The sequence below is a fragment of the Gorilla gorilla genome, chromosome X, assembly GCF_029281585.2.
Source record: "Gorilla gorilla gorilla isolate KB3781 chromosome X, NHGRI_mGorGor1-v2.1_pri, whole genome shotgun sequence".
NCBI lineage: Eukaryota > Metazoa > Chordata > Mammalia > Primates > Hominidae > Gorilla > Gorilla gorilla.
In genome coordinates this window covers 114,840,989-115,129,346 of record NC_073247.2, presented here as the reverse complement: position 1 = coordinate 115,129,346, position 288,358 = coordinate 114,840,989, and the positions used below count along the sequence as shown (strand labels likewise).

At 40.6% G+C, this 288,358-nt stretch overlaps 7 protein-coding genes and 2 pseudogenes across 13 annotated transcripts; 6 read left to right on the top strand and 3 right to left on the bottom strand.

Moving 5' to 3' along the window:
• Positions 1–11,575: 11,575 nt before the first annotated feature.
• On the bottom strand, positions 11,576–13,708 carry TCEAL7 (transcription elongation factor A like 7). Of its 2 annotated transcripts, none has more exons than XM_019019704.3 (3): positions 13,600–13,708; positions 12,864–12,928; positions 11,576–12,527 (listed from the first exon to the last, which is right to left on the bottom strand). In XM_019019704.3, exon 3 carries the CDS (start codon positions 12,498–12,500, stop codon positions 12,198–12,200), a length of 303 nt encoding a protein of 100 aa, XP_018875249.1. In that variant the 5' UTR covers positions 12,501–12,527; positions 12,864–12,928; positions 13,600–13,708; the 3' UTR covers positions 11,576–12,197. The 2 variants fall into 2 exon arrangements, with proteins under 2 accessions (XP_018875249.1, XP_004064628.1); XM_004064580.4 differs by having other exon boundaries at positions 12,864–12,982; positions 13,600–13,707.
• Positions 13,709–32,909: 19,201 nt separating this feature from the next.
• Positions 32,910–34,590, top strand: BEX2 (brain expressed X-linked 2). Of its 2 annotated transcripts, none has more exons than XM_019019702.4 (3): positions 32,910–33,354; positions 33,504–33,579; positions 33,955–34,590. In XM_019019702.4, exons 1-3 carry the CDS (start codon positions 33,340–33,342, stop codon positions 34,344–34,346), a joined length of 483 nt encoding a protein of 160 aa, XP_018875247.1. In that variant the 5' UTR covers positions 32,910–33,339; the 3' UTR covers positions 34,347–34,590. The 2 variants fall into 2 exon arrangements, with proteins under 2 accessions (XP_018875247.1, XP_004064626.1); XM_004064578.4 differs by having other exon boundaries at positions 32,911–33,077.
• Positions 34,591–73,051: 38,461 nt separating this feature from the next.
• On the top strand, positions 73,052–76,273 carry TCEAL5 (transcription elongation factor A like 5). Of its 2 annotated transcripts, none has more exons than XM_055375593.1 (3): positions 73,052–73,296; positions 74,626–74,860; positions 75,374–76,273. In XM_055375593.1, exons 2-3 carry the CDS (start codon positions 74,816–74,818, stop codon positions 76,019–76,021), a joined length of 693 nt encoding a protein of 230 aa, XP_055231568.1. In that variant the 5' UTR covers positions 73,052–73,296; positions 74,626–74,815; the 3' UTR covers positions 76,022–76,273. The 2 variants fall into 2 exon arrangements, with proteins under 2 accessions (XP_055231568.1, XP_018874390.2); XM_019018845.4 differs by having other exon boundaries at positions 73,161–73,296; positions 74,626–74,693.
• Positions 76,274–94,798: 18,525 nt separating this feature from the next.
• On the top strand, positions 94,799–97,001 carry TCEAL8 (transcription elongation factor A like 8). 2 transcript variants are annotated; one of them, XM_004064575.4, is made up of 3 exons: positions 94,799–94,920; positions 95,321–95,393; positions 95,981–97,001. In XM_004064575.4, exon 3 carries the CDS (start codon positions 96,018–96,020, stop codon positions 96,369–96,371), a length of 354 nt encoding a protein of 117 aa, XP_004064623.1. In that variant the 5' UTR covers positions 94,799–94,920; positions 95,321–95,393; positions 95,981–96,017; the 3' UTR covers positions 96,372–97,001. The 2 variants fall into 2 exon arrangements, with proteins under 2 accessions (XP_004064623.1, XP_004064622.1); XM_004064574.4 differs by lacking the exon at positions 95,321–95,393 and having other exon boundaries at positions 94,803–94,920.
• A 31,562-nt stretch (positions 97,002–128,563) lies between these two features.
• Positions 128,564–273,450, top strand: NXF3 (nuclear RNA export factor 3). 3 transcript variants are annotated; one of them, XM_055375489.1, is made up of 20 exons: positions 128,564–128,635; positions 264,403–264,571; positions 264,791–264,944; positions 265,594–265,677; positions 265,784–265,888; positions 266,013–266,093; positions 266,213–266,282; positions 266,438–266,526; positions 266,922–267,031; positions 268,676–268,712; positions 269,072–269,140; positions 269,220–269,275; positions 269,418–269,525; positions 269,646–269,704; positions 269,814–269,929; positions 270,025–270,067; positions 270,656–270,728; positions 271,541–271,723; positions 272,970–273,030; positions 273,271–273,450. In XM_055375489.1, exons 2-20 carry the CDS (start codon positions 264,495–264,497, stop codon positions 273,340–273,342), a joined length of 1,647 nt encoding a protein of 548 aa, XP_055231464.1. In that variant the 5' UTR covers positions 128,564–128,635; positions 264,403–264,494; the 3' UTR covers positions 273,343–273,450. The 3 variants fall into 3 exon arrangements, with proteins under 3 accessions (XP_055231464.1, XP_018875387.1, XP_055231463.1); XM_019019842.4 differs by lacking the exon at positions 128,564–128,635 and adding an exon at positions 256,567–256,803; XM_055375488.2 differs by lacking the exons at positions 128,564–128,635; positions 265,784–265,888 and adding an exon at positions 256,634–256,803.
• BEX4 (brain expressed X-linked 4) lies at positions 132,806–134,936 on the bottom strand. The gene is made up of 3 exons (XM_004064571.3): positions 134,779–134,936; positions 134,243–134,325; positions 132,806–133,858 (listed from the first exon to the last, which is right to left on the bottom strand). Exon 3 carries the CDS (start codon positions 133,851–133,853, stop codon positions 133,491–133,493), a length of 363 nt encoding a protein of 120 aa, XP_004064619.1. The 5' UTR covers positions 133,854–133,858; positions 134,243–134,325; positions 134,779–134,936; the 3' UTR covers positions 132,806–133,490.
• On the top strand, positions 143,075–143,924 carry LOC134757907 (small ribosomal subunit protein uS2-like; annotated as a pseudogene).
• Positions 260,498–262,580, bottom strand: LOC101123892 (zinc finger protein 770-like; annotated as a pseudogene).
• An 11,628-nt stretch (positions 273,451–285,078) lies between the features above and the next one.
• BEX1 (brain expressed X-linked 1) lies at positions 285,079–286,671 on the top strand. Its single transcript, XM_019019794.4, has 3 exons — positions 285,079–285,231; positions 285,596–285,685; positions 286,043–286,671. Exon 3 carries the CDS (start codon positions 286,048–286,050, stop codon positions 286,423–286,425), a length of 378 nt encoding a protein of 125 aa, XP_018875339.1. The 5' UTR covers positions 285,079–285,231; positions 285,596–285,685; positions 286,043–286,047; the 3' UTR covers positions 286,426–286,671.
• Positions 286,672–288,358: the final 1,687 nt, after the last annotated feature.

Here is a 288,358-nt window from a genome sequence, read left to right as displayed (position 1 = left end):
ATATTTAAAATTTTAGCAGTGTCAAATCCCAATCCCAATGCCATTGTTTTTTCTAAGGGGAATGATGTTTTCCCTCACATTGGATAAAACTGGGCATAATGGAGATAATCAGGTGATTGATGCTGGGAACTGAAAAAGAAAAGCAAGGGCAAATTCTGTAGCATAAGGACTTGAGAGGTCACAATAAATCCAGGTTATGAGAAATATGAAATTAAGGAGGAGTTGAAACTATGAAGATATGGTTTGAAACTATGAAGCTAGAAATGGTCGAAACTATGAAGCTAGGACACAGAGAAAAGCTATCCAGTATAAAATTAAGACACTTCTCAGCAGTGGAAACAGAAGATAGATACTTACTGCATGAATGCAGAATTCATGAGGGAGAAATGTGCCAATAGATTCCTTCAAAATTTTTGACCCATAAACATTTTCAAAAATAAATAGGTATTGTACAGTAAAGAATATCTCGTAACTTGTTTACAATATAATAGTGGATTTATTTTTCTCTTTTAACACAACTGGGATAAACTTAAAAAGTAAAGTAAAGGGCCACCTTGTGACCAGAAACAGCACTGCAGTTTGTGCATCACCGATCAGGAAGTCTGAGGCAGAGAAATAGTGTTCATCTTGATTAACAGTGCAACTAATTTTGGACCTGTTGAGACTGACATACTCTTAGAACATCCAGGAAGAGAGTTCCACTGGAGAAATGGATAAAAGTCTGTAGGGCCAGAAAGGGGTATGGGCTAGAGGTGTAAAATTCAATGTCATTATCCCTAGGACTGTAGCAACAACTACAGAAATGGATGAGATCAGCCAAGGAGAACATAGAGACTGATAAGAAATGGGACTTTCAACATTTAGGGCAGGAATATGGCTCAGTTGCTAAGAGTCCAGGCATTAAAACCAAATCCAAACTCTGTTCTTTTCTAGCAGTTAAAAAACGTTATAAACTCCTTTTAGAAACTAATGAGAGCCATGTGCTCTCTCCTCAGCACATGCATACACCTTGAACAAATGTATATAACCGTCCTTGAACAAATGGGTATACTCACCCACATACATATACGGGCACACATTTTTTTTTTGAGACAGGGTCTCACTCTGTCACCCAGGCTGGAGTGCGGTGGCACAATCATGGCTCACTGCAGTCTCTACCTCCCAGGCTCAAGAGATCCTCCCACCTCAGCCTTCTGAGTAGCTGGGACTACAGGCCTGCACCATCATGCCCGGCTAATTTTTTTTTTCTGTTTTTGGAGAGACCGGGTCTCGCCATGTTGCTCAGGCTGGTCTTGAACTCCTGGGCTCAAGCAATCCTCCTGCCTCAGCTTCCCAAAGTGCTGGGATTACACGTATGATCCACCACATCTGATGGGCACACAATTTTGAACGCAAGTTTAGGAAGTCCATAGTTTTACTCTGTTAAGATTTTATGGCCTAATTTAATCAATAGAAATGTAAAACAGGAGAGTCAAACAGAAAACAAATAGTAAGATGAGAGACATAAACACAAATATACCAATAATTAGAATTAATGTAAATGAATTGAACACTCTAAATAAGATTGGATAAAATTATGAATTATATGCTGTTCATAAGAGACACACTTAGATGTAAGAACAGAGAATGGCTGAAAGTCAAAATAAATACATGCATGCAGTAATCAAAGGAAAGCTGGTGTAGCTATGAAAAAAATCAACAACGTAGACTTAAAGACAAGAAATATTTCTAGAGAAAAAGAGATATATTTGATAGTAATAAAATATTTAATCTAACAGAAAGATATGAAAATTCTGAACCAGTATGTTTCTACTAACATTACTTCAAAAATACAAGACAAAAGCTATTAGAAATAAACGGAGAAATAGAGAAATGTAAAGTCTTTGTGGGACATGTAAACATACCTCCTTAAGTAACTGATAGAATCATAAAAATTATCAGTTGAAGTATTGAAGATTTAAGCAATAAGAGTAACAAATGTGACATTATGTTACATAGAACATAACCTACAAGTGCTGAATATAAATATTTTTCAGGAGCAAATGTAGTGTTTACTAAAATTGACCTTATACTGGGCCATTAACCAAGTCTCAACACATTTCAAAGTATTGAAACAATTCAGAATATGTTCTCTGATGACAGACAAATAAAGCTAAGAATTAATAACAAATAGACAACAAACAAATCTCAAAGTGTTTGGAAATTAAACAATACACTTCTTAATGATTTGTAAATAAAAGAAGAAATGACAATCAAATGTGCCATTCTCTTTAAATGAATGAAAATGAGAATGCAACACATGAAAATTTGTGGGAATATAGCTATATCTGTGCTTAGTAAAAGATTCTATGCCCTCAAATGCATATATTGGAAAAGAAGAAAGGCTGAAAAAATACCACTGATCTAAGTTTATCTGTAAATAAGTTTTGGAGAGTACAGAGCTAATGCCCAAAGACTAGGAGAGGTGTTCTAATTTTTTGTTAGTTAGTTCATTTTTGGTTTTGTTTTTTCAGCTCCTGGTATTCAAGGAAATATATGTCAAAACACTGGCTGAAGACAAGCTAAAGGAACAGAGACTTCTGCAAACAATAAGGAATACAGTATTTGCAAAAATAGTTTAGAAAAGTCACTAAATAAACAACTAGAGCCTTAAACAATCAAACACACACACACATGCACACAACCTTGGAGGAAGAAAGATAATCTAATTTCCAGAATTAAAACATTATATTATTCAAATGTTCACTTTTCAACAAAAAATTACCATGCATATAAAAAAGAAAAGCATAGCTCACTCAAAGAAAGAAAATAAACTGATAGAAATGTCCCAGATATGAGCCTTACCACAAAATACTTTAAAGCAAGTGTTCTAAATATGCTCAAAAGCTAAATATGGTCAAAGAATAAAGAAAATCAGGAAAACAATCTGTGAACAAAATTAGAAAGAGAAATTATAAAAACAAACCACACAAAAATTCTTCAGAAGAAAAGTACAATAAATAAAAAATGTACTACAACTGAAAGATGTATTTCCAGAAGTTCGATAAACTCAGAGTAGGAGAAACTAACACGTGGGAATTCAAGATGAGATTTGGGTGAGGACACAGCCAAACCATATCAGGCGATGTGGTCTCTAGACACCAATTTCCACTCACACCATCTCTACCTTCTCATTTCATTCTTCCCCATCATATTACACATTTTTACCTTTGGCAGTCTGAGAGGTCAGAAGTGGCACCTTCACCCCGGGACATTCATTTCCCTTTCTTTGGTTACCAAAGAGAGGCTACAGTTTTTCTTTGGGTTAGCAGCCATTCACACATCTTCTCTGACAAATTTTCTTTTTGTTGCTTATGCTCCCCAAACATCTACCTCCTAAGTCCACTTCTTTTTTCAATAGTCACTGATATTCATTTCATCTGTGTTTTGAACATGCATGAAATTAATACAGAGCAGGATGTAGAGATGGGATGAGTGTAATTGAAGTAAGGTTTTTTGTTTTAGTATTTTCTTGCCAGCTTCTCTTATTCTGATAATAAAAGAATTAATAAAGCTTTTTTTTTATTTAGTGAAAGCAAGCATTCAAGGTAAGAAAAAAATACGTTTTCTAAAGAAAATCATTTGTTTCAGTAGAGATATGACATTACCTTAATTGTCCAAGTTTGTACTAAGTACAAAATGTGTTTGGCTACATACATAATAAAAGTTTTCAGGTTTTTAAAATAAAATGAATGCACCTGGCCTGGAACATGTATCATACTATCCCCTCACATATAACCTACCCTAGTTCACTGGGCTTTTTAACCATCTTTAAATCCAACGGGCCACAAGTGGTATCACCACTCTATGACTGGTGTTTGCCTTTTCTTTAATTACCAGGGAAGGTCTTCTGCACTCTCTGCCCCACCTCCCCACAGCCAACACACAAACCCTAGGCGCACTTGTTCTCTGCCCTTATTTACAGTGCTCAAGTGGAAGCTGTCTTGAACCCTGTCTACTTTATCCCACCTGACTTGCGGAGCACAGTCTGCTGAGCCTTTCACCCCTGAATTCCACATCTCTAGAGCCCTAGGAGGTGCCTATCCTTGCTGCAGTGTTCCTGCCTGCCAGTCCATCTCCCTGGGGGCCCCTCAGCCAGGCTTAGGTCAGTGTTTAAGAAGCTCTCACCTGCTGACCACATTGATTAACCTGGATCAGGTGTTCTCAACTGGAGATGTTTGTGGACCACTTGAAATTGCATCAAAGTTACCTGTGAGTGTGTGTGTGTGTGTGTGTATGCACATGTCTATTAAAATCCTTTGCCAATTTTGGGGCCAGGTGCGATGACTCACGCCTGTAATTCTAGCACTTTCGGAGGCCGAGGTGGGTGGATCACTTGAGCTAAGGAGTTCAAGACTAGCCTGGGCAACATGGCGAAACCCCATCTCTAAAAAAAATAAAAATAGAAAAAAAATCCTTTGCCAATTTTTAAATTGCATTATTTATATTTAAATTGTATTCTGCTGTTGAGTTGTAGAAGTTGTTTATGTATACCGGATACTAGAATATATAAATTTATAAATTAAATAAATATATAAATATACCTATCTTATCAGATACATGATTTGTAAATGTTTTCTTCCAACCTGTAGGTTGGCTATTCACTTTCTTGATGGTTTCCTGTGATGCACTAAAGTTTTAAATTCTGATAAAGTTCAACTTATCTATTTTTCACTTTATCATGGTTTTGGTATCATTTCTAAGAATTCGTTAAAAAATACAAGGTTATGAAGATTTATCAATATGTTTTCACTGGAAAATCTAATTGTTTTGACTCACTATATTGGTGTCTGAGCATTAGACAAAGCAGGCACCTTTCCCAGTCTTCACAGACTGATCTCATGAAGGAGAAGACCTTCACCAATCTGCCTAGCCAGAGATTTTGGAGACTTCTAACTCTTCCCTCCCCATGAGGAAACAGACAATGGTAGTTTTTGTTCTCTCACTCTGTGCTGAGCCGTGGGATTGGGGGAGGATCAATGGTGTCTCTCAGTCCAAGCTGCTGTTTCATTCTCCTTTGGGCATCTGGACTGTGCTGGACCTGTCAGAGCTCCAGGCCTAGCAATACAATGCTATTTCTTTGGTCAGCTTCAGAGAAATTGGGGTGCTGGATGTGCTGGTCGCCTGTTTCCCTCCCTAGGGGAAAGCTGAAAGCTGGAAGTTTTCATCTGCTAGTTTTGTGCTTAGCAGGGGCGAGAATCAATGGAATAACCAGCTCAAACCACCACCTCTGTTCTTTCCTGGGTGTCTAGACTATGCTGAAGCAATCAGAGCTCCAAGACTGGCAAGACAGGAGCCAGTCCTCTGGGGAACCCCTTGGTAAAGTAGGGGTACTAGACATGTGAACCAACCCTTTTTATCCCCTGGATGAAGCTGGAAGTTAGGGGGTTTCCTTCTGACTGTATGACACTGAGCTGGGGGCAGGGTATCTAAAAGAGGGTGTCCCAAATCTCCCTATCAACTTATGTGAGTCTGGTTTTGCATTCTCTCAGAGTGCAGGAGCATTTCAATTAGCTTCTGATTTATCACAAAGGAAATTTGTGAATTGTTGCTGAAACAGTGTATTTGTTGGCAAGTTAGGAGAGCTTTCTATAATGCCATCTTGCTGATGTCACTCCCTCTATTTTGTTTATCTTTGTTCTAATTTCTACTATTTCTTTCCTTCTGATAGCTGTATATGTAGCTTCCCCCTTTTTTCTAGTTTGTTTAGATGTAAAGTTAGGTTGCTGACTTGGAATCTTTATGCTTTTTAAATGTAAGTGTTTAAAGCTATAAATTTCCCTCTGAGCATTGCCTTTGCTACATCCTATAAGTTTTGATAAGTTGTGTTTCAATTTTACATCATCTCAGAGTATTTTCTACTCTTACAATTTCTTCTTTGAGCCATTCACATATGTGGAATTCCAGTTTTCTGTCTGTTATTGACTTCATGTTTCATTCCATTTTGGTTGGAGAAAATGCCTTGTGTGATTTTATTGTGTTTAAATTTATTGAATTTTGTTTTGTGGCTTCAGTATGGTCTATATCCTAGATAATGTTCCATCTGCCCTTAAGAAGAATGTGTATTTTTCTGTCATTAGGTGGGACGTTTTATATATGCCTGTTAGGACTAGTTGGTTTATAGTGTTGTTCAAGTCCTCTATTTCCTTATTGAATGTCTATGTAGTTGTTCTGTTGTTGAGAATAGGATATTAATCTAACCCCACTTGAAGCAAGAAAAAAAGCATAAAAAAGAGAATAAGATATTGAAATTTCTGACTATTATTGTATAACCATCCATTTCTCCTTTCAATTTGTCAGTTTTTGTTTCGTGTAATTTGGGGCTCTGTTATTAGGCGCATATATGCTTAAAATTATAATATCCTCTTGATGGATTGACACTTTATCAATGTATAATGTTCTTCTTTATCTCTATAACAATTTTTATTTAAAGTCCATTTTGCCTGGTATTAGCATAGCCACTTCAGCTCTCTTTTGGTTATTATCTACATGGAATATCTTTTCTCATTCTTTCACTGTCAAACAATTTGGTCTTTGAATATAAAAAGAGTCGGCTTTAGACAGTGTAGAGTTGGATCATGCTTTTTCAAATTCTATTCTGCCTATCTGCCTTCTAATTGGATAGTTTAGTTCTAATAACCACGTTTTCTAGTTTCTGTATTTGATAACTGTGATATCTGGGACTTGTTGACCCTAAAGGGACTGCTCCTCCCAGGGTTAGCTAATTCCTAGCTATAGCAAACAACTCAGCTGTGAGCACCCCTTTCATTTGCAAACCAACCAATCCAGAACCCATACCACCAAATATCTCCTTTATCAGGCTCTCACTAATATCACACTAATTATCAGCACTAATCACAATAGGGCCAGGTAACACACAGCTAGAAACAGCCTTTTATCCCTGAGCCGTTGAAATGGTTTGAATTAGCCAATTCCAAACCTACCTATGCTGCCACACTTGTTTCTTCACACACACACACACACACACACACACACACACACACACAAAAGCAAAACAAAACAAAAAAACAATAAAGCCTCTTGCCCTCATTTTTTTTTTTCTTCACTTGCTCTGCCCATGACTGACTCTGGAGCTTCCTCATGTGGCCCTGTGCGTTATGGTATACTTTCTGTTTCTAGGTATCTGTGATTATAAAAAGTCTTTCTTCATGACAGTCATTTTTGTGTCAGTATATCTTACCATATTTGATTAAAACAAATCCTGGGTACTTTTAAAACATTAATTCATTTACACTTAAAGTAATTATTGACAGGGAAGGATTTACTTCTGCCTTTTTGCTATTTGTTTTCTATGTATCTATACCTTTTTGGTTCAATTCCCCATTACTGCACTTTTCTGTGGTTAATTGAATTTTTTTCTTGTGTACTTGTTTGATTCTGTTATTTCTTTTTTGCATATTTTTAAGTTTTTTTCTTTATTGATTCCCCTGGGGAACACAATTAACATCTTCGTAGCACATTTTTCTTTTATATAACAATACCAATTTATTTTCAACACAATAACTCTATTTTTTATAGCTCCATCCCCCCTTTATGTTGTTATTGTTACAAATAATATATTTTTACCAAGTGTGCATATTAACATAGTTTTATAATTATTGTTTATGCATTTGTCTTTTAAATCATATAGGAAAAAAGAGGAGTTATAAGCCATATATGCCATACTACTTGCTTTTATATTTTCCTGTGTAGCTACCTTACTGTTGTTCTTTATTTTCTCATATGACTTTGGCTTACATATCTTGTATCCCTTTATTTCAGCTTGGAAGTCTTGTAAGACTTGGCAGAGGTCAGTAAATACATATGCAAATGAATCTACCTTCTATGATATACATGTACCTTAAATTATTCAATCAATTCCCCATTAATTAACATGAAATTATTTGTATGTTTTGCCACTAAAAGCAATGCTGCCTGCAATGAACATGCTTGTACACATACTTTTCTTTTTATAGATGAGATGCCTGAAAGTAAGGTTACTTGGTCAAAAAGTATGTGTTCTTTTACATTTCCTAGCCTCCCTTGCACATATGTTGCAGCTATAGAATGTAACATAAGACACTTCTAAGGCTTATAAACAACCCCAGGTGATCCTTCTGCTATCCTTCTGGTAACTTTGGAAACTATGTATGCCGTCTGGAATACCAGACTACAGGACAAATGCAGGTTAGATACCCAAAAAAGCAATAGAGCAGAGCCATGCATGAGAGACAATAACCCTCACTGAAATTATGACATGAAAGAATAATCAACTGTTTTTAAAATACAGATTTTGCATTTTAAAAAAATTAACTAAGCATAGTCTAGTCCATCCTAATATACTGATTTAAACACACCTCCAGTTTGGATCTCTTCTTTACAATTAAATACTTAACCAGTTTGATGGATATCCATTCAGAAATTTACATATCTCTGTTTTGCATTTTCACTAAAGGCTATCATAGAGAATCAACTGTCTTATTGCCTTTATTCAGCAATATTCCTGGAGATGCTTCAATATACGAATGTCATTCTTTTTAACTATTGTGTAGTTTTTCTTGGTATAGATGAACCACAGTTTGACTGTTTTCCGATTGATACCTTAGTCTGTTTTTAATATTTTGGCTCTTACAAACAATGCCACAGTAAACATCATTTTTGCTTTCCCGTGCGTATCTGTAAATATATCTCTACAGTAATTCAATGTAATGGAAGTGCTAGGTTGTATAGTCTGCACATATTTTACTGGTTTATCTTTTTCTTTTCCATTTCTAAAAGCTATTGGGATATTAGGGATATTTTCCCATTATCTGTCGTGGTATTACAAACATTTCTTCTCAGGCTATTTCTTCTCCTTGTACCTTTTATATTTTTTCCTTTATAACCTTCGGGTTTCTTTTTGCTTAAGAAGATAATCACTATCACAAGATTATAAAAATTGTTTTCTTGATTTTTATTGCGCTATTTCATTTTTGTTTCTCAGACTTTTTTATTTAATCCACTTTGGATACATTTTTGTGTATGCGGGGAGTAGGAATCTATGTTCATTTTTCTTTTGATTGAATAGTCCATAACGCTCAATTCTTAGGTTAATTTTTTTTGCAAATACACAAAAGCCTTAAGCAAATATGCATATAGCTAAACATTTGCTCATAACTATGATTACTTTCTTAGGACAAATTCAAAGCAATAGAAGTTAGGTCCTAGAATATGAAAAATAGACAGCATTTCAACTTATTGTGAATAGAAGCACAAAAATGGATGCCATTATTTACTCTCTCATTCAGTGTGAAAATGCCTACATCTGCAATAAAATTATCATAAGTAAACATTTGTTTGCCTATTTGGTAGCAATATCTTGTCATTTTTATTGTTTCTTTTTAGAGTTGTCTTATTGCCTCCTAGTAAAGCTAAATAATGTTTATTCTCCAAATAGATTTATTTGGGCATCCTATTTATATGGGTACCCTACTTATGTCCTCTGCAGAATTTTTAGGGTATGATACCCCCATTTTACTTTTTAGGAGCCCCTAATTATCAACTATTAACCAGTATGGTCTTTGATTATAAGAAGACTCCCTCTGTACAGCCCAGATGAAACAAAGTCTATGATGTTTATCAAGAAGTAGTGGAGACCATGATTTCATGGGAATCCCAAAATGAAGATTCCAGGGCCAAATGCACAGAGATTTTATCTCAGTGTGTTTGCACGTGTATGTGTGTATATGGAGAGATATGTGTTAGAATTTTACATTTTTTTTAAGAGATGAGGTGTTGCTATGTTGCCCAGGCTGAAATGCAGTGGCTATTCACAGGCATGATCATCGCACACTACAGCCTCAAACTCCTGGGCTCAAGTGATCCTTCTGCCTCAGCCTCCCCAGTAGCTGGAACTGCAGGTGTGCACCAGCATGCCTGGCTAGAATTTTGCATTTTAGAAGCACTCCAGATGATTATAATGTAAGGAGATGACTTTTTGAGAGGGGCCAGCTATTTAACATTTGAATAATTTTATAGACTGAATTTGGGGAATAATCCCTTTCTTACTGGGCTCCTTTTAAAAATATAGTTTCTAGAGGAGTTATTACCAACTTAATGTAATCAGAAGTAAAACTGGGCACTATAATTCTAACTAAGTACACATTTATTAAATACCCACTGTATGTTAATTTATTAAATGCCCACTGTATGTTAATAAGATTAATAGATTAATAGAAGTATAATAAAAAATATGTCGTCTTTACTTTGAGATGCAAAATGTAAAAAATCCTGTTTAGAAATAATGCTTACATTTCTATACATTTACATATATATGCTTTGTAAGACTAATATATATACTAATGTATATTAAGACTACATATTAATATATATACTTATATATGTAATGTAGACATTTATATATTATATATACTTACATATAATATGTAATATAGACATTTATATATACTAATATATATTAAGACTATATATATGCTTATATATTAGTCTTACAAAGCATATATATTAAGCTTTATATATGTATTAGTATACATGTCTTACAAAGCATATATATTTATATATGTATATGCACATATATATTTATATATGTATATGCACATATATATTTATATATGTATATGCACATATATATTTATATATGTATATGCACATACACATTTATGTGCATGTATACACACACACACACACACACACATCTTAGTCTTATGAAGCATTTTTGCATGTTTCTGGGGAGAAAAAATGAAAAGCAGGGATTTGGTTTTAGATTTGTTTCCTATATCACACTGTGCAATTTACACATCTCCCAAGACTATTCTGAACACACTAAGTCAGGCCTGCCAGGAGCCTTCAGGAAGAGATTATCTCACAAGAGGACAAAGCCTCATTCCTTAGATTTAGAGCAGCAACTCTGAATACAGCATGATGCCTTTGACTTAAATTTATACCCTAGTCCAAATCCCAAGTGGACTCATCACATCTGACTCCTATGGAGAGGAAGGGTCTTGTGATTGAAAACAGATGGGGCTGTTTTACTAAGGGCTCTGAAAGACATTGTGGCCCAAGCAACCCTAGAGAAGTCCCACCTGTGTTAAATGTCACTATAAAGCACAGGAAGCTTTAGACGACAAGAGTCAGAGTTCAACCCACTGACGACTCCAGGGAATTCGGTTGGGTTTTGGCCCTGAATGACTGCAGTGCATCAGCAGCAGTGGGGCCAGCAGAGAGCACAGGGCCCAGCAGAAGAGGCAGCAGTGTTGGGCAGGTGTGGCAGGACCCAGGGGAGGAGACAGGGCTCAATAACAGAGGACTGATAGGGAAGCCCCCACCTCTGCCTACTGGACTTGTTCCGGAGTACAAGTTGAATCATGCTAGGCCCTCTCTGAAGTTATTGGTGTATTCTATAGTGGGTTGGGATTCTGTATGCACAGTGGGGAACAAGATCCCAATGAGCACAGCTGGTTACTGCCTCATTTCCTTCCCACAGCAGCCCTGTGAGGCAAATATTTTCCCTATGAAAAGACTGAGTCTTAAACGTGTGTATCTGTAATAATTACCAGTTTATTCCTCTGGCTAAGAGATCCAGAGGTAATTGGAGGTTTACATTTCATTTTTACGCTTCTGTTATTGAGAGTTTATTAAGTGTTTCATTGCCTTCCAAAGGCGATTGACAAGTTCTTTTACTGTGTCTACTTTAGGGTTTTTTGTGACACAAGTAATATACACACGTAAACATATATTCATTTTTTGGCAAGTGAGAAGATGCAGATAGGCAAAAAGAAAAAAAAAGAGATCACACAGAGATTCACTGTTAACCTTTGGTGTATAATAAAATCAGACACTTTCCTTTGCATTATGTCACATAGAAATGTACAAATAAAGTGTACATATATACACACATATATGTATACACTGTTTTGCAACTCGTTATTTTCACTTTGCAATATACAATGAGCATTTTTCCATGCAAATGAATGAGACCTCTTATTAAATGAATAAGATTGGGTCAAAAGATGAGATGTTGACAAGAGTCATATGTAAATCTCAGCAACATCGAATGACTGGAGTAAAACGATAGCAAATATTTATCAAGAAAGTGCAGACAAACAGAAAGCAGTGGCAACATTAATAACAGAAAATAACTGAATTGTCAGAAAAATTAATTAAATGGGATAAGGACGGTCCCGAGAATGCCTATGGTTAGAATGCAGAGCCCTAAATTTCTTTCTCAGACCCCTTATCTCTTCCAAACACCTTTCCATCTCATCTCCCTCCCTTGTCATTTCTTCATCTTTAAAATGCCTATAGTCTATGTCCTCTTTAAATTCTTCGAGAGACTGAAGCAGCCTCTGTCTAAAATTCCCTTCTGTTTGCTGGCGTTCAAATTCTCCATACGGGCGTTTTTCCTCCCTCTTTGGCACGCTGCACTTTGGCTTTCCTTCGTTTTCTTTGCAGGGTTTTTGCATGATGTTGTTGTTGTTTCCTGCTTAACTCTAGGGAGAAAATGTAAAGACAAATTGCTTCATTACTTTTGAATCACTATTGTCAGTTTCTCTCTGAGGCAAGATACTTTCCCATCTCTGCCCCACAGGTCCAGACCTCATAAGTCTGCGGCAGTTCCCTCTACCCTCTCATCTCCCCCTTTTCTCCCCTCCCACCTCAGGAACCCACCGTTTCCCCAGCAGACAAGGCTAAGGGCCTCTCCAATAGGCAGGAGAGGCGGAGCAGAAAAGGAGATGGACTGCGAAGCCACAAATTTCGCCTAGCTTTTGCCCCTTCCCGACTCCTATCCTCAGAGATCTCAGTCTAAGTGCCTCTCTCATACTGACCTGTGCGGGGTAGTTTCCTGCTCTTTTTCTTTCCCCCAGATGTCTGTGAACACAGACCCTGGGACCTGCAAACAAAAAGGAAGGGGCAGGGAGGAAGGAGCTATCTGTGGATCAACCAGCTCCAGAGACAAGACAGACGTTATTATTTTGAACCTGGGATTCTCATCATCACCGTCATCGCCCCCCGGATTTCTACCTCCTGGCCCCTCCTTCCTGTCTGTATCCTTTCCTTCAGGATTTCCGTTTCCACTCCCCACTCCTCACCCTCAGGCCTGGGCCTTGCAAGGCCCGCGTCTCCCTCCTTCGCCCCGTCCCGCGCCCCACCCCACCACCACAGGCCGGCATTGAGTGAGGTGAACTATTTTCAAATGATCTCTAAATTTCTGTTGTCTCCATCCCGGGATTTCAGCCTTTCTCCACACACCAACCCATACCCCAGGCCTAAAATTTTCTCTTAACAAAATTGGAGAAAGATGAGGAGAAGGATAAAAAGAAAACATGCCAGGGTGAGAGAAGCCGATTATTTCAAAGCTATCACTAAATCTCTAAGTGTCTCTCAAAAGATTTCGACCTACCCCCTTGCTTCCCCCTGCAAAAGATACAATTATCTCCGACGATTTTGCAGCGGTTTTGGGAAAGCAAGTCTGGACCTATTCCAGTCATTAGATTCACCCACTACTGACCCAGGGGTCCAGTGGTTCCTTCACTCCAACCTGCTGGGATTTAAGGAATTTACCTCTTCCTTCCCTTGGCCACAAGCACGCACGGCACGCTTGTCTGCAGGGCAGTAAGGAGCTGGTACCCAGAGGAGAAAGAAGCCCGGGAATATAAGGACTTCGGTTCACGTCAGCTCCTGATCACGTGAGGATTATGTCATCCCCCATCTCTGGTCCCCACTTTCCCCTCCCACCAGCAGCGCTGCAGAAGTGGACCGGCTTACCAACCTCCCACCCCCCACCACACCAGGCCCTGTCACTCATTTTTGTCTTTGCTAATTCCAGAGGTCAAAAGTGGCCCCTTCTCCCTGTGGTCAGAATTTGCCTTTCTCTGATTACCAGGGAGGGGCTGCATTTTCCCAAAGTTATATTAACCATTGTTACTTTTTTTGTGGTTGTGCTGAGAGGGAGGATTACTTATCCTTTTCTAAGCTACAAGAAAAGAAAAGTGGCAGTCTCCTCCATCCAATCTCCCCTCAGCCACTAATAGCCATCATTTCCCTTGAAGTCCAATCCTTGAAACCAGATTGGAGGGAATGGGGTGAATTAGGAAAGGAGGTAATGATTTGGATTGTGCTTCTTACTTTTGTTTTGATAATTTCTTATTCTTTTCCAATTTTTCCATAAACTTATTATATACTTTTAATAATCAGAAATATGATAAAGATATGTACATTTGGTAAAAGATTCCAGATAGGAGGATAAAAAGGCCAGCCACCTGTTTCTGCTGCTGAAGTCATAATATAAATATAGACCCTTTGGGCAGACATATTTTTTGAAGTTTAAGATGTACAGGTCAGTTGGAACCTACTCTTTTGAGGGGCTCCTGGGCATGTGAGGTCCTTCCATTAGGTGAGTCACTGAGACCATAATCCTACAGCACCTTGCCCTTAGATTTCCAGATCGCAACTGTAAGTCACAAATTTTAACTAGTTTGAGCTCAGTATCATGCCCTCTTTCTTCCAGTTTATACCATACACATAACCCTTTTTTCTTCAATACTGTACCCCTAATATCCCAACTTTTTTCAACACTCTCATTCAGAAAAGAATAGTTTTTCATTTTCCCTAGACATCTCCATCCTATTTATGTTTTCCATGACCTTATTTAGCCATACTGATGTATTGAAAGCTACTTGTAGTACTAACAAAAATTAGTCACATTTAGCCACCCAACACACTAAACTTTTTGTTGCTAAGGATTTGGGTACTTGTCTAAGTAGATTTGCTCTTGATTTGTTAGCTTGAAATATATGCAATAGAAAGGGAGATGTGTAAACTTCTCATAAGTTGTTTTTAGGAAGATTGCAGCTCATTATGAATATAAAGTTACCACTAATCAGTTTGATATAAATGACTCCAGAAAAAAGTTCAGTGGTCAGAAAAAAGTCTTAAAAACAGTAGAGCATCATTGTCACAGTTATTAAGGAATGATTAGTTGTGATAGAGGCAAAAAATTCGTTTGTGGGGAGAAAAATTCCTGAATCCTCTGTGAACAGCTTTTCATGCAGATGGTTAGACTCAGAGTTATAAAATGGCTGAAGGATTCGGGTGTTGAAGACTTTGCATATTAGTAAGAAGAATGGCATTGGACAAATCCTAGTTTGAATTAATTGTACTTACTTAGCTTTTGTATAAACTTGAATGTAAAACTTGGATACTGCAACTTCTCTGTGCTTCATCTATAAAATGAGGCTAATAGTTTGAAGTATCTCACAGAGTTTTCAGGACTAAATTACATATTTAATATGTGTAAAACATTTAATACATGACTGACAAGTACCAAGGGCAGGCCTGAAGCCTAAATATGTGGGGGCAGGTCTGGCACCAGGGATGAGGGAGGCGGGTGAGGCTGAAGCCTGCAGCCCAGGGGGTCAGTTTGGCAGTGGGGCAGGCCTAGACACTGAGTTTTTAGAGCAGGCCTGGAGCCTGGGGCTGTGGGATCCAGACTAGTGCTAAAGCAGGCCTGGAGGCTCAGTCTGCAGGTACTGGCCTAGAGTCTGGGACCATGGGGGCGTGTCCAGTGCTGGGTATTACTGGGATGGGCCTAGTGTTGGGATCCAAGAAAAAGTCTGGTGTTCACTTCCTTCTCCTTCCCCCAAGTGGATGGTACCTACAAGCTGTGCAGCCTGGGGTTCAGGAAGGGGTGATGTGGGTAATGTAAAACTTTCCTTCCTATCCTTTTCAATGTGTTTTTTTCTTATTTCTGTTCTATACCCAGGTGCTGTAATCTGCCAACTGGTTTCCTTAGCTCTTGTGAAATTATTTTTGTGCCCAGATAGTTGTTCAGATTATGTTTCTGTGGGAGGATGAGTGCAGGAAAGTCCTGTTCTGCCATTTTGCTGACATCTAGCTCCTCACATCTCAATTAATTTTTAATAAGGCACGAAAAAAGGGTAAAAAGGAACAATAAAAAGATGGGACATCTGCAAGCAAATAGCAAAATACTAGTTTTAAATCCAATTGTATTAATCATTACATCAAACATTAATTGCCTAAGCATGCCAGCTAAAAAAGAAGAGTGTAGTGGTTGACTTTGGGTGTCAGCTTGACTAGATTAAGGGTTACTCAGATAGCTGTTAAAGCATTATTTATTCTCAGTGCTTCAGTGGGCACTGAGCCAGTCTCTCTTCTGCTCAAAGGGAAACCTAGGTGATTTTGCTTTTGATTAAAATGATTGGGCTTCCTCAGGTGTGTCTGTGAGGGTATTTCCAGAGGAGATTTACATGTGAATTGGTGGATTGAGTGGGGGAAGAGGGCAGCCTCAATGTGAGTGGGCACCATCTAACCGGCTGAAGGACCAATGGAACAACAAGGTGGAGGAAAGGTGAATTTTCACCATTTCTCTACTGGAGTTAGGAAAATCTTCTTCTGCTGCCCGTGGACATCATAACTCCAGGTTCTCTGGCCTTTGAACTCCAGGAACTACACCAGCAGCCACCCCCCACAACCCTCACCATACACCCAACCTGGGGCTCTCAGACCTTTGGCCTCAGACTGATAATTACACCATTGAATTCCATGGTTCTGAGGTCTTTGGAATTGGATTGAGCCACACTATCAGCCTTCCTCACTCTCCAGCTTGCAGACAGACTATTGTAGGACTTCTCAGCCTCCATAATTAAGTGAGCCAATTCCCCTAATAAATCCCTTTTCATATATTTCTTTATGTATTCTACCAGTTCTGTCTTTCTGAGGAACACTGACTAAAACAGAGAGATTGACAGATTGGGTAAAAATGCCAAACCACTTGTTTGCTTTTTATAAGAAACAGGCTTTTCTTTTTTTTTTTTAACTTTTATTTTAGGTTCATGAGTACACATACAGGTTTTTTTGTTTGTTTGTTTTTTGTTTTGAGACGGAGTCTCGCTCTGCTGCCCAGGCTGGAGTGCAATGGCAAGATCTCAGCTCACTGCAAGCTCCGCCCCTCCCGGGTTCACGCCATTCTCCTGCCTCAGCCCCTCGAGTAGCTGGGACTACAGGCTCCCGCCACCACGCCCAGCTAATTTTTTGTATTTTTAGTAGAGACGGGGCTTCACCGTGTTAGCCAGGATGGTCTCTATCTCTTGACCTCATGATCCGCCCGCCTCGGCCTCCCAAAGTGCTGGGATTACAGGCGTGAGCCACCGCACCCAGCCACATACAGGGTTTTTATATAGGTAAATTGCATGTCATGGGGGTTTGGTGTATAGATTGTTTTGTCGCCCAGGTTAATAAGCATAGTACCCAATAGGTAGTTTTTTCTATCCTCACTCTCCTCCCACCCTCCACCCTCAAGTAGGCCCTGGTGTCTGTTGTTCCTTTCTTTGTGTTCATATGTATTCAATGTTTAGCTTCTACTTATAAGCAAGAATGTGTGGTATTTGGTTTTATGCAGAAACACACTTTACAGACACACATTGGTTAATAGTAAAAGAATGAAAAAAGAAATAGTATGGAAACACAAATCATAAGAAAGATGGAATGGTTAGATTAATATCAGCACAGTAGATTTCAGAGCAAGAAATGTCCATGGACAGATGAATGAATAAATAAAGCATGGTATATACATACAATGGGATATTATACAGCCTTAAAAAGAAAGTAAATTCTGATACATGCTACAACATCGACAAACCTTGAAGACATTATGTTAAGTGAAATAAGCCAGGCAGAAAAGGATTGATATTTTACGTTTCCACTTATATGAGGTACCTAGAGTAGTCAAATTCATAGAGACAGAAAGTAGAACAGCAGTTGCCAGAGGCTAGGGGAAGCAAAAAAATGGGGAGTTACTATTTAACGGGCACAAAGTTTCAATTTGGGAAGATGAAAAAGTTCTGGAGATGAACAGTAGTGATGGTTGCACAACAATTTGAGTGTACTTAATGCCATTGAACCATACACTTAAACATGGTTAAAATGGTAAATTTTAAGTTGTGTACATTTTACCACAATAAAAGCATATTTTATAAAAATGAATGGGAAACCTTTGGATTAAAAGAGAATTAAGAGACATATCAAGCAAGGGTAATGTGTGTTAGATCCTAACTGAAACAAATGTAACAAAAGAAACCATGATAATTTATGGAACAAGTGAAAATTTGAACACTGAATAGATATTTGATATTAAGGAGTTATTTTTAGGTGTAATAATGATATTGTGGCTAAATTTAAAAAGGGCTTATCTTTTAGATATACATACTGATACATCAACAGATGAAAATATATGCTATCTGGAATTTGCTTTGAAATAATATGGTAGGAAAGAAGTGGGTGGGAATAAAAACAGGTTGACCATAAATTGAAAATTGTTTACAGCATAAAGGTGGATACAGTCAGGTTTTGTTTTATTTTTCTAAACTACTTTTGAATATATTTCAGATATAACTGACAAAAAACTAGTATCCAGAAAAAAATGTTCTGTTGGGAGTATAAATGATGCAATCACTTTGGAAAGCATTTTGGCATTATCTATTAAAAGTGAAGATATGGATACCTATAACCCAGCAATCCAACTTCTAACAAATACCCATTAGAGATGTATATGAATGTTAATGGAAACATTATTTGTAAATAACCAAAAATTTGAAAATAATATCCATAAAGATGAGAATGAATAAATATGTTATATTCATGAAATGATATAGTAAATGGCAATGAGAATGAACTAGATCTATACATAAAAACATGGATGGGCATAACTCACATAATTTGAGTAGCATAAAGACTAAATAAATAAAAGCAGTATGATTAAATTTACTTAAAGTTAAACTGCAGGCAAAAATAAATGGTTGGAAGGGCATTTATAGGTGGTAAAACTCTAAAGAACAACAAGGAAATAATGACTGTAAAAGTTAGGATAATGGTTACCTCTGGGAAGAAGGTAGTATTTTGTAATTAGTAAAAAAAATCACCTGATGGGTTACAGGTGCTTGCAAAGTTCTATTTCTTGACCTGAGTTTGGTTATATGTTACCTGGATGTTTGTTTTATATTTATTTATTTATGATTACTGCACTTTTTAATAGATGTGTTACAGCTCACAATTTAGCAGTAAAGACATGCTGTCGAGATAATTGGTTAATACTTTAGGATAATATAAATTTTCCCGATCCTAAAAGGACATCTGAATGAATTAAACATTTAGATGTTAAAAATTTGAAACAATAATAAGCTAAGAATAAATAATAAAAGAAAGATTAACTTACTGATAAGGCAAGAAAATGTATTGAAAAATTAGAATGTATGAATATGAAAATACAAGTTTTATGTGGGTGTGGATGAATAGGAAGTTCTCTATACTGTTATTGGGGGTAGAAAATGATGTTATAATTCTGAAAGCAAATCTAGCACATCTAAGGATTTACCTAAGGAACTAATAGGGAAGATCCTAAAATACAGTGGTATAAGGTGGCAAAAATATATTGAGTACCTGATCTTTGCACGAGCTTTGTTGGTGAAAAGCAAGCTTACTTTAAAAAAGGAAAAAGAAAAACTAAAAACAACCAAAATGTTCATCTATAGCCAATAAAATGTAGTTAACCATATAATAGAATATTATGTAGCCATTTAAAAAGATCAGGTATATCTAACATGTCTAATGTAAAATATTGCCAAGATACATTGTTCATGGTAAAAAGAATATAAAAGAATATGAAAATAATACCAGATACATAAAAATATGTACTACCCTGTCAAACATGTTTATCCCTGGGTAATGAAATTTGACAAATGATAGGTCCTTACACCTATGGAACTCAATGAAAGGCGATCACAATAATTGATTGTATGTCCACTGATCTGTGTCAGTTTTGAGTGGATGGGTAGGTGGGAAGGATACCCATGAGGACATGGTATTTGCCCTCTAGAGACCTCTGAAAAACCTCAGCTTTGGTGGTTTTCTGCTATGTGCCAAGCATAGGCTAGGTGCGTAAGCCAGTGCGCTATCCCATGTAACCCCTCATCAGCCTATAAGGTAAAGATTCTTTTCTACATTTAACACATGAGAAATCTGATGCTTGTCTATGGTTACACAACAGATCATCTGCCTGTGTTGTCTCCTCCATGCCCATTTGGCTCAGTTATTAACCAGTTCCTGTGGGATTTATACCTGGGCTTCTTAGCAGCTCCTGGTGATTATCAACTACGTAAGAAAATAGATGCTGAGTGAGTTAGTACCCATGGGTAACTCAAAGTGTGCAGGATACTGACACAATTTGAAATGCAATGTTTACAATTTTTAAAATATGAATATTTAAAACAAATATTTTTAAAAGGTGGCCACTGAAGCCATTTGGAGTATTAGGGGAAGGGGGCAGAGGGGCTCTCTTGTCTATGGTTTTCACAACTAGATGTCTGAATTAGTCAAGGTTCTGCAGAGAAATAAAACCAATAGGGCGTGTGTGTGTGTGCATAGGCTCATGGAACAGATTCATGCAGTTATGGAGACTGACAAGCCCAAAATCTGCAGGGTAGGCAGGCAGGCTGCAGACCCAAGGAGTGTTGATGTTGCAGTGCCAGTCTGAAGGCTGTTTGCCAGAAGAATCCCCTCTTGCTCAGGAGAGGTCAGTCTTTAGTTCTATTAAGGCCTTCAGCTGATTGGATGAGGCCTGCCCACATTATACAGAGCAATCTGCTTTACTCAAAGTCCACAAATTTAAATGTTAATCTCATCCAGAAAACACCCTCACAGAAACATCCAGAATAATGTTTCAGCCAATAGTAGGGCTTACCACTTCAAAGGAACAAATAGGAAAAGACAACTTATTTTGTTAGCTTAACGTTTTAAATTCAAGTTAATCATGAAAGCTTTTTTCCTCTGTAACCAGAGTGTGCTTTCATGCTATCTGGACTCACTTGAATAGGACTTACAGAGTATGTTCTCTGAATACCAAAAATGCACTTAATTAAAAAACAGAAACGTTAAATATCTAGAAAAAGCCACAAATATTGTAAATAACCCATAGGTTAAATAAATAAATTACCCAGACAAAATAGAAATATTTCAAACTCAACGATAGCATATCAAATTTTGGAGATGCTATTAAAATGGTGTTTAGGGAGAAATTTGTAATTTTAATTGCTTATATTAGAAAAAAAGAGAGGTCTAACATCGATTATCTAAATTTTTATGTACAAAAGCTAGAGAATAAAAGGATATTAAACCCAAAGTAAATAGAATAAAACAAATGAATATAGAAATATGTCATTATTTATAGATATTTTTGAGGAGACTTAATACCATATTGTTAAGATGTCAGTTCTCCTTTCCCAAGTGATCTTCAGATTAAATGCAATCACAATCAAAATCCAAGCAGGAGGGCCGGGCGTGGTTGCTCACGCCTGTAATCCCAGCACTTTGGGAGGCTGAGGCAGGCAGATCACTTGAGGTCAGGAGTTCAAGACCAGCCTGGCCAATAATGGTGAAACCTCATCATACAAATCCTACGGAAACTATTCCAAAAGTAGAGGGGGGACTACTTCCAAACTCATTCTACAAAGTCAGTGTTACCTTGGTATCAAAACCAGACAAAAGACGCATCAGAAAAAAAAAGAAAACTACAAGCCAATATCTTTGATGAATATTGATACAAATAAACTTTAACAAAATACTAGCAAACCATATTCAACGATACATTAAAAAGATCCATTCATCATGTCCAAGTGGGATTTATCCCAGGGGTGCAAAAATGGTTCGACATACACAAATCAATCATTATGATACATCATATTAACAGAATGAAACACAAAAACCATGTGATCATTTCAATTGATGTTGAAAAAGCATTTAATAAAATTACACATCCCTTCATGTTAAAAGCCCTACAAAAAACTGGGTATAGAAGGAGCACACCTCAACATAATAAAAGCCATATACAACAGACCTACAGCTAGTATCCTACTGAATGGGGAAAAACTGAAAGCCTTTTCTGTAAGAACTGGAACAAGACAAAGATGCCATGTCCACTTTCACCACTGTTATTCAACATAGTACTGGAAGTTCTAGCTACAGCGATCGGACAAGAGAAACAAATAAAGGGCATCCAAATTGCAAAGGAAGAAGTCAGGTTATCCTTGTTTGCAGATGATATGATGTATATTTGGAAAAACCTGAAGACTCCACAAGAAAACTATTAGAGCTGATAAACAAACTCAGTAAAGTTGCAGGATAAAAAATCAACACACAAAAATCTGTAGCATTTCTGTATGCCAACAGGAAACAATCTGAAAAAAATACAAAAAAAATCCCATTTATAAGAGCCACACATAAAATAAAATGCCTAGGAATAAACTTAACCAAAGGAGTAAAACATCTCTATAATGAAAACTATAAAACACTGATGAAAGAAATTGAAGAGGACACCAAAAATTCAATATTGTTAAAATGTCCGTATTACCCAAAGCAATCCACAGATTCAATGCAATCCTTACCAAAATACCAGTGACATTCTTCACATAAATAGAAATAACAATCCTAAAATTTATATGGAACCACAAAAGACCCCGAATAGCCAACCATATCCGGAGCAAAAAGAACAAAACACGAGGAATCACATTACCTGACTTCAAACTTTACTACAGAGCTATACTAGCCAAAACAGCGTGGTACTGGCATAAAAACTGACACATAGATGAATGAAATAGAAGAGAGAACCCAAAAACAAATCCACAGACCTACAGTGAACTCATTTTTGACAAAGGTCCCAAGAGCTTACACTGGGGCAAAGATGATCTGTTCAATAAATGGTTCTAGGAAAACTGGATATCCATCTGTAGAAGAATTAAACTAGACTCCTATCTCTCACCATATACAAAAATCAAATAAAAATGGATTAAAAACTTAAATCTAAGACCTCAAATTATGAAACTTCGTTGTGAAAACCTCTGGAAAACTCTGCAGGACATTGGTCTGGGCAAAGATTTCTTGAGTAATACCCCACAAGCACAGACAGCCAAAGGAAAAATGGACAAATGGGATCATATCAAATTAAAAAGCTTCTGCACAGCAAAGGAAACAATCAACAAAGTGAAGAGACAACCCACTGAATGGGAGAAAATATTTGCAAATTACCCATCTGACAAGAGATTAATAACCAGACTACATAAGGAGCTCAAAGAACTCTAAAGGAAAAAAATCTAATAATCTGATTTAAAAATGGGCAAAAGATTTAAATAGACATTTCTCAAAAGAAGACATACAAATAGCAAACAGGTGTATTGAAAGGTGCTCAACATCATTGATCATCAGAGAAATGCAAATCGAAAGTACAATGAGATACAATCTCACTCACCCCAGCTAAAATGGCTTTCATCCAAAAGACAGGCAATACCAAATGGTAGCAAGGATGTGGAGAAAAGGGAACCCTCATTCACCATTGATAGGAATGTAAATTAGTACAACCACTATGGAGAACACTTTGGAGTTTCCTCAAAAAAACTAAAAATTGAGCTACCATACAATGCAACAATTCCTCTGCTGGGTATGTACCCAAAAGAAAGGAAATCAGTATATCAAAGAGATGTCTGTATTCCCATGTTTGTTGCAGCACTGTTCACCAATAGTCAAGATTTGGAAACAACCTAAGTGTCAATCAACAGATGAGTGGATAAAGAAAGTGTACGTATACACAATGGAGTACTATTCAGCCATAAAAAGAATAAAATCCTCTCATTTGCAACAACATGGATGGAACTGGAGGTCATTATGTTAAGTGAAATAAGCCAAGCACAGAAAGTCAAATATTGCATGTTCTCTCTCTTTTGTGGGAGCTAAAAATTAAAACAATTGAACTCATAGAGATAGAGAGTAGAAGGATGATTACCAGAGGCTGGGAAGGGTATTTGGGGGTGGGGGGTGGGAAAGGAGGATAGTTAAAGGGTACAGAAAAATAGAAAGAATAAAACTATAGTAAAAAATGATTTGATTGTTCATTTTAAAATAAATAAAAGAATATAATTGGGTTGTTTGAAACACAAAGGATAAATGATTGAGGTGATGGATACCCTATTTTCCCTGATGTGATTATTTCATTTTGCATGCCTTCATAGAAATATCTCATATAACTCATAAATATATACACCCACTATGTACCCACAACATTAAAAAATAAAGAATAAGGAAGTAATTGTGTTAAAAAGTGTGTAGGTTAGTGAAATAGTATAAGGTGAACACTCTTGTTACCATCACTCAGATAAAAAGATGAAAATTTCCCAGCCACCTTAGAAGCCCTTCCATGTACCTCTTCCCTTTTCCGCAAAAGCAACTACTATTTTGATGTTTATAGTAATCACTTTCTTTGGTTTCTTTGTGGTTTTATCTCCCAAGTGTGCATTGCATAGCTGGACACTACAGTTTAGAGTTTAGTCTTGCTCATTTTAAATTTTTTATTGTTATTTAAAGTATTAATCTACAGATTTTCTGTCCTTCTCTTGCTTTTCCTTACAAATTATTTGTGGAATAACCTGAGCTATTTGGCTTGTACAGTTTCCCACAATACTGGATTTTGCTGTCTACTAATGGTATAGTCCAACCTGATCCTCTTTCCTAAAAATTGGCAATCATATTCAGGGGTTTTATTAGACTTGGATATGATCGCTTTGGATTAATAAGCTGTATTGTTTTCTTTCACGAAGAAATAAATGCTCTTTTTAGTATTTATCAGCCATTGATGTCTAATGCTATCGAAGGAAAGCCTGTAGTTGTAATGTGCTTAAGAACATGTAGTGTGGTGGCCTCCAGCAACCAGCTAATGAGTTCCCCCCTCACACTTCTTGCAATGCAGTTTCTATAAACACCAAAGACTTAATTTTAAAACTATATATGTACACACATATACATATGTATACATACATACATGAATACATAGGTACATATATAGATTTTTTAATTAAGACACACACACTCATAGAGATATCAAGGTACAGAGCTTTAAATATTGACTACAACAAAGAGTTTGCCTTTGTCTGGATAATACAATTTGGTAACTACAAGTGTATGGGTGCTAACTTTACTTTTCAGTCCCTTGTTGCTAATTCACAGTCATCTTTGAGCGAGAGAATGAAAGGATATTAAACCCAAAATAATGTAAAACCCAAAATGCTCTTAATATAAATTAATCCTACCAGTCATATTAATTTTTCTGGTCACTCTGTCTTGAAATCTCAGAGCCTTGTTTGATTTTTACCCCTTCCCTAAGCAACAAGTCCGTCTTTCTTCACTCTGATGGCTGAATCTGTCACTCTCCTGGTTTAGGCCCTTATCATCTTACATATGAACTATTAGGGCAGCCCATTCTCTGGTGTTTCTCCCTCCATTGTCACCCCCTCTCCTTCAGAGAGTTTTAGGTAAGATATCCAAGCCTCTCCTTCAGAGAGGTTTAAGTAAAATATCCAAGGTTACATAGCTGGTTAGTGCCAAGCCTGGGAATTAATCCAGTTTTAGAATGAGGACTGTCTCAATACGTCCCTATGTTTTCTCCCATCTTCTTCATCCAACCTCCTTCCCTTTGTTCACTGATGAGTCAATAGTTATTTTGGAGGCTCCCCAGATGCCCAGAACTGCCCTGTGTACTTTGGATGTAAAGGGCTGGGTCTCAGAGCAAGGGTCTACACTGGTGAGAAATCTACTCTCTCTGGGTGGGCTGAATACCCCTTCATATGAGGCCATATGGAGAAAGGACTAAAGGGAGGGGTTGACTGTCAGGCCAGTAGGTTCTAGGGGAAGGCAATGCCAGATTGGCCCCAAATAGAAAAAGCCTCAAGGAGGAAAAGTACTTGACCTGAGTCTCAGAGGATGGGCAGGGTGTGGAATTAGGATGGGAAGAAGGAAAGAGACCTGTCTGAAGGGACCCAGGCGCAAGTTGCCTTGGCCTGTTTCATGCTGCTTGTGGATTGAAGTCCACTTTCTCCTTCTTTAGAAGTGTCTATGGATGATGTCTATTGTCTGAAAGTCGTTCACTGCAAGCAGTTTATGACATGAAGTCAGAAAATCTGTGTTCTGCACTCTCATAAGGCCTTTCTCGCTTATTTTCAAGTCATGAAATCTGAATTTTTCAATCTTTCTGTATACAACTTAGACAAATGCATTAAAAATATACATCTACCTTGAGCCCACAAATCCATTCCTAGATATCCATAATCAATGATACTTATAAAATTTAACTACAACAAAGTTATAGTGAATATGGTTGATCAGGGTGGCTTTATACTATACTGATTCTTAGATAAAAATAGAGAAAACCCTTATGTTTTACACTATACTGAGTTTTGTGTGGATGTATTCCAGATTATCAACTTTGCCAAAGTTTGGTTGCTGATTGTAACCTTATTGCATCGCTCATTTTAGCCAAGAGCACTAGTTGTCCCCAGAGACAATGTATTCCACCTTCCTTTAGGTAATAGGACTTTGCTCCCCAAAGTTTTAGAAGAGCTCTTGGCTTTGTTTGTTTCTGTTTGAGAGAGGATATCCCTCTGTCACCCAGGCTGGAGTGCAGTGGCATGCTCATGGCTCACTGCAGCCTCGACCACCTAGGCTCAGGCGATTCTCCCACCCCAGTCGCCTTAGTAGCTGGGTCAACAGGCGTGCACCACTACACCTGGCTAATTTTTTGTAGAGACAACGTCCCGCTATGTTGCCTAGGCTAGTCTCAAACTCCTGGCCTCAGCCTCCCAAAGTACTGGGATTACAGGCTTGAGCCACCTCACCTAGAAAAACTCTTGATCACTCAACTAGAAACTAACATTTCCCAGCATCCTTTGAAACCAAGTATGTCTACTTGTCCAAATTCTTTGCAATGGAATGTGAGTAGATGTGGAGTGTACAACTTCTGTGTCATTTCTACAAAAGAGAATTGTTTGCTTTCTACTTCCTCTTTCCTCCGTCCTGCATTCTAAAACTCAGAAGAAATACAAGATCAACACTCTAGGAGATGGTAGAGCAACAAAACAGAAGGCACCTAACCTCATATAGTCATATAGTAGACAAATCCACTTGCCCCAAACTCCCTTTCTTTCTTTTTTTTTTTTTTTTTTTTTTTGGAGTCTCGCTTTGTCGTCCAGGCTGAAGTGCAGTGGTGCGATCTCGGCTCACTACAAGCTCTGCCTCCCGGGTTCACGCCATTCTCCTGCCTCAGACTCCCGAGTAGCTGGGACTATACGCGCCCACCACCACGCCCGGCTAATTTTTTGTATTTTTAGTAGAGACGGCATTTCACCATGTTAGCCGGTCTCGATCTGCTGACTTCGTGATCTGCCCGCCTCGGCCTGCCAGAGTGCTGGGATTACAGGCGTGAGCCACCGCGCCCAGCCCCAAACTCCCTTTCTATCTCTGGACTATTTTGTGTAAGAAAACTACACTTTTGTTTGAGAGAAGAAATTCTCTCTTGTTTGAACCATTGTATGTTTGGGGCCTCTACATTATAGTAGCTTATCCTGTATCATAAGTACACTTGTGAAAGAAGTGATAGAAATTGATCATCATGTTTTTCTGACATGGAAAAATGAGGTTAAAATGAATTTATGATATAAGTTCTGCACATTTTTCCTAGTTTGTATTTACTTATATTTTTGTTTCTGGTGGTTTTATGTGTAGAAATTGTTTTAATATCCTATTATGTAAGTATATTCAGAAATAAGGAATGATTATATTTTACCTATTACATTCCATGTTTATACATATGTATGTATAAATATTAGAATCTCATTGATCATGCTGTTTCTAATCTAATTTGCTATTAAAGTATAAATAATGAAAAGTTTTCTTTATCATTAAATATCCCTTTATAGCATATTTTTATCTTTTTATGGAACTCGATATGAATATGTAATAACTTATTTAAGCCAAATAATCAATATTGGCATATTTTGTTTTTTGCATTGTTTTATTGTTATATTTGTTTTACTACCATGAATATCTTTAAGCATAAACCTTTTCACACATTTAGATATTTGTTGTAGAATAGAATGTAAATAGTGAAATAACTATGTCAAATAGTACGAATATTTCTAAAATTTCGAATAATTGCTGTCAAATTGCCTTCTATAAAGAATGTACCAAATTACCTTCCCAGCTATAGTGTGAAAATTGTTTTAGATTTAACAATTTACTATGACAAGAAGAATATCTATTTGTTTTGCATTTAGTCAATAAAGTATAAATACATATGTAAATGTGCCCAAATTAGAAATTTATAGCTCAATGAAGTTTCACAAAGTAAAACCATTGAACCAGCATTTAAAACAAAACAACAAAGAAAAATAGAACATTACCAACACTGTAAAATCCTCATTCCAGTGTTTACTAAAGACTGCTACTACCGAGAATTCTAACATCACAGATTAGTTTTGCCTGTGTTTAAACTCATATAAATGGAGTTATACATTAAATACTCTTTTCTTCTCTCTGACTTCTTTATATTAACATTATGCTTGTGAGGCCTATCTATATTGCTTGTAGTTGCAATCTGTACATTTTCATTGTTGAATAATATTCCACTGTGTAAATACATAATTTATTTATACATTTTCCTGATAAAAATATTTGGGTATTTGATAATTGTTGGCAATTTTTAAAATGCTATTACAGATATATGTGTAAATGCTGTTTGGTAGACCAGTGAACACATTATTAGTATAGGGATATCTAGAGCGAAATTGTTCAGTCTTAGAGTATACATATGTTGATTTTGACTATATTCTGCCAGTTTTCCAAATCAGTAGTACCAGTTCTAGTTGTACCACATTCTTGTAAAATACTTGGTGCTTTCTGTCTTTATTATTTTAGACAGTCTGGGTGGTGTTCAGTGACATCACATTTTGGCTGTAATTTGCATTTCTCTTAAAAAGTAATGAAGTTGAACATCTTTTCAAAAATTATTGAACATTTATTGTATTAAATGTTCTGTTTTGTGAATGTTGTTTTTAAAGATATTTTCCCATTTTTCCATTGTATTATCTTTCCTTTTCTTACTTATTTTTAAGAGTTCTTTATATAATGTATTATGGACATGAGTCATTTGTTAGATATATTTGTTGCAAATATCTTCTCCCAGTTTGCAGGTTGCTTTCTCATTCTTTTAATGGTGTTGTATGATAAACAATTTTTTTTTTCTTTTTTGAGACAGAGTCTCGCTCTGTCGCCCAGGCTGGGGTTCAGTGGCACAAGCTCGGCTCATTGCAACCTCCACTTTCTGGGTTCAAGCGATTATCCTGCCTCAGCCTTCCGAGTAGCTGGGATTACAGGCATCCGCCATCATGCCTGTCTAATTTTTTTGTATTTTTGTAGAGACAGGGTTTCACCATGTTGGCCAGGCTGGTGTTGAACTCTTGACCTCAGGTGATCTGCCCGCCTCGGCCTCCCAAAGTGCTGGGATTACAGGCATGAGACACTGCGCCAGGCCTAGAAGTTTTTTGTTTGTTTGTTTGTTTGTTTTAATATGAATAAAGTGCAATCCATAATCTTTTTCCTTCATGCTTAGTGCTTTTTGTGTCCTGTTTAAGAAAACTGCTTACTCCAAAGTCATGAAGGTGATCCCCTGAGTTTTTTTACATTAGGATTACATTTTTACCTTTCCCATTTGGGTCTGCAATCCACTGAGGTTTTTTTTTTTTTGTTTTTGTTTTTGTTTTTAATGTATTATGTAAGGTGGAATCAATATACATCTTTTCCCCATATGGATATCCAACTAATCTTTTCAAAACCACTTTTGAAAAGAAAAACGCTTTCCCCCACTTCATTGAACTGTCATCTTTATCATAAATTAGGTGACTGTATAGGTAGGTATGTTTCACAGGTCCATATAAGATAGACACACACACACAAACACAGACACATTTTAATCTTTGAGACAATATCATACTCATAAAATTGTATTAAATTTTGATATCTAGTAGTGGACGTTTTGGAGCTTTCTTCATCTAAAAGGCTGTCTTAGCTATATTTGACTCTTTGTATTTTCTTTTTCTTTTTATTTTAAACAGAGTCTCACTCTGTCGCCCAGGCTGGAGTGCAGTGGCGCAATCTCTGCTCACTGCAACCTCTGCTGCCCGGGTTCAAGCGATTCTCCTGCCTCAGCCTGCCAAATAACTGGGATTATAGGAGCCTGCCATCGCGCCCAGCTAATTTTTGTATTTTTAGTAGAGCCAGGGTTTCACCGTGTTAGCCAGGATGGTCTGGATCTCCTGACCTCGTGATCCGCCCACCTCGGCCTCCCAAAGTGCTGGGATTACAGGCGTGAGCCACTGCACCAGGCCCGGCTCTTTGTATTTTCATACACATATTTGGAGTCTGCTCATCAACAAAAAGTGACCTGTTGAGATTTTCATATGGATTGCACTGAATTTACAGATGAATTTGGGTATAATTGACATCCTTAAAATATTGAGTGTTTTCATCCATGATCATGGTAATCCCTATACTTAGTTATTCTTTAGTGTTCTTGAAACTATTTTATAATTTTCAGTGTAGAGGTCTTGAAAGTATTTAATTAGATTTATTTCTATATATTTGATTTTTAGCAAAACTTATTGGGCTATATTTTACCTACAATAAGATACACACCTTTTAACTGTATAGTTCAATGATTTCAACAAATGTATTTGTCAATGGAGTCACTACCCCATTAAGATACAGAATGTTTTCCTCAGCTGAGAGAGTTCCATTATGCCTCTTTGCAATCACAAAAACCTCAACTTTCAAGCCAGGCAAAAACTGATTTGATTCAACTTATATCAGTACAGATTAGTTTTGCCTGTTTTAGAACTTATATAAATGCAATCATGCAGAAAACACTCAACTGTGGCTGGTATCTTTTACAGATATAAATTTTTTTCATTTTTTTGAGATTCATCCATGTTATTGTTTGTATCCGTAGCTTGTCACTTTTTTATTGCTTAGCAGCGTTAAAATGTATGAATACATCACAATTTGTTTATCAGTTCACTTGTTGGACATTTAGATTTTTATCAACTTTGGGGCTATCATAAAGGAAATTTCTATGAACATTCCTATGCAAATACTTTTGAGAAAATATGTTTTAAATTCTGTTGGGAAAATTCCGAAAAGTGGAATTTCTAGGACATATGGTAAGTCTAACTTTTCAAGAAACTGCCACCAAGTCTCAGAGTGGTTGAACTTCTCACCAACAATCAATGAGAGTTTCTGCTGTTTAGTATTTTCAAAAGTGCTTCGGACTGTCAGACTTTAAGTTCAGCAATTATAATGGGTGTGCAGTGATTTTTCATCCTGGCTTTATTTTACATTTCCCTGATAGTTAATGAGGTTGAGCATCTTTTCATGAGCTCATTGGTAATTTGTGTATGTAGTTTTGTGAAATGTTTATTCAGATCTTTTGATCATTTTTACTGCATTATTTGCCTTCTTATTTTGTTTTCGAAGTTCTTTATATATGCTCTGAATTCAAAAACCATTGTCAGATACAAATACTGTGAATATTTACTCCCAGCTTCTCACTTCATTTTCTTAACCATGTGTTTTAAATGGTAGAAGTTTTTAATTTGGATAAATCCAATTTCTTATTTTTTTCTTTTGTGATCTGTTCTTTTTGTGTCCTAAGGAATTGTTTTCTCAAAGATTGTAAAGTTTTCTGTATGTTTTATTCTAGAAGTTTTCTAATTTGAGCTTTTACATTTAGGCCTAGGATCCATTTTGAATTAATTTGTGTATAGTATAAATAAAAGGCAAGGCTCCTTTTTTTCCTTTAAGAATTCTGTTATTTCAGCACCATTTGTTTAAAAGACTATACTTTCCATATAGAATTACTTTGACATCTTTGTCAAAAACTAATTAACAACATACGTATGGGTCTATTTCTGGAGTCTATTCTGTTCTATTGATCTACAGGTCTATGTTTACTACTACACTAACTTTATTATTACACCTTAAGTCTTGAAATAATATAATGTAACCCTCAGGATTTGTAGGATATTTTAAAAAAATTATTTGTCTATTCTAGGTCCTTTGCATTTTCAAATAAATTTATGAGTACGTTTGTAATATTTATCTTGTAGCTGCAACCTTCTTAAAATCAATTCTTACTCCTATAGTAGGTTTACCGTAGATGTCTCTGGATTTCCTAAATACATGATTATTTGATCTTTAAATAAAGACATACTTATCGTTTGAACCAGAAATTTGTGAAAAAGGCCTTTTTTTCCTTTTAGTTATGAAAACCCAACAAGGCTCTGTAGCACTACAACTCACTAGCTCATTTCATAGAAGGGCCTCATGTGTCCACGGGCCCCTCAGAAGGGGAGCCATCAGCTGCCCTGTCCTTTTCCAAGTTCTAAAAAAGCAGCTGCGTGTAGAGTCTATATTTATATAATGATTTAACAGGACAGGTGGTTGGGATATTTTGCCTAACTTTAATCCCGTCTTTCAAGTAAAAATAACTTTTTTTCCTTTTTAGAGAAGTATATTAATTTTTTGTTTCATACAAAAGAAATAATACAGAAAGGTATTAAGAATGAGAAAAGCCTACTCTCTTGTGCTCCTTTCCTGATACACCTCTTCCACTCATTTTAGTGGAGAGAAAACGGAGAATATTGGTAGGAGGACAGAAGGAGGTAGACAGGCAGAAGGAGGTGAATCCTGGGAGCCAAGGGCAGAGAGAGGCAAGTCTCCAGAGAAGTGGGAATGGCCAACAGCTCCCTGAGAAGATACCTTCCATCCTTCCTGGGCAGGCAGGGGAAGTCTCAAGAATATACAGAGAAGGAAGAGTGGCAGAGCCCAGGCTGGGGATGTTAAAAGGGACTCCCGGTGAGGATGGGGGCGGGCCCGAAAGCACCACCTGACTCCGGGCTGCAGGAGGGGGCGTGGGACGGGGGCGGAGCCGCTGGCGATGACAACAGCCACACGTGATCGGCCAACACTGAGTCTTACCTCGTTGTGGCGTCAGAGCCGCCGTCGCTCGCTCCCTTCTCGGCAGTGGTACCTGTTCCCGGTGGCCCTGAGGACGTGCGGGCCAGGTACGGCCCCGAAAGTAGGAAGCGGAGGGGGAGCAGGTAAGGGACCCGGAGGGGGTCCCTGGGGTTGGTGTGGGGGAGCGGCCCCGGCCTGCGGATGCCCCATCCCCGGGCAGTCGCGCGGAGACGCAGCCGGTCCACGATGCAGCCCCGGGGCCCCGCCGCGGGACCGCGAGCCTTGCGTGAGCAGAGGGGTGCCCGGCCCCGCGGGAGCCGGCGATCCTGAGGCTACGACCTTTCGGAAGCACCTGTCTCCGTCACCAGCGCAAGCTTTTCCAACACCCCTGCTCCGCCCTTCTTGATGCAGAAAATGGTGGTCAGCTTGGGGGGCTGGGCGGCTGAGGCGGGGGGCGAGAGCGGCTAGGAGGGCCCGGGCCCGGCGTGGGGAAGGGGCCGGGTGGCGGCGGGTCCTCTCTAGCGTTCCGCTGCAGCAGCCCCTACTCTTCCCACCCCGGCCGTCTGCAGCTTTGCGGGGCCAAGTGTTGCGGCGACGCACCTCACGTCGAGAATCGGGAGGAGGAGACTGCAAGGATAGGCCCAGGTCGGTGCGAGGGACGGTGGTGGGGAGGGGGTCAGAACATGAGGAAAGCCCAGTCTGAGACCCCAATCCGTGCCTTCACCCCCACACTTCGCAATCCCCCACCCCCACCCCTTCTTCGTCCTCCATTTTGGTGCCTGCAGAGGCCTGGAGATGGATCTGCAGAGAAGATGGTGGGCTTTGCGGGAGAGAAGGGCACAGACTGGCTCCCCTCCCCCTGCGAGGGTACACGGGGCCTCTCTGGTGGAAAAAAAATGAAATTTAAAAAAGGCCTTTGAAATCCAGGGCTCTGAATTTTGAAAGGTGGGTAGTCGGGCCTCTGTCCTCGGTGCTGATCAGTTCACCAATAATTGAGTCCATTTTCTCTCTGTCTCCTAGGAGTAATGGAGTCCAAAGAGGAACGAGCGTTAAACAATCTCATCGTGGAAAATGTCAACCAGGAAAATGATGAAAAAGATGAAAAGGAGCAAGTTGCTAATAAAGGGGAGCCCTTGGCCCTACCTTTGAATGTTGGTGAATACTGTGTGCCTAGAGGAAACCGTAGGCGGTTCCGCGTTAGGCAGCCCATCCTGCAGTATAGATGGGACATAATGCATAGGCTTGGAGAGCCACAGGCAAGGATGATAGAGGAGAATATGGAAAGGATTGGGGAGGAGGTGAGACAGCTGATGGAAAAGCTGAGGGAAAAGCAGTTGAGTCATAGTCTGCGGGCAGTCAGCACTGATCCCCCTCACCAAGACCATCACGATGAGTTTTGCCTTATGCCCTGAATCCTGATGGTTTCCCTGAAGTTAATAGGGAGACCCCTGCTTCCTAAACTTACACATTTGTGGTGTACCTTTGTTGTAAACGTTTTGATGCTACCTATTTCTTGTGGGTCTCCTATTACCAGCTTCTAAATGAATGTTGTTTTTGACCCAGTTTGTAAGTTTCTGTCAGCAGGGGAGTTTTACCTATTGCATGGAAAGATGCTCATTATATATTGTGAAGTTAATAAAACAGTTTTAAAAAGCATTCTCTGCATTCTTTTTTACTTTAAATCTTAAACATGCACCTAAACAGTCATATATATACATATATATATACCACACATATATATAGTAAATAGTGTTTATCTCTGTGGTAGAATTAAGAGGGAGTTTATTCTTGCTTACCCATAATTTCTTATTTTTCAAAATGGAACACGTATTACTGATAAAAAGCAATGTGACCACCTTATAAAAACGATGTGAGCACTTACTAAACACTTGTGACAGAATCTCAATTTTAGCTTGCCTCTGGGTTCTCTTTTTAGAAATGTAAGAGACACATCTCTTTGAAGATCATAATATGTATCAGTAAGATGAAGACAATCACCTCCCAGGCTTGTTGTATGGACCAGATAAGGTAATGAGGTTGTGAGCTTTCTCCCAAGTTGTTGTTCTTACTGACATGCATGATCCAACACTTTAGATATTCCCTTCTGTTATTAGAGGAAATTTCCAAGGTGAGGTCTTCCCTATATTCACAAGTCCAGTGGACTAAGGAGTAGGTACTTTCATTCCTCTGCTGCTATGCTCTATTCTCATCATCTCCCCTGGGTATTACTCTGCTAGGTTTTGCTCCCTACACTGGCTCCTACCAATGCAGATGTTCAGAAATCCTGAAAGTGAGAAAGTCCCACCAATTTCTCTGGAATTTCCAGTGGATTGAATCCTTGCTCTACTTTACAAAAGAGTGGACAAATCCCCTCTCCCTGCTTTGTTTCATGGAAAAACATTGTCTGTCTAGATCTTTCATTACAGGTAGTTCTCTCCCAGGAAACCTCCTCCTCGGTATAGCAGACTATAAGATGTGTGAGGAAACACAGCCCACTTTCAATCTGAGATAGTCCCACCTCATACCAGCTCACATTTACCTGAAATCCATGAATGTACAGAATTTTGTTATCTATACAGAGTTGGACATCAGGAAATCACTTAGTGAATAAATGGATACACAAATGAGATCTTTATGAGAAGTCTACGGGAAGACAATTGGGGTTAAGTGTCCCAGCAGAACTAGGGAAATAAAATCCCCCTCAGTTTGTGCTAATTAGATGAAATACATACATTTTATGTATGAAGACAGTCTTATAAACTTAAAGTTAGGATTCCAGAACAGGGGTTGGCAAACAACCCATGGGCCAAATCTGGCCCACTGCCTGTTATTTGGCCTATAAGAATGATTTTTACATTTTTTAAAGGTTGAAAAACTTGAGAATATTACACCAAAACTATGAAATTCAAGTTTTGGTGTCCATAAATTTTTATTGGAACAATGGCCTGCTTATTGATTTACATGTTATCTATGGCTGTTTTTGTACTACAGTGTCAGAGTTGAGTAGTTGTGAAAGAGATAGTATAGCTTGCTTACAATGACTACATATTTTTTTTCTGGTCCTAACAGAAAAAGTTTGCCACTCCTGTTCTAGAATATAACATTGCAATAGAACTTGTGAAACCAAAGGGGAAAAGTGGACAGGCAGGTGAAAATGTCACATAACATCACAAACCCCAGACATCATGAATCAGATGCCTAAGTAATTTCAAAGCTCTTTCTCCTCCTGCAGGCACTTAAGACACAAGACAGAAGATTATAGAGAGGCTAGAGTTGAAAGGTCAGGAAAATTGATGAACAGAGAGGCTTATGTCCTACCAGACTTCTTACTCTTGATTGTCAGTGTTAGCACCAGCTTCAGTGGAAAAAAGAAAGTGCTCATGAGGAGAAATTAAGTTCATGTGTGAACTGATATCATACCCATGATAGAAGATGAGACACACATATGCCCAGAAAAATGCATATCTCTTCTATGTCTAGGCAGATTGAAGTTGCCCTGTCAGTTTCTCAGAGAAAGTTGGGTTTAAGATTCTACTCTATGAAGAGAGTCTTCTGCTAACCAGTTTCTCTTGGCTCTTAACACAGTGTTTGTGTCTGAAGGCGCAGCTGAGGCTGTAGCATGTGAGTGGTCAGGCTCCATATAAAACGCTCAAGCAACTACCAGTAACCAGCAGACAGTGAGCAAAAGGCAATAGAGAGCAGAGCATAACATTCCCCCAAGGGGAGCAGCTATATCTAAGATTCTGAAGGCATTTGCCTATATATCATTTCTATAGGTTATATGGTGAGCCTCCTTTTCTCCTTTACTGTGGCCATTCTTCACAAAATGTGTAAATTCTTCCCATAAAAGCCTACAAATTCTGGCAAAGAGCAGACAGGGAGCTTAGAGAGTGTGCCTTGGTTCTAAAAGAAAAAGGATGTTCAAAATGGATGTTTGAGATGTAGATATGGATTAGACCATTTGGGTTTAGCACATCATGTACATCTAGCAAATACTTGTTGAATGAATGAATGAAAAACTGAACAAGAGAAATATTCATTTAGTGCTATTCAGCAAATAGTAACAATTAATACATTTTTGGATCCTTATGTATTTCTAACAAAATTGAGATAATGTAGATAATATCTCATAACTTTCTAACAACACAGTTACTGGTTTTTTTTTCTTAAAAAGTTCAAGTCCATTGAAGGAAATGTAGAAAGTAAACTTAAAGGCTATTGTATGACCAAAGAAAGGGCGGCAGTTTGAACATTCTAGTTCAGTGTAGGGCAAGGACACAGACACTGGACTCTTCCAGGAATTCCAGATAGCATAGGAAGTACACTTTGGTTAGAAGTAAAATAAAGCCTTCATGATTAACCGTCATTTAAAACACTAATCCACATTTATGCTTTCAGTGAAAATGGAGTAACAGGGACTGGATTTACCTCCCTAACTGAAACAACTAAAACCTGGACAGAACATATGAAAACAACACTTTTCAGTCACTTATCATCTATCAGAGAGCGGAGGGCAAAGTTATCTGAGAGAGGGTAAATAAGTAACATGAGTCTTATGATTGTCTCTGACTTACTGGATATTAAAATTAAAATGTATGTTTTAGCACAAAAGCCAGAAGAGGGGGAAATAATAGCACAAAGGCCAGAAGAAGGGAAATGAAAGTACACAATTTTAAGGTTCTTATTCTATATATTAATATCACTTGAAGGTAGATTCTGATACATTACAGATGTGTACTATAAACCTTAAATCAACCAGTAAAAAAGTTATAGCTAATAAGCCAACATATGAGGTAAAATGGAATCCTCAAAATAATCGAAAGAAATTCAAAAAAAGAGAACAAAGAACAGACAGGACAAATGAAAACAAATAAGATGGTTGACTTAAATTCAAATATCAATAGTCACATTAATGTAAGTGGTTTAAACACCTCAGTCATAAAGCAGAGATGGTCAGATTGAATAGAAAAGAAACTCACCTCCATGTGTCCATGTGGTTTTCTGTTCTTGTGATAGTTTGCTGAGAATGATGGTTTCCAGCTTCATCCATGTCCCTGCAAAGGACATGAACTCATCCTTTTTTATGGCTGCATAGTATTCCATGGTGTATATGTGCCACATTTTCTTAATCCAGTCTATCATTGATGGACATTTTGGTTGGCTCCAAGTCTTTGCTATTGTGAATAGTGCCACAATAAACATACGTGTGCATGTGTCTTTATAGGGCTAGAGGAGGGATAGCATTAGGAGAAATACCTAATGTAGGTGACGGGTTGATGGGTGTAGCAAACCACCACAGCTCGTGTATACCTATGTCACAAAACTGCACATTCTGCACATGTACCCCAGAACTTAAAGTATAATAATAATTTAAAAAATAGTATGTGAAAAAAAGAAACTCACAAATATATGCTGCCTATAGGAACCTTATTTTAAATTTAAAGATACAAATTGTTTACAAGTAAAAGGATGGAAAAGATGAATAATTTTATTACAAATCAAAATGATGCTTGAATGACTGTATTGATATCAGATACAATAAATTTCAGACCCAAGAATAATACAAGAAATAAAGGAGGTCATTATATAATTTTAAGTGGCATATATATCAAGAGGACACAACAATTCTAAGCATTCTTATATTACAGTGCTTCAAAATACATGAAACAAAAACATAGAACTGCAAGGAGAAATAGACAAATTCACAGTTACAAGGATTTCAAAACCTTCTCTCAAAATTTGATAAAATGGAAAATCAGCAAGTATCTATAAGACTTGAACAACAGCATAGAACTTGCCACCAATAACAGTAGTTTTTACATTTGTTTTACATGCACGTGGAACATTTACCAAGGTAGTCTACATTCAGAGCCATAAAATTAATCTCAATAATATTAACAGGATTCAAATAATAAAACCTATGTTTTCTAAGCACAATGGAATTAAATGAGAAGCCAATAACAGAAAGATCTCTGGAAAATCCTCAGATATTTAAATTAACACAAAATAACACATGTCTAAGGAACCCATGGCCCAAAGAAGAGATCAAAAGGGAAATTAGAAGGTACTCTGAACCGAGTGAAAGTGAAAACTCAACATATGATAATGTGCAGGATGTGGCAAAAGAAGTACATAGGGGGAAATTTATAGCACTAAATTCATATATTAGAATAAAAGAAATCCCTACAATTATTAAATAATGAAAGTTTTATTTAAAATCATCCTTCTAAAAAAACCTCTAGGTTGAGGTGGCTTTACTGGCAATTCTATCAAACATCTAAGGATGATGTAACACAAATTCTATGCAAAATCTTTCAGAAAATTGAAGATGAGGAAATAATTTCCAAGTCACCCCATGAGGTTATAATTGACCAGACAACTAAACCAGATAATTATATTACAAAGAAATATAACTATAAGCCAATATCCCTCATGAACATATATGCAAAACTTCTCAACAAAATGTTAGTAAAATTGAATCCAGTGATATATAAAAAACACAATACACCATGACCAAAAGTAGGTTTTATGCTAGGGGATCAAGTTAGGGTTGATATTAGAAAAAAATGATAATTTACCACATTAACATAGTAAAAATAATGTTATGATCATGTCAATGGATAATGAAAAAAACAGTTGCCAGAATTCCAATATTCATTACTGATTAAAATACTCAGTAGCCAGGTATAGATAAAATACCTCAACCCAATAAAATGCATCTACAAAAGCATACATAATGATGTGTACATAAAGACTAAATGCTTTCCCCCCAAGATGGGAAACAAGGGAAAAATGGACACTCTCACAAAATTGACTCAACATTGTATTAGAAGTTCTAGCCAGGGCAGTTAAGGCAAGAAAAAGAAATAAAAGTATTACCGATTGCAAAGGATGAAGTAAAACAATCTTTATTCATAGAAAACATAATTGCCTATGAAGAAACTCCTAAATAGTATACAAAAAGCTACTAGAGCTAATAATGTGAATTTAGAGAAGTTGCAGGATACAATCCACAATATACAAATTTAGTTGTACCTCTATGTACTAGCGATGTATTAAGTTTCCTGAGACTTCCTCAACAAATTACCACAAACTTGGTGGCTTCAGAAAAACCTAGAAATTTATCATCTCATAGTTTTGCAGGCCAGAACTCCAAAGTCAAGGTGTCACCAGGGCCATGTTCTCTCTGATGGCTCTCAGAAAGAATTCTTCCTTACCCCTTCCAGCTTCTAGTGGCCCCAGGCATTTCTTTGTGGCAGCAAGACTTTCATCTCTGCTTCTCCTCTCTGTGTCTCTCTGTGTATTCTTTCTGTCTCTTATAAGGATCTACCCATTGGATTTAGGACCCACACTAATCTAGTATAATCTCATTTCAACCCTTAATTAATTACATCTGCAAATACCCTATTTCAAAATAAGGTCACATTCTCAGGTTCTGGGTGGATATGGATTTTGGGGGAAAATATTCAAAACATTACAAACAGTGAATAACCAGACTAAAATTTTTAAAAATATAATTTACAATATCACTAAAAATATAAAATACTTTGGGATAAATTTTACAAAAGATGTACAAGGCCTGCACACTGAAAAGTACCAAACATCGATGACATAAATTAAATCCTAGCAGTTTTTTATAAAAATTGACAACTTGATTCTAATGTTTATATTAAAAAGTCTAAAAGACTAAGAACAGTCAAAACGACTTTGAAAAGACAAACATTTTGGAGGACTTTCACTATTTTATTGTAAGACTTATTATAAAGGTACAGTAATCAAAACACTTTGCATAGAGCATTGCAATCCTACAGTATTTATCAGCATAAATATAAACAACTTGATCAGTGGAATGGGATAGTGAGTGAAGAAATAGACCCACACATATATGCCAGTTGATTTAAAAAAAAAATAGAAACAGAGTCTCACTCTGTTGCTCAGGCTGGAGTGCAGTGATGCAATCATAGCTCACTGTAACCTTGAACTCCTGGGCTGAAGTTACACTCCAGCCTCATCCTCCAAAGTAGCTAGGATTACATGTACATGCCATCACAGCTGACTGATTTTTTTATTTTTGAAGAGATGGGGTTGCCCAGGCTGGTCTCAAACTCCCAGCCTCAAGTGATCCTCCTGGGTCAGCCTCCCAAAGTTCTGGAATTATAATCGTGTGCCACTTTGCTTGGCCCTCCAATTGATTTTTGACAAAGATTCCAAGGTAATTCCATGAGGAACAGACAATCTTTTCAACAATTGGTGTTGGAACAATTGGATAGCCATTTTCAATAACAGCAATACTTACAAGAACTTTATCTCACATCATATGGAAAAGTTGGGTCAAACTGTATAATAGACCTAAATTTAAGAAGTAAAACATAAACTTCTAGAAGAAAACAGGAGAAACTCTCAGTGATCTTTAGTTCATAGAAATTTTAAATTAGAACTCAAAAACACAGGCTCTAACAAGAACAGATCAGATCAATATGTCAGATTTTATCAAACCTTAATTTTTTTTTCTTTTCAAAAGATACTGTTGATTCTCTGAGAAGGATAGAGACAAATTGGTAGGAATCCCAAGGCCCCTCCCTACAACAATAAATAAAGACATACGGCCGGGTGCGGTGGCTCACGCCTGTAATCCCAGCACTTTGGGAGGCTGAGGCGAGTGGATTATGAGGTCAGGGGTTTGAGACCAGCCTGACCAACATGGTGAAACTCCGTCTCTACTAAAAATACAAAAAATTAGCTGGGTGTGGTGGCAGGTGCCTGTAATCCCAGCTACTCAGGAGGCTGAGGCAGGAGAATTGCTTGAACTCAGAAGGCAGAGGTTGCAGTGAGCCGAGATCGTGCCACTGCGCTCTAGCCTGGGCGACAGAGCGAGACGCCTTCTCAAAAAAAAAAAAAAAAAAAAAAGACACACACACAACCAGAGTACAAGAGACTTGCTTGAAAGCCACACAGCTGAGAAGCTGCTGGTCCACAGTGAGACCTGAGCTGGACTAGAACTTATCGTACAGCAAAAACGTGACCTTCATGCTTCTAGTTCTGGACAAGATGGAGCAGCCCCATCCCTCCAAGGCGCTCCCTATCACAACTAAAAAAACCGTAGTCATAGCACAACAAACATGCATAGGAAGACTCTGAAAGGTAGGACGACTGAAAGGTGGGAAGAGGTAGACGGACTGCCTAAGGACCTTGGAACTTAAGGAACAACACAGCAGCAAGTTCCCTTGATTTCCTTATTGTCTCATATAATGAACAGGACTCTGGGAAAGCCTCCTATCAGGAGCATCCAACAGTCATGAACATGAAAAGCTTCAAGAAAAACCTGTTTCCTCTAGCCAAGTACAGAGAAAAAGGTTATTTAACAAAAAACATTTTTGGATATGTTTATGCTGTCAAGAAAAATCCCAAATGGTACAGTATAATTTCATTTATATAACATTCTTGAAATGACACCATTATAGAGATGGAGAGCAGTTTTGTGGTTGGCAAAAGTTAGCAGGAGAGAAGGAAGGGAAGGTGACTTTGGTTAAAAAAGGGTAGGACCAGGAATGTCTGTGATGTATCTTGCCTGTAGTGGTGGTCATACAAATCAATACATGACAAAATTGCATAAAACTAAATATATACATACACATGCAAATGAATGCATGTAAAAGTGGTGAAATCCGAATAAGGTCAATGGATTGTAGCTATGTCAATTTTCTGGTTGTGATATTGCACTATAGCTATGCAAAAGTTACATCTGAGGGAAACTGGACAAACGGTACAGTGGCTATCTCTATATTATTCCTTTTTGTTTAGTAATAGCTTTATTAAGATATAATGCATATATTATAATATTTACCCATATAAGGTGTATAATTTAATACTTTTTGTATATTCACAGATACGTACAACCAACATCACAATAAGTTTTGAGACAGAGTCTTGCTCTGTTGCCCAGACTGGAGTGCAGTGGGACAATTTCGGCTCACTGCAACCTCCGCCTCCTGGGTTCAAATGATTGCCCTGCCTCAGCCTCTCAAGTAGCTGGGACTACAGGCATGTGCCACCATGCCTGGCTAATTTTTTGTATTTTAGTAGAGATGGGGTTTAACCATGTTGGCCAGGATGTTCTGCGATCTCCTGACTTCATGATCCACCCGCCTCAGCCTCCCAAAGTGCTGGGATTACAGAGGTGAGCCACCGCGCCCGGTGATAAGTTTTAAAATATTTTCATCACATCAAAAATAAACCCCATGCTCTGTAGGTATGATCCCTACCTTTTCCAACCCTAAAGCCCTAACTGACCACTAATCTACTTTCTTTCTCTATGGATTTGTCAATTCTAGACATTATATATGCATGGAATCATAGAATAAGTCAGTTTTTCATGGACTTATCATTGGTATGTCTTTTTTTTTAGAGCTGAATATTCAGATCCTTTGCAACATATTTTGTTGGGTATTTTTAGTTTTGTTTTGCTTTTATATTGGTAAAATATACATAACATAACTTTTACCATTTTAGCAATTTTTAAGTATATAGTTCAGTGGCATTAAGTACATTCATATTGTTGTGCAACTAAGTAGGAGGTGGGACTCAACTCTGGAGGCATGGCTCAGACACTGGACCAAACTGAAGACCAGTTAAAACAAAGACAGGGTGGAAGCAGCTTTCAATAAGACATGCTTACCAGTGTGCCATGTCAGTTTACCATTCTTATCACAACACCCAGAAGTTATCACTCTTTTCTATGGCAGTGACCCAATGACCCAGAAGTTACTACCCTTTCTCTAGAAATTTCTGCATAATCCACTCCTTAATTTGTATATATGTAAAAGTGGGTATAAATATGACTACAGAACTGCTTTTGGGCTGCTACTCTGGGCACACTGCCTACGGGGTAGCCCTGCTCCACAAGGAGCAGTTCCTCTGCTGCTGCTGTACACTGCTGCTTCAATAAAAGTTGCTGTCTGTATTAGTCAGGGTTCTCTAGAGGGACAGAACTAATGGGATATATGTAGGACATCTGTAGGCCTTTGGAAGACCTTCACTAGTAATTTAACAGAATCAACACTCAGCCAGAAGTGGTAACATGATGCTGTGGATGGGAACAGGAGAATTAATTTTTCTCTCCTTTACCACAACATTTCTTTTCTATGGCTTTAGCCAGCCGCCTTCTCCTGAGAACCATCTCTTTTGTCCTTATTGGGTTTAGAGGCCACTCTAAGGTCCAACCGGACACCAAGCTGTCATTGTTAATCTTGTTTGCTCTTCCAATTACCCTGATCCAGTGTGGGTGGGAACAAAACTCTATAGTAAATATTTCAAAGAATCATCTTCATGGTTGCTAGATTTGTCACCAATATCCCCAGGATAGAGAGTTCCATCTTCTGGCCTATCCAGAAAATCTCACAGCCATGTCCCCAGACCTCCTAACTAACCATAGTGATCCCAAAGTGCCCAAATCCCTACTTGTTAAATAGAACTCTCCCCCCACTTAATGGGTTCCACCTGAATTACCCCCACCACTATTACCTGGACCTGGGAAGTTGATTATCTATATCTCCAGTGCAGTAATGATTCTATCTTTTGCACTCATTGTTGTGTTAATGACAAAAAAGCAGAAGTCTCCCTACAATGATCTGATCCAACTCTAGTTGCCGTGTTCTTAAGGCTGCAGCAAGGTAATGGGATTCCACTTGCGAGCAAGGAAACCATATATGGTGCCTTCTCCTGATCAGAACATACAGGGGGAAAAAAACAAAACAAAACAAAACAAAACCGCCTAATCTGGGAAGGCGGGAGTACTGCCCCCTTTTGGAAAACAAAGATTGTTCAACCATCCCCATTAGAACAGGGGAAAAATACCTCTATAGACCTAACTTGGCAGCAAGAATAAACATCACACCCCATAGAGCCTCTGTGTCCCAACTGGGCTTATTGTTTGTGGTCATAAATGGGGAAAAGTCACACTTCATAACTAGTACTGACTCTCCAGGGAGTCACCTGTTGTTTTAGGAATAGCTTGCCCTTATATATAAACAACTTAAAACAGAGGTAAATGTACTTTGGCCCCCCTTGCCCCTCCGGGGGTCACAGTCTATAACCCCATAACACCCAAGAACACCGGAAGTAAATGAGCAATTGGATTAAGTCTGGTGGGAATTGGGGCAGCAGTAGGACTAGCAGCACTGGGGGGCAGATTTGCTTACCACAAGTCAATTCTAAAGAACTTGACTCAAGCCCTAGAATCCTCAGCCACCAACAGAGATCGGACACTAAAGAGAATTGAAGAGTCCCTAGACTCTTTGGCAAATGTAATTCTCAATAACAGACTAGCATTAGATTATTTACTAGTTGAACAAGATGGTGTCTGTACAGTTATTAATAACCTGCTGCACATATTAACAACTCTGGACAAGTCGACATTAACATTCAAAAGATATATGAGCAAGCCACTTGGTTACATAGATATAACCAGGGCACTGACCCCAAATATATTTGGTAGACTATCAAAAATGCCTTCCCAAGTTTCACCTGGTTTTACCTCTCCTAAGACCTTTGATAGCTCTCATGTTGTTACTAATTTTTGGCTGTTGCTTGTTCAATCTCTGTGTAAAGTTTGTCTCTTCTAGATTACAACAGTTCCAGATAAAAACAATGCTGGCACGAGGCTTCCAATTCATTCCATCTACTGACCTAGAGAATAAAAGTGTCCTGCCTCTGTGCTCCTTGGATCAGGGATCCAGAAATTTTTACTCCTCCAGCGCTAGGCAAGATATATGTCCATAAACTCAGCAGGAAGCAGTTACAGAAGATAGGCCTCCGTCCTTCTGCAGCCCCTTTAAGATTAAGAAGGAATATCTAATCTCTGAGGGAAGAATGAGGTAGGAGGCAAGACTCAACTCCAGAGGTGGGGCTCAGACACAAGACCAAATTGAGGACTAGCTAAAACAGGGACAGTAGAAGCAGCTTTCCATAAGACATGCCAACCAGTGTGCCATGTCAGTTTACCATTGCCATGGCAACACCCGGAAGTTGCTGTCCCTTTTCATGGCAATGACCTGATGGCTCGGATATTACCACACTTTTTCTAGAAATTTTTGCATATCCACTCCATAATTTGTACATATTTAAAAGTGGGTATAAATATGACTACAGAACTGCCTTTGACCTGCTACTCTGGGCACACTGCCTGTCAGGTAGTGCTGCTCCACAAGGAGCAGTACCTCTTCTGCTGCTGTACATTGCTACTTCAATAAAAGTTGCTAATACCACCTGCTTACCCTTGAATTTTTTTCCTGGGTAAAACCAAGAACCCTCCTGGTCTAAGCCCCAATTTGGGGATTGCCTGCCCTGCATCACAATTATCACCACTATGTATCTCCAGAAGTTTTTCATCATCCCAAACTGAGCCCAGGATAGAACAATCCTACTCCCTGAATATTAAGGGAACTAAAAATCTTAACACCACAAGAACTGGTTCTGATGCATATCAAGAGTGATAGCTGGAAGATATTCTCTGTTAGTTCCTGCTACTTGGATTCCTGGCCTTACTGGGTCTAGTTCTTCAGATTACCCCTCCATTCTGTGAGCTAACTCAAGTCCTTCCCATCACTTCACTTTTCTCCCTATATTATCCTGATGATTTGATTTTCTATATCTTCCTACACTGCACGTTAAGGACAAAGATCATTTTATTTTGGAAATGTTTTTGGTTTCTGAAAAATAAAAAACAACTTCCTTTAAGCTGTACCTAATACATAGGGGCTATTTTGAGAAGTAAATGAGAAAATGCAGCGTGGTTACATAATCATATTTTATAATGTGGAAATGATCATTTTCTGCGAAAAAAAAATCAAAGCTTTAGGCAGGATGACCAACAAGCAGGCTATATGGGACTACAGAAGATAAGTATATGATGGTGACCTAAACCTGGGGAGACATAGTGAGAATGGAGAAAAGTGTATTGAAGAGATATTAAGAAGGAGTTGATAGTAGGCTTTGGCAATTGATTGGATGTTGGGAGTAAAATAGAGTAAGGGATCATGCCCAGTTTTCTAGATTTTGACAGCAGAATGGATGCTTGTGCCATTCACTGGTAGAGCAAATGTAAGATAAGGGAACATGCTGGAGGCTGGGAAAGAAGAGATTTTTTAAAAGGGATATGATGAAGCCAATTTTGGACCTTTTGATGTTGAAGTACCCTTGTGACAGCCACAAGAGGTCCAACAGAGAACTGGATAACTGTCTGGGGTCCTGGAGAAAGAAGTATGGGCTGGAGATAAGGGGTTGGAAGTCCTCATTGCTAGAATGATAGTTAAAAACTACAGAAGTGGGTGAGATCAGTCAACGAAGATGGAGGCTGAGAATTCCAACATTTAGGGAAACAATATAGCTCATGTGCTAAGAGCAAGAGTTCAATCTGTCAGATGTAGCCAGGTCCAAACCCCTTCTCTGTCCTTTACTAATCCTGTGATCCCAGGCAAATCTTTCAAAGTATTTGTGCCTCATTTTTCTAATCTGTGACAAAAAGATAGTTATTGACCATACATTATAGGATACTTTTCAGGATTCCATGAAAATATTTATTTATAGAAAAGATTACAGAGTAAGGGTTTCATAACTTGTAGTTCTAGTGAGCCATAAACATTTCTTATGTTAGCATGAAGACTGCTATAGGTTAACTAATCAATAAAAGCATTAAGTTTTTATGAGAGCATGTTCAACACTGAATGCTATTCCTTTGTAATTGTTTCACTGAGCTCACCAAGGCGGGGGAACCACAGGGACTCTGAGACCAAACCTGACATGTTTTATTAATAAAGTGTGTATTTGTCTGTATTTATTTATTAATAAAGTGTGTATTTCCCCTCGTGTTGTGTATACACTGACAGTTTTTACACGGCTAGCACATATTTTTCTAAGATGATGAATGAATACATTTGTGCACTGTTTAGATATATTTCACAGTAACTGTGCATGACCTTCAATGTCAAAAGAAAATGATAATGACAGAGTAGAAAACTCCAAGGGCCTGTCCCTTCATGGAAACACTGGGAACAAAAACAATAAGAATAAATTTTACCAGGACTCTGGAAAATAGTCAAAGGTTTATCGCAATCAGGCAAATGTTGAATGAAGAATATGGCAACTTAACCATGATAGAAGAGCTTTGTGACATTTTAATTTAGCTCTGCCTCAGCCCACTTGCTAGTGCTGTAGTGGTCTTGAAAATAGGGCCCTACATTTCTAATGTGGATACCTGGATTTAGAGGTAACAGAGCAGACTTTGTTCCCAAGGATTTTTTAAAATGAGAAAGAAATCAGGACATTCCAAAGAAACAAAACCTGAGGGAGTTCATTAACACTATATCAACACTACAAGAAAATGCTAAAGAGACTCTTTCAGGTTGAAATGAAAGGACATGGGCAAATATAAAAATCAGTGTTATTGTAATTTTGGTATGGAATTGCTCTTTTTTTCTATATGACTTAAAAGACAAATGTATAAAACAATAATTAGAAAAAAATAGAAGACCTGAATAGACCTGCAATATGTAGAGAGATTGAATCAGTAATTATGAATTCAGCAAAATTACAGGATAAAGTGTAAATATACAAAATACGTTGTGTTTCTATAAACCAGCAATGAACAACCTAAAAAGGAAATTTAAAAGCACCTTCACTTATAAAAACATCAAAAACAATAAAATACTCAGGAATAAATTTAGCCAAGGAGGTGTAAGACTTATATACTGTAAACTATAAAAGATTCTTGAAAGATATTTAAAAGATCCTAAATAAAAGGGAAGACATCCCATATTTATGGATTAGTAGACCTAATATCATTAAAATGGCAATGCTTTCCAAATCAATCAACAAATTCAATGTAATTCCTATCAAAATCCCAATGCCCACCTTTTTTTTTTTTTTGCAGAAACAGAAAAGAAAGAAAATATAAATATAAGGTAGAAAATAAATAGAAACTAGAGTGGAAAAGCCAGTACTAGAATTCATATGGAATCACAAGTATTTGTGTGTGTGTGTGCTTACAACATAGATTCTGAATTAACTTTATCATTTGGTAAAATGCATCAGTTGACAGAACTTCATGGACTTAGTACTGGTGTTCAAAAGACGGTTATTCCTTGGGATCCCACTAAATTTAAACATGGTATTCTTTATAATCTTATGACAGTAACTAAATATAAGACAGTGAAAAATAGGTATGCGTCATTTTAACTACGGCTTTGCCAAAATTTTCCATACTAGGCCAGCATTAGGTGCTGTTGCTCACACCTGTAATCCCAGCAATTTGAGAAACTGAGATGGGAAGATTACCTGAGGCCAGGAGTTCAAGACCAGCCTGGGCAACATAGCAAGACTCCATCTTCACATAAAATAAGAAATTAGCTGGGCATAGTGGCACATGCCTGTAGTCCCAGCTACTCAGGAGGCTGAGGTAGGAGCTTGAGCCCAGGAGGTTGAGGCTGCAGTGAGCCTTGATTGTGCCACTGCGCTCAGCCTGGGTGACAGAGTGAGACTCTCCCTCAAAAAAATTCCCATAGTAATAAAATCCATTGTCCTAATATATCCCATAGTGGACATAGATATTCTGAAACAATGAATAATACATTAAATTTAAATTAAATCTTTTGTATTTACAAAGTGACTTGATAAAATGGGACCCCATGCACTCCTCAGTCAAAATAGCTAAGATGGTCCAATATAAATTAAAACAGGGCCTTCAAGGATTAAAACTTATTGTATAAGACATAATTAGTGGGTAATTTTCTCCACTGCTTCTCCATTTGTAACCCAATCTTGCCTGTTCTTAAACCTAAAGAAAAATGAGTGGTACCCCATGGTGATTACTATAACCCTAATGCTGTGGTCCTATCCATTAAGGCCCCCAAATCCAATAGTCGATATTATTAAAACTACTAACTCCATCTAATCAGCAGGCAGTAAATATTTTGCCATTATAGCTTTGACTAGTATGTTCTATTCAGTGACTGTTTCAGTAGCCTCTTAGCTGCAGTTTGCCTTCCCTTTCAAAGAGATATGATACACCTTTATTAAGCTTCTCATGAGGTATCTCAATAGCTTTGTCATTGTGCACAATTTTTATGGACAAGATCTTATCTGCACCCAGCTTTCTCCAGGAATACAGCCATGGCATTACATTGATAACATCTTCCTAGGAGATTCATTTGACATACTCATTAAGGACATACAAGTCCAACATCCTTAAGTTATTTTGGGGTTTTGGAAGCAACATATTCCTCATTTGCAAATTTTACTTAATTTCACTGATGCTGCCACTTACAAATCAGCCCAATCTAAATGAGATATTCTCTAACAGAAGGCTCTAAAATTTGTCCAGATTAAAATCAACAGACACTTCCATTAATGCCCTCAGAGACTCCTTCACTGGAAAGATTTCACCAACTTCAACTTCTTCTCATGCCTCTTGGTATCTCTGAACTACCTATAATGGCCATAAATTGACCATAGCCTTCTGATATGAAAAACTGCCTTTCTCAGCTCTGTGCTAGACACCATGAGAGTAAAAATTGCTGGGCATATACCAGGCTTCTCTGAAAACAGAGGCTCTCATAGACCCTGAGCCTGTGATCTTTTGTACCCAGTTGCTCAATATGCCCTGGATAATGGACACAGCACATCGCAAGCTTGGCACAGTGAAGGAGGCCTCCTTGATACAGGACAGAGCCAAACCTGGGTCCTCTGATATATTCCACCTGCAGGAGGGGATGGTATTCCCTGTCCTCAGTCCCTTGCCAGATGCCATGTTCATGGAGGTCACCCCTCTCCAAACCCCTTAGCTACCTGGCGACCCCCTTAGGATTAACTGAATGAAAAACAATGGGAGTTAATAGACTATAGGGGAGGCGTTGCCACTATCATAAGTTATGGAGCTCAGTGGAATGGGTCTGCTTTTCATCCCTTAGCCAGGAATTTCCTGACAAAGAATGTGAACCAAGGATCAGCACAATTGGTGAAACTACAGGCAGTCATATTAGCACTGGATGCCCTGGTTAGCAAATGATCAGGACATTTCTACAAACTCTTGGGCCATTGCCCAAGAGGTTTTCCCTTAAAGGTAAATAACTTTGGGAATCTCTAACCTCATAGACACATCAAAATCCCACGTCTCTACATATACTAAGGTCACAATACAAGGTCTCACCAGGGCACTCCTTATCTTCTTTGGAGTTTCAGACATTTCTGATAGTAACCAAAGTACACATTTCATATCTCAAAATACATAATGCTGGGCTCTTGGAAAAGGCATTCAATAGAACTTTTGACTCCCTGATGGGTCCCAGCTAGCCAGTTTTATCAGAAGAGATCTAATGGTTTCCACAAACAACTCATTTTAAAACTCCAGTCTGGTATGTGGACCATTAAGTGGGTTTTGCTGTTACTCCAGGCCTTAATCTCTCCTAATTTAAGGTCTTTGGCCATCTCACACCTCACAACATTAAAAAAAGAAAACCTTTTCATCACCCTTTCGTGTATTCAAAGAGGGATATGTGTCACCTCCATGCTTATGAAAACTCATTATATATGTGCGGCCCTTTAATATTGTCTCCTCCTATCTTTATGGATTTTTAATCCTGCACCATCCCATAAGTGCTAGAGGCCAGGTCAAGGGTGCATGCTGTCCTAAGATCTGTTAACCATAGATTGTCCCATGGGTCAGGCCCTTGCCCATCTTATATGAGAACCATTTGTGATTAAACTTCTACCACCCAAAAACCATTATTAACATTTGGGTTATAAGGCATGGATAATTAATCTGAGATCTACCTCTGCTCCCATCCAGAAAATTAAAATTAGTGCTCAAGAGCTAACAATAAACATTGCTCAAGAGTCCCACAGACAGTGTGGACTACCAAGAAAGGAGGTAGAAAACTCCTCTTAGCAAATGAAAATCACATTTGGAGAGGGTAATCAAATCAACACCAAATCTCATAATGGCAAAACCAGACAACCCCTCCTTGATAATAATGCACGTGAGGGGAGGAGAGAATCAACATCAAGAAACAAAAGTCTGTCATATACAGCTACACACCGTTTTATTGGATATTGATCTTATTACTATTGGTCTGGATGCTTTTGATGGTTTGCAGTCCAGAGGCCAAAACCTGAAAATAATTCATCGTTTCAACTAAACCTGGCAAATACTGAGGCCCACATGCCATCAAGATTGGCTAATAGAAGCCCTACAGCCCAAACACCTCACTGACTTTTCCTTCACCAACTGAACTGACAACTGAGGCAAAGATTCCACAGTCATTGGTTAAACGGTGGGGACTGACTACAGACTAGTGCTGAAATTCCAACCCTGGCCGAAGATATTTTAATTGGCAAACAACCTGACACCATATTAACAACATGCTCCCAAATCAAGCCATATGATTTAAAGTCTTTTTACAGCAGAAACTCTCCCATCAACCATCTGGGCAAAACCTTGGACTGTTGGGAGCTTTGAGATTTAGCCATCCTCAATTAGGGCTTTATTTGTGTCAGTCAAATTCTAGGACTTTACTCCAATTACAACAGTATTTTGGATACTGAATCACTTTTGCTACTTGTGCATCCACAAAGCCCCCTGACTTACAAAATACCTGCAAGATCTCAAGTTAGCAAACTAACCTTACAACTTAAGGAACTAGAAAAAAAAAAAGAACAATCTAAAGTCAAAGTTAGCATAAAGAAGGAAATAAGATTAGAGCAGATATAAATAAAATAGATTAGAAAAACAATAGAGAAAATAAACCAAACCAAGAGTTACTTCTTAGAAAAGATCAAGAAAGTTGACAATGTGTAGATAGGTTGACTAAGAAAAAGAAGATTCAGATTACTAAAGTCAGAATTGAAGGTGGAGCATTACTGTTGAATTTATAGAAATGATAAGAATAATAAGAGTACTATGAATAATTGTACACCAAAAAATTGGATAACCTGGATGAAATGAAAAAATTCCTAGAAATGCAAAGCCTACCAAGAATAAATCATAAAGAAATAGAAAATGTGAATAGATCTATAACTAGTACAGATATTTAATCAGTAATCAAAAACCTTCCAACAAGGAAGATTTGGACCAAAGGCTTCACTGGTAAATTCTACCAAACATTTGAAGAATAGTTAACACCAATCCTTCTCAAATGCTTCCAAAAAATTGAAGAAGAAGGAATACTTCCTAATTCACCCCATCAGGCTAGCATTACCCTGATATCAAAGCCTGGTGAAGGCAAAACGAGAAAAGAAAAATACATACCAATATCCCGTGTGAATATTGATGCAACAATACTCAACAAAATACTAGTAAATCAAATTAAGTAGCATATTAAAAGGATTACACACTATGACAACGTGGGCTTTATTCTGTGGTTCAAGGATTGTTCAACATATGAAAACCAATTGATGTAATATATCACATTAACAGAATGAAGAAAAAAACACATAATCATCTAAATTCATGCAGGATAAGCATTTGGCAAAATTCGACACACGTTCTTGATTTAAAAAATCAACATACTAGGTGATGTAGTTTGGTTTGTTTGACCCCAATGAATCTCATGTTGAAATTTGATTTCAAGTGTTGTTGGAGGTGGGATCTAATAGGAATATTTTAATACTGTTAGGATGTAAATACTACTCAAAATGATATACAGATTCAGTGCAATCCTTACCAAAAATCAAATACTTTTTTAAGAAATAGAATAATATTTCCTAAAATTAATATAGAATCAATCTAAAAGAGCCTGAATAATCAAAATAATCTTGAAAAAGAACAAAGTTGGAAGTCTTACACTTCCTGAATTCAAAAATTACTACAAAACTACTGTATTTGTCTGCTTGGGCTACCATAGCAAAATACCATGGACTGGGTGGCCTAAACAACAGAAATTTATTTTCTTACAGTTTGGAAGACTGGAAGTCCAACATCAAGGTGCAAGCAAACTTGGTGTTTGGTGAGGGTTCTCGCTTTGTCCTGCAGATGGCTGCCTTCTTGCTGTGTGCTCACAGGACCTCCTCTTTGTGTGCATGCTGGATGGGGCTGGGGGGAGGAGAGAGGACATGTGAGAATGCTTTCATGCTTCTTCTTATAAGGGCACTAATTCTATAGGATCAAGGCCCCACCCTTATGACCTAATTTCCAATTAATTACCTTCTTACTCCAAATACGGCCACACTGGGGATTAGAGCTTCAATATATGAATTCTGGGTGAACATAAACATTCAGTCCATAAGACTTGCAGTAATCAAAACAGTGCGGGTGGTACTGGCAGAAAGACAAACATAAAGACCAATGGAGTAGAACTGAGAGGACAGAAATTAACCCTCACATATATGGTCAAATGATTTTTGACAAAGGTGCTAAGACCGTTCAATGAGGAAAGGGCAGTCTCTTCAACAAACGGTGGTTTAAAAAAAAAAAAACCTCTAAATATCCACATGCAAAAACATGAAGTTGGACCGTTGCCTTTCACCATATACAAAAAATAACTCAAAATGGATCAAAGACCTAAATGTAAGAGCTAAAAGTGTAGAACTCTTTAAAGGAAATACAGGAAGAAAACTTCATGGCATTAAATTTGGCAATGATTTCTTGGATATGCCACCCAAAACGCAGGCAGCAACAAAAAATAGATAAATCGGACTTCTCTAAAATTAAAAACATTTGTGCATTAAAAGACGCTATCAACATGGCATAAAGGCAATGCACAAAATAAAAGAAAATATTTACAAATCTTATATCTGATAAAGGGTTAATATCCAGAATATATTAAGAACTCCTCCAACTAAATAACAACAAAAAGCAGATAATCTAATTTAAAAATGAGCAAAGAAAATCATACTGAATGAGCAAAAGCTGGAACTATTCTCTTTGAGAACTGGACTAAGATAAGTATGCCTACTTTCACCACTCCTATTCAACATAATACTGGAAGTCCTAGCCAGAGCAATCAGGCAGGAGAAAGAAATAAAAGGTATCCGAATAGGAAAAGAAGAAGTCAAACTATCTCTTTTGCCATCTATATGATGCTATACATAGAAAACCCAAAAGACTCTGCCAAAAGGCTCCTGGAACTGACAAATGAATTCAGTAAAATTTTAAAATTTTTGTAGAGAAGGTGTCTTGCTATGTTGCTCAGGCTGGTCTTGAAGTCCTGGCCTCAAGTGATCCTCCTGCCTTGGCCTCCCAAAGTGCTGGGATTATGGCAGGAGCACCGGGCCTCCCCCGTCCAACTTTTTTTTTTTTGATCCAAACAAAAATTTTATTTATTTTTATTTTATTTTATTTTTAAATTATACTTTAAGTTTTAGGGTACATGTGCACAACGTGCAGGTTTGTTACATATATATATACATGTGCCATGTTGGTGTGCTGCACCCATTAACTCGTCATTTAACATTAGGTATATCTCCTAATGCTATCCCTCTCCCCTCCCCCCACCCCACCACAGTCCCCGGTGTCTGATGTTCCCCTTCCTGTGTCCATGTGTTCTCATTGTTCAATTCCCACCTATGAGTGAGAACATGCGGTGTTTGGTTTTTTGTCCTTGTGATAGTTTCCTCAGAATGAGGGTTTCCAGCTTCATCCATGTCCCTACAAAGGACATGAACTCATCATTTTTTATGGCTGCATAGTATTCCATGGTGTATATGTGCCACGTTTTCTAAATCCAGTCTATCATTGTTGGACATTTGGGTTGGTTCCAAGTCTTTGCTATTGCGAATAGTGCTGCAATAAACATACGTGTGCATGTGTCTTTATAGCAGCATGATTTATAATCCTTTGGGTATATACCCAGCAATGGGATTGCTGGGTCGAATGGTATTTCTAGTTCTAGATCCCTGAGGAATCGCCACACTGACCTCCACAATGGTTGAACTAGTTTACAGTTCCACCAACAGTGTAAAAGTGTTCCTATTTCTCCACATCCTCTCCAGCACCTGTTGTTTCCTGACTTTTTAATGATTGCCATTCTAACTGGTGTGAGATGGTATCTCATTGTGGTTTTGATTTGCATTTCTCTGATGGCCAGTTATGATGAGCATTTTTTCATGTGTCTTTTGGCTGCATAAATGTCTTCTTTTGAGAAGTGTCTGTTCATATCTTTCTCCCACTATTTGATGGGGTTGTCTGTTTTTTTCTTGTAAATTTGTTTGAGTTCATTGTAGATTCTGGATATTAGCCCTTTGTCAAATTAGTGGGTTGCAAAAATTTTCTCCCATTCTGTATGTTGCCTGTTGACTCTGATGGTAGTTTCTTTTGCTGTGCAGAAGCTCTTTAGTTTAATGAGATCCCATTTGTCAATTTTGTCTTTTGTTGCCATTGCTTTTGGTGTTTTAGACATGAAGTCCTTGCCCATGCCTATGTCCTGAATGGTAAAGCCTAGGTTTTCTTCTAGGGTTTTTATGGTTTTAGGTCTAACGTTTAAATCTTTAATCCATCTTGAATTCATTTTAGTATAAGGTGTAAGGAAGGTATCCAGTTTCAGCTTTCTACATATGGCTAGCCAGTTTTTCCAGCACCATTTATTAAATAGGGAATTGTTTCCCCATTTCTTGTTTTTGTCATGTTTGTCAAAGATCAGATAGTTGTAGATATGTGACATTATTTCTGAGGGCTCTGTTCTGTTCCATTGATCTATATCTCTGTTTTGGTACCAGTACCATGCTGTTTTGGTTACTGTAGCCTTGTAGTATAGTTTGAAGTCAGGTAGCATGATGCCTCCAGCTTTGTTCTTTTGGCTTAGGATTGACTTGGCGATGCAAGCTCTTTTTTGGTTCCATATGAACTTTAAAGTAGTGTTTTCCAATTCTGTGAAGAAAGTCATTGGTAGCTTGATGGGGATGGCATTGAATCTGTAAATTACCTTGGGCAGTATGGCCATTTTCATGATATTGATTCTTCCTACCCATGAGCATGGAATGTTCTTCCATTTGTTTGTATCCTCTTTTATTTCCTTGAGCAGTGGTTTGTAGTTCTCCATGAAGAGGTCCTTCACATCCCTTGTAAGTTGAATTCCTAGGTATTTTATTCTCTTTGAAGCAATTGTGAATGGGAGTTCACTCATGATTTAGCTCTCTGTTTGTCTGTTGTTGGTGTATAAGAATGCTTGTGATTTTTGTACATTGATTTTGTATCCTGAGACTTTGCTGAAGTTGCTTATCAGCTTAAGGAGATTTTGGGCTGAGACAATGAGGTTTTCTAGATATACAATCATGTCATCTGCAAACAGGGACAATTTGACTTCCTCTTTCCTAATCGAATACCCTTTATTTCTTTCTCCTGCCTGATTGCCCTGGCCAGAACTTCCAACACTATGTTGAATATGAGTGGTGAGAGAGGGCATCCCTGTCTTGTGCCAGTTTTCAAAGGGAATGCTTCCAGTTTTTGGCCATTCAGTATGATATTGGCTGTGGGTCTGTCATAAATAGCTCTTATTATTTTGAGATACGTCCCATCAATACCTAATTTATTGAGAGTTTTTAGCATGAAGGGCTGTTGAATTTTGTCAAAGGCCTTTTCCTCATCTATTGAGATAATCATGTGGTTTTTGTCATTGGTTCTGTTTATATGCTGGATTACATTTATTGATTTGCATATGTTGAACCAGCCTTGCATCCCAGGGATGAAGCCCACTTGATCATGGTGGATAAGCTTTTTGATGTGCTGCTGGATTCAGTTTGCCAGTATTTTATTGAGGATTTTTGCGTCAATGTTCATCAGGGATATTGGTCTAAAATTCTCTTTTTTTGTTGTGTCCCTGCCAGGCTTTGGTATCAGGATGATGCTGGCCTCATAAAATGAGTTAGGGTGGATTCCCTCTTTTTCTATTGATTGGAATAGTTTCAGAAGGAATGGTACCAGCTCCTCCTTGTACCTCTGATAGAATTCGGCTGTGAATCCATGTGGTCCTGGACTTTTTTTGGTTGGTAAGGTATTAATTATTCCCTCAATTTCAGAGCCTGTTATTGGTCTATTCAGAGATTCAACTTCTTCCTGGTTTAGTCTTGGGAGAGTGTATGTGTCGAGGAATTTATCCATTTCTTCCAGATTTTCTAGTTTATTTGCATAGAGGTGTTTATAGTATTCTCTGATGGTAGTTTGTATTTCTGTGGGATCGGTGGTGATATCCCCTTTATCATTTTTTATTGCATCTATTTGATTCTTCTCTCTTTTCTTCTTTATTAATCTTGCCAGCGGTCTATCAATTTTGTTGATCTTTTCAAAAAACCAGCTCCAGCATTCATTGATTTTTTGAAGGTTTTTTTGTGTCTCTATTTCCTTCTGTTCTGCTCTGATCTTAGTTATTTCTTGCCTTCTGCTAGCTTTTGAATGTGTTTGCTCTTGCTTTTCTAGTTCTTTTAATTGTGATGTTAGGGTGTCAATTTCAGATCTTTCCTGCTTTCTCTTGTGGGCATTTAGTGCTATAAATTTCCCTCTACACACTGCTTTGAATGTGTCCCAGAGATTCTGGTATGTTGTGTCTTTGTTCTCGTTGGTTTCAAAGAACATCTTTATTTCTGCTTTCATTTCCTTATGTACCCAGTAGTCATTCAGGAGCAGGTTGTTCAGTTTCCATGTAGCTGACCAGTTTTGAGTGAGTTTCTTAATCCTCAGTTCTAGTTTGATTGCACTGTGGTCTGAGAGACAGTTTGTTGTAATTTCTGTTCTTTTACATTTTTACATTTGCTGAGGAGTGCTTTACTTCCAACTATGTGGTCAATTTTGGAATAGGTGTGGTGTGGTGCTGAAAACAATGTATATTCTGTTGATTTGAGGTGGAGAGTTCTGTAGATGTCTGTTAGGTCTTCCTGGTGCAGAGCTGAGTTCAATTCCTGGATATCCTTGTGAACTTTCTGTCTCGTTGATCTGTCTAATGTTGACAGTGGGGTGTTAAAGTCTCCCATTATTATTGTGTGAGAGTCTAAGTCTCTTTGTAGGTCACTAAGGACTTGCTTTATGAATCTGGGTGCTCCTGTATTGGGTGCATATATATTTAGGATAGTTAGCTCTTCTTGTTGAATTGATCCCTTTACCATTATGTAATGGTCTTCTTTGTCTCTTTTGATCTTTGTTGGGTTAAAGTCTGTTTTATCAGAGACTAGGATTGCAGCCCCTGCCTTTTTTTGTTTTCCATTTGCTTGTTAGATATTCCCCCATCCCTTTACTTTGAGCCTCTGTGTGTCTCTGTACGTGAGTTGGGTTTCCTGAATACAGCACACCAATGGGTCTTGACTCTTTATCCAATTTTCCAGTCTGCGTGTTTTAATTGGAGCATTTAGACCATTTACATTTAAGGTTAGTATTGTTATGTGTGAATTTGATCCTGTCATTATGATGTTAGGTGGTTATTTTGCTTGTTAGTTGATGCAGTTTCTTCCTAGCCTCAATGGCCTTTACAATTTGGCATGTTTTTGTAGTGGCTGGTACAGGTTGTTCCTTTCCATGTTTAGTGCTTCCTTCAGGAGCTCTTTTAGGGCAGGCCTGGTGGTGACAAAATCTCTCAGCATTTGCTTGTCTGTGAAGTATTTTATTTCTCCTTCACTTATGAAGCTTAGTTTGGCTGGATATGAAATTCTGGGTTGAAAATTCTTTTCTTTAAGAATGTTGAGGAGGAGCCAAGATGGCCAAATAGGAACAGCTCTGGTCTACAGCTCCCAGCGTGAGCGACGCAGAAGACGGGTGATTTCTGCATTTCCATCTGAGGTACCGGGTTCATCTCACTAGGGAGTGCCAGACAGTGGGTGCAGGCCAGTGGGTGCGCGCACCGTGCGCGAGCCGAAGCAGGGCGAGGCATTGCCTCACCTGGGAAACGCAAGGGGTCAGGGAGTTCCCTTTCCGAGTCAAAGAAAGGGGTGAAGGACGCACCTGGAAAATCGGGTCACTCCCACCCGAATATTGTGCTTTTCAGACCTGCTTAAAAAACGGCGCACCACGAGACTATATCCCACACCTGGCTCGGAGGGTCCTACGCCCACGGAGTCTCACTGATTGCTAGCACAGCAGTCTGAGATCAAACTGCAAGGCGGCAGCGAGGCTGGGGGAGGGGCGCCCGCCATTGCCCAGGCTTGCTTAGGTAAACAAAGCAGCCGGGAAGCTCGAACTGGGTGGAGCCCACCACAGCTCAAGGAGGCCTGCCTGCCTCTGTAGGCTCCACCTCTGGGGGCAGGGCACAGACAAACAAAAAGACAGCAGTAACCTCTGCAGACTTAATTGTCCCTGTCTGACAGCTTTGAAGAGAGCAGTGGTTCTCCCAGCACGCAGCTGGAGATCTGAGAACCGGCAGACTGCCTCCTCAAGTGGGTCCCTGACCCCTGACCCCCGAGCAGCCTAACTGGGAGGCACCCCCCAGCAGGGGCACACTGACACCTCACACGGCAGGGTATTCCAACAGACCTGCAGCTGAGGGTCCTGTCTGTTAGAAGGAAAACTAACAAACAGAAAGGACATCCACACCGAAAACCCATCTGTACATCATCATCATCAAAGACCAAAAGTAGATAAAACAACAAAGATGGGGAAAAAACAGAACAGAAAAACTGGAAACTCTAAAACGCAGAGCGCCTCTCCTCCTCCAAAGGAACGCAGTTCCTCACCAGCAACGGAACAAAGCTGGATGGAGAATGACTTTGATGAGCTGAGAGAAGAAGGCTTCAGACGATCAAATTACTCTGAGCTACGGGAGGACATTCAAACCAAAGGCAAAGAAGTTGAAAACTTTGAAAAAAATTTAGAAGAATGTATAACTAGAATAACCAATACAGAGAAGTGCTTAAAGGAGCTGATGGAGCTGAAAACCAAGGCTCGAGAACTACGTGAAGAATGCAGAAGCCTCAGGAGCCGATGCGATCAACTGGAAGAAAGGGTATCAGCAATGGAAGATGAAATGAATGAAATGAAGCAAGAAGGGAAGTTTAGAGAAAAAAGAATAAAAAGAAATGAGCAAAGCCTCCAAGAAATATGGGACTATGTGAAAAGACCAAATCTACGTCTGATTGGTGTACCTGAAAGTGATGGGGAGAATGGAACCAAGTTGGAAAACACTCTGCAGGATATTATCCAGGAGAACTTCCCCAATCTAGCAAGGCCGGCCAACCTTCAGATTCAGGAAATACAGAGAACGCCACAAAGATACTCCTCGAGAAGAGCAACTCCAAGACACATAATTGTCAGATTCACCAAAGTTGAAATGAAGGAAAAAATGTTAAGGGCAGCCAGAGAGAAAGGTCGGGTTACCCTCAAAGGGAAGCCCATCAGACTAACAGCGGATCTCTCGGCAGAAACCCTACAAGCCAGAAGAGAGTGGGGGCCAATATTCAACATTCTTAAAGAAAAGAATTTTCAAGCCAGAATTTCATATCCAGCCAAACTAAGCTTCATAAGTGAAGGAGAAATAAAATACTTTACAGACAAGCAAATGCTGAGAGATTTTGTCACCACCAGGCCTGCCCTAAAAGAGCTCCTGAAGGAAGCGCTAAACATGGAAAGGAACAACCGGTACCAGCCACTGCAAAATCATGCCAAAATGTAAAGACCATCGAGACTAGGAAGAAACTGCATCAACTAACGAGCAAAATCACCACCTAACATCATAATGACAGGATCAAATTCACACATAACAATATTAACTTTAAATGTAAATGGACTAAATGCTCCAATTAAAAGACACAGACTGGCAAATTGGATAAAGAGTCAAGACCCATCAGTGTGCTGTATTCAGGAAACCCATCTCACATGCAGAGACACACATATGCTCAAAATAAAAGGATGGAGGAAGATCTACCAAGCAAATGGAAAACAAAAAAAGGCAGGGGTTGCAATCCTAGTCTCTGATAAAACAGACTTTAAACCAACAAAGATCAAAAGAGACAAAGAAGACCATTACATAATGGTAAAGGGATCAATTCAACAAGAAGAGCTAACTATCCTAAATATATATGCACCCAATACAGGAGCACCAAGATTCATAAAGCAAGTCCTGAGTGACCTACAAAGAGACTTAGACTCCCACACATTAATAATGGGAGACTTTAACAACCCACTGTCAACATTAGACAGATCAACGAGACAGAAAGTCAACAAGGATACCCAGGAATTGAACTCAGCTCTGCACCAAGTGGACCTAATAGACATCTACAGAACTCTCCAACCCAAATCAACAGAATATACATTTTTTCAGCACCACACCACACCTATTCCAAAATTGACCACATAGTTGGAAGTAAAGCTCTCCTCAGCAAATGTAAAAGAACAGAAGTTATAACAAACTACCTCTCAGACCACAGTGCAATCAAACTAGAACTCAGGATTAAGAATCTCACTCAAAGCCACTCAACTACATGGAAACTGAACAACCTGCTCCTGAATGACTACTGGGTACATAACAAAATGAAGGCAGAAATAAAGATGTTCTTTGAAACCAACGAGAACAAAGACACAACATACCAGAATCTCTGGGATGCATTCAAAGCAGTGTGTAGAGGGAAATTTATAGCACTAAATGCCCACAAGAGAAAGCAGGAAAGATCCAAAATTGACACCCTAACATCACAATTAAAAGAACTAGAAAAGCAAGAGCAAACACATTCAAAAGCTAGCAGAAGGCAAGAAATAACTAAAATCAGAGCAGAACAGAAGGAAATAGAGACACAAAAAACCCTTCAAAAAATCAATGAATCCAGGAGCTGGTTTTTTGAAAGGATCAACAAAATTGATAGACCACTAGCAAAACTAATAAAGAAAAAAAGAGAGAAGAATCAAATAGACCCAATAAAAAATGATAAAGGGGATATCACCACCGATCCCACAGAAATACAAACTACCATCAGAGAATACTATAAACACCTCTACACAAATAAACTAGTAAATCTAGAAGAAATGGACAAATTCCTCGACACATACACTCTCCCAAGACTAAACCAGGAAGAAATTGAATCTCTGAATAGACCAATAACAGGAGCTGAAATTGTGGCAATAATCAATAGTTTACCAACCAAAAAGAGTCCAGGACCAGATGGATTCACAGCCGAATTCTACCAGAGGTACAAGGAGGAACTGGTACCATTCCTTCTGAAACTATTCCAATGAATAGAAAAAGAGGGAATCCTCCCTAACCCATTTTATGAGGCCAGCATCATTCTGATACCAAAGCCGGACAGAGACACAACCAAAAAAGAGAATTTTAGACCAATATCCTTGATGAACATTGATGCAAAAATCCTCAATAAAATACTGGCAAACCGAATCCAGCAGCACATCAAAAAGCTTATCCACCATGATCAAGTGGGCTTCATCCCTGGGATGCAAGGCTGGTTCAATATATGCAAATCAATAAATGTAATCCAGCATATTAACAGAGCCAAAGACAAAAACCACATGATTATCTCAATAGATGCAGAAAAAGCCTTTGACAAAATTCAACAACCCTTCATGCTAAAAACTCTCAATAAATTAGGTATTGATGGGACGTATTTCAAAATAATAAGAGCTATCTATGACAAACCCACAGCCAATATCATACTGAATGGGCAAAAACTGGAAGCATTTCCTTTGAAAACTGGCACAAGACAGGGATGCCCTCTCTCACCACTCCTATTCAACATAGTGTTGGAAGTTCTGGCCAGCGCAATTAGGCAGGAGAAGGAAATAAAGGGTATTCAGTTAGGAAAAGAGGAAGTCAAATTGTCCCTGTTTGCAGACGACATGATTGTATATCTAGAAAACCCCATTGTCTCAGCCCCAAATCTCCTTAAGCTGATAAGCAACTACAGCAAGTCTCAGGATACAAAATCAATGTACAAAAATCACAAGCATTCTTATACACCAACAACAGACAAACAGAGAGCCAACTCATGAGTGAACTCCCATTCACAATTGCTTCAAAGAGAATAAAATACCTAGGAATCCAACTTACGAGGGATGTGAAGGACCTCTTCAAGGAGAACTACAAACCACTGCTCAAGGAAATAAAAGAGGATACAAACAAATGGAAGAACATTCCATGCTCATGGGTAGGAAGAATCAATATCATGAAAATGGCCATACTGCCCAAGGTAATTTACAGATTCAATGCCAACCCCATCAAGCTACCAATGACTTTCTTCACAGAATTGGAAAACACTACTTTAAAGTTCATATGGAACCAAAAAAAAGCCCGCATCGCCAAGTCAATCCTAAGCCAAAAGAACAAAGCTGGAGGCATCACACTACCTGACTTCAAACTATACTACAAGGCTACAGTAACCAAAACAGCATGGTACTGGTACCAAAACAGAGATATAGATCAATGGAACAGAACAGAGCCCTCAGAAATAACGCCGCATACCTACAACTATCTGATCTTTGACAAACCTGAGAAAAACAAACAATGGGGAAAGGATTCCCTATTTAATAAATGGTGCTGGGAAAACTGGCTAGCCATATGAAGAAAGCTGAAACTGGATCCCTTCCTTACACCTTATACAAAAATCAATTCAAGATGGATTAAAGATTTAAACGTTAGACCTAAAACCATAAAAACCCTAGAAGAAAACCTAGGCATTACCATTCAGGACATAGGCATGGGCAAGGACTTCATGTCCAAAACACCAAAAGCAATGGCAACAAAAGCCAAAATTGACAAATGGGATCTAATTAAACTAAAGAGCTTCTGCACAGCAAAAGAAACTACCATCAGAGTGAACAGGCAACCTACAAAATGGGAGAAAATTTTTGCAACCTACTCATCTGACAAAGGGCTAATATCCAGAATCTACAATGAACTCAAACAAATTTATAAGAAAAAAACAAACAACCCCATCGAAAAGTGGGCGAAGGACATGAACAGACACTTCTCAGAGGAAGACATTTATGCAGCCAAAAAACACATGAAAAAATGCTCATCATCATTAGCCATCAGAGAAATGCAAATCAAAACCACTAAGAGATATCATCTCACACCAGTTAGAATGGCAATCATTAAAAAGTCAGGAAACAACAGGTGCTGGAGAGGATGTGGAGAAATAGGAACACTTTTACACTGTTGGTGGGACTGTAAACTAGTTCAACCATTGTGGAAGTCAGTGTGGCGATTCCTCAGGGATCTAGAACTAGAAATACCATTTGACCCAGCCATCCCATTACTGGGTATATACCCAAACGACTATAAATCATGCTGCTATAAAGACACATGCACACGTATGTTTATTGCGGCATTATTCACAATAGCAAAGACTTGGAACCAACCCAAATGTCCAACAATGATAGACTGGATTAAGAAAATGTGGCATATATACACCATGGAATACTATGCAGCCATAAAAAATGATGAGTTCCTGTCCTTTGTAGGCACATGGATGAAATTGGAAATCATCATTCTCAGTAAACTATCGCAAGAACAAAAAACCAAACACCGCATATTCTCACTCATAGGTGGGAATTGAACAATGAGATCTCATGGACACAGGAAGGGGAATATCACACTCTGGGGACTGTGGTGGGGTGGGGGGAGGGGGGAGGGATAGCACTGGGAGATATACCTAATGCTAGATGACGAGTTAGTGGGTGCAGCGCACCAGCATGGTACATGTATACATATGTAACTAACCTGCACAATGTGCACATGTACCCTAAAACTTAAAGTATAGTAATAAAAAAAAAAGAATGTTGAATATTGGCCCCCACTCTCTTCTGGCTTGTAGAGTTTCTGCCAAGAGATCAGCTGTTAGTCTGATGGGCTTCCCTTTGTGGGTAACCCGACCTTTCTCTCTGGCTGCCCTTAACATTTTTTCCTTCATTTCAACTTTGGTGAATCTGGCAATTATGTGTCTTGGAGTTGCTCTTCTCCAGGAGTATCTTTGTGGTGTCCTCTGTATTTCCTGAATCTGAATGTTGGCCTGCATTGCTAGATTGGGGAAGTTCTCCTGGATAATATCCTGCAGAGTGTTTTCCAACTTGGTTCCATTCTCCCCATCACTTTCAGGTACACCAATCAGACGTAGATTTGGTCTTTTCACATAGTCCCATATTTCTTGGAGGCTTTGTTCATTTCTTTTTATTCTTTTTTCTCTAAACTTCTCTTCTTGCTTCATTTCATTCATTTGATCTTCCATCACTGATACCCTTTCTTCCAGTTGATCGCATCGGCTACTGAGGCTTGTGCATTCATCACGTATTTCTTGTGCCGTGGTTTTCAGCTCCATCAGGTCCTTTAAGGACTCCTCTGCATTCATTATTCTAGTTAGCCATTCATCTAATTTTTTTCAAGGTTTTTAACTTATTTGCCATGGGTTCAAACTTCCTCCTTTAGCTCGTAGTAGTTTGATCATCTGAAGCCTTCTTCTCTCAACTAGTCAAAGTCATGCTCCATCCAGCTTTGTTCTGTTGCTGGTGAGGAGCTGCGTTCCTTTGGAGGAGGAGAGGCGCTCTGATTTTTAGATTTTTCAGTTTTTCTCCTCTGTTTTTTCCCCATCTTTGTGGTTTTATCTACCTTTGGTCTTTGATGATGGTGACTTACAGATGGGGTTTTCGGTGTGGATGTCCTTTCTGTTTCTTAGTTTTCCTTCTAACAGTCAGGACCCTCAGCTGCAGGTCTGTTGGAGTTTGCCAGAGGTCCACTCCAGACCCTGTTTGCCTGGGTATCAGCCGCACAGTCTGCAGAACAGTGGATATTGGTGAACAGCAAATGTTGCTGCCCGATCCATCATTCCTCTGGAAGTTTTGTCTCAGAGGAGTACCCGGCGGTGTGAGATGTCAGTCTGTGCCTACTGGGGGGTGCCTCCCAGTTAGGCTACTCAAAGGTCAGGGATCCATTTGAGGAGGCAGTCTGTCCGTTCTCAGGTCTCAAGCTGTGTGCTGGGAGAACCCCCTACTCTCTTCAAAGCTGTCAGACAGGGACATTTAAGTCTTCAGAGGTTTCTGCTGCCTTGTGTTTGGCTATGCCCTGCCCCCAGAGGTGGAGTCTACAGAGGCAGGCAGGCCTCCTTGAGCTGTGGTGGGCTCCACCCAGTTCGAGCTTCCTGGCCGCTTTGTTTACCTACTCAAGCCTTGGCAATGGTGGGTGCCCCTCCCCCAGCCTCGCTGCCACCTTGCCGTTCGATCTCAGACTGCTGTGCTAGCAATGAGCGAGGCTCCGTGGGCGTAGGATACTCCAAGCCATGCACGGGATATAATCTCCTGGTGTGCCGTTTGCTAAGACCATCGGAAAAGCGCAGTATTAGGGTTGGAGTGACCCGATTTTCCAGGTGGTGTCTGTCACGCCTTTCCTTGGCTAGGAAAGGGAATTCCCCAACCCCTTGCGCTTCCCTGGTGAGGCAATGCCTCGCCCTGCTTTGGCTCAGGCTCAGTGCACTGCACCCACTGTCCTGCACCCACTGTCTGACAATCCCCAGTGAGATGCACCCAGTACCTCAGTTGGAAATGCAGAAATCATTTGTCTTCTGCGTCACTCATGCTGGGAGCTGTAGACTGGAGCTGTTCCTATTCGGCCATCTTGGCTCCACCCCTCCGCCATCCAACTTTCTATCACTATCTTTTGCCCTACATTTTCAACCATGATCATCTATGCCTTTTATTTGGTTACAAACAATATCACTAACCTTTACATATATTTTACTAAACTATTAGTTCATATCCTCCAACAACATTACTGGCCCTGTCACCTTGACCTAATTAATACACCAAAATATTATTATAATAAAATATATATAATTTATGTTTAAAGCCCACTTTACAATGCCACTAAAGATGTTGTTAGGGATCCTGAAAATTTCAGATCTATTTTCTTGCCTAATGGCATATAAATAGGAAACTTGGTTATGACTGGCTGACAAAAACTTCTTATACTTCCACATATTTTCCTCCTTTTTACTTTCATAATAAAATGTTTTTTATGCTGTTTAAGGCAACTTTTGCCCTAATCTCTGAATATCTCCTCTACACTTCAGGCCACTCAAATGCCCTAAATAATCGAGCTCAAAATGGATGTCAAGACATCAAGGAGTAAAATGTAATGTATTTTTTATATTAATGCTGTCGTGGCCTATTGTTGAGGCTCTGGTTAGAGGCCTGTCAGTTCCCCTTCTTGGGCTGCTGATCAACTCCACACTCTGTCCACTTCACTGATCAGGTGTTCACGCTTTGGGCCACTTCAGACCAGCCCTATCCACCTAGGGGCCAGGTATAGACAGCTAGGGACAGCCCTTATATCCTGGAGCCTGAGAAATTATTCAAGTTAGCCATTACTCAGGGAGCCAGTGAAACCTAGCTAATCCCACCCCACTTGCCATAAGTAAGCTGCTCCTTACAGCTCCAATTTGCTGTTACCCAGATGCAACCCCCTGTGTGGTCTTGCCTGGTAGCCTTCTCTAGTTTGGAGCCATAAGTAACAAAAGTTCTGCCTTTCATTTTTCCAAGTGACCGTGTGTTGTGTCCTGCCATCAAAATAATCTTAAAATCTTATAAAACAACCCTAAATTACACCATATAAAAAATTAACTCAAAATGAATCAAAAACCTAAATGCAAGAGCTAAAACTATGAAACCCTTAGAAGAAAGCAAAGGGGTAAATCTTCATGACCTTGGATTTGGCAATAAATTTTTAGATATGACACCAAAACCATGAACAACAAAAGAAAAATAGATTGGACTTCTTCAAAATGAAAAACTTTTGTCATAAAAGGACACTATTAAGAAAGTGAAAGAGAACCTATAGAATGGGAGGAAATATTTACAAACCATATATCAAATAAGGAACTAATATCCAGAATATATAAGAACTATTACAACTCAACAACAAAAAGCCAAACAACCTAATTAAAAAATGGGTAAGGATATGCAGAAGATTGAGACTGGATCCCTGCTTCCTTACAACATATACAAAAATCAACTCAAGATGGATTAAAGACTTAAATGTAAAACCCAAAACTATAAAAGCCCTGGAAGACAACCTAGACAACACCATCCTGGACATAGAAATGGGCACAGGTTTCATGACAAAGACACCAAAAGCAATTGCATCAAAAGCAAAAATTGACAAACGAGATTTAATTAAACATAGGAGCTTGTGTATGGCAAAATAAACTATCAACAGAATAAACAGACAACCTACAGAATGGGAGAAAATATTTGCAAACTACGCATCTGACAAAGGTCTAATATCGAGCATGTATAAGGGACTTAAACAAATTTGCAAGAGGAAAAACAACCCCATTAAAAAGTGGGCAAAGGACACGAACAGACACTTCAAAAGAAGACATACATGCAAGCTCAATATCACTGTGGAAAGCAGTGTGTCAATTCCCGTAAGAGTTAAAAACAGAACTACCATTGGACCCAGCAATTCCATTACTGGGTATACACCCAGAGGAATGTAAATCATTCTACCATAAAGGCATATGCACACGAATGTTCACTGCAGCACTATTCACAATAGCAAAGACATGGAATCAACCTAAATGTCCATCAATGACAGATTGGATAAAGAAAATATAGTACATATACATCACAGAATACTATGCAACCATAAAAAAAGAACAAGATCATGTATTTTGCAGGAATATGGATGGAGCTGGAGGCTATTATCCTCAGCAAACTAATGCAGGAACAGAAAACCAAATACCAGATGTTCTCACTTACAAGTGGGAGCTAAATGATGAGAACTCCTTAACACAAAGAAGGGAACAATAGATATTGGGACCTACTTGAGGGTGGAGGATGGGAGGAGGATGAGGAAGGGTGGAGGATGGGAGGAGGATGAGGATTAAAAAACTACATATTAGGTACTATGATTATTATTTGGCTGATGAAATAAACTGTATACCAAGCCCCTGTGACATGCAATTTACCTATGAAACAAACCTGCACATGTGTCCCCAAACTTAACATAAAAGTTAAAAAATAAAAAATAAAAATTGGCAAAGCACTTGAATAGATATTTCTCCAAAGGAAATATACGAATATCCAACAAACCCAAGAAAAGATACTCAACATCATGGGTCATTAAGAAAATGCAAATCAAAACCACTTCTCTCCCACTAGGATGATAAACATAAAAAATAGAAATTAACAATTGTTTGCAAGGATATGGTAAAATTGGAGTCTTCCTGATAGGAATGCAAAATGTTGCAGCTACTGTGGAACACAGTTTGGCGGTTTCTCAAAAATTTAAACATAGAATTACCATATGACCCAATGATTACACTCCTAGCTATATATGCAAGAGAAGTAAAGACATACACCCACACAAAAACTTGTACATAATTGTTTATGGTAGCATTATTTATAACAGCCAAAAGGCAAAAACAATCCAAATATCTATCAACATATAAATGGATAAACAGAGTGTGGTATGCACATAAAATGAAATATTAATTCATAAAAAGGAATGAAGTATTGCACATGCTACAATGTAGATGAACCTTGAAAACATTATGCTAAGTGAAAGAAGCCAGACACAAAAGGTCACATATTGTACAATTCCATTTATGGGAAATATCTAGAATAGGTAAGTTCATAAAGATGGAAAGCAGATAAGTCATTGCTAGGGACTAGGGGGAAAAGGGAATTGAGAATGACTGCTTAATGGGTATGGGGTCTCTTTTCAGATTGATGAAACTGTTTTGGAACTAAATAGAGGGGATGGTTACACAATATTTTGAGTGTACTATACATGTCACTGAACTGTATACTTTAAAATGCTTAATTCTATGTTATGTGAATTTCTCTTTTAAATAGAGAATAAAGATAGCACGATTTGAAAAAAATGTATACAGAAGTATATTCTTTGGGTCAATGGCCTTCATCTTTTAAATATTACATACCCCTTTGAACATCTAATGAGAGCAACGGACCCTATTCTCAGCAAATGTGCACATACAATAAAAATGTATATATCCAGCCTGGGTGCGGCAGCTCATGCCTGTAATCCCAGTGCTTCGGGAGGCTGAGGCAGGGGGCTCACTTGAGGTCAAGAATTGGAGACCAACCTGGGCAATGTAGGGAGACACTGTCTGTACAAAAATTTAAAGAAATTAGCTGGGAGTTGTGGCGTGCACCAGTAGTCCCAGTTACTCAGAAGGCTGAGGTGAGAAGATCCCTTTAGCCCAGGAGTTGAAGGCTACAGTGAACTATAAATGCACCACTGAACTCTAGCCTGGACAACAGAGTGAAACCACGACCACACACACACACACATACACAAGTTTGAACATAATTTTAGGGGATTCATAGTTTAATAATGCCTGAACCCAAGGAATAGATGAGCTCTCTTTAACATGGCTCAGCTGCTATTTGTGTCTTCCCCTTCTTATCTCTTTGTCAAGTAGCTTCTTCTTCTTTCTGTCCTTACTTTATGGTTTCCTCTTTTTCATGATGTCAACTTGCTTATATAAAATAAAAACATACATCCACACAAAAACTTATACGTGATTGTATATGGCAGCATTATTTACAACAGCTAAAAGATGAAAATGACCTAAATATTCATCAACATATGATGGATAAACAGAATGGGGTGTGCAAATAGAACAAAACATTATTCAGGCTCCTAGGGTACAGATCTTCTTCTCACAAGAGTGTGCATACTCCACTACTTCCTAAACATATGCAATTTTACATGCCCTTTCAGGTGGCCCACAGACTTCATCAATTGGGAATACTTGGTCTAGGTCAATATGGACAGCATGGCAGAACTCCTTAGACACTGGCCTAAATTTTCTGAGACAGTCATAGGTTAGTATGGACTGGCAGGCAGCAATCCTGCAGCAAGATTAGGCTCCCTCTGGGTTCCCTGAAGATACAGAGTTTGGGGGTGAGAGGCCCGCCAGACTGCACTTTTTAGGCTAGGCGGGAGGTAACAGACAGGGTCTAGGGAGGCTTCCACTCAGGCACTGTGAATAAGGGCAGAGAGCAGGCAGGTTGCAGGGGACTCTACCCCAGCAATCACTTCAGGCCTCATGAACACCCTCAGCTGCAAGGGTCTAGAAGAGATCTGTTCTAGTTTTCTAGAGGCATGAACAATGCTCCACTCTGTGCTGGGGCTGGGTTATCCCTGTGGGAATTAGGGGGAGGGAGGAGGGAAGGAGCCAAAGGCATTTACTCATATCACCACCTTGGTCACCTGTCCAGGTATATTCTTGGACAGATGACTCTTGAGCAACAGAGTCATGTGCCTGGGGATGAGAAATGCAGGGGATGAGAAATTCTAGAACATGAGGGGGTGGAGAAGAACACCTTCCCCTGATCTTGGCAGGGCAGGGAGGATAGGACCATTTCTGCATCCTTCACATCTCCTGCAGCCTTGGTCTCACAGCTCTTCCCTTTGCCTAGAGCTAAACATTTGAATGAAAATAGCCATGAGCCAAATTTTTTAAAGAGACATTTTTGAATTTTCTGTCAACCATCAGATTCCAGCAAGTCTATTTAGCACTCGGTAATCGTTTGGGAACATTAAATGTGTGTGTGTGTGTGTGTGTGTGTGTGTGTGTGTGTTAAATAGAACGTGAGAGAACCAGCTATTTATGAAAAATTTTTAATGTATATTTTGCTTGTTGCCAATTGAATTCCTTGTGTATATGGCAAAAGTTAATATTATGAACCTAATTTGGTCTCTCTTCTGAGTAGAAAATTTTGAAATCTTTTAAGTTTTTCTCTCTCTTAAACACTTTCTCATAAATGAAATAGCTTTATTTAATTTTGTGCTTATAAGAATAACCCATGCTGAGGAGAGTGAATTAAATAAGATCAAAAAAATTAAAAAAAATAAAACCCCTATTTTAACTACTTGTGTCCCTACTTGACAATCCACGTTGTACCCATTATGAGAAGGTCTGGTTCACAGGCAGAATGAACATCAGTGGCTGCGTGTAGAATTAGATCGAGTAGGTGCCTTCGGATAAAAGGAGAGAAAGAAAAAAAATTCCCCTGAGATGTACCAATGGCCAATAGCTCTAGAAGAAGGTGCGGTCCCTCCCTGATAACCACGGAAGAATAAATACATACTACACAGAGAAAGGGCCACATTTGACCTCTGGGATTAGCAAAGACCAAAATGAGTGACAGGGCCCCGTGCTGTGGGGCGAGAGAGAGAGCTAAGCCGTGGTTGCGGGTGCTGAAGGCGCTCAGACGGACAGACTAGTGAAGGGAAGAAGTGGGCTGGCTCCTGACGCACTTTCTGCGGGTGGGAGGGGAACTAGGGACCCGAGCCCACTGGTGACGTTTTTCTCACGTGATCTGAAGCCGACGTGTGCAGAAGTCCCTCTCCTCCAGGTACCAGATCCCTGTTTCCGTGGAGGAAGGCAGACTTCAGACTGAGGGACAGAGAAGGCAACTGCCCTACAGCCCTGCAGGTCGGTACAAGCCGGGGACCCCTGAGGTAGGGATGGTAATGCACATAGGCTACAGAGGATCGGATCTGCTTTCTAGATACCGCCCTGTTCCACCCCCATTCATTTTGGCGCAGAAATTTTTTTTGTGTTGGGCAAGAGGTATGGGTACCAGCTTTTATTTCCCTGGAGAAGTGCAGGCTTCTGGCAGAAGGAAATGTGAGAAACAGTCATTTCCCCGAGATGGCTACTAACCCATTCACAGCCTGTGGATCCCTGTGGTTGGGATGGCAGAGGGCAAAGACCAAAGCGGGTCCAGGACTGGATTCTCTCCACTCCTTTCCCGATGCTCACTCATTTGGTGCAAGAAATGGAGGGCTTGGTGCGGGGCGGGGAGGGGGGAGGGGGGCGGAACTCGAGAGAGGTCAAGGGTTGAGAATTGGGTACCAGTTGGGAACTCCTAGGAAGCCGGCGACCGGGCGATGTCTGATGGAGGAGGAGGAGGACCAGGGAAGAGAACAGCGACGAAACGGCGAGAAAACGGCCTGATTCCTGCAAGGCAGCGGGAGGCGGGCGCAGTCAGTGACCCCAGGCTGCGGAGGGCGGACCCTGCAACGGGTCCAGGCCTGAGTTCTCGGTGTCTTTTCTCCATCCTCCCTCCATTTTGGAGCCGGAAATGGTGGGCTAAGGGGGTCAGGGGAAGGAGGTGCTGTAGAAAAAGGGAGACAGAGGTTTGATCTGGGGATCAGCTCCCTATCCAGGAGGAGTGGCTTCTGAAGTAGGAGGATTGAGATGAGGTAGCAGCAAGACCAAAAATGTTACCGGGTTTGGAAATAATTTGTCTCTTGCATTGCAGAAAAATGTGGGCTTTCTGTGTATGTGGGGAGGGAGGAGGTGGCAGGAGTGTTTTGGACATTTCTGCCCTGCCCCCTATCTCTGTCATCACCATTTTCAGAGAAGTGGTGGGCTCTGCTATTTGGCTACCCTAGGGTGAGGGATTTGGAATGTAGAGATCTGAGTGCATCAGAACACTCTGTCTTCAGAACATCCTTGTCTCTAACCCTACTCATTTTCGTGCCAGAAAAGTGAGATAAAAATTTGGGAGGAAGATTCAGAAACAGAAACGCTTTGGAAATAATCTTTCTCGCCTATTTCCCAGAAGTAGAACAATGGAGGCTCTTAAGAAGGAGCTGCGCGTGGAGGGGGAATCAGAGAATGCAAGGGAAAGGGCGAGGAGGTGATAGGAGCTCGGAAAGTTTTGACAAATACGGTCCCAAAGAACCAGTATCCAAGTTACCAGTCATTCACTTTCTCAATTTCTCATTCACCCACCTGTTTCTTGTCTTTCTGCAGGTCTTCAAGTCTGTGGTTGTGGGCACTAACCCAGACAAGAAAAGGAAAGACCTGCAGTATCGGTGCAGGTCAGTGGGAGAGGGCTACTGCACCAGAACCCTTGGGAGTAGGAGTAACTTAAGCCAGAGCAGAAGTTGGGGAAGCCACTGCCTGCCAACCCTCCTCCAATCCTCTTGCAGTTTCGGGATACATGACTGCTGTCAAGACCCTAAGGGGATATGGTGATCTATGGCTGGTGAGGATAGAGGGGAGAATAAGAAAGTAAGAGAATGGAGGTGTAGCATCTGTGATGCCCCCTGAGGATATAAGGGTAGCCCTGAAATCTGAGAACTGGCTATGGTTCTGTTCTGTCTGCAGTTTTATAAGTCTTACAACTGCATGCAAGGGGAAAAAGAAGAAAACTGCCCAGGATTTCTGCAGGTCATTGTAAATTGGAACTACCCAGTTAAAATTGGTATGGGTAGGCATAGCCAAGGCCAGAGCAAAGTTTAAGGGCCAATATGCTCCTACACATTTCTCAGCACATCCTCCTTAAATGTAGGGAGAAGCACCTGTGGAAGTTTCTGTAAGGTTGGCTCGTGTGAACATGTGTAAAGTGAAAAGGAAAGGAAGGAATGTAAGGGTGGGAGTGCACCTGGAAGATGGGATAGGGTCAGGAAAACCCTAAGTTAAGAAAGACAAGTACTATAAGGACCTGTGTTCAACCCCCAAAGCCCTCAGTGTCCTGTGTCTTCTTTTTGTCTCCTAGGAAAGGCAAAGAAGGGAACATCTCAACATGGAAAAGCTCTACAAAGAAAATGAAGGAAAGCCAGAGAATGAAAGAAACCTAGAAAGTGAGGGAAAGCCAGAAGATGAGGGAAGTACAGAAGATGAAGGAAAGTCAGACGAGGAAGAAAAGCCGGACATGGAGGGGAAGACAGAATGCGAGGGAAAGCGAGAGGATGAGGGAGAGCCAGGTGATGAGGGACAACTGGAAGATGAGGGAAGCCAGGAAAAGCAGGGCAAGTCCGAAGGTGAGGGCAAGCCACAAAGTGAGGGCAAGCCAGCCTCCCAGGCAAAGCCAGAGAGCCAGCCGCGGGCCGCCGAAAAGCGCCCGGCTGAAGATTATGTGCCCCGGAAAGCAAAAAGAAAAACCGACAGGGGGACGGACGATTCCCCCAAGGACTCTCAGGAGGACTTACAGGAAAGGCATCTGAGCAGTGAGGAGATGATGAGAGAATGTGGAGATGTGTCAAGGGCTCAGGAGGAGCTAAGGAAAAAACAGAAAATGGGTGGTTTTCATTGGATGCAAAGAGATGTACAGGATCCATTCGCCCCAAGGGGACAACGGGGTGTGAGGGGCGTGAGGGGCGGAGGTAGGGGCCAGAAAGACTTAGAAGATGTCCCATATGTTTAATGTCTTTGGCCTTTAATTCTGATTTCTCTGATGGGAATATTGCCAGTCCTGCTTTTCCTGGCAGGCATTTGCCGGGCTATGTGCTTTAACCTTAAGCTGATACTTTCCTTTAGGTGTCACTCTTGTTACCAGCAGACTTTTGACCTACCTACAGTGCTCTGTCTTTTAGTAGAGGATTTTCACCCATGTGCATGGAATAAATGTTCATGGTACATTGTAAAATAACAATAAAAAAGAGTTTTCAGAACCATGTATACAGTATCAGCCCATTTCTGAAAAAAAAAATGTTTACATAATATATCCATACATGGGGGACACTATGCAGTTGAGTAGATCAAAGAGAAATCATGAATTTCTTTGTGTGGTGGGACTGAAAATTATTCTTTTTCTCATCTGTACTTCTTTTAAATCTAAAAAGCACAGGCTATTTTTGTTTTAAAGGAAGTAATAAAAGGTAAACAAAATAGGAAAATAGTAAATACTAGGCAATCAAAAGAACTATTCATTGATCATATTAAGGCAGTGGAGACACTTACAATTCTTGTTAGAACACAAAATGATAGATAAAACTCACATTACCCCTGGGACTTGAAGTTGGAGGAATCAACCTGGCAGTTACTACAGATTCATTGCTATAAGAGACAGCCTTGTGTGAAATGGGGCTAAAACTTACCTCCCAGGGCTGTGGAGTAGATCAGATGTGATGCTTGAGTCTGTGACCTATGTTAGGCTGGCTCCTGCCCTCTCCCCTGCACTAACAGTACCAAGTCAGACAGTTGGTGAGGGTGTGGAGTGTTGCGGAGGGAGGTCTCACCTGTGCCTAAAAATAGGTACAGGAAGCTGAGAGATAGTTGCCACTTTCCCCTGGGTAATGCCACATCTGTTGGGCATTGTGCCCCCTCTGCAGGGTCCTGCACCCTCTAAGGCCCCAGTTGTTGCTGGTGGGCTAGAGTCTTCAAGGTAACAAAGCCCTTTAGATTCACCTGAAGTCCCTGGTGAATTGAATCCCCAATAAGTTCCCTTCTGAACTGTGGAGAATGTCCGTCTTCTCTCTTTATAGTTATGTTAATACTGACATGAAATGTGGGAAAAATGCTTCGTAAAATCTTAACTAATATATTTGTCAGGCATTATAATTACCCCACTAGACTTGCCCTTTAAAGCAAAGAGTTTATCTTACTCATTTTGTTACTCCATAGCACATAATAGAAGCTTAAAAAGTAACTACGTTAATTATTGAGTCAGAAGGCCTCAGTTCTTGGCCCAGTTCTGCCCCTGATTGAATACATAGCCTTGAAACTGTAATGTTATTCTTTAGCAACTGAAACTTGCCACTTCAAAAGGAACACAGCGGGAGACGGATTATATCAAAATTCATTGCTAAATGATTTTAACATTGGATACAGTAGTGTTTTTCAAAGTTTGCTACTTACTAGCAGACCTCCTGCATCGAAATCACCTAACTATCTTGTTGAAAATGCAGGATCCTGGCTCCCACCTCAGACCCAATGCGTCAAAATCGCTTCTGATTTGTCTCCACAATGTGTGTGTGTGTGTTTGTGTGTGCGTGTCTGCATGCGTCTTTTGCTTTTAGCTCCTTTTCATTTTTATCAAATGAATACACACACAAATTTTTAAAATCCTATAGTACAAGAGTTTTTTTTAATTATTAAAACCTGCAGTTTTCCTTGCCATTCCACATTCCCACTCCCCAGAGGCTACTACCATAGGCAACTACCATAAACATTTTCGTTTTATTCTGGCATTTACCTCCAACTTTCTGAATAATATGTATATGTTGCCATTTCTTTTTTAACAGCTTTATTAAAAGGTAATTCACATACCATAAAATTCACCCTTTTACAGTATACAATTCAGTGGTGTTTAGTATATTAGCGGACTTCTGAAGTCATTATCACTATCTGGTTCCAGGATATTTTCATCACCTTCAGAAGAAATCCCATATCCATTAGCACATAATGTCATGCCCACTCCCCTGTTCTCCTAGCATCCAGCAAGTACTGACCTCCTTTCTGTCTCTACGGATTTGCCTATCCTGGACATTTCGTATTAATTGAATAATACAATATGTGGCCTTTTGTGTCTTGCTTCTTTCACTTGCCATAATATTTTCAAGGTTCATTCATGTTGTAACAGATATCATTACTAAACATTTGTATACATATTTTGTGTGTAGATATGTTTTTGATTCTCTTGTGTATACACCTAGGAGTGGAATTGCGAAGTAATGATAACTCTATGTTTAAATTTTGAGGAACTTCCAAAACTGTTTTCCAAAGCAACTATGGTATTTGACAATCCCACCAGCAGTGTAGGAAGTTTCCAATTTCTCCATATCCTCGACAACACTCATTATTGCCTGTATTTTTGATTAAAGCCATCTTAGTGGATATGAAGTGGCGTCATATTGTGGTTTTAATTGGCATTTTTCTAATTGCTAATGATGTTCATCATCTTTTCATGTGCTTATTGGCCATTTGCATCTCTTCTTTGGAGAAATACGTATTCAGATCTTTTGTCCCTTTCTAAATTGGACTGTTTTCTTATTGATGAGTTGTGAGAGTTCTTTGTTTATTCTGAACATAAGTCCCTTATCAGATATATGATTTGCAACTGCTATTTCTTGACTTGTTTATTTTAGTCATTAAGATTTTCTGATATGATAATGGAGTAATTCTTTCTTACCATCATAACCCCCATTGTCTATTGCCTACCCCCAATATAGCTTTACCACATACAATGTTTATTTTAGCAAGCATCCCAGTGACTCTGTTGCTTAACTTTGAGGACCATTTGTGTTTGTCAGGTTAGGCTAAGCTTATGCTGAGGTAGCTAACAGTCCCAAAACCTCAGTGGCTTAACACAACAAAGGTTTCTCAAACTTCATGAAGGTTGAGGATAGAGAAGCCCTGCTCCTCATAGTCTGTCAGGGATCCATTGCAGCAAAGAAAGAGAGTGTATGAGGATCTCACAGTCAGTTTTCTACACTGTGGTCTAGAAGTGACAAAAATCACCACTATTCATAGCCCAGTTCTTCATATTTCTAGCTCCTTTAATTCTGACAAGATTTCTCAGAGAGCTGTTATTTATGCCCTCTACATAGGTGATTGATTTCTGAGAGAGCTGTTATTTATGCCCTCTATATAGATGATTGAACTGAGGCTCAAAGAGGAAGATGATTTATTCAATGTTCCATACCAACAAAGAGAAGAGCCCAGATTGAAATCCAGGTTTATCTGGCTCTAATGCAATAATTCTTAACTAGTTTCCTTTCCTTTAATTTTTTTTTTTTTTTTTTTTTTTTAGACGGTGTCTTGTTCTGTCACCCAGGCTGGAGTGGAGCGGTGCAATCTCGGCTCACTACAACCTCCGCCTCCTGGGTTCAAGCAATTCTCCTGCCTTAGCCTCCTGAGTAGCTGGGATTACAGACACACGCCACTGTGCCTGGCTGATTTTTGTATTTTTGGTAAAGACGGGTTTTCATCATGTTGGCCAGGCTGGTCTTGAACTCCTGACCTCAAGTGATCCACCCACCTCAGCCTCTCGAACTGCTGTGATTTCAGGCGTGAGCCACTGCGCCCGGCCAGTTTCCTTTCCTAAACCAAGGATTTCATTTTCGTTTTCACTTTATTGTCCAACCAGTCCTTTAGGATGTCAAAAAAGTGATAATGTTTCCTTGGATGACAAACCTAAAGAACAAGGCTCACAATGGCATTGCTGCCTCCATCATCAATGCCTTAGAAAGGCATTTTCACACCAATTCACAGCTTGACTATACTGGCCCCGAAATTGTGAACTGTTTCTGTAGTGAATGTGGGTATTCAGACAAATGGTAACATCCCTTTTATTTTGAATTGTGGGAACGCATGCTCCTACAGGCCAGGTCTTTTTGCTTGGGGTTCCTTAAATTTTGGGGCCTGAGTTGACTCAAACATCAGAAGCATTGTTCCAAGGAAACACAGAACTGAAATCACCACATAAACACCAAAACAGGTCTAGGCACAGTCAAGGCTCTTCTGAGAGTCTGAGCAAAATAGGTTGGGATTATTTTTCCAGCTACATACCTACCCAAACTGTTCTAGGGGCTGTTTCTCTGCACTCTGAGAGAATAGTTCAACCCTCCTACCTTAACCCCAAATTATTTGGTCAAATTCAGATTGCAGCTGGCTGTGACAAGGACAAATGCTTTAAATTTTTTATGCTGTGAAGTTTTATATCCATTCCTACAAAAGTCTCCTACATACCCCAAAAGGAAAGAGGACAGGGAAAAAATGCGAAGCTTTATGACAGAAAAATGAAAGCAGTTCTTAACACTGGAGACTATTGAATCTATCGCCAGTTCTTTCAAGCCAATAGAAAATGGCCAATGATGCTAAGCACAACCATGGAATAGAGGATACGAACCTTACTTCTCCCTCACTTCTCTCCCAAACCTAGGAAATGTTTTTGGGATAAGGAGAAAAATGTTCCTAAGAATAGACTCCAACTGCCCGTCTGCTACAAGCTCCTAGAGCAAAAGGGTATATGTTGTTTATGGGAACCAAAGGGAACCTTAAATTGAATATACTATATAAGTTGTAAAATGAACAAGACAATTGCCAGTTTCAGCTCCAAATGGAGAGCTGAAAACAATATAACTTACACATTTACAATAGGGGAAAAAGTTGGATAAACTGCAACATAACATTTTTTCTTAAAACCACCAGAGAACTCAGGTCACAGGGCAAACAATTATCCTCAAATCTAGAGAAAGACACTTGGAGAGAGAAATAGTAGTAACCAAGCATTTCCTTACCTGAAATATATACCATCAAATGCCACGTAGGTCAGTTAAAAAAAAATTGAGCTAGAAATTGTCAATGGATTTCTGAAGACTGAGTGAGGACCAGCATGAGAGTATGTGAAGTCTCTGAGGGTCACAGACATAAAGGAACTTGCGCCCTCCTTCAGGCTTAACTCTAGAAACTCCACTAGATGTTCCCAGGGAAGATCAGTGGGAATCCATAAAAGCTTGCCCTATAGTGCCAGCTAAGAGAGGGAAATAGCAGTCCCTTGCTGACATTTCAACTAGATCCATCTCTCTTAGTAAACAAAAGTATTAATCTGCAGGAAGAAGGACAACAAAACCCATATCATGAAGTTACTGGTGGAAATCCACTGCAGCTGAGGAAAGCAAACAGGAAAACAAAAGCTATATGAAGGGGAGGGTGCAGGCATGTGTGCTAGGTCCAACATTTACATGTGGAAGAGAAGCATGAACACATGTGAAGTCTACACCACCAAAACTCAGGCTCTCAGTGCTTACCAAAGATGAAGACATGATCAGAACATCAGAGAATGCCCTTTCTGCTCCCCAGCACCATGCTAACAAATACTGAGTAAAAATATACTGAATGGCAGCAAGGGACATATCCTTCCTAGGGAGCAGTAGAAAGGGAAAATGCAAAGCCAGGTGGAAAGAACTAGATATATATGGTAAACAAACTGTCAAACTCAGCAAACTCAGCCTAACTTCTGAGTAGATTTAAGCAAACCTTCTCCCTAAAACATAGCAGAAGGAAAGATATAGACATACCCAAGCATAAAATCTGTTTACCTCAGTGATTACTGCCTTACACATAACCCACCTTTCAAGTACAAATTATGAAAAATACAAAAAGGCAAGAAAATAAAACATTCTGAACAGACTAATCAATCATCAGAACTAGAATCAGATATGACACAGATTTTGGAACAATAAGACCAATAATTTAAAATAACTGTGATTGATGATCCACTGCCATGGCAACATGAGGTCTGAGGATATACTCCTCGGTGAAACTGGTGAAAGAATATAACTATTTAAACTCTTTGGAAATGGTCCTAAGGGAAAATAAAGAAACATTTCTTCAAGAATATCTACTAAACTTAATAAGAACAATGAAATCTGTGGCATTTGAACCAAGATTCTCTTCTTGTCTTCTCACTTCCAATTCAGCATGATGAAAATGCTCCAGAAGGGTTCAGCCAAAAACACAGGTCTCACTCTCTCCAACCAGCTCATACTTGGAGGGTCACAGTATTTTCCCCAGACAGACATAAGTTCTCATCCTGCCTTGAGCTGTCTATTGCAGAAGCTAAATCCTGGAAGAGTGCAGCGGAGAGGTGAGAGCTTCCTTCTGCCCAGGCCGCACTCATTAGAAGGTGGCTTTACTTCCAGCATAACGTGCTGAGAATACTGGGGCACCAATTGCCTGGGAGGGGCAAGCTAAGAAGACATGAAGGTAATGCCCACTCACAGTCAAGTGCCCAGCTCCTAAAGCAGAAGTTCTATTCAGAGAGAATTGTGCCACCATTCCCATCCCCAGCTCCAGAGCCTTGTGTAAGAGTTTTTGGCCAGGGAGAGAGTCACGCTTTAAAACTCAGAGCTCTAAATCTCTTTCCAAAAGAACTGATTTCATTTGTCACACAGTGTGGAGAAACTGAAGGCTAAGGTGCTATAAAAATGGAGGTTGTAGTGAAAAGCAATTAAGAGGAAGTTGGTAGATTCATGAGAGATGTAAGCTAAATGTTAGACCAGCTAGTTTACCAGAGAGAACCAGGGAAAGACACAGCTAAGTAGAGTGCTCTTGGGGTCAAAGCAAATCTCAAACACTCACCTCAAAAACTATCTCTGCAGGCCGGGCACGGTGGCTTATGCCTGTAATCCCAGCACTTTGGGAGGCCGAGGCGGGCAGATCACTTGAGGCCAGGAGTTCAAGACCAGCCTGGCCAACATAGCTAAACCCTGTCTCTACTAAAAATACAAAAATTAACCAGGTGTGGTAGCACACACCTGTAATCCCAGCTACAGGGAAGGCTGAGGCACAAGAATCGCTTGAACCCAGGAGGTGGAGATTTCAGTGAGCCGAAATCGCACCATTGCACTCCAGCCTGGGCGACAGAGCAAGACTGTTTAAAAAAAAAAAAAGTGCTATCACTGCAAAGAAGTCCAAATTTAATACCATGAACCTGTGGAGCATTCTATGCCCTAGTGCATTGTCGAAAACAATAGAGCAATCAACCAGCAATTAGTGTAGCTCAACAGCCAGGTGTGTCCAGGGAAAGAGGTGGTGAAAGACAAAATTGCAAAAACCCAGATTGACTGTGGACAAACTCAAGGCTGTGCCCTATGAAGAGTGATGTAAGAGGCTTTACACAGCAGGGGTGTGGGGGAAAATATATTCTATAAATACATACTTGCTTTGTTTTCTTTTTTCATCTTCCATACAAGACAAAATTTTATAAAGTAATAATGATGACAATGGTTGGATTTATAACATTTATACATTATAACATTTATAGACATAATATGAAAACAATAATATCACAAAAAGTGGGAAATGGGAATAGAGCTATATAGAAGTGAGGTTTCTATATCTCACTAGAATTAATTAGTATCAATCTGAAGTAGATTCTCATAAGTTAATATGTATACGCGAAATCCTAGGGAAGCCACTAAAAAAAATTCCAAAAAATATAATGAAAAAATTATTAAAGAAATTAAAATTCTTCCTCAAAACATATTCACTTAATGCAAGAAAAAAGCAAAAGAGGAACAAGAAAGACAGAAGATATATGACAGACAAAAGGTAAGTTGGCAGACATAAATCCAATTGTATCAATAATAACATTAAATGTGAAGGATTAAACAATTCAAACAAGAGGCAGAGATTGTCAGACTGGATTTTTAAAAAGATCCAACTATATGCTGTCTACAGAAGACACACTTTAGATTTAAAGACACAAGTAGGTTGAAAATAAAAGGATATACACACACACACACACATATATATACACACACACACATATATATACACACACACACACACACATATACGTACATACTGTAAACAACAAAAATAAAGCTGGAGTAGATACACTATTATCTGACAAAATGGAATTTAAAATAAAAAATATTACTAGAGGTAAAGCGCGGTATTTTATAGTGATAAGATGTATTTCATCAGAAATACGATGCAATCCATCAGAAAGATGGAAAAGTATTACACATATATGCAATTAGCAACTGTGTCCCAAAATGAATGAAGCAAAAAGTGACAGAATTTACAGAAAAAAATAGACAATTTATCCATAATAATTGGAGAGTTCAATATTCTACTTTGAATAATGAATAGAAAAACTAAGCGCAAGATTAAAAATAAAATTTGAACGCTGAAAAAATACTGTAAGCTAACTATATCAATAGAATAAAAACAATCCACACTGTTCTCCAAAAATGCAGAAAATAGTTCAACAAAATCCAACACCTGATTGCAACAACCATGCAACAAATTATGAATAGAAGAAAAGTTTCTCAACCTGATTAAGGGCATCTAAAAATCCCACTACTAATATCATACTTAGTGGTGAAACATTGGATGTTTCCCCCTAAAATATGGAAAAAGGCAAGAATATCTGCTCTTACGACTTTTCAACATCACACTGGAGGTTCTAGACAGGGCAATTAGGCAAGAAATGGAAAGAAAAAGCATTCAGATAGGAAAAGAAGAAGAAAACATTTCTATTTGGAGATAACATGATCTTGTATTAATATTTAGAAAACCTAGTAAGGAATAAACTAATAAACTATTAAAATTAATATACAAGTTTAGCATGTTGTAGCATACAAAGGCAACACACAGAAACCAATTGTGTTTGTATATGGAATCAATAATTGGACTGAAAATGCAATTAAGAATACAATTCAATTTACCATAGCACCAAAAAGAATGAAATACTGAGGTATAAAATTCATAAAAGAAGTGCAAACTTTGTAACCTGAAAACTACAAAACACTGTTGAAAGAAATTAAAGATCTAAATAAAAGGAAAGGCAACTTATGTTTAAGGATGGGAAGGCTTAATATTTTTAAAATACTAATACTTTCCATTGATCTACAGATTACATTCTATTCCATTGATCTAAGTGTCCATCCTTATGCCAGTACTGCATTGTCTTGATTATTGTGCTTTGTAGTAAGTTTGAAATCAGAAGTGTGACTCCTTCCAACTTTGCTGCTTTGTTTCTTCTTGTTTTGTTTATTTTGAAAACTTTTTGATATTCAGGGTTCCTTGCAATGGCATATGAATTTTAGAATTAGCATGTCAAATTCTTTAAAAAAATTCCAGCTGGGATTCTGATAGGGACTGCATTGAACCTATAGATCCATAAATTTAGTGTATTCCTTATTATTATCTATATACAAGACCATATAATTTCCAAACAGACATCATTTTTCTCCTTTCTTTCCCATCTGGAATTTTTTTTAATTTCCCACTACTTTTATTTAGTACAGTAGTAGAAGTCCTAGTCCATGAAGTAAGGCAAGAAAAAACAAATAAAAAACATACAAATGGGAAAAGAAGAAATAAAACTGGGTTCACAGACATGATTATCTATGTAGAAAATCCTAAAGAATTCTTGAAAGAATCTAGAACTCTTAGGTGAGTTTAGCAAGGTTACAGGATATAAGGTCAACCTGTCAATTTTATCCCTATATACAAAAAATGAAAAATTAGAATTTAAAAAATTTTAAATGCCATTTACAATAGCACCAAAAAATGGATCACTTAAGTGTAAATCTAACTGAATGTGTGCAGGACCTGTTTACCGAAAACAATAAAACACTGATAAAAAGAAATTAAAGAAGACATTTTAAGATGGAAACATTCTGTGTTTATAGATTGGAGGAGTCAGCATTATTAAGAAGTCAGTACTTCTCAATTTGGTGTATATCCCAGTGAAAATCAGAGCAAGCATTTAAAATTTTTTTTAATTTTTATTTATTTTATTTTATTGTATTTTACTTTAAATTCCGGGATACATGTGCAGAAGGTGCAGGTTTGTTACATAGGTATACACGTGCCATGGTGGTCTGCACCACCTATCAACATACTTCATTTAGGTTTTCAAGCCCCGCATGCATTAGCTATTTGCCCTAATGATCTCCCTCCCCTTGCCCCCACCCTACAATTGGCCCCAGTGTGTGTTGTTCCCCTCCCTGTGTCCATGTGTTCTAGTTGTTCAACTCCCACTTATGAGTGAGAGCATGTGGTGTTTGGTTTTCTGTTCCTGTGTTAGTTTGCTGAGGATGATGGCTTCCAGCTTCATCCATGTCCCTGCAAAGGACATGATTTCATTCTTTTTTATGGCTGCATAGTATTCCATGGTGTATATGCGCCACATTTTCTTTATCCAGTCTATCACGGTGAGTAGTTGGGTTGGTTCCATGTATTTGCTATTGTAAATAGTGCTGCAATGAACATACATGTGCATGTGTCTTTATAGTAGAATGATTTATATTCCTTTAGGTATATACTCAGTAATGGGATTAGAGCAAGCATTTTTGTAGATATCAACAAGCTAGTTGCAAAATTGAAATGAAATGTCAAAGGAAATAGAATAACCAAAACATACAGAAAAAGAAGGACAAAATTGGAGGACACACACTAACCAATTTCAATACTTTTTATAAAGCTACATTAAGCAAGATGGTTTGGTAACAGAAAAATAGTAGGTACATAGATCAGTGAAAGAAGACAGCTCAGAAATAAACCCACACAAATATAGTCTACTAATATTTGACAAATGCACAAGGGTAATTCAAGGAAGAAAGAATTGTCTTTTCAACAAATGACACTGAAACAACTAAACATCTATCTGCAAAAAATGAACTTTATCTCATACATAATATCTTGCACAAAAATTAAATCAAATATATCAAAGACCTAAATGTAAAATGTAAAATTATAACATGTCTAGAAGAAAATATTGGAGAAAATCTATATGATCTTAGGTGTAGTGATGAGTTTTTAGATATAATACCAAAAGCTAACAACTTTAAAAACTGGATATCATGAAAATTAAGAACTTTTGCTTCATGAAAGACACCGTTATGAGAATGAAAATACAAGCCACCCACTAGAAGAAAATATTTGCACATCACATATCTGATAAAAGATTTTTATCCAGAAGAAATAAATGACTCTTAAAACCCAATAATAGAAAAGCAAACCCCAAAAAAGGCTACGGGAAGTAAAGATATGAACAGAGACTTCATTAAAGTATATATTCAGACAACAAATATGCACGTGAAAAGATGCTTAGCATCGTGAGTAATGAGGGAAATACATATTAAAACCACAAACAGATCTGTAAACAGATACTGTAAACTTAGGATGGTATAAAGTGAACAAACAAATGAAAATCCCCAAATGAAAAAATAACAAATTCTAGTGAGGCTGTGGAACAAAAGAAATTCTCATTCATTGCTCTTTGGAATGCAAAATGTTACAGCCAGTTTAAAGATCATTTTGACAATTTGTTAAAAAGTTAAACATACAATTGCCACACAATCCAGCAATGCCACTTCGAGGTATTTACCCAAGTGAAATTAAAATATATGTTCATACAAAAACCTGTACAGAAATGTTCATAGCAGCTTTATTCATAATTTCTCCAAACTGGAAATATCCCAGGTGTTCTACAGCTGGTGAAAATATAAACAAATTGTGGTACATCTGTACAATGGAATACTATTCAGTAATGAAGAGGAACAAACTACTGATTCAAGTATGCATCTCAAATGGATATTGCTAAGTGAAAGAAGCCAGACTCAAAAGGATGTGTATTGTACAATTTCATTTACATGACATTATAAAAAGGCTAATTTATAGGGATGCAAAACAGAGGCTGCCAGGGGTAGAGATGGGAAGATGGGCTGACTACAAAAGCACCACACAAGGGAAATTTCAGGATACTAAAACTCTTCTGTATAGATACTATGGTGGTAGATGCATGACTTTGTGAATGTGTTGAATTCCACAGAACCACCAAAACATTAAAGGTGACTTTGCTTTATGTCAATTAAAAATGTAGGGGGAACCCAAAATGGAAAGCATACTGTGGCACATGAATCTCACTGTATCACAGATGTATGACATAACTTCACTGAAAAGGGTGTGGGAAAAAGGGGCTGACCTAATTTGCTTTGGAAACCACTGTTTTGACTGCATACTTTAAAGCTCAAGAAAAAACTACATAAATGTTGTATTCTGGTTGGGAAGTTTATTTCTCATGGGGTACATGATAGCCATTTTAAACTACTTCATACACTAGAATTAAATAAGTAAATAAATGATAGACAAGAAGAACCAGGTTTCTCACTGCCAGAGATAGAAGGTAAAAATAAGCAAGAGATGAGAAAGCTAGATGAATACTTGTGGTAATGGATTAGAGTCAATGTGTCAGTATGAGCTTACATATGTGTATATATAATTAATATATATGCAAGTATGTGTGTATAAACAGTTTAGTATACATATACACATGTATCTACTTGTTCTATCAACTGAGAAGCCCTAGAATCAATGACACCCTAATAGTAACCAGCACAATCAACGCCCAGATCTTAATTACTAAATATGATTATCCAATTAAAGTAACCAAGACTCCCTGGAGAAATGGCTGATCACAGGGCTGGGAAAAGGAAGATAAAAGATGAACCCGGTACATCTTGTAGTGCCAGAAAGCAAGGAGACAGAAAAAGGATGAAAGAAAGCCCACCTGAAAGAGCTTCCAATGGCCAAGGCTCGAACAATTTGAACAGCAATAGCAATAACAAATGATAGTATTGGATTATAGCCTAAAGAATTTTTTAAAATCCTTGAGTAATACTGACAGAAACAAATAATTGTATCAATAAATACATAGGGTGGGGAAGAATGGGAAAGTCTTCTTACAAGGTAATTTGAAATATTAAATGTAAAAGGAATGAGGGATATTTTAAAAAATCACCATCAGCACATCATAGTAGTAATTGCTACAGGTAAAATTCATAGTATATTTGCATAGTCTTAAATTATTTGCCCCCAAGTATTTATTGATTACTGTAGTTGTTTTCAAGCATATATTCACAAATTCATTGACACTCCTCTCTCTAGGAGGTAGAGTTTAATTCCCCACCTTTTTAGTATGGGCTACATTTAGAAACTAGCTTCTAACAAATAAGAGTATGAAAAGGGAAAAGTAATAACTTTACAAGTGGAGAAACCCAGAAGAGAACCTTAACCAAATAACCAAAGTTAACATCACCAGTGATAATTCGTTCTAATATCATACAATCCTGACATTAGAAGACAAGGGCACTTTACCTCTGTAGCATTCTTTCTCAAAATCAAAAATCCCAATCTAATCATAAGAAAACATCAGAAAACCCAAACTGAGGAACATTTTACAAAATACCTCACTCTTAAAATGTGTCAAGGTAATGAAAAACAAGGGAAGACCAAGAAACTGGCACAGGGTAGACTAAATAGACATGTTAGCTAAATGCAACATTGTTTCCTGAATTGAATCCTGGAACAGAAAAAGGACATTAGTAGAAAACCTGGTGAATGAATCGTTTTTATTTAATAGCAGTGCACAAATGGTAACTTCTTAGTTTTTATAAATGTATCATAATTACTAGGCAAAGTTGGGTGTAAGGTATATGGAAACTGCGGCATTCCTTATAGCTAAAGTTATTTCAAAATGAAACGTTTAAAAAATAGACCAGACTTCTTTTTCCTTCTCTTTGGATGCCTTTGGTACAGACTGAATCTTAAGAACTCAAAATAAAGCTCTTAATGAATGAAAGTGACCTAACAGTTGAAATAAGTGAACGCGTCATTATAGAAATTTATTATCTAGTGAGAAAGGGGGGTTTGACAGATCACAATTGACAGCAATTTCCAGAAAAAAATGAAACAATTCCATATTTATATCAAAAATTGGAACTATTTACTAAACTAGTTGCATACATAGATATGTATGTGTTATATGTATATATGCATGGAACTATTCTCTAAATAGTGTTCTGCCACTTTTTTCACTAAAAATATAGCTTTAATACAATTTCACGTCACTATGTGTGAATAATTTTACTCCTTTTTGTATCTGAAAAATTTCCACACTATAATTTATTTAACAGTTCCCATATTAATGGAAATTTTAATTGTTTCCACCAACTTGACATTTCCACATTGGAATGGTTTACAAAGTTGAACCAGATATAGTTTTTGTCCTTGTAGCACTTGGAGACTAGAGAGGGATACAAAGTAGAAAGCCAACAAAACAGGGTGAAAGTATTAGGATGGGTAAATACCGAGACTAAAGAATCATGTAGCACTGGCAACTAATGCAGAATCAAGAGGTCAGCAAAAGCTTTCTTTGCATTGTAAACTGAATTTTTAAAAGCACCTGATCTGCAGCAACAGCACACTCTCCCCCACAACTGTGCTTCTGCCACAGGAAAGAGTTGCCCAGCCAGCTGAGACGTGCTTCTCCACCAACCCAGCATGATCCTCTACATAGATGCAGACCTCAAGCCTTAAGAAAAGCAATCTCAAAAATCTTGCTGAGGTGGATCTTGAGGATGCTGTTACATATTAAAAGTCTAAGCAGTCAGGCATGATGGTCAGGCCTGTGATTCCAGCACCTTGGGAGGCCGAGCGTGAGGATGGCTTGAGCCCAGCAGGTTAAGGCTGCAGCGAGTTGTTATCATGCCACTGCATTCCAGCTTGGGCAACAGTGTGAAACTCTGTCTCAGAAAAATAAGTCCAAGTAAACCCACTCAGGGACATTTGAAATGGCAATAGTTATGACACAGCACTTTAGGTTCATAGCAATTCATAAGCATTATGTTCTGGATAACTAGAAACTTCTCGTCACAATCATCTACAATGTATACAGCATTTAGCTGTGAGTTCAGGCAGTGTACAGAATCATGTGGAAAAGATCATAAGTATCATACAAGCTGTGCTTCAAGTTATATTCACTTACCTAAATGTGGCCAATGACTATTCTGGATATTTTGCAGAATATCCAGATACGTTGTGAAATGTATTGTTGCCAAACTTGAAAAACATACCATTATGTCAGGGAATGTGGTGACGGAGGATGGCAGAAGAGTTTCTTCTTTCTGGAGCACAAACAATCTAAGTAGATATAAGCCTAGGCTCTGTGTGTACCAGTTGCACCAAAACATTGGTGGACTACCCTTGGTTGTGCAAAGTGATGGAATGTGCTGAATCTGCTTTCATTCTGAAGGGGCAAATCATCTCAGATGGAGGCTGCTGGAGTGCACACCTTAGGATCTGGTAGCTAAAGCTTTGGATCTGGGGAAGACTTTGCTATGTAAGGAGTGATGCTTTCAAGCCTTACAGATCATGCTAAAGAAGTGATAGATAAGAATGGTCAGCTCAAGTTCTATGGGATGACCTTTGAAAGAGCAATGAAAAAAAATGCAGGAGGAGTTGCTAAATATAGAGTATCAGAACACAAGACTATGGAAGGAACATAGAAAACAATATTCTGGATACTATAGTCTTATATAAGAGCTTTCTGGATACTCAAATGGTAAAATGCTGACTGCTTTCTCCTCCTCTCACATAACCTGAAGGACTTTGGACTTTGGAACTATCTCTAGTGCTCTCTTGGTGCACAAAAACAGGACATTGATTGGCTCAGAGGCCCAGGGTTTCTGCTCTCCAGAACTCATATCCTTATTGTTAAAATTAATGTGTACACCTTTTTCTTTCCTTGTTAAAAAGATAGTTTTTACTTCAGTAGGATGCTATTTTCAAAAATTTACTTATATTTAAAATCTACTCTGATTGACTTAATTTCAAAGGTAGCTGAGTGTTATATTGACACACTGAAATTGCCCCGGAACAAGGATGAAGGTGAAGGCCTGTATCACCTGGCTCTTTGTCAGGTGTGTACCAGTGAGCTAACTAATCTCTACTGTGAGTATTTAGGAAGACAAGGTTGATAACCTTTGCCAATAGCTCCATAAACATGATATTAATATTGCTGTGGCTATATGTAAAGCAGAATAAGTAAAGGAGAGTACAGTAAAATTTCTGCTTCAATTTTGTGCAAGCAAAATGAAGTTTGTCTGTGAGTCAAATAGCAAACAGCTCTTTCTGAGACCCTGAGATTTCTGAGAGACCCACTGTTTAACATTACTAGAGCCACTAAAGAAGCGTAATAGCTGGAGCCTTATCCTTGCTCCCTACCCTCAACTCACATCTGACCATCTTCCTGGTTAGATATCCTCCACCCCCAACACACACACACACACACACACACACACACACACACACACGGAAAGGTACAAGGTAACCTTTGTTGAGGGTTACACGAAGGGTGCAGATTTCATGTGCAGCAATGACAGAGGAGGGAGAGATCACTTCCAGCTTCGGAGGCTGGGTGATTAGGTCTTGGCCTCTAAGAATGAGCAGCACGAGGATCTAGGAGGAAGAGGAGGGCAATCAGGAACAAGATAATGACGAACAAGGACAAAGAGAGAAGTATAAGGCATGCTTGGGCACAGTGACTAAGGGTTGTTTATTATTATTAGTTTTTAATTTTTAATTTGATCTCACTGCTTCTGTAGACAATGAAGTAACGGTTTATTTTGGATGGGACAGAGAAGGAGATGATGAGGCTAGAAACATGTCCTGAGGTTCAATTCTGATGGAGGCTGAATGTCAAGATAAGGAGTATAGGATTTACTTGGTGAGTGGTGCGGTTACCATCCAGGGTCACTGAGCAGGAGAATGACCGTTGAAAGCAGGGACAAGGTAATGTGTAAGGTGGATTAAAGGGAGAGAGGGAGGCGCTGGAGGCAGGAAGTCCAGAAGTGAAGCAATGGCCTAAATCTGTACATGAATGTTTACAGCAGTTCTTTTCATAATTGCTTAGAGCTGGGAACAACTCAAATGTCCTTCAGCAGGTGAATGAATAAGCAAACTGTGGAATAGCTAAATAACAGAATACTACTCAGCAAAAAAGAGAATAAACGATTGATACATGCAACAACTCAAATGGATGTCCAGGGCATTATGCTGAGTGAAAGAAGCCAGTCCCAAAAGAAGCCAGTGCACAAAAATTGAAAAATGAAATCATTTACATAATATTCTGAATAAGACAAAAGTGTAGTAATGGGGAATATATTAGTGGTTGCCAGAGTTTAGGGAAGGCAGTCAAATAGGACTACAAGAGACAGCATGCAGGAGTTTCTGGGGGTGATTGAACTGTATTCTGATTGCAGTGGTGGTTAAACAAATCTATACATTGGTTAAACTTCATAGAAGTGTACACACACACAAAGTCCATTTTGCTGCTGATAATTTTTCTTTTAAAAGATCAGAGTTGTTCCTCACTAAATGGTTACATTTAAAAGAGTGGAAACATTTGGTGATAGGCAATGATTAAATCTTTATAATTTGCTCGTTATATTTATATTAAAAGCTCTCTCTCAAACAACAGAACATTTATCCCTCAAGTGTGGAAGAAATTTGTCATGCTTCAACTATAAATCATTAAGTCCAAAAAATATTTATTTTTTCCAACCCTTCTTTTCTCTTCTCTGGTGGGTGTTCTTGTTGGCTAAGGTATCCTGCTGTGACCACCCTAGACAAAAGACCCCCTCTGCCTTCTTCTGACTCTCCAGCTGGCTCCATTGGCCAGAATGCCACTCCAGGCACCACCATCCTTCCAAGTACCAGTGGATTCTGAGTTGCAGGGATATCAGTTTCCTGTTTAATATTATTTTTTACAGCAATGTTGTTCTCTTTGCTTTCTAATCATAACAATTGTGCATGTCAATAGTTCTTTTAATGGGACACAGTGGATGATACCAGACTATCTCAAGAGTGCCATGAATGAATGAAAATGCCATGCAAAGAAGCCTCAAGCCTGATGGTGAGATACAGAGAATTCTCTTTTCTGAGTGTTTCATGAGTATATGAGTTATTTCCCAACAACAAAATGTTTTCCAAGAAACATATTACTTTGAGTTCCAAAAGAATTTTACTCAGTGGAAAGCAGGCTTTTCTGTGGACTTATCTGATTAACAAGATACTGAATCCTACAGAGGAAATGGGGAGGAAGTCTGTCTGAAGCCTCCAAGTGAAACCTTAGTGGATGCCACCAATGGTCATCAATGAAAAAGATCAGACATCCAACACTTGATAACTTGAGTTCTGCCAGAAATAGAAAGAGTAGTAGATTACCTATACAAAATTGCTAACAAGAGAAAACTGGGCCTCCTTCCACACATTAATTTGGGAGTCAATTTTTTAAGTGCTGTTTGGTAAGATTTTAAAAAATTCTAACACATCAATATGTTGTGAATATTGTCATTTCATTTCCAGCCATTAGAAAACTTTCCAAAGTCTTACACATTGATATAACTAATTTGTCCTTCATATTAAGTGTTACATATTGCTTATGAGGCATCCGTTTTCTGATACCATTTTTAAAAGTATGCTGATTGCTGAAAACATAGAACACAACAGAAAACTATTCAAGAGGATTAGTCAAATCCTCCACTTTCAACCTTAGATTCTTTTCCAGCCCCCTCTTCCCGATCTACCACCTTTGCCCATTTCAATGCTGGATAGGATTCCAGGGGAAATGGTGGACTGTAGGGGTCTTGGAGGAGGGGAGGTGGGAGTATTGGTAGCAGAAGAAAGAGATGATTCCTCAAAGAAGGAGAAATGGTCGATTACCCCTAAAAGGCTGATCCTCCTAGTAATCTGAGAAAGGCGAATAAATACTCCAGGGCGAAGATAACAGTTTATTGTCTCCGATTGGCAAATACGAAAAAAGATTGACAGTATCAAGTGGAGGGAACGCAGCGGGCGGGCTGCAGTGCTAATGGGAGGGGTAACTGGGGACTCGAGCTCAGTGATGACGCGACTCTCACGTGACCAGGAGTCGACGTGTGCAGAAGTCCTTATAGTCCAGGGCCTGTTTCCCTGTAGCAGCTCCTTATTGCTGGAGGAGAAAAGTGCCCAAGATCCTTTCAGGTTAGTATAAACGTGGGCGCTGACTTGGAGACTCTGGGGTCGAGGAGGCCGAGAGCAGAAAGCAAGCGGGGCCGGCACTGCTTTCCCCACTTCTGTTCCGCCAAACTCCCATTTTGTGCAGGAAATTTGGGGCTGTTTGGTGGGGGATGGCGGGTGTAGAGAGAGAAGGGTAGCTAATTAAGGGTCCTGAGAGAGAGACATAGAAACTGTTTGGAAGAAACTTGCTTTTCCTACTCCCTGCTTGCAGAAAAACGGTGGGCACGGAGGAGGGCGGGGTTGCCATAAAAGGAGGGCGAGGATGAGGACATGGGAAACTTTACACCAACATGGCCTAGAATCATGAAAGGGACCCGTGATCCAGGTACTAGTCTGCTCACCAAACACTCCCATCTGTCTGCAGGATATTTGGTTTTTTGGGCGCGACACAAATCGAGGTGAGGGAAGAGAGAGGAAAATCCCCTGAATCCCTGCAGGTCAGTTTTTGTAAAGGTGCAATTGCTTCAGGTCTCTTTGGGTGGGGGTGGAAGTGTGAGTGACACCAAAGCACATCCTGGGGTCGCAGCAGCCCCTCCCCATCCGGATTAAGTGCCAGAGGCCGGTGCCGAGCTTGCAGCGGAAATGAGGCGGGGGAGGAGGAGGCTTAAGAGACGCTGAAGGGGGAGGGGAGGCCAGAGACTGGACCAGCCCTCTCAGGTGAGAGGCTGGAGGTTGAGAGGGCTTGGGAAAGTCTGAAGGGCGGGAGTGTTGGAGACCAGAGGCGGGAGAAGGGTTAATTGCTTCCGTACTGCTCCCATTTCAGTATTAGGAGAGGCTTGTAGCAGGGCCTGCTGGGAAGATGGTGGGCAGGAGCAGGAGGAGAAAGATGGAGCTGGAACGAAAGGGGGCGGGAAGGGAGGTGGAGTCAGGGACGTTCTGAGCCTGAGGATCCAGCTTTCTCTAGTTGGAAAACTTTTGACAATTAGGGTACTGAGTCAAAAAACGCCAGTCGCTATGGGACCCCATACTCTGACTGCTGGTCTGTTTGCCTGGAATCTAGTAGTTTTGTTTCCTTGTTTTCTAGGATTAATTTATTCAAAAAGGAAATAAAAATACTCAATATGCAAAAGTCTTGTGAAGAAAATGAGGGAAAACCACAGAACATGCCAAAGGCCGAGGAAGATCGCCCTTTGGAGGATGTACCACAGGAGGCAGAAGGAAATCCTCAACCTTCCGAAGAAGGTGTAAGCCAGGAAGCAGAAGGAAACCCCAGAGGAGGGCCGAATCAGCCTGGCCAGGGATTTAAAGAGGACACACCCGTTAGGCATTTGGACCCTGAAGAAATGATAAGAGGAGTAGATGAGCTTGAAAGGCTTAGGGAAGAGATAAGAAGAGTAAGAAACAAGTTTGTGATGATGCATTGGAAGCAAAGACATTCACGCAGCCGTCCTTATCCTGTGTGCTTTAGGCCTTGAATTCATTTTTGCCTAATATTAAAATCTGGCCCCAGCTTTCTTTCTGTTAGCATTTTCTGATGTATCTTTGACCTCCATTTTACTTTTAATCATGTGATGAAATTTTGTTTTAGGTAGTTTCCTTGGTACCAGCATCTCATTGGATTTTGGATTTTGACCCATTTTCCAGGTCTATTTTTCAATTGGAAACTTTCACACATTTGCATGGGAATATGTTCATTCCATGTTGTAAAGTAAAACATAACAGGTTATGGCAAAGCAGCATATTTAATATCAGCTCACATATGTAGGATAAAATTCCAAACTTTGTGTGTGTGCGTGTGTGTATACATACATCCATATAACATATATCACAAACTTAACCAAGCTTATTTCTGTGTGGTGTGAAATTTTATTTGTTTCTTCTTTTTGTTCTTTTTGCTTATATGTACTTTTTAATGAACACGTGTCTCACACACAAAAAGAATTAAGGATTTTTTTTACAAGTAAGAGTCAAATAATTTGCAACCAGCTTATGAGGGCAATGGGGGCGCCTAAACTCTTGATGAAAGAACTATAAAAAGAAATGTAAACCTCAAATTACCTCTGGATCTCTTAGCCAGAGGAATAAACTGGCAATTATTACAGATACACACGTTTAAGACTCAGTCTTTTCATGGGGAAAATATTTGCTTCACAGGTCTGCAGTGGGGAAGAAATGAGGCAGTAACAGCTGTGCTCAGTGAGATCTTGTTCCCACCTGTGCATACGGAATCCCAACCCACTATAGAAGCACCGATATTTAAGGGAGGGCCTGGCATGATGCAACTTGTACTCAGGATCAAGTCCTGTAGGCAGAGATGGGGGCTTCCCTATCAGTCCTCTGCTACTGAACCCTGTCTCTTCCCCTGGGTCCTGCCATGCCTGCCCAACACTGCTGCCTCTTCTGCTGAGTGCTGTGCTCCCTGCTGGCCCCACTGCTGCTGATGCACTGCAGTCCTTGAGGGCCAAAACCCCACCGAGTTCCCTGGAGTCCTCAGTAGGTTGAACTTTCACTGTCTTCTAAAGCTTCTCTCTGCTTTATAGTGACACTTAACAGAGGTGGGACTTCTCTAGGGTTGCTTGGGCCACAATGTCTTTCAGAGCCCTTAGCAAAACAACCCTTCTGTTTTCTATCACAAGACCCTTCTTCTCCATAGGAGTCAGATGTGATGAGTCCATTTGGGATTTGGACTGGGGTATAAGTTTGAGTCAAAGACATGTTGTAATCACAGTTTTTGCTCTAAGTCTAAGGAATGAGGTTTTGTCCTCGTGGGATGATCTCTTCCTGAAGGGTCCTGGGCAGGCCTGACTTACTGGTTCAGAAGACTGCTGGGGAACATATATAAATTGCACAAAGTGATGCAGGGAACAGATCTAAGGAACAGTCCCCTTAATTCCATCTCTTCTGTTGACCTGTGGTTAAAAAAAACTTTCAAAGTCAGTAAGAACCTTGTAAATGTACTTGAAGTAGAATGCTACTATATAAATGTTAGAGATTATAATTCCCCTGTAGAACAAGCAAAGACTGTCTCTTCCTCTTGGTATCCCACATATGAATACTTGTATGTGTTTAACTGGCACATTGTGTTTTAATATTTAATTGATTTTTTGATTGCTACTAAGAGCTAGTAGGTTTGTCCAAATTAGGTTACTCCCTGAATAATCTACAAGTCTTTTTATTTCTCTAGAGTTATGACAAGCAATTCCAAGAAGAAACAGGGCAGAGAATTGATTGTACTCTAAATGTTTTATTATAAAAGTATCTCACATAATCACCTGCATCAGAATCTGCTGGGGAGCATCTTGAAAATGCTGATGTCTGGGCCCCACATAAGGCCCACTGACCCACATTCTGGAGGTAGACTGTAAAATTATAGTTTGCAAACTCCTCCAGGTGATAATGATATGGACTGAAGACTGAGAACCACTAGTAATATAGTATGCTTTTCATTATTACAAATATTAACTATAAAATAGTTGGCAGGAAATCTTGGTGAATGCTTACTGACATTCAGGAAATAGAAGGCCTATACAAGCATTTATTGTTTTAAGTATGAATTTTTAAAGGAAAAGATGGACACATCTATACATAAAATTTAAAAGGTTCGTGTTAACAAAGACAAGATAAAAAGCTAGGGGGACGAATGTAACATAAGATGCCTTTTTATTGACTGAACACCATGTTTAGCCATGCATTGCCTCCTTCCAATATGAGTAAAATGTATCAGAAATAAATTCAAAATTCTCTTTTAGTAATCATCTCAAAAAATAATTGAGCCAACCCTGCGCCCTTGGCTTTCTTCTGTTTCTATTTTTTCACTGTATGATGTCATTTGCAGGGAATCTTCATGTCTCCAGACCATTCTTCAAGGTGATGGCAGCCTGATTGGCGCTGGTCAAACTGGAATTCTAGCTGGAGTGAGATAAAGTTCCAGGTTCACCGGAACCAGTTTTACAAGAAAGGATAAATCCTCCGCACAGCCCCCAGAGGGTGGTGCTCAGACAGGATGTTAAAGGGTTGGCCCAAGCAACACTTCTGACTTTGTCCCTCCACTCCGGTCTGCAGCAGGTACTAGGCTCTCCTAAGGCTAATGGCCAGGCTATCCTGGACAGACACATGTGGAGGAGGATGACTGTCCTATTTCAGGTCAGAGCACTTTGCCTTTCCCTCCTTTTTCCTTTCTCTTCTGGGGAACATTTTGTAGGGGAGAAGAAAAAGCTCCATAACTTCCCAGTTGAAAACACTGGTTGGGATAATCTTTGAGCAAGCGAATGTCTGAACAGGTCTGACCAGGTAACTTGGAGTTGAAGCAGAAGGGGCTGACCCTTCTCTCAGAGTTTGGTGAAGTAGCCCACAAGACAACTGGGGCAAAAACAGAGTTAGACAGCACACAAAACCTCACCCATCCCTCTCCCACCCACCTTGCACAGACTCCCAGAAGGGCCTCGATGTGCCCTCGCCTGTTTGGTTGGTTCTGCAAGGACTTTAGCTCTGTGTCTTCCTGGTGCAGTGCATCTGATGTCTGAGCCAGCCCAGGCCCTGAAGCACAGGAGACCCCAGGTAAAGGGAACTTGCAAAGACATGTGGTCTTATAACTCAGGAGAAAACGAGTGTCCCCTCCTATCTGAAAACCCACATGCACTGCAGGCCCAGCTCACGACTTGGGGGTCAGGACAGTCAAACTGAATTGGTGTGAAGATGCCTTTTTAAGGCGTTGATCATGCAGAAAGCAATCCAACTATGAGCCTTGCTCTTTAGGTCTGTCATCTGAGGAAACATTACCAAATTTCTGACAGCCTAAAGGATTGTTTGAACAATAAGACAAAGATGAAATTCAAATCCTTGGGTTTAGGAAGGAAAAAAGTGATTTAAGTATATGGCCGTGGTGTCGGATAAACATGGGTTCCAATTTGGGCTCTTCTCCTTATTGGTATGTGACCTTGCATAAATTATTTATCCTCTTTCTTGGAGGATAACTACCTTCTCAGAGACCTGGCCATTCATGGAGCCCCCAGACATAAGACTCTTAGGTCAAACAGAAAATGTCCTCTCTACCACCATCATTGCTGTCAACATCATCATCATCATCATCATCATCATCATCATCATCATCATCAAGGGATGGTGTTCAGTGAATATTCAATGGATTCTGGTTGGGGACAGGTCACATAATGAGAAGATTTGACATAATCAGTTACTTTGCCCTGGAAGTCCGTCATCTAAAAGGGTGGACCCAATATAATAGCAAAAGAATTGGATTTCCTGCTCATAAGAAGTGTGAGGTCAAATTGGTTCATTCATCTATAAAATGAGTATGACCATATATAACCTACAAGACCGTATTGTGAGAAGTAAATGCAGAAAACTCTATGAAATGCCTGGCATATAATAGGCCTTCAGAGAATGTTAGATCTGCAGTCATCATTATCTCAGCGTCATCGTCATCATCATTGTCATCAGATGATATTAACATAATACTCAAATAGGAACTGAAAAAGTCTGTGCTTTCTTGACCCCATGCCAACCTTCTAAAGCAAAAGCCTAATCTCATTCCTTTCATCCAATCTTCTTTCTTGCATAAAAGAAGCAACTTTTATATAAGCTAAATATAATAATGGTCATTCATTTGGAATTGAAAAACAATAATTGAATTCTATAAATATTTACATTATTTATGCACTCCGATGCTGTTTCTTTATTGTAGGATGAGAAAAAAAATTCCCTCCACATTTCCATTTTATTTAGTTACCTGCCAGAAAAATTTCAAATCATGAGGAAAAATCTTAACTATCATGAATTGCAAAATATAATATAGAAATATATCATTAACATGGAAAAAACCTGCTTCGGAACACACAGACACACACACACACACACACACACACACACACACACACACACACACACACACAGTTTAAGGATAAATATCAAAATACTTGAAGTGGATATTTCTAGATGACATTATTATAGGAAATTTATAGTTTCATCTTCATCCTCTGTATTTCCAGTTTTATTTTTTTCAGTGAGCGTGTGGAGCTTTTATAATTAGAAAAAAAGTCATAAAGTTGAAAACAGTGTAATTCCATTTCTCCTTTTGCTTTAGCTGATATAGGGGCTGTTAGCTCTTCCAATTCGTCATTTGCTACCTGTTTCATCTTACTTCTAAGAATAACCTGGTAAAGTGTCAGATTTCTGTGGGTCCCGGCTAAGAAGCTTCCCCTCTCTATACTATCTGCTTGCCACTTTCCCTTGTCAACTAAATTTATGCTGCAGTTCTGTTTTTGGTCACATGGTGGCAATTCATAACTACTTTCTAAATATTCTCCAATAAAGTTATGTTAATTTTCAAAAATATACAGTAGTAATAAACATAAATTTCAAAGACCGTTATGAAACTGATTTCCAGCACTACTTTAAAAATATGTAAGTGTAGAGAAATAATGGAAGGCTATGCCTTTGGTTGCATTTTCTTGAGGCTCCCAAGTTCACATTTCATTTATTTACTCATTCAACGAATATTTACTGGAAGCCTACAATGTGTAAAACTGTGCTAGCCAAAATCCATTCATGCATCATAGACTTTTCTCCTTAAACCTCTATATTCGACTGCCTGCTCAAATTGACCACTTGGACCAAGATAAATATTATCCAACCATATGGACATGACCCTGCATGGACACATACTCATCACTTTTTGCCAATCTATCCCATAAAACTGGAGGTTCACCATGTAAAGTGGAGGCAGTATGAAAAGGCAGGGAAAGCCTGGGATTGAATGTCAGGAAAATCTGTTGAAATAGCCATTTTCTTACTTCAGAACTCTAGTAATTGATCAACAGGATTCTTGGTGACCCAGAAAGTAGATTAATACCATGGCTTATTACACACGGTTTTAAAATACAAGACATACCTATATTATCTAGGATTGAGAGTAAAAATCTGTATTATGCATTTCACAACCATTGATGTAGATGATTTCCAAGGCCTGCTTCTTGTATTTTTGACATTTATTGAGCTCCTGCTAACTGCTTTGGCCTTTGACTAGGTCTTGAAACATAGTGTACAAAACAAAGTTTCTGCCTTCATGATGCTTATATTCCGATTTACACTCTTTTAAAAAATGAGGTAAAATTCACATACAGGGAAATGCACAGATCTTAAGTGTGCAATTATATACAATTAAATGTGTAAAATAGAATATTTCTATCACTCCAGAAAGTTTCCTGTCCCTCTTCCCAGCCACCTCTCCTCCAATAACCACTTAGGTTATTTCTACAAATTTTTCTGTTGTAGAACTTCAGATAATTGGAATCATACAGTATATATTCGTGTCCAGCATCTTTCACTCAATATAAGGTTTTTAAGATTCATCCTTATAATTGTATGTATTAGTTGTTTATTCTTTTTAAAAATTATTGCTGTATAGTATTGCATAGTGTGAACATACAAAAATTTGGTATATCTATTCAGATGTTATTGGACATATGAGTTGTACCCATTTTTGCCTATTATAAATATAACCACTGTGAACATTCTTGTGTAAGCCTGTTTGTGAATATATGTTCTCATTTCTCTTGGGAAATACTTAGGAGTGGAATTTCTGCATTATAGAAAAGGTAAACATTTAATTTGATATGAAATTGCTAAACAGTTTTCCAAAGTGGTTGTACCATTTTATATTACCAATGTATGAGAATTTCAGTTGTTCAACATCCTCAGCAAAATGTCAATGTCATGAAAGAAAGATGGATAGAGAACTGTTCTAGATTAAAAGACATACCAACTACATGTAATGTTTGAATAAGGATTATAAGTTAGATAATGGTATTATATCAATTTTAAATTTTATGAATGTGATCATTGTATTGTTATTGTTTAGGAGAGTGTCCTTGTTGTCAGGAGATAAAATGCTGGAGTATTATGATGATGTCTACATCATCTACAGTTGGTTTTCAAATAGTTCAGCAATGTTAAATATATATATATTATATATATATATACAGAGAGAGAGAGAGAGAGAGATAAAGCAATTGGCAAAATATTAACTGGTGAAGGCAATCTAGATGAAGAAATTGAAAGTATATTTCAATTTACTTTATTATCCTTGAAACATTCTGTAGGTCTGAATTGTTTTCAAAACAAAACTTTGATGAGGATGGAGGCAATGATATCTGTCAGCCTTCCAGAAGAAAAGGTGGCTGAATGAGAACAAGCATAAGATTGACAAATTTGGTTATGTGCAATCATGAAATGATAGTTTGCTCTAACACCTTTATAGAGTAACAAAAAGAGAGAGACAGCAGGCTGCTATCTGCTTCTGGTGGTAGTTTAAGAAATCATTCTATAGGCCGGCTTGTTGAAACAGACCACCACATGTCATCAAGACTTTTTGTAAGAATTAAAATAGCAGTATTTATATATCATGGATATGATCTGACTTCTGTGGGAAGAAGAGAGTTGGGGACCGTGAGAACATCTTAATATCAATTTAGGTAGATTGGAAGCAACCATAAAGAGTTATGACAAAAAAGATAATGTTCTAGTAAGAAAAACCTAGTTTATTGTATCAGACTTTGATGTGGAAAGACAATGTGTGAGCTGCTTTGCCAGCAATGAGAACATATATTGATTTATTGGTCACAGGGAACAAGGCTGGCCTTGTCCCATTCAACCACCATCTATTATGGGATGAAAACAGTGATCTGCAGCTCCAGAACAAGTGTTCAGAAAGAGAGTGGAAGGAAACTTAAGAATGATAGGAATGGAGTATCAGGTGGTGTGAGGATGTAGGAAGGATGGGAATAGAGCAAAACTCCAAAGTAAAAGTAACATAATCTGTATTTACACAAGGGCCAGAGGTGAAACTGGATTCAGACTAAAAATGTATCAGGGATATAGTATAGTAATCCCTCAGGACATAAAGTTGTTTCCCAAGAGCTATATTTTTCCTCCAGTCTTCTAAATATTCCACAAGTGGAGTTCATATCCAAAAACAGCTCATGTAAGAATACATGAAAGTATTCTCTACAAGTCACCTTCTTTTTGTCTTAGAGAAGTCTGCTTTTGCAGAATGAGGATTTCCGAAAGAAATACCAATTTCATAGGGTTGTTTTAAGGATTATTGAATGTGATATCTTTTCATATGGTATTCTGGAGTCATCCTTTAATGTGATGGGGCAATACTTCAGGTAGGGAGACCAGGAAGAAGCTGTTGCAGTAGTTTATGGGAGGTAAAAACGACAGATCTTGGTGGTTGATTGGATGTGAACATTAAGAAAGTATGGCGTGGGGAACTAGTTGAATCTTGGTGTCATTAATATAGATAGAGACCCAAGGTGAGATTTGAGGTGCAGCGAGAGAACTGAAAGAGAAGATTATATTTAGTTCAAAGTGAGATATTTGCATGTCAAAGTTCAAAATAAGTTGGATAAAATATTATGGAGCTTAAAAGAGAGATATATGCTGGAGATACAGATTTGGGAGTTAACACTTATATGATAGTGAAAACCGTAAGATCATTTGAACATTGTGGTAGGCTAATGATGTCCCCCAAAGATATCCATGTCCTAATCCTTGGACTAGGTTAATTTTATCTTATGTGGTAAAAGGGACTTTGCAGATGTGATTAAGTTAAAGATCTTGAGATGAGGAGATTATTCTGGTGGGCCCTAAATACAATCACAAGTGTCCCTTATAAGAGAGAGGCAGAGGGAGATTTCACTTCAGAAGTCAAAAAACCAATACGATAATGGAAGCCCAGAACTTATAGTAGTGAAACCACAAGCCAAAAAATGCTGGCAGTCAACCAAAACTGGAAGAAGAAAGGTACAGAAGGAAGCAGCCCTGCCAAAACCTCGAATTTAGCCTTGTAAGACTCAATTTACAGTTCTGTCCTCCAGAACTGTAAAATAATAAATTTCTGTTGTTTTAAGCCACCAATTTTATAGTCATTTGTTACAGCAGCGATAGAAGCCTAATACAAACATCTTGAGAAAGAAGAAAAGTCTATGAAAGAATACCTGAAGGATACTGATATTTCAGTTGGGTTACAATATAGTTTATTGGCTACGACCACAAGCGGTGGTGTCAGAGAGATCTGTATTCAAATTCAACTCTATACTCACTAGCTATGTGACTTTGTACAAGTTATTTAAATGATATATTGAGTTTTTCTATCTGTAAAATTGGGACTATAATAGCATATACCTCAATGGGCTTTTGTCAGGATTAAAGGCTAATATCCAATTAATGCACTTGGTACATAGCAAATGATTCATAAGTGGTTGTTTTGGAGATGCAAGTGTGTTAGCATGATTTATAGCTGATAATCATTGTGTAGTTAATAAATGTTTTTAATGTGGGGATAAACCAACACTGAATGCTTTTCTTTTAGAGAAGTTGTATTGAATTATCCATATCAGTTCAGCAATGTAAGAGACTACATGAAGGCTTGGGACCAAAGCCTGCATTGTTAAAAAACAATGCATCTGGGCTGGGCACAGTGGCTCACACCTGTAATCCCAGCATTTTGGGAGGCTGAGGCAGGTGGATCATGAGGTCAAGAGATCAAGACCATCCTGGCCAACATGTTGAAACCCCGTCTCTACTAAAAATACAAAAATTAGCTGGGCGTGGCACTCCTGTAGTCCCAGCTACTCGGGAGGCTGAAGTAGGATAATCGCTTGAGCCGGGAGGCTGGAGGCAGAGGTTGCAATGAGCCAAGATCGCGCCACTGCACTCCAGCCTGGTGACAGAGCATCTCAAAACAAACGAACAAACTAACAAATAAATAAAAATATAAAAAAAAATAATGCATCTGGCCAGGCATGGTGGCTCATGCATGTAATCTCAGCACTTTGGGAGGCCAAGGTGGGTAGATCATTTGTGGTCAGGAGTTCGAGACCAGCCTGGCCAACATAGTGAAACCCCTTCTCTACTTAAAAAAAAAAAAAAAAAAATTAGCCGGGTGGCACATGCCTGTAATCCCAGCTACCTGAGAGGCTAAGGCAGGAGAATCACTTAAGCCCGGGAGGTGGAGGTTGCCAGAGCCGAGATCACGTTCACTGCACTCCAGCATGGGTGACAGAGGGAGACTCTGTCTCAAATAAATAAATAAATAAATAAATAAATAAAGCATCTACGTGGACTGTGCTCTCTCTCTCTCTCTCTCTCTCTCTCTGTGTGTGTGTGTGTGTGTTGCATTTATACTTTTGGGACCAAACAGGCCAAAATGCAGGTTGTTGAGGATTTGAGACAGTAGTAAAATCTTTTTCTACTTTGATAGTTACTTTATGTCTGTGACAATAATGCCACATTCTCTATTCAGGTCTTTCTCCTTTCTCCCCTCCTTACAATTTTCAGGTGACATTTACATTGAAATGGTTACATGGTTACATTAATGATAAATTACCTCTTCCTAAGAGCATAAACTTGAACTGCTTTTCAAAACTCTTGCTTCTAACTAAAGTTTCTAAAGTAAAATATAGAACAATGACCAAGAAATGTGAAAGGAGTAATGCAAAAATTGAATCTGGAGCTAGTGGAATGTTAAATAAAGGCCTTAAGAAAAACCTTTTCTCCTCCCAAATGAAAATAGCTTTATTATATTTATGATTTTTAAAGAAACTATGCAGGAAAATATTGAGAATTACTGAAAATTACACTATAGATCCCTGACATTGTGCATGACAAAAACAAGGAAGTTGGTGGGCACAGGTGGCTTGGGGTGGGGTGAGGAGGAAGAGTGGTGACAGGAGGGACAGGTAACAAGAAACAAGGCCTGGTGGGGTAGGGCGTAGGAGGATTGGTCGGATAGGGGGTGCAGACCTTCATTAATAACCAGAGAAGGGCAAACACTAACCTTCATCGGTGATGCCATTTGTGGCCCCTCAAGATTGGCGAAGACCAGAGTGACAGGGTGGTGTGCACTGAGGCACTGTTCACAGAGGGGTGGAGGTGGGTCTCTCTGTGTGTATGGTGGGAGTGTGGTGGTGGTTTCTGTTGCACTCCCTGCCAGCCTAGAGGTGAATGTGAGGGTTGGGAGATTAAACTCTGCCGTTAGTCGAGACCTTCATGTGACCAGGAGCCAAGGTGTGAGTAAATTCCTCTTATTCAGGTCTTTTTTATTTTTGCAGCACTCCCCTTTTCTGTTGAGACAGGCTAGTGTCTGGCCCAGAGGATGAGGGGGAGAAAGACATTTTCCCAGAATGGAGCAGGTCTGTGTGAGCAACTGGACTTGGAGCTGTGCATCAGCGGTGGTGGTGTAAGCGGGTATATGTGAAAGGGAAGGAAGGCAAAAACTGAAGCAGGTACAGGTCTGTTTGCTTTGACACCTCTTCAATATTTTGAAACAGAAATGATATGCCTTGGGATGGAGGGAAGGGCTGGAGAAAGAGGGTCAGGAGGGAACACATAGACCTGGGGGTAGCTTGTAAATAATTCACTTCTTTTACACCCTGCCTGCAAGGGAGCGCTGCATAAGCACCAAGATGAGGAGTATTGAGATGAAGGGGGAAGGATGTAAAAGAAATTGGTGGTTATGTAGAGGGTGCAGATGTGGACAAATGGAGACTAAGAAATCATTGAAACTATTTCCCTTAATCCAATGTGGTAGGCATTTTAGAGCATGAGATGGGGATGAAACAGGGATGGGAAGAGGAGCTTTGAGGCTTGAAGGGATTTGGTGTCCAGTCTTCAAAGAGGTCCTTGTCTAGTATACTGGTCCATCCACCAAGCACTTCAGTACCACTATCTTTCTTCTCTCTGCAGGTCCAAATGCCTATCAGGCTCAAGAAAGGAAAGAGGAAGACGAAACTGACTGGGATTTGGGCAGGTCACTATGTGCCATGCTCTGGACTAGAACCTCTGAGGGTTGGGGATGAAAGGATGGAAATGGTCCAGGCCAGAACATAACTAGGAGGAGACACTGCTCCTACTTATGTTTCATTCAGTCCAGGGAGAGGCTGGTGGAATGGTCTAAAGGAAAAATTGTTGAGAGAGACTGAGAGAATATATATGTGCTCTTTAGGTATGGGAGAAGGGCAAGAACCTGGAGGGAATAGAGGAATGAATTAGAGGAAAGGCGAGACCTTTGCACTCATCCCCCTGATTCAGGAAAACACACGGGTACTGGAATGAACAGCACACATTCAGTATTTCCTCCCTTTTTTCTCCAAGGAGTAATTGCAGTCAAAGAGGAAAAGGGAAAAACAACTTTCAACATGGAAAATTCCCACCAGGAAAATGAAGAAAGGGTTCATAACGTAGAGGAAGAGCTACATTTGGAAGAAATGGAAGGCCAGGAAGCTAGAGGAAATAATCACCAGGAACAAGCACCACCTACCCAGGAAGATGGAGATGGCTTGCCCCATAGGCATGTCAATAACAATGAAGGGAGAGGGAGGAAGAGGATGAGGAGGAGGAAGGAGATGGGGAGGAGGAGAAAGAGGAGGAGAAAGAGGAGGAGAAGAAAAGTGTCCAGAAGAGATTTTTAAAAATTAAGAAATAAATTTAGAGTAATGCATTGGATGAAAAGACAGTCCAGGAAGTGGCCTTATCCAATTCAGTGCTTTTTGTCTTGAATTATTTTTTCTTATATTTTTAGGGCTTCACTTTTATTTTAGGTTGCATTTTCTAGTCTTACTTTCGCTCATTTTTGTGTTTTTAACCTTTTGATGATATTGGTTTTAGATGTTCTTGTTGTCACCAGTATCTCACTAGATTTTGTTTTATGGTTTCATATGCAAGTCTGCATTTTAATACGGGATTTTTTCCATTTGCATAGAAAAAGTTCATATGTGTACACAGAAGTACACAGACACATACACATATATATGATATCCCAATTTAAAATAGGTATATTTATATGTTACATGTGTGCATAGAAAAATTTGGATAAGATGTACACGAAAAGCTTAATAATATTGGTTTCTCTCTAAGGGGCAGATTTATGGAAAATTTTTTATTTTGAATATCTGTATTCTTTCATTTTTTCAAAAGAATATGTTTAACTTGGCCGGGCACGGTGGCTTACGCCTGTAATCCCAGCACTTTGGGAGGCCGAGGAGGAGCACGAGGTCAGGAGATCCAGACCATCCTGGCTAACACGGTGAAACCCCGTCTCTACTAAAAATACAAAAAAATTAGCCAGGCGTGGTGGCGGGTGCCTGTAGTCCCAGCTGCTGGGGAGGCTGAGGCAGGAGAATAGTGTGAACCTGGGAGGTGGAGCTTGCAGTGAGCCGAGATCGCGCCACTGCACTCCCGCCTGGGTGACAGAGCGAGACTCCGTCTCAAAAAAAAAAAAAAAAAAAAAAAAAGAGTATGTTTAACTTGTGTCACAAAATTAATAAAGAGTCTAAAAAGAAAAAAAGTAACAGGTCAGTTGGCTTATAAAGGCAATAGAGAACACTTTAATAAATACTTGAAAAAAACTTTAAAAAGGATAAATTTCAAGTGATGTTTGAATCTCTAGGCTAGAAGTACAAACCAGGTAATTTTGCACATACATTTACTTCACAATCCGTCTTTTATGTACTGTGTGGGGAAAATATTCCACAGGATTGCTGAGTAGATCAAGTGAAGTAATGAGTCTGAAATGAGTATGAGCTGTTTGATTAGCTCCCTTCTCCCAACCCCAGTACGTGCATAGCCTCAATTCCCTTCAGATTTCCTTCAGTTATTAGTGGGGGTAGAATTCAAGATATATGCTTAGGAACAAGTTCAGACAGCAGAGATGAGTAACCAGTTTTTCATTCCTCTGGTACTATATACAACCCAACCCCACCTCCCAATTTACTTAAGGAACTGCCATGTGCTGCTTGGCAATGTTGCATATGTACTGGACTCTTCAAGATGACACAAATCTTACTGATTTATCTGGAGTCTCTGGTGGGCCAAAGAAATAAGGAATGTATTTCTTTCCGCTTTGACAATGTATTTACCCAGATAGATACTGCCCCAATGTTTCTTGGGACTTGGTGTATTACCAAAAAAAAAAAAAATAATAATTTTAATGTACAGGCCCCTCCTTTCCATGATGAATGCATTGGGGGTAGGCGAGTAGGGAAGATGATACAGATACATTTGAGCAACAGACACCATGCTGTAGTGAGGATTGCTCCTACCCTGCCACTCTGACATACATAGCCTTATTTGCTTGTTTCCTTAAGTTGAAATCATCTCATATATACATACGTATGTGTGTGTGTGTGTGTGTGTGTGTGTGTGTGTACTCTTACATTTTAAGAACTACTAGCCTAAAATAGTGCCTGGTAATTGGTAGGCACTCATTAAGTTTGTTGAATAAATGAATAAAATAAATTAATTTTAACAACAGCCCATTGGAATATGTTAGAATTACTTTTTACAAATAAAGGCAGCTGGAGGACAAAGAAGTTAAGTGAATTGTGCTAGACAATAATTGAACCCAAGTTGCCGAAATCTAAAGTCACACTTCTTAACAACTATGTCCTGTTGCACCCTCAGTGCCAAATCAGTGGCTTTTACAATTAGAATATTAGAAAAGGTTTTAGTACACACCAGTATTTGATTTCTTTTTTAAAATTAACATATTCAAATTTTCTTTTTTGCCATAATCATGTGTTAATATTATAATCTGAAAATGCCATACCAAATATTACAAATGCCTTAAAAATAATACCATAATGCATGTTAAACTACAAATAAACAATGCAATGTAGTATTTACAACATGTATTACAGATTTGGGCTAATAACCTTACTATTTCGGCAGCTTTTGCAACTAAAGAGTAAAATGGACAAGGGATATGAATAGGACATTTAAATAAGGGAAACATAAAGGGCCAGTAAACAAATAGAAACTCTGACAATGGAAGAAATGCAAATGGAAACAAACAAAATTCTTCCTTTGCCTCTTAAATCAGAAAGAATTTAAAAAACTGATAAGATTATGTGCTTGTCTGGGTGTCAGTAAACAGAATTATTGTATGCTGCTGGTGAGAGTTTTGCATTCCCACCAGCAATAAATCAGAGTTCCTCTTGTTCCACATCCTCACCAGCATTTGCAATCGTGGAAGATTGTTTTTATTTGATCCATTCTTATAGGTCTGTGCTGATAACTAATTGTAGTTTTAATATGAATTTCCCTAATGACTAACAATATTAAACATGTTTTCATTTCTGTTTATTTGCAATCTGTATGTCTTTTTTGGTTAAAGTGACTGTTCAGATATTTTGACAATTTTTTAATTGGTTTGTTTTATGTTGGTTAAGTTTTATGAGTTTTTTACATATCCAGGACACAAGTCGTTTAAAAAATATGTAATCTGCAAACACTTGCCAGTGTGGCTTATCTTTTCACTCTCTTAACAGTGTCATTTTTTTTCTTTTTTTTCTTTTTTCATTCTATATATATATTTTTCAAATTCATTTTTTATTTTTTATTTTTTTATTTTATTATTATTATACTTTAAGTTTTAGGGTACATGTGCACAATGTGCAGGTTAGTTACGTATGTATACATGTGCCATGCTGGTGTGCTGCACCCATTAACTCATCATTTAGCATTAGATATATCTCCTACAGCTATCCCTCCCCCCTCCCCCAACCCCACAACAGTCCCCAGAGTGTGATGTTCCCCTTCCTGTGTCCATGTGTTCTCATTGCTCAATTCCCACCTATGAGTGAGAATATGTGGTGTTTGGTTTTTTGTTCTTGTGATAGTTTACTGAGAATGATGATTTCCAATTTCATCCATGTCCCTACAAAGGACATGAACTCATCATTTTTTATGGCTGCATAGTATTCCATGGTGTATATGTGCCACATTTTCTTAATCCAGTCTATCATTGTTGGACATTTGGGTTGGTTCCAATTAACAGTGTCATTTATAAAACAAAAGCTTTTAATTTTCCTAAAGTCCAATTTGTCTTTGTTTTTGTTTTATGGATAATGCTTTTGGTGTTATACCTGAACACTCATTGTCAAACCAATATCACACAGTTTTTCTACATTTTCTTCTAGAAGTTACAACATTGTTTATGTTTTACATTTACAGTTTCTGTTTTTAATTTATACTTAATACATTTACATTTCAATATATGATGCATTTTTAGTTTATTTTTCTATAAGCTGTGAGGCATGTATTGAAGTTTGTATTTTGGACATGCATCTAGTTGTTTCATTTGATTCCTTCTCTTCAAACCTGTATTTCTTGGGATTTTCTACATAGACAATCATGTCAACTGCAAATTAAAAAATTTACTTTTACTTTCCAATTTGTCTGCCTTTTATTTCTTTTTCTTCCTTTGTTGCACTGGATGAGACTTCTGTTATGATGTAGAATAAGAGTGCTCAGAACGGATACCTTTGCCGTGTTTCCAGTCATGGGGGAAAGAATTTGGTCTCTTACCATTATATATTATGTTAGCTTGAGGATTTTTTTGTAGAAGCATCTCACCAGGTTGAAGAAGTTTACTTCTACTCATAGTTTGCTGAGAGTTTTTATCATTAATAAAAGTTGAATTTTATCAAAAGACTTCTTTGCATCGATGACTATGCTCATGTGGTTTTTCTTCTTTAGACTAGATTGTATTGATTGATTTTCAACTATTGAACTGGCCTTCATTCCTGGGATAAATCCCACTTGGTTGTGGTAAATTATTTCTTTTATATATTGACAAATTCAGTCTGGTAATATGAGGGATGTGGTGGTTAATACTGAGTATCAACTTGATTGGATTGAAGGATGAAAGTATTGTTTCTGGGTGTGTCTGTGAGGGTACTGCCAAAGGATATTAACATTTGAGTCAGTGGACTAGGAGAGGCAGACCCACCCTCAATCTGGGTGGACACTATTTAATCAGCTGCCAGTGCATATAGGATAAAAGCAGGCAGAGGAATGTGGAAGGACTAGACTAGCTAAGTCTTCTGGCCTCCATCTTTCTCCCATGCTGAATGCTTCCTGCCCTCGAACACTGGACTCCAAGTTCTTCAGCTTTTGGACTCTTGGACCTACACCAGTGGTTTGCCAGGGGCTCTTGGGCCTTAGGCCACAGACTGAAAGCTGCACTGTTGGCTTCCCTACTTTTAAGGGTTTGGGACTCGGGCTGGCTTCCTTGCTCCTCAGCTTGCAGAAGGCCTATTGTGGGACTTCTTGTGATCTTGTGAGTCAATACTCAATAAACTCCCTTGGCCTGGCGTGGCGGCTCAGACCTGTAATCTCAGCACTTTGGGAGGCCGAGGTGGACGGATCACGAGGTCAGGAGTTCGAGACAAGCCTGGCCAACATGGTGTAACCCTGTTTCTACTAAAAATACAAAAATTAGCCAGGTGTAGTGGCATGCACCTGTAATCCCAGCTACTCGGGAGGCTGAGGCAGAAGAATCGCTTGAACCCGGGAGGTGGAGGTTTCAGTGAGCCAAGATCGTGCCACTGCACTCCAGCCTGGGCAACAGAATGAGACTCTGTCTCAAAAAATAATAATAAATGAATAAATAATAAACTCCCTTTCATATATACCTATATCCTGTTAGTCCTGTCCCTCTAGAGAACCCTGACTAATACAAGGGATATTTGTCTTAGTTTTCTTTATTTGCACTATTATTTGTCTTGACTGGTGTCAGGGTAATGTTAGGGCTGTAAAATCAGTTGGAAAGTATTTCCTCTTCTTCTGTATTGGTTTTATATTGCTGTCATAAGAAATTACTACAAGCTTAACATCTTAAACAATATAAATATATTGTCTTACAATTATCTAGGTCAGAACAACATAGGTCTCACCAGGAAGAGACCAAGATGTCTCATTTCTTTCTGGGGGCTCTAGGGAAACATCTATTCCTTCCTCATTGAAGTTGTTGTCAAAATTCAAATTCTTGTGTTTGTAGAACTGAGATCTCTGTTTTCTTGGGCAAATCAACAACACAGATGTTGTAAATATCTGACAGACTTTAAAGCTAAGCGCCATTCCCAGTTTCCAAAGGTGGGTACTTCAAATACTGATCTTCTTCTCCAATACATCTTCTAGTTCATATTTACTTTTCAGATACCTCAAATATCTACACCACACATTCTGTCTGGTTTTCATAGCTGTGTTCACTGCTAGAGAAAGTTGAAATGTGTTTATTCCATGATACCTAGAACCAGAACTTCACTGTACAAATTTTTGTATTTACTGGTTTTTTTTTTTATTTTGGAGGAAAAAAATAACAAACTTATAAAAAATTGCAGGGACAGTACAGAAAAATTTTTCCCTGAATTATTTGAAGGTAAGTTGCCAGCCTGATGTCCCATCTATCCTATGAGAGGCAGAATTTTAAGATAATCCCTATGACTTTCACCTCCTGGGGTTACTCCTATCACTATGTTACATGACACAGCAAAAAGGAAATTATCTGGGTAGGCCTAATCTAAGCCCCCAAGCTCTTTAAAAGGAGAAAGTTTTATCTGGCTGATGGCAGAAAGGGAAGTCAGAGAGATTTGAATCATGATAAGGGTTGAATGCATCTCCATTGCTGGCCTCGAAGGTGGAGGGGGCCACATGCAAGGACCAGAAAGAAGCCTCTAGGAGCTGAGAGCAGCTGCCTGTCAAAAACCAGCAAAGAAATGGAGCCATCAGTTCTACAACTGCAAGGAACTGAGTTCTGCAAACAACCTGGATGATCTTAGAAGGGGATTCTTCTCCTGGCCCTCCAGATAATAGCCCAGGACAGCCAACAACTTGATTTCAGTCTTGGGAGACCCTAAGCAGAAAACCAGCCAAGGCTACCCAGAATACTGACTTGCAGAACTATGAGTTAATAAATGAGTGTTGTTTCAAGCTGCTTAGTGTGTTGTAATATGTTACCTGCGATAGAAACTAAATATAATCCCAAATGTCTTTAGTGCATATTTCCCCCAAACAGACATTTTCCTATATAACTGCAATATGATGACCAAAATTTTAAAAATTAACATTGATATATTATTGCCATCTAAACTTAGAACCCAATAAATTTTCACGTTATTCCAGCAATGTTCTTTATAGCAAAAGGATCCAGTTCACAATCACCTGTTGCATTTAATTGGTGACTCTTTACTATCCTTTCATATAGAGTATGTCCTTAGGCTTTTGTTGACTTTCATGATCTTACAGTTGTTATTTTCTAGAATGTCCCTTATTTTGGATTTGCTTCTTATTTCCTCTTGAATGGATTCAAGTTATGCATCTTTGGCAGGACTATTACCAAAGTGATGTTGTAGTATTTTCTTTCTTTTTTTTTTTGAGACGGAGTCTCACTCAGTGGCCCAGGCTGGAGTGCAGTGGCATGATCTCTGCTCACTGCAAGCTTTGCCTCCCAGGTTCACGCCATTCTCCTGCCTCAGCCTCCCGAGTAGCTGGAACTACAGGAGCCAGCTACCACACCCGGCTAATTTTTTGTATTTTTAGTAGAGATGGGGTTTCACCGTGTTAGCCAGGATGGTCTCTATCTGCTGATCTCGTGATCCGCCTGCCTCGGCCTCCCAAAGTGCTGGGATTACAGGAGTGAGGCACCGCGCCTGGCCTGTAGTATTCTCTTTCTGTCCTATCAGGTGGCACAGAATTTTGGTTTGTCCCATTACTTATAATATCCTCACTGACCATTTGTTTAAGATAGTGATTTCCAGGCCATTTCGGTACTCTTTTTTCCATTGTAATTATTAATATTTTATGGTGAGGAATTTTGAAATTATGTAAATATTTATTGTGTATTTATATATGTATATTTATTTATATACTGACTTATGTTTTCTTTTTTTGATTCAACAAGCTATACTGTGTTCTATATTTCTTTATTTTGATGCTCACAGTGTCTCCTACTTGACTTGTAGAAGCTTCTTCAGGCTTGCTTCCACATCCTTTTGGTATGCCTCCATCATTTCTTTAGCACTTTGCTTTCTGGCACAGCAAGATGTTCCAGATTCATTGTGTTATTTTCCTGTCCCATCCAACAATTCTCCAAGGATTCCTTGTTCCTTTTATTTAATAATGGCATTTTGAAAGCAAGATATGAACAATTAGTTGTGCTTATTGCTATTGGGGTGTTGTGGCTCCCAGGCCCTCTAAGTGGAAGGAATCAGGCAATATTTGTATATACACAGAGAGACACACACACAAATTCTCACACACATATACATTCACACATTTACATCTATATTTCTGTATCTGTATCCATTGAAGCCATGACTTCACACTGATACCTAACTCCAATACAATACCACCAGGTTCATTCTGGTTTTCTCCCTTTCTATATTTGTAACTCTCTTCTATGACAATGAGAACCTTGGATCCCATTACCTTTACTTGATCAATCCCCCTATATGTAAACAATCTCCCATTTCCTGCACTCCTCCTTCCCTGCTTGGAAGCTCCACTTGACATCCTCCCAACTGTGGATTACAGTCCCTGTTTTCCAACCCACTTTGTAAACCTGTTCTGGCTGAGACATAGTGCAACAGACTTCCTCCCTGCCCAACTCCTACCATACAGGTACCTTCCTCACACTGTTAGCAGCATGGACATGCTTCTTAACCTGCTCAGACTCTGAAACCCTGCTCCAGTCTGCCACACACTTCCTCCACATGGACACACTCTTCAACCAGATAAAACTCCAATATCTCTCACTTGGCTGTCTCCTGTCTGGGAAGCCCTCATCATAATTTTTAGGCTCTGACTCCCTGCAATGAGCTGCTCTCCCAGCATGAATGCCTTCCTCACCCTGCTCAGGCAAACACAGCTCCCTCCTGTCATCCGATAAAGACACTTACCTTGACCTTCCCCATCTGACAGTGTTGGGACTGAATTGTTGAGGAAGGGAAGGGAAGGGCTGAGGACAAGAAAAACAAACATTTAGTTCTGTTTTATGACTGAACTATGTAACTACATTACCAAACTAAAAGATATAAGCAGCATTGGGCTTAAGTTAAATTCAAAAGTAAGTATAGCCCATGTGTGGTGAAACTGCTCACAAAACAGCACTTGATCACAAACGGATCACCATCTTCATGCCCAATTGAGGATATCTTCTGTCAATAACTTCATTAAAATGATGGTAAGGTTGCCTCTGACTACATGTAAGCAGCAGAGGAGTCAATAGAATCTTTGTTTTTAACTTGGTGCAGGAAGTAAAAAGGGATATTTGTGAGCCAATCAGCAAATAGCTTCTCTCAAGCCTCTGAGATTTCTGGAGACACACCAAGTAAACATTATAGATGCTACTAAAGCAGAATGAGAGTGGGCACCTGCCTACTACCCTGGTACCTAACTTTCTGAGGAGATGGGCTCTCTCTACACACACACACACGCACGCACGCACGCACGTGCACACACACACACCTAAGATGAAAGAGACAGGGCAGCCTTTGTTAAAGGCCACAGAAGAGGTCAAGGCCCCATGTGCTGTGCATCAATGACAGAAATGGAAGAGATTGCTTCTAGTTGGCGACACTCTATGATCAGGACTGGGCCTTAAGAAATAGGTAGTACAAGGAAGAGGAAGCCAAGATAGAGAAGGGGGAAAATGGAACTCTGCTTCAGAATATCCCTAGTTTCAACCCTGATTAGGTCTTCCTTACCAGCTAAATCAGCTCCTCTTCCTCTATATGAGTGAGGCTGTTCCTACTTTGTTTGAAGATCCATAACAACCTGCCTCAAGGTCCCTTGTAAGGGAGACCAATTGTCCTCATTCCCTCTTCATTGTCCCACAGATGTACTTATTTTCTCTAAATCTGTAATTAGAATCAAATCCCAGTATGCTGGAGTGTGGGAAAGTGGGAAGATTGAAATTAGAAAATCAAATAGCTCACACACCAGATACATTACAAGCTTTTTAATATTTATATTGTTATAATGGGAAATATAACCTTACCTATTTCAGCCTCATTTTTGGTTGGGACCCCAAGACAACTGGGTGTCAACTACTGCTAAATTCCAAAGTGGAGAGTAAGGTAATAAAAGCAGATTTTGCAATGGACATGAATGAGCACTGATTTTGTTGCACTTAAATAACCACCGACTTGCAGCCTACAAAAGACATTTGAGAGGCCAAGAAGATTGCTGGAGATTAAAAGAAAGTTTGTTTGTTTGTTTTTTTCCTGTTGAGACAAAAACAAAACAAAACAAAACAAAACAAAACAAAACAAAAAAAAGCTGGAGTGCAGTGGCACAATCTCAGCTCACTGCAACCTCCACCTCCCAGGCTCAAGCCATCCTCCCACCTCAGCCTCCCAAGTAGCTGGGACTACAGTCTTGTACCACCACAGCTGGCTAATTTTTGTGGGTTTTTGTTGTTGTTGTTCTTGTTTTAGAGATGGGGTTTCACCATGTTGCCCAGGCTGGTCTCCAACTTGTGAGCTCAAGTGATCCACCTGCCTTGGCCTCCCAAAGTGCTGGGATTACAGGCATGAACCACTGCGCCTGGCCTGGAAAGGAGTTTCTAATGAGAGCTGTTGGTATTCCATGAGTGCCCCCACATAAGGAAGGCAAGGGGCTTTTCATATCACATCAAGCTTGAGGCAAAAATCTTTAATTTGGCCATTCAGAGCTCCTGGAACTTGATAACATAGTAAGCATCCGAATCATCCCTGAGAAATCCAAAAAACAAGAGACTGGCTGACCAGCTACCTTGATATCAGAGTGAAGAAAGTTTGGGGAGAGCCTGGACTCTTTGAATTTGAGAGCCATTTTGGGCAAAGGATGTGTAAGTGCTTCCCGTAGACTTGACATGGGCCATATGGAAGACAGAAGTAGCTTGGAGATGTCATAGATTTAGATCATGATGGTCTTTTGGAGAAGAAAAAAACACCTTAAAATAAACAACCTGGAGATATACTGCTGGAAGGTTAAAGGCTAAATAAGGAGTCAAAAGCAACTAGCCCAGGGATATGTTTTTCAAGAGAACAGCAAGGGAGAGCTCCTCAACAATGGGAGACTCCCTATAGTACTCTGAAAAATGTCACACAAGAGAAGGAGTCATAGAAAGTGCCAATACTGGATGGCTATAACAGTATCAATTATATAAGATTTTAATTTCTTCTCACCTCCTCTCTGCCCTCATTGAACAGAAACTGTTTTATGACTGGAACTGACAGGAGGATTTTTACTTTACATGAGCAGGCAGAAAAGTTATGGAGCATACCCTAGATTTCACCCAGGGGACAAGAGTAGAACTAGTTCCAAAGAACAGGTTTGCATAGGCAGCAGGAAAAAAAAAGTTGGTATATTATTCATCCTACAGATTCTGCTTGTTTAATGTATTTGCCACATTGCCAATAATCTCCAGAATATGTTTGAGAATAGTTTCTGAGGATATTAGCTAAAGGTAGGAAAGAACATAATTTTAGCTACTGTGGTCAGGCATCCTTTCAACTTAGAGCCACTGCATTTGTTACTTCTTCTGCCTAGAAATCTACCCTGAGATATTCACCTGTATCACTCCCTCACCTCCTTCAGCTGTTTCCTCACAAGCCTTCTTTTGTTGTCTCTTCAATAAGAATTTAAGTTCCAAGAAGACTGGGATATTTTGTTTTGTTTTGTTTTGTTCAGTCCTGTAAACCTCAACACCTAGGACAGCACCAGGCACATAATAAGTGCCTAATAATAATTAGTTAAATTATTATTTAATATTAATTAGCTATTAATAATAATTTTATTATTATATAATATATATTATGTTATATATAATAATCATTAGCTATTAATCAATATTTGTGCATACAGCAGGGATTCTAAATCCAATCTGTTATCTCACACAGCTGGATTCTAATTGTTTGCTCAGTTGGTTGACTGAAATATGGGTTTCTGATGGATCACACTAAACGAGATTGGTATACAAGAGATTGCTTAGTATGCTGTAGAGGCAAGAACCTAAAGAATCATGGAAAAGGGAATGTTATTGTGTATTTATCATGTATTATGAGTACATCTACTTCCTAACTATGTCCAGAGAGAGGGCCATAAGATGTTACTGCTAACAATAAATTGAGTAATGAACAGGCAAGTATATTTTTAAAGTCTTAACATGGCTATTCTTAAGCAGAGGATGCTGAGAGTGACTCTAAAGCTTGATATGTCATCTTGATTTCAGTAGTGATGCCAGGATCTCATGTAAAGTAAATTAAGAAGCTGAACTTAATCACCTGGATGATTAACCAAGGAAGGCCTGGTTACCTTAATATGCACCAGGAATGTCATGCTAGACAGAATAATTTGAGTTGGAGGAATTTTTATCCGCAGCTAACTGATCCTGTGATACAATGGTAGAGACAGTATGTTTGTTAACTAAATTATGTTCCATTTTTCTCTGAGATTCATACTCAGGTACTGCTTTTCCCAGACTGTGTTGCAGTTAGGTGACTGATTTCTGGCCATTGGAATGTGAGCAGAAGTTATATTTACTAATTTCATATCTCTTCCATATGAAAACTCCAACATAATCTTCCATGAGTCTTCTCCCTTCCTCTGTTTTCCTGATGAATGTAAACACCCAAGGCAACCTTGGAAATCACATTTACAGATTGTGAAGCTTCCTGCCACCATGGTCCCTAAACGATTGCATGGAGCTGGTCCCATCCTATCCCACCTGCATTGAACTACTATCGGAATGAAAATTAAAATTTAAGTTTGCTAAGCCTCTGAGATTTTGGAAATGATTGTACAGTAATTAGCCTACCTTGTCATCTACTAGGAGAGAAATGAATAGGTGGTGTGATGGTTAATATTCAGTGTCAACTTGAGTGTATTGAAGGATGCAAAGTATTGTTCCTGGGTGTGTCTGTGAGGGTGTTGCCAAAGGAAATTAACATTTGAGTGAGTCAGTGGACTGGGAAAGGCAGACCCACCTCAATCTGGGTGGGCACAATCAATCAGCTGCCAGCGCGGCCAGAATAAAAGCAGGCAGAAGAACGTGTAAAGACTAGACTGGTTTAGTCTCCCTGCCTACATCTTTCTCCCATGCTGGCGCTTCCTGCCCTCAAACATTAGACTCCAAGTTCTTCAGCTATGGGATTCTTGGGTCTTTTACCACAGATCGAAGGCTGCACTGTCGGCTTCCATACTTTTGTGGTTTCAGGACTCAGACTAGCTTCCTTGCTCCTCAGCTTGCAGATGGCCTATTGTGGGACCTCACCTTGTGATCGTGTGAGTCAAAACTCCTTAATAAACTCCCCTTTATAAATATATCTATCTTATTATTTCTGTTTCTTTAGAGAACTCTGACTAATACAGGCGGCCCACTAATTTTTTACTTGATTGGGTGATCAAAAACTCCTAATCACGGCAAACAGAGAGCTGGTATAAACTACTAGATAGTCTAGGTTCTCTCTTAATTACAAGACCCAAGTCAGTTCAACTATCATACCCAGAGCCCCTTGAGAGAGGACCTTACTATAACATCATAAGTATGTACTGGGAATAGTCTTCTCCAAAGAACCTGCAGCCACAGTTAAATATCATTGGTCTCAATGGATACATGAGAAAACTGAGACTCAGAAAAGTTTTTCAAGATCATACACCTAATAAATGGTAGAACTGGGATTGTAGCTTATATTCCTAATTCTTAGACGATGAGATTATTCATTACAAATTTTTATTATATGGTATCCATATATTGTTTCTGCTGTTAACTGTCAGTTCTCTTCAATCAGGGCATGAATGAGATTATCTTTTTCCTCACAAATTGATGTGAAGGTATGAAGTGGGTGGTTTGCCACTGCAGGCTTCATCTTCAACATTTTCTAGTCCCTTCCTAAAATGAGTTATCCATTTGTGAACTGCCAATTTATTTCAGGCATTGTCCCCCTAAAGTTTTTGTAAAGGATCAATGATTTCAGGATTCTTTCCCCCAAGCTTCACCATAAATCTGATGTTTGTTCTTGCTTCAATTTTAGCAGAATTCATATTGCTCTGATAGGGGCTTTTTCAAACTGATTTCTTATCTTTAGTACCTCAAACTAGATCTCATTCAGACATCTTATAACAACTTAGTATGAGTTAATTTTGGTGCGAAAACATTTTTAAATATATGCATAGTTTTTTCATAATATGCATTTTTCATGAACTTTTTGAAGATCCCTTATAGAATCATACAACATGTGACATTTTGTGTCTGGCTTCTTTCACTTAGCATAATATTTTCAAAGTTCATTTATGTTACAGTATATATCAGTGCTCCATTCGTTTTTATTACTAAAAATTCATTGTATGGATACACCACATTTTGTTTAATGGCTTATCTATTGATTCCCTTTTTTGTTGTTGGCATTTTGGGGGTTACTGTGAGTAATGTTATGAACATTTGTGTACAAGTTTTGTCTGGACATATATTTCAATTCTTTTGAATACATACCTATGGATAGAATTGCTGGATCACATGATAGTTCTGTGTATAACTTTTGGAAGGACTACCAAATTGTTTTCACAGCGACTGAATAATACATTCCCACTAGCAATGTATGAGGGTTACAATTTCTCCACATCCTCATCAACACCCATTACTGTTTCTTTCTTTCTTTGTTTTGATAATAGCCATGCTAGTGGGGCACATCTCCAGCAGTTCTGCTTTTCTGACCTTTCTGCTTCATAAAGATTTAAAACTTTGGAAGAAATCATTAAGTAAATTAAAAGGCAAGGCAAGACCAAGAGAAAAAATTGCAGTTTATATATTAGACAAAAAACTTTAATCTAGAATTTATAAAGAACTGTTGCAACTCATTGATAATAGGAAAAATGAACTAACTAAAAAACAGAAAACTGTTTGAATGTGTAATTCACAAAAAGATATATGAAAGGCTGAGTACATGAAAAGATGCTGTCTCATTACTCAACAAAGAAATGAAAATCAAAACCATAAGATACCACTATATACAATTTAGAATGGTTGAAAAATTTTAAATATTAACAAAAATGACCTGACCTTATTAAGTGTTGGTGAGGATGTGGAGAAATTGGAACTTTCCCACTCTACTTATAGAAATATAAATTGTAAAATCATCTTGGAAAACAGTTTGGCAGTTTCTTAAAAATTAGACATACATCTTCTATATAATGTAGCCATTTCATTCCTAGGTATTTACTCAAGAAAAATAAAAAGATATGTCCACACAAACATTTGTATGTGCATGTTCATATTAGCTTTACTTGCAATAGCCAAAAATTGGAAAGTACTTAAATGTACATCAACAGATAAATGGATAAGCATTCAACATATTTCTATTCAGCAATAGAAAGGAATACACTATTATTACATGCAAAGTTATTACGATCAATGAATAAAGCCAGAAAAAAAGAGAGTATATGCTCTATGATTCAATTTATTTAAAAGTACTATAAAATCCAAACTAAAGTGGCAAAAAACAGATCAGAGGTTGTCTAGGCTTGAAGATGGAGGGAGAGATGGATTGCAAATGGGAAAAAAAGAGTCTTTTGGAGGTGATTAAAGTGTTTGCTATTTTGCTAATTTTTAAAATTTTTAGTTTTGCTATTTTGATTGTGGTCATGGTTTCATAGGCTTAAATATAGATAAAATAGGTTAAATTGAATGCTTTAAATATGTGCTTTGTAAACTTTAGTTATACTCCAATAAAGCTAAAATAATTACACCCATGTAGATACAGACTGAAAGAACTGAAAGTGGCAAACTGTTTTGGTATTTTATTCTTTTTTTTTAACTGTTATTTTAGGTTCAGGGTTAGATGTGCAGGTTTGTTATACAAGTATACTTGTGACTTGGGAGTTTGGTGTACAGATTATTTTGTCACCTGGGTACTAAGCATAGCATAGTACCCAATTTCTTTTTCTCTTGAACATCTCCCTCCTTCCACTCTCCACCATCAAGTAGGATGAGTGTCTGTTCTTTCCCTCTTTGTGTCCACATGTTCTCATCATTTAGCTCCCACTTATTAGTGAAAACATGTGGTATTTGGTTTTCTCTTCCTGAATTAGTTTGCTAAGGATAATGGATTCCAGTTCCATCCATGTTCCTACAAAGGACATGATCTCGTTCTTTTTTTATGGCTGTGTAGTATTCCGTGGTATATCTGTACCACATTTTATTTATCCAGTCTACTGTTGATGGGCATTTAGGTTGATTCCATGTCTTTGTTATTGTGTATAGTGCTGCAATGAACATATGCATTCGTGCGTCTTTATGGTAGAACAATTTATATTCCTTTGGGTGTATACCCAATAGTGGGATTGCTGGGTTGAACAGTAGTTCTGGTTTTGTTCCTTGAGGAATCACCACACTGCTTTCTACAATGGTTGAACTAATTTACATTCCCACCAGCAGTGTATAAGCGTACCCTTTTCTCCACAACCTCACTAGCATCTGCTATTTTTTTTGACTTTTTAATACTAGCCATTCTGACTGTTGTGAGATGGTATCTCATTTTGATTTGCATTTCTCTAACGATTTGTTATATTGACCATTTTTCCCATAAGCTTCTTGACCGCATGTATGTCTTCTTTTGACAAGTGTGTGCTCATATCCTTTGCCCACCTTTTAATGGGGTTGTTTGTGTTTTGCTTGTATGTTTGTTCAAGTTCCTTGTAGATTCTGAATATTAGACCTTTGTCAGATGTAGAGGTTGCAAATATTTTCTTTCTTTGTGTAGGTTGCCTGTTTAATCTGTTGCTAGTTGCTGTGCAGAAGCTCTTTAGTTTAATTAGATCCCATTTGTCAATTTTTGCTTTTGTTTCTATTGCTTTTGTTGTCTTTGTTGTGAAATCTTTGCCATTTCCTATGTCCAGAATAGTATTGCCTAGGTTGTCTTCCAGGGTTTTTGTAGTTTGGAGTTTTACATTTAAGTCTTTAATCCATCTTGAGTTGATGTTTGTATATAGTATAAGGAAGGGGTCCAGTTTCAATCTTCTGCATATGGCTAGCCACTTATCCCAGCACCACTTATTGAATAGGGAATCCTTTCCCCATTGTTTGTGTTTGTCTAGTTTGTCGAAAATCAGATAGTTGTAGGTGTGCGGTCTTATTTCTGGGTTCTCTATTCTGTTCCATTTGTCTATGTGTCTGTGTTTGTACCAGTACCATGCTGTTTTGGTTACTGTAGCCCTGTAGTATAGTTTGAAGTTGGGTAGCATAATGCCTCCTACTTTGTTCTTTTTGCTTAGGATGGCCTTGGCTATTTGGGCTCTGTTTTTGATTTCATATGAATTTTAAAATAGTTTTTCCTAGGTCTGTGAAGAATGTCATTGGTAGTTTGGTAGAAATAGCCTTAATATATAAATATCTTCGGGCAGTATGGCCATTTTTACAATACTGGATCTTCTTATCCATAAGAATGGAGTGTTTTTCCATTTGTTTGTGTCATCTTTGATTTCTTTGTGTTTTGTAGTTCTCCTTGTGGAGATCTTTCACCTTGCTAGTTAGCTGAATTCCTAGGTATTTTATGCTTTTTGTAGCAATTGTCAATAGGAGTTCATTCCTGATTTGGCTCTCAGCTTAACTGTTGTTGGTATATAGCAATGCTAGTAATTTTTGCACATTGATTTTGTATCCTGAAAGCTGAAATTGTTTATCAGCTTAAGAAGCTTTTGGGATGAGACTACAGGGTTTTCTAGATATAGGATCACGTTATCTGCAAACAGGAATAATTTGACTTCCTCTCTATGTGAATGCACTTTGTTTCTTTCTCTTGCCTGACTGCCCTGGCCAGAACTTCCAGTACTATGTTGAATAGGAGTGATGAGAGAGGATTTCTTTGTCTTGTGCTGGTTTTCAAGGGAATGCTTCCAGCTTTTGCTCATTCAATATGATGTTGGCTCTGGGTCTGTCATAGATGGTACTTATTATTTTGAGGTATGTTCCTTCAATATCTAGTTTGTTGAGAGTTTTTAACATGAAGAAATGTTGAATTTTATCAAAAGCTTTTTCTGCATCCATTGAGATGATCAGGTGGTTTTTGCCTTTAGTTCTGTTTATGTGATGAATCATGTTTATTGATTTGTGTATGTTGTGTATGTTGCATCCCAGGGATTAAGCCCACTTGGTCATGGTGGATTAGCTTTTTGAAGTGCTATTGGATTTAATTTGCTAGTATTTCTTTGAGGATTTTGCATCAATGTTCTTTAAGGATATTGGCCTGAAGTTTTCTTTTTTGGTTGTATCTCTACCCAGTTTTGGTATCAGGATGATGCTGGCCTCATAGAATGAGTTGGGGAGGAGTCCCTCCTCATCAATTTTTTGGCAGAATTTCAGTAAGAATGGTGCCAGCTCTTCTTCATACATCTGGTAGAATTTGGGTGTGAATCTATTTGGTCCTGGGATTTTTTTAGTTGGTAGGATATTACTGAGTCACTTTTGGAGCTCATAACTGGTCTGTTCAGGGATTCAATTTCTTCTTGGTTCAGTCTTGGGAGGGTGTTATGTGTTCAGGAATTTATCCATTTTTCCTAGGTTTTCTAGTTTATGTGCATAGAAGTGTCCAAAGTGTTCTCTGATGGTTATTTGTATTTCTGTGGGATCAGTGGTAATATTCCCTTTGTCGTGTCTGGTAGTGTTTATTTGGATTATTTCTCTTTTCTTCTTTATTAGTCTAGCTAGTAGTTTATCTATCTTATTATTTTTTTTCAAAAAACCAGCTCCTGGATTTGTTGATGTTTTGAATGGTTTTTTTGTGTATCTGTCTCCTTCAGTTCAGCTCTCACTTTGGTTGTTTATTGTCTTCTGTTAGCTTTGAGGTTTGTTTGCTCTTGGTTCTCTAGGTTCTTTAGTTAAGATGTTAAGTTGTTAATCTGAGATCTTTCTAACTTTTTGATGTCCACATTCAATGCTATAAATTTCCCTCTGAACACTCCCTTAGCTGTGTCCCAGAGGTTCTGGTATGTTGTATCTTTGTTCTCATTAGTTTCAAAGAACTTCTTGATTTCTGCCTTAATTTCATTATTTACCCAAGTGTCATGCAGGAGTGAGTTGTTTAATTTCCATGTAATTGTATGGTTTTAAGCAATTTTCTTAATCTTGTTTTCCAGTTTTATTGTACTGTGGTCTGAGAGAGTGGTTGGTATGATTTCAGCACTTTTGCATTTGCTGAGGATTGTTTTATGGTCGAGTATGTGTTCGATTTTACAGTACGTGCCACATGTCAATGAGAAGAGTGTATATTCTATTATTTTTGGGTAGAGAGTTCTGTAGATGTCTAACGGTCCATTTGGTCCAGTGTTGAGTTCAGGGTCTTGGTTCTTTAGCCGGCTTGCCACTGTGTGTCTTTTGATTGGGGCATTTAGCCTGTTTACATTTAAGGTTAGTATTGATATGGGTGGATTTTATCCTATCATCATGATGGCAGCTGATTGTTATGCAGACCTGTTTGTGTGGTAGCTTTATAGTGTCATTGGTCTCTGTACTTAAGTGTGTTTTTTTAGTGGCTAATAATGGTCTTTTATTTTCATATTTAGTGTTTCTTTCAGGAGCTCTTGTAAGGCAGGTCTGGTGGTAACAGATTCCCTCAGAATTTGCTTGTCTGAAAAATATCTTATTTCTCCATCACTTATGAAGCTTAATTTGGCTGGATATGAAATTCTTCATTGGAATGTCTTTTCTTTAAGAATGTTGAATATAAGCCCCCAATCTTCTGGCTTGTAGGGTTTCAGCTGAGAGGTCTGCTGTTAGTCCGATGGACTTCCCTCTGGAGGTTACCTGTCTTTTCTCTCTAGCTGCCTTTATCATTTTTTCCTTCATTTCAACCTTGGAGAATCTCATGATTCTGTGTTTTGGAGGTGATTTTGTAAAGTATTTTATGGAGGTTCTCTGGATTTTCTGAATTTGAATATTAGCCTCTCTAGCCAGGTTGGGGAAGTTCTCATGGATGATATCCTGAAACATGTTTTCCAAGTTGCTTCCATTCTCCCCATTTCTTTCAGAGATGTCACTTGAGTCATAGATTTAGTCTTTTTACATAATCCCATATTTCATGGAGATTTTGTTCATTCCTTTTCATTCTGTTTTCTTTATTCTGATCTGATTGTCTTATTTCAGAAACTCAGTCATCAAGCTCTGAGATTCTTTCCTCAGCTTGGTCTATTCTGCTGTTAATGCTTGCAATTGCTTTATGAAATTCTTGTAGTGTGCTCTTCAGCTCTATCGAGTTGGTTACATTTTTTTCTATACTGGCTATTTTGTTTGTCGGCCCCTATATCTTTTAATTGTGACTCTTAGCTTCCTTCGATTGGGTTTCAACATTCTCCTGGATCTCAATCATCTTCGCTCCTATCCACGTTCTTAATTCTATTTCTGTCATTTCAGCCATCTCATTCTGGTTAAGGATCCTTGCTTGAGAACTGCTGCTGTCATTTAGAGGAAAGAAGACACTTAGCTTTTTGAGTTGTCAGAGTTCTTGCACTGGTTCTTTCTCATCTTTGTGTGTTGATGTTTCTTCAATCTTTGAAGTTGCTGTCCTTTGGATGTTTTTTTTTTCTTTTATCCTATTTGATGACCTTGCGGGTTTCATTGTGGTATAGTTCAGTTGACTGGTTTCATTTCTGGAAGATTTTAGGGGGGCAAAGTTCAGCTCAGGACTCCTGGACTATGTGCTGTAACACTGGGAGACTGGCATCAGCCCCCACTTTGTTCTCTGGCTCCTTGAGGTTAGGAACCTGCTGTGCTATAACGGCTGAGGTGTTCCCGGACTGCTGGTTATCACACTACGGTGGGTGGTGCCAGCCAAAGCACTTCCTAGGGCGGTAGCAGAGGGATCCATCCTTGTTCGTATGCGGCAGTAGCATCTGCAGCTACAGCATGGTAGGGTGCACACTCATCTGCTGCGACAGGGTACTGATGGGTGCTGTGTTGCTGGCCTCTGTGCGGGCTTTCGCAGCAGCGGCTAGCATTGACAGCGCGCGGCTGTGGGGGCGGGGCGGTGACAGGGCCCAGACGGCGACTGTGTGCGTGTTCACACTGGTGGTGGTGTTTGCGCCCTTTGTGAGCAGTCCAGCTGGCAGCAGTGGCCTCTTAGGGCAGGGGCGGGTCCACTTTTCTCTATGCTTAGTTTCGCACCTGGAGGCCATTTCCACGCACAGGGGTGGGGCACTCTGCCTGCCAACTCTCCAACAACAATGGTGGTTGGGGAAGGGGGCGGGGTGCACTCACGCCATCAAAAATGGCATGACCGGGTGCACAGGCACACCCGCGCTGGCGGGAGAGGGAAGGCAAGGTCGGCCTGCCAGCACACACGCACTGGCAAAGTGATATTGGGGGTGGCCAAGGGTGAGTATATGTGGGAAAAGCGGCCTGGTGAGGCTACAGTTGGGGGAGAGTGCGGGCGAGCTGGTGCGTGTCAGCGGGGGCCGTTCTGCTGGGGCATTCTGCTGGTTAGGTGAGATCCGCCGCCACCGGAGCTATGATGTGGCATGGGGGCTGCATTGCAAGCAGGCGCGGCTACGCTGGGCCCCCGCCAGAGGCCAGCGGATTGAGAGGTGCTCAGGTCAGACCGGTTCCGTCTCCTGGGCAAGATGGCTTTGCAGAGTTCAGGTCCCACAGTTGCCCTAGGGCTAAAGTCTCCTATAGGGGCGAGTCAAGCCTAGTGGGATGGGCAACACTGACCATGCTCCCACTGCAGATGCTCCTGCACCAAACCCTCTGGCCTCCACTCTAGCTGGAGTTCTACCCCTACCACTTCTCTGAGCAGCTCTCCCTGCCAATTCAAGTGTCCATAGTGGTCAAGGTTCTCCTCCTGCCAGGATTCCAAAGGCCTGTGGGCAGTTGGTTGCTCTTTGCCTGTTCATCTCACCCCTTCCCCAGGAGTAGGTGGGGACTAGGAATGAGTCCTGGTGTACCTGTCCCGGGCAGTGTTCCCAGTTTCCTCCCCCTTTAGTGCAGCATCTGTGTCTCTCCTCTGTCTGCTCTCAATGTCTTCCCTCAGAAGATCTGCTAGGAGTGTGCCAGTCGATGCCCTGTCCCTCCATGGGAGATGTTCCTCCTGGCTGCATCTAATTGGCCGTCTTACCCCCTCTCCTGGTATTTTATTCTTGTTATATTTGAATTGTTTATTTGTTTTTGCTTTTTTCATTAGAAGTTCAATCTTTTTCTTGCTGGCTGTCCTGGCCTATATGGGCTGCTATAACAAAATATCATAAACTGAGTGGCTTATAACAACAGAAATTTATTTCTCACAATTCTGGATGCTGTGAAGTTCAAGATTGGGTGTTGGTAGATTCCGTGTCTGATGAAGGCCTGCTTCCTGGTTCACAGAAAAGATGAAGGAGCTCTTTGGGGTCTCTCTCTCTCTCTCTCTTTTTTTTTTTTTGAGACGGAGTCTTGCTTGCTGTGTCACCAGGCTGGTGCAGTGGCGTGATCTCAGCTCACTGCAACCTCTGCCTCCCGGGTTCAAGCGATTCCCCTGCCTCAGCCTCCCCAGTAGCTGGGACTACAGCTGCGCACCACCACGCCTGGCTAATTTTTTATATTTTAGTAGAAATGGGGTTTCACCATGTTGGCCAGGATGGTCTCGATCTCCTGACCTCGTGATCTGCCTGCCTCAGCCTCCCAAACTGTTGGGATTACAGGCGTGAGCCACCACGCCCAACCTGGGGTCTCCTTTATAAGGGTACTGATCCTATTCATGAGGACTCTGCCTTCATGACCTAATTCCCCCCCAAAAGCGCCACCTTCTAATACCATCACCTTGGGAATTAGGTTTTCAACATTTTAATTTTAGGAGGGAAACAAATATTCGGTCCATAACACTGGCCTTTTTAAAGACTTCTTCAGTGATATCTCCAATTTCTGTAATATGAAGACAGCAGCATATGCTGCTGTGTAAGATTAGACTGATTCTCCTCTTCTCAGAGGTCTTGTCAGTCTTTCTCCTCTTAAGTTCTAGAAGATTTGCCAGGCATTAGTTGCCAGGCATCCTTCCCAAGCTTTGCTCCAAAATCCATAAAAACATGCACATTTTCCTCAAGAAACTAAAATTTTACAAATATGAATGTATAAACCACTGATAGGGATGAATGTGTTAGCCCTTTTTCTTCACTCTTGGTTTATTTGCTTTTGTTGGTTTTTATAAAAGAGTCATTATATTTTCTTGCTAGTCTCTTTAGAGGCATTCACTGACATCTCTCTGTTGTCACCTTAAAAAGACAAAATGTATTGCCCACCAAGATCAAGGAAAGCTGACCCTCCCATGGGATGTATAAATGTGTTCGCTGTGATAGCTCTGTTCTTCTTCAGTCACCTGATCCAGCCCCCTCTAGCTTTTTCTAGAAAATTCTCTCTTTACTCCTCCACCCTTGCAGCAACACAGAGGTAAGGGAGTTTTCTTCAGTTCTTCAAACAATCACGCTCCTGATCATGTTCTGGTCACTGAACTTTATGTCCTCTAAAGTTTTGTGCTCGTCGCCTACCATCACAGAAACTCCCACGATAGGAGTCTTAATTTAGTTCTCCTTCAACCAATTACATTGTGACCCAATTCCCTGACCTTTACCATTTCCAGCAAATTCTGTCCTTATCATCCTGCTCTCCCAGAAACACCAAGGAGACAGGGCTCATTTTGGTACTTCAAAAAACCATATTCTGAACCCAAGCATTGACACTTATTTCTTCCAGAAAGTCTGTCCTTATTCCTTATCCTCCCCCAAAAACCCCAGTGAGGAGGCTTCAGCTTTCTTTCAACTAATCATGTTCTGATCTCACACCCCCACAGCTAGCTTTTTTTGTGAGGGAGGTAGATTGAGGCTACTTTGGGAAATCCACAATTGGTCGTTGCCAGAAGGCATAGTACTCATTTTCAGAGGAACCAAAAGATCATTCATGGACTCTACTCAGTCAACTAGCCTTTTTGAAGTGCCTGAGTTCACCACTGTGCATTTTCAAATCAGACTCTATATCATCCTCTTCCTCTAGACAGGTGAAAGATCACTCCAGCTCCAAAATTATCCAAAACTCCAGAGTTTCCCTTAAATGTGGTTCTCAGTTGAACATGCAGGAATTCTGATGACTAAATAGTGTGAAGTTCATATAAAGTGATTTTTGCATAAGTTGTATATGCTTTTCCATTTACACTGATTGGCAATCAGTACATACTGCAAAAATTTCCAAATAATTCTTTGTGGAGGCAATGTGGCGAGAAGACAAGCACCCTGAAGCACTAAGGCTGTGGTCACAGCTTTCACTAATTGGCTGTATGACCTTAGGAAAAATCGCTTTCTTAACAATTCCTCACTTGTGAAACCAAGTTTGCACCAAATAAGTGATTTTCATTCTTTTTTTCACTGTGATCTACTTAGAAATACATCTTAAAGGTGGCAATATTTACTACATAGAACACATTATTTTCTCGAAAACAATTCTTAACACTACTCACGGGTGATAGGATGACTTTTGTTCTCTTTTTAAAACATTGCTTGTTGTAACCCACAAAACTGATTTCAAGAGCCATAGAGTGGCAATCCTAACTTTGAACAACACTAGAGGATCTTACTTTTTTTATCCCTCAATATTAAAAATTAAAGTGTACTTGAGATGTAGAAAAACAATGTATAGAAAAACAGCCTCATTCTTGCTGAGTCTCTTTTACCATCCTCAGCTTGTCATCAAGTTACAAAAGTCAAATATTCTGCATCTCCAGATGATAAGGTCCAATAGAAAATGGCCCAGGCTGGATTCCCCCACCCCCAAGATATTCAGCAGGGGTTAGCCTTGGTACTTAACATCTCTAAGTCCCAGTGACCTCATCTGTAAAAGTGGGATAACAATACAGATTTTATAGGTTGTTCTAAGAATAAAATGAGATCCTGGATGTGAAACTGCTGACAGGGGTGATGAATTCTGAGTTCCTCAGGCTGTGACCTTCAGGCATGTTTTGCTTTGCACAGTGAATAACTTTGCCACTGTCCCTACCACTCCTATAATCATCAGTCTTATTTTAAGGTCTCATACTTTTCTTTTTTAATTACTTGCCCATCAAAGTCAGATTTATCTTGATTTTGTTTATTGTTTATGGTTATGACACATTATATATATATACACACACACATATTTATATAGTTACATACACACACACCAATGGCACTGATTTTGGTACACATCAGAATTACTTAAGAGAGTTTGTTAAAAATGGAGATTCTGGAGCCCCACTCTGTGAGTCTGGACGATAGGTCCTACATTTTTAAATGCCCCTGCCTGCCCCCAAGGTGTTTTTATACAGATGGTAGACTCACTCCGAAAAACACTAGAACATACATTCTTAAAATATCAAACATTGAATTCTGGGTATGATCATTCTTTTTTGGTCAGGGACAAGAAAAAAACTGTCAAAGACAACTGAGATTTTGAGTCCAGGTAGCCGGAGGAGGAAAAGTAATATTTACAAAAAATAAGGACTGGAATGAAAGAAGAAGATGATGGAATACAGACTGCTTTTTGAACTGCTTTATGCATTTCATATTATGAAAAGAGTATTTTTCCTAAAATAGGTGAATTGCCATGCTGACCGTAACTTTTAGGCTGAGACAAAACAATATTCAATTAGAATTCTAATTTCCATTAGAAACTGCTAAGTGGAAACACCAAAAGGCTTACAGAAAAAGTAAATCACAAAAATACAAGCTTGTAAAGCAGTGTTCACATTAACCTCAGCGAAAACTTTTAGGATTCAAGGTATGAGGCAAAAGTCATAATGGTTGTCAGGTTCAGGAGTTTGGAAGCGCATATAGTGCCTCATCTGCTGTTCCCTAGTCTTTCTCTTGATTTCCATCATCTGCCCTACAAACCTTTCTACATCATCTCTCGCTTCATTGTGCTCAATATGCCTATTAGGTATGGCCCATCGAAAATTAGGGACAAGTCGCCTAACTCGCCCCCGCCTGATATTTCCTCCAGGCTTCTGGCCTTCACCCCCTCCCAAATGGCGGGATTCTTCTTCATTCTGCGTGGGGGCCTGCTCCCCTCCTTCGTTTTCTTGTTGGGCATTTTCCCCGTTGAGATTGTTTGCCGCTAGTTCCTCTTTGGACTCCATTACTCCTAGGAGACAAGAGAGAGAAAATGGGCTGAATTCTTGGTGGACTGATAAGCACTGAGGACAGAGGCCCTACTAGGCACCTTTCAAAATTCAGAGCCCTGGACTTGACTTTATACTCTAACATTTCATTTTTTTCCACCTGAGAAGCCAGTATGCCCTGTGGGGTGCCCCCAATCCGAGCCCCTCCCTTCCGCAAAGCCCACCATTTTCCCTGTAGATCCATCTCCAGGCTTCCGCAGACAGCAAAATGGAGGACGAGGATGGGATGTGGGAAGGGGAGGGTTGCATGGGGTAGAGGGGGGCGAGGGTGAAGGCATGGATTGGGGTCTCAGACTGGGCTTTCCTCACGTTCCGGCCCCCGCCTCACCACCGTCCCTCGCACCGACCTGGGCCTATCCTTGCAGTCTTCTCCTCCGGATTCTTGACGCGAGGTGCGCCGCCGCGACACTTAGCCCCGCAGACCTGCAGACTGCCGGGGTGGGGGAAGTGGGGGCTGCTGCAGCAGAACGCTAGCTAGGAACTACCGCCATCCGGCCCCTTCCCCGCCCCGCCCCGAGGCCCTGGCCCTGGCCCTGGCCCTCCTCGCCACCCTTGCCCCTCGCCACCCTTGCCCCCCGCCTCAGCCGCCCCGCCCCGCAAGCTGACCACCATTTTCTGAACCAAGAAGTGCGGGGCAGGGGTGTCGGAAAAGCTTGCGCTGATGGCGTAGGCAGGTGTTTCCGAAGGGTCGTAGCCCCAGGACCGCCGGCTCCCCCGGGGCCGGGCACCTCTCCGCTCAAGGAAGGCTCGCGGGCCCGCCGCGGGGCCCGGGGGCTGCATCGCGGACCGATTGCTTCCCCGCAAGCTCCCCCGGGGTGGGCATCCGCAGGCCGGAGCCACTCCCTCACACCAACCCCAGGGACCCCCCCGCCGGGTTCCTTACCTGCTCCCCCTCCGCTTCCTAATTTCGGGGCCGCCCCTGGCCCACACGTCCTCAAGGCCACCGGGAGCAGGTACCACCGCAGAGAAGGGAACGAGCCACGACGGCTCTGACGCCAGAGCGAGACAACACTCAGTGTTGGCCGGTCACGTGGGGCTGTTGTCATCGCCAACAGCTCCGCCCCCGTCCCACGCCCCCTCCTGCAGCCCGGAGTCAGGCGGGGCTTTCGGGTCAGCCCCTATCCTCATCCGGAGTCTCTTTTAGTATCTCCAGACTGGCCGCCCCTTCCACTCTCCTGTCTTTGTGTATTCTTGGGACTTCCTCTGCCTCCTCAAGAAGGAAGCTGTCTTCTCAGGGAGCTGTTGGCCATTCCCACTTCTGTGGGGACTTGCCTCTCCCTGTCCTGGGCTCCCAGGATTTTCCCCACATCTCCCAACCAGGACGCGGGCGCAGAATTTAAAGGGGTGCAAAATTCCTCAGCAGTCAAGAAAAATAACATTTTAATGCAACATTTTAAAAAACAAAATTATTGCAAGAAAATTTATGATGAGCAAGACGTCAAAAATTTAAATAAAGAGAGCATCAGTCCCGCCCACCTCAATGGCAAACTGTGGTCCTTGTTACCAATGCTCATCCTTTTCTCCACACCAGAACGTTTGGGGGGAACAGGAAATGAGTCAAGGATAGTGGATTTTTTTCTAATTCTTCTTAATATCTTTCTGTTCTGTTCCTTTTTTTGGGGGGTGGGGCAGAGTCTCGCTCTGTCGCGCAGGCTGGAGTGCAGTGGCGCGATCTCGGCTCACTGCAAGCTCCGCCTCCCGGGTTCACGCCATTCTCCTGCCTCAGCCTCCTGAGTAGCTGAGACTACAGGCGCCCGCCAGCACGCCCGGCTAATTTTTTGTGTTTTTAGTAGAGACGGGGTTTCACCGTGTTAGCCAGGATGGTCTGGATTTCCTGACCTCGTGATCCGCCCACCTCGGCCTCCCAAAGTGCTGGGATTACAGGCGTGAGCGCCCGGCCCCTTTTTTGTTTAAGAAACAGTCTTTATAGTTTAACTTTATCTTAACTTTAATGGAAAATTTCGAACATTTGGAAAAATGGAATAGTATAATGCAAACCCCATGTACTAGTCCTCACTCAGATTCCACAGTTAACAACTCATGGCCAATCTTATTTCGTCTTTATCTTACCCTCTTCCCAACCTTAAAATTATTTCTGAAGCAAATTCTAGACATAATATCACTTTAGGCATAAATATTTCAAAGTATATATCTACAAGATAAGGGTTTTCTTCTTTTTAGCATATAACCACAATACTGTTGTCACATTTAATAATTCACAATTCCTTAATATCACTTTATGTCTAATCTGTGTTCAAATACCCAATTGTGTTATAGTTTTTTTAACAGTTTGTTTGAATCAAGATACAAATAAGATATGCGCATTTTGATTGGTTGCCAAATTTCCTAAATTTCTTTTAATCTGTGGGTTTTCATTTTTTAATTTTTTCTTTAATTATTGATGAAATAGTCATTTGTTCTGTATTTTCCTACAGTCTGGATCTCAGTGGTGTCATTAACACATTATCTCTTTACTCTGTGGTTCCTATAAGATGGTAACTAATTCTAGAAAAGCATCCTGGAATTTGGGTTCAATTTCAATTCAAGTTTGTCCAAGGGAAAGCAAATACTCTTTCTGTTTTCCTCTTTTTGGGATTTTAGCTGAAATATTTCTATAAAGAGACCCTTCCTATTTTAGGTCGGGCTCCCTAGAAGCAGAACTTGGAACAGAGATCCTTATGAATGTAGTTTCTTGTAATGCTCTCTCAGGTTAAAGGAAGTAAAGGCAGCAGGACAGGGCTGGGGAGCAGGGCAGTGGTGAAGAATGGGGTTTAACTAGAGATTAAGTTTAGTTAATCGCACCTGAAAACTCTGAAGCACACACAAGTCATCCCACCTTGACAGTAAGTCACTGGCTTTTTGTAGCTCAGCGTCAGTCACAGATCAAAGTCTGTAGGTGGAGCAGAGCATAGTCTCTGGAGCAAGGTGGCTCCCATTTGGCAGAGAACAATTCCCTGGAGAAGAGGTAAAATGTGAGTTGTATGGCTCAGGCCTGTAATCCCAGCAATTTGGGAGGCTGAGGTAGGAGGATTGCTTGAGCCCAGGAGTTTGAGACCAGCCTGGGCAACATAGGGAGAACCCCATCTCCATACACACACACACACACACACACACACACATGCATACACACACACAAATTTAGCTGGGTGTGGTGGCACGCAACTTTGGTCCCGCCTACTTGAGAAGCTAAGGAGGGAGAATTGCTTGAGCCCGGGAGGTCAAGGCTACAGTGAGCTATGACTGTACCACTGCACTCCAGCCTGGACAACAGAGTGAGACCTTGTCCCCTCACTCCTCCCGAAAAAAGATGTAAGTTGTTATCAGCCAACACACACAGCCAGGGAAGGCTTCATAGGTATATGACTTGTGCTGTGGCACAGGGCCCTGATGTCAGAAGAGTTCTACTCCTGGTTTAATGCTCTGCTGTCGTGTTGAAAGTTTTACTGATTTTTATTTCTGAATACCGTCAGGCATAGATGTGTCTACAGGTTATCTAAACTGTATTCAGAAACAAGTCCAGTTGGCTTACAGGTGCCTCCAACTTCTGTGTCTCCTTCCTTCTCCCCTAGGTACTTCCATGTTTACTGCATACTGCTGTCCCTTCTACTGGCCTTTTCCCTTCTGCTGACCTAATATGCCAAAGCTCCATTGATTTATCTGGGCTTTTTGTTGAGCCAGAGACCCACTCTGTCCCTAACAAAGTGGATAAAGGCTAGGTGTGGTGGCTCACGCCTATAATCCCAGCACTTTGGGAGGCCGAGGCAGGTCTCTCTGAAAAAAAAAAAAAGGTGTGCATAAAACCTCTTTCTTTATTTTATACTTACAGGTACTGTGAGATACACATATTCATCTGTGGTTTTTGGCTCATAATTCCCATAGCCTTTGTTATTTCCTAAGTTGCTAGAACAATCAGCATATTTTTCATTAAAGTATTTGGCCTTTTGTTTCGGAACAGCTTCAGAATCATAAACATAAAAGACTGTCTTTCTTGGCTGGGCGCAGTGGCTCACACCTGTAATCCCAGCACTTTGGGAGGCCGAGGCGGGTGGATCATGAGGTCAGGAGATCGAGACCATCCTGGCTAACACGGTGAAACCCCGTCTCTACTAAAAGTACAAAAAATTAGCTGGGCGTAGTGGCAGGCTCCTGTAGTCCCAGCTACTTGGGAGGCTGAGGCAGGAGAATGGCGTGAACCCGAAAGGCAGAGCTTGCAGTGAGGCGAGATCGCACCACTGCATTCTAGCCTTGGCGACACAGCAAAACTGTCTCAAAAAAAAAAAAAAAAAGACTGTCTTTCCGTGTATGTTGGGGCTCTTTCAGGCTTCAGAAGCAGGCCTCAAAAGACAGAATTTCTCTCCCTGACCTTCTCTTGCTCTCCTTTCACCTACTCCTTTTTTCTCTCCAAGGCAGGCCACATAAACTAAAAATATACTCTAGTTTTCCCCTGCCTTTCTGTCTTGGAGGTGGCCATAAGTAAATTCTCCGATTTACCTTGTCTGACCGTAGGTCATAATGATGCAGTAATGGGAAGCTCCCGTATTTGGGGCTTAGCCAGGGAGGCTTCTTGGCTTCAACCCAAAAAATAAATCAAGGGTGAGCTAGTGGTGTTGGGCAACAATCTGTTTTTGAACAGTACTGCTCTTTGTGGAGCAGGGCTAAATCAAAGGCAGTGCACCCAGAGTCAGCAACATATGAGCTCTTGGCAACTATATTTATACTCACTTATTCCCGCTTTCAATTACACACAAATTAGGGAGTGGGTTAATGCAAATTGAAGGGTAGGTTATTTAGAACTTTCTAGGAAAGGAGCAGTAACTTCTGGGCCATTGCCATGGCATTTTGGAAACTGTGGCACTAGGTGGGAGTGTCTTATACTAATGAGCAATGAGAGCAGCTAGAGATCGCTTTTGTCGCCATCTGCTGGTTTTTGCGTTTCTTCACTTTAATCTGTCAGGACCAGGGAAATAAATCCTGTGGGTCTCTACTTCAATAAGACCCCAATTCAGAAGGGGTCCTCCCCCATACCCAGGATGAAGAAATGCTGCACAGAGAGGCCAAGAAGAATCTGAATAGTCAGGCCTTGCTGGGTTTCCCTACTCAGTCTAATAGTGTTAGATCATACCCTTTTTGTTCAATCACATTTTTACATGGTTGTCCATGATAGTCCTGCCTATCTAATGACATCTTGATAAAAGGCCCAAGGGGATGGGACACAGAGAGCTTCTGGACAGGTAAACTCACGGAGGCCTGCAAGAAGGTAAACAAGAACTCATCAGCTTGCCGGGAGGGCAGTACACCCCAACTCCACAGGAACGAGAGCTCTGGTGCTCGGGACTCTTTCAGACCTTGCCCTATGTATCTCTTCATCTGGTTGCTTACCTGTATCTTTTAAAATATTCTTCATAATGAGCCAGTACACACGTGTCCCTGAGTTTTGTGAGCCACTCTAGCAAATTAATGAAGCCTGAATAAGGGGTTTTGGGAATCTTAACCTGAAGCTGGTTGGTCAGAAGTTCCAGAGGCCGAGACTTGCCACTGGTGTCTGAAGCGGGGACAGTCTTATGGGACAGAGACTGCAACTTGTGGGATCTAATGCTATCTCCAGGTAGATAACATTAGAATTGAATTGGGTTAGAGGATGCCCAGATGGTGTCCACTGCAGAGAAAAAACAGGGTTATTTTTGTTTTGCTTTGCTTTGTTTTGTTTTGTTTTTTAACACACTAGATGAGTACCGCCTTAATGTTGTTTGGGCCCTGATGTCAAACAGAAGTTTTAGGATAGTAGTCCTTTCTGCTGAGTGTGTGTGAGTGTGTGTATATCTGTGTCCGTCTCTACCGGATTTACCCAGTGGGAACTGAGCATGCCATGTTGACTCAGAATTGCCCAACTCTTGCTCCCACAGGTGAGGAATATGATATGTCTTCTGGACTGGAGACTACTAAAATGCCTGCTAAAAACATATGCAAATTAAATAGAGAAAAATAATTTAGGCTGAAGCTGGTGTGTTCTTCCCCAACTCCTTCCAGGCTCACTCTTACCTGAAACAGTGAAAATATCATACAAATTCTTGTTTTTCTTTATTTTTTCATCAGGTTCAAAGTATAAATTCTTAAGTACTGATTAGAGAGTTATCAGTCTTGAATTATGCTACAATGTAAATCATTTCTAGATACTATGCCTTAAAATTCCAGTAGAAATTATAAGATGTTACCTACAATTCAACATCTGATATCATTTTGGGGTTTTAGCACTTTTATTTAGATATAATTACATATTAAAAATTCACCATTTTATAAAAAAATTAGCCGAGCATGGGGGTGCATGCCTGCTACTCGGTAGGCTGAGGCAGGAAAATCGCTTGAACCTGGGAAGCAGAGGTTGCAGTGAGCCGAGATCGCACCACTGCACTCCAGCCTGGGCAAAAGAGCGAGACTCCATCTCAAACAAAAAAAAAAAAAAAAGAAAAGAAAAGAAAAAAGAAAAATCACCATTTTAAAGTGTGCAATTCAGGGCCGGGTGTGGTGGCTCATGCCTGTAATCCCAGCACTCTGGGAGGCTGAGGTGGGCGAATCACTTGAGGTCAGGATTCTAGACCAGCCTGACCAATATGGTGAAACCCTGTCTTTACCAAAAAATACAAAAATTAGCCAGGCATGGTGGTACACGCCTCTAGTCCCAGCTCCTGGGGAGGCTGAGGCAGGAGAATCGCTTGAACCTGGGAGGCAGAGGCTGCAGTGAACCGAGATCACTCCTCTGCACTCCAGTCTGGGTGACAGAGTGAGACTCCATCTCAAAAATAAATAAATAAATAAATATGAAAAATAAAATAAAATACACGAAGCAAAAACTAATAGACCTGAAAATAGGAATAGATGAATCCACTGTTATAGTTGAAAATTTCAAAAGCCCTCTATCAGTAATAGACAGATCCAGCAGGGAAAAAATCAATAAGGACATGGTTGAACTCAGCAGCACCATCAATCAGCTGGATCTAATTGGCATTGTAGAATACTTCACCCAACAACAGTAGAATATGCATTCTACTCAAGCTCATATGGAATATTTATGAATATAGACCACATTCTGAGTTATAAAACATACTATAACAAGTTTAAAAGAATAGAAAACATACAGAGTATGCTGTCAGTCTTCAGCGGAATTAAACTAGAAATTAATACAGAAAGATAGCTGAAAAACCCCAATATACTTGGCAATTAAACAACATATTTCTAAGTAACACACAAGTCAAAGAAGTCTCAAAAGAAATTTTAAGATATTTGAATTAAATTAATATGAAAATACAACTTACTGAAATTTGCAGTATGCAGTAAAAGCAATGCCTAGAAGGAAATTTATAGCATTGAACATATATATTAGAATACAGAAAAGATCTAAAGTCAATAATCTATGCTTTCACCTTAGAAAAATAAGAGCAAATTAGATCCAAAAGAAAGTGAGCAAAAGAAAAGAAACAATAAAAATTACAGCAGAAATTAATGAAATTGGAAATAGAAAATTGATGGAGAATTTTCAGCAATGAAACCAAAATCAAATACAACATTGCATAAAAATAATCACATGCTCTGACCAGACGAGATTTATTCAAGATGTGCAAGACTGGTTCAACATTCGAAAATCGATTAATGTAATTCATCACATCAGCAAGCCAAAGAAGAAAAATCATATAATCCTATCAATAGATGCAGAAAAAAGCATATGACAAAAATCTAACACCCACTAATAATAAAAACTCATAAAACTATTACCTTAGGGGAATTCCACAATTTGATAAAGAACATCTACCCAAAAACCTATAACATCACACTTAATGATGAGAGACTAGCTGCTTTTCCTCTAATATCAAGGCAAAGATCAAGGAACAAGGCAAAGATGCCCCCTCTCATTTCTCTTATTCAATGCCTTACTGTCCTAGCCAATGCAATAAGACAAAACAGGAAATACAGATAAACAAATTGGAAAGGAAGAAATAAAGCTGTCATTTTTCACAGATTATGTGATTATCTATATAGTTAATTCCAAAGAATCAACAACAACAACAACAAACTCTTGGAGCTATTACGTGATAATAACAATGTTCCAGGATACAATGTTAATACATAAAAGTCAATTGCTTTCTTATATACCAGCAATAAATGATTGAAATTTGAAACTGAAAACATAATATTATTCATATTAGCAGCAAAAAATCAAATACTTAGGTATAAATTTATCAAAATGTGTAAATTTTAAAAAATTTGAATAAATATGGCCAGGCATGATGGCTCATACCTGTAATCCCAGCACTTTGGGAGGCTGAGATGTCAGGAGGATTGCTTGAGTCCAGGAGTTCCATGCCAGCCCGGGCAACATATCGAGACCCCATCTCTACAAAAAAAAAAAAAAAAAAAAAATTAGCCAGGTGTGCTGTTACATGCCTGCAGTCCTCAGCTATTCAGGAGGCTAAGGCAGGAGAATTGCTTGAACGCAAGAGGTTGAGGATGCAGTGAGCCATGATCACACCACTGCCCTCCAGCCTGGGTGACAGAGAAAGACCCCATCTCAAAAAAAAAAAAAAAAAGAAACTAAGTTGATATTACCTCAAACTTGATTATTATAAAGTTAATATGATCATTGTAATAGCCACGGTAATGACTGGGAGAAAAACTAAAAAAATACAGAAAAATAAATGAGAAAAGCATCAAAATGATACACTAGAAGAAATAAATCACAAAAGAAATTAATAATAGTGGAACAAAAAAGTATAAGAAATATAAAACAAATAGCAAAATGGCAGAACTAAGTCTTTTCTTATCAGTAATTACTCTAAATATAAATGGATGAAATTCTTCGATTAAAAGGTGGAGATTGGAAGAATGAATAAAAATACATAATCCAACTATGTGCTGTCCACAAGAAACTTGCTTTAGATTCCAAGGCATAAATTAGTTGAAAGTGAAATGATGGGAAAAAATATTCTTTGCAAATAGTAACCAAAAAGAGGTGGGAAGGCTATACTACTGTGAGGCAAAATAGACTCAAAAATTGTTATAACAGATGAAGACAGACATTATGTATTTATAAAAGGGTCAAAACATCAAGAATATGTAAACAGTTGTCTTTCTGCACTACCCAGAAAGGGATCTATACAGTGTTGTTCTGGATTCGTGTCACAACTTAAACGGAAACTTTCACAACGTCTGGAGCCCTTGGTGTCCTGTAAATGAAGGAGGAGGTCCTCAAATTCCTTTCAGTAGGAACCTATGGTGGCAACAACCTTGACTCCAAATAGAGCAGTACGTCTACAAAAGGAAAAGTGATGGCATCGGCATCATACATCTAATCAGTATGCCATCACTTTTCCTTGAGAAGGACCTGGGAGAAGCTTCTGGTGGCAGTTCATGCCATTGTTGCCAGTGGAGACCCTGCTGATGTCAGTGTCATATCCTCTAGGAATACTGGCCAGCAGGCTATGCTGAAGTTTGCTGCTGCCAGTGTAGCCACTCCTATTTCTGGCCACTTCACTCCTGGAACCTTCACTAACCAGATACAAGCAGCCTTCCAGGAACCGTGTCTTCTGGTGGTTATCAATCCCAAGGCTGACCACCAGGCTCTGACGGAGGCATCTTACATAAATCTGCCCACAATTGCTCTGTATAACAGATTCTTCTCTGTGCTATGTGTACATTGACATGCAATGCAACAACAAGAGCTCTCACTTGGTGGGTCTGATATGGTGGAGGCTGACTCAGGAAGTTCTATGCATGCATGGCACCATCTTCTGTGAAATCCCACGGAAGGTCATGCTGATCTCTATTTCTACAGAGATCCTGAAATGATTGAAAAGGAAGAGCACAAGCTGCTGCTGAAAAAGCTGTGATCAAGGAGAAATTTCAGGGTAAATGGACTGCTTCCGTTCTGAGTTCAGTGCCACTCAACCTGAGGTTGCAGACCAGTTTGAAGGCATACAGGTGCCCTCTGTGCCTATTCAGAAATTCCCCACTGAAGACTGGCCCACAGCCTGCCACTGAAGACTGCTTTGCAACTCCCGCTGTTCAGGCCACTGAATGGGTAACAACAACCACTAGGTGGTCTTAAGCTGTTCTTTCACAGGCTCTTAAGCAAAATGAAAATAAAGTTGATGGAAAGTAAACATTAGTTTCTAAAAAGAAGAATATGTAACAATTATAAAATATATGCTCCTAACAACAGATCCCAAAAATACGTGAAGCAAAAACTGACTGAATTGAAGGGAGAAATAGACAGTTCTACTCTCTAATAATAGTTGGAGATTTTAATTCCCCATAATCAATAATTAATAGAACCACTAGAGAGAAGGTCAGTAAGGAAATAGAGGATTTAAACAACACCATAAACCAACTATACCTATCAGATATCCACAGAACCCTCCATCCAACAACAAATACACATTCTCCTCAAGTTAAATGGAGCATTCTCTAGGATAGACCATATATGTTAGACCAAAAGACAGGTCTCAATAAAATTTTTTTTTTTTTCTGAGATGATGTCCCGCTCTCTTGCCCAGGCTGGAGTGCAGTGGCATGATCTCAGCTCACTGCAACCTCCACCTCCCAGGTTCACGCCATTCTCCTGCCTCAGCCTCCCGAGTAGCTGGGACTACAGGTGCCCACCACCACGGCTGGCTAATTTTGTTTTTGTATTTTTAGTAGAGACAGGGTTTCACCGTGTTAGCCAGGATGGTCTTGACCTCCTGACCTCGTGATCTGCCTGCCTCAGCCTCCCAAACTGCTGGGATTACAGGTGTGAGCCACCACACCCAGCCTTCAATACATTTTTAAAATATTGAAATCATACAAAATGTCTTCTCCAACCATGATGGAATGAAAGTAGAATTCAATAACAAAAAGAAAACTGGAAAATTCACAAATATATAGAAATTAAGCAACATACTTTAATCAATGGGTCAAAGAAGAAATTACAGGTGGAATTAGATAATATGTTGAGATGGATTAAAACAAAAGCACAACATACCAAAACATACAGGATGCAGCAAAAACAGTGCTCAGTGTGAAATTTAAAGCTGAAAATGCCTACATTAAAAAAGAAGAATATAAAATCAATAACCTAACTTTATACCTCACAAAACTAGGAAGAGAAGACCAAGCTAAATGCAAAGCTAGGAAAAGGATGGAAATAATAAAGATTAGAACAAAAATAAATAAAACAGTGAATAGTGAAACAACAGAATTAATAAAATCAAAAGCATGTTCTGTGAAAGAACAACATAACTGACAATCTTTCAGCTAGACTGAGCAAGAAGAAAGTGAAAACTCTCAAATTACTAAAATCAGAAAAGAAAGTGGGGGTGTTACCACAGACTTCCAGAAGGATTATAAGAGAGTGCTATGAAAATTGTATATCAACAAATTAGATAACTTAGATAAAATAGACAAATTTTTTGAAACACACAAACTACCAAAAAAAAAAAAAAACTCAAGAAGAAATAGAAAATCAGAACAGATTTATAACAAGTAAAGAAATTTGGCCAGGTGCAGTGGCTCACGCCTGTAATCCCAGCACTTTGGGAGGCCAAGGCGGGTGGATTACGAGGTCAGGAGATCGAGACCATCCTGGCTAACACGGTGAAACCCCTTCTGTACTAAAAATATAAAAAATTAGCCTGGCATGGTGGCAAGCGCCTGTAGTCCCAGCTACTCGGGAGGCTGAGGCAGGAGAATGGCATGAACCTGGGAAGCACAGCTTGCAGTGAGCTGAGATCGTGCCACTGCACTCCAGCCTGGGTGCAACAGAGCGAGACTCTGTCTCAAAAAAAAAAAAATTTTTTTTAAATCAGTAATCAACAGCTTTCCAAGAAAAAAAAGCCCTGAACCAACAGCTTCCCAAGAAAAAAAAAGCCCTGAACCAAATGTCTTCACTGGAGAATTATACCAAACATTTTTTTAAAAGCTAAAATCAATGTTCAAACTCTTTAAAAAGTAAAGACAGAACACTTCTTAACTCATTCTATGAGGCCAACATTACCATGATACCAAAGACAGATAAAGCCATCACAAAGCAAATTATAGGCCAATATCCCTTATGAATATTGATGCAGAAATTCTTGACAAAAGACTAGCAAACCAAATCCAACATCATATTAAGAGAATTATATACCATGACCAAGTGGTATTTATCCCGAGGATAAAAGGGTCGTTCAATATACGAAATACCATCAACTGGTGAATGGGTAAACCAAATGTGATATAACCATGAATGGAATATTATTCAGCCACAAAGAAAGAATGGAGTAATTCTACATGCTACAACAAGGATGAACCTTGAAAACATTAGGGTCAGTGAAAAATGTTGCCACAAAAGGCCACATATTGTATTATTTGATTGATAGGAAAAGTCCAGACCCATCCACAGAGAAAGCAGATTAGTGTTTGCCAGAGGCTGTAGGGAGAGACTACTAACAGTTACGGGGTTTCTTTGGCGGGGGGCGGGCGGTGGAAATAGCCAGGAAATATATATTGGTGATGGTTGCACAACACTGTGAATATATTAAAAACCACTGAATTGCACACTTTATCTTTTTTATTTTTGAGACAGGATTTCACTCTGTCTCCCAGGCTGGAATGCAATGGCACAGTCTCAGCTCACTGTGACCTCTGCCTCCCAGGTTCAAGCGATTCTCCTGCTTCAGCCTCCCCAGTAGCTTCTTGCTATTAAGTTGTTTGAGTTCCTCATGTATTTTGGGTATTACTCCCTTACAGATGTGTGGTTTGCAAGTATTTTCTCCCAATCTGTGGGTTATCTCTTCCCTAGTCTTTTTGATGTGCTTTCTGGTATTATAGTTTAGTCTACACTCATTCAGCGCAATCCTTGCCCAGTCCTGGAATCAGCCATTTCTGCAAGGGAGTCAGATTTTTTTTTTAGGGGAAATGTTGCCAGAGTTAATAATCTGAGTACTAGAGTTGCTCATTACTACTGAGTTGGTCATTGTTCCTTGTCCTTTTCAGTGCATGGAGGCAGTAAATATGTATTATATTTTTAGGAGAATACACATTATCACCTTCCATCTTGGGCTGCTCCTCTGTCCCCTTATAGGTAATCATTTTTATCTTTTTGTGTTTGTTTGTTTTAGCCTTCCAGTTTTAAAAAATATCAGCAAGTGGCCGGGTGCGGTGGCTCACGCCTGTAATCCCAGCACTTTGGGAGGCTGAGGCGGGTGGATCACGAGGTCAGGAGATCGAGACCATTCTGGCTAATACGGTGAAACCCCGTCTCTACTAAAAATACAAAAAGTTAGCCGGGCGCGGTGGTGGGCGCCTGTAGTCCCAGCTACTCGGGAGGCTGAGGCAGGAGAATGGTGTGAATCTGGGAGGCGGAGCTTGCCGTGAGCAGAGATCGCGCCACTGCACTCTAGCCTGGGCGACAGCGCAAAACTCTGTCTCGACAAAAAAAAAAAAAAAAATATATATATATATATATAGTATATATATAGTATATATATAGTATATATAGTATATATATAGTATATACATAGTATATATATAGTATATATATATAGTATATATAGTATATATAGTATATATAGTATATATATAGTATATATATAGTATATATAGTATATATAGTATATATATAGTATATATATAGTATATATATAGTGTATATATAGTCTATATATAGTATATATAGTATATATATAGTATATATATACTATATATAGACTATATATAGACTATATATATAGTATATATACTATATAAATAGTATATATACTATATATATAGTGTATATACTATATATATAGTGTATATATATAGTGTATATATAGTGTATATATATAGTGTATATATAGTGTATATATATAGTATATATATAGTGTATATATAGTATATATATGTATATATATACTATATATAGTATATATATAGTATATATATAGTATATATATAGTATATATAGTATATATATAGTATATATATATATCAGCAAGTATAACATGTATATTGCTTTTCTCCCCCTTTCATAGGTAAAAGGTGGCATATTCTACATCCTCACTGTGCAGTATACATTTCTTCAGAGCTAGTAATCTGTGTCTGCACTGTCCAAAACAGTAGGCACTAGTTACCTGAGTGTTTTATTGAGGAATTAAAGATTGAGTGCATACAGTGCGTCTACTGTCATGGAGTAACTGAATCTCTAATTTAGTTTTAATTAAATTAAGATATCTCCTTGTGGCTAGTAGCTAACGTATTATTGCACAGCAGCAGTGCTACGTATTTTTCTGCACCTCACTTTATTAATTTAACGATATATCCTAGGCCAGGTGCGGTGGCTCAGGCCTGTAATTCTAGCAATTTGGGAGGCTGAGGCAGGTGGATTGCCTGAGCTCCGGAGTTCGAGACTAGCCTGGGTAACATGGCAAAACCCCGTCTCTAGAAAAAATACAAAAATTAGGCAGTTATAGTTGCATGCACCTTTAGTCGAAGCTACTTGGGGAGCTGACGCGGGAGCATTGGTTGAGCCTGGGAGGTCGAGGCTGCAGTGAGCCAAGATCGTGCCACTGCACTCCAGCCTGGGTGATAGAGTGAGACCCTGTGTCAACAACAACAACAACTTATCTATCTATCTATCTATCTATCTATCTATCTATCTATCTATCTATCTATCATCTCTCCTAGAATCCATTGCATAGCAGTACAGAGAAGAAGTCTTCATTGCTTTTTACAGCTGCATAGTACTCTAAGATATTGATGTACTGTAAGTTTTTTAACTAGCCACAACTCTTATTCATGGACATTTTGTTTCTACTCTTCTGCTATTATGAATTGTTCTGCAGGAATGGCTTTCTGTTTATGCTTTTATGTTTTGTATTTTATTTTATTTTACTGTATTGTTTCTTTGGGACAGATTCTTAGAAGAGAGATTGCTGGTTCCAAGAGCAAATACCTATATAATTTAACTAGATAGTATCAAATCCCCTGGTTAGGGGTTATATCATTTCATATTGCTGATGCAGGGAAGGTGAGCCCCAATTGGGACCTTGCCCAGGAGATTCTTGGCTTCCACCAGGAAAGAATTCAAGAGCAAGCCGGTGGTAAAAGAAAACAGTTTATTTGAGGAGGCAGTGTTACAGCTCCATGATTGCCCCAGCAGAGCAGGGCTACCTCATTACCTCATAGGCAGTGTGTCAATAGTAGCAGCTCAGAGGCAGTTTTGCAGTCCTATTTATACCCACCTTTAATTACATGCAAATTAAGGGGCATGTCATGTATAAATTTCTAGAAAAAGGGTGGTAACTTCTGGGCCTTTGGGTCGTTGCCATGGAAAGGGATAGTAACTTCTGGGTGTTGCCATGGCAATGGTAAACTGACATGGTACACTAGTGGGCATGTCTTCTGGAGAGCTGCTTCTGCCTCTTCCCCATTTTAACAGGTCCCCAATTTGGCCTGGTGTTCCAGCCCTGCCTCCGAGTCAAGTCCTACCTCCTACCTCATTACCACCAGCAGTGCTTGTGAATGCTATGTAATTGGTGAGAAGAGGCATTTCATCTTACTTTCTTTGCATCTCTTATCAAGAACTAGGTTGAGCAATTGAGCATTTTTGTGTATTTTTGGAGTCTTTAATTTGTATGGATATATATTAGTTGTACATATTTTGGGGTAAATGTAATATTTTGATACAAGCATATGATGTGTAATGATCAAATCTGGGTAGCTGGGATATTCACCACCTCAAATATTTATCATTTTGTTGAGCTGAGAACATTCCAAATCTGCTCTTCTAGTTATGTTGAAATGTACAATAAGTTTTGTTAACTGTAGTCACCCTACTGTGCTATCAAACATAAGATCTTACTCCTTTTATCAAACTGTATTTTTGTATACATTCACTAACCTCTTTTTATCTCCCTCTCCTCGTTACCCTATGTTTAAGGAACATTTCCAGTGAAATACTTGTTTGCATCTATTGCCCTTTTTCCTCTCAAGATGTTGTTTATTGCTTTTGCTTTTTCAATAGCTTTCTATATATTAGACGTATAACCCTTTTCTGTGATGTAAGTTGTATTTTTCCCAATTGGTAATTTTTTATTTTCCTTTTCTTATGGGTCTTGTTTTTGCCATGCATTTTTATATAAAATCAAATGTATCATTCTTTTCCCTTATTGCTTCTGGATATTAAGTCATATTTAGAAAAGTTTCCTCCACTACTATGGTACAGAGACATTTGTTGTGAGTTTACTTTTGTGGTCGAGAGAGGAGAGAACTATGGGTCATATGATATTGGTGTGCCAGATGTGAAAGGAACCCTGAGGGATAGTGGCCTTCATGTGAAAAACTTTTGTAAAGTAAGTCATGAAATCAAGCAAATTAGATGTTCATATGAAATTTCTAGCCCTATGTTTATCTTTGAGAACACTACCTCTACTCTTTTCTGTCTCATGTGGATCTGGGTTTGAGCCCATCTAACTGGTAGAGAAGATGTTACATGAAGCAGAAACTCCTCTTTACCTCAGATGGGGCCCTCAGAAAACTAAATGGGAGGGACCACCCTTCTAGGAATAAGGAAGATACAAAACCAGTTTAGAAATCTAGCACTCTGGGCCAGGTACAGTGCTCACACTTGTAATCCCATCACTTTGTGAGGCTGAAGTGGGAGAATCCCTTCAGCCCAGGAGTTTGAGACAAGTCTGGGCAACATAGTTAGGCCTCATCTCTACAAAAGTTTAAAAATCAGCTGCTGAAACTGGATCCCTTCCTTACACCTTATACAAAAATTAATTCAAGATGGATTAAAGACTTAAATGTTAGACCTAAAACCATAAAATCCCTAGAAGAAAACCTAGGCAATACCACTCAGGACATAGGCATGGGCAAGGACTTCGTGACTAAAACACCAAAAGCAATGGCAACAAAAGCCAAAATTGACAAATGGGATATAATTAAACTAAAGAGCTTCTGCACAGCAAAAGAAACCACCATCAGAGTGAACAGGCAACTTAGAGAATGGGAGAAAATTTTTGCAATCTACCCATTTGACAAAGGGCTAATATCCAGAATCTACAAAGCACTTAAACAAATTTACAAGAAAAAATCAAACAACCCCATCGAAAAGTGGGCAAAGGATATGAACAGACATTTCTCAAAAGAAGACATTTATGCAGCCAACAGACACATGAAAAAATGCTCATCATCACTGGCCATCAGAGAAATGCAAATCAAAACCACAACGAGATACCATTTCACACCAGTTAGAATGGTCATCATTAAAAAGTCAGGAAACAACAGGTGCTGGAGAGGATGTGGAGAAATAGGAACACTTTTACACTGTTGGTGGGAGTGTAAACTAGTGCAACCATTGTGGAAGACAGTGTGGCGATTCCTTAAGGATCTAGAATTAGAAATACCATTTGACCCAGTGATCCCATTACTGGGTATATAACCAAAGGATTAGAAATCATGCTACTATAAAGACACATATACATGTATGTTTATTGCGGCACTATTCACAATAACAAAGACTTGGAACCAACCCAAATGTCCAACAATGATAGACTGGATTAAGAAAATGTGGCACATATACACCATGGAAAACTGTGCAGCCATAAAAAAGGATGAGTTTATGCCCTTTGTAGGGACACATATGAAGCTGGAAACCATCATTCTGAGCAAACTTTTGCAAGGACAGAAAACCAAACACCGCATGTTCTCACTTATAGGTGGGAATTGAACAATGAGAACACTTGGACACATGGTGGGGAACATCACACACTGGGGTCTGTTGTGGGGTGGGGGGAGGGGGGAGGGATAGCATTAGGAGAAATACCTAATGTAAATGACGAGTAAATGGGTGCAGTGCACCAACATGGTACATGTATACATATGTAACAAACCTGCAAGTTGTGCACATGTACCCTAGAACTTAAAGTATAATTTAAAAAAATTATAAAAAAAATAAAAAAATAAAAATCAGCTGGGCATGGTGGTGCGTGCCTGTAGTCCCAGATACTCAGGAGGCTGAGGTGGGAGGATCGCTTCAGCCCAGAAGGTCAAGGCTGTAATGAGCCATGATTATGCCACTGCACTGTAGCCTGCATGACAGAGTAAGACCCTGTCAAAGAGAGAGAGAGAGAGAAAGGGAAGGAAGGAAGGAAGGGAAAGAAAAGAAAAGAAAAGAAAAGGAAAGGAAAGGAAGGAAAGGGAGGGGAGGGGAGGGGAGGGAAGGGAAGGGAAGGGAAGGGAAGGAAAGGAAAGGAAACGAAACGAAAGGGAAAAGAAAGAAAATCTACCACTCTGGCCTAACAAAAAAATCAAAAGAGAAAGTAAAACCTCTAGATCACGCCCATAAAGAGAACAAAGACTGAAGCCATAACAGTTGCCTCATCCTTTATTCTCTGTCTGTTCTGTGCTGGTAGGAGAAGTAGCCCATTAGCCCCATGCAAGAGGATGAAAGTGTGGGTTACAAGGTACCTCAGTTTCCCAAGAAAGTGACTTCTCTCCACTCAATTGCATCATTTCCTGTTTTGATGCTGGATTTCCAGGACTCAGAGTCAAGCTTAGACTAAACTTACTTGGAATGGAATCCGGTTGAGGTCATAGATCACAGGGTGGTGACTAATATCCATCTTGCTCCCCATGGATATTCCCAGGAAATCAAGAGAAGGAAAGTATGGGATGCAGATGTGGAATTTGACTAACCATGCCTGGCCATCCTACACATTAATAAATCAATGAAATGCAGGAATAAGCAGGATAGAAAGATACACATATTTTTTTTTCAGCTTTTAAATACACATGAATTTTTCAAAGAGAGTTGAGGTCATACTGTACTTATTGTTTTGTAATCTGCTTTGAGGAAATATTTTGTTTCTGTTTATTAAAATTATGCCTTTTCATTGGGGAAAAAACTTGCAGAAAATGAAGAAAGATTCCACTTGGTCTTCAGAATCAGTTTGAGACAAAGAAACACACATACACACATGCACATACACACATGCACATTCACACCACACACACACACATGCACATTCACACCACACACACACACACACACACAGAGAGGGAGAGAGAGAGAGAGAAACTGTCAAGTAAATTGCTTCAGTCTGCTTCCAAAGCAATAAATATATGAGCATTACATTTGTAATCATTTCACAATTATATTAGGCTTGCAACATTATCTTCAATAGTTTGCATATTTAAAACACTATAGAAATGCACACTTATAAAATAAAAGTACTCTCTATATCCCACTATGTGCACACACCGAATTATTATCAAAGAAATATTTTAATGTGCTATGTTTATGCAACAGTGTATGAACATATTTCTAAGTCAGTGTATCCTAAGCAAATTTATTTCTACACCATTATTTTTTGGATCAGCTTTACAAAACTTTATCTCAATATTTTGCCAGAGTGCCAACTAAAACTTTTTGTTGTTTAACATGTATCAAACAATATAGAAATGTATACTTATAAACTGAAATATTTTGTCTCTCTAGTCTGTCCCCACCTTCTGCCCATCATGATACCAAAATATTTTCTATTAATTTATCAGTGCCTATTCTTCATATTTTTTTCTGTATGTGTTAACTTGTATTTATTTGATTTTTTTTTTTTTTTGAGATGGAGTCTGGCTCTGTTACCCAGGCTGGAGTGCAGTGGCGCAATCTCAGCTCACTGCAAGCTCCACCTCCCGGGTTCACTCGATTCTCCTGCCTCAGCCTCCCAGGTAGCTGAGACTACAGGTGCCCGCCACCATATCCGGCTAATTTTTTGTATTTTTAGTACAGGTGGGGTTTCACCGTGTTAACCAGGATGGTCTTGATCTCCTGACCTCATGATCCACCCACCTCAGCCTCCCAAAGTGCTGGTATTACAGGCGTAAGCCACCGTGCCCAACCTATTTAATTTTTAAAATTAGAGATGGGATCTCATTATGTTGCCCAGACTGGAGGGCAGTGGCTAGTTGTAGGTGCAATCACAGCCTACTACAGCCTTGAGTTCCTGGGCTCAAGTGATCCTCCCACCTCAGCCTCATGAGTAGCTGGGACTACAGTGTGCACCATTGTGCCCAGCTTAAGTTTTATTTATTTATTTATTGAAACAGGGTCTTACTCTGTAGCCCAGACTGGAGTGCAGTGGTGTAATCATGGCTCACTGCAGTCTTGACCTCCTGGGCTCAAGTGATCCTTCCACCTCAGCCTCCTGAATAGCTGGGATCACAGGCATGCACCATCAAGCCAAACTAATTTTTTCATATTTTGTAGAGACATGGTCTCCCTCTGTTTTCCAGGCTGGTCTTGAACTCCTGGACTGAAGTGATCCTTCCACATCCGCCTCCCAATATGCTGGGATTATCAGCATGAACCACCATGCCCAGCCACTTAAGTTGTATTCAATCACACCCATACACTCATGTTGATATATATTCTTTTGTAGAAATGGGGTCATGTTTTACATTGTATTTTGTGACATATTGTTTTACTTAATATTATTTTCAAAAATTAATTATTTTTGTTTGGCATGTTTCCATGTATTTACTGGTAATTTATATTCCTTCTTATGTTCATTCTCTTTGGATATTATTCACTATCTCTACTTTTTTTTTAGTAGAGATAGGGTCTCACTTGTTGCCCAGGCTGGTCTCGAACTCTGGGGCTCAAATGATCCTCTTGTCTTGGCCTCCCAAAGTTCTAGGATTACAAACGTGAGCCACTACACCCAGCCACTATCTATTTTTAAAGAATAGTGTATGCATTGAAGATATACAGATACAGATATGTCTGAAATAATTTCAGAATAATCCTAATTAATTTCTCCCAGCTTTTCATACACCATTTACAGTTTGTTGTGCAGATGGCATCTGATACTTTATAGTGATTTTTAGTATTTTAGAACTAATTCAGCACATTGTTTTAAATAACTGAGTAACAATGCCTTGAGGTATATTGAATATTAACTCACAAGACAGAGGAGGAAATCTTATTTTTTCAAATAATCTCAAGTTTTGAGTCCTGGAGCAGTAATTGATAAAGTTTGTTTCCCTAGGGCAAGTTACCTAACTTTTAATTTATCTTCCCTGATCCAAGTAATGGGAATAATTTAATTTCGGCCTGAATAGAGCTGTTAGAATTAAAATGAGATGAAATTTAAAATACCCTCCAAATAGTAGTTGTGTACCTATTGATAGTCTACTGTTCACTTTCCCTTTCCAAAGAGACCCAGCTTGTGGTGCTTCCTGGGTCCAGTTCAACATCTCAGGAGCCAGCCAGTCCATGTGATGCCCACACGCAGGCCTCTTGGCCCAGAGGATAGAATTTCATCTCCACCATCATCTTCATCAACAAACGAAGGGGTGACTACCAATGCAGGCATAACACAATTTCCATACTGGGGTAGTTTCCCACTATCAGTCCTTAAGCTCTGGAAAGTCATAACTTAAATGGGAGGCTGCTGGTTAGTGTGCACAGAGAACAAAGCACAGATTTTTAAAATTTTTGGCAAAATATACACAACACAATTTACCACCCTAATCCTTTTAAGTTTACACTTTGTTTTATGTACATTTACACTACAGTAAAACTATACCATCATCCATTTCCAGAGTTCTTTCTTCTTGCAAAACTGAAGCTCTATACCCATTAAAAACTAATTTCCCATTTTCCCCATCGCCAGCCCCTGACAACTACCATTCTACTTTCTGTCTTTACAAATTTGACTACCCTAAGAACCTCATGTAAATTGAATATAACAATATTTGTCTTTTTTGCAATTGGCTTATTTCAGTTAGCATAATGTCCTCAAGTTTCATCCACGTTGTAGTATGTATCATAATTTCCATTCTTTTCAAAAAGGCTGAATAATACTGTATCCTATGTTTACAGCACATTTTGTTTATCCACTCATCTGCTGATGGACACTTGAGTTGTTTCTACCTTTTGGTGATTGTGAATAATGCTGCTATGAACATGGGTGTACAAATATCTCTTCAAGACCCAGCTTTCAATTTTTTGTTTATAGTCCCAGAAATTGAGTTGCTGGATCATATACTAATTCTAACTTTATGTTTTAGGGGGGAACTTCCCATATTGTTTTCCACAGCAGCTGCACTAGATTACATTCACAACAGCAATGCATAGGTGTTCTAGTTTCTCCGCATTCTCACCAACACTTGTTATTTTTTACAGTAGCCATCCTGATGGGTGTTAGGTGATATTTCATTGTGGTGAGGGACAGGTGCTTGACCCTGAAAAATGTACATACCTTCTGTGAGTCTAAGGTTGGTCGTCTGTGAAATTGTACTAAGGGTGTCTTTTTCACAGTCTTGTAAGAAGCAAAGGAGAAAACCTCAAAGAATGTCTGGTATATAGTAGGACTTTGGTATCTTATTCCTGGCCCACCCTGCCTGCCCTGTCCCCTAAAATAGAATATTTGTAGCAGCATCTGGAAATGTGGCAGCAAGAGGTGAACTTTGGTTCCATGTCAGCATTTCCTTCTTTTCATGTGTTTCCCTGTCTCCTTATTTTCCTTCTAGTGTTATAGGAGTTAAGCAATTTCTTACAGAGCAACAGCATGAAGAAATCATATAGAGGAGCAAAGAATAGTAATGGATCAGCTAGACAAAATATGAGAGTCATTAAATATGTGTCCCAGTTGCCAGACCTATCAATTAGCCACAGGACCTTGGGTGAGTCTCTTCCCCAGTGCTGGCCTCTGGCTTAACACAGGAGGGCACTCAATACAAAAACAGTGGTCAGATAAGAGGTACTGAGATTTTATGCTGAGAAACATTACCTGCTGGTTACATGAAATGAGAAAAAAATTTATCAACTATATGTGCTATAATTATTGACATCTTTTATTATTATTGTTGTTATTGGGGTTGTTTGCATTTATTATTTATTTTTTATTTTTTCATTTAGATATGGAATCTAAAAAAAATTTTAACTCATAGAAGTAGAGAGTAGAATGGTGGTTACCAGGGGCTGGGGAGATGTTGATCAAACAATACAAAATTTCAGTTGGGGCCGGGCACAGTGGCTCACGCCTAGAATCTCAGCACTTTGAGAGGCCAAGGGGGGCAGATCACTTGAGGTCAGGAGTTTGAGACCAGCCTGGCCAACATGGCGAAACCCCATCTCTACTAAAAATGCAACAACAACAACAAAAATAGCCAGGTACACACCTGTAATCCCAGCCACTCGGGAGCCCGAGGCACGAGAATCACTTGAACTTGGGAAGCGGAGGTTGCAGTGAGTGGAGATTGTGCCACTGCACTCCAGCCTGGGTGACAGAGCGAGACTTCGTCTCAAAAAAAAAAAAAAAAATCAACTGGATAGGAGGAATAAATTCAAAACATCTATTGTACAACATAGTAACTATAGTTAATAACAATATATTGTATTCTTGAAAATTGCTAAGAGTATATTTTAAGTATTCTCACCACAAAAATATAAGGATGTGAGGTAATGCATACGTTAACTAGCTCAATTTAGCCATTTAGCCATTTCACGATATATATATATATTTCAAAACATCATGTTTTACTTGACAAATATATACATATATAATTTCTTGGTTTATATCCAAAAGAATTGAAATTGATATGTCAAAAAGATACCTGCACTCCCAAGGTCATTGTAGCATTATTCACAATACCTAAGATATGAACGCAACCTAGGGGTCCAACATCAGATGAATAAATAAAGAAAATGTAGTATATATGCACAAGGGAATACTATTCAGCCTTTAAAAGAAGGAAGTTCTGTCATTTGTGACAACATCGATGAAAATGGAAGATATTATGCAAGCGAAATAAGCCAGGCACAGAAAGAAAAATATGGCATGATCTCACTTATATATTAAATCTAAGAAAGTTGAACACATAGTAGTAGAGAGTAGGAAGGTGGCTACAAAGGACTGGAAGTGGGGAGTGAATGGGGAAAGGAAAGATGTTGATTGAAAGATACAAAGTTTCAATTAGGCAGGTTAAGCTTTAGTAATCTATTGCACAGAATGGTGACTATAATCAGTAATAATGCATTGTATTTTTCCAAATTGCTAAAAGAATAGATTTCAAATATTTTTACCACAAAGATATGTGAGGTGATGGATTTGTTAATTAGCTTGACTGAGTTCATTTTGCAATGTAAACATATATGAAAACATCACATTGCACCACATAGATATGTACAATTATTTTTTTAGAAAGACTCAGAAGACAACCTACAGGGGCTCCCATTGGCCAAACATTAAAAAATTTAAGTATCAAAAACATTAGTAACTGAAATGGATTAACACACATTAAATATAGAAAACTCTATGAGCTCATGATGAAACTCTAAAAAAGAAACAACAAACAAAATCAACTCACTGCTCAATTTTGGAGGCTCCTGGGGAGACAACTCATATATAGTGGAAAAATTACAAAAGAATTAAACATTCACCTTACCTTTCCTGTGCGTACTATTCCTAAATATAACCTAATAGTTGATAAGAGGAAGTTTCTTTTATAAAGGAATTACAGCTAATAAATACAACAGAAATTAAAGAATTAGTATATCATAATTTGAAACCTTTAATTAAATGCAGTTGTAGGCAACAATCATCAGAAGCTACAAAAAAAAAAAAAACACGAAAGGAAAAGCCTATGGGAAATTTTACAATGCATGGATCAGGCTGACAACACCTAAATGCAGTGATCAATCTAAAGTCACAGGAGAGACAACCAGACAAGATAAGCTTCCTAGTCGAAAGCTATAGGAAGCATAACATCACATTTGAGGTATTCTTGCCAAAAAGCCAGAATCTGATCAAGCTTATAAATCTAATTAAAGGAATTAGAAGGGGCCAGAGAAACATAAAAAGTGACACTGTAGGAATACAATCAGCAAAACCCAGAATGCAAACTCCACAGGGCAAAACACCCAGTTCCTTAAATAAACAAACTAGAGGGTCATAGAGAGAGAGAGAGAGAGAGAGGACAGACCTTCCTTGGAATAAAAGAGACAACATTTCAAAGTTAGATTTAATAGAAATTAAAATTAAAACCACAATGAGATACCACCACACACCTAACAAAACAATAAAAATGAGAAAGAAAATACCAAGTGCTGGCAAGGACGTGGAGCAGTGGAACTCTCAACACTGCTGGTGGGAATACAGATTGGAAACAACCACTTTGAAAAATTGCTTGGTGGTATATTCTGAGCTGAACATACACATACCCTATGACTCAGAAATGCCACACTTAGGTACATACATGCCCAAGGGAAATAAAAGTAAATGTCCATCCAAATGATACAAACAAGAATGTTCATACCACCATTATTCATAAGTCAAAAACTGAAAAATACCTAAATCCCATTAACAAATATATGTATTTTCAAATATTCACATGATGTAATATTATACATCAATGAGAATGAATAGTCTACAACTATAAACACCTATCGAGGTAAATTTCATGCACGTTATGTTGATTAAAAGGAGCCAGACACAAAAAAAGTACAAGCTGTATGATACCAAAAACAATTTTTTCTTCAAATCTCCCAATAAAGTTTGGGGAAGAAGAGGAAAATCAACACCCCATTTTCTTTTATTTGAAGGTATTTAGTGTCTTTTTATATTACCTGCAGGTTAACCTCAGAGAACCGTGTATCCACTCAGCCCTTGAAACGCAATTTGCTACCGGCAGGAACTAGGCTAATGTTGCGTATGAGGACAGGCACTAAGTGCAAGACACTAACTCTAGGTGGCCTTGGGTAAATCACTATACCTCATCTGCCTCATCCATCAGTGGGGGTCAGATCTGCACTGCCTCCCAAACAATGAAACCCAAAGCACAGAAAAATGTTATTTCCATCTAGAAAGCCGTCTAAGTTACTAAAAAAAAAAAAAAAAAAAAAAAAATAGAATTTACTGTGGAAGTCCAAGGAATTATCTTAATAGCCAAGTGGTCTAGTGTATAGTATCTGTTATGGTTGTTACTTTTTATGTTTTTGTATTACCTTTTTGTTTTTCTTAAATAAATACCCTCTCTTACATAGTACAATGGCTACCAAGGAGTAATTTTCATCAAAAGAGATAGGACCCTATCTACCATCAACTACTGTGGACTGACATGGTTCAACACATGGCTTTTTCTTCCTCCTAAGTGTACTAGTTAAGAGTATGCATTCTTGGCTGGGCGCGGTGGCTCATGCCTGTAATCCCAGCACTTTGGGAGGCTGAGGTGGGCGGATCATGAGGTCAGGAGATTGAGACCATCCTGGCTAACACGGTGAAACCCCGTCTCTACTAAAAATACAAAAAATTAGCCAGGCATGGTGGCACGCGCCTGTAGTCCCAGCTACTCAGGAGGCTGAGGCAGGAGAATGGCGGGAACCCGGGAAGTGGAGCTTGCAATGAGCCGAGATCGCGCCACTGCACTCCAGCCCGGGTGACAGAGCGAAACTCCGTCTCGAAAAAAAAAAAGAGAAGAAAAGAATATGCATTCTTGTGACAGAATGATTGCAAACTCTAGTCTGCCACATAAAAACTGCATGCCTTTGAATAGTTTTACTTGACCTTAAAGTCACTCAAATATCTCACCCGTAAAACCAGGTTTATACAGTTCTTAGAAAAAAAGTTTTTAAAATATTGTCTTGTGTTTTAGTTTTTACAAAGATAAGCGGTCAGAAATCCAATCATTTAAAACATTCTACTGCCGACACATTGGGATACCTGGCTCTGTGACCCTGAGGCAATGAAAAAACTCTGTGCCTCAGTTTCCTCTCTGTCAAGTGGGGAAAGCAATCGTTCCCACCTCATGGGTTGTTGCTTTGAGAATTACTTGAGTTAATACACGAAAACGCTTAGAACAGTGGTAGGCACACAGTAACTTCATTAAATGTAAACTTGCATATGGAGATTTTTATAGTTTTAAAAGTTTGATAGTTCGCATGTCTTCAATAAATCTTACTAGTCTCACAACTAAATCTTAATTATTAATTGATGTATTTTTTAAATTACTAACCTTTACTATAACCACTTTTGGATGTCCTAACTAATTAACTTGAGAATATCTCAAAAGAACGTGTAACCACTGATCTCAGAAAGCTGCACCAACATTTCTCTATGTAGCTATACAAACGACTGAGGGGTCATTCTTGACTGTGCCTTATCCCCACATACCATGAACAGGCACTGCAGGTCCCACCTGCCCTACCTCCAAACATTCTCTGTACATTCTCCCCCAAACATTATCTGTAGGGTTTCTCTGTTCATGTAATTACTCAAAATTGCACCAGTCCTTCCCTCCCACCTAAGATCACAGATTGCTTTCCCACGTGGGATCACACTTAAACTCCAGAGTATATTACTGGTTATCAGGAAGATTGTGTACTGTTATTCTGTTATACACATGAGGCTGGTAGAAGGGTAGTGACTCACCTAAAGTCACTACCAGTCACTACCAATGATGGGACCCTGATCTTTTCACTCTTGTTCCAGTAAGCTGTCTAGCAGGCTCCATACCACACTTGATTCTTCTCTATCAGCCCCTTGTTCTAGGATGCACAGTCCACACCCTTCTCTGATGTTGCATTAGAAGGGAGATTAAGAAGATAATAAAGCACGTGGAATAGAGAGGAAAGTAAGAGGATGAGAAAGCACATGAAAAGCAGGGGATGGGATGATGATGTTTGGCCTGTCCCCACTCATTTAACTAAAAGCTGTGTAATGACACTTTTCCTCTTCCCTAGCTCCATCCTACAACCCCCTGCCACACAGAGCAGTGACACTGAAGCTAACACATAGTGGAAATGTGGGCTTATCTGTGCTTGCTGTTACATATCCAAATATTGTCCCTGGTAGTCAGGCTATTATGTTAATGCCAGAGGCATCACATTGATGGAACGAAGGAGACAAGTTGGAATGGGGAACTGACATTTGCTGAGGGCCTTTTCGCTTCAAGCCTTCAAGGTGCTGCTCTGAGGTAAGCATCATTACTTTTTTTCTACAGATGGGGATATAGTCAGATTCAGAGAGCAAAGGACATGCTCAAGGAATTCGAGGAAGCTGTCAAATGGACACTGAGGTCAACTTGAAGGGGCTTCCACTAGCCAATTCTGGGACAATTTGAGCATCGAAATAATTAAAGTACTATATGGTAATAAAGCTTTTCTTCCTCAATCTCTGCAAATCCACCTTGATGAATTTGTGGAATCTTGAGTTTGCCTTTGGGCAAAATTGGAATCTATGAGCCATACTGATATAAATAAATGCTTGAATAAATACATAAATAAACAATAGGATCAAAGAGACCTGTCTACTTTACAGTTGAATGCCACTTAATAAATCTAGAAGGACTAACAGAATTAGAAAAATAACACTTGTAAAGTCTCATAGTAATAAGTGATTCAGGTAAGAATTATAAATGCATGCTCAGTCTGCACCAAATCCCACAACAGTAACCACGTCACCATGGTAACCCTGCTAGGAAAAAAACAAACAACACTTTATTTTGTTCCTAATATGTACTAGGAACTGAACAGTACTGATACATTGCACAGTAATTAACCTCAAGTGTTCCTCAAAATACACACTCCCAGCTGCTTTAGTGATATACACATATATACATACATACCCACATACATACATGCTCTGTTATCTCTCTCACAACTCAAGATTCCACAAATTCATCAAGGTGGATTTGCAGAGGATGAAGAAGAAAAACTCCAAAATTCAACAAATTCAATTCTAACCACCCACATCAAATTGAAAGTACCATAACCATTTTCTTCTAGTAATTGAGTTTTTTCTACATCACCTATAAAATTGTCTCTGGAACATTTTTGTCTCTTTTTGAGTCAGAAGGCTTAATATTGTTAAGATGAAAATTGGTAAGATGAAAAATCCCCAAACTGTTCTATGAATCCAGTGAAAATCCTAGTGTGTGTTTTTTTCAAAAGAAATGGAGGAGCTGATTCTAAAATTCATGTGGAGGTGCAAAAGATCTACACTAGAAAAAAAAACCTTGAAAAAGAACAAAATTGGAGAACAAACACTACCTGATTTCAAGACTCACTCCAAACTTACAGTAATTAAAACAGTGTGCTGTTGGCATCGAGGTAGACAATTAGATCAATGGAACAGAATAAAGAGTCTCAAAATAGATCCTGCCAATATGGAAAAGTGATTTTTGACACAGGCACAAAGGCAATTTAGTGAGGAAAGGATCTTCTTTTCAACAAATGGTGCTGGGACAAGAGGATATTCATATGCACAAATATAAATTGTGATCTATATATCATGCCATATGCAAAAGTCAATGCTAAATGGATCATAGACCTAAAAGTAAAACGTAGAGCTACAGAAACATTGGAAAAAACACAAAAGAAGAAAACTAGGAGAAAATTCTTGCTATCATTGATTAGGCGAAGATTTCCTAGATGTCACAACAAAACTACAGTCCATACATGAACAAACTGATAATTTAGATCTACTTAAATTAAAAATGCCTACTCTTCCCAAAGCACTATTCAGAGAATGAAAAGACAAAGCCACTGACTGGGAGAAAAATATTTTTATTTTTATTTTTTATTTTATCTATCTATCATCTATCTATCTATCTGTTTTTAAGATGGAGTCTCCCACTGTCGTCAAGGCTGGAATGCAGTGGCACGATCTCAGCTCAGTGCAAGCTCCGCCTCCTGGGTTCACGCCATTCTCCTGCCTCAGCCTCCCGAGTAGCTGGGACTACAGGCGCCCGCCACCATGCCTGGCTAATTTTTTGTATTTTTAGTAGAGACAGGGTTTCACTGTGTTAGCCAGGATGGTCTCGATCTCCTGACCTCGTGATCCGCCTGCCTTGGCCTCCCAAAGTGCTGGGATTACAGGCGTGAGCCACCACGCCTGGTGGAGAAAAATATTTTTAAATCATATATCTGATAAAGGACTTGAAAGAATATCTCACAAAACTTCATAGAACAAAATAGACATTCTCCAAAACAAATATGAAAAGGATTTTAATGGTTACTTTATCAAGAAGATCTAAAAATGTCAAATAAGCACAGTAACTATGCTCAACATCATTAGTCATTAGAAAGTTGTAACTATAATTAGATGCCATTATACTCCTATGAGAATGGCCAAAATTAAAAATACTGACCACACTAAGCATTGGCAAGATTGTGGAGAATGGAACTCTCATAAACTGCTGGTGAGAATAAAAAATGGAGGCTGAGGCAGGAGAATGGCACGAACCCGGGAGGCGGAGCTTGCAGTGAGCCGAGATCGTGCCACTGCACTCCAGCCTGGGCGACGGTGCAAGACTCCGTCTCAAAAAGAAAAAAAAGAAAAATGTCCAAAAAACACATTCTGTATGATTCCATTTATATAAAACTATACAAAGGAAAATTAATTGTGACATAAGTTAATTGGTTGCCTAGGAATGAGCAGGAGTTGAGGGGAGGGAGTCGGAGGCTGGAGACAAGTGAGTGGGGAGATTATTATACTAAAGCACACGAGGAAGCTTTGAGGGTGACATGTTCATTATTTTGACTACAGTATTAGTTTCACAGTGTGTGTGTATATATATATGTCATAACTTACTAAAACATATACTTTAAATGTGCACATTTGAAGTGTATTTGTATTTTTATGCATTAAAGAATGCGATTAACTTAATCATTAGAAAGAGTCCCATAAATATGCTCTAATCATATTAACAGGTCCACACTATGGCTTACCAAATTAGTTCACATTACATTTGACCGGAATCGAGATAATTATTTGCAATGAAGTGTATCTAAATATTTAGGGAAAGTTGATACACATGTCATTTGAAGGATGTAACTAAAAGTATCATTTCCTGGAAAATAATCATAATGATGTTTAACGATATATGGTTATTTTAGGGAATGTGGCTGAGTAACATTATCATAGGGTAAACTAGATGGCAATTATTAGTTTTGAAAATACTGAATTCTTGTGCCTGATATTTTTTACTAACACTTTATAAATTTCTGGCTTCTTAAAAAATGTCATTATAGGCTGGATACAAATGTGGTAACCATGAAAGAATGCATATTATAATCTCAAATTGTTAGGAAGACCTTCCTACCAACTGCGTATTTCAACATTCATCGGAGAGATACATAGAGTCACTTATTATTTATACAGCCAGAAAATTATATGTGAATTTATTGCAATTTTATGTTAAATGTCAGGTTATTTCCTCAAGCAGGTGAATTCATTGCTTTAAAAGAATTTATCTATAAGATGGGCACCAAGGGCTACTACAAAGCATGTAGCTGCTGATGGAATGAAATTTCACTTGCTAAACATTTTCTCCAATGATAAGATTCAAGTAGCTGCTCTACTTTTAGAGCATTTTAATATTTGCTAATCTGATATCTTATTGTTGGAATGTTAGGTTACTTTTCATTTTTCTCCTATTATATTTCCGTATAAATGGCATAGTTCATATTTATGCCACAGAATATGTCTTGAAATAATTCTACAGTTTGAAAACCAATTTTGATGACTATATGTGTTTATGCTGCATCTTATTTAACCGGAAAATGTGGGGCCATGAGAACTTCATACACTGCTGTGAGAGGACAAATTGGTATAACCTGTTTGTAGACCTTTGGCAACATTTATGAGATAAGTAAGTGAAGATCTCATTAGCTGCTGTATACTTGGTGACAAACTGCAGAGAGTCTCAGGCACATGTGTCCCAGGAAACCTGTGCAAGATGGTTATGGCAGCATGGTTAGTCATGTCAAAACAGCCCCAAAGTCACCTTATTAGAGAAATCTCAGAAACACTATTTTCAGAGGGGAAAAAGGTACAAAGGGGCACTTACTCTAAGATAGCACAAATATTTATAGCCAAAAATGTGCAATGACATATTTTGCATCATTCTCTCACAACAAGTCTGCGAGGAAGGCTTCATTATTTCCAGATTACAGATGACCAATTCAGACTCGCTGATGGAAAATCAATTTTGCAGAGGCATCTAGTAAGGATCAGAAGTGGAGTTGTAACTCTTACTCTTCTCAAAGGACAACACATGGTCTCCTTTTATAGATAATGACCATCTAGGACTTAAACACTTGTAGTTATTTATGGTGCTAGGATTGTGCCTGTTGGGATTCGATCAGGCTGGTGGGAAAAATATTAGTTATGATAGCCATAAAACCCTTTCGGAAGGCCTGAGGGTTTTCACATGACTTCGGTAATAGACCGGACTGGAAGCAGCCTGGTCCCATTACCTTTAGTTAAATAGATTAAAGTAGTAAACAACGGAATGTGGGGAAGCTGTCTAGCTAGCTTGTTTACTCATATGATCTTAAAACTAACCTTTGATGTACCTTGGGTGCTTAAGTGCCTTTTACTCAGGAAGTCCACAATGTCAATTACTCCCTAATGGTGTTGACTCAAGCTTTTGTTAGTTAATCTTACTGAATAAATGCAAATCTCCCTAGCTGACTGAGGCAGGCCGCAGTACAGCACCTCTCTTGGTGTGTAAGCGGCTCGGACAGACTCAGCTGGACTGGCAAAACACAGTATCTGTATGTCAGTGTACGTTTATTCATCCGTTGCTGAATCAGGGGTCTGCAGGAACAGACGCCCCCGCAGCTAGTGCCTCCGTGAAAGGAGCACTGCCTCATATGCCCTTGTGGGTACTCACTCAACAACCTGTCTCTCTTTGAAGAAGCTGATGGTGCAGAGGAAATCCCAGTGCAAGGTCCTGTAGGTGGTAATGGGTCTGGTATGAGGGTCAAAGGCTTATGACTCCTGCCTCCTCTTCATCTGCACTCTTTCTTCATTTGAGACTCAATGGGAAACTGCTTTTCCAATATCAATCTAGAAGGTCAAATGATGGGGCAGAAAATGATAGGGAATTTGTTTGATGATCTTCTCACCTCACCCCAATACCTCAACAAGCCATCGTGTAACGCAGAAATGGCCCCAAAGGTTCATGTATAAGTGTGAGCACATGCTCCATCTTCATGTTCTCCTTCCAGGTGGTCTCTGTGGCAGTTATGCTGCTTGGTTTAGATAGCAGTCATCATTTCTCTGGGAGGGAGGAAAAAGGTGGGCCTGGATGACCATTCGCTGAAGTACTACTAGGTGCCATCTACTCGGTATGGGACTTCTCATTTACCCCACAGAAAACTTGTCTAAGGAAGGCATTGTGAGTTCCCTTTTACAGATGACCAAGCGTAGGCTTACAAAAACTGAAAAAGGATTCCAGTGTCACACATGAAGTAAGGGATAGGAATGGGATTCCAGCTCTTGTCCTCATCACAATATACCATGTAATCTCTAGGAGCCATATTACCCACAAGGGGCTAAAAATTGCTTTAGGGTAGAGAAGTGGGAGTAGACACTGCAATGGTTTGCGGCTCTCCAAAGGTCCACAATACATTTAAAAGTATACACTATATTTGTGGTATTAACATTTCAAATTTCGGGCAGAAGGGGGTTGATAAGGAAATATGTCTGAAAAGTCTCTTCAGAGGGGCAATAATGAAAGAAGGTTGCGAAACATTGCATATACCCAGAGACTACTTTCGCAGATGATGTCCCACTAAGGCTTAGGTGTTGCTTTTTTACACTCTCCTGTGGATACTTACTCTACAACCCCTCTTGGTGGTGGTGATTATGATGATGATAGAAATGAAATCCTGCCCTTTGGTCCAAGAGACCTGAGCATGGGGACCATGTGAATTGACTGGTTTTTAAGGTGGCAGACATGCGCTCAGTCGGAAAAATAGGTGTTTCCTCTGGGACAAATGATCTAAGAAGATAGGAGTCAGGCAGGAAGGAGATTCAGGTTAATTTTATTTTATAAAAATATATGTCATTATTGCTTGAAATGCTGTAAACAGGAACATTTATTAAGATAAAAATTTGAAAACAAAATACCTTTTTTTTTGTTTTTGAGTTGGAGTCTCGCTCTGTTGCCCAGGCTGGAGTGCAGTGGCGCGATCTCGGCTCATTGCAAGCTCCGCCTCCCGGGTTCACACCATTCTCCTACCTCAGCCTCCCGAGTAGCTGGGACTACAGGCGGCCGCCGCCACACCCCGCTAGTTTTTTGTATTTTTAGTAGAGATGGGGTTTCACTGTGTTAGCCAGGATGGTCTGGATCTCCTGACCTCGGAATCCGCCCGCCTCGGCCTCCCAAAATGCTGGGATTACAGGTGTGAGCCACCTCGCCTGGCCTGAAAACAAAATACTTTTAATCATATAAAGAAATACTGTATCCGTGATTTTATTGTTTTGGAAATATATTCAAAGAATACCAATTAGGAGAGAAAATAAACTGATTACAATTTATAACAATGGATCTGTATGTGTCAGTGTGTATTAGTGTGAGTTTCTGTAGTTGAAATTTGATAATATCTGTGTGCTTCTGTGTTTCAAACTCTTATCACCCTAAGTAGTCATGGGCTCTGGAACATGCTGGCTGTGTTCAAATCCATGATGTGTCACTTTCTAAGTGTTCGAGTTTAGGCAAAGTACTTTACCTCCCAGCTCTTCATTTCCTTCATCTGTAAAATTAGCATGAAAAAGGTTAAGGCCGGGTGTGGTGGCTCACGCCTGTAATCCCAGCACTTTGGTAGGCTGAGGTGGGCGGATCACGAGGTCAGGAGATCCAGAGCATCCTGGCTAACACGGTGAAACCCCGTCTCTACTAAAAATACAAAAAATTAGCCAGGTGTGGTGGTGGGCGCCTGTAGTCCCAGCTACTCTGGAGGCTGAGGCAGGAAAATGGCGTGAACCCGGGAGGCGGAGGTTGCAGTGAGCCGAGATCCCGCCACTGCACTCCAGCCTGGGCAACAGAGCGAGACTCCGTCTCAAAAAAAAAAAAAAAAAAAGAAAGAAAGAAAGAAAAAGATTATACTGTAGTTTTGAGAATAAATATGGCTACTTGGTGCAACAATCTTAGCTAATTTTAATAGTTTCATATTTTAGTGTCCATTTGTTTTCTTGCAAGCACTGAAACTATGATATAGATGGTTGTTTATTGACATTGAATGATATTCAATATGTGTTGCTAGTGAAGAAAGGCAGGTCATAAAATTTTAATTAAGATACAATTTTATTTTAAGACAGAAATATCATGACTCTACTTGCAGAAGAAGAGCAACAGAAATGGTAAATATCTGGGCAAATATAATAGAATATTCTCCTTTTGTCCTTTAAAATAAGTTTGTTGAAAGCAAAAGTATAACATTGTCTGATAGGGTTTTCAGTGAATGTAGACATAGTACATGAGATATTTATAGATTTTTGTGGCATAAGGGGAAGGTTATAGGGATATAAGATGATGAGATTTCAACAAATCAATTAAAATGTTAAATTTTGATTCTAAAATTCTAAAAGACTGTGGAAAGTTAAGATGATAGTTTGTGCTAAATAGTGACCACTAAAAGTGTAAAACAAAGAAACAGTGTCAAAATCACCATAGAAAAATTAAAATGGACTATAAAACCTTTCAAATAAACCAAAGGAAGGGTGGAAAGGGGAAATATAGAAATAAAAAATGGAGGAAATAAAGAGAAAATAAGTAATGAAATGGTAGATATAAATCCAAATATTTGAAAAATTACATTAAATATAAAAGGCTTTACGATAAAATAAAAATAAATACTGTATTTCATCTTTGTCCCCAGTTCTTGGCACAGAGCTCCTAAAATCTTCAAAAGGTTTTATACAGTAGTGAGATGGCTCTTGCAGGGTGAGGGTGTAGATACTTTCAGGATGCAGCCTGGTTGTCAGAAAAACCAACGAGGTAATTAAAGTGTTAGAACTTTTAGCCCCACTCCTTTGATATCCAGAAGGTGGAGAAATTAAGTGTAAGTCGCCAATGGCCAATGATTTAAATCAATCATATCTATATAATTAAGTCTTCATAAAACCCCTAAACAATGGAGTTTGGGGAATTTCCAGACTGACAAACACATTGACGTGCTGGGAAGATGGTGTGCCCCAGAGAGGACGTGGAAGCTCCACATCCATCCTCCGCACCCTGCCTGGCCCTATGCATTTCTTCCATTTGGCCATTCCTGAGTTATATTCTTTATAATATACCGGTAATAGCAAGTAAAACATTTTCCTGAGTTATAAGAGTTATTTTAGAGAATTATCAAATCTATGGTGGGGGAACCTTAGAAACCCTTGAATTTGTAGTCAGTTGGGCAGAAGGGTGAGTTGCCTGGGGACCCTACTTGTTTGTGGCTGGCATCTGAACTTGGACAGTCTTACAGGACTGAACCTTTTAACTTGTGAGATCTGAAGCTAACTTAGGTAGATAGCATCAGAATTGAATTTAACTGTTGGGTACTGAGCTGCTGTTGAAAAATTGGAGAACTGGCTGTTGGTGTGGAAAAATGACACACCCTTGATGTGAGAAAACACCACACAGGTCTAAATACACCAATAACATGACAGAAATTATCTAGTTGTTGTATCAATTGTAGAGGGAAGAGTGTTGAAGTCTCCTAATAATGTCACGACTTTGTGTATGTTTCCTTTCCTTGCTATCAGTTTTTACTTTGCATATTTTGTAACTCTGCTGTTTGCTGTATATACATTCAGGATTGCTATATCTTCTTGGCAGATTGACTCTTTTATTTTATAATATTCCTCTCTGTATCTAGTACTTATCTTTGCTCTAAAGTGTACTTTATCTGAAACTAATACAGCCACACTCCTGTTTTCCTTTATTTTCATAATGTATATTTTTCATCCTTCCATAGTCTGAATGTTTCCCCCAAAATTTATATGTTGAAACTTAATTGCCAATTTGAGCCTATTAAGAGGTAGGGCCTCTAGGAGGTGATTAAGTCATGAGGGCTCTGCCCTAATGAATGGGTTTAGCGACCTTATAAAAGGGCTAGAGGGAACCAGATTTGCCCTTTTGCCCTTCCACCTTCTACCATGTAAGCATACAGCTTTTTTTCCTTTAATTATGTGAGAATATAGCAAGATGGCCCTCGCCAGACAATAAATACCAGTGCTGTGATCTTGGACTTCCCAGCCTCCAGAAATGGGAGAAATAAATTTGTGTTCTTTATGAATTACCCAGTCTAGGTATTTTGTTATAGTAGCACAAACAGACTAGCACACATCCCTTTGCCTTCAACCTATGTCTGTCATTTCATTTGAAGTGAGATTCTTGTAGCAGCGTCTACATGATAGATAATAAAAAGTTATTTAGTTGATTTTATTTGCATTCTTTACATAATTAATGAGTTAGAACATATTTTTTCATGATTATTGGCTATTTGCATATCTCTTTTTTTGAGACAGGGTCTTTCTCTGTCTCCTGGCTGGAGTGCAGTGGCACAATCATGGCTCACTGCAGCCTCGATCTCCTGGGCTCAAGTGATCCTTCTGTCTCAGCCTCCTGAGCAGCTGGGATTAGAGGTGTGAGCCACTGCACCGGGCATCTTTTTTTTCTGTGGGTCAGATAAAAATTGTTGGACCTCAATTTCCTACTTTATAATGACAAAGGAGTGTGTTTGGGTCAGCGCTTTAGAAAGTGGAGTCCCCAGACAACCGATATCATGAGGAACATGCATTCTCTAATAAAGGGACAGGTGTCATACTGAGGATGAATATTTGAAGGGACAGTCTCCAAACACATACAGATCAGAGATGCATAGACTCTTTAATAGATGTTGACAAATCAACCTGGAAAAAGGTTGTACTAAGTGACATCACCACTAGCAATATGACACAGAGTAGATGTCCCTGCATGCACACCTCACTGGAATCCTGAATAGTTTTTTTATACTTTGATAACATGCCAGGTGGAAATTCTCTCACGGTAATCATATTTAACTAGATATTAAGGTAATTTTTAAATAATTCTCTAGTAAACAAGTACTCTGTTAATCATCATTATCACTATTTTTCAATGCAAAAGGGTCCAGTTACATATGCAGCCTAACAGACGCAATAAGCAACAAGCACATGAGCCTGCAGGTTCTCCTAGGGCTACTGCTGACGTGTGAGTCCATGACAGGGTCCAAGGCCTTCCCTCTATGATTGGATGTTAGCATTATTAGTTTCTTCAATCCGCTGTGGCCTTTGTCACATGACTCTACTTGTGGAGTCTAAATGGCACTACCTCTCTGGGTAGCAGTATGGCAATACTTATCAACAGGCTACATAATTGCATACCCTTTGCTCCAACAATTTTTTAAAAGGTTATCTTCAGGATGTAGTGAAGGATATTGATAAAGATTTGGATATAAGGATTGCCATCTTTTTGTTGTTGTTGTTGTTGTTGTTGTTGTTTTTGAGACGGAGTCTCGCTCTGTTACCCAGGCTGGAGTGCAGTGGCGCGATCTCGGCTCACTGCAACCTCTGCCTCCCGGGTTCAAGCGATTCTCCTGCCTCAGCCTCCTAAGTAGCTGGGACTACAGGCATGTGCCACCACGCCCGGCTAATTTTTTGTATTTTTTAGTAGAGACGGGGTTTCACCGTGTTAGCCAGGATGGTCTGGATCTCCTGACCTCGTGATCCACTGGCTTCAGCCTCCCCAAGTGCTAGGATTACAGGCGTGAGCCACTGCGCTGGCCCAGGATTGCCATCTTAATAATTATTTACCTTTCCTTCTGGGCCAGAATTTAGGAAGGGAGACCAATGGGAAGCAAAGACATCCAGGGGCAGAAGGAAACAGAGGGATATGTGGTTGTCAGTACAAACACACACACACACAGAGAGACGGAGAGGCAGAGAGAGACCCCAACCAGATTCTGTCATCACAATACTATAATTCTTCCAAGACAGTTAGCTGGGCTCAAAGTGGGCACATTCCACTTACCAGTGCAAACAGCCACATGACCATTGCCCTGAACTGCACTCTTTAGCAGTGTACAGACTCTGAAAAGATACCATTCACAGAGTGTAGATAATAGGGAATATCAGAACACTCTAAATAACATGGGCTTGTGAAAACTGATTATGTCACATCTATAGGATGGAATTTTGGAAGGCAACAAAAACAAATTTTGATGAAAACAAAGATGAGAGACGATATGTTGCCTAGTAGATTAATAACAATTCCCATTACTTCGAATGTTCAGAGAAACAGGTACTTTCATGCTGCAAAGTTAAAATATACACGAGTAATATAATGGTTTTTTTGAGATAGGGTTTTGCTCTGTTGTCCAGACTGGAGTTCAGTGGTGTGATCACAGCTCACCATAGCCTCAACCTCCCAAGCTCAAGCAATCCTACCTCAGCCTCTTGAGTAACTAGGACTACAGGCACATGCCACCATGCCTGGCTAATTTTTTAAATTTTTGTAGAGATGGGGTCTCGCTATGTCACCCAGGCTGGTCTCCAACTCCTAGGCTCATATTATCCTCCCGAGGCAGCCTCTCAAAGTGCTGGAATTACAGGCATGAGCTACTGTGTCTGGTCAGTAATAGCATTTTGAATTCATTATGCTAATATAAAATTTTATCATTTACCAGGGTTTTGAAAGGACATTTTCAAGACTTTATTATAAAGAAACGCTTACTAAGATATTTTCATGTATATGAACAAGAACATTAAGTATGCTATTGTTCGTAATAGAAAATGTGGTAAAATGACTATATTTCCATCGCTAGGGTACTGGAAAAATAAATTTTGAGAACTTTATACTATGAAACACTTGGTCCTTATAAAAAAAAGTGAAATTTTGTTGCAAAGTAATTTAAAGTGCTAGCATAGAAATGTATTTACATGGAAATATATTAGGTGCAAAAGCAGGTTGCAATGGTCACAAATAGCCTGGATCCATTTTTGTTTATATGGGTCTCAACCTATTTATCCAGATGTCTTAAAGCATAAAAATAAAAATTACTCTTTTGTTCAACCTACAAAGCATAGAAAGAGGCTTCACTTTTTGCCTAGGTACCCAGGGTATGTCTACTTTCTTCCCAGACCAGAAAACTGTCTGGCTTCCTGTTCATGGATGTTCAAGCTGCAGTGCAGGCCTGTGTCACGAGGGGGCACCACAGTACCACTATATACCACTATTTTCAAACTTCAAAATGTCTGCAAGGAGCAAAAATTACAATACCTCTCTTGCGACCCAGTTTATGAATCTCAGTACAGAACATTCTAATACTCTCTGAACAAAACGGATAGGTGTAAAATAATGGTGTAAAACCATATAATGAAACACCAGGTAGCAGCAGTGCGCCTTGGTCGTGGCCGGTGGGCGAGCACAGAGCAGCAGAGGGCAGGCGGGAGGTGTCTGAGAGAGGATCGGCAGTCATTGAGGGGTCTGGGCAGCTGTGTCCACCGTGTCCTGGGGAGAGGATGACTGAGAGGAGATGGGAGAAGGTCTGGGAAACCTATACAGGGGTGGGGTAATGGAGAGTGAATGCCATGCTTTCTGGGAGGGAGGGGCTCTCCTACAGTGTGGACACCTCAACCTCCACTCAGGAGGGAAGAGATAAATCAGTGAATGTGATGTAGATTTGAAGTCAACAGCCATTGGAGCTGCTTTAATATACATATGAATTTTCCAAACAGAATTTTTATTATAGTAAACAGAACATTCCAAGTCATTTCTTACTCTCTGCAAACCGTACTGTATTCCTTTTCTTTAAAAAACAAGTTGCTCCGCCTGAAAAAAAAAAAGAAAAGAAAAAAAGAAATTGGACCGGGTATGGTGGCTAACGCCTGTAATCCCAGCACTTTGGGAGGCTGAGGAGGTTGGATCACGAGGTCAGGAGTTCAAAACCAGCTTGGCCAAGATGGTGAAACCCTGTCTCTACTAAAAGTACAAAAAAATTAGCCGAGCGTGGTGGCGGGTACCCGTAATCCCAGCTACTCAGAAGACTGAGGCAGAGAATTGCTCTGCTGAGGCAGAGGTTGCAGTAAGCCAAGATCTTGCCACTGCACTCCAGCCTGCGTGAAAGAGCGAGACCCCGTCTCAAAAAAAATAAAAATAAAAATAAAAAAGAAATTGGAGATGGATGTAGTCTGGTGGTCACAGCCAGGATTGCAATTCTGAAAGTCTCAGTCCAAGGGTTTCAGCAAGGAGTAAGGAGAATTGGAGTTGGGGATCTTTTAAAATATTTATTTATTTATTTATTTATTAGAGATGAGGTCTCAGTATGTTGCCTAGGCTGGTCTAGAACTCCTGAGCTCAAGCTATCCTCCCACCTTGGCCTCCCAAAGTGCTGAGATTACAAGTGTGAGCCACTGTGCCCAGCCAGAGTTGGGGATCTTGATTTAATGGTACCAGGCCAGTTTTCTGGAATTTTTAACCAATTAGCAGCAATCTCTCTGTATTCTTCATTTTCTAGGACATCTAAACCTCAGATTGGAATCCAGCTCCAGTCTCAACTAAAGATAAAGCAGCATCTGTGAGGTGGGGCAATCCAGCTACAGGAGACATAGAAATACACTCACACACAGAGTAAATTCAACTTTTTATCTGTTTCGTTTTCCTATGAAATTAAACACGATGAATGCCTTTCAAAAGCAATGAATATATGTGCATGTATATGCACACTACCATCTTCATCACCAAGAAGGGTTGTTGAATGAGGACCCATAAGGCCACAATAGCAGGGGAGTGGAATCTGACCATTTCTCAAGCCCTGGGCTCCCATCTCCTAAAAGGGAGGGTGCTCAGTGTCTTCTAAAAAGGGCGAGGCATAGGACCTTATTCCAATCCTGTCAGTTATGTGGAGAGGTGACTTCGGCTCTATAAACTTCTATTTGGTCATCTGTGAAATGGGACTGACCATACCATCCTTACAGAGCTGTCCTGAGAGTCAAATGAAAAAACTTTTCCAGACTCTATGGCATAGAATGGGACTTCAATGGTGAATTAAATGTTGAGAACAGCAGTAGGGACTGGCTGAGACTCAGGGCTAAGGAGGCATTCTGAAAAATTATTTTTCATTGTTTTCCCTTATGAGAATATAGACATGTAGATAAAGGAAGCAAATATCTTTCTGATATGCCTTGATTTCAACATGTTAGAGACAGAAGGTTTTCAATATTCTTGTGTGTTTCATAATCTCATAAGAACTGTTCAATATCATGCTTCTGAGTGGACCCAAATCCAGTTCCTATGCTGGAAAGACAGGTGTGTCTGTGAACTCACTTGGTTATCTCATTAATACATAGGACCCGGGAAGCACGGTGTATTGTTTGCCTAAAGGTTGCTCCTGGACTGCTCAGAATGTTAATATATTTAGGAAAATGCTGGAACCATTCCATAGCCATCAGCGCAGGATCCTCATAGCATGCATTATCCAGCCATATCACAACAGGATTTCAGCCATCTGTTGCCTCCCTGAGAGACAAAAATCCAAGAATTACTAGCATTTCTTCAACATACAATTAACTATTCTTACATTCACCAATTCACTAAATATGTATTGGGCTCAGAACCCATACTATTCCATTGGAGGCATCTCATTAGCTCCCTCTTAAGTAAATATAAAAGAGTAAGAAGGCAAATTAATATGTGGGAAAATTCAAGGTTTAAGTCTGATATGAGATGGCTCCTGCTCCTGCACATTAACTTTTAAACTTGCCAAACTTTCAAGGAATTAAAGATTTTAAAAAATTCTTGGCCGGGCACGGTGGCTCACGCCTGTAATCCCAGCACTTTGGGAGGCCGAGGCGTGCGGATTACGAGGTCAGGAGATCAAGATCATCCTGGCTAACACGGTGAAACCCGGTCTCTAGTAAAAATACAAAAAATTAGCCGGGCGAGGTGGCAGGCGCCTGTAGTCCCAGCCACTCGGGAGGCTGAGGCAGGAGAATGGCGGGAACCCCAGGGGGCGGAGCCTGCAATGAGCCGAGATCGCGCCACTGCACTCCAACATGGGCGACAGCGAGACTCCGTCTCAAAAAAAAAAAGAATTCTTAATTTTTTCTTATGTTCCTTTCACACACTGAAGGAGCACAGAGAATTTTACCCCAAAATATGGCTCCGTGGCATAATGAATATTTTGAATTAAAAACTCTTGGAAATCAACGGGCCTTGAAAGAGACTTTTCCCCTATCTTCCTAAAGAACAGATGAACCCATCAAGAAGAATAATTTCTTTTCCTTCTCTTCCCTGTTATCTCATCTATTTCAGGTAAGGAGAGGAAGAATGTAACCAGGTCTGGCCCAGTCTTCTTACAGAATAATGCCCTTCTCTCAGGTTCAACTTCCAAAGAGAACCACTTACAAGTCAATCTCTGTTCCCTCCATCCATTCATTCTCCCAAGTATCCATTCATGTTTTTCCTGCTAATTATTTAATGCCCCTTAACGGAATTACCTATGCTCCCCATCTCCCCAATCCACTCTGAAAGGAGGTTATATATGTTTAGACCCCAGTGGGAAATTGGGCGATCATTCTGCCATTCCCCTCATGTACTTGGTTAAATAAATGTATGCGCCTTTTCTCTTATTAATATGACTTATTGTGACTTGATTTTTCAGCAAACCCTCCAAGGGCAAGAAGGAAGCTTCCCTTTCACCCCAATGGCATATAATATATTTTAGCCATTTTTCCCTTTATATGTATTTTTATTGGCATTATTATACTCAGAAGCATGAAAAAATAAGATAAAGACTGATGTTGATAATGACAGGAGACAGGGATATACTGGGTAGAAGAGGGCAGTTCCCCGGCAAAGGCACCAACCTCGAGCCAGACACCTGTGGCCCTATATGAGAACACACATTCCTGTTTTTGCACCCCAAAAGTTGCCTTTTGGCCTGCCACGGCCCCATATCCTGTACCCCTATAAATCCTGAACCGCAGGCTCCAGAATTAAATGGGCAGAGGAATGGCAGAATGGTGCAGCAGAGAAGGAGACAAGAGAAGGAGTGCCTGCATGCTCCCCTTCCCATAAAGGGTTTGCGCTGTCAGTGGCGGAACAGAGAGCCACACCTCTGTTGCACGGCCTCTGAGGGGGTCCAGGGAGCTCTCCTGTGTCAATGTTTAAGGCCGGGCACAGTGGCTTACACCCGTAATCCCAGCACGTTGGGACGACGAGGCACGTGGATCGCTTGAGCTCAGGAGTTCAAGACCAGCCTGGGCAACATGGAGAAACCCATCTCTACCAAAACTACAAAAAGTTAGCCAGGCATGGTGGCATGCACTTGCATTCCCAGCTACTCAGGAGGCTGAGGTGGGAGGATCACTTGAGACTGGGAGGCAGAGGCTGCAGTGAGCCGAGATCCCGTCACTGCACTCTGGGTGACAGAGCGAGAATGTATCTCAAAAAAAAAAAAAAAGAATGATGTTTACTCACAATTAATGACATTTAGGGTATGTTGTTAGTGAGTGTGTTACTTGCTTAGCATCACCACAACAAATTATCACACGCTTCATGCCTTAAAACATCAGAGATGTATCCAAGACATAGTGTTTTGTATTCTTTTATGAGATCATCAATTAGGTACAGCCACAAGAGGAGACGCAGGAGAGGTTTAGGAAAAAATATAGTTTTACTCACAGGTCCTAGATGCAGGAGGCACAGCACATCACTTACAGCCACATGGGAAGGACGCAGGAGTGGTCAGGATTAGGGGTAGGTTTAGGCCACTGCTTTCATTGGAGTTATCATAGGAAAAGCAAGGCAGGGCAAGGTGAACAATTAAAAATTGACTAGCTTGGGCTGGCTGCCCCACCGTCTGGGAAGTGAGGAGCGCCTTTGCCTGGCCGCCGTGCAACCCTCCAGGTGTGAAGTGGAAGTGGCAGCCTGTGTGTGATCTTTCTGCCCTCCCCAAGTCTGCATTTTCGACAGTAAAGTTTACTTTTAAATTAAAAGGTTTAAATTGGGGAAGATAAAAAAAAATTGGCTAGCTTGAATAATTTTGGTGAGCTCTGTGCCACAGAAGTGGTCCCTAGTTTTCTAGTACCTGGCCCTGGGATGATTAAGGCAGAGGAATATAGCCTTCCGGAGTATATGGGTCAGACAGAGGATGTGTGGCTCTGAATTGGTTAGTTTGCATATCAAAGGTATGCTCCTGGCAGGGCCCTTTGCTATCACTAAGAATTGGCTAACCCCTGGAGGAGCAGTCTCTTCCCAGCCAGAAATGTTTTAAGATATTAAAACATCATAATATAGAGTATATTAAAAATATATTTATGGAGGGGCACGGTGGCTCATGCCTGTAATCCCAGCACTTTAGGAGGCTGAGGTGGGCTGATCATGAGGTCAGGAGATCGAGAACATCCTGTATAACACAGTGAAACCCCGTCTCTACTAAAAACACAAAAAATTAGCCGGGCGTGGTGGCAGGCGCCTGTAGTCTCAGCTACTCAGGAGGCTGACGCAGGAGAATGGCGTGAACCCTGGAGGCAGAGCTTGCAGTGAGCCGAGATGGCGCCACTCCACTCCAGCCTGGGCGACAGAGCTAGACTCTGTCTCAAAAAAAAAAAAAAAAAATATATATATATATATACACATATATATGCATATATATATACACATATATATATGCATATATATATACATATATATATGCATATATATATATATATGTGTGTGTGTGTATACATATATTTATAGGCCGAGCATGGTGGCTCACGCCTGTAATCCCAGCACTTTGGGAGGCCGAGGCGCACAGATCACGAGGTCAGGAGTTCAAGAGCAGCCTGGCCAACATAGTGAAATCCCGTCTCTACTAAAAATAGAAAAAAATAGCTGGGCGTGGTGGCAGACGCCTGTAATCCCAGCTACTCGGGAGGCTGAGGCAAGAGAATTGCTGGAACCCGGGAGGCGGAGGTTGCAGTGAGCAGAGATTGTGCCATTGCACTCCAGCCTGGGCGACAGTGCAAGACTCCATCACAAATAAATAAATAAATACACACACACACACACACACACACACACACACACATATAAACACATAGTCAAATCTAGAGATAAATAATTAAGAAGCAACTCTACCTCTCAGTACCTCAGAAAATGTATCGTGTGTGTTCGTCTCATTATATTCCTCTATGTGTGCATATATCATGTATATTCATTGTATATGGGTCTCACATATCTTGACACTCAACATTTGCCAGACAGCATAAAACCAGTTATTAAATGATCCAAAGTTTATACTGAGCTCTATCTGACTCCCAAGTCCCCATCCCTAACCACTGGGATACACAATCGTTTTCTGTGTAGGGCTGAGGCCAGCTCAGGGGAAGTGACTCGTCATGGTGCTATGGACAAGGAAGGATCTAGTACTGGAGACCAAAGTCTCCTGATTTCAGTCTGTTGTATAGCAAATGTTCCTTAAATGCTGTTATTCAATACTGTCCCCCATTCTTTGCAATACCAAAATGTAAAATAGAAGAAGAAAATAAGAAACCAAAAACTAAAGAGCAGATGATTTGCTTTCTCTTGTTCACCATTCTCAGGTATCTCATTCTTCAAAGAAATGGCACTAAAGGCTGGGCATGGTGGCTCCCAGCACTTTGGGAGGCTGAGGTGGGTGGATCACCTGAGGTCAAGAGTTCAGGACCAGCCTGGCCAACATGGGAAAACCCCATCTCTACTAAAAATACAAAAATTGGCCAGGCATGGTGTCTCACGCCTGTAATCCCAGCACTTTGGGAGGCCGAGGCAGGTGGATCACGAGGTCAGGAGATCGAGACCATCCTGGCTAACACGGTGAAACCCCATCTCTACTAAAAATACAAAAATATTAGCTGGGTTTGGTGGCAGGTGCCTGTAGTCCCAGCTACTCGGGAGGCTGAGGCAGGAGAATGGCATGAACCCGGGAGCTGGAGCTTGCAGTGAGGTGAGATTGCGCCACTGCACTCCAGCCTGGGCGACAAAGCAAGACTCTGTCTCAAAATAAATAAATAAATAAATAAATAAAATAAATAATAAAAATAAAAATAAAAATACAAAAATTATCCAGATGTGGTGGCTGGCACCTGTAATCCCAGCTACTGGGGAGGCTAAGGCAGGAGAATGGCTTGAATCCAGGAGGTGGAGGTTGCAGTGTGCCAATGCACTCCAGCCTGGGTGACCTCTGTCTCAAAAAAAGAAAAGAAAAGAAATGGCACTAAAACTTATCCATCATATGAATACATATACATTTCATTTCCTGCTGCTTCAAATCCAAATGATACCTATAAGATGTTCATATTTAAGTCATCTTGTTTGTGGGAGGGAGAACACAAAGAAAGTCTATCTATCTATCTATGTAGATGGATATACAGATGTATGAAACTTTGTGTAGGTTTTTTCTTCTCCTTATAATGGTTCCATGAGGCAAGTATCAATATGTCCATTATACAAATGTTCAAGGTCAGCCTCAAGAAGGAAATATCATTACTCTACAGTAACACATCTACTTAGAAGCAGGAAAGGGGTTCTATACACTATATGTACAAATATATATATAGACAAATATATATAGATACATACATATTTATGAAATATATATCACATAAATTTGATAATCTACTTGTCTAAATCACAAAAAAGCTAATGGCATTTAATTTAGATTACATTAAGTTAATAAATTAACTTGGGAGAAATTGGCATCTCTATGAAATTGAGTGTTCTTACTCCGGAACATCATGTTTTTTTGTTTGTCCAAGTCTAGTTTTGCATTCTGTATAGGTTTTGAATATTTGGCTCAGTTCTGTTGTATTGTTTATACATGTAACATAAATATAAAATTATTTATATAACTTTACATATATATAAAACTTTACTAGGTATTACACTGGATTGTTGGTTTTATTTGCTCTCTTTTTTTAGTTGGTACTTAGAATTGTTATAGGCTTATTATTATTATTATTATTGAGACAGAGTCTCTCTCTGTCACCAGGCTGGGGTACAATGGTGCAATCTTGGCTCACTGCAACCTCCGCCTCCCGGGTTCAAGTGATTCTCCTGCCTCAGCCTCCTGAGTAGCTGAGATTACAGGCGACCATCACCACACCCAGCTAATTTTTGTATTTTTAGTAAAGGCGGGGTTTCTCCATGTTGGCCAGGTTGGTCTAGAACTCCTGACCTCAGGTGATCCACCCACCTCGGCCTCCCAAAATGCTGGGATTACAGACGTGAGCCACCATGGCCGGCCTAGTTTTATTCTAATGGTTATATTTACACTTTTTTTTTTTTTTAAACAGGGTCTCATTCTGTTGCCCATCCTGGAGTGTAGTAGTGCAGTTTCAGCTCACTGCAGCCTTGACCTTATGAGCTCAATAACTAACCTACTTAATATACTCAATATGGAAAAAAAGCTCTTAATAATGGATAGAGAAATGAGCAAATGATATTAACAGATAATTCATATAAAAAGCAGTATAAGGCCACGTGTGGTGGCTCATGCCTGTAAGTAATCCCAGCACTTTGGGAGGCCGAGGCTGGAGGATCACCTGAGGTCAGGAGTTGGAGACCAGCCTGGCCAACATGGAGAAACCCCGCCTCAAATAAAAATACAAAAATTAGCCTGGTGTGGTGGCGGGCGCCTGTAATCCCAGCTACTCAGGAGGCCGAGGCAGGAGAATCGCTTGAACCCAGGAGGCAGAGGCTGCAGTGAGCTGAGACTGCACTCAGGCCTGGGCGACACAGCAAGGCTCTGTCTCAAAATAAATAGATGAATAAATAAATAAATAAATAAATAAGCAGTATACATACTCATTAAACTTTCAAAAATGTGTCAAATTACAAAAAGTGCAGAAATGCAAAACAATATTCCAGGCTAATACGCTGAGTTAAAAAGGCAAATTTAATGTGATCTCAGTTTTTTTGTTTGTTTTTTGTATTCTGTTTGTTTGTTTTGTTTTGAGACAGAGTCTCATTCTCTCACTCTGTTGCCCAGGTTGGAGTGCAGTGGTGTGGTCGTGGTTCACTGCAACCACCGCCTCCTGGGTTCAAGTGATTCTCATGCCTCAGCCTCTTGAGTACCTGGGATTACAGGCTTGCTCCACCATGCCTGGCTAATTTTTGTATTTTTAGTAGGGATAGAGTTTTGACATGTTGGCCAGGCTGGTCTCGAACTCTTGAACTCCTGACCTCATGTGATCTGCCCACCTCAGCTTCCCAAAGTGCTGGGATTGCAAATTTATTTGGCTTAATAAACAGCAAGACTAGTCAGATAAACCCTGCAAAAGAAGAAAGAGTGAAGGGAGGGAGTCCTACCAGGTACTAATGCATATAATAAAGTATGTGCAATATACGAGTATGACACTGGCTCATAAATAGACAGGAAAAGCTAATAAAATAGAGAAAATACTGATATAGTATTTATATTGTATTATATTTGGAAATTTGTTAATAGCATGTGATTAAGGCAGCATTTCAAATCACTGAAGATATGATTGATGATTTTAGAAGTGGTATTCTGACAGCTAGCAAACCAAATAGTTATAAAGGCAAAAAAGGGATTCATTTTACATCAGAATAAATTCCAAAGGGTGCAGATTTTAATGTAAAACATGAATGCATACAAGTATTAGGAAAAAACATCGGTGAATTCCTCTATCGTGAGGAAGTGAAGAACACTTTCACAACTATGACTCAAAATCCCGGTGTATTAAGGAAAAAAGATTGATACATTTAACAACATTAAAATAAAAACAGCAACACTGTCTGACAAAAAACATGGTATACAACTAAAAGACTAACTACTAAACTAACTAAAATACAACTAAAATATTCCCAACTAATATTTCTAAGAAAGTGTTGCTATCCATTCTATATAAAAGCTTGTAAATATAAAGCCACTAAAAAACAACAACCCTATCAAAGACTTGTAAGAAACATAAACAGTTAACGGAAGAAAATGCAAAGAAACTCAAACTTGGTTCTAGTAAGAGAGACATAGTTAAAACTACACTAAGTATCATTCTTCACCTATTAGATTGTCAAATATTCATAGGTTTGTTAATTCACTTAGTTCATGAGGGAGTGAAAAAAAGCATGTGTTTTTGTACATTGCTCACAGGGATGGAAAATGGTATGATCAAAGTAGAAGGCTTAATACTGGCCCCCAAAGATATAAAGTCTTACTGCTTGAAGACTGATGATATTACTTACAGGAAAAGGATCTTGGCAAATGGGATAACGTTAAGAATCTTGAAATGGAGAGATTATACTCGACTATCCAGATGGTCCCTAAATGCAATACCAAATGTTCTTATAAGAAAGAGGCAGTGGTGGGGCACGATGGCTCACATCTGTAATTCCAGCACTTTGGGAGGCTGAGGAGGGCAGATTACGAGGTGAAGAAATTGAGACCATCCTGGCCAACATGGTGAAACCCCATCTCTACTAAAATACAAAAACTTAGCTGGGCGTGGTGGTGTGCGCCTGTAGTCTCAGCTACTCGGGAGGCTGAGGCAGCGGAATCGCTTGAACCCGGGAGGCGGAGGTTGCAGTGAGCTGAAATCGTGCCACTGCACTCCAGGCTGGAGACAGAGCAAAACTCCGTCTGAAAAAAAAGAAGCAGGGCTGGGCGCGGTGGCTCATACCTGTAATCCCAGCACTTTGGGAGGCCGAGGTGGGTGGATCACGAGGTCAGGAGATAGAGACCATCCTGGCCAACCTGGTGAAACCCCGTCTCTACTAAAATACAAAAAATTAGCCGGGCATGGCGCCTGTAGTCCCAGCTACTCGGGAGGCTGAGGCAGGAAAATTGCTTGAACACGGGACGCGGAGGTTGAAGTGAGCTGAGATTGCGCCACTGCACTCCAGCCTGGCAACAGAGTGAGAGAGAGAGAGAGAAAGAGAGAAAGAGAGAAAGAGAGGAGGGAGGGAGAGAAGGGAGGGAGGGAGGGAAAGAAAGAAAAAGAAAGAAAGAAAGAGAGAAAGAGAAAGAAAGAGAAAAAGAAAGAGAGAGAGAAAAAGAAAAAGAAAGAAAGAAAGAAAGAGGCAGGATAATTGACACAGACAGGACAGTAGAAGGCAGTAAGGCAGTGTGACCAAGGATGCAGAGATTGGACCAATGAAGCCACAAACCAAGGAATGCTGGAAAACCAGAAACTAGAAAAGGCAAGAAATTGATTATTTCTTAGAGCCTCTGGAAAAAGGATGGTCCTGCTGATACCTTAGTCTTGGTCCAATGAAACTGATTTTGAACTCTGGCCTCCAGAACTGTGACAATAAATTTCAGCTGTTTATAGACACTAATTTTGTGGTGATTTGTTACAGTAGCCATAGAAAACTAACACAACCACTATGGATGGGAATTTGCTAATATCTAGCAAAATGCCCTGTGGCACTATTTGAAGAACAAAAGAATGGAAACAACGTAAATTCTCATCATTGTAGGGTGCATGGAATACTATCATATAACCACACAAAGGTGGACACTAAGTTAGATGTAAAGAAAACTGATGAAAATCTCCATATAGTGCTTTGGATATAGAGTAATTAAAAAAAAAAAGCAACATTCATAAAGATGTGAGTAGCATGGTACTTTTTAATGTAAGAAGGGGGGAATGCAAAAATATATACTTTTTTTTACTTGTATTAAGAATAAAGAAAAGGACTTCTGTTTGGGGGATGAGATGAAATAGATACACTTCTCAGTACTATTTCTGCTGAGCGTGGCTAAAATCCCTCAATATTATAAGTAAAATAAACATAAGACTCTGAAAGGCTACCTCTAGACAAAGAACCAGAAAAGGGGACATATAGTAAGAAAGCAAGCTTTTAGACTCTAACTGCCCTATTTTAGCAAAGAACAATGGAATAAAACACAGCTCCACCCCTACAATGCCAGCAGACTGAGTGGAGAGCATGGATTCCACACTCATGGGATTGTAAACAGACACCCATCTCCACCCTTTGGGGTGATACCAGAGAAGACTATGTGGAGAACAAGTACTTTCATCCTCACCTGGTAGAAATGAATAACCCCCAATGGTGTCAGTGGACACCATGCAGGGAACTTGACTTGCACCCACACCCAATGATAATGAGATGCCCCTTCTCTTCTCTTCTCTTCTTTTCTGGGCTGGAGTCACCAGAAGTTGAGTGGGAAGGTGAAACGTTTATGACCATCCAGTAATACGGGGCTTTCTTATCTTCACAGGGTCAGTGGAAGCTACATGGAGAGCAGTTACAATGTGTCTTCCCCCTCCTGCCAGGGTGGTGTCAGTGGAGGCCTGGCAGGGAGTGAAATTTCACCTCCGCTAAGCAGTAACAAGGAGCCACTTCCCTTCCAGTCTCACACCTGCCCCCTCCACATTGTTAGTGGAGGCTGAGTGGGGAACCTAGACTTTTATCTCCACCCAGCAGTAATAAGCTCTCCCCATTCCCCTCCACACACACCATGGTGTCAATGGAGGCCACATGGGAAATAGGAAGGAGGCATGCTGCTCTTCTTAGCCAGAGTAGTGTAGATGGAGACCTAGTGAGAAGCCTGAAACCCATCTCTCCCAAGCAGTAATAAGGCATCACTTCCCCTCCCACCCTCCAGCCCCTGTGTCAAAGAGGTTTGAGTAGCGAATCTGGGTTTTCTTTCTTTTTTTTTTTTTTTTGAGACGGTGTCTCGCTGTCGCCCAGGCTGGAGTGCAGTGGCGCCATCTCGGCTCACTGCAAGCTCCGCCACCCGGATTCACGCCATTCTCCTGCCTCAGCCTCCCTAGTAGCTGGGACTACAGGCGCCTGCCACCTCGCCCGGCTAATTTTTTGTATTTTTAGTAGAGACGGGGTTTCACCATGTTAGCCAGGATGGCCTCGATCTCCTGACCTTGTGATCTGCCCGCCTCGGCCTCCCAAAGTGCTGGGATTACAGGCGTGAGCCACCGTGCCCGGCCGAATCTGGGTTTTCATTTAAATAACATCCAGAGTTTCATAACGTGATACCAAAAATATTTAGGAAATAATTTAAAAATCTGTCTTTAACTGAGAATCTGGAAAATCTAAAATTGAGAAAGAAAATACAATCAATGGATACCAACACCAAAATGACATAGATGTTGGAATTATCCTATGTGGATTTTAAAAGCAGTCATCATGAAAATGCTTCAATGAAAAAAATAAGATGTTCCAAACTGTGCTAACACCACAAATCGAATGCTGGAAACCAATGAAAATATTGAAAATCTTAACAAATAAATAGAAGATATATAGGAGAAACAAATGGAACTTTAGAACCAGAAAATACAATAACTGAAGTAAAACTCAGTGGGCCGGGTGTGCTTGGCATGCAACTGTAATCCTAGCTACTCAGGAGGCTAAGGCTTGAGATTCATTTGAGCCAAGGACTTCAAGACCATCCTGGGCAACATAGCGAGACCCCATCTCTAAAATAAAATAAACATTCAATGGATGGATGCAACAGCATAACGGAGAGGAAAGAGAAAAGAATCAGGGAACTTGAATACAGAGCAACAGAAATTAACCATTTTGAAAAGAGAGGATACATTAAAAATATAGAACAAAGCCTCAAGAACTTGTGGGACTATGACAAAAGATATAATATTTGTGTCACTTTTGTGTTGGAAGGAGAAGAGAAAGAGTGCATGAGCAAAAAATTATTTGAGGAAATAATGGCTAAAGACCTTCAAATTTAGCAAAAGACGTAAACTGAGAGGTACAAATCTGAGCATATCCCAGAAAGGATTATCCCAAAGAAATCCATGAAAAGACACATCATTATCAAACTTTAGAAAACTAAACACAAAGATAAAATCCTAAAATCAGGAAGAGAGAAATAATGCATTGCCTATAATTAAAAAATATAGCAAATTTCTCATCAGAAACCATGGAGAACAGAAAGGAGTGGCACATCATTTTTCAAGTGCTTAAAGAAAAGAACTGTTAACCTCAAATTATGTATTCAAGTAAATTATCCTTCAGAAATTGAGGATATACAGATATTCTCAAATGAAGGAAAAACAATTTTTAACCAGCAGACATAATCTAAAAGAATGGCTTTAGCCAGAAAGGAATTGATAAAAGAAGTGCTCTTGGAACATAAGAACAAAAAGATGGGTAAATACAATAGCTCTTCCTCCTCCTCTTGAGATTTCTAAATTCTGTTTGATGGTTTAAGTAAAAAGTATAACACCATCTGATTAGTTCTCAATATATGTAGAAGAAATATTGAAGACTATACTACTGTAAGTGGCTGATGACAAGGAGACTTTATTGGCCTTGGCATTGGAAACAGCTGGACATACACACACTTGCCACTGTTCAGCATACCTATTACTCAAGAATATATGAAACAATGAATGAATGAGAAGTATACTGGGATGGGGCACACAGTTTTCCCATGCTCTAAATAAACAGGATCTGAACATCACTCCCTTGGACATTGGTTACTTTGGCCTCAAAGATCTTTTCTCTTCCCTTAAAAAATATCTCTATTGGAAAGTAACACTTTCCAGATGTTCCAAATTGTGCTAACGCCACCAATCAAATTTTGTCAGATCCACTTCCTGGGTATTAAATGCTTCTTCCCTCAAGTCAAAGGACTCAAGACAGCCCAGGAATCATCTCCTGCATCTTCATTACTCTTTACCTTGAGAAAGTTGACAGAGACATGAATTTAGAGAGAAATGAAAGGGGTATTGTGGGCCCACCTGGTAAATCACTGAAGGCATCCAAAAAGGATAGAGAGTGATAGGGCCAATTTTGCATGTGGGAACATGTGCAGACAACATGATTGAAATCCAGTAACAAATCGTTACATCCCGGGGAAATCCCATACAGAGAACACAGTTGAAAAGGTCAGGCAGTGTGTGGACAAGAGAAAAGTGCACATTTGAGTAAAGTAGAGTGAGCCCATATGCTTACAACAGCACAGTTGCCCAACCATAAAAGGCTGTTTGGTCAATACATGCAGCTTTGTTAGAGTGGGATTATACATTTAACTCTGCAGAAATAACTGCAAAAATGCAATATCTAAAAGATAGTAAAGGTGAGTGTTAACTTGTGCCCAATCTTGTCAGAACCTTGTTGAGTTGTGATACAACACACTGAGCTGATGAAAAGAGCTGAGGCAACAGAGGGAGAGAAAAGCCTTGTGAAAAATCTCAGGGAGGATGCAGAGAGAAAGCAAATGAAAACATGGAGAGTGTGACCTCGTGGAGAGAATGTGCTGGTTAAGAATGTGACTCTAGGACTCACTGGCAGATAGGGGTCCATGGGGCTTGGGGTCAGAGAGAAATTAAAGTGGGTGGACAATTTACAGAAAGTGTGGGTGCTCAATTAGTGGTAAATCCTTCCCCTTGATATTCACTTCCCACTTTAATGAAGGTTTAGGGTGCTGACATCAATCACTTTACTATTGTCAGTGCTCCTGTTTCTTCCCTGCCCTCATGGACCAGTGAGAGGCATACAGGTCACTTCCCTTCTCACCATATTTGTGCAATTTCAGGTAAAGGTAACCTGCAGCATCCCATTGAAGCAAATGTGTCCTTCACCAGTTGGTCCCAAACCTGGATGGCCTCAGACCTAGAGTATCTGGTCAGTTATCTCAGAGCCCTGTCTGCTTCCCTGGCCCAGTCAGTCAGGCTGGACCCCCCTCTCTTCTCTTCTCCAACTACCCCCAACAAGTCCTGCCCATTGTACCAGGCCTAGCCCCTCTTTGAGGAGTCTCTGATTATTCCATTGAGGCCTCCCTGTTCTTGTATAATAAGGTGGTTTTACAGAGGTCGCCATAACTTCCACAAGGACCTGGACTTTATGCAATGATTACCACGACCTCTCCATCCACTGGGCCACTGGAGGTGTGAAGAGTGATGGATGCTCATTGAACAACTGTGTGACAGTTCAAGTCAAGGCAAAGAGAAGAAACTCACCCTGGATGGTTCAGGGACTGGGTCCCAGGAACAATTCTTAACTCTTCCTCCAGTGTCCCTCCCTGCACACTCACCATCAGTAACCTCCTTCTGAAGCTCCAATAAGGCCCCAGAGCCCCAGGTCATGTACACACCTGATGTAAACACAGAAGGCCCCAACAGAGTACAGGAAAAACACAATTATTCAATGGAAAAGGAGTGAGGACCTTCTCCACCCCAACTCCATTGGAGTGCATAGACCAGAGATAGCACTGAATTTCCTACATAATATAGCTGAGTGTGGTTCCCTTCTTACATTCCCAAATACACATCAAACTGTAATGATGCTATTGCTGTTAAGAGATATCATCCCTGTTAAATATGGCTGGAATGGTGTTACGGACTGAAGGATATTAACATACACAAAACTATTGTATGAAAGTGTTTTATATTAAACCTCATTTGATCATAACAACTCCATTCAAGACCAATGATTATCCCCATTACTCAGATAAGGAAACTGGAGCTAAAAGCTAAGTAACACAACCTAGGGAAACAGCCTTTTAAATTATTGTTCCAGAACTCAAAGCTTAAGATTACAAAAAGATTAAGCTTTTCCACCCTCTGTCCTGTGAGCTGACATTTGATATACCTTATTATTTTATTTATTTATTTCTCTGTGTTTTTTTTTTCTTTTCTGAGACAGGGTCTCACTCTGTCACCTAGGCTGGAGTGCAGTGGTGCAATCACAGCTCACTGCACCCTCAAACTCCTGGGCTCAAGTGATCCTCCCACCTCAGCCTCATGAGTAGCAGCTACCACCACACCTGGCCATGTTTTTAATTTTTTGTTTGTTTGTTTGTTTTGTTTTGTTTCTCACTATGTTGCCAGGGTTGGTCTGAAACTCCCCAACTCCTGGCTTCAAGTGATCCTCCCACCTTGACCACTCAAAGTGCTGGGATTACAGGCATGAGCCACCATGCCTGGCCTATTTTTTATTTCTTATTTTTTTCTTTTATTTCCTTTTCCCATATGTTCTAAAGATATATCTTTTTTTTTCTTTTCTTTTTTTTTTTTTTTGAGATGGAGTCTAGCTGTGTCACCCAGGATGGAGAGCCAGTGGCGCAATCTCGGCTCACTGCAAGCTCCGCCCCCTGTGTTCACACCATTCTCCTGCCTCAGCCTCCCGAGTAGCTGGGATTACAGGCACCCGCCACCATGCCTGGCTAATTTTTTTGTAGAGACGGGGTTTCACCATGTTAGCCAATATGGTCTTCATCTCCTGACCTCTTGATCCGCCCGCCTCGGCCTCCCAAAGTGTTGGGATTACAGGCATGAGCCAACACGCCCGGCCTAAAGACATATCTTAAAGCAATAGTATTAAGTTGCCCTTTTTAAAACAATGTGCCAAAGTATTTTTTAAATTCCAAAAAACATTATAAAGTGTAAAATGCCATCCACATAGCAAAAATTAAAAATCCAAAGGTGTGTGACTGTGTGTATGCCACTGCACTCCAGCTTGGGTGACAGAGTGAGACTCCATCTAAAAAAAAAAAAAAAAAGAAAGAACATGTGAAAAGTTAGTAAAATTGTAACTTATACTCAGATATAGGGTTTGTATGCTATATGTGTGATATACTCTTAGACATAAAGCAATACAAATCTCCAATAAACACCTGGAAATATGCCAAACAGAACAAATTAAAATAAATGAAAATGAATCATAATTATGTGAAACAGATAAGTTATAAAAATAAAACATAAGATATGATTGCACTTTGCAAAAGAATATATATCAACATGAGTGTATAAGTATGTGTATGATTACAAGAGAAAAATTCTGGAAAATAGGCCTATATAAATTAACAGAGACTACATTTTTACAATAATGGGCAGAAGGTGGGGCAGAAGGGGAAAACAGAATAATTTCTAAATATGCATTTCTATATCGTTTCATACTTATTAAACAATGAAAAGTCATAATTGGTAATCTGACAAGGTTATGAGATAAAGTTTTGTAAAACAGGAAAATCTGCAAACCAAGCCACAAAGTGACAGGGTAGAGATACATTTATTGACTAAAAAGTATGCAAATATTGCTCCACAGAATAGCACATTAAAAAAATTTCTTTGATAATAATTCAATGTGTGTATGTTGGTTTGAGATAAAGGATACTTTCATTTAAATTTGCATTTCTGTAAGATTTAAAATATGGAAGTTTTATGGAATAAAAGGTTAGAAATATAAAAACTTTGGAATGATTACAAATACGATGCTCATATATTTACTGCTTTGTAAATATATTCTCGATATATGTTTTATGAGTAAAGAAGTAGATCACAACAATTTGGCAGTATTTCTGTGTGTGAGTGTCTGTATTGCACAATTATTCACACACCAACTCGTGAAGCTTTCAGTTTGGTTCAATAGGGACCGAACTTTCAGGCCTAGAGTTTGAAGATCCCAGGATGGGCACAGATATAGAAGAATTGCTGCCAGTGTGAGGAATATTCCAGAAAGCTTTGTTCTATACAATGGAATTCATTCACCTCCCTCACTCCCCAAATCCTCAACCCCTTGCCAAGTCCTCTGGTTGACTTTCACTCCTGCAATTCTGACTCTGAGCACAAGGTGGCATTGTTATCCATTTTCTAAGGTTTTTCCCCCAGTGAAAAGACATATTTTTAATAAACAGAAACAAAATATTTTCTTCAAAGTACATTATGAAACAATAAGTACACAGTGATTCCAACTCTCCTTGAAAAATGCATGTATATAAAAATATTTAGGAGATACATACTTAGTTTCTCTTTCTGCTTACTCCTGTATCTACATCTCACTAACTTTTTAATATGTATTGGATGTCGACTACGTGGCAGGTGCTATCAGTCCAATTCTATATCTGCATCCCAGACCTCCCTCTCTTGACATCTAGACCTGCACCACAGGGAGCAAGATGAATGTTAGTGCCTACTCCATGGCGGGGTGAGGTATGGCATCAAACACACCATTCCAAGCAAGTTTAGTTGAAGTTTCCCCCTGAGTCTTAGAAAGTCAGCATAGAAACAGGAAATGATGTGATTGAGTGGAGATAAGTTACTGCCTTGGAAAACTGAGGCAACTTGTAAAGCAAATATTTATTCTCTTGCATAGTGCCAACAGGCTAATGCCTTCTCCTGACAGGATCTCTCTAACAGCATGAAGGATGAGGCAACACTTGTATGGTTTCATCTTTGTTCTTCTCACAGGTGGGATGTAGAGATTTTACTTTTTTCATTATTTCTTTGTTAGTTCTGAGTGTGTGTCTGCCTTATCCCTAGGAAGGGAGTCCTTCCCATTTACTTATGCAAAAAGCCCATCTGTGATGATGTGGAGTTTCTGCTTCATTTAATACTTCCTGTCCCAGTTAAGGGGGCTTGCCCATGCTTGGCTTCTTGTCATTCAGGACTTATTTCAAATGCCATTTCCTAAGAAAGAGCTTCACTGACATCTCCACCTGTGATAATCTCTGTCCTGGTCATTTTATACTATATTTGCATGTTTATTTTCTTCAAAGCATTCATCTCCATATGAAATCACCCTGCTTATTGATTTGTTTACCTGCTTATTGCCAGTTTTTCCAGATTAAAATGAAAGCTCCATATTTTGTTACCTGTTTTGTTTTGTACCTGTTTTGTTCCCTGTGCCATATCCTCAGTTCCTAGTTTAGTGGCTCACATATAAATCACTGGATAAGTATTAAGTGAAGGAATAGTTACCTATTTTGTTTTGTACCTGTTTTGTTCCCTGTGCCATATCCTCAGTTCCTAGTTTAGTGGCTCACATATAAATCACTGGATAAGTATTAAGTGAAGGAATTGTTACCTATTTTACACACTGCAATAGAGAACTATTTAAAGCTGAGTGTGAGTGGCAGAAAAAAATGACAACAAAATTAAATATCAGAAGATTTAAAATTTTGAGAAGTATTTGTTGCAAATCTATAGCAGTGCTTTTCAAGCTTGGATGAGAATGAAAACTAGTTGACAAAATCACTCAAAATGTAGACACCTCCTACCTCACCTTCCTTGTTTTGGTTTATCACATCCAGGATAGGCCTAGAATCTGCAGATTTTACAAGTACTTTCTGATGATTTTGATGAAGTGGTGCATGAATCACACTTGGAAACATTCTGACCTAAACAACTGACATTTGTATACTATTAATTTAATGTCTACCATGCAGAATTCTGGAATATATGGAGTGTCTCTGTTAATGTAATTACTTGAAAGTGTACTGGTCTTTCCCTCCCACATAAGACCACGGATTGTTTTCCCAAATGGGATAACAATATTCTACAATATTCTTTGGTGGCCAGAAGCACTGGTTATATAGACAAGGCTGTGCATTAAAGGTAACTTTTTATTCTTATGCTTTAATGTCTGGGACCTTGTTGACACTGAAGAGACTGTCACTCCCAGGGCTAACCAATTCCTATATGTAGCAAAGCACTGGATTATGCCTTTCATATGGAAACCAACAAATCCAGAGTCCACATCCCTTCCATGTCTTCTCACACTCACAATCAACACCACTACTTCCCTGCTTAATCAACCAAGGGCCAGGTACCAGACAACTTGGGACAACCCCTGTGTCCCAAAGCCTGCTGAAAATGTTCAAACCAGCCAACACTAAGACTGGCTACCCTACCTTGCCCATTTCTCCTGACAGACACCACAATAAAGAATCTTGGCTTGTCCAGTGGTAGTGGGTTATCAGAACTTATTAACATTAATGTCATTAAAGTTGGTATCCACCCCTCACTGCTAAATTTGACAGTGTAAAAGCATTTTAATGTAAATGCTTACTGCTATAAACTTCTTGTTTAGTACATCTTTTGCTGCATCCCGTAAGGTTTGGTATATTGTGCTTTCATTTTCATTTGTCTCAAGGTATTTTCTGGGAGGTTGAGTAGGCTGAAGAGGAGGAGCAAGAGGAGGGGTTGGTTTTGCTGACTCTGGGGTGGAAGAGGTGATAGAAAAAAATTCACGTACAAGTAGACCTGTGCAGTTCAAACTGATGTCGTTCAACTACTGCAGCCACTATGTAAAACAGTATAGAGGTTCCTCAAAAAATTTTAAATAGAATTATCATATGATCCAGCAATTCCACTTCTGGATATATATTCAAAAGAATTGAAAACAGAGTCTTGAAGAGATATTACATGGCCACGTTTATTGCAGCATTATTCACAGTAGTCAAGAGGTGGAAGCAAGTTAATTGTCCATCAGTGAATGAATAAGTAAAGAAAATGTACATAGAAATACAATTCAGTATTAAAAAAAGAAGAAAATCCTGTCATATACTATAATATGGATCAACCTTGAGGACATTATGCTAAGTGAAAAAAGGCTGTCACAAAAAGACAAATAGTGCGTTAGTCCAAATATATGATGTAACTAAAGTAGCTAAACTATTAGAAACACAAGTAGAATAGTGATTGCTGGGGGCTTAGGGAAGTTGTGAAAAGGGAAATTTTTGTTCAATGAGTATAGAGCTTCAACAGATAATACATTTCCAGAGATCTATTGCACAACAATGTGCATATAGTTAACTCTATTGCACAAGTGCATATAGTTAACACTATTGCACTGTATGCTTAGAAATGGTTAAGATGGTAAATTTTATTTTGTTTGTTTTTATCACAAAAATCAGTGAGACAGTCCAATAAATAAATGGGCAAAACTGTGAAAAGACACTCCAAGAAAGAAGATATACAAATGTCAGATAAGCACATGAAAAGATGCTCAACACAATTGTTCATCAGGGAAATGCAAAGAAAACTATAAGAGGCCACTACACTTTCTTAAGAATGGCCAAAATTTAAAAGACTAACCATATCAAATGTTGGTAAGGTCGTGGAGGATGGGACTCTCATATACTGCTGGTGGTTATGAAAAATGGTTTAACCACTTAGGAAAATAGTTTGGCAGTTTCTTTCTCTTCCTTCCTTCCTTCCTTCTTTCTTTCTTTCCTTTTTTCCTTCTTCTTCTTCTTTTTTTTTTTTGGAGTCTCCCTCTGTCGCCCAGGCTGGAGTGCAGTGGCGCAATCTCGGCTCACTGCAACCTCAGCCTCCCGGGTTCAAGTGATTCTCCTGCCTCAGCCTCCTGAGTAGCTGGGACTACACATGTGCGCCACCATGCCCAGTTAATTGCTAAGTGCTAAGATTACAGGCATGAGCCACCACGTCCAGCCAGCAGTTTCTTAGGATGTTAATTTTACATCTATCATATAATCCAGCTTAGCACTCTTACATATTTACTTACCATAGAGAAAGAAAGCACATGTCTATGGTAAGACTTATACACAAATCTTCTTCATAGCAGCTTTATTTACAAGAGCCACAAATTGAAAATAAGCCAAAATTTTCCCAACAGTTGAATAGATAAATTGTAGTGTACTCATATACTAGAATACTATTTGGCCATTAAAAACAATAAAATTGGTTGGGCCCAGTGGCTCATGCCTGTAATCCCAGCACTTTGGGAGGCCGAGGCAGGCGGATCACATAAGGTCAGGAGTTCGAGACCAGCCTGACCAACATGGAGAAACCCCATCTCTACTAAAAATACAAAATTAGCCAGGCATGGTGGCGCTTGCCTGTAATCCCAGCTACTCGGGAGGCTGAGGCAGGAGAATCACTTGAACCCAGGAGGCGGAGGCTGCAGTGAGCTGAGATCACACCATTGCACTCCAGCCCAGGCAACAAGAGTGAAACTCTGTCTCAATAAATAAATAAATAAATAAATAAATAAATAAATAAATAAATAAAATTTTGATACATGCAACAATACTGATAAATCTAAAATTAAATAAGTGGAAGGAAAGAAGTGAGGCCAATAAAAAATACAACCTTCATGTTTCCATTAAATAAAATTCCAGGAAATGAAAAATAATCTATAGTAATAGAAGATCGGTGGTTGCCTAAGGACAGGACAGGGAGGGAGGATGATGGGAGCCTATGAGTACAAAACCACAACCTATGAGTACAACAACCACAGAGTTCTGAGTTTTCACCTGTGTTATCACTATTCCAGCAATCCTATGGGTGAGCATTTTTATCCCAATTTTAGAGGGGGACCCTAGGCTCAGAGAGAGTCATTACCTGTCTCATCCTCCCACATCCTGTCTGTATATGGAAAGTAGTTCCAGGACACTGGTGTAGGACACCACACTCACTGGGGACAGGAGAGTCCTATATCTCCCTGCCACACCTCACCAGACAGCCAGGGCAACTTGTCCCAAAGTGGAAAGGAGGTGACTTGCATCTGGGATCACTTCATCTCACCACACCCCAGGGAGGTTCATCCCCCACCGTGGGGCACCCACACCCTCATCTGAGTCCCAAACTCCCGAAGTTGGGCTCCTGCTCTTCTCTCTAGACAACAATGATCTTTATTAAAAAGTCTTCACAGTCACCACAATGATCTCAAGTTTCTTTCTTTCTCTCCTTCCTTCCTTCCATCCTTCCTTCCTTCTCTCCCTCTCTTTCTTTTCTTTCTTTCTTTCTTTTTCTTTCTTTCTCTTTTTCTTTTCCTTCCTTCCTTGCTTCCTTCCTTCCTTTCTTTCTCTCTCTCTTTCCCTTTCTTGCTTTCTTTCTTTCTTTCTCTTTCTTTCTTTCTTTCTTTCTTTCTTTCTTTCTTTCTTTCTTTCTTTCTTTCTTTCTTTCTTTCTTTCTTTCTTTCTTTCTTTCCTGTCCATTCTTGCACTGCTACAAAGAAATACTAGGTAATATTAATATATAAAGAAAACAGGTTTAATTGGCTCACAGTTCTGCAGGCTGTACAGGAAGCACAGCTGCTTCTCGGGAGGCCTCAGGGAACTTACAATCATGGCAGAAGGAGAAGCAGGCATGTCTTACCTGGCAAGAGAAAGAAGAAGAGAGACTTGAGGGGAGGAGGTACTACCGCAGGGGAGGAGGTTGTACTTTTAAACAACCAGATCTTATGAGAACTCACCCGCTATACAGCACCAAGGGAGAAAATGGTGCCAAATCATTCATGAAGGATCCACCTCCATGATCAAATCACCTCCCACCAGGCCCCTCTTCCAACAATGGGGATTGCAATTGCACATGAGATTTGGCTGGGGACACAGACCCAAACCATATCACTTTCTCACTTTCTCACTTTTTCTTTCTTTCCCTTTCTTTCTTTCTTTCTTTCTTTCTTTCTTTCTTTCTTTCTTTCTTTCTCTCTCTCTCTCTCTCTTTCTTTCTTCCTCTATCTTTCTTTTTCTTTCTTTCTCTCTCTTTCCTTCTTTCTTTTTTTCTTTCTCTCTTTCTCTTTCTTCTTTCTTTCTTCTCTCTCTCACAGGGTCTGGCTTTGTCGCCCAGGCTGGAAGTGCAGTGGTACAATCATGACTCACCAGAGCCTTGGCAATCTTCCTGCTTTAGCCTCCCAAAGTGCTGTAATTACAGGCATGAGTCACCATGCCCAGCCATGAGGTCAAGTTTCTATGGCAACCACCATGGGCAGGCTGGTCCTGCACAGTGCCTCAGCTCAGCCCACTGCTTCTGTGCCTTTCTCTAAAAGCAAAACACCTTCATTCTTCAGGCTGCCATGTAAGAAGGCTTACTAGTTAAAAGAACTAGGCTAGGACACAGACAACAGGCAGAACTTTGCCCAGGTGGTTGGAACAAAGCATGTCCCTGTTTTCAGGGGCTTTATTTGCTTTAAAAGTGACAGAGCAGTAGTATTATCAGTACACAGAGATTCAAGGAGATATCCTAGAGTTCTTGCAGATAATCTAGCCCACTGGCAGTGGACCTGTACTTCCTACAGAGTTACACCAGGAGACTCGTCTTGTCTGCTTGTCTCTCTTCCTGTGATGTTATAATTGATCACTGGGTTCGGGTGCTGTCAGCCTGAATCATCCATTATAAAATTTCCCATGTGCTTTTCACCTCATGCGTTTTTGCATTCTTTGAAGATTGTTGCCAGAACTGCATTTTATTAAAGTTTGCACAAAGGTGATGTAGTAATTCTACGTTTTTTTCTTTATTCATTAGTTGTAATTCTTTGGCTGGGCACAGTGGCTCACATCTGTAATTCCAACATTTTGGGAGGCTGAGGCAGGAGGACCACTTGACCCCAGGAGTTAGAGACCAGCCTGGGCAACATAGTGAGACCCCATCTTTGTCTAAAAATAATAATAATAGGCTGGGGGCAGTGGCTCATACCTGCAATCCCAGCACTTCAGGAGGCTGAGAAAAGAGGATTGCTTGAGGCCAAGAGTTCAAGATCAGCCTGGGTATCATAGTGAGACTTTGTCTCCAGAAAAAATTAAAATAAATAAAAATTAGCCAGGAATAGTGGTGCATGCCTGTGGTCCCAGCTACTTGGGAGGCTGAGGTGGAAGGATAGCTTAAGCCTAGGAGGTCAAAGCTGCAATGAGCCATGATAATGCCACTGCACTCTAGCCTGGGTGAGAGAATGAGACCCTGTCTCAATAATAATAATAGTTTTAAAAAGAAGAAACTGTAATTACTTTATAAAGTAAACTTTCTTTTATTAATGACAACTATTAGGTTATGCTGGGAATGGCATGCACAGGAAGGGTAGGATGAGTGCTTTAATTCTTTTGCAGTATATTTCCACTTTTCAAGATAATGAGTTATTTTCCTAGAAACCTGCATAGGTGAGCAGTTAGCTTGTTTTCCGTATTTTTCTTTCAGATTGTCATCAGAAGTTCATAGATATTTATGTATTTGATGTGCTATAATCCATTGCAGTCATTTTTTTCTTGGCCAAATTGTTCTCTGTTTGGCCAGTAGGAGCCCCTTCAGGTTGGCTTCTAAGTATTTTTTGACATGCTTTCTGGTATGATAGTTTGTTCCAGAATTATCTGTTAACAAAGCCTACGCTGGACCTGGAATCATATGTCTCTCCAAGGAAGCTCAGTTCTTTTTAGCAGGAAATGATTTTAGAGGAATCAATCTGCGTAACAGGGTTTCTCATTGCTGCTGACTTGATCATTATTTCTTACCTTTACAGTACATGGATCCTGTAAATAGGTATTATATTTTAAAAGACTATACATCATCGGGTTCCATCCTTGCTGCTCTTCATTCTTAGAGTAACTGAGTTTTTAATTGTATTTCAATTTATCAAACTTAAATTTAAATAGCCATGCGTGGCTAATGACTACTGTATTAGAAAGCAGCAGCTCTACACACGTTTTTGCACCTTGCTTTTTTTCAGTTAACAAGATATCCTAGAGATTAATTCATAGCATTATAGAGAGTGAAAGTTTATTGCTTTTTATACCTGCATAGTACAGCACTCCCTAATATAGACATACATTAGATTATTCAATCATCCTCCTATTAATGAACATTAGTCTTGCTCTTAGTTTTCTGCTGTTACAAATTTTCTGCCAGGAATAGCCTTGTGTTTACGCCCTTTTTCATTTTTTTATTTTTTCTTTGGAATAGATTCCTGGAAAAGAGAGCTCTCCTTCCAAGAGTAAATACCTATGCAATTTTACCAGATAGTATCACATTCCCTATATAGGGGTTGTTCTATCAATACAGCCACTGCATGATGGTGGGTAACATGGTAAGACAAGCGAATTTCATGAGCATAGGCCCGTTGTCTTTTCATTTGCTGTGAAGCAAGCTCCTTGGTCAGAAGCAAAGCTGTATGTAATACCATGACAGTGGATAAAGCATTCTGTAAGTCCATGGATAGTAATTTTGGCAAAAGCACTGCATGCAGGGAGGGAAAATCCATATCCAGAATATTCCAGTAAGGACATACTACAGTAAGAACAAAATGCTGCTCCTTCATGAAGAAAGTGATCCAATGTAATATATCTGCCACCAGGTAGCTGACTGTTCACCCTGGGAAACAGTGTCATAATGGGGACTCAGGATTGATCTTGTATGCTGGCAGATATTCAGCAGTGGTTGTAGCCAAGTTGACCTTGCTGAGTGGAAGTCCATGTTTCTAAGCCAAGCATAAAGTCCATCCCTGCTACCATGGACACTTTGTTCATAAGCCTATTGGGTAATGACAGGAGTGGCTAGGCAAAGAGGCTGACTGGTATCCACAAAATGGGTCGTGCTATCCACTTGATTATTAAAGTCTTCCTCTGCTGAGGCACCCTTTCATTAACATTCACATTGGACAAAAAATATTTTCATATTTTCCCTGATTTATAGAGATTTATCCACATATCTCTTCTCCAGACTTACATGTTACCAATTTTCCAATGATTTTCCTTCCAAGTCCTTGACCATCCAGACAAACCATTCTTCACAGTTAATGACTTCCACTCACCAGAGATTGACAGTTCTTTTAGCAGTTAAAAATGTGCCACTTCCTTTTGGTCTACATGATTTCTGATGGGAAATTTGCTGTCCTTCCTATTGTTTTTCTCAATGCATTATTTGTTTCTCCCCGCTCTCAAGATTTTTTCTTTTTGTTTTCCTCCTTTCTATCCAAGACAACAATGACATGGAATTAGATAGTCTGTCATAGTCCCACAGGTTGTTGAGGCTTTATTCTATTAGTTTTTTAGTCTACTTTGCCTCTGCTGGTCTAATTGGGTAATTTCTATTGTCACATTCAGGTTCACTATATATTTTTCTTTCCTTTCCTTCTGTTGAGTTCATCCATTCGATTTTTATTTCAGTTATTCTATGTTTCAGGTGATGGTTAATTTTATGTGTCAACTTGACTGGGCCATGATTACCAGATATTTGGTCAAACATTATTCTTGAAGTTTCTGCAAAAGTATTTTTTGGTTTGTTTTTTGTTTTTAAGATGAGATTAACATTTAAAGCACTGGCTTTGAGTAAAAAGGGATTACCTTCCAGAATGTGAATGGGCCTCATCTAATCAGTCAAAGACCATAATAGAACAAATATTGATCTCCCCTGATCAACAAAGAATTATGCCAGCAGCCTTCCTATGGACTCAAAACCTCAACCCTCCTTGGATCTTCTGGCTACTGGCCTACCCTACAAATTTTGGACTTACCAGACCTCTACAATCGTGTGAGCCAATTTCTTAAAATAAATCTCTCTCTCTCATACTGGCTCTGTTTCTCTGGAGATCCCTGACTAACATGTTTCAGTTCTAAAATTTCCAAGCTGGCTGTGGTGGCATGTACCTGTAGTTCCAGGTACTTTGGAGGTGGAGACAGGAGAATCCCTTGAGCCCAGGAGTTTGAGCCCAGCCTAGGCAACATAGTGAGATTCCCCATCTCTTAAAAATAAAATAAAATAATTATTTAAAAAATGAAATTTCTATTTGGTTCTTCTTTATGCTTTTGATTCATTTGCTGAGACGTTCTGGTTTTTCATTTATTTTAAACAGGTGTGTGAAGTAATCCCCCCTTATCCATGAGGTATATGTTCTAAGACCCCCAGTCTTAGAACATATACCCAAAACCACAAATAGTACCAAACCTTATATGTATTATGTTTTTTTTCAATCTGATAACCAATACAGTTACTAAGTGACTAATGGGCAGGTAGCATATACAGCACAGATATGCTGAACAAAGGGATGATTCATATCCTGGGCAGAACTGAGTGGGATGCTGAGAGATTTTAATCACACTATTCAGAACAGTGCAACATTTAAAATGTGAATTATTTATTTCTGGAATTTTCCATTTAATATTTTTGGACCACAGTGGACCGAGGGTAACTGAAAACATGGGAAATGAAACCACAAATATGGGGGGACAACCATATTTACTAATTAGAACATTTTTATGATAACTTATTTAAAATCATTGTCTGATAATTTCAACATCTGTGACACCTTAGTGTTATTATCTGTTGATTGTCTTTTCTCATTCAGGTTCAGATTTTTCTGGTACTTAGATAGAAGAGGATGTTTTTTCGTAGTATCTAGAACATTTTAGATACTATGTTATAAGTCTCTGGGTCTTATTTTAATTGTATGTTTTTGCAAGGCTTCTCTCGCACCATTCCAGTAGAGGAAGGGGGTTATTATCTTATAACAGCCAGATGGGTATGTAAGTTCAGGTTCTCCAAGTTGCCTTCTCTGATACCACCCCAGAAGGTGGGGAGGGAAGACTGGTTATAGACAGGTGATTGTTGAATCTATGCTCCCCATTTAGCCTTTGCTGGCATGTTGGGAATAGAGCTGTGCTTCATTTTGTGATGTGTCACTGGAGTATGCTAATTATATACTAAAAGCTTTTTTTCTTACTAGATACATTTTCTGGTTCTTTGTCTAGATACAGACTTTTGCTGTCTTCTTGTCTTACTTATAACATCCAGGGATTTTAGATGAACTGAGCAGGAGTAAAACAGAAAAGCATGTCTACTCCTTCTAGTTCCCCAAACAGAAGTATTTTCCTTCTATTTCTAATATAATTAAAGTTTACATATTAGCATTTTCCCCTTTATTAGATTAAAAAATACTATGCTATTCACACGTTTGTGTTCATTGACTTTTTCACTTAACATTGTCTCCTGCAGATGCCTCTGTAGACCCAGGTAGAGATTTTCATCATTATTCTTTATACTTTACTTAGTTCACCCATTGTATGGCTGTAGAACAATTTATTCATCCATCACATAATTGATGGGTATTTAAGTTGTTTCTATTCTTTTTCTATACATATACCACCACAATGAATATCTGTCTCTATATCTGCAAACTTCTTGTGTCTTTGCCAGTATATCTTTAGGAGGTACATGTTACTGGAAATGGGATTTCTTACTCAAAGTGTAAGAGCATAAATAATTGTGTTAGATATTATCAAATTTCCCTTCATAGTGGTTATATTAGTTTCCTATGTCTACCATAATAAATTACCACAGAATTTGTTACTATAAACAACAGATAATTATTATCTCACAGTTGTGGAAGCCGGAAGTTCAAAATCAGTTTCACTGGTCCAAATGAACCAGTGACCAAGGGACCAGTGAGACAGATATAAGCTTTACTTGTATCTGTCTTACTAAAACCAAGTTTGAACCTCCTTGCATCCTTTTCTGTTAACTGTTTTGGCTTTTATTTTTTAATATTTCAGAAAAACCTGTTTATATTTCTTATTTCTTTTTTCTTTTCTTTTCTTTTTTTTTCTTTTTGAGACGGAGTCTTGATCTGTTGTCCAGGCTGGAGTGCAGTGGTGCGATCTCGGCTTATTGCAACCTCTGCCTCCTGGGTTCAAGCAATTCTTGTGCCTCAGCCTCCTGAGCAGCTGGGATTACAGGTGCGCCACCATGCCCAGCTAATTTTTGTATTTTTAATAGAGACAAGGTTCGCCATGTTGGCCAGGCTGGTCTCCAACTCCTAACCTCAGGTGGTCCACCTGCCTCGGATTCCCAAAATGCTAGAATTACAGGCGTAAGCCAACGCACCCAGCTTATATTAAAAAGCTTTTATATTTAAAGGATATCAACACTTTGTCAGAAACTAGTTGAAAATATTTTTCAGTGTCTAGCATGTACTTTGCCATATTTGTGTAGTCAAATTTAACACTTTTTTCTTAATACTCTTGAATTTTGAGTCAGTGTCTTCTATTTCCAGATTTTTGAGTAAGTCACCCATGCTTCCTTTTAATATTTGTATGGATTTTTTTACTTTTAAATCTGAACCCTTTAGAATTTATAATGATGTAAGATGGAGAAGTAGATCCCTTTATACCGTTTTAGCCATATAGTTTTGTAGTTATCACAGTACCATTTTGTAAGCCACTCATCAATTCTCTGCTGATTAGAATTACTGCCTAAATTATATTCCAAATTTCCAAATATAATTCGGTCTATTTCAGTATTTTCTATACTGTTTCATTAGTCTTTCTATTTACGGGACAATATCACATTCTTATAGCATGTACACTTTATTGTATGTCTTAGTATATTGTAGGAGCAGCTGCCACCCCTTCCCACCACTCTTCTTTTTCAGGGTTTGTCTGATAATTCTTGCTATTTATACTGCCAAATAAAGTTGATAATAAGCTTGTCTAAATCCATTTATTTATTCTTTTTTTTTTTTTAATGGAGTCTTGCTCTGTCGCCCAGGCTGGACTGCAGTGGCGTGATCTTGGCTTACTGCAAGCTCTGCCCCCTGGGTTCACACCATTCTCCTGCTTCAGCCTCCCGAGTAGCTGGGACTACAAGCGCCCGCCACCATGCCCGGCTAATTTTTTGCATTTTTAGTAGAGATGGGGTTTCACCGTGTTAGCCAGGATGGTCTCAATCTCCTGACCTACTCAGGAGGCTGAGGCAGGAGAATGGCGTGAACCCGGGAGGCAGAGCTTGCAGTGAGCCAAGATCGCACCACTGCACTCCAGCCTGGGCGACAGAGCGAGACTCTGCCTCAAATAAAAAAAAGTTAATGCTATTTTTATTAAATCACATTAAATTAATAAATTAACTCAGGGAAATTGCCATCTCAATGATATCCACTTGAAGGGAATCAATATATTTCACCCCATAATGTTACTACTTTGACATATTTGAAGATGGCTATTCAGAAGAACTGGAAATACAAGAATAGCTGAAAAGCTATCTTTTGTGAAGGAGCTTTGAATTTGTAGAGAAAGTCTGCCTTGATGCAGGTAATCTTTCTCTGGGGGATTTCCCTTGTGGGGATCTAGGAAAGATTAACTGAGAGTTTGACATCTTGATGTAACAAAACTCAGAACTCTGAATGTGCTCCCCTAGCCCCACACAGATACAATGACAGAAGATAGAAGCCTCACTCGCAGGAATTGTTTGAGTGCAAATTCTGTCCAATCGTTTATTGGCTTTTAAGCTACACAGAACCAAGGGATATCCCTAATGAGACAGCCTTATAAATAGATGCAAGAACAAAACTGAGCAAACAAACACACACAAAACTAACTCATGTAGACACATACACACACGTGTACACAAATGAACAAAAATGTCATCTGCTGTGTAGGACAAAGAAAACAAACTTCACAGTTTTAGCCCAGGCGTATTATAGTACTAAACAAAGAAATGACAAATCCAGCAATAAAGGCAAACTTCATTAGGAGAAGCCAGAGGCCAGAGTAGCAAATACATCTAGTTTTCAACAAAATGTTATAAGACCTACAAAGTAGAAACGGTTGACTGTAGCTAGGGCTGCCATAACAAAATGCTATAGACTGTGTGGCTTAAACAGCAGAGATTTATTTTCTCACATTTCTGGAAGATGAAAGTCCAAAATCAGGGTGCCAGTATAGTCATTTTCTGGTGAGAGCTTTCTTCCTGGCTTATAGGTGTCTACCATCTCATGCTATGTGCTCACATTTTTGCAATCACAGACAGAGCAAGCAAGAGCAAGCTCTCTGATGTCTCTCTTACAAGGGCACTGAATTCATCATGAAGACCCCAAACCAATTATCTCATCTAACCCTAATTACCTCCCAAGGTCCCCATCTTCAAATGTCATCACATCAGGGGTTAAAGCTTCAACACATGAATTTGGGGAAGACACAAATATCCATAAGTCAAGAAAAACTGTCTTTGAGTGTCTTAAATGTTGGGCAGAATGTTCTCTATATTCTTGAGTGTTTCATAATCTCATAAAAGCTGTTCAACATCATGCCTCTGAGCACACCCAAATCCATTTTCCCACAGGGAAGACAAGTGTGTCTTTGAACTCATCAGGGGAGCTTAGTGATAGATCTCACCAGGAACACAAGGCATGGTTTTTGCCTAACAGCTGCTCCTGGACTGCTTTGTTTGTTAATAGATTTATTTTTAAAAAACTCTGGACCCATCTCAGTCACCAGTGCAGTGTCCTCAGGTCATGCCTTATGCAGCCACATCACACCAGGATTTCAGCCATTTACTGCCTTCTTGAGAGGCAAGCATCCAGGAGTTACTAGCATTTCTTTGATACAGAATTGCCCATTTTTTTTCAGTCACTAATAATGAAATATGTATTGAGCTCAAAACCCATATTATTCCATTGTGGAGGCATCTCATTAGCTCCAAAGTGAAAATAAGAGAGCAACAAGGGAAATGGATATATGGGCAACTTCAAGGGTTAAATCTGAGATGAGATGGTTCTTTCATATTAACTTTTTTTCTTTTTTGTTTGAGATGGAGTCGCCCAGGCTGGAGTGCAGTGGTGCGATCTCGGCTCACCACAACTTCTGCCTCCCCAGGTTCAAGCGATTCTCCCATCTCAGCCTCCCGAGTAGCTGGGATTACAGGCGCCCACCACACCTGGCTAATTTTTGTATTTTTAGTAGAGACGGGGTTTCACCATGTTGGTCAGGCTGGTCTCGAACTCCTGACCTCAGGTGATCCACCTGCCTCGGCCTCCCAAAGTGCTGGGATTACAGGAATGACCCACTGCGCCCAGCACACATTAACTTTTAAACTTGCTCAACTTTCAAGGAATTGTGGCTGGACATGATGTCTCACCCTGTAACCCCAGCACTTTTGGAGGCTGAGTATGGAGAATCACTTGAGGCCAGGAGTTCAACATCAGCCTGGGCAAAAAAGTGAGACCCTCGTCTCCACAAAAAATAAAAAATAGTTAGCAGGGCATGGCGCTGCCTGCCTGTAGTCCCAGCTACTCCAGAGGCTGAGTGGGGAGGATCACTTGAGCCCAGCAGGAGATGTAGGCTGCAGTGAGCTATGATGGGTCTACCGAGTTCCAGCCTGGGCACTAGAAAGATACCTTGTTTTTTTGTTTGTTTCATTTTGTTTCTTAAAAAGGAATTGGAGATTTTCTTAAAATCCCTTTTTGGACTCCTCATCCTATTAAGTCACAGGTCTGTGTCTCACTCAGTGTTTCTCTTACTTTCTTTCTTTCTCCCTCCCCCTTCAAAGACAGAGTTCCAGAAAGTGATTTCTACATTCCTGTTAATATTCTTCACATCATACTGACTTCTTATTTTCACTACAGCGACACTATGGCTCCTGTACCTCTAACTGCAATAAAATTGCTCTCACCAACGTCACAGACTATGTTTTGTCACTAGATCCAGCTATTTTGTATACAGATATTGATATACTGAATGTTACTTTTAGTGGCATTTGCAGGCTGCCTCTTTCTCTTAACAACAAGTTATTGACATTTTTTTAGGCTCTGGAGCATGATGTACTGGACACAAATTCACGCTGTTCCACTCCCTAATTGTGCACTCTTAGGCAAAGTCTTTATTTTGTCTGTCTCTCTGGTTTTTCATTTACAGAATAAGAACAACATTATGCCGGCCGGGCGCGGTGGCTCACGCCTGTAATCCCAGCACTTTGGGAGGCCAAGGCAGATGGATCACGAGGTCAGGAGATCGAGACCATCCTGGCTAACACGGCGAAACCCCATCTCTACTAAAAATACAAAAAATTAGCCGGGCGTGGTGGCGGGCACCTGTAGTCCCAGCTACTCGGGAGGCTGAGGCAGGAGAATGGCGTGAACCAAGGAGGCGGAGCTTGCCGTGAGCTGAGATCGCGCCACTGCACTCCACCCTGGGCGACAGAGCGAGACTCTGTCTCAAAAAAAAAAAAAAAAAAAAAAGAAGAATAACATTATGTCTATCTCAGAAGGGCACTGTGACCATTAAATGAATCAATACATAAAGGTAATTAGCACATTTAGAAAAAAATACATGAAAGTAATTAGCACATTTCTGCATAAGAAAATTTAGAAATTTTAGCCTCACGCTGTCATAACAAGTAACTACAAACTTCAGGTTTAAAACATCAGTAATTTATTCTCTCACTGTTCTTGAGACCAGAACTCTGAAACCAAGATGTCAACAGGGCCATGTTTCCCCTCGAAGTTTTAGGGGGGAATTCTTTTTTTCTTCTTCTCACATCTAGTGGTTCCTGGTTTACTTGTTTTGTGGCAGCATGACTCCAGTCTCTGCCTTCTTTTTTTTTTTTTTTTTTTTTTTTTTTTTTTTTTTGAGACAGGGTCTCACTCTGTCGCCTAGGCTGTAGTGCAGAAGTTAAGTGGAGCAATCATAGCTCACTGCAACCTTGAATTCCTAGGCTCAAAGGATCCTGCCACCTTAGCCTCCCAAGCAATGAAGACCACAGGCATGTGCTACCATGCCCAGCTAATTTTTCTATTTTTTTTTTTACAGATGGGGGGGTCTCACTATATTGCCCAGGCTGGTCTTGAACTCCTGGCCTCAAGTGATCCTCCAGCCTCAGCCTCCCAAAGTGCTGGGATTATAGGCATGAGCCACCATGCCTGGCCTCTGCCTCCATCTTCACATGACTTTCTTCCTATGTGTGTCAAGTCCCCCTCTTCTTTATCTTATGTAGACACCAGTCATTGGATTTAGGCACCAACCTCAATCCAGGATATTCACATCTGGAGATCTTTAGCTTAATTATACCTGCATAATTATTATTTCTAAGTAAGGTGACATTCACAGATATGGGGGGGTTAGGATTTAGAGATACCTTTTTATTCTTTTTATTTTATTATTATTATTTGTTTTTAGAGACGGTCTGGCTATGCTGCCCAGGCTTGTCTCAAACTGCTAGCCTCAAGCAGATTCTCCCACCTCAGCATCTCAAAGTGCTGGGATGACAAGCATCAGCCAACATACCCATTTTGGAGTTACCTTTTTGAGTGACACAATTCAACCCACTACAGTGATATAGGAGGTTGCAAAATTACATGTAATATGAGATGTTATTTTCTGTGTATAAATACAAGTACATGCATGCATAAGTATACAAATACCTGCATAAGAAAACTTCTGGAAGAATATAATGCAGATGCAAACATTAACAGGTCTGATCTTTGAGTGTCATGTTTGTGGTAAATACAATAGTACAAACAAAAAGTAATTAAGGGATGATGTCCTTCCTTGCTTCCACCATCCTCAGGTATCTCATCCTACAAAAAATAGGGCACCAAAGCTTATCCATTGTATAAATATGTATGTGTTTCTTTTCCTGCTGCTTCAAATCTGTATGATCTCTATGAGATGTTCATATTTAAGTCATATATGTTGTTAAAGGGAGAATACAAGAGATGCTAAACATATATTTATTTTAAACATTATAGGACTTTCTACAGATTTTCTCTTTTCTCCTCACAAGAGCGGTGTGAAGGAAGTATTTAATATGCCTGTATTGCGGATGACAGAGGTCAGGCATGATGAAGGGGAATTCAGTACTCCAGCTTCATATACATCTACTTAGAGGCACGTGTGTGTGCATGTGTTTGTGTGTGTAATACACAAAATATGTTCACATACCTATATTCTTTTGTAAAATTTATATAATATTAAATATATTTTTTCTAGCAACTTGCCCTTTCCATTCAGCATGATAGCTCAGGATATTAATTACCATTTCTTAAGTTATGGTAATTTGGCATACTTTCAAAGTTTCATAAGTGTGTATATTGTTTCATGTGACTTACCTGTTGGTAGCATTTGTCCATTTCTTCATTCATGAGTTGTGTTCATTCCATATTAAGAATATTAAGTAGAATATTAAAGAGTCAAGGTAACCACTAGAAAAAAAAGTAATAACTTTTCTAAATACCAATAAAAAAGTAAGACCAGTTGAAACAGACAATAGTGAAAGTCCTAGTCAAATTATATATAGAATTTATTTGTATGTGTAAACATTATAACAGAACTGAGCCCAAACATACAAATATACTGATTATATCAAAAAATGTAAATGGGGCTGGGCACAGTGGCTAACACCTGTAATCCCAGCACTTTAGGAGGCCGAGGCCAGAGGATCACCTGAGGTCAGGAGTTCAAGACCATTCTGGCCAACATGGCAAAACCCTGTCTCTACTAAAAAATACAAAAACTAGCTGGGCACCTGTAATCCCAGCTATTAGGGAGGCTGAGGCAGAAGAATCACTTGAACCTGGGCAGCAGAGGTTGCAGTGAGCCGCGACTGTGCCAGTGCACTCCAGCCTGGGCAACAGAGTGAGACTCCGTCTCAAAAAAAAAAAACAATATATATAAATGGGCATAACTTACCTATCAAAAGAAAAAGATTTTCATATTGCCAATTGAAGCAAAGTTCAAAAAAATTTTTTCAATAGATACACCTCAAACAAAGCCATTCAGATAGGTGAAAATTTAAATTAAGTAAATATGCACCAAACAGTTGCAATTTTTTTTAAAAAAAAGCATGTATTACAATATTGATATTTAAGAGGGTAGATTTGACACCAAAATGGTTTAAAAGAGCATACTTGGTAATGCTAAAGAACACAATTTACAAGGAAGATGTGTTATTAATATTTATGCACTCAGGCCAGGTGCAGTGGCTTATACCTGTAATCCCAGCACTTTGGGAGGCCAAGGCGGGTGGATCACGAGGTCAGGAGATCGAGACTATCCTGGCTAACACGGTGAAACCCCGTCTCTACTAAAAATATATAAAAAAAAATTAGCCGGGCGTGGTAGCAGGCGCCTGTAGTCCTGGCTACTCGGGAGGCTGAGGCAGGAGAATGGCATGAACCTGGGAGGCGGAGCTTGCAGTGGGCCGAGATCGTGCCGCTGCACTCTAGCCTGGGCGACAGAGCGAGACTCCATCTCAAAATAAATAAATAAATAAATAGTATTTACGCACTCAACTGCACAACAGAAATACTCATAGTCCAAAAAATAAAGGAGCTGCAGGGAGAAATAGGAAGAAACATGCTAATGATCAATTATTTAAACACAATTTCCTTTACCAAAGAATGATAAAGTTGCCAAAAAATTTGCTGAGTATACAGAAGACCTAAACAACATAATGCAGTGGGTAGATAGATATGCTGAATTCGGAAGCCTGATATTAGACAATACATCTACTTTACATGAACATTCATGAAAATTGGCTCTTTCAGAAGCTGTTAAACAAATCTTAGAAATAAATGGAAAATACAGAAGAAAACTGCAGAATTGGATGAGAATAATGACGATGAAAATGCAAAGCCAGGCGCGGTGGCTCACGCCTGTAATCCCAGCACTTTGGGAGGCCGAGAAGGGCAGATCACGAGGTCAGGAGATTGAGACCATCTTGGCCAGCATGGTGAAACCCCGTCTCTATTAAAAATACAAAAATTAGCTGTGTGTGGTGGCACACACCTGTAGTCCCACGCACCTGTAGTCCCAGCTACTCGGGAGGCTGAGGCAGGAGAATCACTTGAACCCGGGAGGCAGAGGTTGCAGTGAGCCGAGATGGCGCCACTGCACTCCAGCCTGGGCAACAAGAGCTAAACTCCATCCAAAAAAAAAAAAAAAAAAAAAAAACACAGGAGGAAAACAAAGGGCAAATATAGAACATTAAAAATAACAAGTGGGAAATAGTTATCAAAACATGGAGAGTTTCAAGACTCTTCAGTGAATAATTTACACAACTCTATTCAATTACATTTAAAAACAGATGAAATGGGGAGGGGGGAGGGATAGCATTGGGAGATATACCTAATGCTAGATGACGAGTTAGTGGGTGCAGTGCACCAGCATGGCACATGTATACATATGTAACTAACCTGCACAATGTGCGCATGTACCCTAAAACTTAAAGTATAATAAATAAAAAACAAAAAAAACAAAAAAAACAGATGAAATGGATAAATTTCTAGAAAATTACAACTTACCCTAGTTGACTCCATTAGAGACCAAAAGTCTAAACAGACCTAAACAGATCAACTATGTAGAAGAAATAGAGAAATTAATTCAAGACCTCTCCAGTAAAAAAACCACAAGACTAGATACTTCCACAGGAGAATTCTACTAAACCTTTAAAGGAAAGATGTACAAGTATATAACTGATCCCAAAATCTAACAAAGGTTTCACCAAAAATGACCAGGCATGGTGGCTCACGTCTGTAATCCCAGCACGTTGAGAGGCCAAGGCAGAAGATCACTTGAGGCCAGGAGTTCAAGACCAGCCTGGGCAACACAGCAAGACCTCATCTCTACAAAAAATTTAAAAATTAACCAGGCATGGTGGTGCACAACTGTAGTCTCAGCTACTCAGGAGGCTGAGGTGGGAGGGTCACCTGAGCCCAGGAATTTCAGTCTCACTCTGGGTGACAGAGTGAGACTCCATCTCAAAAAAAAAAACAAAACAAAAAAAGATTTCACCAAAAATTAAAATTACAGATCAATCGCAAAGAATATGAAGGGAGTTTCTTAACTATCAGCAAACACAGTCCTACAGCACACACACAAATTGTCCTCCAGATCACAGCATTGTAGAGCTTATTCCAAGAATGCAAACGTGTTTCAATATCATTAAATCCAATAATATGATCTATTGTATCAATGAAGCAAAAAAGAAAAAATACATGATCACTTCCATAGATACAGAAAAGGTTTTGATAACATCCCAACATCCATTCTCTTTTTTTATTATTATACTTTAAGTTTTAGGGTACATGTGCACAATGTGCAGGTTTGTTACATATGTATACATGTGCCATGTTGGTGTGCTGCACCGAACTCGTCATTTAACATTAGGCATATCTCCTAATGCTATCCCTCCCCCCTTCCCCCACCCCACAACAGGCCCCGGTGTGTGATGTTCCCCTTCCTGTGTCCATGTGTTCTCATTGTTCAATTCCCACCTATGAGTGAGAATATGTGGTGTTTGGTTTTTTGTCCTTGTGATAGTTTGCTGAGAATGATGGTTTCCAGCTTCATCCATGTCCCCACCATGGACATGAACTCATCATTTTTTATGGCTGCATAGTATTCCATGGTGTATATGTGCCACATTTTCTTAATCCAGTCTATCATTGTTGGACATTTGGCTTGGTTCCAACTCTTTGCTATTGTGAATAGTGCTGCAATAAACATACTTGTGCATGTGTCTTTATAGCAGCATGATTTATAATCCTTTGGGTATATACCCAGCAATGGGATGGCTGGGTCAAATGGTATTTCTAGTTCTAGATCCCTGAGGAATCGCCACACTGACTTCCACAATGGTTGAACTAGTTTACATTCCCACCAACAGTGTAAAAGTGTTCCTATTTCTCCACGTCCTCTCCAGCACCTGTTGTTTTCTGACTTTTTAATGATCACCATTCTAACTGGTGTGAGATGGTATCTCATTGTGGTTTTGATTTGCATTTCTCTGATGGCCAGTGATGATGAGCATTTTTTCATGTGTCTTCTGGCTGCATAAATGTCTTCTTTTGAGAAGTGTCTGTTCATGCCCTTCGCCCACTTGTTGATGGGGTTGTCTGTTTTTTTCTTGTAAATTTGTTTGAGTTCATTGTAGATTCTGGATATTAGCCCTTTGTCAGATGAGTAGATTGCAAAAATTTTCTCCCATTCTGTAGGTTGCCTGTTCACTCTGATGGTAGTTTCTTTTGCTGTGCAGAAGCTCTTTAGTTTAATTAGATCCCATTTGTCAATTTTGGCTTTTGTTGCCATTCCTTTTGGTGTTTTAGACATGAAGTCCTTGCCCATGCCTATGTCCTGAATGGTATTGCCTAGGTTTTCTTCTAGGGTTTTTATGGTTTTAGGTCTAACATTTAAGTCTTTAATCCATCTTGAATTAATTTTTGTATAAGGTGTAAGGAAGGGATCCAGTTTCAGCTTTCTACATATGGCAAGCCAGTTTTCCCAGCACCAATTACTAAATAGGGAATCCTTTCCCCATTGCTTGTTTTTATCAGGTTTGTCAAAGATCAGATAGTTGTAGATATGCAGCATTATTTCTGAGGGCTCTGTTCTGTTCCATTGGTCTATATCTCTGTTTTGGTACCAGTACCATGCTGTTTGGTTACTGTAGCCTTGTAGTATAGTTTGAAGTCAGGTAGCATGATGCCTCCAGCTTTGGTCTTTTGGCTTAGGATTGTTTTGGCAATGCAGGCTCTTTTTTGGTTCCATATGAACTTTAAAGTAGCTTTTTCCAATTCTGTGAAGGAAGTCATTGGTAGCTTGATGGGGATGGCATTGAATCTATAAATTACCTTGGGCAGTATGGCCATTTTCACGATATTGATTCTTCCTACCCATGAGCATGGAATGTTCTTCCATTTGTTTGTATCCTCTTTTATTTCATTGAGCAGTTGTTTGTCGTTCTCCTTGAAGAGGTCGTTCACATCCCTTGTAAGTTGGATTCCTAGGTATTTTATTCTTTTTGAAGCAATTGTGAATGGGAGTTCACTCATGATTTGGCTCTCTGTTTGTCTGTTATTGGTGTATAAGAATGCTTGTGATATTTGCACATTGATTTTGTATCCTGAGACTTTGCTGAAGTTGCTTATCAGCTTAAGGAGATTTTGGGCTGAGACAATGGGGTTTTCTAGATATACAATCATGTCATCTGCAAACAGGGACAATTTGACTTCCTCTTTTCCTAATTGAATACCCTTTATTTCCTTCTCCTGCCTGATTGCCCTGGCCAGAACTTCCAACACTATGTTGAATAGGAGTGGTGAGAGAGGGCATCCCTGTCTTGTGCCAGTTTTCAAAGGGAATGCTTCCAGTTTTTGCCCATTCAGTATGATATTGGCTGTGGGTTTGTCATAGATAGCTCTTATTATTTTGAGATATGTCCCATCAATACCTAATTTATTGAGAGTTTTTAGCATGAAGGGTTGTTGAATTTTGTCAAAGGCCTTTTCTGCATCTATTGAGATAATCATGTGGTTTTTGTCTTTGGTTCTGTTTATATGCTGGATTATGTTTATTGATTTGCATATGTTGAACCAGCCTTGCATCCCAGGGATGAAGCCCACTTGATCATGTTGGATAAGCTTTTTGATGTGCTGCTGGATTCGGTTTGCCAGTATTGTATTGAGGATTTTTGCATCTGTGTTCATCAGGGATATTGGTCTAAAATTCTCTTTTTTTGTTGTGTCTCTGCCAAGCTTTGGTATCAGGATGATGCTGGCCTCATAAAATGAGTTAGGGAGGATTCCCTCTTTTTCTATTGATTGGAATAGTTTCAGAAGGAATGGTACCAGTTCCTCCTTGTACCTCTGATAGAATTCGGCTGTGAATCCATGTGGTCTTGGACTTTTTTTGGTTGGTAAGCTATTAATTATTGCCTCAATTTCAGAGCCTGTTATTGGTCTATTCAGAGATTCAACTTCTTCCTGGTTTAGTCTTGGGAGGGTGTATGTGCTGAAGAATTTATCCATTTCTTCTAGATTTTCTGGTTTATTTGCATAGAGGTGTTTATAGTATTCTCTGATGGTAGTTTGTATTTCTGTGGGATCGGTGGTGATATCCCCTTTATCATTTTTATTGGGTCTCTTTGATTCTTTTCTCTTTTCTTCTTTATTAGTCTTGCTATTGGTCTATCAATTTTGTTGATCCTTTCAAAAAACCAGCTCCTGGATTCATTGATTTTTTTGAAGGGTTTTTCGTGTCTCTATTTCCTTCAGTTCTGCTCTCATCTTAGTTATTTCTTGCCTTCTGCTAGCTTTTCAATGTGTTTGCTCTTGCTTCTCTAGTTCTTTTAATTGTGATGTTAGGGTGTCCATTTTAGATCTTTCCTGCTTTCTCTTGTGGGCATTTAGTGCTATAAATTTCCCTCTACACACTGCTTTGGATGTGTCCCAGAGATTCTGGTATATTGTGTCTTTGTTCTCATTGGTTTCAAAAAACATCTTTATTTCTGCCTTCATTTTGTTATCTACCCAGCCATCATTCAGGAGCAGGTTGTTCAGTTTCCATGTAGTTGAGTGGTTTTGAGTGAGTTTCTTAATCCTGAGTTCTAGTTTGATTGCACTGTGGTCTGAAAGACAGTTTGTTATAATTTCTGATCTTTTACATTTGCTGAGGAGTGCTTTATTTTTTATTTTTTATTTTTATTTATTTATTTTTATTATACTTTAAGTTTTAGGGTACATGTGCACATTGTGCAGGTTAGTTACATATGTATACATGTGCCATGCTGGTGTGCTGCACCCACTAACTCGTCATCTAGCATTAGGTATATCTCCCAATGCTATCCCTCCCCCCTCCCCCCACCCCACAACAGTCCCCAGAGTGTGATATTCCCCTTACTGTGTCCATGTGATCTCATTGTTCAATTCCCACCTATGAGTGAGAATATGCGGTGTTTGGTTTTTTGTTCTTGCGATAGTTTACTGAGAATGATGATTTCCAGTTTCATCCATGTCCCTACAAAGGACATGAACTCATCATTTTTTATGGCTGCATAGTATTCCACGGTGTATATGTGCCACATTTTCTTAATCCAGTCTATCATTGTTGGACATTTGGGTTGGTTCCAAGTCTTTGCTATTGTGAATAATGCCGCAATAAACATACGTGTGCATGTGTCTTTATAGCAGCATGATTTATAGTCGTTTGGGTATATACCCAGTAATGGGATGGCTGGGTCAAATGGTATTTCTAGTTCTAGATCCCTGAGGAATCACCACACTGACTTCCACAATGGTTGAACTAGTTTACAGTCCCACCAACAGTGTAAAAGTGTTCCTATTTCTCCACATCCTCTCCAGCACCTGTTGTTTCCTGACTTTTTAATGATTGCCATTCTAACTGGTGTGAGATGATATCTCATAGTGGTTTTGATTTGCATTTCTCTGATGGCCAGTGATGATGAGCATTTTTTCATGTGTTTTTTGGCTGCATAAATGTCTTCTTTTGAGAAGTGTCTGTTCATGTCCTTTGCCCACTTTTTGATGGGGTTGTTTGTTTTTTTCTTGTAAATTTGTTTGAGTTCATTGTAGATTCTTTACTTCCAACTATGTGGTCAGTTTTGGAATAGGTGTGGTGTGGTGCTGAAAAGAATGTATATTCTGTTGATTTGGGGTGGAGAGTTCTGTAGATGTCTATTAGGTCTGCTTGGTGCAGAGCCGAGTTCAATTCCTGGATATCCTTGTGAACTTTCTGTCTCGTTGATCTGCCCAATGTTGACAGTGGGGTGTTAAAGTCTCCCATTGTTATTGTGTGGGAGTCTAAGTCTCTTTGTAGGTCACTAAAGACTTGCTTTATGAATCTGGGTGCTCCTGTATTGGGTGCATATATATTTAGGATAGTTAGCTCTTGTTGAATTGATCCCTTTACCATTATGTAATGGCCTTCTTTGTCTCTTTTGATCTTTGTTGGTTTAAAGTCTGTTTTATCAGAGACTAGGATTGCAACCCCTGCCTTTTTTTGTTTTCCATTTGCTTGTTAGATATTCCTCCGTCCCTTTATTTTGGGCCTATGTGTGTCTCTGCACGTGAGATGGGTTTCCTGAATACAACACACCAATGGGTCCTGACTCTATCCAATTTTCCAGTCTGTGTGTTTTAATTGGAGCATTTAGTCCATTTACATTTAAGGTTAGTATTGCTATGTGTGAATTTGATCCTGTCATTATGATGTTAGCTGGTTATTTTGCTTGTTAGCTGATGCAGTTTCTTCCCAGCCTCGATGGTCTGTACAATTTGGCATGTTTTTGTAGTGGCTGGTACCGGTTTTTCCTTTCCATGTTTAGTGCTTTCTTCAGGATCTCTTTTAGGGAAGGCCTGGTGGTGACAAAATCTCTCAGCATTTGCTTGTCTGTAAAGTATTTTATTTCTCCTTCACTTATGAAGCTTAGTTTGGCTGGATATGAAATTCTGGGTTGAAAATTCTATTCTTTAAGAATGTTGAATATTGGGCCCCACTCTCTTCTGGCTTGTAGAGTTTCTGCTGAGAGATCAGCTGTTAGTCTGATGGGCTTCCCTTTGTGGGTAACCTGATCTTTCTCTCTGGTTGCCCTTAACATTTTTTCCTTCATTTCAACTTTGGTGAATCTGACAATTTCGTATCTTGGAGTTGCTCTTCTCGAGGAGTATCTTTGTGGGGTCCTCTGTATTTCCTGAATTTGAATGTTGGCCTGCCTTGCTAGATTGGGGAAGTTCCCCTGGATAATATCCTGTGGAGTGTTTTCCAACTTGGTTCCATTCTCCCCGTCACTTTCAGGTACACCAATCAGACGTAGATTTGGTCTTTTCACATACTCCCATATTTCTTGGAGGCTTTGTTTGTTGCTTTTTATTCTGTTTTCTCTAAACTTCTCTTCTTGCTTCATTTCATTCATTTGATCTTCCATCACTGATACCCTTTCTTCTGGTTGATCAAATCAGCTACTGAGGCTTGTGCATTCATCACGTAGTTCTCTTGCCATGGTTTTCAGCTCCATCAGCTCCTTTAAGGACTCCTCTGCATTGGTTATTATAGTCAGCCATTCGTCTAATCTTTTTTCAGGTTTTTTAACTTCTTTGCCATGGGTTCAAACTTCCTCCTTTAGCTCGGAGTAGTTTGATCATCTGAAGCCTTCTTCTCTCAATTCATCAAAGTCATTCTCCATCCAGCTTTGTTCCATTGCTGGTGAGGAGCTGCATTCCTTTGGAGGAGGAGATGTGCTCTGATTTTTAGATTTTTCAGTTTTTCTGCTGTTTTTTCCCCATCTTTGTGGTTTTATCTACCTTTGGTCTTTGATGATGGTGACGTACAGAAGGGGTTTTGGTGTGGATGTCCTTTCTGTTTGTTAGTTTTCCTTCTAACAGTCAGGACCCTCAGCTGCAGGTCTGTTGGAGTTTGCCGGAGGTCCACTCCAGACCCTGTTTGCCTGGGTATCAGCAGCAGAGGCTGCAGAACAGCGGATATTGGTGAACAGCAAATGTTGCTACCTGATCATTCCTCCGGAAGTTTTGTCTCAGAGGAGTACCCAGCCATGTGAGGTGTCAGTCTGCCTCTACTGGGGGGTGCCTCCCAATTAGGCTACTCAGGGGTCAGAGACCCACTTGAGGAGGCAGTCTGACCATTCTCAGGTCTCCAGCTGCATGCTGGGAGAACCACTACTGTCTCCAAAGCTGTCAGAAAGGAACATTTAAGTCTGCAGAGGTTTCTGCTGCCTTGTGTTTGGCTATGCCCTGCCCCCAGAGGTAGAGTCTACAGAGGCAGGCAGGCCTCCTTGAGCTGCGGTGGTCTCCACTCAGTTCGAGCTTCCTGGATGCTTTGTTTACCTACTCAAGCCTTGGCAATGGAGGGTGCCCCTCCCCCAGCCTCGCTGCCGCCTTGCAGTTTGATCTCAGACTGCTGTGCTAGCAATGAGCAAGGCTCCGTGGGCGTAGGACCCTCTAAGCCACGCGCAGGATATAATCTCCTGGTGTGCCTTTTGCTAAGACAATTGGAAAAGTGCAGCATTAGGGTGGGAGTGACCCGAATTTCCAAGTGCCATCTGTCACCCCTTTCCTTGTCTAAGGAAGGGAATTCCCTGACCCATTGTGCTTCCTGGGTGAGGCAATGCCTCACCCTGCTTCAGCTCACACTCGGTGCACTGCACCCACTGTCCTGCACCCACTGTCTGACAATCCCCATTGAGATGAACCCGGTACCTCAGTTGGAAATACAGAATTCATTTATCTTCTGCATTGCTCATGCTGGGAGCTGTAGACTGGAGCTGTTCCTATTCAGCCATCTTCCCAACATCCATTCTCTAAAAGAACTCAAGAAAATGGGTGTTGGTGGATACTTTCCTTTTTTTGTTTTAATTAAATTAATTAATTAATTAATTAATTTTTTTAAGGCAGAGTCTCACTGTGTTGCCCAGGCTGGAGTGCATTGGTGTGATCTTGGCTCACTGCAACCTCTGCCTCCCATGTTCAAGCAGTTTTCCTGCCTCAGCCTCCTGGGTAGCTGGGATTATAGGCATCCATCACCACGCCTGGCTAATTTTTGTGTTTTTAGTAGAGACAGGGTTTCGCCTTGTTGGCTAAGGTGGTCTCAAACTCCTGACTGCAGAAGTGAGCCGCCACCCTCAGCCTCCCAAAGTGCTAGGATTACATGTGTGAGCCACCACACCCAGCCTGATTTTTATTTTTTAGAGGCAAGTTCTTGCTGTGTTGCCCATGCTGGCCTCAAATTTCTAAGTTCAAGGAATCTCCCACCGCAGCCTCCTGTGTAACTGGTACTGTAGGCATGCACCACCACACCGGGCTTGGTGGATACTTTCTCTTGTCCATTTCTTTTCTTTTTTTTTCTTGAGACAGAGTCTCGCACTGTCACCCAGGCTGGAGTGCAGTGGCATGATCTCGGCTCACTGCAAGCTCTGCCTCCCAGGTTCATGCCATTCTCCTGCCTCAGCCTCCCAAGTAGCTGGGACTACAGGCACCCACCAACATGCCCGGCTAATTTTTTGTATTTTTGAGTAGAGATGGGGTTTCTCCATGTTAGCCAGGATGGTCTTGATCTCCTGACCTTGTGATCCGCCCACCTCGGCCTCCCAAAGTGCTGGGATTACAGGCATGAGCCACTGTGCCCGGCCTGTTGGATACTTTCTTAACATGATCATACACACAGACAAACATGCACACGCAATCCTCTGGGGCAAAAAGTCAGCATCTTACTTAGTGGAGAAACACTAGAGGCTTTCTTGCTAATACAAAAACAAGACATGATGCCCACTTATCTCCTCTCATATTTGGCATTGTGTGGGAAGTATTATCCGACACAATTAGCAAGAGTAAGCAATTAGAAATAAAGGAAGGGGTAAAATTATTTTTATTTGCTGATACGATGGTTATACATTGGATAATCCAAAGAAACAATCGAAAAATTCTAACAAACAAAAAGAGAATTTAGCAAAGTAGCAGATTACACTATCAACATCAAAAATCAGTAACTTTCAATATACAAACAAAAATTCAAATTTATAATGAAAGAGAAATTATTAGCATAAACTTAAGAAGTAATGTCCAATACTTAAAACATAAAATTAGACTTGAACAAGTAGGACACATGATATTCTTGAGTAAGGAGACTCAATACAATTGAAATGTTAATTTTCCTATATTAATTTATTAATTAAATGAGATTCCAATAAAAATACCATTAGCTCTTTTTATGGACTTAGACTCGTTGATTATCAAAGTTATCTGGCAGAATAAACGCAAGACTAGGCTGGGTGTGGTAGCTCACGCCTGTAATCCCAGCACTTTGGGAGGCCAAGGCAGGCGGATCACGAGGTCAGGAGATCGAGACCATCCTCGCTAACATGGTGAAACCTCGTCTCTACTAAACATACAAAAATTAGCCTGGCATGGTGGCGGGCGCCTGTAGTCTCAGCTACTCGGGAGGCTGAGGCAGGAGAATGGTGTGAACCCAGGAGGCGGAGCTTGCAGTGAGCTGAGATCGCGTCACTGCACTCCAGCCTGGGCGACAGAGCAAGACTCTGTCTCAAAAAAAAAAAAAAAAAAAAAAGAAAAGAAAAGAAAAGCAAGACTAGTCAGATAAACCCTGAAAAAAAAGAGTGAGGGAAGGGGGTTACAGCTGGTCCTACCAGATACTAAGACATAATAATAAAGTATGTACAATATGAGTGTGGTACTGACTCATGAATAGACAAAAAAATGAATGAAACAAAAGAGAAAATACTGATATAGGTCTAATCATATTTGGAAATTTAGTATGCGATTAAGGCAGCATTTCAAATCATTAGAGATATAATTGATTATTTAAATGGTAGTATTATGATAAATAGATAACCGCGTGTTTAAAAAGCTAAAAATGGTCTGGGCATGGTGGCTCATGCCTGTAATCCCAGCACTTTGTGGGGCCAAGGTGGGAGGATTACTTGAGGCCAGTAGTTCAAAACCAGCCTGGTCAACATAGTGAGAATCCCATGTCTATAACAATATTTTAAAATTAGTTGGCTGTGATGGTGTGCACCTGTAGTCTCAACTGCTCAAGGGTCTGAGGGGGAAAGATTGCTTGAGCCCAGGATTTCAAGGCTGCAGTAAGCCATGATCGCACCACTGCACTCCAGCCTGGATGACAGAGCGAGACTGTCTCACTCGGTCAAAACAAAAAAGTAAAAATGAACTCATTCTTCCATCTTAAATCAAGATAAATTCCACATTGTTCAGATTTAAATGTAAAAATGAAGCCATCTAAGTATTAGAAGAAAAAGAGTGAATTCCTCTCTAATCTGGAAGTAGAGAAAACTTTTTAAGTATGATTAAAAATCCAGTGAAATTAGGTGGCAGGACACAAAATGAACCCCAGGCCTGAGTGCCCTCATAGACTGTGCTTTTTCCTCTGTGGAACCTGCAAAACAGTTGGGAGAGAAATTGGTGTTGTGCTCCTATTTCTGACTAATGGTTTAATCATCTTCCCACTCTGTTATCTACTCATCAACCAGTAGGTGTCTACTGGGTTTCTACCATGCTTCACTTCCAGTGGTCTTGTGTTATGAAAGGTACAGGTAAGTGCCACAAGATCTTGCAAGTAATAATGGAGCTCTGTAGGCCAATCTGATACACATCAAACAATTGCAAGGAAGGATTCAAGGCAGCACACTTGGAAATGCTTAACAGCTTTCTGTATCAGTCTACTCATCTCCTACTAGAACATGGGGTGTTTTCTTTTTTTGTGAGATTGTTCACACAAAAATTGGGTGCATTCAGGGTGGTATGGCTGTAGACTTTTCTGAGATTATTCAGAGATTTCCCCCAGGAGGCAAATGAAGCTCTGAAGAGTACCTTCTGCAGAGGGAAGTAAAAACCACCGCTCAGTAAGAGTACCTCTCTACCCTCAGGAGGCCAGGTATAAATGGCACAGGAGGTAAGGACCCTCACTGTCTCTTACATGGCAGGGGCCCTATATTGGTTTGATGGAAATTTGGATCAAGGCTGGCTAATATGATGCTGGTCTGGGACTCTGCCCCACAGGAATGACTGGTGTCTTCAGAGAAAAGCCCTTGATATGTTTTCACATACAGTTGGTAAAATTTGAATTGGAACCCAGGCCTGTTGACTCCCAGTCCTATGCTCTTCCTTCCATGCTGTTACTCTCATACTGAGTAAAGTCCCTCTCTACTCCTCACTTCTGCACCAGAGTCAATTCACTCACTTTGTGCGCCAATCTCAGGAAGGCCATGCTTTTCCGTGACTCAACACTGGAAACAATCATCCCAATCGGAGAATAGCAATTGTCAAACCTTTCTGGGTATTATTACATTGTCAATAAACATGAAAAGATATTTGAAAGAATGCAGACCCTTTGAGCCTGCAATCACTCCTCTAGTAATGTTTCCTAAGGAAGTGGTTAACCATGTGCACATAGACTTAGACATAGAATGGCTGTCCTTACAGATTGCTCACTTCGGTTCTCTGGCATGGGATGAGTTTAGAAGAAGAGAAAGATGTAAGGGGAAAAGGAATCAGGGACAGGGAAGAGGGAAACAGCTTGACATACTCATAGCCTCTGTTGTCACAACTCTATGGTTCTACCAAGGATTTTGATCATAGGCAAAGAGGGAAATCCATCACTACTGAATGATTCCCACAGTCCATAAGATATTACCCACCCACAAGCAGTCTCACGTTCTACATAGCCCTCATCTATCTTTCTTCTCATCAGAGGACAATGGTTCTATTTCCACGACTCAAACCCTAGAGGCTCTTGTAATACTCCAGTGCTCTCTGACAATGGTTTACGATAGAGATGAAAATTGAGACTACAGTAAATCTTCACTTTTTGTCCATAGGTTCTTGGAAATGGCAACTTTAAGTCAAATGATGTATAATGAAACTCCTTTTACCACAAGCTAATTGATATAAACAAAAGTTAAGGTTTTGCTTTTATAACAATCTGTTTATAAAAGCATCACCAAATGTTTAAGTAAAGATCATAACACTTCTAAAATTAAACACTGAAATAAATGTGAGCTATACCTACTGACATGGTTTGGATCCATGTCCTTGCCCAAATCTCATGTCCAACTGTAATCCTCAATGTTGGAGGTGGGGCCTAGTGGGAAGTTATTGGATCATGGGAGCCAATTTCCTCCTTGGTGCTATTCTAGTGATAGTGAGTGAGTTCTCCTAAGATCTGGTCATTTAAGTATGCAGTACCTCCTCCCTTCCCATTGGTCCTGCTCCTGCAATGTAAGACGCCTGCTCCTGCTTTACCTTCCACCACGAGTAAAAGCTTCCTGAAGCCTCCCCAGAAGCAGATGCCATCGTGCTTCCTGTATAGCCTGCAGAACTGTGAGCCAATGAAACCTCTTTTCTTTATAAATTACCCAGCCTCAAGTATTTCTTTATAGCAGTGTGAGAACTGCCTAATACACCTGCACTTAAGAAAGATTAATAAGAACAAGTAAGATAATTATCTACCCAATTATTCCAGTTCAGGGTCACTGGTTGCTGGAGCCTATCTTCAAAGCTCAGGGTGCAAGACAGGAACCAGTCCTGGACATGATATCATTGCATCACAGGGTGCACATACACACACCCACGTTCACTCACACTGGGACCATTTAGACACGCCAGTTCACCTAACGTGCAGATCTTCGTGATGTGAGAGGAAACTGGAGTACCCAGAGAAAACCTGGGCAGACATGGGGAGAATGTGCAAACTTCACACAGATATCAGCCCCGGCCAGAAATCCATTTTTTCCCCTGTTCAGTGTTATAATAACACTGTCAAATTTAACAAAATGACAGTATTTCAGGACCTGCCATATTTCAGAACTGTAGAAGGTTGGTCTACTGGAATTGTAGTACATACAGGGCTGTGCGTTTCCAACATTTTCCAGCCTGTGGAAACCTGTTGAATCCTATCCTGACAGCCACTGTTTCCCTATGGTCCCCAGAGTCTCGAATGGGAGCAACGAGAATAAGAAATATGCCACTCGTAATGTTTTCAAATTTTCAACATTATAATTTAAAACTACTACAGCTCACTATTAAAAACAAACAAAAAGCAGTGGCCTGGGAAGCCTCAAATATCAGTGCCAAAAAAGATTAGGGCAACCAGGGCCCTGGTGGCTTCAGGATGCAGTAGGAAAAGCTTGAGAGTAATTTGGGGTTTCACTACTGATCAGCCATTCAAAGTTGTTTCCCTGATTTATTTAACCTCTCCTAATTTCTATACTCTGAAATAAACTATGGGATGGGCACAGTGGCTTACTCCTGTAATCCCAGCACTTGGGGAGGCTGAGGTGGGAGGATCACTTGAGGTCAGGAGTTCGAGACCAGCCTGGCCAACTTGGTGAAACCCTGTCTCTACTAAAAATACAAAAAAAAAAAAATTAGTTGAGTGTGGCGGTGCATGCATGTAGTCCCAGCTACTTGGGAGGCTGAGGCAGGAGAATTGCTTGAACGTGGGAGGCAGTGGTTGCAGTGAGCCGAGATCACACCACTGCACCCAAGCCTGGGTGACAGAGTGAGACTCCGTCTCAAACAAACAAACAAAGAAAAAAATATGAATTTAATATAAGATTGCTGAAATAAAGATTAAGATTAAAGGGGTTACAATTTTGAGTACCGTTTGCTTACATTAGTTTTGTTAACATTAAATTTCCATCCCTCAGATCATCTATCCCAGAGAAAACACCTCTTGCTCTGACTGAACCCCTGTCTGTCTGCCACCTTAAAAACCAGTCAATTCAGCCAGGCATGATGGCTCACACCTGTAACCGCAGCACTTTGGGAGGCTGAGGCGGGCGGATCACTTGAGGTCAGGAGTTCGAGACCAGCCTAGCCAACATAGTGAAACCCTGTCTCTACTAAAAATACAAAAATTAGCTGGGTGTGGTGGTGGGCGCCTGTAATCCCAGCTACTTGGGAGGCTGAGGCAGGAGGATCTCTTGAACTCGGAAGGCAGAGGTTGCAGTGAGCCGAGATCATACCACTGAACTCCAGGCTAGGCGACAGAGTGAGACTCCGTCTGAAAACAACAACAACAACAACAAAACAGTCAATTCACATAGTCCTCAAACCAAGGTCTCCTGGTCCTAGGGGGATGATTTCACTTCCCCCGCTATTATCATCATCAACAACAGGATTATTTGGTGAGCATCTATGCGGGAGTATAAAATGCCTAGTCCCTAAGTCTTGGTGGTTAATCATCTGTAGGAGAGGTCACTGGGTATATAAAACATTTCTCAATCTTCTCTCAATACCACCTCCCTTAGGAGGATTTTTAGACATATTTTCCTTATCAACTACCTTCTGCCCAGATAATGAAATTTTAATACCACAGATGAAATGTTAACTTGTTATGTAATATGGACCTTTGTAGTACCAAAAATCATTCTGAAGTCTATCATCCCTCTATCCTCAAAGATCTATTTTCAGCCCCTTACTTGTAATAATATCACCCCTCTTGGGAATGCATAAAATAATGTTGTGAAAGTACAAGCTGGAACCCCATTCCTGTCCCTTATTTGATGTGTGACACTGGAATCCTTTTTCAGCCTCTGTCAGCCTGCCCTTGCTTATCTGTAAAAGGGAACTCATGATGCCTTTCTTAGAAAACTTTTCTGTGGTGATAAATGAGAAATCCCACACAGAGTATACGGCACCTAGTAGGATTTCAACAAATGGTCATCCAGGCCCACCTTTCTTCTCCCTCCCAGAGAAGTGATGACTGTTATCTAAACCAAGCAGCATAACTATCACAGAAACCATCTGGAAGTGGAGCAGGAAGATGGAGCATGTGCTCACACTTACATTATACATGGACCTTTGGGGCCATTTCTGTGTTGCAGGATGGTTTGTTGAGGTATTGGGGTGAGGTGAGAAGATTTGTCATTTTCTGCCCCCTTCTTTGATCTTCTAGATTGATATTGGAAAAGCAGTTTCCCATTGAGTCTCAAATGAAGAGAAAGTGCAGATTAAGAAAAGGCAGGAGTCACAAGCCCTTGACCCTCATACCAGACACATTATTGCTTACAGGACCTTGTGCTGGGATTTCATCTGCACCATCAGCTTCTTCAAAGAGAAACAGGTTGTTGAGTGAGTACACATAAGGGCACAATCCTAGCAACATAAAAAACTACAGGTGTTTAAGTCCTAGAAGGTCATCCTCTATAAAAGGAGACCATGTTTTGTCCTTTGAGGAGAGTAAGAGTTACATCCCCAGTCCTCATCATTATTAGAGGCCTCTGCAAAGTTGATTTTCCATCAGTGAGTCTGAATTGGTCATCTGTAAACTGGAAATAAAGATGCCTTCCTCACAGACTTCTTGTGAGAGAATGATGCAAAATATGTAATTGCACATTTTTGGCTGTAAATATTTGTGCTATCTTAGAGTAAGTGCCCCTTTGCACCCTTTTCCCCCTGAAAATAGTGTTTCTGAGATTTATCTAATAAGGTGACTTCAGAGATATTTAGATATTATGAACCCTGATCATTATTTGTACCATTGCCCAAACTGCTCGATTCTATCCCGGGCTCCATCAGTTTGTGTGGTGAGCAAACTCTTTGCCACCCAGCTCTGTGCTTAGCAGCAAGTGTGTTGTAGTTATATACTTCCATGAAAAGAGCATAATCATACCTCACTAGTAGGGTTGTCATGAGGATTAAATTCAACCACTAAAGTGAAGAACGTGGAGCTGGACCTTCTAAACAATGTGCTCAATCAATATTATTAGTTGCCTTTCCTCTCTGGATCAGGGAACTAATGTGGCTTCTAACCAGACCCCTCAGGTAGGACCCCTTCACTTGCATGCACATCAAAATTAGCTTGGAGAGCCTTTTAAAAACTTTTAGCAGAAACTCTCTTGTTGTTGGAAATAGGACTTATATATCAAAGTCCATTCAAGTGATTAAGCCACAGTAATATGGGCCTCAGAAAGTAGATGTTCCATTTGACACCTGAAGTGTTATGTGAAAGATCATTTCCCCTTCATTCCACCAGTGCCAGGTATGACCAGCTTTTGCCTTTACTCACACTTTGATTGCTCATTTCCTTACACCTGCCCATTGGAAGAGTTCTCTCAGATGATCATTAACTTAGAGATTCACAGCTCTTGTTCCTCTGTGGTGTCTCCTGTTACAAGAGCTCAATGTGAAAACATGGCATGCTTCTATGATGTTAAGCCTGAAGGTAAAATGAGAGGACACAAAATAGCTTATTATCTGGAAATAGGATGTTTATTTATTTATTTATTTTTTTTGAGATGGAGTCTCGCTTTGTCGCCCAGGCTGGAGTGCAGTGGTGCGATCTTGGCTCACTGCAACCTCCACCTCTTGGGTTCAAGCGATTCTCCTGCCTTAGCCTCCCGAGTAGCAGGGATTACAGGCACCCGTCACCACACCCAGCTAATTTTTTTATTTTTAGTGGAGATGGGGTTTCACCATGTTGGCCAGGCTGGTCTTGAACTCCTGAACTCAGGTGATCCACCTGCCTCGGCCTCCCAAAGTGCTGGGTTTACAGGCGTGAGCCACTGCGCCCAGCCAGATGTTGATTTTTATCCCTGACCCCAAACGCCATGAATGAGGTGATGAGATGGCAAGTGACTGATGATGCTCTATTCTTCACAAGATGCCATCAGCTGGAGATGGAAGCCCCAGTGCAGGCTCCTGGGGGTGCCTCTACTTCCCTCACTCCCTGAATTATTTTCTGTGGACTAAGATTTGTGCTCTGTTTCTGGCTCTGATGGTGTTGATGTGTGATTTCTGGGAAGCAGGAATGGGGAGGAATGCTAGGGAGGTGTCAGCTGTTAGGGAAGCCCTGAAAGGAAGGGATCCTGAAGTAAGAAAGGAGTGAAAACCATGGCCCTAAGTCAGGTTTAGTCTTTTTAAATTCTTTTTTTTGTTTTTTTTGAGACAGAGTCTCGCTCTGTCGCTCAGGCTGGAGTGCAGTGGTGCGATCTCGGTTCACTGCAAGCTCTGCCTCCCAGGTTCACGCCATTCTGCTGCCTCAGCCTCCTGAGTAGCTGGGACTACAGGTGCCCACCACCATGCCTGGTTAATTTTTTTGTATTTTCAGTAGAGACAGGGTTTCACCGTGTTAGCCAGGATGGTCTCGATCTCCTGACCTCGTGATCCACCCACCTCGGCCTCCCAAAGTGTTGGGATTACAGGCATGAGCCACTGGTGCCCAACCTTAAATTCTTTTTAGAGAAATTATTTTTTCAAAAAAGAAATGAGGTCTCACTATGTTGCCCAGGCTGGTCTCGAATTCCTGGGCTCAACTGATCATCTTGTCTCTGCCTCCCAAAGTGTTGGGATTACAGGCATAAGCCACCACGCCCAGCCACATGTGACGTCTAATAATAATCTTACATTTCTCCTCCTCAGAGGCATCTGAATTTCCTGTCAGGCTATGACCCTGTTTGTGTGCCTTGGAAACTGGTTTCTGACACTGTGAGTAAGGACAGCATTAGTGTTGTTCTCAGAAGGCCAGGTGGTGACATGAGAATGGGAGTTGTGGGAGAGGATTGAATCCTTTGGAGGACACAGGTAGTCACAGCAACTTTCAAGACCCCACTAATGGGAAACAGAACAGCCTCCTCTGGCTGCGAGGAGGCAGGAGAGACAGTTAGGAGGGCAGCAGGTGCCTCTCAAAGCAGGAACCATACAGTGGCATATGAGGACCTGGACCATCAACTGTGGCTAAGTGAGATGCTGGCCTGAGATGTTAGAGCACTTTTACATGCTTTTATGAGCTGGAGCTAGAACATAGGCCTGCTGATTCCCAACTCTGCACTCTCCTCATGAATTACTGCAAGCTGCCTTTTCGAAGGAAAAGCAGACTTGTTTCTTGCCATCTTGAAGACAGAGTTTCCTCATCTCAAAAAAGGGGATAGACACCACTCCCTTAAAGAGTGGTCCTGAAGGTAAACTGCCATCTTGTGTGTGCAGAAAATAAGCCGAGTGCAAATATAATCCCATTCATGTTAATGAGACTCAGGGGTGATTGGAAAATGGAGGGATCAGCCAATGGTGCAGTTTGCTCAGAGCACAGAGTGCTTGGCACACAGGGCTAGAAATGTAGGCTGGGTCCATGGGGAAGGAGGTGTCCTTGGCAGGGAGAGAAGATGGGCTGCTTTTGAGGATGTTTTGAAGGCATGATTATCTTTATCCACTTTCCTAATAGCACCAACATTATCTGGAACCATTCTTTCTTTCAAGGGCTATATTTGGCTCTGAGGCTCTGTTGCTATGCAATAGGCTCCTCTGAGCTCAGCGCATGATTCAGGGATACTGATCTGGACAGCTGCGTTCAGAGTCCTGGAGAGGGGACAACAAAGAGGGTGGGAGAAGGTCTGGGAAGCCTGTACAGGAGTAAGGTCCTAGGGTCTGGAATGGCCTACTCTCTGGGAGGGGCCATCTCTACAGTGTAGACATGTCAGTCAACACTGGTGAGGGACAGAGCAAGCAAAGGAGATGGATTAACGAACAAAATATATGGAGTTAACATAAAATGAAATTTATGTTTAGTCTTTTAATATACATAGGAATTTTCCAAACACAACTGGCAAAAGACTCTCCAAAATGTTTCATAAATTACTCTGAAGAATAACATGTTTTGTCATTTCGATAATTAGGGGCTTTAAAGCAATCCTAGGCAAAAAGAATAAATCTGGAGGCATCACATTATTAGACTTCAAAGTATGCTACAAGGCTATAGTTACCAAAACAGTATGGTACTGGTATAAAGGCAGGCACAAAGGCCAATGGAACAGAATAGAGAACCCAGAAATAAAGCTGAATACTTACAGCCAACCGATCTTCAAAAAGCATACAAAAACATAAATTGTTCTACTTAAATGGTGTGCAATAGGAGAAATTTTTTAAAAACATAAATTGAAGAATGGACAACCTATTTAATAAATGGTGCTGGAAAAACTGGCAAGCCACATGTAGAAGAATGAAAATAGATCTCTATCTCTCACCTTGTAGAAAAATCAACTCAGGATGGATCAAAGACTAAAATATAAGACCTGAAACTATGAAAATTCTAGAAGACAACATTGGAAAAACTCTATTATAGATATCGGCCTAGGCAAAGAATCTATGACTAAGACTCCAGAAGCAAATACAACAAAACCAAAAATAAATAAATGGAACCTAATTAAACCAAAAATCTGTGTTGGGAGAAAAGCTGAGAGTTGGGAGAGAAGCTGAGGCAGGGCTTGCATGTCTGCTAGACTTGCTCGCTCCTTGCTTCTAGCACTCCCATTATCTCAAACCGCCATAGGTTTCTCATTCACTTGATACACTGTTTCCTTTCAACCCCCACATCCTCATCACCTGTTTGTTTGAGCACCAATAAACAGCGTGGGTTCTCAGAGCTCAGGGCCTTCACAGCCTCCACACTTGCAATGGCCCCCTAGTCCCATTTTCTCTCTCAAACTGTCTTTTTCTCACTCTTTTGACTCTGCAGGAGTTCATCGCCCCCATGACCTGGTGTTGGGCCTGATCACCCCAACACTTCTGCACAACAAAAGAAACAATCAGCAGAGTAAACAGACAATTCACAGAAAGGGATACAATATTTGTGAACTATGCATCTAACAATGGACTAATATACAAAATCTACAAGGAATTCAAACAACTCAGGGAGAAAAAAAACAAAAACAAAGAATCCCATCAAAAAGTGGGCAAATGACATGAGTAGACATTTCTCAAAAGAAGATATACAAATGGCTAATAAACGTATGAAAAAATTCTCAACATCACTAATTATCAGGGAAATGCAAATGAAAACCACAGCGATACCACCTTACTCCTACAAGAATGGCCATAATTAAAAAGTCAAAAAACAATAGATGTTGGCATCGATGTGTGGCAAAGGGAACGCTTATATGCTGCTGGTGGGAATGCAAATTAATACAGCCTCTGTGGAAAACAGTATGGAGATTCCTTAAAGAGCAAAAAGTAAATCTACCTTTGGATCCAGCAATCCTGCTACTGGGTACCTACTCAAAGGAAAATAAGTCATTATATAAAAAAGTCATTACATACATATGTTTATAGCAGCACCATTCACAATTGCAAAGATGTGGAACCAACCTAAGTGCCCATCAATTAATGAGTGGAGAAATAAAATGTGGTATATATACACCATGTAATACTACTCAGCCATAAAAAGAATGAAATAATGTCTTTTGCAGCAACTTGGATGGAACTGGAGACCATTATTCTAAGTGACATAACTCAGGAATGGAAAATCAAACATCATATGTTCTCACTTATAAGTGGGAGCTAAGCTATGAGGACATAAAGGCAGGCTGAGTGATATAGTGGACTTTGGGGACTCAGAAGGGGCAGAGTGGGAAGGGGCTAGGGATACAAAGCCATACATTAGGTACCATGTACACTACTTGGGTGACAGGGGCACGAAAATCTCAGAATTCACCACTATTTAATTCAGTCATGTAACAAAAAAAATACTTGTACCCCAAAAGCTATTGAAATAAAAATTAATAAAGAACAAAAACAAAAAGAAAAATTAGGGGCTTTAACTTTTAGGAAAGAAAAACCAAAAGTGAAATGGAGACTGAGGCCTCTTTGCTCATCGCATCCAGAATTATAGCTTTAGAAACCTCAGACGAGGAATTGCCAAAAGTGATAGGAGGGAGAAAGGGACCCAGGCTGGATGGCATCAGCCATGGCCTTCTGAAATTTTCCACACATTGTCAGCAATTCCTCTGTATCCATCACTTTTTGGCTTTTTTGTTGTTGTTGTTGTTTTGAGATGGAGTGTCGTTCCGTCGCCCAGGATGGAGTGCAGTGGCGCGATCTCGGCTCACTGCAAGCTCTGCCTCCCAGGTTCACACCATTCTCCTGCCTCAGCCTCCCGAGTGGCTGGGACTACAGGCGACTGCCACCATGCCAGGCTAATTTTTTGTATCTTTAGTAGAGACAGGGTTTCACCTTGTTAGCCGGGATGGTCTCGATTTCCTGACCTTGTGATCCACCCGCCTTGGCCTCCCAAAGTGCTGGGATTACATGTGACAGCCACCGCACCCGGCCACTTTTGGCATTTTTAAGTCCCAGGAAAGGAAGCCTAGGCCCTGTCTGAGATGGAGAGAAAGTTGCACCTGTGAGTGTGTATATGGGGTGAAATAGTTTGAGCCCTAAAAACAAAGACGCATACAACATTGTTGTTTTTCAGCCATAGAAACACATACACACACAATAACACACAAACACACACACATATATTATGTCAAAGCAATAATTTTTACCTGCTTCTGAGGAGTTCAAATGGAAACCATTGTAAAGATCCCAACATGGTATTTGTCACATCATCCATAACACCAGTGTTTGCTTCCTGGCCATCCCAAGTGCTCTAATCTTTCTTTCTTTCTTTCTTTTTTAAGACAGAGTTTAGCTACATTGCCCAGGCTGACATTGAAGTCCTCACTCAAGTGATCCTCCTGCCTCAGCTTCCCAAGCAGCTGGGACTACAGGTGCACACCACCATGCTTGGCTAACTGCTCTGGTCTTTAACAGAGAGATGTTTTTTCTTAACCTCAATGACATTGAGAGGTGACAGCATGCTGGCAGCCCTCACAGCCCTCACTCACTCTCGGCACCTCCTCTGCCTGGGCTCCCACTTTGGAGGCACTTGAGGAGCCCTTCGGCCCACCGCTGCATTGTGGGAGCCCCTTCCTGGGCTGGCCGAGGCCCCGGAGCTGGCTCCCTCAGTTTGCAGGGAGGTGTGGAGGGAGAGGCGCGAGTGGGAACCGGAGCTGCGCGCAGCACTTGCGGGCCGGCTGGAGTTCCGGGTGGGCGTGGGCTCGGTGGGCCCCACACTCGGAGCAGCCGGCTGGCCCCAGACAGTGAGGGGCTTAGCACCTGGGCCAGCAGCTGCTCTGCTCAATGTCTCACAGGGCCTTAGCTGCCTTCCCATGGGGCAGGGCTCTGGACCTGCAGCCCGCCATGCCTGAGCCTCACCCCCACCTCCGTGGGCTCCTGTGCTGCCCAAGCCTGCCCCACGAGCGCGGCCCTCTGCTCCACGGTGCCCAGTCCCATCGACCACCCAAGGGCTGAGGAGTGCAGGCGCATGGCATGGGACTGGCAGGCAGCTCCACCTGTGGCCCTGTGTGGGATCCACTGGGTGAAGCCAGCTGGGCTCCTGAGTCTGGTGGGGACTTGGAGAACCTTTATGTCTAGGGATTGTAAACACATCAATCTGCACTCTGTATCTAGCTCCAGGTTTGTAAACACACCAATCAGCACCCTGTGTCTAGCTCAGGGTTTGTGAATGCACCAATCAACACTCTGTATCTAGCTACTCTGGTGGGGACTTGGAGAACCTTTGTGTCTACACTCTGTATCTAGCTAATCTAGTGGGGATGTGGAGAACCTTTGTGTCTAGCTCAGGGATTGTAAACGCACCAATCAGCACCCTGTCAAAACAGACCACTGGGCGCTCTGTAAAAGGGACCAATCAGCAGGATGTGGGTGGGGCCAGATAAGAGAATAAAAGCAGGCTGCCCGAGCCAGCAGTGGCAACCCACTCAGGTCCCCTTCTGCACTGTGGAAGCTTTGTTCTTTTGCTCTTTGCAATAAATCTTGCTGCTGCTCACTCTTTGGGTCCACACTGCCTTTATGAGCTGTAACACTCACCGCGAAGGTCTGCAGCTTCACTCCTAAAGCCTGCGAGACCACGAACCCACCAGAAGGAAGAAACTCCAAACACCTCCGAACATCAGAAGGAACAAACTCCGGACACGCCGCCTTTAAGAACTGTAACACTCACTGCGAGGGTCCACGGCTTCATTCTTGAAGTCAGTGAGACCAAGAACCCACCAATTCCGGACACAACATCATTACATTTTAGTGAGTATTTAGGATTGTAAGAAGAAGGGAACCACACACACTCATCTATATTGTGTAGAAAATTCAGTACCATCTCTGTTGTGCAGTGTTATGGAGTTGGGGTAGGAAAAATAAGCATCCCGTTCCATTGAATAGTTGTGCTTTTCCTGTTTGATGGGGCCCTCATCAGGTGTGCCATGATATGGGGTTCTGGAACCTTTTTGGAGCTCCAGAAAGAGGTGACTGTGAGTCTGCAGGGAAGAACATTGGAAGGAGAGTCAGGAGCTCTTCCTAGACCCCAGTGCCTGAACCATCCAGGTGGAGTTCCTTCTCCTACCTTGACCTGCACCATCTCACTGGTGTTCACTAATCATCCATCCCTCTTTGAGAGACAGGAGTAGCTGGATTTCCTAGGCTGACTAAGAATTTCTAAGCCTAGCTGGGAAGGTGACCACATCCACCTTTAAACACGGGGCTTGCTACTTAGCTCATACCCAACCAATCAGGTAGTAAAGAGAGCTCACTAAAATGCTAATTAGGCTAAAACAGGAGGTAAAGAAATAGCCAATCATCTATCGCCTGAGAAGACAGGGGGAGGGACAATGATCAGGATATGCACCCAGGCATTCGAGCAGGGAGTGGCAACCCCCTTTGGGTCCCCTCCCTTTGTTTTGGAGCTCTGTTTTCACTCTATTAAATCTTGCAACTGCACATTCTTCTGGTCTGTGTTTGTTACTGCTGGAGCTGAGCTTTCACTTGCCATCCACCACTGCTGTTTGCCGCCGTCGCAGACCCACTGCTGACTTCCACCCCTCCAGATCCAGCAGGGTGTCCGCTGCACTCCTGATCCAGTGAGGCGGCGCCCATTGCCACTCCCAATCCGGCTAGAGGCTCGCCATTGTTCTTATGTGGGCTAAGTGCCTAATCGAGGTGAATAGAGCTATAATACTCACTGCATGGCCCAAGTTTCCATTCCTTGGAATCCATGAGGCCAAGAACCCTAGGTCAGAGAACAAGAGGCTTGCCGCCATCTTGGAAGCGGCCCACCGCCATCTTGGGAGCTCTAAGAACAAGGACCCCTGGTAACATCTTCACACCTCCAGTAGCCCAGAGGATGCAGAGGTTTTGGTAACCATTGCACAAGGTCCAGGTCCTTGTGGAAGTTATGGTGACCTCTGTAGAACCACCTTGCTATATAAGAGGAGGAGGACCTCCTTGGAGCCGCCAGAGAGTCCTTAAAGAGAAGCTGGGCCTGGTACAATGGGCAGGACTTGTGGGTGCTGGATGGGAAGGAGGAGACAGGGAGTCCACTATGACTGAAGTGAAGAGTGGGGGCCTCCCATAGGAACAGTCAGGGCTCTGAGATAACTGACTGGATACTCTAGGTCTGAAGCCATCCAGATCTGGGATTGAATGTAAGATTATCATTTACTTGCTTATTTGTGATATTATGAGCATTTCCAGGAAGTCTGGGAGGGATCAAGGCCTTGCCTGACCCTAGGAGATACTTGCTCAGAAGTGTGGCCTCCCACCATTACATCACCACCATTCTTTGTTGTGGGTTAGGGTGCTAAGAACACTCAGATACCACTTCTCCTCGCTTTATTTTATTTTGGTGGAGATGAGGAACAGTGTCTAACCTTACATGAATTAGGTTTGAGGTTCCTGCTCTTGGATATGGCCATTGAAGGTGTGAAGGATTTACAGTCAACCACTGGCTTTCTTTAGCATGGAGGTTACAGGAGGGCAGGATCATAAGGAGTGCTGCATGGAGGGGAATTCTGAGATCATTAAGGGAATGATGCCATTAAAGCCTCATGAGCAGACAACTAGGATGAAAGGAATCCATATTTGCAAAGATCAGAAGCAGTTATGTACTAGGGCTGAGGGCAGGAGTTATAGGCAGGGACCCCAGGGTAAGGGCATCAGTTCAGAGGACAGACTGTTCTGGGACAAACTGTTAGGAGTGCAGAGTAATGACAGGAGCCAGAGGTATTCTGAGGGAAGGCACACAAGTTAGTTGGAGATGAGGGATGGAAAAGGGCCTGAAGGCTACTCTCCTCACGAGTTCCTACAGTTGCTTCTGGGCTTATCCTCCACAGAAGCTCCTTGTGAGAAGCACTCCTTGTTGGAGGTGTTTATGAGCTCGATGCCCTCGTACTCGATGCCCTCGTACATGATGGGAAAGAAGGAAAGCCACATACAGGAAATAATGCCTCTTCTCGGAGCTAAGCCCTCGTGAATTCCACAGCCCCAGCCTCCCTGCCACTGTATCCCTAAGCAGAGTGTGCCAGGGCCAGGGAAATGAACAGAGCAGCTGTAACTGGACCCTCTGGCTGTGGCTGCTATTTGCTGTCTTCTGTCCCAATCAGCCCTCCCATTCCACACTCCTCACCATACCACAGATAATCTATCTGCACTTTGGTATAGGCATCTACGGTGGATGCTGTCCCTCAAGGATTTTTAACCAATGTGGAGCCAAGATACTATGGAAACAAGGAATGACAAGGCTTATGGAACCTTGCATTACTATCTTAAGGTGGCCAGCCAACTTAGAACCTTGCCACTGTCAGTGTTCTCTAGCTGAAAGATCACCAGGAGCATACTCGGAGCCAAACAAACTTGGGCTTTTTACTTGTAAACCAAAAAGTATCTGAGATAGGCCTCAATAAATTTAGAAGTGTATTTTGCCAAGGTTAGGGACATGCCTGTGACACAATCTCAGGAGGTCCTAAGAACATATGCCCAAGGTGGTCAGGCTACTGCTTGGTTTTATATATTTTAGGGAGACATAAAACACCAATCAATACATGTAAGATGTCCATTGGTTCAGTCCAGAAAGGTAGAATAACCGGCAGTCAAGGGCACGGGGAGGGTGATGGGGGTGTGTGTCCGGGGGGTGGGGCTTCCAGGTTATTGGTGGATTCAAAGATTTTCTGATTGGCAATTGGTTAAAAGAGTTTATCTGAAGACTTGGGATCAATAGAAGGAAGTGTCTAGTTTAGGGGTTGTGGACAGCAAGGTTCTTATTATGCAGATGAAGCCTCCAGGTAGCAGGCTTCAGAGAGAATAGATTGTAAATGTTTCCTATCAGTCTTAAAAAGGGGCACTTTGGGAGTCCAAGGTGGGCAGATCACAAGGTCAAGAGATCGAGACCATCCTGGCCAACATGGTGAAACCCCTTCTCTACTAAAAATACAAAAATTAGCTGGGCATGGTAGTGCATGCCTGTAGCCCCAGCTACTCAGGAGGCTGAGGCAGGAGAATTGCTTGAACCCAGGACGTGGAGGTTGCAGTGAGCTGAGATCATGCCACTGCACTCCAGCCTGGGCGACAGAGCGAGACTCTGTCTCAAAAAAAAAAAAAAAAAAAGTGCCAGACTCTTAGTTAATTCTCTCCTGGATCAGGAAAAAGATCTGGAAAGAGAAGGGGATTCTCTACAAAATGTAGATTTTCCCAAGAGACAGCTGTGCAGGACCGTTTCAAAATGGCCATATGTTAAAGGAATATGTTTGGAGTAAAATACTTTGGTTTCTTTCAGGTCCTGCTATCTCTCATGCCGGTTTTGTAACAGCCCAATGGATTCACCTTGCCCACTGCCCAGACAGAGCCAAGTAACAAGACAGGAAAATTGCAATAGAGAAGGAGAAATTTAGGCAGATCTGGCTGTGTGGCAGACCAGAGTTTTATTATTACTCAAAACAGTCTCCCTGAGCATTTGGGGATCAGAGGTTTTAAGGATAATTTGACTCGGGGGAGGAAGGGCAGTGAGTCAGGAGTGCTGATTGGTTGGATGGGAGATGAAATCATAGGGGGTCAAAGCTGTTCTCTTTCACTAAGTCAGGAACTCCTGGGTGGGGGCCACAAGATCAGATAAGCCAGTTTTCTCGATCTGCATGGTGCCAGCTGATCCATTCAGTGCAGGGTCTGCAAAATATCTCAAGCAATGATCTTAGGTTTTACAATAGTTATTTTATCCCCAGGAACAACTTGGGGATCAGAGTTTTTAAGGAGAACTTGGTGGGTCAGGGGAAACTGGTGAGCTGGGATTTGCTGATTGGTCATGTCAGAGATGAAATCATAGGGAGTCAAAGCTGTCTTCTTGCACTGAGTCAGTTCCTGGGTGGGGGCCACAAGATCAGATGAACCAGTTTATCCATCTGGGTAGTGCCAGTTGATCCATCAAGTGCAGGGTCTGCAAAATATCTCAAGCACTGGTCTTAGATTTTACAATAGTGATTTTTATCCCCAGAAGCATTTGCTTAATGAGAATATAAACCATGATGATATCTAACCAATGGTTAATGGTATTTTTACTTGCTTCTTCAGTTTGTCCTCTTTTTCGAATATGTTTACATATTTTAGAAATATATTTAAAAGAATATTTCACAAAGTAAATTGTTTCAAACCTTCAAACCTGCAATTCTACCTCTAGAAGATTCATATGGACTTTATCATGCAAAACCGTGTCTGCTAAAAAGAAAATATTGTCATTTTATTCCTCTCATGAGATCTTTTAGAGAAGGAAACGTTGATCCATGGTCTTCTTGAATTTCAGTTTCAACAGCTTCTCAGAAATACATGCTCACTTGTCCTCTATGGAACAACTCTGTGTTTCCATTGCTCATCTGACTTATGTCCCAGGCATCCCCCTCAAGAGTGGAAGAGGCAAATCCTAGGGCCAATCTTTAGATAAGACATTTGAAAGCTGTAGAGCCTTCAGTCCATTGTGTAAAGTCACAACCACGAGAAATTACGAACTCACACTCATTGGACCCCTTTCAAATGAAAAATTGTGTCTGTGTTACCGGTCACAGAGATCCGAGTTACCCTGAATTACCAGTGGCATATCTGTATGGGTCTACAGCAACTTCAATTCTTGCCTCCTCAGAAAAAGAATTCAACTGAGGGGCATAAGGCAGGAAAAGAGACTGAGGGAAGTTTCAGAACAGGAGTGAGAAGTTTATTTAAAAAGGCTTTAGAACAAGAAAGAAAGGAAAGTTCATTTGGAAGAGATCAAAGAGGGTGTTAAAGGACAAAAACAGCATTTAACCATGATCCTAGGACTTTACAGGTGCTCCTCTTTCCTGTGATTCTTCCCTTAGGGTGGGCTTCCCTAAGGGAAGTATGTGCAGTGCCTTTCTAATCCTTGGGAATTGAGCACCCTCAGTGTGCTTAGGAAGCTGTATGCAAGCCCATTTGAGGCCTTTTTCCCTTTTCTGATGGAAGGTCCCTGAGAGGTCATGCATCACCATTTTGTTTCTTAGTGCACATACCCAGGAATCTTCTTCTCCCTGGAATCTGGTTTCAATGAATACTTTAATGTTAATAGCTGTGTATCATCAAGAGATTGTCCCTCCAGGCCAGGCATGGTGGCTCATGCCTGTAATCTCAGCACTTTGAGAGGCCGAGGCGGGTGGATCACGAGGTCAGGAGATTCAGACCATTCTGGCTAACATGGTGAAACCCCGTCTCTACTAAAAATACAAAAAATTACCCAGGCATGGTGGTGGGCGCCTGTAGTCCCAGCTACTTGGGAGGCCGAGGCAGGAGAATGACATGAACCCAGGAGGCGGAGCTTGCAGTGAGCCGAGATTGCACCACTGCACTCCAGCCTGGGCGACAGAGCGAGACTCTGTCTCAAAAAAAAAAAAAAAAAAAAAGAGATTGTCCCTCCCTGGTACACTGGCACAGGCTGCTGAATTATCATTTTTAGAGAGACAGTGTGATAATTGTCAAACCGTCACCTGACATTCCTAGTGGATGGGGGGAGAGTCCTCTCCTGCCCTGCTCATGCCTATCTAACTACCTGTAACATTTGGAAATGGTGAAGCTGGTGGAGTGTTGTGGGAAGTCAGGGACCCCAAACAGAGGGACCGGATGGAGCCGTGGCAGAGGAACATAAATTGTGAAGATTTCATTTTAATATGGACATTTATCAGTTCCCAAAATTAATACTTTTATAATTTCTTATGACTGTCTTTACCGCAGTCTCTGAACATAAATTGTGAAGATTTCATGGACATTTATCAGTTCCCAAATAATACTCTTATAATTTCTTATGCCTGTCTTTACTTTAATCTCTTAATCCTATTATCTTCATAAGCTGAGAATGTATGTCACTTCAGGACCACTATTGTACAAATTCATTGTAGAACATGTGTGTTTGAACAATATGAAATCTGATTGTAAAACGTGGGTGTTTGAACAATATGAAATAAGTGCACCTTGAAAATGAACAGAATAACAGCGATTTTAGGGAACAAGGGAAGACAACCAAAGGTCTGACTTCCTGCGGGGTCGGGCAGAATAGAGCCATATTTTTCTTCTTGCAGACAGCCTATAAATGGACGTGCAAGTAGGAGAGATATCACTGAATTATTTTCCCAGCAAGGAATATTAATAATTAATACCCTGGGGAAGGAATGCATTCCTGGGGGGAGGTCTATAAAAGGCCGCTCTGGGAGTGTCTGTCTTATGCGGTTGAGATGAGGACTGAAATACGCCCTGGTCTCCTGCAGTACCCTGAGGCTTATTAGGGTGGGGAAAAGATCCCGCCCTGGTAATTTTGAGGTCAGACCAGTTCTCTGCTCTCAAACCCTGTTTTCTGTTGTTTAAGATGTTTATCAAGACAATTTGTGCACAGCTGAACATAGACCCTCATCAGTAATTCTAATTTTGCCCTTTGCCTTATGATCTTTGCTTTGCCCTTTGCCTTGTGATCTTTGCTTTGCCCTTTGCCTTGTGATCTTTATTGCCCTTTAAAGCATGTGATCTTTGTGACCTACTCCCTGTTTGTACACCCCCTCCCCTTTTAAAGTCCTTAATAAAAACCTGCTGGTTTTGCGGCTCAGGCGGACATCATGGACCTACTGATATGTGATGTCACCCCTGGAGGCCCAGCTGTAAAATTCCTCTCTTGGTACTCTTTCTGTTTATTTCTTGGACTGGCCAACACTTAGGGAAAATAGAAAGAACCTACATTAAAATATTGGGGGCTGGTTCCCCCGATAGTGGAGTTAGGTGGCTAATGATAATTAAAGCATTAGAGTATATTTGAGAAGACTTCTCACAGGAAGTAATGTTTAAACAAAGACTTGAGGCTAAGGAATGCCAAATAAAAATTATAGGAGGCCATTGTTTCAGACTAACCTTTTGCACTAGGCCTCAACAGCATAGACTAAAAATCAAAATGGAGTCACCCATGCTAAAGTTCCTTTTTTTTTTTTTTGAGACAGAGTCTCGCTCTGTCACCCAGGCTGGAGTGCAATGGCACAATCTCAGGTCACTACAACCTCTGCCTCCCAGGTTCAAGTGATTATCCTGCCTCAGCCTCCCAAGTAGCTGGGATTACAGGGGCCCACCACCATGCCCAGCTAATTTTTGTATTTTCAGTAGAGACAGTTTTCACCATTTGGCCAGGCTGATCTCAAACTCCTGACATCAGGTGATCCACCCGCCTCAGCCTCCCAAAGTGCTGGGATTACAGGTGTGAGCCACTGTGCCCGGCCCACTCATGCTAAAGTTCTAAGTAACCAAACCCAAACTAAGTTGCTGTATGACCTTCCAGCGAAAGAGATAAGTCTATTTTACTACACACTAGCCCATTTAAAATCTTCAATTGGCATGATAAAGAAGTTCCTTCTGCTTTAATTCTCACACAAAAAAGGTACCCTGAAGTTATCTGAGGTTAACTAATCAGTTGTTTTTCTATTGTTCTGCCTCTCTGTCCCTTTCTTATAAGAAAAGTATCTTCGAAATGACTAACATGATCTTCGTTCTTTCTTTCTGTATTCTTCAGCCTGTCTCTGTCTATAAAGTTAACCTCTTCTGTTCAGCCCATTGGAGCACTTACTGTATTTTATGGTGTGATGTGTGACCAGATTCTAGAATTACAAATAAAGCCAATTGAGGTCTTTAAAATAAATTTGTTGTAGTTTTATCTTTTGACATATCTGGCAACCATGAAGTGAACAGTCTTCCCCATGAAGCCCTGAAAGTCTTGAGTAAGTCCCTTTCAGGTCTGAGCTCAGCTCTCTTTGGCATTTGAGCTCCCTGGTATTTTTGGCTTTGTGTGTACCAAGGTTGGTTTGTGCTATGAGAAAGCATTTGACTATGGAGTAAAAAGGGTTAGTTTGTTCTGTGGCAGGGCAGGGTTTGCAGTAGCTGACAAGTTACTGGCAAGGGCTGCATTTTTTTGCTCTGTTTGGAGATGTCTCATGTGTTTTCTCAAGATTATGGCTATACAGAAATGTGGGTTTCACCACATTTGCAGCTAGTGAGAGGTGACAGTGTGCTGGCAGTCCTTACAGCCCTCGCTTGCTCTCGGCGCCTCCTCTGCCTGGGCTCCCACTTTGGCAGCACTTGAGGAGCCCTTCAGCCCACCACTGCACTGTGGGAGCCCCTTTCTGGGCTGGCCAAGGCCAGAGCCGGCTCCCTCAGCTTGCAGGGAGGTGTGGAGGGAGAGGCGCAAGCGGGAACTGGGGCTGCGTGTGGCGCTTGCAGGCCAGCTGGAGTTCCAGGTGGGTGTGGGCTTGGCGGGCCCTGCACTCAGAGCAGCCAGCTGGCCTTGCCAGCCCCAGGCAATGAGGGGCTTAGCACCCAGGCCAGTGGCTGCAGAGGGTATACTGGGTCGCCCAGCAGTGCCAGCCCACCGGCGCTGCGCTCGATTTCTCACCAGGCCTTAGCTGTCTTCCCACAGGGCAGGGCTCAGGACCTGAAGTCTGCCATGCCTAAGCCTCCCACCCGCTCCATGGGCTCCTGTGCGGCCGGAGTCTCCCCAACGAGTGCCACCCCCTGCTCCACGGCGCCCAGTCCCATCAACCACCCAAGGGCTGAGGAGTGCGGGCACATGGCACCGGGACTGGCAGGCAGCTCCACCTGCAGCCCCGGTGTGGGATCCACTGGGTGAAGCCAGCTGGGTTCCTGAGTCTGGTGGGGACGTGGAGAACCTTTATGTCTAGCCCAGGGATTGTAAATACACCAATCAGCACTCAGTATCTAGCTGAGGGTTTGTGAATGCACCAATCAACGCTCTGTATCTAGCTACTCTGGCGGGGCCTTGGAGAACCTTTATGTCTAGCTCAGGGTTTGTAAATACACCAATCCGCACTCTGTATCTAGCTCAAGGTTTGTAAACACACCAATCAGCACCCTGTGTCTAGCTCAGGGATTGTAAATACACCAATCGGCACTCTGTATCTAGCTCAAGGTTTGTAAATACACCAATCAGCACCCTGTGTCTACCTCAGGGTTTCTGAATGCACCAATCGACACTCTGTATCTAGCTATTCTGGTGGGGCCTTGGAGAACTTTTGTGTCGACATTCTGTATCTAGCTAATCTAGTGGGGACATGGAGAACCTTTGTGTCTAGCTCAGGGATTGTAAACACACCAATCAGCGCCCTGTCAAAACAGACCACTTGGCTCTACCAATCAGCAGGATGTGGGTGGGGCCAGATAAGAGAATAAAAGCAGGCTGCCCGAGCCAGCAGTGGCAACCTGCTCAGGTCCCCTTCCACACTGTGGAAGCTTTCTTCTTTTGCTCTTTGCAATAAATCTTGCTACTGCTCACTCTTTGGGTCCATGCTGCTTTTATGAGCTGTAACACTCACCACGAAGGTCTGCAGTTTCACTCCTGAAGCCAGCAAGACCACGAGCCCACCAGGAGGAAGGAACAACTCCAGACACGCTGCCTTAAGAGCTGTAACACTCACTGTGAAGGTCTGCAGCTTCACTCCTGAGCCAGCGAGAACATGAACCCACCAGAAGGAAGAAACTCCGAACACATCCGAACATCAGAAGGAACAAACTCCAGACGCGCCACCTTAAGAGCTGTAACACTCACCACGAGGGTCCGTGGCTTCATTCTTGAAGTCAGTGAGACCAAGAACCCACCAATCCGGACACACTAGCATAAAGGGCTGCAGTTTTAAGGTAACTGACAGTAGTGGCAGTCAGTGGTTATTAATGCAGGGGAGTGATCTCCGGTTTTCGGAATTCATGGGTATGTGGGTTTTTTCTTCTGCACTTAGGTAAGGGAAGCCTCAGGTGTCTGACTGGGTCAGACAGAAACTGTAAAATCATTGGCTAAGTTGGTCAAGAAGATCTTGTAGCCAAAGCCATCTTGGCTCTGGGAAACCCAAGATCCAACATGAAAGTGGGAACCCTAATTTCTTTCTTTCTTTTTTTACTTTCTTTTTTCTCTTCCTTTTTTTTTTTTTTGAGACGGAGTCTCACTCTGTTGCCCAGGCTGGAGTGCAGTAGCGCAATCTCGGCTCACTGCAAGCTCTGCCTCCCAGGTTCATGCCATTCTCCTGCCTCAGCCTCCCAAGTAGCTGGGACTACAGGCGCCCACAGCTACACTCGGCTAATTTTTTTGTATTTTTAGTAGAGACGGAGTTTCACCATGTTAGCTAGAATGGTCTTGATTTCCTGACCTCGTGATCCGCCCCTCTCAGCCTCCCAAAGTGCTGGAATTACAGGCGTGAGCCACTGTGCCCGGCTGGGATCCCTAATTTCTAAAGATCTGAGTACGTCACATTTCAGTAGACCTGCCTTAGTTATGCATAAGGTTTCTAGCCCCAGGCAGGGCTTGGTGGTTCAGACTCATAATCTCAGCACTTTGTGAGGCTGAGGAGGGAGGATTGTTTTGGGTCAGGAGTTTGAGACCAGCTGTCTCTAAGACAAAAAAATAAAAATAAAAAAATTAGATGAGCCTGGTGGCACATGCCTATAGTCCTAGCTACTAGGGAGGCTGAGGCTGGAGGATCCCTTGAGCACAGGAATTCGAGGCTGCAGTAAGCTATGATTGCACCACTGCCTTTCAGTCTAGGCAACAGAGTGAGCCAATATTAAAAAAAAAAAAAATTTCTGGCCCCAGAAGCAACAAATTTTTACAAAAGTGACAAAATTTTACTAAAGATAATCGATAATCTAGTATTATGATGGCCATTATGTGGAATGTCATCTAAGAAAGTGTACTTGAATTCTCAGCCTCTTGAAGGCAGAGAAAATGGAATTCCTATTGGCATGTAGAAGGTTGGAGTAGACAACAGGACTCTAAAATAGCTTTTCTAAAAGACTAATTGCAAAAAGCTGGTAAAAAGCTAAAAATGCAAGATATCCCCTATATAAAGGACTGTAAAACTTACCTAACTCTTAGTGCTTCCCTTTAATTTACGTTGCCTGGAATATTCCCAGTGTACTAAACAATTCAGTGTCTGAATTGCATTTCCTTTCTGAAAAAAAAGGAAATTTCAGCTGGGCATGCAGTGCCTCATGCCTGTAATCCCAGCACTTTGTGGGGCTGAGGCGGGTGGATCATCTGAGGTCAGGAATTCGAGACTAGCCTGGCCAACATGGTGAAACCCCGTCTCTACTAAAAATACAAAAATTAGCAGTGCATAGTGTCATAAGCCTGTAATCCCAGCTACTTTGGAGGCTGAGGCAGGAGAATCGCTTGAACCTGGGAGGCAGAGATTGCAGCAAGCTGAGATCGTGCTATTGCATTCCCGCCTTGGCTACAAGAACAAAACTCTGTCTCAAAAAAAAAAAAAAAAAAGGAAAGCTAAACAGTTTCCTTATAAGGTAGAAACACTCCAAAATTCTGGAGATAGTCCACTATTTGATTATACTTTCTGGACAAAAAATGGAGGCCAGGACCACAGTTTAAAAATTTCCGAAATCAGCTGGCCGCGGTGGCTCAAGCCTGTAATCCCAGCACTTTGGTAGGCTGAGGTGGGCAGATCACGAGGTCAGGAGATCGAGACCATCCTGGCTAACACCGTGAAACCCCGTCCCTACTAAAAATACAAAAAATTAGCCGGGTGCGGTGGTGGGCACCTGTAGTCCCAGCTACTCAGGAGGCTGAGGCAGGAAAATGGCATGAACCCAGGAGGCGGAGCTTGCAGTGAGCCGAGATCACACCACTGCACTCCAGCCTGGGCGACAGAGCAAGACTCCATCTCAAAAAAAAAAAAATTCCTAAGATCTTCAAAAGTTTTCTGAAGAATTCAGGCCAGAGTCTTAGAGACAAAGTCTTGCTCAGTCACTCAGCAGGCTGGAGTACAATGGCCTGATCATAGCTCACTGCAGCCTCAAACTCTTGGGCTCAAGCAATCCTCCTGAGGTTGCTGGGATTACAGGCATGAGCCACTGTGCCTGACAAACAAAATTCAAAGTCTTAATTGTAACTTTTTTTCTTAAACAGAATCTCACTCTGTGCCCAGGCTGGAGTGTAGTGGCACTATCTCAGCTCACTGCAGCCTCTGCCTCCCAGGTTCAGGGGATTCTCGTGCCTCAGCTCCCAGAGTAGCTGGGATTATAGGCGTGTGCCACCACACCCAGCTAATGTTTATATTTTTAGTAGAGAAGGGGTTTCACCATGTTGGGCAGGCTGGTCTCCAACTCCTGACCTCAAGTGATCAACCCACCTTGGCCTCCCAAAGTGCTAGGATTACAGGCTTAAGCCACCGCGCCCGGCCCTTAATTGTAATTTATGATCCCTTATGATACTTGACCTCTACCACCTAATACATTTGGTGGGATCTGGGGAGACCCAAAAGGGTAAAAGAGGTAGAATAATCTCTTGAGAATGGTATCTGTAAGAATTAAAGAAAGAGGAAAGAAACACAAAAAGTTTATTTTAGAGAAAACAAATCTGAGAAGGGTGTCTGGCCAAGTTAGGTCAGAGGCACACTCTCTTACAGACTAAGAGTTTTCAAGGATTCAGTGTGGGAAAGTTTATCAGAGGCTTGGACTGCTTCTGTGTCTCTTTGTTGTGCTTATCTGGGAGGGACAATTGTGTGTCTGTTCCCGTATATCTTTCTGCAGCTGCAGGCATACCCCCCGCCCCCCACCGCCTCCCTGAGTCTGCTTTTAGCTTCCTTATCTTAGTGTACCCGAAGGGAAAGGAATGTGCTTATTAAGGCCCACTGTTTTACTGGGGCCTATTGTGTGAGGGTGAAGTTTGGCAGTTACCCAAGAGACTTTCCTCCCACCTCCCTCTGTGCCCGAGCTGTCTTATCTGTATTTTACTGTCTGCTCTTTCTGGCTGCTGTAGTTAGAAGAAAAGTGATTTCCTTGAAATGCATGAGGCTGGAAAAGGAGCTGGAACTTAAAATGGCAGTGTTTGTCTGAGATGATGGTGCTCCTGCTCTGTCAATATCAAGGACCTCACAAGCCCCATCTGGTCTACTTATGGGCCAGGCAAAGCCAGAAAGACTCAGATGACCTTTTGAAAGCCATTCCCAAAGTGTTTCAGCTCCATGGCAACCAACAACCTAGAATGACTTCTAGACTTGTCCTAGAGCACTTCTCCAATAAGGGACCCCTAAAACAGCAGTTTCTGAAGTATTGTTGCCATTTGTGCAAACAACTAGGACACTGAAAAAGGGAGTGCCCCCAAAGATTTCCAAGAAAGCCCCTGAAAACAGGCTGCCCACTCCCTCTGATAATAATCTTCATGTTAACACCAGGATTTATAGGCGCCCAAGGAATACTCAGGGTTAAGTTTCTACCAGTTATTTTTTGTCCTTTTCATTAAAGGGCTCTTCCCTGAAGTCAGTAATCAAATTAACAAAAAATCTAAATTGAAAAGACTAACTATGAAATGAAATCTTTACAACTGGTCGGGCTCAGTGGCTCATACCCATAATCCCAGTGCTTTGGGAGGCTAAGGTGGGAGGATCACTTGAGGCCAGGAGTTCAAGGCCAGCCTGGGCAACATAGGCAGACCCCCTCCCTAAAAAAAAAAATTAGCCACACTTGGTGGCCTGCACCTGTAGTCCCAGTTGCTTGGGAGGCTGAAGTGGGAGGATTGCTTGAGCCCATGAGTTTTTGGCTGCAGTGAGCTTTGATGGTGATAGTACGCTACAGCCTGGGTGACAGAGAGAGACGTCTCTAAAAATATACATAAAATAAAATACAACTTTATGACATTTAATTGGCTATTTTGAAACTCTCTGTAAAAGAAATTTACATCTGTAAAGGAAATCCCCTTTAGTAAGGTTGTCTCCCTTTCTGCACCTAAACCACTAGAAAATTTAACAACGGGAAAGGTAGTGGCTTAGTTTACGTTAACAGTCTTACCAATGTTTAAGGTGCCTTTTCTAGCCATCTTGTCTTAATTGGAGGTTTACCTATGCCTTTTTTTGTTTTGACAAATAATAGGGTTTCTATTAATGAAGTTTCTATATTGTTCTAAGTACAGTAAATTGTCTTGTTTTATCTGAAAGTCATCTTTTTTTTTGGAAGTGCAAATTGTAGAGTTGCCTGGCTAACAATTGCTTCGGGCAACGGAATGGGTGATTGAAAGTTTGATGGGCTAAAGGGGGGAAAGTATTTCAAAATTGGCAAATGAAGAATCTTAATAAAGCTATAAAATCTGCTTCTTTTTCCACGCCTATGTGTGTTATGCTTATGTAATATTTCTCAACCAAAATGTGTAAGAGACTCTGACTGATCGACTTAAAGAAAAAGTGCTTAAATCAAATATTTTATCAAAAAATAGAACCTAACTCAAATGCCTTTTGGCTTATGTGACTTGAGTAAATTTTTGGTAAATAAGACTGGAAACAATTGTGTCTTCTGATCAGCAAAAATACCCATGTATTTAACTTTCGGATTTTTGATTAAGTGGCCAATGCCTAACATTTTTATGCTGTAAAAATGATTAACGGAATAACTGGAGATGGTGGTTAGTTTTATTCAATGTCTCATAGAATTTTCATGATCTTGTGTCAGGTCAAATCAGTCTGGTTGTGCAAATTCTTATGAGGGTGGTGGGGGGAATGTTTCAAAATGACTCAGTGACTAATTAAATTCCTACAAATTCATAGTTTACTCCAAGGCGTTCACACACCACCAATCACGCAAATATATTCAAAGACACAGACAGTTATAGACAGAGAGAAGGAACACAGCAAGTAGTTCAGGAGACCAGCCTACTGACTGGGAGGGGGCGGAGGGGATGCTTCTTTTCTCTCAGCAGTGCTTCCAGTAACTGCAATGGATGGAAAAGAGGCCTCTGAGTTCTCACAGGCAGAGTTTCTACAGGTATCTCTGTCGTGGTCCGTTTCTTTGTGGGTTTTATGGTCCTCTGTAAAAGTGTCCAGTATCCATACCCATCTTCTTCAGCTACCTTTTGGCTTCACTGTCTTGTCAAGTCTTGTTACAGTAGGTAGCTAGTCAGGCATGAGTGGGGCAGGAGAGGGCTCTCCACCCCTGCACCAGAAATGTCAGGTGACCATCAGGTGATGATTCGGCAGTTGTCACACTGCTTCTCTAAAAATGATAATTGGTCACAGGCACCAGGGAGAGGCAATTTCCTGATGATCCAGCAGTTGTCACATTAAAATGTAATTGGTCACAGGTGCCAGGGAGAGGCAATTTCCCAATAGATAAAAACACTTGAAATTGGTAATCAGCAGCTTTCAATAAAATCTCAGGTATTGGGCAAGTGAGCCTGGGCATGCACATTAAGAGACAAAAAGGCAGAGTATGACCTTCTGGGGGCATTCCACTGGAAAAGGGGAGAAAGCCTCTGTTGAGCATGCGTACAACTGCAGTAAACACACTGCACATGCTCACCTCCCAAGTGCAATGAGGGCACTGTACATGTGGGTAGCCCACCCTAAAGGAAGAATAAAGGGAAAGGGATGCAAGACACCAAAAGTAGTCCAGCATATACAAGTCAAAAGGTCAAATGCTGCACTTGTCTTTCAAGTCGCCCATTGGGGCCCCTTCCAAGTGTCCTTTCCTTTCTTTCGTTCCTGCTCTAGAGCTTTTTAACAAACTTCTACTCCTGCTCTAGAGCTTTTTAACAAACTTCTACTCCTGCTCTAAAACTTGCCTCGGTCTCTTCTTCTGCCTTATGCCCCTCAGTCAAATTCTTTCTTCTGAGTAGGCAAGAACTGCAGTTGCTGCAGACCAGTATGGATTAGCTGTCAGTAACGAATATTCGCCACCCCTAACAGTGTCTGGCCACAGCAAGTGTCATCTTATCACCTCATTCCACCATACATATGCTTATCACTCTCAGAGCTCAGTAGTTTCACTATCAGCTGAGTCACTTGTCATAAGTGACTCCGTTTTGAGACATTTAGGATCACAAACATTATAGATCACAAAAAGGTATTAAATATGTAAATTAGGCACAAATGTTTATAAATGAACTCTTCATAGTTTCAGAAATCTTTTTGGTAACTTAAATCCTTAAGTAATAAATAGTCATTAAATGTTCAGGTTATTTCTAAATAAGTTAGAATGCTAAAACATTAATTACTAATCACATGTTTAAAATTTATATACGTTGGCATCTTGCTTTTATGTGGTATAGAGAAGCAAAATATATTTGGGTCTGTTAGTAAACACTTAAAAATTTGTTCTGTGAAAAAGTACATGCCTCTAGAAATTATGAAATAAACTGTAGGGGCCAAAGGAAGACCTCTCCTTCACTCTGTGAAGATTTGCTGAAAAATCAACTCACAAGAGAGAGATTAATAGGAGAAATGGCACGCACATTTATTGGCTTGCGTGGAGAGAATCACAGAGTGATTCCCCCCCCGCCCCCTATTGGAGTACGGAAGCTTATATACTATTTCGAGGTTACAGAAAGAATGGGGACTTGGAGCATAGCCAAAAACAGGTTGTGGTGGTAAATCAGGTTATAGCTGCAAGATGGGTTATGGGAGGGAGAGAAGTGGAGACCTGGCTGGCAAAGGTTGTCTTGTTATGTAGATGAAACATGACAGGTAGCAGCCATCAGAAACAATAGATGATAAATATTTTGCATAGACGTTTAAGGTGTCAGACTCTCAGTTAATCTTTCCTAGATCTAGACAAAGAAGGGCTTCAGAGAAACTTTGGTTGCATCAATGCAGATTCTTTATAGATGCAAAATCTTCCACAAGAAAAGAGTTTTGTGGGGTTACTTCTGCTCATTGTGTTAATGGTGGAGGATGCCCAGGTTCTTGGCGTCATGAACAAGGAATTGGACAAAACGCACAAACAAAGCAAGGAAGGAATGAAGGGTTTTATTGAAAATGAAAGTACACTCCATAGTGTGGGAGCAGGCCTGAGCATAGGGGCTCAAAGACCCCATTACAGAATTTTTGGGAGTTTAAATATCCTCTAGAGGATTCCATTGGTTACTTGGGGTATGCCCTATGTAAATGGAGAGGATGAAGTTACAAAGTCATCTACTTGGCCTGTGCCCTATGGAGAGGATATTTCCTGTCATGGCTGAAGTGTGAATCAGCCTTATGTTCCCTACCTCCAGATCCTATTTCCCTGCCTCAGTTGGCTGTCTGGATAGCCATCTCAAAATATGTCAAATAAGTATATTTTGGGATGAAATATTTTGATTCTCTTCAGTATATTCATAAAATATTGGCATAAGACAGTTCAAATTGCCATTTCTTACATTTTCATAAAAAATAAGCTTACTAAGAATTCAAAATTTTAATTAAATATGTAATTAAAATTACTAGAAATAAAAAAAAATTATGTATGTAAAGTGTACAAGGAAAGTAAGGAGTGTTTTTGTTACCAGGGGTCCTTGCTCCCAGAGCTCCCAAGATGGTGGTGGGCCACTTCCAAAATGGCGGCAGGCCACTTCCAAGATGGTGGCAAGCCTCGTGTTCTCTGACCTGGGGTTCTTGGCCTCACGGATTCCAAGGAATGGAATCTTGGGCCATGCAGTGCGTGTTATAGCTCTATTAGAAGTCGTGGGTCACGGAAAAGAACCATGGAACCCAGTGACTAGTGTTCAGCTCGATTAGGACGAACCCAGGCACTTAGCCATGTGGGAACAATGGCAAGCCTTTAGCCAGACGGGGAGTGGCAATGGGCACCTCGCTGGATTAGGAGCACAGCGGACACCCTGCTGGATCCAGAGGGGTGGAAGTCAGCAGCGGGTCTGTGACAGCTGCAAAACAGCAGTGGTGGATGGCGAGTAAAAGCTCAGCTCGAGCCATAACAAACACGGACCAGAAGAGTGCAGTTGCAAGATTTAATAGAGTGAAATAGAGTGAAAACAGAGCTCCCATACAAGGGGAGGGGACCCAAAGGGGTTGACGTTGCCGGCTCGAATGCCTGGGTTTATATCCCGATCCTTGTCCCTCCCGCTGTGCTCTCAGGCAATAGATGATTGGCTATTTCTTTACCTCCTGTTTTTGCCTAATTCGCATTTTAGTGAGCTCTCTGATTGGTCGGGTGTGAGCTAAGTTGCAAGCTCCGTGTTTAAAGGTGGATGCGGTCACCTTCCCAGCTAGGCTTAGGGATTCTTAGTCAGCCTAGGAAATCCAGCTAGTCCTGTCTCTCATTTTGGCAAGAGAAATTGTAAAAAGACATGAGAATATATTTTTGTTAAAAGAGCAAATTTCATCTAATTTGGAGGTTTTTGAAAGGATATTTCAAAATATAGATTTAGAAAGTGTCGACAAAAAGTGTCAAACTCTAAAATACTTAAAGGGGTTTATTCTGAGCCAAATATGAGCAACCATGGCCCTTGACACAGCCCTCAGGAGGTCCTGAGAACATGTGCCCAAGGAGGTGAGGGTGCAGCTTGGTTTTATACATTTTAGGGAGGCATGAGACATCAATCACATACATTTAAGAAATACATTGGTTTGGTCCAGAAAGGTGGGACAATTCCAAGGCGGGGCTTCCAGGCTATCAGTAAATTTAAGGTAAATTTAAACATTTTCTGGTTGACAATTCGTTGAGGTTGTCTAAAGAACTGTGACCAATAGAAAGGAATGTCTGGGTTGTGATAAGAGGTTGTAGAGACCAAAGTTTTACTATGTAGATGAAGCTTTTAGCTAGCAGGCTTCAGAGAGAATAGGTTGTGAAATATTTCTTATCAGACTTAAAGCCTATGTTGATGTTAATGCTGAAGAGGTATAATGAGGCCTGTTCAACCCCCACTTCACATCATGACCTAAAACAGTCTCTCAGGTTCAATTTTAAGAACGCTGGCTGAGGAGAAAGTCCATTCAGATGGTTGAGGGGACTTAGAATTTTATTTTTGGTTTACAGAACGAAATACAAACAAGGCAGGGAAGGAACCGGTAAGCAGAAGAGATTAAAAAAAAAAGTTATAAGTATGAAGATGTAGTTTTGGTAAAGAAAGATGAAAAAAGTAATTTTTTCTTTTGCTTAAGAGAACTTTGTGTGGTCAAAATGATATAGGGAAAAGGAAAGTAAATTTTGCAAGTTATAGAAAGTTCACAGAATAGAAATCTCATGAAAGAAATTTTTTGTGTCATCAAGTTGCCTAAAATAGAAGCTAATTATAAATAATATAAAGTTTTGCCAAAAATTGACGATTAATAAAAAAATGCGCTGGTGAAGGCAAGGTTTTGGGCTCCTGTGTTGGAATAACTGGGTTTTCTCAGAACATTGAGCTGTTTTTAAAAGGAAATTGTGCGAGGTTTTTCTTTACCTTTTAGATAACTGGCCTAAGGGAACAGAGATTCTGTGTTTAATCAAGATAATTTCTTGGGCTTTGTGCCTGTGAAATCTTTTGTCACTTCCATTTTATTTCATAGTGACCTGTGATCCTATTTTGATCAAGTATTCTAGACCACTGATAGTTGACAAACTTCTCAAATATCAAAATTAAGTATTTCTGACCTTGAAGTAACTTTGGGATATTATGACAAGCCCTAGAACTTCTGAAAGTAGTTGTAAAAGAGATATTACACCATCAGCTTATCTGATATGTTCATTTATATGAGAAGCACTGTCTAAATAAGGAATGATGGTTAATCTTCTCTGAGTTATATTTACATGGATATATTATTAATGTGTGTTCCAAAATTGTATAACATTCCTAGAACTCTGTTATGTCTTGGTATAAATGCTATCAGTCACAATGTTGGTTCAGAAATAACCAAATTTTTTTGTCAATTGCATCACTATTATAATAGACTTTCATCAGGTTTTTAATAATGGCTATTTTCAGACTTGATGTCCACAGTTAATAGTATTTTTTAGTAAAGGGGGGGTTTCACCATGTTGGCCAGGCTGGTCTCAAACTGCTGACCTCAAGTGATCCACCCGCCTCAGCCTCCCAAAGTGCTGGGATTGCAGGCGTGAGCCACCATGCCCAGCCTAAATCTTTATTTTTTTATAAAACAATATTATGTGAACATTTTTATAAAACGGTAAATGCTATGGTTTGAGTGTTTGTGTTCCTCCAAAATTCACGTTGAAACTTAATCCCCAGTGCAACAGTATTAAGAGTTAGGGCCTTCGGGAAGTAATTAGGCCACGAGAGCTCCACCTTCATAGATGGGACTGGGTGCCGTGCAGCAGGGGGCGGCACTCGTCGGGGAGGCTTGGGCGGCACAGGAGCCCACGGATGTGGGGGTGGGGGTGAGGCTCAGGCATGGCGGGCTGCAGGTCCCAAGCCCTGCCCCGTGGGAAGGCAGCTAAGGCCTGGAGAGAAATTGAGCACAGCAGCTGCTGGCCCAGGTGCTAAGCCTCTCATTGCCCAGGGTGGCGGTGATGGCCGGCTGCTACGAGTGTGGGGCCCACTGAGCCCACGCCCACCCAGAACTCCTCTGGCCCGCAAGTGCCGCGTGCAGCCCCGGTTCCCGCTAGCGCCTCTCCCTCCACACCTCCCCGCAAGCTGAGGGAGCCAGCTTCGGCCTCAGCCAGCCCAGGAAGGGGCTCCCACAGTGCAGCGGCAGGCTGAAGGGCTCTTCAAGTGCCGCCAAAGTGGGAGCCCAGGCAGAGGAGGTGCCGAGAGCGAGCGAGGGCTGTGAGAGCTGCCAGCACGCTGTCACCTCTCACTAGTTTATTCCCTCTCTCTGGCCTGAGACTTTAAGAGCTACATTTCTGGCTCTAATCATTAGGAGTATCCATCTACATTGACTATATTTTGTCTTTAAGACAATACTTGATTCTTTTCTACTTTCATTACAGTGACACACTAAACTTTTACTTTATATTTTCCTGGTCTGTTTTTTGTATTCTCTCTCTAGGATGGGCTGTAGTTAATTCCAGTCACACGAGTATTTGCAGAACATTGTCTTACTTTGCCCTAACTTAAGTAAACCCCAAATATTATAAGAGTTTAGAAAAGCTGTGCATAGAGGGGTCACCCACCATTCCATGGTTCTCATTTCCACTTTGTTTCTCCAGGTCACATCTGAATCATTCCAGACAAGGTCCTATACCTCATTAAGCCTCAGCACCTTCAGGAAGCTGGTGATTCTGAGTTGAGAGTCCCCTTGTGAGGAATACATGGAGAAAAAAGTAATGTAGCAAGTACAGAGCTTGAGCTACCATAGGCACTCTGAGTCTCTGAGTCTGCAGAGTAAATGAATACAATGTAATGCACGGGAGATGACCAGCAAGCTGAGTTTTCCGTGTTTGTTTCAATAAGTATCTGGGTCCTAGGCCTCATGATTGTGATTGTTGCTAACCACATTTGCAGGAGTGGCTACATTAGAAACATCTCCCTGGGTGTTAGGCTGGCAGCAAACTTTGGGGAGTGGTAAGAACAGGAAGTTGATTCTCCTCTGACTCCTAGGACACTCCTCTCTATGCTTGGGGAAGGAACTTCCTGTAAGCAAGGCTTGAGGCTTGCTCTTGCCTTCGTCAGCAGCCCTCCTCAATCTTCTCCAAACTCACGTCCCCAGGCCACACAGATTCTCCTCAAGAGAGCCCTGTAAGGACATTGGTAAAATGTCACTGCCTTCAGGACACACTATGGGTGAGTCGGCCAGCATGAGGCTGGAGTCTCAGGTCTCCACAGGGCAAAAGGGACTGAGCCCCCTTCCCCACCTTACCCTAACCCACATGACACCCAGCCAATCTCCCTTTAGATGGGGGTGGGCAGTGGCAAGGGCCCAGGCCTGAGTCTTGTGGCCTTCTCAGGGCCAGGGTTTGAGGTATGAGGAGGGTCACCTGAGGCAGGGGTTGGTAAAAATTAACATTCCTTGGATGTACACTAGAGGTGGTAGTGGGGCAGGGAATACATCTTTAATCTTCACACTAACCATTCAAGGTAGATTGTATTACCTCCCACCCCAGCCCCAGAAATTTATCAAGGCTAGCCTTATGGCCCAGCATATGACTTATTCTGGAATGTTCCATGTGAAGGTTTTCTGTGCAGTGTTCTATGTCATTTAAGCAAACTTATTACTCATGCCATTTAAATCTTCTATATGTAGCTGAATTTTTGTCTGCTAGTTTTATCTGTTACTCAGAGAGGTGTGTTAAATTCCCACATCACAGTGGTTTTAACTATTTCTCTATTTACTTAGATCAGTTTTTGCTTTGTATCTAAACATAGATTGGTCCATGTTAAGACATGCATACAAATTTAGAATTTCTTTTTTTTGTATAACTTGAAACTTTATTTTTAAAGTATTCTGAAATTTTTTCAATAATTTTAACCAGCACTTACTTCCCTTAAGCACACACACATTTTTATCTTACAATTATAAGCCCTATTGCAGTACAAAACAAAAAACAATAATTCTACTAAGTTAGCCAGCCAATCAAACTATGTCCGTAAATAATCATGCTACAGCCTAGAATCAAACAAAAAATTCTTCTAGTTCTCTTTAAAGATATTTATCATTTATTTTTTCATAAAACCAAAGTAATTGATCCAACAATACTAACAGTTCTAGCATGCAACAGACCATCTAATATCTAATGTTTAATCTTCTTCTTCTTTTTTTTTTTTTTTTTTTTGTGATGGAGTCTTGCTGTGTCACCCAGGCTGGAGTGCAGTGGCACAATCTCGGCTCACTGCGAGCTCTGCCTCCCGGGTTCACGCCATTCTCCTGCCTCAGCCTCCCGAGTAGCTGGCACTACAGGCGTCCGCCACCATGCCTGGCTAATTTTTTGTATTTTTAGTAGAAACGGGGTTTCACGGTGTTAGCCAGGATGGTCTCGATCTCCTGACCTCGTGATCCACCTGTCTCGGCCTCCCAAAGTGCTGGGATTACAGGCATGAGCCACCGTGCCCGGCCTAATCTTCTTAACATGTGTATTTTCATTCCTATAAAGTTTCCTTAAGAAGCTTGCAATAATAATAAAGGTAAATAAGTACAGTTGTCCCTTGGTATCCATGGGGTATTGGTTCCAGGACCCCCCCTACCCTGCCCACCCACAGATACCAAAAATCCAAGTATACTCAAGTCCCTTACATAAAATGGCATACTTGCATATAACCAGCGCACATCCTCCTGCATACTTTATCTCTAGACTAATACCTAATGGAATGTAAATGCTATTTAAATAACAGTTATATTGTATTTTTTATTTGTATTATTTTTATATTTTTTTCTCCTAATATTTTTGATCTGCAGTTTGTTTAATTCACAGAGGCAGAGTCCGTGGATACGGAGGACCAACTGTGTTTTGTTATAGGTACTTCAAATAGCACTTCAGTACATCTTTGACAAAATTTTTACAATATTTCAACTTTCAATATGAAACAGCTTAAAAAGGCATGGGTCAAAAATAAAGTATAGTAGTATCACTTAGGCAAATAAAGCCTCATAATCATACAAACACAACACTGTTAGGACTCTCCCTGTTTAGGTTGGGAAAAAGAATATATAAAACATTTCCTTCAAATAAAATTACATAAATTGCTTAGAAAAATGCCAAAATCAATAATTTCAGACATAATAAGGAGAAAACCTTGAACATTATTGGAAAATATAAACTAGCTATTCCTTGCTTTTGTGTAACAGATGAGTTCTTGAAAAGTTTTGTATTAAGCAAATTCTGTAAACCACTATCTTGCTTGCACTGGAAGAACATATCCCAAGGAAACCTAAGAGAAAGTGTTCTTTAAAGCATGTGATTCTCCTCTGTTTTTGTTGGCTGTCTCTACGTAATAAACAGGCACACTTCTACATCATTGGGTGTTTTACTCAGACTGTCATGTTTCATCTCTGTAAATTAAACCCAAGTTACTTAAAAATCACCTGTGGTAAAAGAAGCAACCAGATCACCCCCACCTCCTATCCCTCCCGCCTCCCCCTGCCCCAAAAGGGAGTTCTCAGATTATGATGCAAAATTTACAATTGTTCTTTTATCCACATTCTCAATAGAGGATTTTCCACTATATTTAAGTATGGTAGGATAATTACCCACCTGTTCCTCTTTTCAGCTTAGAAACATAATGGTTAATTCCTTTTATTGCTAGAAAATGTCATTCCTGAAGATTTTATAAACAAAGGCAAAGGTGAAGGACAATTTGTCATTATGAAATAAGTCCTTTGTAGTTTAGAATATTTCCCAAATCATAACAGTTCTATTTGGAATGATACCCACAACTCTACAAGCATCTTATCCCTCTACAGGAATGACTACCTTACTAATCAAAATAAAAATTTAACAAGGATCAAAATAAAATTATTTAGCATTAGACTCTTGCAAAAATAAAAACTAAAACTAGACCTAGTCATTGCCATTTGATCAAACTTAGAACAGGCTTAAATAATAGGACCACTCCATTAAAGAGGCAGAAAAAGAAAAGTTTACTAAAATAAATGTTGAAGTCTTATGGAGATGAAGATCTCTAGAATAGAGTCTTAAATCTATGACTACTGCTATAATTAATGAGCAAATAAATGACTTGAAATTATTCCTCTGAAAAGATAAAACTGCATACATATTATGAAAAAGACTATGGCACTTGGAAAATATTCCTGGTAAATAAACATGGTAAATGTATATGGATACATCCTAGCCTCTTGCCTACTTTTAAATTATTTTGAGAAAGATGTCACTTGCTGGGAAAAAAAAAGAAAAAGAAAACCTTAATCACCTGAAGAAGTGAAATTACCACATAGTCCTAAAAATAAATAGCTTTGAAAAGACCATTGAAAAAATACTATAATTTTCTCATCCATTTTCACCTTTAGTGCCTCTGTAGTTCTTTAAATTTACAAAAAAATTCCAATGCAATTTGAGCCACATGTGGACAAAATTATGTTTTCATATGAAATGTAAGATAAATGAAATATAGCAGGGATATGTGCTGCAGCTAAAAGCCAATTTTTGCCTCTCGGTCTTTTGAGTATATATAAAAAGAGATGGCATGTCTTAAGGAATAATTCCTTTAAAAAATGAATGAGACTAAATTATTTGTACAGCACCATGAGTTTATATTTTTCAATACAGACACAGCATATGTTTACAATATTAAAATGCCTACTTTATAGCATCAAATCATGTTCTTGCCTCTAAAAATTAATTTGGCTGTTTCTAAAACATTGTATTAATTTTCTATGTATTTTACCTCCTTACTATGCAGGACAAACAAATGCCTGTGAAACCATTCAATTTAATGCAGGCCTCTTGATAAAAACGCATTTTAAATAATACAGGCTTTAAAAATAAGATCACCAGAGACCACAATTGTTAGTGGTTGTGACAGTTTACATAACCGAATCCAAGGCAACCACTTTCTCTTGTGGTCATTCTTTAAATTGAGTAAGTTGATGTCTCTTCCAGTGAGGAGCCTGTCGGAATGTTTTGCCACAAACTGAGCATTCAAATAGTTTCTGCCCTGCATGAATTAGGTAGTGTTTTTCCAGTTTAGATGGAGATCAGAAACTCCTAGCACAAACACTGCATCGGTACAGGAAGACATCATTTTTCTCCTGATGTTCTGAATAACTGCAAAAAGGATGGCTTTGCTCTGATTCCAAAAGTACATTAGGAAGACAGGGCTGCCTGGTGCTACCAGGAATAAAATCCTGTTAGTCTGCCTTAACTCCTGATATTTGATCTGACTCTGAGACCTCGTATTTTTGAACACCAGGAGCCTGACATTGTTGGGAATCATTATAGTTAACATTATTACGTGGATGATTAGAAAGATTGTTCAAGTTTCCAAATTCTACTTGGCAAAGGGATGCATAAGGACTCTTTTCATTATGAATCTGTTCATGTCTTTTTAAGTGAGCTGACTGTCTAAAAGATTTCCTACAAATATTACAGCAAAAAGGCCTCTGTCCAGTATGAACTAAATAGTGTCTTTTTAGTTTGGATACAGAAGGAAATACCTTCTCACATTTGTCACAGGGACATATCTTATGTCTAGTACGTATGTTTTCCCTTGGAACTGAAAAACCACACTGAAATACCTCACAGTTATTAAAGAATTCCTCACCTGATGAGCCACAGATTGACAAGTCTTTCTTATTCACTGAATTATCAATGCTTAATAAGTTTGCTGTAGTAAGGATACCTTTCATTTTTTTCCCACATTTTGGTTCTGGAACTGCTTTTGCCAAGAAAATCGCAAAGTCAATGTTTTTTTTTTATTGCCAATTGTTTTATATGTTCCATGTTTGCCAAGAGAACCCACAAATGTTCTTTGGGTTTGTTCAGAGCACGGCTCACCAGAAATACGATCACAATTTTTCAAGAAACTCTTTTTAAATACTTTTTTCTAGGATCAAAAGTTATCTAATTTTTTACTCCTAGCACGTTTAAGCTTGGCCAATATTTTTTTTAACAATGGTTTTATAGTTGTAGCTTCTTTTGAACCTGCTTGGAATTTTGCCACCTCTAGCAGGAAAACACATGTGTTCATTGAGAATCTGCTGTGATTCAAAACATTTTCACACTTTGGATATTGAAAAGGGACAGTATAAATTGAGTGGACATAAAGTGGATTATTCTACTCAGATTCACCAATATCACCATTTTCAAAACCACCCTGATTTGCATTTAACTTATTAGGCAGGGGGCAATATTCTGTATGCCTCTTCTTTAATAGAGCCCCAAAAGCCTTATTCTTAGTATGGATTTGTTTATGCTTCAGAAGTTTGCTTTGAATCTTAAATCCTTTTTGACAAAAACAACATTGAAAAGGTCTTCTGAATGTGTAAGTTGGTGGATTTTTAAGTGAGGTGACTGTCAAAAAGATTTACTACACGAGAGACATTTAAAAGGCCTCTGACCAGTATGAATAAGTACATGCCTATCCAGTTTTGACTGTGATGGAAACATCTTGCCACAGATTGTATATGCATGAATATTCTTTCTTCTCTTCATGCTATATGTGGGATCGGACTTAGAGCACGGGTGTAATGCCCATCTTTCCTCTGGTAAAAGTATTATACACTCCATATGTTGACTTTTCTTGCTTGGCCTCCAGCAATCTTCTGACCTGTTTAACATTATTCTGATAGGTTTCATTGTGAAGTTGTTGGTGCTTCACAAATGTCTTCAGATTTTTTAAGTGGCGCTGACAAACACTACATTTAAAAGGCAGATTATGAGTTAGCTGATGCCTCTCCAGATGAACTAGTTGTCTAAAGGTTTTATGACACACATCACATTCAAATGGCTTTTGACCAGTATGAATGAGATAGTGCCTAGCTAATTTTGATGGTGTTTCAAAGTGCTTGAAGCAAATATTGCAAATATATGGCCTGTTTCTAGGTAGTTTGTTGGCTACCACACACTGTTGAATCTTTAGCATTTTTAAATAGTTTTCAGGCATCATATTCTTCAGTGATATACTCTGATGAGCTCCATAGTGTTCCTACACCAATGTTGCCTCAAGGCTGAAAGCCTGTTATTTTCTTGTCTTGACTAGTACCATTAAAACGATGTGAGGATTTCACGAAAGTAGGCGAACAAGAAATGAAAGACCTTAGCGGAATTGAGGCAGGTCTGACCCTCCCTGGGGGTCTCTCCACTTCTCAGTCGGGTTTCTGAAGTCTTCCTCACACACCTGGAGCTGGCGAGGGCCCAGGAGCCACCCACCTCAGGCCGAGGAGCCACCCACCTCAGGCCCAGGTGCCATGAAGGCAGTGCGCGTACCTGCTTTCTTAATATCTTCTTGTTGATGTGAACCTTTATCATTATGAGTTCTTTTCTCTAGTATTTCTTAAAGTATATATTTTCTCTTATTAATATGGTTACATAAGCTTTCAGTCAGTCAGTGTGTAAATGGTATGAATCGTGCCATTTTTCTTATTTTCAAATATTCTGTATTATTAAATTTTACATGTTTTTTTTCAGGATAATTTGATGGAATTTTTTATCTAGTGTGATACTCTGTGCCTTTTAATTTAGAATACTTAAGTTTAATTTCTTTTAATGAAAATATAGGTATGATTTGGTTTAAATAGACCATATTACTATATATTTATTTTTGCCTGTTTTAAGTTCTTTTTCCACACCTCTCCTTTGAAATGATTAATAGTTTTAACTATTAAATTTTTATCTCATTTGGCTAGAAAGTGAAACTTTCTGCCATTGTTGTAGTGTTTATCCTTAGGATTACAATATATATCTTTGCCCTATCACAATCCAGTGTAAATTAGTTCTGCACTGGAGTGCAGTGGCGGGATTTCGGCTCACTACAAGCTCTGCCTCCCGGGTCCACGCCATTCTCCTGCCTCAGCCTCCTGAGTAGCTGGGACCACAGGCGCCCGCCACCACCCCCGGCTAATTTTTTTGTATTTTTAGTAGAGATGGGGTTTCACGGTGTTAGCCAGGATGGTCTCGATCTCCTGACCTCATGATCCGCCCATCTCGGCCTCCCAAAGTGCTGGGATTACAGGCAAGAGCCAACGCGCCGGGCTGCGCTTACCACATCTTTTTAAATTCTCTCTTTCACTCTTTTGGTAATTAATTCCATAATTATGTCTCTCCAAGATTCATACTGGATATTTTCTTCAGCAATTTTTTCATTTATCTGATTCTTCTTTGAGGCGGGGAACTTGCCTTTGACCCTTGAGCCATAATAGCAAACTTTTAGGGTAGATTTTATTATTCTCCAATTAGAGGTGGGAATTGAGGGTTACAGATGATAAGCAATTTGTTCCATGTTACCCAGCCTGAAAAGGGCAGAGCAAGGACTATCATCATAGATTAGTATCACCTAAACCCAAACCCTTTCTGCTGTGCTTATTTTCTCCTTGGCTGTTAATGTTCCCCAACTCTCATCTCCCAGGAGGTGAAACCACAGTGAAGTCTTTCAACTTTTTTTGGCACTGTGATATATTTCTTTCTAGATTGTAAAAATCACCAGCCTGGGCAACACAGAGAGACCCCATCTCTAAAAAAAAAAATTAGCCAGATGTGGTGGCACGTGCCTGTAGTCCCAGCTACTTGGGAGGCGGAGGTGGGAGGATTTCTTAAGCCATAGAGGACAAGGCCACAGTGAGTGGTGATCATGCCACTGCACTACAGCCTGGGCAGTAGAGCCAGATCCTGACTCTAAATAAATAAATATCAGTGAATTTTTTCATTATCCATTATATTTTCCCAAGATTTTTTTCTGGTATTCTAAGTGTTGATGTGCTGTTCTTAATTTAAGGTCACACTGATCAAGTTGTTCAAAGAAGAGCAAGATCTTGGGATATTTACCAAAGGAGATTTAGCAGTAGGTCTGAACCTGTCAATCCTGGCATGCATTCTTCACCCCATCAGCAGCAAGATGGAGATGCAGCAATGCATGGTGCCCACATGGACTCTCCAGTAAGATAGTAAGTGACCAGTAGTCAGCATGGCTGGAATGTACCGGCCAGTGAAATACATAACTCTGTAGCTGAATATGTCATTCTTTCCAACTTGACAGAGAGAGGAATGACAGAACTCGATTAATGGTTGATTTAACTTCATTGTAGCCCTGGTATCAGTGGATCAAATGTGTATAAAATACTTTCGGAGCATATGTGAACTACCTTTTCTCCACTTGCTCACAGCACTCCCTATGCTATTTCACCCTATAATCGGAAAGGCAGTTTTCGTAAACAAGACCAAACCCATGTTAACATGGAGAGAGAGCAAAAACCTCCAGAGAGAAGAATGGAGGGGAACATGCCGGATGGGACCTTAGGGAGCTGGTTCAAGATCACAGTGAGTGTCCTGGCAAAGTGGATCTAATGTTCAGAAGGAGAACAGGGGGAATTGTGTTGGATTTGTGTAGACACTAGATACTTTTGTAAGGGCAGGAAAGTATGTAATCTGTCCTTTATTACTAGGAGTTAACATCCTAGATCATCTTAAGAGTAAATTCAGAGAAGCAATGTAAGGGGAACAGACTGACTGCAGAGAGAGCGGAAGAGGTCGTTTACAATCAAAGGAGGAAACGAATGCTAAGGAGATAGAGTATCTCCACACCAGATGCTTCAGTTTAGCTCAAACTAAGTGTGTGAGGGGTTGAATTAGTGGGGTCCTTGTCAAAGGGGCAGGCCTAGTCTGCCTTAGGTAGACTCTTGTGGGACTTTATAAAAGAAAGCTCATATTAAACATCTTAAATTGATTATTTTAAGAAAACTATTTGAATAGTAAGAAAGGGTATTTAGGAAATCCATGTTTGGTTAGAAATAATAGATATTAGAAATAATGAAAGAAATAATAATGAAATACATAAGTTAGCAATAATGGATGTTGTCCTATCTTAAACTATTTTAAAGTCTGAAAGGAACATATTTGGGTCCACTTTTAACGTTTAATTCCATTATGTCAGTCTCCTTTCCTCACTCATTCTTTCTTTCACTCATAGGTTCCCTTCGGCATAAAATACAATGAGAAGTGGCTGCTGAATTTGATTCAGAATGAATGCAGTGTACCCTTCGTCCCAGTTGAGGTAAGAAAGGACCGTGAGGCAGACGAGAGAAAACAGGACAGGTTGGGGGCTGGATGAGCAGAGACTCTGGCCTCATATTTCATTTCTCTTGCAACTATCCCTATAGTTTCACTATGAAAACATGCATGCCAGCTTCTTTGTGGAGAATGCCAGCATCGCCTATGCACTGAAGAATGTCAGTGGCAAGATTTGGGATGAGGATAATGAAAAGGTGTGTGTCAAATGAATGACCAGGGCTAGCATCGAGCAAGAGGGCAGGGCAAGCGTAAGGTCTTGCTTGATCTTGGGGCTCAGAGTTCCTAGTGTTTACTCAGCCCCTCTTGGGTTCTCTGCAGATATCAATCTTTGTCAACCCTGCTGGTATACGCCACTTTGTGCACAGGGAGCTGAAGTCAGAAAAGGTGGAGCAGATAAAGGTAACACAGACTCACGGCAAGTTGTTCACACAAAGCCAGACCCACTGCTTCTTCCCCACCTATTGCCCCCTTCACCACCTCAACTTCAGAGCCTCTGAAACCCATCTCTAACTCTGCAGCTGGCCATGAACCAACAGTGTGATGTCTCCCAGGAAGCTCTTGATCTCCAGAGACTCCCATTTTACCCAGGTATGGCTGAGAAAGTAATTCTATGGCAGATGAGGGCAGAGGTGTCTGTGTGAGATGGAGACTTACGGTTGGCAACTTGGGGAGGGGTTAGTGCTGATGCTGTACCAGGCGGGTCCCTCTCAGACTTCTGATTTTCTCCTCTCTGCTTTCTGGAGACATGGTGAACCGTGATACTAAGATGGCATCGAATCCTAGAAAGTGCATGGCTGCCTCCCTGGACGTCCATGAAGAGAACATACCTACGGTGAGGCCTTAGACTCATGCTGGGATTGAGGGTGAAGATGGAAGAGATTAGCTAGGAGGCTAATTGGTCTAAGATATCCCCTGTTGGGGGCCTTCACTCTTAATTCTTAATTCATTCCTCCCCATAGCTTTTGCCCTTGAACCCAAACAGCAACAAAGCCTACCAGATGCTTGACATTATGCCAAAGGCCCCCAACATTAACAAGCTGAATTTCTTGAAAAATAAAATGAGGTGTAATACTCAGATAGTTCTTTGAAGAAAAAGGGGGAGGAGGGTTCATTAGGGTAGTGACAAGAGGCAAGGAAGTGGATTTGTTGGCAAGGGAGGAGACTGAGGGTGCAGGGCCCTCCAGCTGCTCTTTCCTGGGTCTACGTGGTTCTTCTGCATAATTGCAGGTGATGTCTGCAGGGGAGATGGACAAGTGGAAAGGGATAGAGCCAGGAGAGAAGTGTGCGGACAGAAGCCCAGTGTGCACGACCTTCTCGGATACCTCCAGCAACAGAAAGTCAGTTGTACCCTCTGTCACCACCTGGGACCCTGACCTGTGTTTGATAGTGCCCTTCTGCAGGAGGAGGCAGCACTAGTCTTCTGGGAGGACCACAGACCCTCTCCTTCCCCCTCACCCCACTCCTCTCTTTGTGTCACTCATTCATCTGTGCTTAGAGGTCTCCTTTCCTTCCTCTGACATGGTCTGGTCCCCTTTTCACCTGCTCTGGGATGTGTTTCCCACCTGTCTCTACCCAGCCTCCTCTAGCGTGCCCTCTGTGAGTGTGCTCCAGGAAGCGGGGCTCCCCCACTTCCCCAGGACCAGCAGTATTCAGGTGCTGGTGCCCTGGACCGAGAAGAGTCCTTTAGTCCAGGGCCTCATGCTGAGACAGGCCTTCCTGCCTCCATGCTGAGATGGGGCTTCCCTCCCCTGTCCCGAGAGGGGTTCTCCTTCTCTTGCTCCAAAAAGGTCCCCTCTCCTGTCCCAGGCTGGCATGGGGGCTTCCCTGCCCCATACTGAGGGCCGAGGCCCTGGGTGGCTGCTGTCATGCCATCTCTTCCTCTGGCCAATGCTAGGAGCTGGGCCCTCCTTGGGGAGAAACCTGGGTTTCCTGAGTCAAGGGACCAGAAGCGGGCCACATTCCTGAGGCAGGAGTGGAAGGCAGAGGGCAGAGGAGGTTGAGGAGACAGAAGGACAGGCCTCTCAGGGCACTGCCCCTCCTTCTCTCCACACCTCACATCATCCTGCCTGGGTCCTCAGAGGCGCCCTGGGTAGCCTGAGACGGGTAGCATTCCTCGGTCAAGGCGTCAGCACAGAGGGGCACAGGAGTCAGGGACCATCAGAAGAGAATGCAGTGGTCAGGAGAGGGGGGTCCCCAGACTCTGAACCCCATGCTAAGCTGGGGCCTGACCCTTCACTTCTCCCGGGAGAAGGTCTCCTGTCCCCGTGGCTGCTCTGTTTCCCATGCCCAGCTCAGACTGAGCTCACACAGGTGAGAAAGGCTCCAGCTGCATCCAGTGGGCCCCAGCCCAACAGGCGCATGTTTTCCTTTCCTGCCTCGGTCCCCAGGGCCAGCTGGGGCCAGTGAGGGAAAGGGCTGCAGCAGGGGAGCCCTTTTCTTCTCTCTTCCTCCCTGAACTCCACCACCACGGTAGAGCATCTTTCCCTTCCCTTTGCTTTGCATCCTGTTTCTCCATTGTCTCTCCTCTCATATGTCTCACCTGTCTCTCCCTCCCCTACCTTCACCCCATTTCTGCCATCATTCCCCTGCCTTCCCCTTCTGCCTCCTGAGCCTGCATCACTCACCTCCCTGTCCCAGTATCCTGGGCCATCCCTAAGAGCTGACCTGGTCTTGGCCAAGGCCAGGCCAGGCAGACTGACGGACATCCAGTGAGGTAGCAGAGCCCTGGGCTCCCACCCCATTTCCTACTCCCTGCAGAGCCTTCAGTGGGGACTTGGACAAAGGTGAGAGAGGGATGGAGGGAGGGGAAGAAAATCCTGAAGCCTGGGCTCCCAATGCTGCCCAGGGCTGCAGAGGCAGGAACTTCGGAGTGTAGGTGGCCACACTGCACTGTGTCTCTGACATAGGTGTGATTGCTCCCATGAGGAGGACAGCTCCACAGTTTCACTTACCGTTGTCCATTTTGTTTTGATTTTCGGCAGCTCCATCCTGGAATTGTTCCCCAAATTATTATGCCTGGTAAGTGTATTCCTTGATCATTGACTTTCCTAATTGGGACTGATGCTGCCCCCAACTGCCCCAAACCCCTTTAGATATTGTCCCAGTTACATTTTTGGAGCTAACCCTTAAACCTCAAGGGAGTGGGGGAAGGGAATACGGACCCATGTGGGAACTTGGCAGAGCCTATGGAGCTTCTTCACACGGGTTCACAACAGGCTTCAGGTGGCGGCAATCCCGACTGTAGTCTTGCCCACGTAATTTCCAGAATGCTTTCACACCTGATTTCTGATCTCACCCTCTCCTGGGTCTATCCTTTTCCGTAATTTTCTGTGTCACCTCCCTGCTTTGCACTACTGACTTCCTCTTGCCTTCCCCAGGATGGCCAGCAGTCACCCAGAGCAACTCTATGTGGTACTGAAGCCCACAAGAGGTTACCAACCTGTAAGGTGAGAAGAGAGGATCCAGCAGGGTGGTGCATGAGTAAGGGGGGGTACCATCTGTGGTCCTGGGGACTCTTTATTCCAGGGAAGCTTCTTTGGATCTGAGATGTTGAAGAATCTGGTCCTGCAATTCCTGCAGCAGTAAGTATCCCTGGGAATCTGAGGCAAGAGAAGGCTAGGTCAGATGAATTTACACAAGTACAAGTCTGCCTACAGTGAGACTTTCAAGTCTCATTTGGCACCCAGGCCACAGAGATAGCCTGTCCTCACTGGTCTCCAACAGGTATTACTTGATCTATGACTCTGGAGATCGACAGGGTCTCCTTAGTGCTTACCACGATGAGGCCTGCTTCTCCCTGAGCATTCCCTTCAATCCTGAGGACTCAGCCCCGTGAGTATCACAGCTCCGACCCTGGTCCAGGGCCATGTGACTCCCCTGCAGAAAGACTCCAGCTCCTGGAGATGCCTGCACTGGCCAGACCACCCACTCCTGCTCCTCTTTTTCTTCTAGGAGCAGCTTGTGCAAGTTCTTCAAAGATAGCAGGAATATAAAAATTATCAAGGACCCCTGTAAGTGTGTGATGGAGAAGACTGGGCAGGGTAAGGGGGTGTGACAGGAACAATCACACAACTGGGGTGTGGCAGCCCCCCAAATCCTTGCTTCTCTTCTCCTCTACAGACCTTCGGGGGGAGCTGCTGAAGCACACAAAACTTGATATTGTGGACTCCCTCAGTGCGTTGCCTAAAACTCAGCATGACCTCAGCTCCTTCCTGGTGGACATGTGGTACCAGACGGTGAGCACCTGCTTCCTCCCTTGGGCAGGCCCAGAAAGCCAGAGGTGGGTAGGAGGTTAAGGGGGATCCTGAGCACCTGAGATCTTCCCTTTCAGGAATGGATGCTCTGCTTTTCTGTCAACGGGGTGTTCAAGGAAGGTGAGTGTCTGTAGAGTCCCTTCCCCAGATCCCCCACTCCTCCCTCCCCCTGGCTGGGCTCCGTCTCAGAACTCCCCCAGCTTCCCTCATTTCGTTCCTTTCCTTCCTCTTGTTCCCTCCATGTTTTCCCACCCCAGCTCTGCCCACAAACCACCCTGATCTGACCTAGGCCCATGCCTGTCTGCCCTGCACAGCTCAGGCGTGCGTTAAGCACACAGACTGTGGAGTCTGACAGCTCTCATCCCAGGTCCTTACTCTGAACTTGTGCTAGTTACTTAACCCTTCAGTTTCCTCATTTGCAGAATGGGGCTAATAATAACCCATCTCTTGGGCTACTGTGAAATAGGAATTAAGTGAATTTGCGGTTTTCACAGGGCCCCACACATGATAGGGGCCCTATCACTGGGAGCGGATTATTCCTGTTGTTGCCCTCCCCATTCCTACCACATCCGCCTGACTCCAAGTGAACAACTGTCCTGGTCTGGCCCCCTTCTGTGTGAGTGTCAAGCAAGACTCTGATTGGGGATCACCGCGTGAGCACATAAAGCCTGTGCAACTCTAAGGCAATGTTGTTTGTTGTCTTTGAAGTGGAAGGACAGTCTCAGGGTTCTGTTCTCGCCTTCACCCGGACCTTCATTGCTACCCCTGGCAGCAGTTCCAGGTTAGTGCTGTGTTGTGGGTGGGAGCACCCATCCCAACCTGGGGCCAGTGGTGTGGGAATGTGGTGGTGCAGTCCTCGGGGTGTTCTCAATGTTGTAAAAAACCGACAGTCTAGTCTAATAGTTAACAGTATGGGCCAGGAGCAGTGGCTCACGCCTGTAATCCCAGTATTTTAGGAAGCTGAATGTGGAAGGATTGCTTGAGCCCGAGAGTTTGAGACCAGCCTAGGCAACACAGTGAGACCCTGTCTCTACAAAAAAACTAAAAATTAGCTGGGTGTGGTGGTGTGCATCTATCATCCTGCCATTCAGGAAGTTGAGGTGGAAGGATCTTGAGCCCAGGAGGTTGAGGCTGCAGTGAGCCTAGATCACATCACTGCACTCCAGCCTGAGTGAGACCCTGTATTGAAAAAATATTTTTAAATGTGTGGGCTCTGGAGTCAGAGTATGAGTTCTTTCCTGATGCAATACTCACTGTGACTTTGTCAAGGCATGTGACCTCTTTGTAATTCAGAATCTTCCTTTGAAACTGGTGATTACAGTGTCCACTCCCTTGGGCTATTGTAAAGGGCAAATGTGAGTGTAAAACCATCCTTGGGTTGTAGGTAAACCTACAAAACTGGTGAAGCATGTAGGTAATCTCTCCAAAGGTGGGCTCTGTGGAAGGGTTAGAGGGTACCAGCCAAAAAGCTAGGAGGGAGGCACAGTAGAGGTATCGAAGAAATCAGGTTGCTGAACAGTAGGAAAAAGATCCTTGTAGCGGGTGGGGAGATGTCCTTCTCTCCGGCTACCTGATGGCCCATTTTTCCTCCAGTCTGTGCATCGTGAATGACAAGCTCTTTGTGCGGGATACCAGCCACCAAGGGACCCAGAGTGCCTTGTTCACCCTAGTGCCCACAGCCTTCTCCAGCTCCATGCCTGCCTTCTCCCAGGAGCAGCAGAAAATGGTGCAGGTTTTCTCTGCCCAGTCTGGGATGAACTACCAGTTGCCTCAGAAGTGAGTGCTGGGCCAGGCGCGGTGGCTCACGCCTGTAATCCCAGCACTTTGGGAGGCCGAGGTGGGCGAATCATGAGGTCAGGAGATTGAGACCATCCTGGCTAACACGGTGAAACCCCGTCTCTACTAAAAATAGAAAAAAAAATTAGCCGGGTGTGGTGGTGGGTGCCTGTAGTCCCAGCTACTTGGGAGGCTGAGGCAGGAGAATGGCGTGAACCCAGGAGGTGGAGCTTGCAGTGAGCAGAGATTGCTCCACTCCACTCCAGCCTGGGCAACAGAGCAAGACTCCATCTCGAAAAAAAAAAAGAAGTGAGTGCTGGGTGTGTATGGTGATTAGTGATTGGTATGCACTGGGAGGAGCAGGGGAGTGAATAATGGGAACTTGCAGATAGTTGGCTTTGCTTCTTTATTTCACTCAGTATCATACTGTACATTTCCCTCTTGATACATATTCAGCTACCTAGTTATTTTGAACAGGTGTACAGTACTTCTCTGAATTCTGTCAATCGAGAAAAATGATGAGACAAGTCTCAATCATTTTAGGAGGTTTATTTGCCAAAGTTAAGGACATGTGCCCGGGAGACAGGTCTATGCCTTTCAAAGATGATTTTGAGGACTCCAGATTTAAAGGGGAAAGGGTAGGATATTGAGAAGTACACAATTTTCATGTAAGGGAGAGGGTAGGGAAAGATAGTTACTCATGCCTTTGTCTGGCTCAGTGAATCTGCATTTTTTTATATAAGATGACATAGAGAAAATGAGGCGGGGGAACAATCAGATACGCATTTGTGTCTGGTGGACGGGGGGGTGACTTTACCTATAATGATAAGCTATCAATTTACATTGTCATGGTGAAATTTTAACAGAAACACCTTACGGCAAAGATGTTGCAGCTCACGAGGAATTTCCTTGCGGACAAAATATGGGGGAGGCGTGTAGCTTTTCATCTTATAGCCATCTTATTTGGGAACCAAAAGGGGAGGCAGGTTTGCATGACCCAGTTCCCAGCTTCACTTTTACCTTTAGCTTAGTGATTCTGGGACCCCAAGATTTATTTTCCTTTCACAGTTCCATGGATCCTGTTCTTTTGTTGGTAGACATTTGGCTTTTCACAGGGTTCCTTCTGCTGCAATAAATTCCAGAAAACACAGACATGTTTCTGTTGCATAGATTAAGAAATGGCATTGTATTGTCAGTGTCTGCACTTGGGTCCTAATGGATGTTACCTGTCCTTCCTCCACTACAGCTGCCTTCGTAACAACCAGTGTGACTACGTCAGAGCTCCTCATGTTCTTGCATGGCCCAAGGTGAGGTCTAGGAATTCAGGCTAAGTGAGCAGAGGTTGGGTGGCCTGGGGATCGAACTTGGGCTTCCGGTTCTGCTGATCTCCCAGCTCCCTCCTGCACTTCCTCTCGGCCAAGGGCAAGATCCTAGAGAAGGCCCTCACACAGACTGACCTAGGATCCTGAAAACAAAGCCCTAAGAGGAAATCCTTAAGTGTCATAATCTTCAGCCTCATCATCTTCCCTGTATTTTTGTTCCAATAGATGTATTTCCCTGTGACTGAACCAGGAGATCTGGCTGGGGCTAAGAAGCCGAAGCCCAACTCACAGGACTGACTCTCATCCTTCCAAAGGGGCCAGTTGTTCTGTGCACTTGTCCACCCCTGTTACCCCCAGGATCTCTGTTCCTTTTCACAATAAAGAATGGTGTCTTGTTATGTCAAATCCCTGCAAAATCCATTTGAGTCAGGCATTATTATCTCTGTTCTATGGAAAAGGAAAGGGATATTCAAAGAGAATGAGTAATTCCTGGGAAATCCTAGAGTAGAGTCTCAAATCTTGGACCCACCCTTAGGATAGAGCTGTACTCCAGAGGGCCATGTGCCTTCCAAGGTGGGGAGTGCTCTTTAACCCTGTTAAGCCTGGAGGCTAATGTTCTATGTCCCTAGTGCATCAAGTAAGATATTTTTTATGCAGAGAATGTTATTACTTTCTTAGCCATACGAATCTATTCAAATTTAAAAAAAACCCATTTGGGGAAAAATAGCATTAAGGAATGCACGAAAACCTGGGAAGAAAAAATTGCCCACATATATGATGGACATAGGATTAATAGCCTTCATATATAGAGAAATCAGTAGAGAGAAGGGAAAGTGATATCAATCTCAAATCGTTATAAAAAGCAATTGCGGCTGGGCACGGTGGTTCAAGCCTGTAATCCCAGCACTTTGGGAGGCTGAGGCAGGCAGATCACTTGTCAGGTGTTCGAGACCAGCCTGACCAAAATGGTGAAACCTTGTCTCTACTAAAACTACAAAAATTACCCGGGTATGGTGATGCATGCCTGTAGTCCCAGCTACTTGGGAGGCTGAGGCAGGAGAATCACTTGAACCCAGGAAACGGAGGTTGCACTGAGCTGAGATTGCACTACTGCATTCCAGCCTGGGTGACAGAGCAAGACCCTGTCTCCAAAATAATAATAATAATTTAAAAATAAAAAATAAAAAGCAATTGCAATGGCCCCCCAAAATCTATGAAAAGCGATCCAACCATAATAACTACAAAAACATAACTGCAGTCGTCGAGATAAGATGGTAATTTAGAAGAAAAAGCTAAAAACTTATTTTCAGAAAAATAACATTGTATGTGTGCACGCACATGTGCATGTGGGGAATTGTGTCTGTATTGATGTAGTAGTTTCCTAGAGCTGCCATAATAAAGTACCACAAACTAGGTGGTTTAAAACTGCACAGATTTCTTTTCTCACAGTTCTGGAGGCCAGAAATCCAAAATCAAGGTGCCAGTAGAGCCATGCTCCATCCAAAGGCTCTGGTGGAGAATCCTTCCTTGCCTCTTCCAGCTTCTGGTTGCTGCTGATTTTTAGCTTGTGGCAGCATAACTGGTATCTCTGCCTCCATCTTCACATTGTCTTTTTTTTCAGGGTCTTCTTTCCCTTTCAAAGTCACTCACTGGGTTTATAGTTCACCCTAATCCAGGGTAATTTCATATCTAGATCCCTACATTAATATCCACAAAGACGTTTATTCCAAATAAAGTCCCATTCTGAAGTTCCAGGTGGACATATCTTTTGGAGGGCATTCTTCAACCTCCTACATTGTGCCCTCTGGCCCCTGAAAATTCCTATCCATCTAATGTGAAAAATACATTCACCCCATCCCACCATATCCAAAAGTTAATGCATTCCGGTATCAACTGTAAGTCAAATATCCTGTCTAAATACCCTCAACTCAAAAAGTCCCAAATCTCATCATCTAAATCAGGTTATGAGTGAAATCTGATCTATGAACCATGTAGGGGCAAAATTCCTTTCCATCTGTGGACTTGTAAAACCAGAAAACAAGCTACCTGCTTTCAAAATTCATTGGCAGGACAGGTATAGAATACACATCCCCATTCTGAAGGGGAGAATATGAAATAATAAAAGCAGTCACTGATTCAAGCATGTTTGAAACCTAGCAGGGTTTTGCTGGGCGAGGTGGCTCAAACCTATAATCCCAGCACTTTGGGAGGCCGAGGCAGGTGGATCACTTGAGGTCTGGAATTTTAGACCAGCCTGACCAACATGGTGAAACCCTATCTCTACTAAAAATACAAAAATCAGCCGGGCATGGTGGCAGGCGCCTGTAATCCCAGCTACTCGGGAGGCTGAGGCAGGAGAATTGCTTGAACCCCGGGAGGTGGAGGTTGCACTGAGCCAAAATCACACCACTGCACTTCAGCCTGGGCGACAGAGTGAGATTCTGCCTCAAAAAAACAAAAAACAGAAACCTGGCTGGGTTTCAAGGCCTGAGAATTACCCTCTGTGGCTTGATGCTTTATTGTCTGGGCCACAAAGGCATCACTGCTCTACTGGCCTCCTCCTCTGTATCCATGGCTCTGCCCTCTGAGTCATTCTTCCTTTATCTTAAAGGATGTCAGATGTTAACGGTCAAGTAACTCTATCATCCTTTTTACTCCCTGTAGAATCCTAGATGTCTGATAGCTTTCTTTTCATTTTTCCCTTTTTTTGTTTTCTTCAGGTCAAACTGGCAGTCTTTTTAGTGGTATAACGTTCTTCTGAAAAAACCTTGTGGGTCTCCTGTGTGTGTCAAAGGGATCCATGCCATCAGACAAGAGGGTTATCCACAGATCCTTTCTGGATACTGTATATTTTTCCTCGATTCAGCTGAGAGGATTGATTGGATTTATTAATCACACATTAAATGTCTTTAGCAAAAGGTATCCAGCCACACTCTTGGCTCTTTATCCAAAACACACTTAAAATCTTTCATGTGTTTATTGCTACTTGTATATCTTCTTTGGAGAAATGTCTAAGTCCTTTGCCCATTTTTGAATTGGGTTGTTTTCTGTTGTTTTTGCTGAGTTGTAGGAGTTCTTTATATTTTCTAGATATTAATCTCTTATCAGATACATGATTTGAAAATATTTTCCCTTTTCATTCCATTGCTACATCCTCTGATGCACAAAAGTCTTTCATTCTGATGTAGTACAATTTATCTGTTATTTTCTTTTGTTTCCTGTTCTTCTAGTGTCATATCCAAGAAATCATTGTGAAATCCAATACTGAGGCTTGTCCCTGTGTCTTCTGCTAAGAGTTTCATGCTTTTAGCTCTTATATTTTGGTCTTTCATCCATTTTGAGTTAATTTTTGTATATGGTATAATGTAAAGGTATAACTTCATTCTTCTCTGTGTGGATATCCAGTTTCCCCAACAACATTTGTTGAAGATTGTATTTTCCTCATTGGACAGTCTTTGCACCCTGTTGAAAAGCATTTGACCATTTATGCCAGGATTTGTTTTTAGACTACCAATTCTATTTGTTTACATGTCTGCCATTCTGCCAGTACCACTGTTTTGATTACCGTAGCATTGTATTAAGCTTTGAAATCAGGATGTGGGAGACTTCAAATTTTGTTCTTTTTCAAGATTGTTTTGGCTAATCAGGTCCTTTGAGTTTCCATATGAATTTTAGGATAGATTTTGATTTCTGCAAGAACGTCATTGTGATTTTGATAGGGATTGCATTGAATCCATAGATCACTTTGGGTAGTATTAATATGTTAACAATACAATGTCTTCTAATCCATGAACAGAGGATGTCTTTGCATTTATTTGTCTTCTTAAATTTCTTTCAGTAACATTTCATAGTTTTTAGTGTACAAGTCTTTTGCTTCCTTGGTTAAGTTTAATCATAAGTATTTTAAATGAAATTGTTTTTTAATTATTCTTTCAGATTTCTCACTGTTAGTGTATAGAAATGTAAATAATTTTTTTTAAGAGACAGAGTTTCACTCTGTCACTCACGCTGGAGTGCGGTGGTGTGATCATAGCTCACTGTAACCTTGAACTCCTGCACTCAGGCAATCCTCCTGTTTCAGCCTCCTGAGTGGCTAGGACTATAGGCATGCACCACCACAGATGGCTAATTTTTAAAATAATTTTTTTGTAGATCAGAGTCTTGCTATATTGCCCAGGTTGGTCTCAAACTCATGGCCTCAAGCAATCCTCTCACCTCAGCCTCCCAAAGTGCTAGGATTACAGGAATGAGTCACTACATCCAGCCTTGTGTATTGATTTTGTATCCATCAACATTGCTGAATTCATTTATTACTTCTCACAGTTTTTGGTGGAGTCTTTAGGATTTTCCACATATAAAATTATTTCAACTGCAAACAGAACTAACTAATTTTATTTCTTGTATAACTTGAATACCTTTTACTTATTTTGCTTGCTTAATTGTTCTGGCTAGGACTTCCAGTACTGTGTTGAATAGAAGTGGCATGAGTGGGCATTATTTTCTTATTCCAATCTTAGAGGAAAAACTTGCAGTCTCTCACCATTGAGTATGATTTTACTCACGGGTTTTTCATATATGGCCTTTATTATGTTAATATAATTTCCTTCTATTCCTAGTTTATTGAGTGTTTTCAATTGTGAAAGGGTATAAGTTTTGTCAAATGCTTTTTCTAAATTAATTGAGATAATTATGTGCATTTTCCCCCTTCATTCTGTTAATGTGGTACATTACATTACTTGATTTTTATATGTTGAAGCACACTTGTATTCCAGGAATAAATCCCACTTGGTCATCATGTATAACCTTTTAATATCCTGCTGAATTTAGCTTGCAAGTATTTTGTTGAAGATATTTGCATCAGTATCCATAAGGGGTACTGTTCTATAGTTTTCTTGTAATACCTTTGAAATTATTTCAAAAAGTTATATTTACACTGCATTATAGTCTATTAAGTGTGCAATAGCATTATGTTTAGAAAAATGTAGGCCAGGCGTGGTGGCTCACGCCTGTAATCCCAGCACTTTGGGAGGCTGAGGCAGGCGAATCACGAGGTCAAGAGATCAAGACCATCCTGGCTAACACAGTGAAACCCCATCTCTACTAAAAATACAAAAAATTGGCCGGGCGTGGTGGTGGGTGCCTGTAGTCCCAGCTACTTAGGAGGCTGAGGCAGGGGAACGGCGTGAACCCGGGAGGTGGAGCTTGCAGTGAGCCGAGATCACGCCACTGCACTCCAGCCTGGGGACAGAGCGGACTCCATCTCAGAAAAAAAAAAAGGAAAAGAAAAGAAAGAAAAAAGAAAAATGTAAATAGCCTAATTTTTAAAATACTTTATTGCTAAAAAATGCTAATGATTCTCTGAGCCTTCAGTGAGTCATAATCTTTTTGCTGAAAGGATAAATGGTCTTACCTCAGTGTTAACGGCTGCTTATTGATCAGGGTGATGGTTACTGAAGATTGGGTTGGCTGTGGCAAACTGTTAAAATAAGGCAGCAATGGCTGGGTGCAGTGGCACATGCCTGTAGTCCCAGACACCTGGGAGGCTGAGGAGAGAGTATCCCTTGACTGCAGGAGTTTGAGTCCAGCCTGGTCAACCTACTGAGACCCCTGACTCTTACATTTAAAAAAAGACAACAATGAAGCTTTTTTTTTTTTGAGATGGTGTCTCACTCTCTCGCCCAGGCTGGAGTGCAGTGGCACGATCTCTGCTCACTCAAGCTCCGCCTCCTGGGTTCACACCATTCTCCTGCCTCAGCCTCCCAAGTAGCTGGGACTACAGGCGCCCACCACCACACCCGGCTAATTTTTTTTTCTATTTTTAGTAGAGACGGGGTTTCACCGTGTTAGCCAGGATGGTCTCAATCTCCTGACCTCGTGATTCGCCCACCTCGGCCTCCCAAAGTGCTGGGATTACAGGTGTGAGCCACCACGTCCAGCCAACAATGAAGTTGTTGCTCCATTGATTGACTCTGCCTTATGTGAAAGATTTCTCTGTAGCATGTGATGCTGTTTGATAGCATTTACCCACAGTAGAACTTCTTTCAAAATTGGAATCAATCTTCTCAAACGTTGCCATTGCTGTATCAACTAAGTTTACGGCATATTTTAAATCCTTTGTTGTCATTTCAACATTGTTCACAGCATCTTCACCAGGAGTAGATTCCATCTTGAGAAACCACTTTCTTTGCTCATCCATAAGAAACAACTCCTCATCCATTTAAGTTTTTATCATAACATTGCAGCAATTTATTCACATCTTGAGGCTCTCTCTATATATATTTTTTGAGATGGAGTCTTGCTCTGTCGCCCAGACTGGAGTGCAGTGGCACGATGTTGGCTCACTGAAACCTCCACCTCCCGGGTTCAAGTGATTCTCCTGCCTCAGCCTCCTGAATAGCTGGGATTACAGGCACGCGCCACCATGCCTGGCTAATTTTTGTATTTTTAGTAGAGACTTGGTTTCACCATCTTGGTCATTCTGGTCTCAAATTCCTGACCTCACGATCTGCCCGCTTCAGCCTCCCAAAGTGCTGGGATTACAGGTGTAAGCCACTGTGCCCGGCCCAGGCTCTACTTCTAATTGTAGTTCTCTTGCTATTTCCACCATATCCGCAGTGACTTCCTCTACTGAAATCTTGAAACCTTCAAAGTAATCCATGATAATTGGAATCAACTTCTTCCAAACTCCTGTTAATGTTGATATTTTGATCTCCTCCCATGATTCAGAAATGTTCTTAATAGCATTTAGAATGATGAATCCCTTCCAGAAGATTGTCAATTTACTTTGCCTTAATCCATCAGAGGAATTACTATCTATGGCAGCTATTGTCTTATGAAATGTATTTCTTAAATAATAAACCTTGAAAGTCGAAATTACTTCTTGATCCGTGGGCTGAAAAATGGATGCTGTATTTGCAGGTACGAAAACAACGTTGATCACTTCGCACATCTTCATCAGAGCTCTTCAGTAGCTAGGTACATTGTCAATAAGCAGTAATATTTTGAAAGGAATCTTTTTTACTGAGCAATAGGTCTCAGTAGTTAATTTAAAATATTCAATAAACTATGCTGTAAACATATATGCTGTCATCCAGGCTTGGTTGGTTTTTCCATTTCTAGAGCACAAGTAGAGTAGATTTAGCAAAATTCTTTAGGACCCTAGGATATTCAGAATGGTCAATGAGCACTGGCTTCAACTTAAGGTCACCAGCTGCATAAGCCCCTAACAAAGGAGAGTGAGTCTGTTCTTTAAAGCTTTGAAGTCATGCATTGACTTCTCACTAGCTATGAAAGTACTAGATAGCATCTTCATCCAGTGGAAGGTTGTTTCATCTACATTGAACATTTGTCATTTAGCGTAGCCACCTTCACCAGTTATCTTTGCTAAATCTTCTGGGTAACTTGCTGTAGCTTCTATATCAGCACTTGCTGTTTTACCTTGTGCTGTTACATTATGGAGATAATGTCTTCTCTCAAACTTCATGAACCAGCCTCTGCTAGATTCAAACTTTTCTTCTGCACCTTCTTCACCTCTCTCAACCTTCACACAACTGAAGAGAGTTAACGCCTTGCTCTGCATTAGGCTTTGGCTTAAGGGAGTGTTGTGGCTGGTTTGATCTATTATTCAGACCACTGAAACTTTCTCCATATTAGCAATAAGGATGTTTTGCCTTTTTTTTGCCCAGGCTAGAGTGCACTGGCACTGTCCCGGCTCATTGCAACCTCCACCTCCCAGGTTCAAGCAATTCTCCTGCCTCAGCCTCCCGAGTAGCTAGGATTATAGGCACACACCACCACGCCTGGCTAATGTTTGCATTTTTAGTAGAGGTGGGGTTTCACCATGTTGGCAAGGCTGGTCTCAAACTCCTGACCTTGTGATCTGCCTACGTCGGCCTCCCAAAGTGCTGGAATTACAGGCGTGAGCCACCACACCTGTCCCTATTTTGGCTTTTGACATGCCTTCCTCACTACACTTAATAATTTCTAGCTTTTATTTTGGCTTTCGACATGCCTTCCTCACTACACTTAATAATTTCTAGCTTTTATTTTATTTATTTATTTTTTTGAGACGGAGTCTCATTCTGTCACCTGGGCTGGGGTGCAGTGGCACAATCTCAGCTCACTGCAACCTCCACCTCCTGGGTTCAAGTGATTCTACTGCCTCAGCCTCCTGAGTAGGTAGGACTACAGGCACTCGCCACTACTCCCGGCTAATTTTTCTATTTTTTTTAGTAGGAACGGGGTTTTGCCATGTTGCCCAGGCTGGTCTCAAACTCCTGACCTCAAGTGATCTGCCCCGCTTGGCCTCCCAAAGTGTTGGGATTACAGGTGTGAGCCACCACGCCCGGCCAATGGAATTGTTTTGAGAGTCCAAAAGTAAAACTATGTGGCTAATCTCAAATGAATTTTGACAAGGGTTCCAAGACAATTCAGTGGAGAAATTATAGTCTTTTCAACAAATGGTGCTGGGCCAACTGCATAGCCACATATAAAAGAATGAAGTTACACTCTTACCTCCCGCCTTATAAAAAACTAATTCAAACTGGGTCAAAGACCTAAATGGAAGAGCTAGAACTATCAAACTCTTGGAGGAAAATATACGGATAAATATTTGTGACCTTGGATTACAAAGGATTCTTAGATTCAAATGACTCTTGAATTCAAAAGATTCTTAGATATGACACCAATACCAGGAGCAGCAAAGAAAAAGATAATCTAGACTTCATCAAAATTAAAAATTATTGTGTTTCCTTTTTTTGTTCTTTTGAGACAGAGTCTCGCTCTGTGGCTCAGGCTGGAGTGCAGTGGCACAATCTCGGCTCACTGCAACCTCCACCTCCCAAGTTCAAGCGATTCTCCTGCCTCAGCCTCCAGAGTAGCTGGGACTACAGGCAGGTGCTGCCACGCCTGGTTAATTTTTTGTATTTTTAGTAGAGACGGGGTTTCACCATGCTGGCCAGGCTGGTCTCAAACGCCTGACTTCAAGTGACTCGCCTGCCTTGGCCTCCTAAATTGCTGGAATTACAGGCGTGAGCCACCGTGCCTGGCCAAACACCATTGTGTTTCAAAAGGCACCATTATGAAACTGATTAAAAAACCCACAGAATGGGCTAAAATATCTGCAGATCATATTTGTAGTGAGGGATTTCTGTCTAGAATATATAAAAACTCTTGCAACTCAATAATAAAAAGAAAAATAACTCAAATAAAAAGTGCACAAAGATCTGAATAGACATTGATCCAAGGAGGATATACAAATGACCTATAAGCACATGAAAAGATGCACCACATTATTAGTCATCAAGGATATGCAAATCAAAACCACCATGATATACCACTTCACCCCCACTAAAATGGTTGGAATCAAAATTTCAGATAATAACAAATGTTGACAAGAATGTGGAGAAATCAAAACCATCATACACTACTGGTAGGAATGTAAAATATTCAGCCACTTTGGAAAATAGTTTGGCAATTCCTCAAATGAGTAATCATATTGGAATCATAAAGCTTGAAAACATCATGCTAAATAAAAAATCCAATTTCCAAAGAATACATATTATACAATTTCATTCATATGAAATGTCAAAATAGGGAAATCTATAGACAGAAAACGTATTAGTAGTTGCTTTGGTATGAAGAGGATGGGGGAATAGGAGAGTGATAGCAAAAGAATAGGAGGTCGCTTTTTGAGGTGACGAAAATATCCTAAAGTTGACTGTGGTGATGGTTGCATGTATCTATGAATATGCTAAAAACCATTGAATTTTACACTTTAAATGGGCAATCTTATGGATTGCAAATTGTATCTCCATAAAGTTGTTTTTAAAAGATATAAATTGAGGCCGGGTGCGGTAGCTCACGCCTGTAATCCCAGCACTCAAGAGGCCGAGGTTGGCGGATCACCTAAGGTCAGGAGTTTGAGACAAGCGGGGCTAACATGGCTGAAATCCCGTCTCTACTAAAAATAAAAATAAAAATTAGCTGGGCATGGTGGTGTGCACCTGTAGTCCCAGCTACTCTGGAGGCTGAGGCAGGAATATCCCTTGAACCTGGGAGGCAGAGGTTGTAGTGAACCAAGATCACGCCACTGCACTCCAGCCTGGCTGGCACAGTGAGTCTCCATCTAAAAAAGAAAAAAAAAATATATATATATATATATATACATACATACACACACACACACACACACACACACATATATATATATACATTGAGACTTAACCGGATTTGGTTATTATTTGAATCTGAGGGACAATGTAGAGTGATTCAAGGATAATAGCCACATTTCTGGGTTGGTCAATGGGTGAGTACTAAGGTAGAAAACAAAGGAAAATAAACATGTCTAAGGTGAGAAGAAGTGATGAGAGAGAGAGAGACCGAGAGAGAGAGGGAGAGAGACAGAGGAAGAAAGAAGAAAGAAGAAGAAGAGGAAGAGGAAGAGGAAGAAGAAGAAGAAGAGGAAGAGGAAGAGGAAGAAGAAGAAGAAGAAGAAGAAGAAGAAGAAGAAGAAGAAGAAGAAGAAGAAGAAGAAGAAGAAGAAGAAGAAGAAGAAGAAGAAGAGATAGTAGTATTAAGGGCTTCCACAGGCTTCTGAGTTGAGAAAGCCAAGTGTAGTAAGAATGGTCAGTGGAGAGTGTTCCCCAGGCCCTAGCATAAATGAAGAGGTATCAGAGTGGGTATGGACTGGCAGATAGTGACCCTGCAGCAAAACTAGGCTCTTCTGGGTGACCTGGAGGTGAGACAGTCAGGGTGAGGGTCTCAGTATGCTGCACTACAAAAGCCAGGTGAGAGATAGCAAAAATGTCCCAAAGAGACTTTTCCCTGGGGTGGGTGAAAAAAAGAAGAGAGCAGGCAGGTTTGAGAACTGCTCCCCACTCCTCCCACCTCCTCAATTACTTCTAGGCTTTTCTTGGAATCTCTCACCACAGAGCTGTAGAAAAGCCCTATTCTGGTTTCCAGAATGGGAAGAGACCTCCCAACTATGCTGAGAAGTGAGTCATTAGGTGGGAATTTGGGGAAGAAATAGAAGGAAGGAGCCAAAGTGATATATTAAGGTCACCACCTTGGTCACCTGTCCATCTATATTTTTGGAGTAAGCAACAGAATTAGGAGTCTGAACGTAGGAATTAAGAAGCTCTGGAATATAACAGTGGAAGACCAGCACCTTCCCAACCTCTTGTGAGGGCAGGGATGCTCTATCTCTGCGTCACTCAACCTGCCTTGGCCTCACAGCTCTTCCTTTTGCTTAAGTCTTCAAACCATCAACAGTGATAGCCACTAATTTTAGCAGGTGGCATTAGTTGTCAGCAAATGTTTTTTCATATTTAATGAATGTTTATTATAATAGAATAAAATAGAAATGTTTATTAATAAAACTTGAAATTTGTCCCAGAAGGATAAAAAGGTAGATTATTTACATAAAATGGCCAAGATCTGACAACAGAACTGTTTCCTGAAGATTTACTTCACAGATTATTTTGAAAACACCAACTGTGTTCAGGAAAATTTTCTCTCCTTTTTTTCATAAAATTTTCAAACAAGTGAGAATGCTCTAAAAATGATGGTGTGGAGCCCAGAGAAAATGTTTTCTGTGTGCTATAGATGAACATAAACTATATATATATATTACTTTCCCAGGTTGAAGTGTTTCTTTCAAAAATAAAATTTGATTATTTTCAATTTTTTGAGGCATGCTGATTTTTAAAAACGAAATAAAGAGAAATTATTAGGAAGCATATACACAGCCAGGGAGAAGAGGAGAGAAAGCAGAAAAGGCCAAGGCCAGAGGAAGGGGGTTTGGGGTGGGGGAAAGGAAGGGTACAGACCCTCCCAAATAACCGAAGATGGGTAAACTCCAACCGCAAAGCGATGATGCCACTTGTGGGCCCTCAGATTGGAGAGGACGGAGATGAGTGACGGGGCTGTGCGCACTGGGGCACCGCGCACAGACGGGAGGAGGGGGGTGTCTGTGTGTTCCAAGGGGGGAGTACCAGTTAACTGGCCGCCGGCCCGTGGGGGTTGGTGAGAAGGAGGGTGAGCTTGGCGGTGACGCACGGCCCTCACGTGACCGGGAGCTGCAGAGCTACGCAGCCTTCGGTGCAGTCGTCACTCGCGTCTCGCTACCAGCTCCCCGCTGCCCTGCGCTCGGCGGGCTGGCATCCGGCCCGGGGGAAAGCGGAGCAGGTAAGAGCCCCGGGGCCCGCGCGCCCTGGCTAGGCCAGCAGAGGCTCACCGACCCCCCCGACGAGCGCAGAACAGCGCAGGGGATATCCGCCAGCTTTCTCCACACCCCAACATTCTTGGGAACATAGTGGTCCCCTGGGGTGGGGAAGCAGTGGCGGCTGGGGCTCCAGGGGCAGCAGAGCAACCAAGAGCGATGGAAAACCATTCCCTAGTCCTTGCAGGAAAACGGTGAACACCACGGGGGGCGGGGCGGCCGAGGGTGGGAGCGGGGGGCGGGAGACGCGGGGCGCTGGCAGTGAGGAGGGCCCTGGGCGGAGAAGGAGCTAGCGTTCCGCTGCAGCAGCCACCCCTCCCCACACCCCAGCCCGTCTGCAGGTCTGCGGGGCCAAGTGTCCCGGCGGCGCACCTCGCGGCGAGAATCGGGAGAAGGAGGAGACTACAAGGATAGGCCCAGGTCAGTGCGAGGGACGGTGGTGGGGGCGGGTGCAGAGTCCAGTCTGAGGTCCCCTCCCAACTCCCCCATCTCCCGTCCTCCATTTTGGTGCCTGCCGAGATCTAGGGATGGATCTGTAGGGAAAATGGTGGGTTTGGGGGCAGGGAGGGGAAGACACGGTGGGGGGGGGGGGGGGCTCGAATGGGGCCCCCTAGTGGGCGCACGAAGCCTCTCTGGTGGGAAACGTGAAATTAAACAAAACAAAACATGTTGATAGCCATGACGCGGAATCCTGAAAAATGAGTAGCCGTGCCTCTGTCCTCGGTACTGAAGCGTTCACCAGCTGTTCAGCCCCTTCTCTCTCCTTTTGTCTCCTAGGAGTAATGGAGTCCAAAGAGAAACGAGCAGTAAACAGTCTCAGCATGGAAAATGCCAACCAAGAAAATGAAGAAAAGGAGCAAGTTGCTAATAAAGGGGAGCTCTTGGCCCTCCCTGTGGGTGCTGGTGAATACTGTGTGCCTAGAGGAAATCGTAGGCGGTTCCGCGTTAGGCAGCCCATCCTGCAGTATAGATGGGATATGATGCATAGGCTTGGAGAACCACAGGCAAGGATGAGAGAAGAGAATATGGAAAGGATTGGGGAGGAGGTGAGACAGCTGATGGAAAAGCTGAGGGAAAAGCAGTTGAGTCATAGTCTGCGGGCAGTCAGCACTGACCCCCCTCACCATGACCATCACGATGAGTTTTGCCTTATGCCCTGAATCCTGATCATTTCCCTAAAGTTATTAGGGAAACAGACCCCTGCTTTCGAATTTACATGTTCATGATGTGCCCTTGTTGTAAACCTTTACCTGTCAGTTGTTTACGTGGGTCTCCTATTACCAGCTTCTAATTGAATATTGTGTTTTTGAACCAGTCTGTAAGATTTTTGTTAGCAGAAGAATTTTACCTATTGCATGGAAAGATGCTCATTATAGTGAAGTTAATAAAGCACCTTTAAAAAGCAATCTCTATATTCTTTTTTTGTTAAAAAAATTTATATTGATCTACTTAATACATGAAAAGAAAAGTACTGAAATTAAATATACCAAAGGATTAATATAGGGACTCATTCTATGAGATGGGTTAATGTATTTTTTATATTTTCTGTAATTTAAGAAAAATTGGAAACATTTTTAAATAACCTTTGAAGGCAGTAGAGTCACTTAATAAATACTTGCTGATCAGCACTACTCACAAAAGCAAAGACATGGAATCAACATAAATGTCCATCAGTGAGAGATTGGATAAAGAAAATGTACATATACATCATGGAATATTATGCAGCCATAAAAATAAAGAAATCATGTCTTTTGTGGGAATATGGATAGAGCTGGAGGCTATTATCCTTAGCAAACTAATGCAGGAACAGAAAACCAAATACTGCATGTTCTCATTTATAAGTGGGAGCTAAATGAAAACTCATGAACACAAAAAAGGGAACAACACACACTGGGATCTGTAGGGGTGGAGAGTGGGAGGAGGAAGAGGAACCTAAAAGATAACTATTGGGTGCTGGGCTTAATTACCTGGGTAATGAATAATCTGTGCAACAACCACCTCCCCACCTGCCCCCAGCCCATGACACAAGTTCACCTATGTAACAAACCTTCACATGTGCCCTGGAACCTAAAAGTTTTCTTAAAAAAAGGAAAAAAATACTTGCTAATCAAATTTGGATCTCTTAGCCAGGTAAATAAACCCAGGAATTTGTATAAGTTGGGGGTGGCATTTCCTTCACATGACTGGAATGAGGTCGTTTGTGTGAGACCTGTGTTTACCTGTTTTTTCTCCCATCCACACCTATTATGCAAGACTCTCATCCTCAGATTTTCCCTTCAGATGTTTAGCAGAGTGCTCAAAGGTAGGTCTCACTAGTCCAGCATAGCTCCTATTCTCAGGAATAAAATGTCTGTTGGTCATGCTGTGATTTCTTCCTGACGAGGCAGGCACTTAACCAAAGTAAAATTAATAATGACTGAGTCAGGAGCTCTGAGTTTTTGTCTCGGTTCAGTTTCTAAACAAGTAAATAACTTTGGATGTGTAACTTAGATTACTTGCCATTCCTAAAGGAACACTGGGTTCATTTAGTAATGTCACAGTGTTTCTAAAACTATGCTAATCTGCCACCTGTGTGAGAATCACCAGGGGACTTTCTTGAAAATGTGGATTCATACAAAGTTCTTGGGTCCCAACATAGATCCCCTGAATGGGGCTTCAGAACTTTTGTTTTTAGCAAGCTTTCCTGGTGATTCTGATGCACATTAATGTCTAAATGGCTACTGGTATGTAAATATTTACTACGATGTCAATTTTTTTTTTTTTGAGACGGAGTCTCGCTCTGTTGCACCTCTGCCTTCCGGGTTCACGCCATTCTCCTGCCTCAGCCTCCTGAGTAGCTGGGACTACAGGCACCCGCCACCACGCCCGGCTAATTTTTTGTATTTTTCAATAGAGATGGTGTTTCACCGTGTTAGCCAGGATGGTCTGGATCTCCTGACCTTGTGATCCGCCCACCTCAGCCTCCCAAAGTGCTGGGATTACAGGCGTGAGCCACCGCGCCCGGCTGATATCAATTCTTAAAAGCCATAATAACTTGCAGAATATAAAGGTGAATATCTGAATTCAGTTCAGGGAACCATTAAAATGTAAAGG

Excerpts from the sequence above, each read along its gene's own strand:
- TCEAL7 (XM_019019704.3), bottom strand. The coding sequence starts at position 12,500 with ATGCAAAAACCCTGCAAAGAAAACGAAGGAAAGCCAAAGTGCAGCGTG.
- BEX2 (XM_019019702.4), top strand. Across the intron at positions 33,580-33,954 it reads GACTGCAAGGATAGGCCCAG|GAGTAATGGAGTCCAAAGAG; the intron begins GTCGGTGCGAGG and ends TCTGTCTCCTAG.
- TCEAL5 (XM_055375593.1), top strand. The coding sequence starts at position 74,816 with ATGACTGCTGTCAAGACCCTAAGGGGATATGGTGATCTATGGCTG. Across the intron at positions 74,861-75,373 it reads GATATGGTGATCTATGGCTG|GAAAGGCAAAGAAGGGAACA; the intron begins GTGAGGATAGAG and ends TTTGTCTCCTAG.
- TCEAL8 (XM_004064575.4), top strand. The coding sequence starts at position 96,018 with ATGCAAAAGTCTTGTGAAGAAAATGAGGGAAAACCACAGAACATGCCA.
- BEX4 (XM_004064571.3), bottom strand. The coding sequence starts at position 133,853 with ATGGAGTCCAAAGAGGAACTAGCGGCAAACAATCTCAACGGGGAAAAT.
- NXF3 (XM_019019842.4), top strand. The coding sequence starts at position 256,776 with ATGTCACTGCCTTCAGGACACACTATGG. Across the intron at positions 269,526-269,645 it reads AATCCTGAGGACTCAGCCCC|GAGCAGCTTGTGCAAGTTCT; the intron begins GTGAGTATCACA and ends TTTTTCTTCTAG. Across the intron at positions 273,031-273,270 it reads ATGTTCTTGCATGGCCCAAG|ATGTATTTCCCTGTGACTGA; the intron begins GTGAGGTCTAGG and ends TTGTTCCAATAG.
- BEX1 (XM_019019794.4), top strand. The coding sequence starts at position 286,048 with ATGGAGTCCAAAGAGAAACGAGCAGTAAACAGTCTCAGCATGGAAAAT.